General features: G+C 39.8%; 1 non-coding gene across 1 annotated transcript; it reads left to right on the top strand.

The window, feature by feature from the left end:
• Nucleotides 1–51233: 51233 nt before the first annotated feature.
• Nucleotides 51234–51340, top strand: LOC115029258 (U6 spliceosomal RNA). The gene has a single exon (XR_015044769.1). It is a non-coding gene; the product is annotated as a U6 spliceosomal RNA (small nuclear RNA).
• The last annotated feature ends 237018 nt before the right edge of the window (nt 51341–288358 follow it).

The following is a 288358-nucleotide window of genomic DNA, read 5'->3' on the forward strand; positions in this document are numbered from 1 at the left end:
GCACAGGTGTATCACACATGTATATACACAATAAAAATATTTTTAAAAACCTGGACATAAACCTATATAATTCCAAGTAGTATGAACATAAAAATGATTCCCCTATTATGCATTATAATTAAATTTTAAAATAAAGATAGGAATTTTGAATGATATAGCATGGGATATCTATAAGACTATCATTGCAATTCACAGCATAAACTATTTCTATGGAGCTGAATAGAACTGAAGATTGATCTCTCTCTCTCTTTCTTAGAGAATCCTGTCATAGTCTCTATAGTGGCTATTTCTTCTAATGAAGCTCTCTTTTAGAACTGAATGCTCTTCTGTTCAGGGCTTCATCATGACTGTCTGTGTCAATGATGCTATTAAATATAGCACTTCCAGTGTAATTCATCGTCCTATGGAGTCATTATCTTATGTGTCATAGAATATTCACCAGTTAATGTACAATAAAAGGAGAATTCCCACCTTCCTACCCTCCAACCCCTGAAAAACATTCTCATGATATAGAAATGTGGATGAAGCAGTGAGCTACAAAGGGTTATGAGTCTCGTGGTCCAGCATTTTCAAAATGGGTGTCCTTAACTGAACAGACTGGCCACTCTTATTCTCCACCATGTTTTTTCTTTCTTTATAAATGGTATCTATTTCTATTTCTAATTATGTTCTAATTCTTTATTTCTGGGACTTTAGCAAGCACCTCAAGAATCAGCTCCCCATTTATAACAGGGAGATACTGGCAGGACTGAAAACTTTGAGCTTGTAGATTTTGATAAGTGTATTTCACCTAAAGAAGCATAAGTTTCACAATACCTTTCAAGTTATAGCCTTCCCATTAATCTCTGCTTCTAGAGATATAACCAAACACAAACTCAATAGGTTCCTGGAAGTGAGGAAGTGACCTATGTAGTGGGAGCCCTATGATTAAAAAGGCAGGTGACTGCTCTAAGACAATATGAGGCATTTATTATAAAGGATGCATGATTTGGAGACACTACAGGGGATGCCCTTGTTTGTAGTGGAAAAAGATGGAGAAGGACTCTTACTAGCATTTTGATACTTTAAAGTGTGATAGAGGTGGGCTATGGGAAGGCATGGCTAGATATCCCCTAGGTTAGCATATCTCTTAAATCTTAGGTTTGGCTTTTTAGCATCCTTAGGCCTATGGTTGTTAAGAGATAATTCTCTTTCAGGACACACATGAAAGCCTCTTTTGATGTTTGGAAATTTCATCTGATCTCATTTTTTTCCTTTGTACTTTATTTAAAAATGCTTAAGACACGTGTGGTGGATTGACTATGGTTGTCTGTCCTGGAACTTGCTCTGTAGATTGACCTGACCTTGAACTCAGAGATCTTCATACCTCTGTCTCCTGAGGTTTTTTGTTGTTGTTGTTGTTGTTGTTATTCTTTTTTTTTTAATTTTTAATATTTTTATTACATATTTTCCTCAATTACATTTCCAATGCTATCCCAAAAGTCCCCCATAGTGCCCCCCACTTCCCTACCCACCCATTCCCATTCTTTTGGCACTGGCATTCCCCTATATTGGGGCATATAAAGTTTGCAAGTCCAATGGGCCTCTCTTTCCAGTGATGGCCGACTAGGCCATCTTTCGATACATATGCAGCTAGAGACAAGAGCTCCAGGGTACTGGTTAGTTCATCATGTTGTTCCAACTATAGGGTTGCAGATCCCTTTAGCTCCTTGGGTACTTTCTCTAGCTTCTCCATTGGGAGCCCTGTGATACATCCAATAGCTGACTGTGAGCATCCACTTCTGTGTTTGCTAGGCCCCGGCATCTTCTCACAAGAGACAGCTATATTTGGGTCCTTTCAGCAAAATCTTGCTAGTGTATGCAATGGTGTCAGCGTTTAGAAGCTGATTATGGGATGGATCCCTGGATACGGCAGTCTCTAGATGGTCTATCCTTTCATCACAGCTCCAAACTTTGTCTCTGTAACTCCTTCCATGGGTGTTTTGTTCCCAATTCTAAGAAGGGGCACAGTGTCCACACTTTGGTCTTCATTCTTCTTGAGTTTCATGCGTTTAGCAAATTGTATCTTATATCTTGGGTATCCTAAGTTTTGGGCAAATATCCACTTATCAGTGAATACATATTGTGTGAGTTCCTTTGTGATTATGTTACCTCACTCAAGATGATGCCCTCCAGGTCCATCCATTTGGCTAGGAATTTCATAAATTCATTCTTTTTAATAGCTGAGTAGTACTCCATTGTGTAAATGTACCATAATTTCTGTATCCATTCCTCTGTTGAGGGACATCTGGGTTCTTTCCAGCTTCTGGCTATTATAAAGAGGGCTGCTATGAACATAGTGGAGCATGTGTCCTTCTTACCGGTTGGGACATCTTCTGGATATATGCCCAGGAGAGGTATTGCTGGATCCTCCAGTAGTACTATGTCCAATTTTTCTGAGGAACCGCCAGACTGATTTGCAGAGTGGTTGTACAAGCTTGCAATCCCACCAACAATGGAGGAGTGTTCCTCTTTCTCCACATCCTCACCAGCATCTGCTGTCACCTGAATTTTTGATCTTAGCCATTCTGACTGGTGTGAGGTGGAATCTCAGGGTTGTTTTGATTTGCATTTCCTTGATGATTAAGGATGTTGAACATTTTTTCAGGTGCTTCTCTGCCATTCGGTATTCCTCAGGTGAGAATTCTTTGTTCAGTTCTGAGCCCCATTTTTTAATGGGTTTATTTGACTTTCTGAAGTCCACCTTCTTGAGTTCTTTATATATATTGGATATTAGTCCCTTATCTGATTTAGGATAGGTAAAGATCCTTTCCCAATCTGTTGGTGGTTTTTTTGTCTTATTGATGGTGTCTTTTGCCTTGCAGAAGCTTTGCAGTTTCATGAGGTCCCACTTGTCAATTCTCGATCTTACAGCACAAGCCATTGCTGTTCTATTCAAGAATTTTTCCCCTGTGCCCATATCTTCAAGGCTTTTCCCCACTTTCTCCTCTATAAGTTTCAGTGTCTCTGGTTTTATGTGAAGTTCCTTGATCCACTTAGACTTGACCTTAGTACAAGGAGATAGGAATGGATCGATTCGCATTCTTCTACATGTTAACAAACAGTTGTGCCAGCACCATTTGTTGAAAATGCTGTCTTTCTTCCACTGGATGTTTTTAGCTCCCTTGTCGAAGATCAAGTGACCGTAGGTGTGTGGGTTCATTTCTGGGTCTTCAATTCTATTCCATTGGTCTATTTGTCTGTCACTATACCAGTACCACGCAGTTTTTATCACAATTGCTCTGTAGTAAAGCTTTAGGTCCAGCATGGTGATTGCACCAGAAGTTCTTTTATCCTTGAGAAGAGTTTTTGCTATCCTAGGTTTTTTGTTATTCCAGATGAATTTGCAGATTGCACTTTCTAATTCGTTGAAGAATTGATTTGGAATTTTGATGGGGATTGCATTGAATCTGTAGATTGCTTTTGGCAAGATAGCCATTTTTACAATGTTGATCCTGCCAATCCATGAGCATGGGAGATCTTTCCATCTTCTGAGATCTTCTATAATTTCTTTCTTCAGAGACTTGAAGTTTTTATTATACAGATCTTTCACTTCCTTAGTTAGAGTCACGCCAAGATATTTTATATTATTTGTGACTATTGAGAAGGGTGTTGTTTCCCTAATTTCTTTCTCAGCCTGTTTATTCTTTGTGTAGAGAAAGGCCATTGATTTGTTTGAGTTAATTTTATATCCAGCTACTTCACCGAAGCTGTTTATCAGGTTTAGGAGTTCTCTGGTGGAAATTTTAGGGTCACTTATATATACTATCATATCATCTGCAAAAAGTGATATTTTGACTTCATCTTTTCCAATTTGTATCCCTTTGATCTCCTGTTGCTGTCGAATTGCTCTGGCTAGGACTTCAATTGCAATGTTGAATAGGTATGGAGAAAGTGGACAGCCTTGTCTAGTCCCTGATTTTAGAGGGATTGCTTCAAGCTTCTGACCATTTACTTTGATGTTGGCTACTGGTTTGCTGTGGATTGCTTTTATCATGTTTAGGTATGGGCCTTGAATTCCTGATCTTTCCAAGACTTTTATCATGAATGGGTGTTGGATCTTGTCAAATACTTTTTCCGCATCTAACGAGATGACCATGTGGTTTTTGTCTTTGAGTTTGTTTATATACTGGATTACGTTGATGGATTTCCGTATATTGAACCATCCCTGCATCCCTGGGATGAAACCTACTTGGTCAGGATGGATGATTGTTTTGATGTGTTCTTGGATTCGGTTAGCAAGAACTTTATTGAGGATTTTTGCATCAATATTCATAAGGGATATTGGTCTGAAGTTTTCTATCTTTGTTGGGTCTTTTTGTGGTTTAGGAATCAGAGTAATTGTGGCTTCATAGAATGAGTTGGGTAGAGTACCTTCTGTTTCTATTTTGTGGAATAGTTTGTGAAGAACTGGGATTAGATCTTCTTTGAAGGTCTGATAGAACTCTGCACTAAACCCATCAGGTCCTGGGCTTTTTTTGGTTGGGAGACTATTAATGACTGCTTCTATTTCTTTGGGGGATATAGGGCTGTTTAGATCACTAACCTGATCCTGATTCAAGTTTGGTACCTGGTATCTGTCTAGGAACTTCTCCATTTCATCCAGGTTCTCCAGTTTTGTTGAGTATAGCCTTTGGTAGAAGGATGTGATGGTGTTTTGGATGTCTTCAGGATCTGTTGTTATGTCTCCTTTTTCATTTCTAATTTTGTTAATTAAGATGCTTTCCCTGTGCCCTCTAGTGAGTCTGGCTAAGGGTTTATCTATCTTGTTGATTTTCTCAAAGAATCAGCTCCTTGATTGGTTGATTCTTTGAATAGTTCTTCTTGTTTCCACTTGGTTGATTTCGCCCCTGAGTTTGATTATTTCCTGCCGTCTACTCCCTTGGGTGAATTTGCTTCTTTTTGTTCTAGTGCTTTTAGGTGTGTTGTCAAGCTGCTAATGTGTGCTCTCTCTAGTTTCCTTTTGGAGGCACTCAGAGCTATGAGTTTTCCTTTTAGAAATGCTTTCATTGTGTCCCATAAGTTTGGGTATGTTGTGGCTTCATTTTCGTTGAACTCTAAAAAGTCCTTAATTTCTTTCTTTATTCCTTCCTTGACCAAGGTATCATTGAGAAGAGTGTTGTTCAGTTTCCACGTGAATGTTGGCTTTCTATTATTTATTTTGTTATTGAAGATCAGCCTTAGTCCATGGTGATCTGATAGGATGCAGGGGACAATTTCAATATTTTTGTATCTCTTGAGGCCTGTTTTGTGACCAATTATGTGGTCAATTTTGGAGAAGGTACCATGAGGTGCTGAGAAGAAGGTATATCCTTTTGTTTTAGGATAGAATGTTCTGTAGATATCTGCCAGATCCATTTGATTCATAACTTCTGTTAGTTTCACTGTGTCCCTGTTTAGTTTCTGTTTCCATGATCTGTCTATTGGTGAAAGTGGTGTGTTGAAGTCTCCCACTATTATTGTATGAGGTGCAATGTGTGCTTTGAGATTTACTAAAGTTTCTTTAATGAATGTGGCTGCCTTTGTATTTGGAGCATAGATATTCATGATTGATAGTTCCTCTTGGAGGATTTTACCTTTGATGAGTATGAAGTGCCCCTCCCTGTCTTTTTTGATGACTTTGGGTTGGAAGTCAATCTTATCAGATATTAGAATGGCTACTCCAGCTTGTTTCTTCCTACCATTTGCTTGGAAAATTGTTTTCCAGCCTTTCATTCTGAGGTAGTGTCTATCTTTTTCTCTGAGATAAGTTTCCTGTAAGCAGCATAATGTTGGGTCTTGTTTGTGTAGCCAGTTTGTTAGTCTATGTCTTTTTATCGGGGAGTTGAGTCCATTGATATTAAGAGATATTAAGGAAAAGTAATTGTTGTTTCCTGTTATTTTTGTTGTTAAAGTTGGCATTCTGTTCTTGTTGCTGTCTTCTTTTAGGTTTGTTGAGGGATTACCTTCTTGTTGTTTCTAGGGCGTTGTTCCTGTCCTTGTATTGGTTTTTTCCTGTTATTATAATTTGAAGGGCTGGATTCGTGGAGAGATAATGTGTGAATTTGTTTTTGTCGTGAAATACTTTGGTTTCTCCATCTATGTTAATTGAGAGTTTGGCTGGGTATAGTAGCCTGGGCTGGAATTTGTGTTCTTTTAGTGTCTGTATAACATCTGTCCAGGATCTTCTGGCTTTCATAGTCTCTGGTGAAAAATCTGGTGTAATTCTGATAGGCTTGCCTTTATATGTTACTTGGCCTTTTTCTCTTACTGCTTTTAGTATTCTATCTTTATTTAGTGCATTTGTTGTTCTGATTATTATGTGTCGGGAGGTATTTCTTTTCTGGTCCAGTCTATTTGGAGTTCTGTAGGCTTTTTGTATGTTCATGGGCATCTCTTTCTTTAGATTTGGGAAGTTTTCTTCTATAATTTTGTTGAAGATGTTTGCTGGTCCTTTGAGTTGAAAATCTTCATTCTCATCCACTCCTATTATCCGTAGGTTTGGTCTTCTCATTGTGTCCTGTATTTCCTGGATGTTTTGAGTTAGGATCTTTTTGCATTTTCCATTTTCCTTGATTTTTGTGCCGATGTTCTCTATGGAATCTTCTGCACCTGAGATTCTCTCTTCCATCTCTTGTATTCTGTTGCTGATGCTCGTATCTATGGTTCCAGATTTCTTTCCTAGGGTTTCTATCTCCAGTGTTGCCTCATTTTGGGTTTTCTTTATTGTGTCTACTTCCCTTTTTAGGTCTAGTATGGTTTTGTTCATTTCCATCATCTGTTTGGATGTGTTTTCCTGTTTTTCTTTAAGGACTTCTACCTGTTTGATTGTGTTATCCTGTTTTTCTTTAAGGACTTGTAACTCTTTAGCCATGTTCTCCTGTAATTCTTTAAGTGAGTTATTAAAGTCCTTCTTGATGTCCTCTACCATCATCATGAGATATGCTTTTAGATATGTGTCTAGCTTTTCTGGTGTGTTGGGGTGCCCTGGAATGGGCGAAGTGGGAGTGCTGGGTTCTGATGATGGTGAGTGGTCTTGGTTTCTGTTAGTAAGATTATTACGTTTACCTTTCACCATCTGGTAATCTCTGGGGTTAGTTGTTATCGTTGTCACTGTTTAAAGATTGGAGCAGACTCTGTGTTTCACTCACCCGAAGTCTCAAAATCCTGTGGTGGGTGTCGTGGTAGCTGGAGGGTGTCATCCAACCCTGCGCTCTAGCTACTCTGGTGCTGGTCAGACCGGATGAGGCTTGTGGCCCTACTCAGGCCGGATTTCTGCCTCCCCAACCAAAGCAGTCTCTGTTCCTGCGTGATTGGACTGGAGCAGAAGCTGTGTTCCACTCACCAGAAGTCTCAAGATCCTGTGGCATGTGTTGTGGGTAGCTGGCGGGTGTCAGCCGACCCTGTGCTCTAGCTACTCCGGTGCTGGTCAGGCCGGAAGAGGCCTGTGGCCCTACTCAGGCCGGTTTTCTGCTTCCCTAACTAATGCAGTGTCAGGTCCCTCGTGCAATTGGATTGGAGCAGAAGCTGTGTTCCACTCACCAGAAGTCTTAAGATCCTGTGGCGGGTGTTATGGGTAGCTGGCGAGTGTCAACTGACCCTGTGCCCTAGCTACCCCGGTGCTGTTCTGACCGGAAGAGGCTTGTGGCCCTACTCAGGCCGGATTTCTGCCTCCCCAACCAAAGCAGTCTCAGGTCCCGCGTGATTGGACTGGAGCAGAAGCTGTGTTCCACTCACCAGAAGTCTCAAAATCCTGTGGCGGGTGTCGTGGGTAGCTGGCGGGTGTCAGCCAACCCTGCGCTCTAGCTACCCCGGTGCTGGTCAGGCCGGAAGAGCCTAAGTTTTGAGATAAAAAATGTGGACCACCATGCTGGGACCTAAACCTTTCTTTACCTGGAGCTCTCTCTATATACCAAGCTGACTTTGAAGTCAGAGATCTCCTTACATCTTCCTTCTTTAGTCTTTCCATTGCTACACAGACACCATGACCAAAGAAACTGTGTGGGTGGGCTTTGAGACCATCTTCCTAGCTGCCAATGAGACAGCCTTCCCTTGACTGTTTTTGGCCTATCTGCCCTATGCCTGTCTGGGTGCTCTCAAGCACCCATGTTGATGATAATGGACTAAACCTCAGAACCAGTAAGCCAGCCCTAATTAAATGTTGTCCTTTATAAGAATTGCCTTGGCCATGGTGCCTCTTTACAGCAATGAAAACCCTAAGACAACAAGTGAACACAGCATTATATTCCTGATTTATTTTTCAGAAACATACATTTTTTATAGAATATCACTAATCACATTCCTTGTGCTTCCTAAGATAATGGGATATATTTGAGAATTGATTATAAGGGTGTGGAATATTGGTAGAGGGAATATTACACTAATCTGATGGTATAATTCTAGTACCATCAGATCAAACCCAGAGGTGTACCTCATTCATCCACTATGCATGTCTCAGTCTAATCAAGTTGATGATCAAAATTACCCTTCACAAGTTGATAATGAAGTGTGATACATAAGTAAGAATATATACACACCAAAATATGTGTGTATGTGTGTATGCACACACAGAGAATTTTATTCAACCTTATAAAAGAGGGAAATCTTGTTATTTGAGACAACATAGATAAATATGGAAGATGCAATGATCAATAAAGTAAGCAAGACCTGGAAAAATAAATACTGCATGATCTCACTTGTGAAATCCACAACAGGGGATCTCATAGAAGCAGAGGCATAGTAATGAGGCCAGGCACGCAGGAGGTAGATATAAGGCATCTAAGAATAATTGCAGCTATGTTTCCTGGGGATTAGAGTGGTCCTTTCCAGAAACTAAGGTGTCAAGGAACTTTCCTAGTCTTTGCATATGCACACTAAGAAGGGTCTGTGTCCTCAAAAGACCTGCTTCATTATAATATCATTTGCTTTATGGGTTTAGCCCAACTCCTTGGGGTTTTTCAAGATGTTCATGGCCATTAATGCTCTAAAAGAAAAATTCCAACCCTTCATGATTTGACAGAGGAAAGGGTCCATCTTACTGGATGTCTATGCCATCCAGCTCCTCAGTATTAAACTTTTTAAAGATGAATAACAGAAACCCTAATGGCCTTAGAGCCTACTCCAACCTCTCTGGAGGATACTATGTTTCCTAAACAAACTTCTGCTTACACTGTTTCTTCTATGGACTCTTTCTATGGAGAAGACAAGATTGAGGGAAAAGCATACTCCATCAGCTGTGAAGGGGTAGTTTCTGGAGACTGAAGGCAGGAACAGTGGGTTGAAATTGCTTAAAAGGTACAGAATTTTAGATGCAAGAGGAGAAATTAGAACCTGAGATTTGCTAAACCAGAGCTGTGTGTTACACACACACACACACACACACACACACACACAGAGTGGGGGGGGGGAGGGAAAAGTAAAACACTGTACTGATGGGCCTGCTAATCATCTTGGTTATGGTGACCATTTCATAGCATGTACAGACACTAAAATATTAACTCAGGTTCTTGTAATATGGACAAGTCTTATAACATTATTTTAATAAACAAAGAAACAATGTCAATCACTTTGGAAGACTGAGGACTGATAGGGAAATGCTAGCTTCTGAATGTGTATTCTCCTCTAAGATTCTTGCATGGGATTCCTAATGTTCAAGGTATTGGGAAGTGGCACTTTGAGGTAAGAGGTAAATAAACTATGAAGGCAGAGCCTTATGAAGAGAATTAATGCTCTCATTAAAAAGGCATGTGTGGTATTTCACATGTTTCTGTCTTGAGAGGAGGTTAGAGGCACGTAGTGGGGTATCAATCTTGTACTGTTTTCCTTCCTGAACTCTGAGACACAGTCTGTTATTTATTAATCATTTAGTCAGGGCCATTGTGTTATAGCAACCCTGAATGGACTGAAATGAGAGAGTTAATAGTGGTAGCTCCAGCTGTGGGAACAGGTGTGATCACCATTGTTGCCCACCTTCTCTCTAGACCCCTTCTCCTGTTCTTTCTCTAAAACACTCACTGGGATTTCAAAACTATTAATATTTCCATGGTAAATATCCTTGCTCTATCTGAGGCCATAGTTAAGACTGCTCAGATATAATGGCTAGCACCTTTAATGAGGCAAGTCACAAACAGGACATCAAGAGGAGTCTGACTTTACCTTTATTGGAACAAAACACAAAGATGACCACCGTTGCATGTTCACAGGACTATTACTGGCTCTCCTCCAAGGCTGCTGCTTGATTATAATGAACATTTGTGGGTTTGAGATGCTACAGCTCTAAAGTTGGCTTTTGATCTGATTGTTGTTCTGGACCCTCACTGTTTTGTGAAGAAAGGGCCTACAGTGTCCAGAACCACTGTTCTCAACAGTCTTTCTCTGGTTTCTTCAAAGGAATATTGTCATTTTGTGCCTCCAGTGAAAAGATTCATCAGTCAAGATGGTTCATGAGTAAGAGCAAGAAAAACTCTCCACACTGCCAAAAAGAACCAGCTTTACTGACTTTCCCCAAGTCACTCAGGCCTCCCACCATGCTGTAGAACATCCACAACTTGCCTGCCAGAACCCTACATCCAATGTTCTTCCTTTAGTCCTTTGTTGAAATAAAGCAAACCTACCATAGGATTGCTCCATACTGAGCTGGCCCAGATTTGGTATTTCATCATAGTTTCATACACTTTACAGAAAGAGTGACTATAAATACAGGAGCAACAACAATGAAAGAAGAAAAGAGAAAAGAAATGTAGGAGGGAAGGAAGGAAGAATGGAGAGTAGAAGTACCTTGTCACTACATGTAAGAGCAAATATGAATCGGTTATTATCATACAGGGCTCACAAACCTGCCCTATGGGTTTACTGCCCATTCATCTTATCCTTGGATTTGCACTTTCATATAAAAATCTGAATTATCATGTGATAATTATACTTGATATTTAAGGTGGAATTTGTTCTTTTATCATGTATAACATCATTATGCACACTTTTGGAATATGCAACTATATATTCAATACTTTCAGTGAACAGTGCCTGGACTGGTCTTATCATTTGTTCTCCACTGGGAGACAGATTCTCTAATCTGTTCCTATATGCTGAAATCAGGCCATTATCCTAGTTAGTGAGTCTTTGAGTCTTTTCTCACAGACTCAACTCTACAGTATTTTGAGGATGTGTGGGCTGATATAGCTAACTCCATTTCCAGTAATGCAGTGCTAATAGAGATGTGGACAAATGGGGCATATAAAGAAAAGAGGAACTTAATAAGGGAACATCAGTCAAAGGTGCAAGGCAATCTCTGTCCTATGAGGATTGTATTTTCCATGATTGCTGGTAAGGGAACAGGGGCAAAGAAGATATGTAGATGTTGAACCAATATTTATCTTATATTGTAACATTAGAAGTAGAATTTAAAACTTCATTTCATAGAAAAAGAAATAGACTCCATGAGATGTATCATTTTTGAAGTGTGCCATAATTCAGAGGAAAAGAACTCACATCTCTCCAATATGAACTTTTCTTTTCATGGAGTGCTTTCCAATGTTATCTGTGCCTGAGTCCCTTACTCTTGAGTTTTAAACAGTTTATGACTTTATATTGACAGATTATAGCAGAAGTGACAGAGACTTCCATAGCTAGAAGAAGAAAGACACAAAGGGCATGTAGGCTCTGCAGCAGACCCCAGGATTAATGCTGTAGAAGTTAGGCTGATCATCTGACCACATTGAGCATTCTATATTAGGATGGGCATATTAGATCATCCTGTGAACAGGCCGAGCTGTCACTGACCTCATCAAGACATAGGCCATACAAAAGAGGGCATCTCAGACTCTCTAGACCTGCTCAGCATCATCAAGTGACCCTGTCAACACCATGAGAAGCAGAGTGGTTTGACCAACAACTTCCAGCCCACACTGCTCACCTGTGTTGGATGAGGAGGCAAGGAGATGTGCACTGCCTACAACAGAACATCTTATCCACTGCTTTTGCTCCAATACAAGACAAATGAGAAACAGAAAAGATCTGAAGCTAGCCGGAAACAAGCTGAGGTTGGTAAAAATACTAGTCTTCAGGAAGCTGCACAGAGAAGCACATGAGCTGAAGATGAAATTATTGTACACCAAAACTGAAAACTCTCTACAGAGTTTATCTTTGAGATCTCTGAATCTTACCCCTGTTCCTAACTCCTTCCAAAGATGACTCCCTACTTCCAAACGTATAGGGAGCTCAGTAATTTACTCCTTTCCTTAAAATCCTCTGTTCACTCACTTAGGTCTTCAGAAAATCTACATTTTTTATATTGTTGGGTCAGGTTTTTTAATGCAAGAGAATGGGCAAACATGAGGAAAAGATTCTATCAGTCACCCTTTTTGGGACTATTTTAAGGCTCATCTGAGAACCAGACAGTTTTCTTAGTATTTTTCTAATTATAAATGCTACCAATGAGGCATCTCTACTTAGAAATGCTGGAGGAAGTAGCCTGGATGGTTAGAGATTTTTGGGGTTTTTTGTTTGTTTGTTTGTTTTGTTTTTTTGTTTTTTCTAGCTTAGTAGAGAAGTACATGTCCAAGAACTTGGAGAAGTTCTCAGATCTACAAACACTAAGACAGGTAGAGGGACACATTGAGAAAGTCCAACCAGATAACTAACCATCTGGACATAAGGTATACTTACATGTCTAGGGTTGTTTAGAGACTTGGCATACTTTTGTACATACAGCTCTGCATTTGCTAGGTGGTGCTGTGGGAAGAGAGATGGTGGCTTCCACACAGTGTTACACATTGTAGATAAGTTAATATGAGGGAGTGAAGTACCCATGGTAAGGATAATGGGTTTACTGAATGCTGTGGTGGGAATGATTAGGCTCAGAAGTTATTTAAAATAGATGTTCAGAGGTAATATTGGTGATCTTTATGAGGAACCCAATTAGATAATGCAACACAAGAACTTTGGTTTATGTAATGGATTGAATAAGAATATTCCTCATAGGCTCAGGTTTTTGAAAGCTGGTAGATCACTTTGGCAGGTTTAGGATATATGGCCTTAGTGGAGAAACTGTCACTGTGAGTGGACCTTCAGAACTAAAATTCCCCTGTCACATCTAGTTTGCTCTCTTTACTTTATACTCATGACTCAGGATGTGAGCTCTCAGCTTGCTGCTCTAGCTGCAAGCTACCTGCTGCCATATTGTCCTTGCCATGATGGGCTCTGCCCTCTGGAACCATAAACACAAATAAACTCTTCTATAAGTTGACATAGTTTTGGTGTTTATCATAGCAACAGAATAAAGTAACTAAGAGAGCTTGAACATGCTATTCATATCAATCCCTTGCCAGCCACCATCATCTATTATTTTGGGTTTGCCTTTAGTTTATTATTGATTATTTTCAACTGCATCTGAACTTGGCACTTAAAAACTCAGCAAGGATAACTTTATATAATGGTCCACTTTTTCTTACTATAGTTGTGACTCTAAAAGAATATGATGGGTCTTTGATTAAACTTTATTGCTATATTACTCAGGTTTCTCTAAGAGGAGCAGAACTGATAGAATGCATGTAGAATTTCTCATAATGGTTCATAGGCTGTTGTCTTCCAGATAGTTCTATAACAGCTGTCTTGGAAGGTCCAAGAATCCAGTAGTTTTTCAGTACCTGATGTTAGATGACTAAACTGGTTTTCAGTGTACTCCAGAATCCTGAGGAAGTAGACTCTAATGCCAGTGAGAGAATGGGATTATCAGCAAGAGCAACAACAAGCAGGCAAAGAGAGCAAGCTTCCTTTTCCATGTCATTTATATAGGCTGCTAGCAGAAGATTTGGTCCATATTAAAGGTATATCTTCCTACATCAGAAGATATGGATTAAAAGTAAATCTTCCCACTTCAACTGATTTAATTATGGAAAAATCTCTTACAGGTTGGATTTTAGTTAATTCCAGATGTAGTCAAGTTGACAAAGAAGTAAAGGGGTCACAATGGGGTTCAAGTCAGTCTTGATTTTCTGTTAGTTTTATTTTCTTTGTTAATCTTCTCTCTTTGAATATCATTCCACATTAACTGTAATTAGTGCATTTGTATAAGGAGTTTTTATGGGAGTTAAAATACATGGGAGTGATATCTTAACCACAAAAACAACGTTTTTACTGTGAAATTTGTAGGATTATATTGTCTTGCTTCATTGTGTTTTAAATTTTACTGTCTGAGTCTGTGTTAGCAATGTAAAGGGTTTCTAGCCTGCTTCTCTGTGATTATCTATCATGGTAGGGCCAAACCATAATACTCTAGTACAGACATGCTGCCTGAGATAGACTCATGTTAATAAAATATGTAAACAAAGTTCAGAGCAGGAAAGGATGGTGAAGTGAGAAATTCAGAACAGCAAATTGTGTAGAAGGACTTGGTGTCGTCAGACAATCAAAAGAGAATGAATGAATTAGTACTCTGCACATTTTCAAAATGACAAGGTCCACCTTGCTCAAGTCTCAGTCACTGTAATATCCTTGGCATTTCCATACAGTGACTTGCATCTAGAAGATACCCAATAAATATTTAATGACTAAACAAGCAAACTGTATTTAGCAACAGGAGTAAGAAAAGTGGTTCGGAAACCGGCAGTCCATTTTTTTCCTCCCTCTCTTTTCCTTGCTTCCTGGCCTACTTGCTTCTTTCTCATTCTTAAACAATGTGGTAAGAATAATCTTTCTTTAAGCATATGTTCTTATAGTTGCAAAGTCAGGAGCTCATCAAATCTCATTGTTAACATGGGGATCCTTTTAAAGAAGCCTGTAAAGCAGGAGGCTGTTTAAGGGAAAATAGCATTTCAGGTGGGAAAGCCAAGAGCATGTGGTACAATACCACTTATCAAATAGCAGTTGAGACACTTGGTCCAAGTTCAGTGTCCAAGAGAAAGGATACTTTGATTATAGGCTAGAGAAACTAGAAACTAGTAAAAAAAGCAAATGTAAGCCATTGTGACCATGATGCTGGAGAAGATCCTGTAATGACATAATCCAGATGATATGGTAGGTAATATTCTTACACTGAAGTAAGAGACTTATGCCTCACATATGAGCAACTTTTGGGATATCCCAGTACCCAGAGCGTCTATCTTGTACAGATAATCTAAACAAGGAATTCCTTCTTTAGTTTCCTTTTCCTACAAGAAGATTCGCAATGATGAGGTACCTTGTGGGGGAGGAGCCACAAGCCCTTATTTTGATTTTTTTTTTTAATAGTGCAGTGTCAGAAGGTGGTGTCAGTCTACAGGCACAGCCTGTAGGCACAGCATGTGACGTCTTTAATGTGAGCACAGGGACAGAGTGTGGAGCAAGAATACTTGTAAGTCCCCATGAGTGCTGGCCAGTCCCTCCTATCTTTGTGTTGAGTCATTTTTTTTTATCTATCAAAGATCATATCATTGGCCTTTCCCAGGACCACACTGTAGGTAGTCAGTAAATGCATGTCTTCTTCTATGCCATGGCAACTGTCAGGAGTTAAAGGATCTGATCAGAGCTGGACATAGCAGGATTTCTCTGCTTTATGGTTGGTGGTTTTAGTATAGCAAGGCTGTTGATTATGTTTTGTAACTTATGTCTTCAATTAGAATTAAATGTCCAGAAATCCTAAAAATTTGCAAACTGTCCCATTACTAGTGAAATGACTCTGAGCCTTGCCCTTTGGTATTTTCCCACCTCTTTGCAGAAGACAGTGGGGTGGGTGTGCAAACATGAATGGAGTTTTTTCTAACCACATAACTGTGAGGTGCTAAGTCCAAAATCCTTTGGAATAATAGAAAATATCACCACCACCACCACCACCACCACCACCACCACCACCACCACCACCACAACCAGCCAAATTGTTACAAGATATCAGTCTCACTGTTTGCTTGGACTGAAAATCTAGGTTTGTCCCCACACCCTGGGGGTGGTGTCTTTGCAGGTGCCAGTCAGGGAAGCAAACTATGTAAAAAGATGAGAATGGAAACTTGATGCACATTGACTTTGTCAACCTGGATCAGACTTCAGGGGAGTCTAATGCCAGGTCATTCACTGTCAGCATATTTCAAACACATTACAATTTGGGAAAAAGATCCCAGACAACAGGCATTCTAATTTCAGATGCACAATAATGCTTAAGGTATGATTTCATAGAAACGTCTGTACAAAGAATATGTGACCATCAGGGAAGGTTCTATAGCTAAAAGGCCTAGACTCTAGTGTGGTCTCTGATCAAGATAGCATAGAGGTCAGCATATCACAGAACGCATACAGCAAGTCCCCTGAGGACAGATTCTATTAACTCTGGGAGCTAAAGATAAAGGTCTAGGGTGGGAGAGTTTGGTATGATCATTATGAGGAATTTGAGGTCTGCCTCAATAGCAAGAGGTGGGTGAGACACCTCCACAGATAGCAGAAAGGTCACCAACCAGGTGACCACTCTCAGCTTTCTGGATGGAAAGGGGGTATTTTATTTCATGTCTCTTGTGTAATTAACATTCTCTTTACTCTGGTTGCCTGTGCATGTGAGGACCTTTGTGCACTTCATATACAACATTATGCCTGCGGTTGGATTACTTGCAGTTGACACTAGACTCTCTAGCTGTGTGCTTTTGCTTATGTGGTCTCTCCATCTGCCTGAGTTTCTGTTTTTGTTTTTGTTTTTGTTTTTTGAGACAAGGTTTCTTTCTCTTTGTAACCCTGGCTGTCCTGGAACTCACTCTGTAGACCAGGCTGGCCTCAAACTCAGAAATCTGCCTGCCTCTGCCTCCCGAGTGCTGGGATTAAAGGCATGCGCCACCACCGCTGTGGCCAGACTAGCAAGCAGGAACCAGGAGTGGGTCTAAACTGAGAGAGACTTGATTCTGGCAGCAGAATAAGGAGCAGAAAGGTTTCATAATTTCCTGAACCCATGTCCCTAGCCATTCAAACTTGCAAAACTATGACATTTCATTTCTAAACCACAACACTCAAGGAGAAAAATCACAACTGATTAAATGCTGCATATATGAAAGTATTAGCTGGCAGTACCATGCCATGATAGTTGTTGTCATTATTGTCATCATCTTCATCACCACCACCATCATCATCACAGTCACCATGATGCATCCACAAAGTAAAACCAGAGACTTATGATTAAATTCTTACCTTACTTACTTTGTATATCAGGATGTAAAACATTCACAGATGTGCCTAAAGAAATAGAGAAATAGCGATTTAGGCCAGTTCAGAATTAACTACAGTTTCAGGTAAAGGTGCATGCCTGATGTTAGTCATCGGTTCCATTAACTGCATTGTTTTGGTCACTGAAATAAAAGGTCGCAAGATTAAAAAAAAAAAAAAAAAAAAAAAAAAGGAGCTGAGACTGAATACTGCATCCCACTGTTTTGGTTTCCACTTAAGTCTTCTTAGGAAATGTTAGACGGTTTATTCTTTTGAAGATATCAAGAGGCTGGAATACTTGGAATTCCAAAGAGGGTAGACATCAACCCCCTACACGTGTGAATGCTCACAAACAGGCAAACACACACACACACACACTCACACACACACACTCACACACACATACTCACACACACACACAGAGAAAGAGAGAGAGTGACCTCCAAAAGTGATACTATTGCATATTGTAATACCTGATTTAAAAAATTGGAGGTCACCAACGTACTAATATCAAAATGTGTGCCCCTCTCCTTTAAAATTACATTTTTATTATTTAAAAAATATCCAATATATGTTAATCATATTCTTTTTTCTTCCTCAAGTCTTCCCAGATGTCTTACCCAACTTCATGTTCTCTCTCTGTCTCTGTCTCACAAAGAAAAAACCCAGAGAACACAGAACAAAGAACTGCAGGAGGAGAAACAGGAGTGGGCAGGCAGTTTGTATGTTCCTTTGTCTTAGACTTTGAGGAAAGACACTGTTCAACAACTTAAACAGGTAAACAAGGTTTTAAGAAGAATGTTTAAAACTTCTTAATAGAACAAATTGCTTTTTAACACTGATTAGTAGCTGTTAGTGTTTCAATTTGCATAAAAATAATGAATATGCTAATTGAAAAAAAACTTTCTCTCCTAGTCATTAAAGGTCTCCTTTTGTGGCTCCTCAGAGGCAGTTCATTGTTATTCTGGTTGCAGTTAGTGTACATACTTAGTACATCCACCTAAAAACCACTTGCAACGTCTGTTTTTGCTAATTAAGTTAGAGGTATGCTCTGGCAGTTGAACTGATGAGATTCTATAACCTGTGAACTTATAGGAGCTTACAAATCCTCAGACTCCGTTGTATTGCAGGAGGAGCAGCACCATCTTACCATGCTGACCTAGGTTCTCAGAACTGTGATGTGTGTCATGGATGCAGATATTAGAAGCACTAGAGAATTACAATGCTATTGCTTTCAATTGTTGCTGATATTGCTTTACTTAAGTTGTAACCAGTTTCCTTTGGTTCTTGAGCCTGTGGGACTTAGTAATCTGCATAAGCTAATTTGCATGAATTTGAATGAGAATACTGATTATTTCTGAATTACTTATCGGTAGAGATGTTAAATGGAGTACAATTGTTTACTTGAAAACATCAGGCTCAGGCATTGGAAAACATCATTCACTATGTTAATGAAGGCTTCTGTACATGAAAATGGAGCAATTACAGGGAAACTGAGGGAAGCTCACGGGCACAAAGGAGCATTCAGTCACAGGCAGGCTTGCAGGTCACCAAGGAGGGAACATCCTCCCTTATCATCAGCATTTCAAAATCTCAGCCTGAAACTCTAGAACTCCCCATTAATTAATTAATTCGCTTTGTATCTGGATTGCAGTCCCCTCTCCACAGTCCTCCCTCACATAACCCCTCCCCCATCTTTTCTTCCCCCCTCTCCCCTGATAAGAGAGAGCACCTGCTGGGTATCACCCTGCCCCAGGCCACATTAAGTCACTGTAGGACTAGGCTAATCCTTTCCTACTGTGGCCAAACACGAGGCTCAGTTCTGAATATGGAATCCAGAGGCAGGCCACAGAGTAGAGATGTCTACACCTGCCCTGGTTGTGTGGCTATGAGCTGCTTCTGCCAAAACACTCCAGTGGACAGAGACTGTAGGATCAGAGAGCTTTATTCTAATGTGAGCTTGGAGAAACAGTAGAAAGCCTGTTCATCTCAGGGAGAAGTATTCCTTGGGGTTTACCAAAGTGTTTGACAAATAGCAGTGAGTGTAGCTTGACTGTACTCCCCACCCCCACCCCCAAGCCTGTGTTCATTTGCACCCTCAGAGTTTTCTCCCTTGGCTTCTGTCTGTTCTTATCCCTGTAGGGATCCCTAATTTACCTTTTAGAAATCCCTACCTATCATTTGCACCATACTCTGTGTGTCTCATCAGAATGAATTCCTCACATAAATATCACAAGGACCAAGGAATAGACTCATGGCCAGAGAGCAAGGTCCTGGTCCAGGCCTCTTAGACATTGAGTTTGAGGGACTAGTCAAAGAATTTCCAAGCACCTGCCATTATTGCCCTCTCCTAACTCCTGCTTTAGCAATTTGGCTCAAAACCCCACAAGTGCTAATAATTTATATTTTAAGAGATGAAATATGGATTGGTAATTAAAGAATGCTACCAACAGAGTAAGGTGACAGAACTCAGCCTGTGACTGACACAGCTGAGTGATATAGATGTCAACTTGGGGAAATAATTCAGAGCAAAGACAAAAGACTTCATTTACACATAATGTAGTCATATACTTATAACCCTAGTGTGTAATCACATGGTGATAAATAGACCAACTTAAGAAGAGAAGAGTGTCAGAAGCAAAACTTCTTATCTCTTCTTTAAACTTCATTCACATTTCCCTAAGCCTACTCTGAGACTGTTAGTGACTTCTCCCACTACTTCTCAGGTCAGGACTTGAGAAGTGCCCACCAAGTTCCATCACTCCTTTAATCGAATTAACTATGTTATAGAGTGGGACTAACACACTTATACCCATCTCTTTTTGATTCATTATTTCAATGTCTAGACTTGCAATTCACCTTTGTGTGTGTGTGTGTCCTTTCTGCCTCTGATTCTAGTTTTCTCTATTTAGAATCAATACATCAGTTTTTCAGGACTTAAGTTTCAAAGATATTTTATTTAAAATAAATACAGAAGTGGATGCTCACAGCCATCCATTGCACGGAGCACAGGGACCCCAATGAAGGAGCCAGAGAAAATGCCCAAGGAGCTGAAGCCCCATAGGAGGAACAACAAGATGAAATAACCAGTACCCCCAGAGTTCCCTGGGACTAAACTACCAATCAAAGAAAACACATGGTAGGACTCATGGCTCTAGCTACATATGTAGCAGAAGATGGCCTAGTCTGTCATCAATGGGAGGAGAGACCCTTGGTCCTATGAAGTTTCTATGCCCCAATATAGGGGAATGCCAGGGCCAGGAAGCAGGAGTGGGTGCCTTGCAGAGCAGGGGGAGGGGAATAGGGGATTTTTCAGAGGGGAAACTAAGAAAGGGGATAACATTTGAAATGTAAATAAAAAAATTCTAATTAAAAAGAAATGATTTAATTCCTAAGAAGTCCATGACATTCATTTTTTGCTTTCTTCTTTCTTTCCTTTATTTAGTAGGCTTACTTAAATATACATTTTACTAGTTATTTATATCTTAATTATTATTTGTTTATATTTATTAAAAGGTCATGATCTAATTCCTTAGAAATCTTCTCATTTCTTCTTGGATTTATCTCTTCCTTTCTTTAATTCAGCAAGCCTACTTAGGTGTTTTGCTCCCACTTCCATGTTTGTTGATGTTGAAAATGAAGACAAAATGTTACCTAATTTGTCTCACCTCTTAAATCTTTGGTACATTTTGAAACTAAGCATAATAAATTGTTCATATAGATGAAAGTACGAAGTGTATTAGGTGACACAGTGGACAATTTTCTTAACATATGTTTAAAAAATGTGCCAATATTATCCCAACAACTGATTTTTACCAGTAACCTTACCAAAGCACAGATGGCCAGTAGTCTATTTTTATAAAAGAAGAGATTTGAAAAGCCCAAGTAATGAAGAACAAAGTCTGTATCTTAAACACACATCCAACAACTGCAGTTAAATGTTAAGTTTTTCAGTGGTGTTCACATAGCTGAAATAAAACTTAAATCTAAAGATCTCTTTTGAAATTGAACAAGATAGTGGACTGATGCTGCTAACTTGTGAATCAATATATATGTTTATGCCTGCAAACAGTGTGTCTGTAAATGGATATAAAGCCCACTGTGGTACTTAAATATATACTTAAGCTGAAATTAACAGGACACACACTAATTTTTATGCAATTGAAAATGAGCATAAAATGCCAAGAGGGAAAAATCAGTTTTCCTTTCAGGATTAACATCAGGGTTTTCAGAACATAAAGACATTTTCAAGAGAGTACATTTGAGTACTGGTAGGTAATTTTGAGATCTTTTGTTTTCTGAGTCTACCTGCCATACATGTCTACATACCTGCCTGTGCTGTTTGAGCAGCCAGGAAACTCCTTGACTCTTGTTGATACAATAGCTTTTCTTTGGTTCCTGTTCATGGACTCACCAAAATAGCAAATAGTCATGACTCTACCAAGGAAAATAAAATACTCAAGCTGAGCTGGCCTTTTTTTTTTTTCTTAAACTATGGAGATTATTGATTTGTGCAGTGACTTTTGTCAATGATAAATCTCAGTTTTTCAGTGGTATACAATCATAACTCTAAGCCAAGAAGTGCCATGGTCTTTCCATAATTAACACAGACTTTAATGAAAAGCTCATTTCTCCCTTATGACTTCCACAGAGAAAACACGATCCTGAAAAAACAAATACACTAGAAAGATGGGCTAAGGTCAAAGTGAAGCAGCTGTGGAAATCAGCTGCTTTGATTCAAACTAGAAAGCAGATTTTTATCACAGATGTTCTAAAGCCAGCTCTCTGAATCCTAGTTTATTCTATCTAGGTTTCATGTTTTAAATGACGCTTTTGGTATGGGCCCGTGTTGTGTAGGACTTCATCAACTTCATGTCAGACCTCAGTATGACAGAGAATATCAGCATTTCCTGAGATTGCTGCATGTCCACTGGTCCATTAGTGTAGTTACTATGCAGGTTCAGAACCATGACTGTGAAATATTATAAGATTTCTTACAAATCACATTAGTAATTAGGAATTCTTATATGTTGAAACCCTCTTAAACTGACATGGAACCCCTAGTAAGTTATTTTTATTATTTATATTTATATATTTATTTTTAAATATTCATTTTGCATTCTGCTTACTGCCCCCACTCTCGGCCACCCCCTTGCAGAATCCTATGCCTCAACCCTCTTCCCCTTCTCCTCTGACACAGTGGAATCCCCCCTGGATATTCTCCCAGCCTGGCACTTCACATCTCTGTGGGGTTAGGTGCATCTTCTTCCACTGAGGCCAGAGAAGAACATTTCCCACAGACAGGCAGCAGCTTTTGGGATAGGCCCTGTTTTAGCTGTTTAGGACCCACATGAAGACTAAGCTGCACATCTGCGACATATACATGGAGAGGCTTAAGTCCAACCTATGCATGTTCTTTGGTTGGTGTTCAAACTCTGAGAGCACCAAGGGTCCAGATTAGTTGACTCTGTTAGTCTTCCTGTGAAATTCCTATCCCCTTTAGGGCCTGCAATCTTTCCTCCTACAACTCCATAAGAGTCCTCAAGCTCCATCTATTGTTTAGCTGTGAGTCTCTGTATCTGTCTGAGTCAGCTGCTGGATGGAGCCTCCACAAGGACAACATCCTCCTAAATGTAAGCATAACAGAGTATCATTAGTAGTATTAGGGATTAGTGCTTGCCCATGGGGAGGGTCTCAATTAGGACAAGTTTTTTGTTAGCCAGTCCTTCAGTTTCTGTTCCATCCCCAATCTCTATATTTCTTGTAGATAGGATAAATATTGGGTTGATAGATTTATGAGTGGGTTGGTGTCCTGATCACTCCACTGGGGTTCTTGTCTGGTTACAGGAGATGGCCTCTTCAGGTTCCATATCTCCAATGCTATGGTTCACAGCTAAGGTCACTTCCATTGATTCTTGGGCACCTCTCTTATCCCTGTCCTGGAGGTGCCTCCTACTGCTCCACCACCATCAGTTGCAGATTTCCATTCATTCTCATGGCCATCTGTCCATCTCTCTTCTCACTCCCAACACCTGATCATGACCACCTCCTTTCCCTTCCCTATCCCTTCCCACACCCAGTTTCCTCCCTCCATCTGCATCCTATTACTATTTTATCCCCCTTGTAAGTGAGATTCAAGCATCCTCAGTTGTGCCTTCTTTCTTTAGATTCTTTGGGTCTGTGGAATGTAGCATGGATATTCTGTATTTTATGGCTAATATCCATGTAAAGTGAGTCACTCAGAATGATATTCTCAAGTTCCATCCATTTGTAGAGAGTGGTTCTAATGTTCTGATCAGGAATCTGCATGGGAACCCTGAAGGTCCTGTTCGCCAATTGGTTCTTGATAGATTAACCAGGGACCACACTAGTGGTCAATGAGCTGGTCTGAACAGGCAGGACTTCCAGTTTTCTCACAGGCAGGCTAGCAGATATGAGAGAGGAGAAGACAAAGTTTCACCATGCTTCAGGGAGAGAGAAGCAGCCACAAGCCATGTGATATCTAGGGTAGAGTGACCATTGGGCACCTTCCTGACTGGGCCTGGGGTAGCAAGATTAGAGCTGATAAAGGAGTAAAGGTAACCAAGCAGCTATAATTGAGGGCAGATTTAGGATGTTGAGCTGTGAATGAAAAGAAAGGCATGATAGCTGAGGAAAACTTAGAAGAACTAGACCATTGAGCTAAAGAATATCAAAAATAGGCTAATGTGTGTGTGTGTGTGTGTCTGTCTGTCTGTCTGTCTTTCATTTGCAGATCCAAGGGAACCTGGGTGGGGCTGGTAGCATGGTCTGCCTGGAGCTTAAAGCAGGGTAGTAAAATCTACATGCTACATATATTTGCCTACAAAATTCATAATGTCTTTGTTTTTAATAGCTGAATAGTATTCATCGTGTAGATATGCTACATTTTCTTCATTTATTCTGCAGTTGAGGGACATCTAAGTTGTTTTCAGTTTCTGGCTATAACAAATAAAACTGCTATGAACATAGATGAGCAAGTATCTTTGTGGAATGTTGGAGCATCTTTGGGGTATATGCCCAGGAGTACTATAACTGGGTCCTGTGGGTTTTTTGAGAACCTGCCAAATTGATTTCCAAAGTGGTTGTACAAGTTTGCACTCCCACCCGCAATAGAGGAGTGTTCCCCTTGCTCTACATCCTTGCCATCTTGTGCTATCTCTTGTGTGTGTGTGTGCGCGTGTGCGCGCACGCACGTGGGTATGTGTGCGTGTTTTAATCTTAGCCATTGTGATGAGTATAAGATGGAATCACAGATTTGTTTTGATTTGTGTTTCCCTGATGAGTAAGGACTTTGAACATTTCTTTAAGTGCATCTTTGCCATTCAAGATTTCTCTGTTGAGAATTCTCTGCTTAGCTCCATACCCCATTTTTAATTGGGTTATTTGCATTGTTGGTGTCTAACTCATTGACTTCCTTATAAAATTTCGATATTAGCCCTTTGTGAGATATAGGGGTTGATGAACATCCTTTCTCAAACTGTGTTCTGCCATTTTCTCCTATTGACATTGTCCTTTGTTTTACAGAAGCTTTGCAGTTTCAGGAGAACCAATTCATCAATTATTGATCTTAGAACCTAAGCCATTAATCTTCAGGAAATTGTCTCCTGTACCAATGTACTCAAGAGTATTTCCCACTATCTTTTCTATGATGTGTTTTGTGTTGAGCATCCACTTGGACTTGATAAATAAAATCATAAATATGGATTTATTTTCATTTCTCTACACATAGACATCCAGTTAGTAGTACAGCACCATTTGTTAAAGATGCTTTCCTTTTTCTATTGTATTGTTTTGGCTTCCTTATCAAAGATCAAGTGTCCATAGGTATGTGGGTTTATTTCTGGGTCTTTAATTTGATTCCATTGATCAATATGTCTGTTTCTGTACCAGTACCATGCAGTTTGTATCACTATTGCTCTGTAATAAAGCTTGAGGTCAGGGATTGTGATTTCTCCCAATGTGCCTTTATTGTTCAGGATTGTTATGGCTATCCTTTATTTTTTTGTTTTTCAATATGAAGTTGAGAATTGCTCTTTCAATGTCTACAAAAGTTGTCTTGGAATTTTGATGGGGATTGCATTGAATCTGTAGATTGCTTTTGATAAAGTCATCATTTTCACTATGTTAATCCTACCTATCCATGAGATTGTGAGATCTTTCCATTTTTTGATAGCTTCAATTTCTTTCTTCAGGGACTTGAAGTTCTCATCATACTTGCTCGGTTAGAGTTACACCAAGATACTTTATCTTATTCCTGGCTATCTTAAAAGATGTTGTATCTATAATTTCTTTCTTGGCCCACGAAATCATCTACTGGATTCTTTGAATTAATCTTTTATCCATCCACTTTGCTGAAGGGGTTCATCAACTGTAGGAGCTTTCTGATAGAATTTTTAAGGTCACTTATGTGTATTATCATATCACCTGCAAATAGAGATATTCTGACATCTTCCTTTCCATTTTGTATCCTCTTGATGTCCTTTAGTTGTCTTATTGCTCTGGCCAGAACTTCAAGTACTATATTAAACAGATAAGAAAAAAGTAGATAGCCTTGTCTTGTTCCTGAACTTACTGGAACTGCTTGAATTTCTCTCCATTTAGTTTGATGATGGCTATTGTGTTGCTGTATATTGTTTTGATTATGTTTAGTTATGTGCCCTGTATGTGCCTTCTTTTTCTAATACTTTTAACACCAAAGGGTATTGGGTTTTGTCAAAGGATTGTTCAGCATCTAATGAGATGATCATTTTTTTTCCTCTCTTAGTTTGTTTATATGGTGGATTACATTGCTGAATTTTCTTATATTGAATTATCCCTGCATCTCTGGGATGAAGCCTACTTGATAACACTGGATGCCATTTTTGATGTGTTCCTGAATTCCTTTTGTAAGTATAAGAGAAATCAGTCTGAAATTATCTTTCTTTGTTGAGTCATTGTGTGGTTGAGGTGCCAGGGTGATTGTGGTTTTATTGTATGAGTTTAGCAGTGTCCCTTCTATTTATATTTTGTGGGATAGTTTCAGAAGTATTGGTATTAGTTCTTCTTTCAAAGTCGTTTAGAATTCTGCACTAAAGCCATCTGACCCTCATCTTTTTGTGGTTGGGAGACTTTTAATGACTATTACTATTACATTAGGAGTTATTGGGGCTGTGTAAATAGTTTACATGATCTTGATTTAACTTTAGTAAGTAGTATTTTCTAGAAAATCATCATTTCACTAAGATTTTCTAAATTGTGGAGTACAGGTTTTTGAAGAGAGATCTAATGATTCTTTGAATTTCCTCAGTGACTGTTGTTATATATCCCTTTTTATTTCTGATTTTGTTTATTTGAACTCTCTTTCTGTCTTTCAGTTAGTTTGGATAAGTGTTTGTTTAATCTTGTTGATTTTCTCAAAGAATCAGCACTGGGGTTTGTTGATTATTTGTATTGTTTTCTTTGTTTCTAACTGATTGATTCCAGCCCTGACTTGGAGTATTTCCTGCCTTCTCCTCCTCTTTGTGTGTTTGCTTCTTTTATTTCTTATAGAACTTTCAGGTGTACTTTTAAATTGCTAGTATGAGAACTTTTTGTTCTTTATGGAGGCACACTAATTACTAAGCTATGAACTTTACTCTTAGCCCTACTTTCATTGTGTCCCATAAATTTAGGCATGTTGTGCCTTCACGTTCAATGAATTCTAGAAAGTCCTTAATTTTTTTCTATGACCCAGAGTAGAAAGTTTCGAGTAGAAAGTTCTTTAGTTTCTATGTGTGTATAGGCATTCTGGTGTTTATGTTGTTGTGGAAGTTCAGGTTAGATACATGGTTGTCTAATAAGATATAAGGCATTATTTCAGTTTTCTTGTATCCATTGGAACTTGCTATGTGATGGACTATATAGTCATTTTTGGAGGAGAATCCATGAGGTGCTGAGAAGATGGCATATTCTTTGTGTTTGGGTGAGATATTTTGAAGATGTCTATTAGGTCCATTGGATTCAAAATCTCTCTTAGTTTCATTATTTCTCTGTTTAGTTTATGTCTTGATAACCTATCAACTGGTGAAAGTGGGTTTTGATGTCTTCCACTATTAGTATGCAGGGTTTAATATGCAATTTAAATTTTAGCAATGCTTCTTTTACAAATGTTGGTGCCCTTGTGTTTGCAGCAAAGATGTTCAGAAATGAGATATTATCTTGGTATATATTTTTTTCTTTGATCAGAATGATGTGTCCTTCCCTGTTTCTTTTGAGTAGTTTTGGTTGAATGTTTATTTTATTAGATATTAGAACGGCTATTCCAGACTGTTTCTTGGGTCCACTTCCTTGGAAAACTTTTTTCCAGCCCTTTACTCTGAGGTAATGTCTATTTTTATTTCTGAGTTGTGTTTCTTGTATGCAGCAGAATGATGGATCCTGTTTTCACATCCATTCTGTTAGCATGCACTCTGCTACTGTGCCACCTTCTAGCCCTACGTCATATTTTAAGGCTGAATGACCTTTTTTAATCAATTTCATCATCATGCAGTAAGTACTATGATCCATAGACTGGCAGGCAAATTTTTGACAACCTGATCTTATAGGGTCAGTTCCTAGTGGTGCTGAAGGAATAAACTTTGAGATTTTAATGAGTTCCTTTAATTGGAATTTCTCAGAAGCCTCTTCCCAAGTGTACATCCATGGAGTGAGTATACAGGAGTCAGTGTGGTGCTCTGAGCCTAGTGTCTCTGTTTCTTAAGGGCATATTCTCCCTAGTCCATGTATCTCTTCACTAGACTAGGCTTGCTTCTTCACAACCTCAGATATGCTGTCTGTCTAATGTACCTGTGAGCCTCTCAGGAGCATAGATATACTGTCTAGCCTGCCCGGGAACAAGTACACAGGCCACAAATCTTTTTTTCCAACTGAGGCTTCCACTGTGCTCTCCAGTGACCTTCCCAGTACTCTAGGCTTATGTACACCTTCCTCATGGACCACTCTTTCTCATCACTTGTTTAGAGGTCATGGCAGATGCCCTTCTCCAAAAACATGCTCTGACTTGCACTAGTTCTCTTCAAGTTCTGATTTCTCATAACTACCACTATGCTGGATAGTTTTTGTCAATTTAAAATGAAACTAGGCATGTCTGAGAAGACATCACGTTTGAGAAATTGCCTAGACTGGATTGGCCTGTAAGCAACTCTGTGAGATTGGGTCATTTTTTGATTGATAACTGGAAGGGTCTATCCTACTATGTGTGGTGTCATTCCTTGGCAGGTCATTCTGTGTTGCATAAAAAGCAAGCTGAGCAAGACATGGCAGAGAGACAAGAAACCGTGTTCCTCCATGACTCTGCTTGAATTCTTACCTTCAGGTTCCTACATGCTCTGACTTAATTTCATGTGGGACTGTAAGATATAAAATGAAATAAAGCCTCCCCCCCAGGTGGCTTTCAGTCATGGTGTTTATCACCATAGTAGAAAGTATAACTAGGATGCCAGTTGGTATTTCAGAAGTACACTAAACATATTGAGCTTCTTTGGCCTAAGATTAATGCTATTTCAAGTCTCATGCCAAAATAAGCAGGGTGCTACACTCTGTGTTTATATTGCTCATAAATATACTCAGTGTTCATTGAGTACTATGTACTGGTCATTGTTCTAGGGGTACAATCATAATGAAGTTACCTGTAGTCGGTCTCTCCATTCAACATACCGGTAATCAAAGTTTTAGCTCTTTGGATCTCCCTTTTGATAAATCCTAAGGATCCATTTTCTCTCCCAGTGGCTTGATAATGGCTGCTGCCATTCTCACACCGTTCTTAAAACTGTTTCCTCAAGGGCCTCGTTTGCAGACAGATGATAACATGGAAAAACAAGAAAGTTCAGCTTAGTGCCTTAGTGATAATATGCAAACCTGCCTTATCTGCCTATTCAGTGAACTAAATGAAGATATATATAAAAAAAAAATCCCATAGGCAGTGGGGCACAGTCTCAGGGTCTCAGTGTTTATTCTGTGAGTGTTCATGGATGGGCAATTGTTCTTTTAGAGAAAATTGCACACAGTATCTAGTGCAAGAATTTTTATATGATAACTACATTTCACAAAGGAAAGAAACATAGCAAATTAAATAGAACCATAGTCCATCCATGAAGGACAAGTGTCCTGAACAGTGACACAATATGAACAGGATGCCGTTTTCTCCAGTCCTCTAAACATGGGGAGGAATTGCACTTGGGCAGGTGTTTCAGCTGTGAAAGCAAGAACTCACAGAGATCTGCCTGCCTCTGCATCCTGAGTGCTGAGATCAAAGGTGTGTTCTACAACACCTGGCCTGAGAATATAATGTTTTAAAAATTATTTTATTGCACCTGACAGCTTTCTTACTTTGGAACTTGCCTGCTAGGCACAACTGCTGGGCACAAATAACTCCTGCCTGGAAATTTGTACTCTTACCAATTTATTACCTTCATCTCTCCTGCTCTAAACTTAGTGGCTTGTTCCAATTAACCCCTGTCAATCATTTTTGGCAACCCACCTGTAACAGACTACCTCTGAGGTCTTACATGGTTGCGGTGTCCCTTTTCTTTCAAAGCATGGCAGAAAAGCCCCACCCCCCTTCTCTGTCCCTGTATCTCCTTTCCCTCTTGGGACTCAGAATTCCCACATGTACCTCTGCCCAACAATTACCTTGCCTTCTTTATTGACAAATCAAGAACCAATTAGGGAACTGGATCTTAGTATCAGAACACCCCTTACACTTCTTGACATAGTTGTCAGTACAGATGCAGCATCTAGTGATAAATAAAACAGAGTGGGTCAGATTCATACAGCTGTACATGAAAAGGCCATAGCTCTGGGCTTGTTAGGGAACAGAAACATGTGGCTGTTAATTTGCTATATCTCTTGATCTATCATTTTTCTTTATACCACAGTATCTAAAACATTGCATATGATTTATGGAACTTATATATTTTTTTTGCCCTTGAACATCAGCTTTACTCTGTTTACTATCTGTTTACATAGGATAGTCTCTGTGTCTCAGTGCTAGGTGCTCTTTGAACATAGTTAGGTCACTTTAGGGTCAGCATGTGTTTATACTGTCAAGTTTTTTCATAAGCCATAACACTGCAACTTTCTAATAACTCACTGATATTGGTCCACTGATCTCTTTGTTTCTCTTTCTCTTCACTCTCAATATGTCTCTGTCTGTCTCTGTCTCTGCATAAGTTTAAGTTTGGACACCCTATTATTCTGTGTGCTTGGCCAGGAACTTGTTCAGTGATGAGATCAAAGTAGAGTCCTGTCATCTTTCAAGTTATTAAAAAAAAAATCACTGGATTGGTCCTCTGTGTGTTCCCAAAGAATCCCCATGGAATTTCAATGATCTGGTTCGCTGTACTAATTTCTGATAGCAGTTGAGTTTGTTCATGTTTGACTGGATCAGAGTGATAAAAGAAACATAGCTTTATATGCAGAACCACGCACATCTTGAGAACTGTCTCTATGCATGAGATACCTTCAGGTTGACTTTGCAGACTCCTGGAATACAGGATCATTTCTCTAAGATTGCTTTTGAACATTGTAGTGTGAAAACTTGAAGACACTGATCTCCAGACATGCCAATCTGTGAGCATCCTTGACTTATTTAGGAATGCAAGAAGTAACTCTATAATAGAGCCAGGAGGACAGTTTCTTCAGAATAATAGGTTATTCGAGGCACCAACTGGACTAGCACACAAAACACTTTAGGGTTGGAGGAATTGGGAATTTCCCCATGCACACAAGGGCTCAACCCTGTGGTGCAAGCCCACCAGGCTTGATGGGGGCAGGAGGATTAACCAGCTTGGAAACCCAACTAGAAGTCTGATGGTACAGAAAAGATAACCTGTCTCTTTGACATTGGCCCTAATTTTGGGAACAGGTTTAGCTGGGGCAGGTACTGGAATTGCAGCATTACCCCTACAAGATAAGAATTAGAATAGCTTAAAAGCAGATATTGACGAGGATACTCAACATCTAGAGAAATCCATCTCCCATTTAGAAAGTAATGTTGATTCCCTGGCAGACGTTGTATTACAGGGATGGCTAGATTTGGTATTTTTACAGTAGGGAGGGCTATGTGCTGCATTACATTAAGAATGCTGTTTCTATGTAAATCACTCCAGTGTGATTACAGAGTCCCTTACCAAAATGGGAGAAAGTTTAGAGTGCATCAAAGGAAACAAGAAAATTCCAAAGGCTGGTAACACTTTCCTTCTGATGCTTCCCCTTGGTTAACCACCCTCATATCCACCTTGTTGGGACCCTTAATTGTTCTCCTGCTATTGTTGACCCTGCATATTGAACAAGCTTAGAGCCTTCATAAAAGAGAGAATAGGAGCAGTACAATGACAGTCCTGTTGCAACAATATGAGTTAGTTACCCAAGATCCCTGAGCATAGCTCAAGGATTGGAGCTTATACAAGAAAAAAAAGGCGGGGGGGGGGGGGTGAAGGACCCTAAGGGCTTTTTCAGTCCCACACTCTCCTTAGAGCTTCCTCCTTCCACCTGGGGTCAAGCCTAGGCCAAGTTCCATTCTCCACCCACAGGAACTGTCTTAGTAAACGCTCCTCAGAACATACTGACTGATAGTCACCTGAACCTCTGGAAAGTCCCAGGAAGAATTAAAAAGTGTGTCATGGTTGCTAGCCAATAGACTTAAAGGTCAATAACCTTAGCCAATAAGTTTGAACTGTAACCTTGCTTATGTAACCTGTGCCCCTAAAACTTATAAAAACTGCTTGCAATAGTCATTTGGGGTCAACTTCTCACCACTCACCTCGAGGGACTTGATTAAGGGTTGACCCTGATACACCAGAAAATAAAACTCTTGCTTTTACATTAAAAAAAAAAGTATTTCTCATCCTGTGCATTAATTACAACATATACAACTTCCCCTTGCAAATGAAAATTACAATGTTTCTTTTATTTCAGAGACAAAGTAAAAATATTAACAGGAAAATGTTTCACAAACATAATTAGTGTAAAATAAAGAGTTCAAAAACATAAAAATGACCCTTCCAGTCCCCGCCAGCACCAGTGTAGCTTGGGAGCGAAGTCTGCAGACACCCGCAGGCTACCCACAAGACCCTCCACCGGATCTTAAGACCTCTGGTGAGTGGAACACAGCTGCTGCTCCAATTCAATCTCACAGGACATGAGACTATATTAATTAGGGAAGCAGAAAACCTGGCCTGATCAAGGTCACAAGTCCCTTCCAGTACACGCCAGCACCAGGGTTCCTTGGGTGCAGAGTCTCTGGACACCCGCAAGTACCCCACAGGACGCTCCAAGGGATCTTAGGACCTCTGGTGAGTGGAACACAACTTCTGCCAGGAGGCAGGTTCGAACACCAGATATCTGGGCACCTTCCCTGCAAGAGGAGAGCTTGCTTGCAGAGAGTATTCTAACCAATGAAACTAAGAGGAGATCTAGTCTCCCAGGTCTGCTGATAGAGGCTAACATAATCACCTGAGGAACAAACTATAACCAGAGACAACTATAACAACTAACTCCAGAGATTACCAGATGGCGAAAGGCAAACGTAAGAATCTTACTAACAGAAACCAAGATCACTCACGATCATCAGAATGCACCACTCTCATCCCACCCAGTCCTGGGCACCCTAACATACCCGAAAAGCTAGACCCAGATTTAAAAGCATATCTCATGATGATGGTAGAGGACATCAAGAAGGACTTTAATAACTCCTTTAAAGAAATACAGGAGAACACAGCTAAACAGGTAGAAGACCTTAAAGAGGAAGCACAAAAATCCCTTAAAGAATTGCAGGAAAACAAGACCAAACAGGTGATGGATTTGAATAAAATCATCCAAGATCTAAAAAGGGAAGTAGACACAATAAAGAAAACCCAAAGTGAGGCAACACTGGAGATAGAAACCCTAGGAAAGAAATCTGGAACCATAGATGTGAGCATCAGCAACAGAATACAAGAGATGGAAGAGAGAATCTCAGGTGCAGAAGATTCCATAGAGAACATTGGCACAACAATAAAAGAAAATACAAAATGCAAAAAGATCCTAACTCAAAACATCCAGGAAATCCAGGACACAATGAGAAGACCAAACCAACGGATAATAGGAGTAGATGAGAATGAAGATTTTCAACTTAAACAGCCAGCAAATATCTTCAACAAAATTATAGAAGAAAACTTCCCAAACCTAAAGAAAGAGATGCCCATGAACATACAAGAAGCCTACAGAACTCCAAATAGACTGGACCAGAAAAGACACATAATAATCAGAACAACAAATGCACTAAATAAACAGAGAATATAAAAAACAGTAAGGGAAAAAGGTCAAGTAACATAAAGGCAGGCCTATCAGAATTACACCAGACTTTTCACCAGAGACTATGAAAGCCAGAAGATGCTGGACAGATGTTATACAGACACTTAAGAGAACACAAATGCCAGCCCAGGCTACTATACCCAGCCAAACTCTCAATTACCATAGATGGAGAAAACAAAGTATTCTATGACAAAACCAAATTCACACATTATCTTTCCACGAATTCAGCCCTTCAAAGGATAATAACAGAAAATAACCAATACAAGGACGGAAACCACGCCCTAGAAAAAGCAAGAAAGGAATCCCTCAACAAACCAAAAAGAAGAGAGCCACAAGAACAGAATGCCAACTCTAACAACAAAAATAATAAGAAGCAACAATTACTTTTCCTTAATATCTCTTAATATCAATGGACTCAATTCCCCAATAAAAAGACATAGACTAACAGACTGGCTACACAAACAGGAACCAACATATTGCTGCTTACAGGAAACCCATCTCAGGGAAAAAGACAGACACTACCTCAGAGTGAAAGGCTGGAAAACAATTTTCCAAGCAAATGATCTGAAGAAACAAGCTGGAGAAGTCATTCTAATATCGAATAAAATCAATTTCCAACCCAAAGTTATCAAAAAAGACAAGGAGGGACACTACATACTTATCAAAGGTAAAATCCTCCAAGAGGAACCTTCAATTCTGAATATCTATTCTCCAAATTCAAGGACAGACACATTCATTAAAGAAACTTTAGTAAAGTTGAAAGCACACATTGCTCCTCACACAAAAATAGTGGGAGACTTCAACACACCATTTTCATCAATCATAGATCCTGGAAACAGAAAGTAAACAGGGACACAGTGAAACTAACAGAAGTTATGAAACAAATGGACTTAACAGATATCTACAGAACATTTTATCCTAAAACAAGAGGATATATCTTCTTCTCAGCACCTCATGGGACCTTCTCCATAATTGACCATATAATTGGTAACAAAAGAGGCCTCAACAGATACAAAAATATTGAAATTGTCCCATGCATCCTATCAGACCACCATGGACTAAGGCTGATCTTCAATAACAACATAAATAATGGAAAGCCAACATTCAGGTGGAAACTGAACAACACTCTTCTCAATGATATCTTGGTCAAGGAAGGAACAAAGCAATAAATTAAAGACTTTTTAGAGTTTAATGAAAATGAAGCCACAACATACCCAAACTTATTGGACACATTGAAAGCATTTCTAAGAGGGAAACTCATAGCCCTGAGTGCGTCCAAAAAGAAACTAGAGAGAGCACACACTAGCAGCTTGACAACAAACCTAAAAGCTCTAGAACAAAAGGAAGCAAATTCACCGAAGAGGAGTAGATGGCAGGAAATAATCAAACTCAGGGGCAAAATCAACCAAGTGGAAACAAGAAGAACTATTCAAAGAATCAACCAAATGAGGAGCTGGTTCTTTGAGAAAATGAACATGATAGATAAACCCTTAGCTAGACGCAATAGAGGGCACAGGGACAGCATCCGAATTAACAAAATCAGAAATGAAAAGGGAGACATAACAACAGATCCTGAAGAAATCCAAAACACCATCAGATCCTTCTACAAAAGGCTATACTCAACAAAACTGGAAAACATGGACGAAATGGACAAATTTCTAGACAGACACCAGGTACCAAAGTTTAATCAGAATCAAGTTAATGATCTAAACAGTCCCATGTCCCCTAAAGAAACAGAAGCAGTCATTAACAGTCTCCCAACCAAAAAGAAGTCCAGAACCAGATGGGTTTAGTGCAGAGTTCTATCAGACCTTCAAAGAATATCTAATTCCAGTTTTGCACAAACTGTTCCACAAAATAGAATTAGAAGGTACTCTACCCTACTCATTCTATGAAGCAACAATTACTCTGAAACCAAAACCAGAGAAAGATCCAACAAAGATAGAGAACTTCAGACCAATTTCCCTTTTGAATATCAATGCAAAAATACTCAATAAAATTCTCCCTAACTGAATCCAAGAACACATTAAAACAATCATCCATCCTGACCAAGTAGGTTTTATTCCAGGGATGCAGGGATGATTTAATATACGGAAATCCATCCATGTAATCCATTATATAAACAAACTCAAATACGAAAACCACATGATCATCTTCTTAGACTCGGAAAGAGCATTTGACAAGATCCAACAGCCATTCATGGTAAAAGTTTTGGAAAGATCAGGAATTCAAAGCCCATACCTAAACATGATAAAAGCAATCTACAGCAAACCAGTAGCCAACATCAAAGTAAATGGTGAGAAGCTTAAGCAATCCAACTAAAATCAGGGACTAGACAAGGCTGCCCACTTTCTCCCTACCTATTCAACATAATACTTGAAATCCTAGCCAGAGCAATTCGACAACAAAAGGAGATCAAGGGGATATAAATTGGAAAAGATGAAGTCAAAATATCACTTTTTGCAGATGATATGAAAGTATATATAAGTGACTCTAAAAATTCCACCAGAGAACTCCTAAGCCTGATAAACAGCTTCAATGAAGTAGCTGGATATAAAATTAACTCAAACAAGTCAATGACCTTTCTCTACACAAAGAATAAACAGGCTGAGAAAGAAATTAGGGAAACAACACCTTTCTCAATAGTCACAGATAATAAAAAAAAAAAAAAATACCTTGGACATCCAGCCACCCTCCTGGCCAGAGGACAGGTGTCCGCCCAGCTCCAGAGCCCTTTTCCTCAGGAGCGGTGGGCGCCACCTTGGTTCCTGTACTCCACATAACTTAGGAATTTAGTCTGCACAGGCAAGAGTGTGCACCATAGAAGCTGACAGATTCTGGGACAGGCGGGAGCCAAGGAGCCTCTGAGGCAGCGCCCTTTTTGGGCCCCAGACATCCAGCCACCCTCCAGGACAGAGGACAGGTGTCTGCCCGGCCCAGGAGCGCTTTGCCTCAGGAGTTGCGGGCACCATCTTGGTTCCGGAACTCCGCCGAACTTAGAAACTTAGTCTGCATAGGTGAGAGTGTGGACCAAAGAAGTTGACAGCTTCTGTGACCTGCCAAAGCAACACAGCTTCTGGGAAAGTTCCTGTTTTGGGCCTTCATCTTCGGCCAGGAGGAGGTCCAAACACCAGATATCTGTGCACCTTCCCTGTAGGAGGAGAGCTTGCCAGCAGAGAGTGCTCTGACCACTGAAACTCAGTGGAGAGAGCCTGTCCCCAAGGTTTGCTTATAGACAGTAACAGAATCACCAGAAGAACAATCTCTAAACAGAGACAACTATAACAACTAACTCCAGAGATTACCAGATGGCAAAAGGTAAATGTAAGAATCTTACTAACAGAAACCAAGACCACTCACCATCATCAGAACCCAGCACTCCCACTTCACCCAGTCCAGGGCACCCCAACACACATGAAAAGCTAGACCGGATTTAAAAGCTTATCTCATGATGATGGTAGAGGACATCAAAAAGGACTTTAATAACTCACTTAAAGAAATACAGGAGAACACTGTTAAAGAGTTACAAGTCCTTAAAGAAAAACAGGAAAACACACCCAAACAGGTGATGAAAATGAACAAAACCATACTAGACTTAAAAATGAAAGTAGACACAATAAAGAAAACCCAAAGTGAGGCAACACTGGAGATAGAAACCCAAGGAAAGAAATCTGGAACCATAGATGTGAGCATCAGCAACAGAATACAAGTGATGGAAGAGAGAATATCAGGTGCAGAAATTTCCACAGAGAACATCAGCACAACAATCAAAGAAAATAGGAAATGCAAAAGGATACTAACTCAAAACATCTAGGAAATCCAGGACACGATGAGAAGACAAAACCTACGGATAATAGGAGTGGATGAGAATGAAGATTTTCAACTCAAAGGACCAGCAAATATCTTCAAAAAAATTACAGAAGAAAACTTCCCAATTCTAAAGAAAGAGATGCCCATGAACATACAAGAAGCCTACAGAACTCCAAATAGACTGGACCAGAAAAGAAATTCCGCCCAACACGTAATAATCAGAACAACAAATTCACTACATAAAGATAGAATACTAAAAGCAGTAAGGGAAAAAGGTCAAGTACATATAAAGGCAAGCCTACCAGAATTTCATCAGATTTTTCACCAGAGACTATGAAAGACAGAAGAGCCTGGACAGATGTTATACAGACACTAAGAGAACACAAATGCCAGCCCAGGCTAATATACCGAGCCAAACTCTCTACCATAGATGGAGAATCCAAAGTATTACACGATGAAACCAAATTCACACATTTGCTTTCCACGAATCCAGCTCTTCAAAGGATAATTAAAAAAAAAAATACAAGGACAGGAACCATGCCCTAAAAAAACAAGAAGGTAATCCCTCAAGAAACCAAAAAGAAGACAGCCACAAGAACAGAATGCCAACTTTAACAACAAAAATAACAGGAAGCAACAATTACTTTTCCTTAATATCTCTTAATATCAATGGACTCAACTCCCCAATAAAAAGACATAGAATAACTAACTGGCAACACAAACAAGACCCAAAATTTTGCTGCTTACAGGAAACTCATCTCAGAGTAAAAGATAGACACTAACTCAGAATGAAAGGCTGGAAAATAATTTTCCAAGCAAATGGTAGGAAGAAACAAGCTGGAGTAGCCATTATAATATCTGATAAGATTGAATTCCAACCCAAAGTCATCAAAAAAGACAAGGAGGGGCACTTCATACTCATCTAAGTTAAAATCCTCCAAGAGGAGCTATCAAATCTGAATATCTATGCTCCAAATAAAAGGCCAGCCACATTCATTAAAGAAACTTTAGTAAAGCTCAAAGCAAACATTGCACCTCACGCAATAATAGTGGGATACTTCAACACACCACTTTCACCAATGGACAGATCATGGAAACGGAAACTAAACAGGGACACAGTGAAACTAACAGAAGTTATGAAACAAATGGATCTGACAGATATCTACAGAACATTTTATCCTAAAACAAAAGGATATATCTTCTTCTCAGCACCTCATGGTACCTTCTCCAAAATTGACAACATAATTGGTCACAAAACAAGCCTCAACAGAAACAAAAATATTGAAATTTTCCCATGCATCCTATCAGATCACCATGGATTAAGGATGATCTTCAATAAGAAAATAAATAATAGAAAGCCAACATCCACGTGGAAACTGAACAACACTCTTCTCAATGATACCATGGTCAAGGAAGGAATAAAGAAAAAAATTAAGGACTTCTTAGAGTTCAATGAAAATGAAGCCACAACATACCCAAACTTATGGGACACATTGAAAGCATTTCTAAGAGGAAAATTCATAGCTCTGAGTGCCTCCAAAAAGAAACTAGAGAGAGCACACATTAGCAACTTGACAACACACCTAAAAGATCTAGAACCAAAGGAAGCAAATTCACCCAAGAGGAGTAGACAGCAGAAAATAATCAAACTCAGGGGCGAAATCAACCAAGTGGAAACAAGAAGATCTATTCAAAGAATCAACCAAATGAGGAGCTGGTGCTTGGAGAAAATCCACAAGATAGACAAACCCTTAGCTAGACTTACTAGAGGGCACAGGGAAAGCATTCTCTTTAACAAAATCAGAAATTAAAAGGGAGACATAACAGATCCTGAAGAAATCCAAAACACCATCAGATCCTTCTACAAAATGCTATACTCAACAAAACTGGAGAACCTGGATTAAATGGAGAAGTTTCTAGACAGATACCAGGTAACAAAGTTGAATCAAGATCAGGTTAATGATGTAAACAGCCCTATGTCCCCCAAAGAAATAGAAGTAGTCATTAATAGTCTCCCAACAAAAAAAAAGCCCAGGACCAGATGGGTTTAGTGCAGAGTTCTATCAGACCTTCAAAGAAGATCTAATCCTAGTTCTTCACAAACTATTACACAAAATAGAAACCGAAGGTACTCTACCCAACTCATTCTATTAAGCCACAATTACTCTGATGACTAAACCATAAAAAGACCCAACAAAAATAGAGAACTTCAGACCAATATCCCTAATGAATATTGATTCAAAAATCCGCAATAAAGTTCTTGCTAACGGAATCCAGGAAGACATCAAAACAATCATCCATCCTGACCAAGTAGGTTTCATCCCAGGAATACAGGGATGGTTCAATATACGGAAATCCATCAATGTAATCCAGTATATAAACAAACTCAAAGACAAAAAACACAAGATCATCTCCTTAGATGCTGAGAAAGCATTGGACAAAATCCAACACCCATTCATGATAAAAGTCTTAGAAAAATCAGGAATTCAAGGCCCATACATAATATGATAAAAGCAATCTACAGCAAACAATTAGCCAACATCAAAGTAAATGGTGAGAAGCTGGAAGCAATCCGACTAAAATCAGGGACTAGACAAGGCTGTCCACTCTCTCCTTACCTATTCAACATTGTACTTGAAGTCCTAGCCAGAGCAATTCGACAACAAAAGGAGATCAAGGGGATACAAATTGGAAAGGAAGAAGTCAAATATCACTTTTTGCAGATGATATGATAGTATATATAAGTGACCCTAAAAATTCCACCAGAGAACTCCTAAGCCTGATAAACATCTTCAATGAAGTAGCTGGATATAAAATTAACTCAAGCAAGTCAATGGCCTTTCTGTACACAAAGGATAAACAGGCTGAGAAAGAAATTAGAGAAACAACACCCTTCTCAATAGTCACAAATAATATAAAATACCTTGGAGTGACTCTAAGGAAGTGAAAGATCTGTATGATAAGAACTTCAAGTGTTTGAAGAAAGAAATTAAAGAAGATCTCAGAAGACGGAAAGAACTCCCATGCTCATGGATTGGCAGGATCAATATAGTAAAAATGGCTATCTTGCCAAAAGCAACCTACAGATTCAATGCAATCCCCATCAAAATTCCAACTCAATTCTTCACCGAATTAGACAGGGAAATCTGCAGATTCATCTGGAATAACAAAAAACCTAGGATAGCAAAAACTCTTCTCAAGGATAAAAGAACCTCTGGTGGAATCACCATGCTGGACCTAAAGCTGTACTACAGAGCAATTGTGATAAAAACTGCAAGGTACTGGTATAGAGACAGAGAAGTAGACCAATGGAACAGAATGGAAGACCCAGAGATGAACCCACACACATATGGTCACTTGATCTTTGACAAGGGAGCTAAAACCATCCAGTGGAAAAAAAGACAGCATTTTCAACAAATGGTGCTGGCACAACTGGCTGTTAATCATGTAGAAAATTGCGAATTGATCCATTTCTATATCCTTGTACTAAGGTCAAATCTAAGTGGATTAAGGAACTCCACATAAAACCAGAGACAGAACTCCACATAAAACCAGAGACACTGAAACTTATAGAGGAGAAAGTGGGGAAAAGCCTCGAAAATATGGGTACAGGGGAAAAATTCCTGAATAGAACAGCAATGGCATGTGCTGTAAGATCGAGAATCGATAAATCGGAACTCATAAAATTGCAAAGCTTCTGCAAGGCAAAAGACACTGTCAATAAGACAAAAAGACCACCAACAGATTGGGAAAGGATCTTTACCTATCCCAAATCGGATAGGGGACTAATATCCAATATATATAAAGAACTCAAGAAGGTTGACTCCAGAAAATCAAATAACCCCATTAAAAAATGGGGCTCAGAACTGAACAAAGAATTCTCACTTGAGGAATACCAAATGGCAGTGAAGAACCTGAAAAAATGTTCAACATCATTAATCATCAGGGAAATGCAAATCAAAACAACCCTGAGATTCCACCTCACATCAGTCAGAGTGGCTAAGTTCAAAAATTCTGGTGACAGCAGATGCTGGCAAGGATGTGGAGAAAGAGGAACACTCCTCCATTGTTGATGGGATTGCAAGCTTGTACAACCACTCTGGAAATCAGTCTGGGGTTCTTCAGAAATTTGTACATAATTCTACCGGAGGATTCAGCAACCCCTCTCCTGGGCATATATCCAGATGTCCCAACCGGTAAGAAGGACACATGCTCCACTATGTTCATAGCAGCCTTATTTATAATAGCCAGAACCTGGATAGAACCCAGATGCCTCTCAACTGAGAATTGGATACAGAAAATGTGATACATTTACACATTGGAGTACTACTCAGCTATTAAAAAGAATGAATTTATGAAATTCCTAGGCAAATGGATGGACCTGGAGGGCATCATCCTGATTGAGGTAACCCAATCACAAAGGAACTCACACAATATGTACTCCCTGATAAGTGGATATTAGCCCAGAAACTTAGGATACCCAAGATATAAGATACAATTTGCTAAACACATGAAACTCAAGAAGAACGAAGACCAAAGTGTGGAAACTTTGCCCCTTCTTAGAATTGGGAACAAGACTCCCATGGAAGGAGTTACAGAGACAAAATTTGGAGCTGTGACGAAAGGATGGTCCATCTAGTGATTGCCATATCCAGGGATCCATCCCATGATCAGCTTCCAAACGCTGACACCATTGCATACACTAGCAAGATTTTGCTGAAAGGACCCAGATATAGCTGTCTCTTGTGAGACTATGCTGGGGCCTAGCAAACACAGAAGTAAATGCTCACTGTCAGCTATTGAATGGATCAGAGGGCCCCCAATGGAGGAGCTAGAGAAAGCACCCAAGGAACTAAAGGGAACTGCAACCTTATAGGTGGAACAACAATATGAACTAACCAGTACCCCGGAGATCTTTTCTCTAGCTGCATATGTATCAAAAATTGCCTAGTAGGCCATCACTGGAAAGAGAGGCCAATTGGACTTGCAAACTTTATATGCCCCAGTACAGGGGAACGCCAGGGCCAAAAAGGGGGAGTGGGTGGGTAGGGGAGTGGCGAGGTGGGTATGGGGGACTTTGGCATAGCATTGGAAATGTAAATGAGGAAAATGACTAATAAAAAATATTAAAACAAAAACATAAAAATGTTCACACAGTCACAGCAAGAGACCAACAGTTGGACATTTGGAAAAACAACTGAGAAATACTCATTGAACATGAAAAAATTGTATATACTATAATTCTAAAAATATTTTTGCTTTATAAATATATATGAAACTCTATTATTAAAATTATTTCTTTTTTAGTTTCTATGGCTGCCTGGCTCAGCTAGGTGGCTATACTGGTGTCATGAGTATTACTGAAACTACATGGAAGCTAGTATATGTGCTGTGCATATACTGTCCTGCAAGTGTCTAGTGCTCTCACTAGAACAGTTGGAACAAAAGTGGACTGCCCAGCCTCTGTCTAGGCTAAAGTATTTTCAGTTTGGTCTTCTCAATGTATGCTTCTTTTAATGAAGCTGTACATGCTTCATATGCTTTGACCTCAGAAATTCATAAATATCTTTTTTTCCATATTTTTATTGGGTTTTTATTACAATTACATTTCCAATGCTATCCCAAAAGTCCCCCCACACGCTCCCCCACCCACTCCCCTACCCACCCACTCCCACTTCTTGGCCCTGGCATTCCCATGTACTGAGGCATATAAAGTTTGCATGACCAATGGGCTTCTCTTTCCACTGATGGCCAACTAGGCAATCTTCTGATTCATATTCTGCTAGAGACAAGAGCTCCAGGGGGCGGGGGGTATTGGTTAGTTCATATTGTTGTTCCACCTGTAGGATCCTTGCCAGCATCTGCTGTCACGTGATTTTTTTTTTTTTTATCTTAGCCATTCTGACTGGTATGAGGTGGAATCTCAGGTTAATTTTGGTTTGCATTTCCCTGATGATTAAGGATGTTGAATATTTTTTTCAGGTTCTTCTCAGCCATTCCGTATGCCTCAGGTGAGAATTCTTTGTTTAGCTCTGATCCCCATTTTTAATGGGGTTATTAGATTTTCTGGATTCCACATTTTTGAGTTCTTTATATATATATCTATTGGATATTAGTACCCTATCTGATTTAGGATTGGTAAAGATCCTTTCCCAATCTGTTGGTGGCCTTCTTGTCTTATTGACGGTGTCTGTTGCCTTACAGAAGCTTTGCAGTTTCATGAGGTCCCATTTGTCAATTCTAGATCTTACAGCACAAGCCACTGCTGTTCTATTCAGGAATATTTCCCCTGTACCCATATCTTCAAGGCTTTTCCCCACTTTCTCCTCTATAAGTTTCAGTGTCTCTGGTTTTATGTGGAGTTCCTTAATCCACTTAGATTTGACCTTAGTACAAGGACATAGGAATGCATCAATTTGCAATCTTCTACATAATAATGGCCAGTTGTGGCAACACCATTTGTTGAAGATGCTGTCTTTTTTCCACTGGATGGTTTTTGTTCACTTGTCAAAGATCAAGTGCCCATAGGTGTGTGGGTTCATTTCTGGGTCGTCAATTCTATTACATTGGTCTACTTGTCTGTTGCTATACCAGTACCATGCAATTTTTATCACAATTGCTCTCTAGTACAGCTTTAGGTCAGGCATGGTGATTCCACCAGAGGTTCTTTTATCCTTGAGAAGAGTTTTTGCTATCCTAGGTTTTTTTGTTATTCCAGATGAATTTGCAGATTGCCCTGTCTAATTCGTTGAAGAATTGAGTTGGAATTTTGATGGGGATTGCATTGAATCTGTAGGTTGCTTTTGGCAAGATAGCCATTTTTACAATGTTGATCCTGCCAATCCATGAGCATGGGAGATCTTTCCGTCTTCTGAGATCTTCTTTAATTTCTTTCTTCAAACACTTGAAGTTCTTATCATACAGATCTTTCACTTCCTTAGTTAGAGTCACTCCAAGGTATTTTATATTATTTGTGACTATTGAGAAGAGTGTTGTTTCCCTAATTTCTTTCTCAGCCTGTTTATTCTTTGTGTAGAGAAAGGCCATTGACTTGCTTGAGTTAATTTTATATCCAGCTCCTTCACTGAAGCTGTTTATCAGGCTTAGGAGTTCTCTGGTGGAATTTTTAGGGTCACTTATATATACTATCATATCATCTGCAAAAAGTAATATTTTGACTTCTTTCTTTCCAATTTGTATCCCCTTGATCTCCTTTTGTTGTCGAATTGCTCTGGCTAGGACTTCAAGTACAATGTTGAATAGGTAAGGAGAGAGTGGACAGCCTTGTCTAGTCCCTGATTTTAGTCGGATTGCTTCCAGATTCTCACTTTGATGTTGGCTACTGGTTTGCTGTAGATGACTTGTATCATGTTTAGGTATGGGCCTTGAATTCCTTATCTTTCCAAGACTTTTACCATGAATGGGTATTGGATTTTGTCAAATGCTTTTTCCGAGTTTAAGAAGATGATCATGTGGTTTTTGTCTTTGAGTTTGTTTATATACTGGATTGCATTGATGGATTTCCGTATATTGAACCATCCCTGTATCCCTGGGATGAAACCTACTTGGTCAGGATGGATGATTGTTTTTATGTGTTCTTGGATTCTGTTAGTGAAAGCTTTATTGAGGATTTTTGCATTGATATTCATAAGGGAAATGAGTCTGAAGTTTTCTAACTTTGTTGGGTCTTTTTGTGGTTTAGGTATCAGAGTAATTGTTGCTTCATAGAATGAGTTGGGTAGAGTACCTTCTGTTTCTATTTTGTGGAATAGTTTGTGAAGAACTAGGATTAGATCTTCTTTGAAGGTCTGATAGAACTCTGCACTAAACCCATCTGGTCCTGGGCTTTTTTGGTTGGGAGACTATTAATGACTGCTCCTATTTCTTTAGGGGATATAGGACTGTTTAGATGATTAACCTGATCTTGATTTTACTTTGGTACCTGGTATCTGTCTAGAAACTTGTCCATTTCATCCAGGTTCTCTAATTTTGTTGAATATAGCCTTTTGTAGAAGGATCTGATGGTGTTTTGGATTTCTTCAGGATCTGTTGTTATGTCTCCCTTTTCATTTGTGATTTTGTTAATAAGGATGCTTTCCCTGTGCCCTCTAGTGAGTCTGGCTAAGGTTTTATCTATCTTGTTGATTTTCTCAAAGAACCAGTTCTTGTTTGGTTGATTCTTTGAATAGTTCTTCTTGTTTCCACTTAGTTGATTTCGCCCCTGGGTTTGATTATTTCCTACCGTCTTCTCCTCTTGGGTGAATTTGCTTTCTTTTTTTCTAGAGCTTTTAGGTGTATTGTCAAGCTGCTAGTGTGTGCTCTCTCTAGTTTCTTTTTGGAGGCACTCAGAGCTATGAGTTTTCCTCTTAGAAATGCTTTCATTGTGTCCCATAAGTTTTGGTATATTGTGGCTTCATTTTCATTAAACTCCAAAAAGTCCTTATTTTCTTTCTTTATTCCTTCCTTGACCAAGGTATCATTGAGGAGAGTGTTCTTCAGTTTCCACATGAATGTTGGCTTCCTATTATTTAATTTGTTATGGAAGATCATCCATAGTCCATGTTGATCTGATAGGATGCATGGGACAATTTCAGTATTTTTGTATCTGTTGAGGCTTGTTTTGTGTCCAATTATGTGGTCAATTCTTGAGAGGTTACCATGAGGTGCTGAGAAGAAGGTATATCCTTTTGTTTTAGGATAAAATGTTCTGCAGATATCTGTTAGATCCATTTGTTTCATAACTTCTGTTAGTTTCACTGTGTTCCTGTTTAGTTTCTGTTTCCATGATCCATTGGTGAAAGTGGTGTGTTGGAGTCTCCCAGTATTATTTTGTTAGGTGCAATGTGTGCTTTGAGCTTTACTAAAGTTCCTTTAATGAATGTGGTCGCCCTTGTATTTGGAGTATACATACTCAGAATTGATAGTTCCTCTTGGAAGATTTTACCTTAGATGTGTATGAATTGCTCCTCCTTGTCTTTTTTGACAACCTTGGGTTGGAAGTCGATTTTATTAGATATTAGAATGGCTACTCTAGCTTGTTTCTTCAGAGCATTTGCTTGGAAAATTGTTTTCCATCCTTTCATTCTGAGATAGTGTCAATATTTTTCCCTGAGATGGGTTTCCTTTAAGCAGCAAAATGTTGGGTCCTGTTTGTCTAGCCAGTCTGTTAGTCTATGTCTTTTTATTGGGGAGTTGATTCCTTGAAATTAAGAGATATTAAGGAAAAGTAATTGTTGCTTCTTATTATTTTTGTTGTTAAAGTTGGCATTCTGTCCTTGTGGCTATCTTATTTTAGGTTTGTTGATGGATTACCTTCTTGCTTTTTCTAGGAGGTGATTTCTGTCCTTGTATTGTTTTTTTTTTTTTTTCTGTTATTATCCTTTGAAGGGCTGGATTCATGGAAAAATAATGTGTGAATTTGGTTTTGTCTTGGAATACTTTTGTTTTTCCATCTAAGGTAATTGAAAGTTTGGCTGGGTATAGTATCCTGGGTTGGCATTTGTGTTCTCTTAGTGTTGATATAATATCTGCCCAAGCTCCTCTTGCTTTCATAGTTTCTGGTGAAAAATCTGGTACAATTGTGATAGGCTTGCCTTTATATGTCACTTTACCCTTTTCCCTTACTGCTTTTAATATTCTATCTTTATTTAGTGCATTTGTTGTTCTGATTATTATGTGTCAGGAGGAATTTCTTTTCTGGTCCAGTCTATTTGGAGTTCTGTAGGCTTCTTGTATGTTCATGGGCATCTCTTTTTTTTTTTTAGGTTTGGGAAGTTTTCTTCTATAATTTTGTTGAAGATATTTGCTGTTCCTTTGAGTTGAAAATCTTCATTCTCATCTACTTCTATTATCCGTAGGTTCGGTGGATTCTGGGCGTGGTTATATGTACAGGAAGGATCAGGTGTGGAGAGGATGGAGAGAGAGAGAGTATTGGGGAGAAAACTGTGATTGGGGTTAGGGCCCTAGTACAATTGAAACTCCCAAGAATGTATAACAGTGATCCTAAGATTTCTAGTAGTAGGGGATATGGAAACTAAACTGGTCATCTCCTGTAACAAGGCAAAACTTCCAGTGGAAGGATTGGGACACCAATCCAGCAACAAAACCTTAGACATACAATTTGTCCTGCCTACAAGATATACTGGGATAAAGGTGACATAGAAATCATGGCAGTGGCCAACCAATTACAGAGGGAACCTACTCCTGACACTGTTTGGAGGTCTAAGACCCATACATAGGTTGGATAACCAAGAGTCCTAGGATAAAGCCAAACACAGCTGCAAAAAATGGGTCGATGAAATAATTCCTTATTGATACTTTGCTATACTCAGAGTTTGGTGCCTAGACCAATTGTCATTAAAGAGGCTTTATGGAGCAACTGATGGAAGTAGATGCAGAGACCTACAGTCAAACATTATGTAGAGCTCAGGGAATCCTGTGGAATATGGGGAAAGAGGTCTGCAGGAGCCAGGGGTGTCAAAGACACCACAAGACATCCCACAGAATCAACTAACCTGTGCTCATAAGGGCTCACAGAGGCTGAACAACTATGGAGCCTGTGTGGGTCTGACCCTTTGCATATATGTTACAGTTGTTTATAGCTTGCTCTTGTTGTGGTTCTCATAACAGTAGGTACTGGGGTTGTCTCAGACTTTTTTGCCTGCTTTTGGGACTCTTTTCTTCCTATGGAGTTGCCTCCTCCAGACCTTTTATGAAAGAAGATGCCTAATCTTACTGTAAGTTGATGCACCATGAGTCCTTCCCTTTTCTAACGGAAAATAAAGGAGTGGAGGGGGGACAGATAAGGGAAGGGACTGAAAGGAAAGAAGGACGAGAAACTATCATCAGGATATAATATTTGAGAGAAAAATAAACAAGAAAGTATTTAAAAAATATAGACTATCTTGACTTCATGGGTATCTTTTCTTGGAATAGAGGGAGAAACATTAACATTTAGTCACCGCTGAATGTCTTGTCATATATCACATAGTATGCAGCTTTCTTTTTTCTTTTTTTATTAGATATTTTCTTTATTTACATTTCTTTTTTTTAATTAGGTATTTTCCTCCTTTACATTTCCAATGCTATCCCCAAAGTCCCCCATACCCACCCACCCCCACTCCCCTACCCACCCACTCCCCCTTTTTGGCCCTAGCGTTCCCCTGTACTGGGGCAAATAAAGATTGCAAGTCCAATGGGCCTCTCTTTCCAGTGATGGCCTACTAGGCCATCTTTTGATACATATGCGGCTAGAGACAAGAGCTCCAGGGTACTGGTTAGTTCATCATGTTGTTCCACCTATAGGGTTGCAGTTCCCTTTAGTTCCTTGGGTGCTTTCTCTAGCTCCTCCATTGGGGGCCCTCTGATCCATTCAATAGCTGACTGTGAGCATCCACTTTTGCGTTTGCTAGGCCCCGGCATAGTCTCACAAGAGACAGCTATATCTGGGTCCTTTCAGCAAAATCTTGCTAGTGTATGCAATGGTGTCAGTGTTTGGAAGCTGATTATGGGATGGATCCCTGGATATGGCAATCACTAGATGGTCCATCCTTTCGTCACAGCTCCAAATTTTGTCTCTGTAACTCCTTCCATGGGTGTTTTGTTCCCAATTCTAAGAAGGGGCAAAGTTTCCACACTTTGGTCTTCGTTCTTCTTGAGTTTCATGTGTTTAGCAAATTGTATCTTATATCTTGGGTATCCTAAGTTTCTGGGCTAATATCCACTTATCAGGGAGTACATATTGTGTGAGTTCCTTTGTGATTGGGTTACCTCAATCAGGATGATGCCCTCCAGGTCCATCCATTTGGCTAGGAATTTCATAAATTCATTCTTTTTAATAGCTGAGTAGTACTCCACTGTATAAATGTACCACATTTTCTGTATCCATTTCTCTGTTGAGGGGCATCTAGGTTCTTTCCAGCTTCTGGCTATTATAAATAAGGCTGCTATGAACATAGTGGAGCATGTGTCCTTCTTACCGGTTGGGACATCTTCTGGATATATGCCCAGGAGAAGTGTTGCTGGATCCTCCGGTAGCACTATGTTCAATTTTCTGAGGAACCGCCAGACTGATTTCCAGAGTGGTTGTACAAGCTTGCTATCCCACCAACAATGGAGGAGTGTTCCTCTTTCTCCACATCCTCTCCAGCATCTGCTGTCACCTGAATTTTTCATCTTTGCCACTCTGACTGATGTGAGTTGGAATCTCAGGGTTGTTTTGATTTGCATTTCCCTGATGATTAAGGATGTTGAACATTTTTTCAGGTAGTATGCTGCTTTCTATCTCCTCTATTCTTATTGAAGTTGCTCAGTTGAAAACTCAGTCAATAATTAGAGAAGATAAAGAAAAATGTGATTGAAATATTATAGACTTTGAAAAGTTACCTTGGAAGGCTGATACTGTAATCCAGGGTGAAGTGCTTATTTAGCATTTGTGAGGCCCTAGCTGTAGTCCTCAATACCAGGTAAATACATATGAACTGTAAAAATAAAAGTTGCCTTGGCTTGAATGAAATGAAATTCTCTCTAAAGCATAGTCTCTTTAAAATTCTCCACACACCACCATCTTTGTTCTTTAATTTTGACTCTATGATTTGTTTTCTATGGAAATATGACTGATCTTTAGGACATCTGCATATTGAGAAGAATGCCCCTTCTTTCTCCTAAACTTTTAAGGAAGAATATATGCTTCATTCCAGTCCATTACTTTTTGTTATGTGTAGTGATAAGCATACCTAATACATATGCATATTTTGTTCATACTGGGAGTACTTTGTGAACTATGGTAGGTCTGCTGTGAAGACAAGTATTCTTAAGGTGGTGAGTGGTTGGTATCTAAAAGTCCAGGAGGGCTCAGGAACTCTGAAACATTGACAGTCTGACTAGAGGATGGAAAAACAAGAAATGTCCATGAACATACAGAAAAATATGAAGACTTGAAGACATTCCTAAAGAAATCAGGTATCAACTCACCCTGGTAGGAGAACAGAGGGGAACAAAGGCCAACAAAGGGTTTGTTCAATGAGCTCACTCAACTAAAGTCAACGTCTTTGAGGTGTGTTTGACACAGCACTTGCTTCAGTATTACAAGTTGTCAGGCTGAAGACTTTACAAACTAGATTCATAACTAATTGTGCTGTTTTCCTTGAGGCCTGGAGACTCAGTGAGGAAATGTGTGCTTCCACAAACTCCAGCTTCCTTCTTTGTCTATTTCCTAATCAGGAAGCAAAGGGCATCTGGACTTTCTGTTTTGTAGATAGCATAGGAACAAAAAGAGATAATTTCAGGCATGGGCCAACATTCTTATGATTGGTCTAATAGTGCTGATATTGGTAAAAAACATTAATAATAAATAATAAAAACAGACTATTAATACATAAATAGTATCTTGATTATCCAGTTGCTTGTGGTATCTCCCTTTCAAACAGCAGAAGAGGTGACTGGAATGGCTTAACTATAAGGTCATTTAAGTTTTTCACCTACTGAAATGTCTACAGGAAGATGTATTGGCCAACACTGCAACGTGAAGACGTCATGTTCCTTGGTATAGCTTCTCTGAAAAAATCTTAGCTTTCCTCCTGGAAGCAAGATGGAGGCTATTGCTCATAAAACAATATCTATGGATATCAAAGGGAATGGGGGCAGTCTTTGTCCTTTAGAGTCTCTCTGTTTTTTTCAGAGAAAAAAATCCAAGAATGCTTCGAAAAAATTCTCCATGTATATTTACTGAGTATAAGTCTTAAACTCACATGCAAATCAGCCACTATGACATGTTCCTTCCAGGATGGGGAAATGGATTTCCTCATTCTTGCCAGGTCATGCTCAGCATTTATTCACAGGAGGTAGTAGTTTAAGGGAGGCAAACATCATCTTCTTCCAGTAGCCATAGAATATTAAATAAGAGCTTTTCGCTATTATGTTATGTGCTCGCTTCGGCAGCACATATACTAAAATTGGAACGATACAGAGAAGATTAGCATGGCCCCTGCGCAAGGATGACACGCAAATTCGTGAAGCGTTCCATATTTTTAAACACCCAGGGAAGGAGTTACAGAGACAAAGTTCGTAGCTGTGATGAAAGGATGGACCATTTAGAGACTGCTGTATCCAGGGATCCGTCCCATAATCAGCTTCTAAACGCTGACACCATTGCATACACTAGCAAGATTTTGCTGAAAGGACCCAAATATAGCTGTCTCTTGTGAGACGATGCCGGGGCCTAGCAAACACAGGAGTGGATGTTCACAGTCAGCTATTGGATGTATCACAGGGCTCCCAATGGAGAAGCTAGAGAAAGTACCCAAGGAGCTAAAGGGATCTGCAACCCTATTGTTGGAACAACATGATGTACTAACCAGAACCCTGGAGCTCTTGTCTCTAGCTGCATATGTATCGAAAGATGGCCTAGTCGGCCATCAATGGAAAGAGAGGCCCATTGGACTTGCAAACATTATATGCCCCAATACAGGGGAATGCCAGGGCCAAAAGAATGGGAATGGGTGGGTAGGGAAGTGGGGGGCGCTATGGGGGACTTTTGGGATAGTATTGGAAATGTAATTGAGGAAAATATGTAATAAAAATATTAAAAAAAAAAAGAGCTTTTCATGGCCTCTTTATTTAAAACTTTCTCAAACCTAATATGTATTATATTCATACTTGTATTCTGAAAACAATAAGTCACAGGGAAATGATCTAACTCATCTAGGATCACACAGCTAGCAAGCAATGATGTGGAGAATTGTTACCTCATATATTCTTTATTAAAGATCTGACATACACAAAGAGACTGTGAGAAGATGGCAATATTTGCCTGCCAGTGTTTTCATTTTTGGTGGGAAATTGCTGATGAACAAGTTAATGATGGCTCCATCGATGCCCAGGCATGCACAGAAGCTCACAGCAAGCTCTTCAACAGTATAACCCGGACAACACTGTTGCAGTATGAGTGGACCCAGAGAGATGAGTAGGCTGTCAAGAAAGCCTCATCCTGACCAGAAATCCCCCAGAAGCTCAGGGAAACATGCAGCAGAGTGGAAAGTGCACAGCCAGGTCAAGGACCACCTTGAAATTGTGGTACTTGCTATGGGAGAGAATGTCCCTGTTTGTGAAGCTTGCCAGTGTTAATTGGACATTGTATCCCCAGAAATTACAGCAGAAATAGGCTGCAGTGACCCTAATCCAATTTATAAGTTTGCTTCGGCACTTCCGGTGAGATTCTTGTGTGCACAGGGCATTAAAGGTAATCTTTCTTATGCCCACAGAGAGTCAAAGACAGAAAATTTCACCCCGAGACAGTTGCTTCGAATCAAACCCTAAATGGTAGAATGTAGTCTAGCTGTCTTTGAAAATAGGTTTTGATTTTTTTCAGTGCATTCAAAAGAAATCTTTTAGCAGAATGGCTATAGAATAGTGAAGATAGGAATTAATTTAGGTAAACAAAAATGCCATTTTTGACTAAGACCATTTTAAGAGTTTTAAATTATCCTGCAGCAGGGCTTAAAATGACCATTGTATTTCTTGTATGTGAAACAATACTTATTATTTGGTAAAACACTACAGGTTCCCACAAGAAACAATGGATTTCCCCTCTCACCTCAAGACTCTGCAGGGTGTTCCATGTGATAACCCTTCCTAGTTAATGACGTCTAAACATTTGCCATATCACAGCGTCTCCTTGCCAGCCCTTCCTACCATTTTCTTTCCCTAACACTGCCAGTAGATGGTCTAAAAATACAGACTACACTGACTGGAAGCTCAGATTTGAATACTGTAAGCACAAATACTGAAGATGCTAATCTGCATATTTAAGAGAATGGGGCTGGCTGGGACCTTATATTGTAATAAATATAATTGGATGCAGTTATAGACTTATTGACAGTCCATATATTGTTCTTTTGCAAGGGTTTAACAACTTTTTTAAAAAAGTAGCAGATTTGGAGCTGGCTATATCAATCACTCCTGTCTCTTCTTCCAGTGCCACCTGTACAGCAATGCTCACAAGCCCGGGCCAGAAGCCATTGCTAGGCTGGACCACTGGATTCCTCTCTGTCATGGCCACAGGTAAATGGGTGTGCTTGAAACAAATACCAATGGAAAATATATGTAGCCTAAACTCTCTATGTCCTAAGTTCACATATCAACTGTCTATAGAATATATGTTTCTTTCTTACAACGTTCCCGATGTTCAACATGGTGATATCAGAATCGCTAACCATGTTTGGATTCTCATTTCATTGTTCTCCTGTGTAGAGCCCGACTTCTACCTGTGTACTGAAGCCAAAGCACCGCGTTCTTTACCTGATTCTCACAGAAAGTCTGAAGCTGCAGTTTGGCCTCTCCTTCCTAAGGATGTTTGGACAGCTTCAGTTACCTCTGAGTACAAGCATGGTGAGCTCACAGTTCTAGTCTCTGCAGTCTCCAATCTGCTCCACAGATTTCCTTGTCTCCCTGGACTCAGGCTCCATGACTGTTCACAGTGAAGTAGAGTGTCAGCCCCGCCTTCTACCAACATACGGGGCTCTAAATCAATTTGTAGTTGCTCTCAAAGTAAGAGCTAAGGTCACCTGGTCCCTTGTCCTTGTTTAAGCTCCCAGGTCCCAACAATTTCCCCTTGTCTTACTTGTTCAGATACAAAGGTCTTTTGTGCCTTTCACAGTCAGCTCGTGGCCTTTGAGCTGCCTGCAGGCAATCAAGGCACAGGGCCCTTCCTCTTATCAAGCTTTCAACCATTCAGTTCTGATCTGACTGAGACCTCCTTAGGTTACTTAGCTTGCTATTCTTGCTTCAGTTTCCTAACAAGCCAGGCACTGTCTCTCATACCCCTCATACATGTTCACAGAGACTTTTTTTTTTTGATAGGTGATGCAAGAATAGGAAGAACGTTGAGTGGCAAAAACATAAAACTTGCTTTGTTTCACTTAATTTGGGTGTTTTTACATAAAAATATAAAAACCTCTGAAAAACAGCTACACTAGTGACATCTCAGTGTGGGAGAAACCTTCAGAGAAAGTCACTCAGGTGTCTGATTCTCTGTTTCTTTCTTAAAAATAATCAAGATTGTGGGAGCACCTCAGGCTTCACTAAGTAGAAACAAAACATCTTCCTTCCTTCCTTCCTTCCTTCCTTCCTTCCTTCCTTCCTTCCTTCCTTCCTTCCTTCCTTCCTTCCTTCCTTCCTTCCTTCCGGTCTTTTTCTTTCTTTCTTTCTTTCTTTCTTTCTTTCTTTCTTTCTTTCTTTCTTTCTTTCTTTCTTTCTTTCTTTCTTCCTTCCTTCCTTCCTTCCTTCCTTCCTTCCTTCCTTCCTTCCTTCCTTCCTTCCTTCCTTTCTTTCTTTCTTTCTTTCTTTCTTTCTTTCTTTCTTTCTTCCTTTCGTGTCTTCTGTTTTAAATTGTCATTCAAAATAACACCATTCCGTAATGGTATTTCCTGTGTACACAGTTCAGTTTGACTGTTTCTTGCCCCATCCCACTGTCTCTGCCCCACCCACCAGTGCTGTACTATTCTGTACCCATTACTCACTTTCACCCTTTCTATTCAAATATTACATTATTATTATTATTATGCTCCCCATATCCCTCCTGTAAAGCCACTTAATGTCCCCTTTTATGGGCTTTTTTTTTTTTTTGTAGTTTCCTGGCCTCAGATGTTAGGATGAGAGAGAAGATATAGTACTTTTCTTTCTGCTTCTGGGTCCATGAAGTTCCCTGCAAGTTTCTTGATTTTCTTGCGTTCTACAGTTGAATAAGATCACATTGTGTGTAAGTATTACATTTTCTTTATCTGTTCTATTGATTCTGTGGGGGCAGAGGAAGCAGCATCAACATAGATGGACAAGTGTCTCTGAACTTAGAGTTCTTTAGGTCTACACTCAAGAGTGGTGTTGCTAAGGCATAATGCAGTCCTATTTTTAGAATTTTTAAGGGAGTGTTCACATCTAGTTTAGTTAGATAATTTATGCTTCCAATAATTGAATAAGGGTCATCTTTCCCCATATTTCAATCAGCATTTGTTATTACTTATTTTCTTGGTGGTAGCCATTCTGAATGGGGTAAGATGAAAATTGAAGTACTTTTAATTTGCATTTCCTTCATTATTAAGGATGTTCAACAGTTTTAAGAAAATATTTATTGTCCAGTAGTTTTCCTTCTTTTAGAACTGTCTAGTTCACTGAATCATTTACTGATTAGCAGTTTTATCTTGTTAATGTTATTTATATATCCTATTTTTTAGTCCCATGACTAAAGAATAGCAGGCAAAGCTTTAGGCTTTGGGCTATCAGTTTACCCTGTTGTCAGCTTCTTTTGATGTACAGGAATATTAGAATTTCCCGTCATCCCATTTGCCTATTCTTGGGCTATCTTTTTGCTTTGAGAATTCTGTTAAGAGAGTTCTTGACTATTCTATACCTTGAAGTGTTTCTTTAAATTTTCCTTTGGAAATTTCAGCGTTTAGAGTTTTTAGTTAAGGTTTTTGATTTGGTTTGAATTGATTTGTATGCAAGGTAAGAGATATGGATCTAATTTTATTTTTCTGCTGATATACAATTTTTTGCAACACAATTTAAACATTTTCTCTATATATGAATTTTAAAATGCACATGTATGTGAAAAATGCATGTATATAATATAAAATGTCTCCCACAAGCTTCTGTGCCCAATGTTTGGGTCCAGGTAAGCAGTATGATTTTGAAAGATGTTGGAAACTTTAGGACGTAGGTCTGGGAAGTAGCTTACAGTGGTCAGCCTATGAAAGTTATCCGTGATCTCCTGTCCCCTTCTCTCTCTACTTTCTTGTCACCAAAAGTGACAGTGCTTTCAACTGCCCGAGTGTTCTGCTCAAGTTCATGAGGCTGAGCAACAGGAACTGAGACATCTGAAGTCATGAGCCAAGCTATTTCGTTTCCTTGAAGCTATTCTGTCAAGGATATATACAAAAATATCCATCATGACACTTCCTTGGACTATAGCTGTTAGCTGCAGTGGGGAATGTCTCTTGTGTCATAATGAATTCCAAGTCTCTGGGACCAGATGTTTGCTCAAGGTGGTGGAAGTATTCTGAAGCATGTTTTGTTATGCTTTTTTTTTTTTTTCGAATTTACAATATAGAAAGCAACCTTTTTATTAAATCAGTTAGTGTCAAGAGCAGCTTCTTAAGATAAATGATTTGATTTCTGCAGGTAGCTGCACTAGGCACCAGCTGCCATGTGTCTTCTAAAACCAATAAAAACAGTTCATGGGCTTAAACATAATCACCCTAGACAGCCCAGGCAGAGATAAATGCTAAGCTGATGTGTCAGAAGAGAGACGCAGAGGTAAACAAGACTTCACCTCATTTCTGACTGAAATCTAAGTAGATTATGATTTATGCATTACATTAAAAATATTCAAGACATGAGATAAAGCAAGTATATATTAAAAAAGTGTAATTACCAAACTATTATAAGAAAAGTATAAGAAATGCAGTCAATTCTAAAATTATTTACCAATACACTCAGCTAAAATGATGGAAACTCGAAAACTGTAAATTTCCATTGCTAAATAAATGTCTGAATAAATTATGAAACTCAGAAGATCGCATAGTTAAATTCTATTGGCAAAAATATAGAAATATCTAGTGGTAGATGCCTGCAGTACTAGTTCTGGGAAGCTGAGGCAGGAAGTACATGAGTCCAGCCTGAGTTATATAACAACTGTGTCCCAAAAACAAAACACACACAAACACATATATACACACACAGAGGGAGGGAGGGAGAGAAGGAGAGAGAGAGAAAAAGAGAGAAAGAGAGAGAAAGATGGGGGGAAGAAAAGGTGGTTCTAAATGTATAATATGAACAAAAATTTAGAATGCCATCAATTACAAAAGCCTCATAAAACAATTAAAAACAATACATAGAGAAATCAAATGAATAAAGTATGTTCACATTTCTCCAACACATACTTGTACAGAGTTGTGTGTTGGTTGGGGTAGAACAAACACTTCATGTATTCTCTCTCCAGCACCTCTCTTGCATGCATGCTTCTGACTGGAGGATGGTGGTGCTCTGTCTCATGACATGACCCCTTTCCCTGCCTACATGGTTCCTTCTGAGGAGCCAGTAAAAGCCTAGAATTCTTGCCTGGAATCCATAGTGTATAGAAGAACAAAGAAGTTGTCTTAGCACTCAGATTTTCAATATCATCTCACAGGAATTAGGAACCACAATGTCTGAGAGTGGGATTCACTGGGTTGATTTTTGTCTCCGAACTTACAGATGTAGTCTGGAAACACTAGCAGGACTTCATTCTTTCATGGATCCAACATGCACAACCTGCCTCTCCTGGGGAGGCATGTGCCAAGAGATGGTCTGCTTCTTGGCTTCAAAGCATAAGGAACTTCACTGTTCTTAAAACTGGTACTGAGATGAGGGCTGCTGGAGGCCTTTTGGTTGACACTTTATGAAGAGCATCCTCCAGGACCATGCTATTAAAGTCTTTATAAGGGTAACTAATGGTGAGGAAGGAGGTTAAGTCAACATCTATCTTCTGTCTCTTCTGGAAATGGAGTATGCTAAGTATGGGGCAATAATGGTGAATGGATTGTGTCTGCTTTGTTGTGGTTCCTGGGCCAGAGATCTAAAGCTTTGTTTGGTTTTTAGAGAAATTCTACAAAGCAGAAAGTCATTTTCATCACCAATATCATTATCATTTTATAGATTTAAAAACTGAAACTTGGGAAGAGAAAGTAATTTATTCAAAGTCACATGTTTAGTAAATGAGCCTGCCTGACTTTAAAGCCTTGCACTCTTTTGTAAGATCATTTGTTACTTTAAGTTACCCAGATTCACCCCAGTTTCTCTGAATAATTTCCCTTCTATGGGAGTTTGCCTATCTTTCAGCATTTTGACTGAGAGTGCTTATTTTTCAGTATGATTTCTCTATTCCTTCATCCCTAGAGAACTTCAGTGTGCCCTTCTTCCAGCCTTGAGCAGGCTGCTCAGACCTGTCTTGCCACAGTAGGCTAGCCCACCTAGGGTGGAGTCTGCCAACCTAGGTAAAACCTATTGTCCTGCCACGTCTGTGGCTTTCTTCTAAGCCACTACCTGCTGAGAGGCTGAACCTGTTCTGACACTATTCTGAGAAAGCAAGATCCATCCGGGTGTGGTGCAGGATGGGCTCCCCCCCTTTATAAGCTCAGACTCTTAAGTAAACATTGGCCTTGATAAGAAAACTTTGTCTTGCCTGTTATTTCCCTTGAAGTCTTTCCCATCCAAAACCCCATCTTTCCTTTCAGGAAACCTGTGGCCATGGGCACCTACACTTCAGTGGCATGCCTATGGGCTATATGAAGTCAGGTGGTTGTCTATCCTGTGTGCAGCCAAGAAGGACACAGAGAGGGCATTTATATGAGATGAGAGGGCACCATTCTTACCTCTGTCCACATCACTTCTCTCATTTCCAGGTTTGTTTAATCACTCAAATGCCAATCAATTGGTCCTATTATCCCTCAGATACCTACTTAATACCCTTCCTTTTCATAAGTTACTGTGATGTAGTCTATTGTTTGCAATTTATAATCTCAATTCATGCATCTGGAGGCTACTGAATGCAACAGTAATCCCGTATTTGGATTAGTGTGAACAAAATTCATATTATCCCTAATAAGGAAAACAAAGAAAGATTCAGGGGTTCTTCAGTCCTGGTAGAATGGCCCACTCCACCACTAACCAAATACTGGCTTTAAAACTCCTTTTGGGTGTCCTTACTTTCTGTTTCAAAAATTTATGAGAATGATAAACCACTATTGGATCCAGTGTTGACCTCTCTATTAGTTACTTTCCTGTTGTCTATGGGGGGTGGGGTGGGGTTCGAGACAGGGTTTCTCTGTGTAGCCCTGGCTGACCTGGAACTCACTTCGTAGACCAGGCTGGCCTTGATCTCAGAAATCCACCTGCCTCTGCCTCCTGAGTGCTGGGATCAAAGGCGTGTGCCACCACACCCGGCTACTAAATGCAACTTACAGAAAACAGTGTTTATTTTAGTTTAAGTTTTTGAATGGAGACTCTATATATTGATAGAAAAGGCATACAGTAAATGGCTGGAGCAAGACGCTCAGAGATCACATTTTTAACCTTAAACACAAATTACAGAGAGCAGTCTGGGAGAAAGATGAGATGATAAACTATTGAAGCCCACTCTAGTGATGTATTTCCTCCAGCAAGGTTGTACCACTTCCCTAAACAGTGCTGTCAACTGGTGACATTAAAAGTGAACTTATGGAGACACTTCTCACTCAAACTACCACAATCCATAAAAGTTGCTTTAATGAGAAGTTGACCCATTGTCTTCTCTAATACAGAAAGTCCAGTAGGACTTGAGTTGTCACTTTAGTCTTATAGGATATATTCACATTAAGGGGAGGAGTCTGAGATTTTTTTTTTAAAAAAAGTTTTGCATTACTGCCTTATCTAAATCACTGAAAAGAAGTATTCAGGGGAAATCGCATGTTGAGGTGCAAAAAAGGGAAGAGAGTTCTGTAGACCAGAAAAACAGAAACTCCTACATTTCAATCAACCAAATTTGTGTAAATGGCCCCATTTTCAGCTTTTCTCAGCAAATGGTACAGCCTAGCAGCTTCGGTCAGTGTTCTGACTACACTGTCACTGTCTCCCAGGTTGCTCAGAAGGAGCACAATGTTCTTGCTGCTTTTTGTTATGAAGGGCCTTGAGAAAGAAACCATGACACATCTTATAAGGAAGGATGATGGTCTTGTATTGGTTGAAGAGAAATCTACATTGGTCTTCACAGTTCAAACCAAGAGTAAGAAACAGTAACAGGAAAGGTTAGACATAGTGCTTTCGTTTCTAAGTAGCTGCAGAAGTGGGAGTTGATGTCAAAGAAGCAAAACTGACATGGAAAGAAAGGTTGACAAGAGGAGTTTTCCACTGGGACTCACAAGTCGCAAGCAGCAGAAAAGATGGGCTGCAGAATGAGTGTGTGCCGAGGGATATACCATAGTTACTCTGTCCACAGAGAATTGTCCACTGTGGCAGCTACTTCTCCAGCATGTTCAAGCAGAGGTTGAGATATATCTGGGTAGGTTTTTCAATGTTGCAAAACATGGGACCCAAGGTGTTAGGTTTCTTTGTCTTCTTTCTGTGCATATTAATTTGAAGCTAGAGAAACTAGCTTTAAAATGATTCCTTTCCCCCCCCATAAGCTCCTTGACATGAGCATTCACCAATAAGAAGCAAGTGGTATCTCTAATAATTTACACCAACAAGGTGATAGGAGAAATTATGAACAACAAGGACTGGGGTCTGGAAGGACAGAGTAAAATTTCACTTTTAAAGATGACAAATACTGACACAAATCATAGATTTACTTATAAAGCAAAGGATAGTGCTCCAGGACTATGTGCAGAGAACTGGAGTAGGGGACACTACATATGATTAACAAGATAGAGCAGTTGTTTTGCCTATGACATAAATAAAGTGTGCTGAAAAAGTGACATGACCCTGAAGAGCATCCATCATTCCAGCAAATGTCGCTTCAATATGTCCCACTCAAGAAATCAGAGCAGGGACATTAGCCAATGATTCCTGGCTTTATGAACTCTCTCTTGCTTTTTCTTTTTCTCTAATATTTATGCTAGTTTTCAGGTATATGGCAGAAAATTAACCACTTATGTATCTCTCTCTGTCTCTCTCTGTCTCTGTCTGTGTGTGAGAGAGGGGGGGTGGAGAGTGCATGTGTGTATAGGTACATGTCAGAGGTCATTGTTCAGTATCTTTTGAATTTTTCTTTATCTTACTGTTTGAGATAGGGTCTATAATTTTCTCAGAGCTTACTATTTAGACCGGCTAGTCTGATAGCCTTAGAAACTCTTCTGTTGTTGGGCCTTATCCTGGCTCTAGAGGAATGGCTAGAGCTTGGCTTGATTTTTTTCGACCTGTCCTCTTCATTTCTGCTGGAGTGACATGACTTGGTCGAACCCTTGCCTGCCCGGCAACTGATGACATGGACCTCACTAGATCACCCCATACCCCTTGTTATTTATTCTTTAAAATCAAGAGACTGATGTAATAAAGTGAGTTCCTGCTTTGACAAAACTCCTGGCTCAGTTTTCTTGAGTTGTTGACACCCACCATCCTGCTCGGTCCCAGAGAGACCCAGCAGGTGCAGGCTTCTCTCCCTGCAGCTGCCTGCCTGCAAAGAGCCTACATCCTGTTTCCACTTCTCCTGGACTAGGATCTGGGGCATGTACTTTTTATATAGGTTTCTGGGCACTAAAGTTGGCTCCTCAGGTTTCTGTTGCTCGTTCTTTTCTCAGTGAGCCAGTTCCCTACTCAACTTTTTTTTTTTTAAACTGAAATCAGAAAATCAGAAAGTGTGCTGTTTCTTAATCATACAGCTCTCTTAGCTTCAAATTTTCTTCCTGTTAACACTGAGTTGGCTCTACTCAGAGCAGACTTTGGCAAAAACTACAGGACAACACTAATCCAGACATGCCAGAGGTGTGTTTATAATCAGTTGATTCTACATGAATTGACACAATGAAAAAATAGATTAATTAGTGGAATCATCAGGGCACTTGAGGGTACTAGACGTCATGGGAGGTATTTACTGGAAATGTTACTTGGCATTGACATTTTCTCCAATTATTATGAATTGTTTTCCCCCACATCCAGCTCTTCTATTTTAAACTGATCTCTCAGTCTACTTAGATAATAAAATATAAGACTTTAGAAATCTGAATATAATGATGACACCCTCACAATTAACAGAATCTGAAAGGCATGTAGGATTATTGCTTGCTTTTAACTCTATGAATATGGTGTCCTGTGGCTTGTGATGTCACCATTTTTCTGGTCTACACTGAGAGTCTTAGAAGGAAATGATTGAGGGATTATAAATTGTTTAGAAGAGGTAATGCTGTGAAGATAAGTCTGTAAGTTTACAAGGGGCAGCAGAGGGGCAAGATTGTCATGACAGTTAAGCTCTGGCCTACCTGGTATTATTTTAGAGGAAACATTGAAAGATTAATCCTCATAGCATTCCTCTATGAGTTAGGAGTCCTTGATCTGCTTTGTCCTTTGGATTATAATTTTTAACAATGTTTCTTATGCTTCTTTTCAGATAGATGTTGACATTTGTGTGTGTGTTTGTGTGTGTGTGTGTGTGTGTGTGTTGAAAGACCCACAACGTGAGGACTCCCTCACGTTCTGACTCAGGAGAGGCGACACCCCAAGTCACCCACAAAAAACGTTCTTGCTGCAAACTGCAAGAGGATTTTTATTCAAGAGCGCTCTCAGGCCCACGGTCATACGCCACACAGGGTAGAGGACCGTGGCGCCCCGAGTAGCTGGATAAGGGGGTATTTAAAGGGAGAAACCACAACTCAAAGAAGTGGGGAGGGCATTGTTGGAAAATACCAAAGATACCAGTTAAGAGTCCCAAGGAAGTGCAAAGTCACAAGAGTCACAAGGAATACCTGGTAATTGTGCAGGTTATTTCTCAAGACAGTTTCTAAGAGCCCCTAACAACAGCACATTTGCATAGTGGGTTCCGGCAATGGTCAGGGTGACTTTCTTTGAATGAACACTCTTTGAACCCAGGAAGCGGGTGGGTGGAGGAATGTGGCTATCTGTTTTATGATTAGCATACCTTGGAGCAATGAGTCACAGAGGTCACAATCCCAAGCCTGGGCCTAACGGCCTAGAATTTTGTTTTTACTTTATTATACTTTCAGTGTGTGTGTGTGTATGTGTGTGTGTGTGTGTGTGTGTGTGTGTGTGTGTGTGTGCAACATGCATGCACTCTCTATGGAGACCAGAAGGCACACCAGACCTGGAACTTGGGATATTAGATACTATAAGTCATCTATTGTTGGTGCTAGAAACCACATTCTAGTCCTCTGCAAGAGTTGAAAGTGCTCTTAACCACTGAGCTATCTCCCCAGCCCCTAACAGAATTCTTTATCTAATCTTTTTATAAAGTATTTTCTGTTTGTGAGATTGTTGAGGCTGGCCAGCGGCTCACATGTCCAGGTTCTAGCCTGGAAGGCATCTTGGAATCTGGAAGAAAAGAGGGAGCTTAGGCGGGTCGAGAAACAATGGAACCAAGACATTCTAGTCTGTTCAAAGTTCAAATTCTAATGTTGGGGAACATGCCTTATAAAAGAGTGGGGGAAAGTCAATTCCCGCCAGTTCATCCTTGAAGCCTGGAACCAGCTGCAGGTGATGACATGCAGAATAAGGCATGGCTTCCAGAATAGCTCCTGGGGCCCTCTCAGCAGGTAGCAGTATCTTGAAGAGGAACAGCTGCAGTGGCAGAATAATAGGGTGATCCAGGGAGGCTCATTCCACTGCAGGTGATCTTCTTAGTGGCAGCAAGGTCAGATTCTGGCTTAGCCTGTTTCAGGCTGTGGGGAGAGGTTACACGAGATGTAAAGTATTTTTATAACATATTTTATTGGTATTTGAATTCCATATCTTGCAATTATTTTAACCACACTGTATCTGGAAAGGCCGTCTCTGGGTGGCTCGGACTGCTTACATCTGAAGACTAATAAAAGATACCAAGTGTTCTGTTCAAGATGTGGTTCACTGAACAGTCTATTTTCAGAGCCTTGATGAAAGAGATTTGGGCCAGGCATATGGAGGAGTGAGAGAAAGGAATACAAATGGAGTGAACTTGGAGAGAAAGAGGGACAGAGACAAGATGCAGAGATGAAGTACCCCTTCAGAATGAACACTCAGGCAATGCTTAACCTGACTTTGTAACTATGGTATATCAAGGAAAGACTTGGATTTTACTTTTATATTTAATTTATATATGTGTCTCATTAACTATAAATTGCAATCTTAGCTCTTCCCTTCCTTGATGTGAGCTGATGTGCATGTCACATAATCGCTGTATGCATCAACTTCCTCATTTAAATGGAGATAATATTAGAAGAAGGGTCACCAAGTAAGTTCAATGTATACTATATGCAAGGCAGTGAAAAGCATCATAGTCTGGCATGTTTTCATCATTCCATAGGACCTGTAATTTATAAGTAATGTGTACATCAAGTTTGGATTCCCTAATGTACGAGTCCTCTTTATAACTTCAAAACCCCCACATGCTGTTCCTTAATGGGATTTTCCAAATATTCTTTAACTTAAGAATATGGATAAGTCATGCTTCTCTGAGCCCTTCTGAGTTTGGCATAATATTTTAGCAACTAAAGTATATGTAGAAGTGATGAATGTCACTTCAAGTTAGAAGACTTACATACCAATGTGTTCCCATCATGCTCTCTCCTTGCTGTGCCGGCCTTCAGTTTTTCACATAGAGACCATTTTCAGCCAGTGTTCTTGGATGAGGGAGAGAGAAACTGACATGAGATGGACAGAAAGAGATCATTCATCATACATTGGTATGCGATTCATAAGAGAAACAATGGAAGCAAATATCAAACCAATTTCTGTTAAGACACCAAACTTTGGGAGGTTCATTGTCATTGGAATGTAACATGAGTTGTTCTGACTCATTTCTAGAGCTGTGTAACTGAGTGGAAACAGATACCTGCTCATTTTATAGACATATAAGATCAACTAGCTACTTTCAGAGCCTCCTTTGGAGGTACATTGTCTGAAATTGACCAGACACTTTCAATGGATCTATCAAAGCACACAAGTCACAAGCAATGGGAAGCTTCCTTCTCTCTGAAAGCAGCAGCGGAGGAAGCCAGGAGCAATTAGTTGCATTGAGGAAGATGCTGTACACTTCTGGGTCTGGATATCTAGAACCTCAGGCTCAGAGCCCTCAATCCATGGGTCTTGTGGGATGGCAGTGGCTCTAGCCAGGGTGTTCTCTCATCTTCCCATTCCTGCTCTTTTCCCAACCTTCAAAATGACTCATCTCTACAAGCAGCTGATATAATTTCAATTCATTCATTTTCTGATTAAGTCAGTCAGGGTGTGATGCTTGCAAATAAGATTCCTGAGTAACACAATATATAAGTTAATTTTGAAGTTCTCTTTGTTAACCTGAAGAGTTATTTTAGTGCATCCCTGGCAGGGTGAGTTTGCCATTCTGTATGCTGCTGCCTGTCCATGCCAACAGTACCCTTATTTCAGAGATGAGGACATTTTCTGTCAGCAATTTCTTTTTAAGGTATTTTTAAAAAAGAATTCTTAATACATCAAAGTGAGATTTTCTTTTATACTTTCCCTTTAAGAAAAAGCATAATTGATTGATTTTCCTGTCTTAGCCCATGAGTGAGCACTGCCTGCCAGAAAAGAAGTCTTTGTGTTACCACCTCATTGTTCTCTGTGGTTTGAATTTGGCTTGAACTGATGTGAAGTATCCCAGAATACCATGGGAGATTTTCTCCAGCTCCAAAACTCCTAAGTGTAGGTCTTAGGTCAAAATACTGCTAAGGGGTCATCTCCACCAGTGCTCATCATGACTGCCTTGCTCCCTGGTGGCAAAGAACAACTAAAGTGAGTGTGAGCACAGTGTCCTGTGGAGGAGGGGAGGGGGAGGTTATGTACCAATGACCAGCAGAGATGAACTTATGTGTATCTGTTTACACCTTTGAACTTGTTTTAAAATTTAGGATGAGCAATTTCATCACAGTGGGTTTATTAATGCTGTAGTGTCCTCTCCTGTTAAAGTTCAACCCCCTCAAAGGTGTGATTGGCCTCCTTACCACCCTTTCAATCCACATCTAATACTAGAAGTGACCAGCAACAAGGAAGCCTGGTCATAAAGCAGTGGGAACCAGCCCAGTTGCCTAGGACGAGAGGATGAAGGTGGCCACTGCTTCTGCACAGCTGAAGAACAGAGACCTCACATACATTTCCTCTCCATCAGGACTCAAAGCAGGAAGGCATAAGGCTAGATGTCACAGTAGTAACAAGGTGACTACTTCACATAGAACAGAAGCTCTTTGCTCCAGGACTGTTCAGCCAACTGTGCCATTTTATAGTTTTCTCACTTGTAGGAGATGGCACAAAAGAAAAAAGAACTAAATCCAGTAACACATTGATGTCACACAGCTGAAGAAGCCTGAAGCTCACAGAGGTTGTGGCTGTAGGAAAACATAATTTCCAGGGCCCAACTAAGACCAGCTTCCTCCAACTTTACTGCGGTTTGCTCTGTGGATCTAAAAAGGCACGGAGATTACAAATGAGATATCACTGGGATTTAGTAACAAATAAAAAGGCAATGTTTTGTTTGTTTGTTTGTTTGTTTTTTCAAAACTACTGTTGTTTACTAAAGGAACATAGCAATAATGAGACTCCTAACAACATTCTGCTATACCAATAGATCAGCATCTCTCCCAGGCATCATAAAAGACACTTCTTGAAGTAGATGAGATCCACAACTGCATATTGTGCAAAGAGTGGCAGGCAGATTTTGAAAGAATTTCTTAAACAGGAGGTCTTCATCAAACGCCTCCTCTCAGGACTCAGAGAGATGTGCAGTAGAGAAGGCAGAAAGATTGTAAGAGCCAAGAGGTACATATATGCTTCTAAGGAAACAATGCCTTCTAGACACAATTCTATCCACAAACAAATTCACAGACACTGGCAGCACCCATACGATCTGTGCCACTTGAAACCTGGTAGGGTCCCAACTTGAACAGGGAGAAGTGGACATAAGACATCATCTGCAACTGACATTTGTTTGTGAAAGAAAAAATTAGTTTTCTGCAATGGAATCCCACTGTACCATAACCAATCTTCATGGCAGACCCACACACAACAGTTGATGGCTGACACAACATGAACTCAATGTCTCTCTGTAGATGGTTTGTCTCAAATTGCCTTGTTTGGGAAAATTTTTGTCCTACCAACCTTTTGCTTATATATCATGGTTTCTAATTTTGTATTTTGATGGATTTGTGTGTGTCTAATTTTGTATTTTGATGGATTTGTGTGTGTGTGCATTTCTTGGTTTTTTTTAAAGTTATTGCTTGTTGTTTGTCTCTTTGAGAGAGAGAGAGAGAGAGAGAGAGAGAGAGAGAGAGAGTTGAGTGGGTAAAGGAATAGAATTGGAGGAGGGGAAATCATCACCAATATAGTGTATAAAAAATTTTCAAAAAGAAAGGAAAGTCCTATCTGAGGCTAGGTAACTCATAGCACCTCGAAAACATCCTGTGCATACAAGCTCTGATGAAGCCTATCTGGATTTTCCCTCCAATTCTTCTGTTGCATATGAGGAGTAGATTTGATTGCTCTTCTAAATACCTGTTGGGTGATTTCCACTGGCCTCAGGGAAATGTGACAATCTAATGATGCCCACTTTACGGAATGGGTGAGCCTTTGCTAAGGATCCCTAAAGCATCTGAACTTGGCTTTCTCCCGGGTCTGTTCAGCCATTAGCACTTTGAGAATGTCACTGTCTTTAAACCTAGTTTCTTTAACATAAGCTGGTGGTAATAACAATGCCTACCTTTATGGTTAATTGTTATAAGCATTTATTCATATAAGAAAAATGGTGAGAATGTAAGAACTTTATAAATGAAGAGAAGAAAACTAAGCATAAAAGATAAAATAGACATAATACATTTGAAGATAAGAGAGAGATAATTCTTTTCCCAGACTTTACTGAGATCCATCTATTTCTGCCTTCATATTTGTTAACTCCCCTCTTCTTCCTCCCATTCTTTAAATGTACCACTCAAAGTTGTTAATATAAGTTATACTTTTTGCAGACATTATCTCCACAATCAGTTCAGACTTACAAAGATATCTCTAATCCATGCAAGTCAATAGGAAATGTAATATCAAGAGAAATGTTGAGGTAGAGATTAGAACTATGTGTACTCAGAGCAGTGAAAATGTCCAAACCAGGCTACAGGAGGAACATAGACAGTTAAAGAGTTGAAACTGGCCTCAGAGGTCACTTTGTTGACTCCTCGTGGATCTCAGTCTTTAGGGTGGTTTTTCCTGGAGCACAGTGCTGCAGACATTTGTCTCTTAAGTCATCTTTATTGTTGCTCATGTTCTCTTTATTGCTATGCTCACTACCTTGGTGGTGGGGAGCCTGGGTGCCTCTGGGAAGATTATTTCTGCCCTTGGGCTCTGCTATAGTTTCTTCAGGACTCGCTATGTGATCTGGATGAATGTGGTTCTTTCTGGTATTTCTGTCTTACTCCAGTCTTTATGGTTGATAAAGAGTCTCCCCTGGAGTGTGGTATATACCCACAACTGTCTGCTCTCCAGTTATCCCTTCTCTGAAACCACCCTCTGTCCTGCCAAGTCTACAGAGAGAGGCAGGTCAACAAATAAGTACAGAAGCTGTGGTGGATTGAAGATGCTTCAATTCCAAACTGGAAGCATTTTATCTTTGAAGGCTTTGCTAGGTGTGTAATACTTTGTTCATAGGACAGGGGAAGCCCAGACAGCCACTGCAGATTGGGACCAGTCTGTCCCTTATTTATACTCTAGTGAAGTGCTGTTCCTGAGATGGGGACCTTAGTGTTTCTTTTTTAAGACCTTAAAGCTCAATAATAAAACCTGAAAACCCAAACAGATCAATACCATCTCTGTGAAGTCTGAGCCGTTTATCCCCATAGCACCTAGTATTTACATGACTGTAACGGCCACTCATTTGAAAGTGGCTGTTTCCATGAGATTTATGGCTTAGACTAGTGAGTTGAACTGCAGTGTTCATCAGAAATACCCATAAGGTTGCTGAACTCATATTCTAAGAGCTGTGGGGATAGCAGGAGGATTTGCATTTCTAATGAGCTTTCAAGTGAGGCTGCTGTTTGGCCTGTAGACCACATTTAAACACAATGGCTATTGGATGATACAGTCTGTCTCTTGACCTTTAAGCCTCATTTTCTGCCTTAATCACACGTTTCTTTTACTTTCTGCTGCCTGGTCCTTTCACATACAAACCTGCTTGCACATTGTCTCTCCACAAACACAAATGGTCATTTCAGAAGTGCTGGGCTTTGATATTCCTCTCCACACATTCTATCTGTAAGGAAACATTTTGTCTGGAAAGCTTCAAGATCATCAGTGGCCCACATCTCCAGCTCCTTTTCTCTGAGTCTGTTAATGGGCTGCAGACTGCCTATCTGTTATTGCAGAAGGTGGGTGTGTTGGGAAGACCTTCCTGCCAGGCTTCTATGAAGTAAAGATGTCAGGTAGACAATAGCTTGTCCTTTTCATTGACTTCCTGGCTTATAAGGATGATACTAACTGGCCTTAGGAAATCTTTAATAAAAATCTCGTAGAAGTCTAGGCACACAGACTTGTGTTCTGGCTAAGGCAAGAGGAAGAGATTCCATAATCTGAGCCCCTCTCCCAAGGAGCCTCTGTATCCTAATGAGCATCCTGTTCAGTCTCTTTTTCTCCATCCCAGAAGTCTATCTTAGTCCTGCAAAAAATATGCCTGCTGTTTGTGCCTAGCACATACTGAAAGAGTGGTAAAGGGTATCCCAGGAAGCCAGGGTGAGTCTGATGTTACCTAAAACAACAGGACTCCTTCAGAAAGTACATGATATCAGCTGAAAAGGTGAGAACAGAACTCTTAACATGACTTTATTTGACTTTATTAACAGATTAACCTTTGCCCTTAAAGCTGTGCCTGAGGTTCGCTGAGGTAGAGGCTCACTGGCTCAGAACTGAGTGCAGCTTCTCTCTTTAGATCGTCATTCATTAAACTGGACAATCTTGGTTAGAACGACCAATTTAGGTTTTGTCCATACTACAGCTCCTTAAACTCTGTATGACTATGAAATATGAACTTTATGAACTATGAAATGATTTGAAGAGTTTCTAGCAGGGCTCACCCGTGTGCTATCACATGGCCTCCCTGTAGCCTGTGTTCACAACATGTGTACTTTACATTGTGAATGTCATCATACTGTATAACCCTAACAAACTAGGCTTAAGTGGACTGTGAACTGTGCATGCAATCATTGGGTACAACTCTAACAAATGCTTGAAACTGCTTGCCTCTGACCCGGGACCATCACTCATTATGAACTGCAGTATGTTTCTACTCTTATAGAAACAATATTTTAATTATTAGAAAGAAAGGCTATTAAACATTTCTTAGTCATCAATCTTTAGCATGTAAACATCAAATTGATATATCATTGTGTTGTATTGCATAGAATCTTTGATTTTAAAAATTATACTTTAGTTTGCCGGCTTGAATTTTGTAAAAAAATAAACAAATAAATTTTTGGATTAAGAACAGATTTTTAACAGTTTCTGAAATAGCCATCAAATAAATATATCCACAAATTCTAAAAAGCAGTGAGTTGGTCTCTGTCTTGAAGTATCAAACAGATTCAGGGGGAATTTAATTTTTTATGTAAAAGCAAACTAGCAAATTCATCTCCTTAATATGTGAGTTCATTTTTGTCTCGAGTAAGTGGTAAAACTGCATTTACACCTGAGCATTGCTTTAAGTTTCTTGATGATTCACCAGCAGTAATGTTTGATTAGCATTCAAGTTCTATCTGTGCATTTTCCTCAAGCCAGAAAGGCTGAAAAACCCTGGTCCAGGCTAGTTTAGCAAATGAGCATTTGCAGTTTTGTGGCAGCACCTGATCACAGGCAGGAAGCCTGAGGCTGGGGCAGCCTGCCAGGATTTTTCACATTTTTTTTTTGTTTATCCTAGGCAGGCACAGCTCCCTAAAGCAGGGGGCTGGGGATTCAGCAGCCTTGGTAATGAATTTTGCAGTGTCATTTGCATGTTTAACCTCCCTCTGCTTCTCATATTCTTCAGCAGATGCAGGCAAGGCCATTTGTTTAGCAATTTCCATGCTGCTGAACAGAGCTGGAGTTTGGGTGAAATAAATAATTGTGAGGTCTATTTAAGTTGTGTTCTCAGAGGTCTCTTTGAAGAAGAGTGTTCTGAGCATCTGGGTTCTAACAGTGCTTTGTCTGTGGCTATTGCTCACATTTTCATTTCACGTATACCTCATGTATCCTTTTCTCTCTTGCCTTCCATTCTGACACAGAAGCATTAAACTGGTGCCCCTCTGCTCTGTGGAAGAAATCCCAGCCATGGACTCATGGCTGAAAGGAGAGACATACATCAGAGTGGTAAAAGGTATCCCAGGGAGCCACTGACAAACTCAGCCCCATTCTCTGTGATTCTGCCAAGCATAACCTTGCTTACTCAGCATGCCCGTCTACTGTGAAACCCCAAAGGAGGTTAGTCAGTTTGTAAGGTTTCTATGAGTGATGAAAATGGAAAAACTGGGGTTATAAAGCAACACAGAAATGTCAATTATACTGGGCCATACTGATCAACATCAGCTCACTTATATCCATCTATAAAGACCACCTCCTCGGGCTTTTATAGCTCCCTCTCCTCTCCTCTCCTCTCCTCTCCTCTCCTCTCCTCTCCTCTCCTCTCCTCTCCTCTCCTCTCCTCTCCTCTCCTCTCCTCTCCTCTCCTCTCCTCTCCTCTCCTCTCCTCTCCTCTCCTCTCCTCTCCCCTCCCCTCCCCTCCCCTCCCCTCCCCTCCCCTCCCCTCCCCTCCCCTCCCCTCCCCTCCCCTCCCCTCCCCTCCCCTCCCCTCTCCTCTCCTCTCCCCTCCCCTCCCCCCTCCCCTCCCCCCGTCCTCTCCTCTCCTCTCCCCTCCCCCTCCCCTCCCCTCCCCTCTCCCCTCCCCTCTCCTCTCTGCTCCTCTTCTCTCTTCTCTTCTCTCTTGGTTTTCTTATACAGGTACTTACACAATCCTCAAAATTACTATGAAACAGAGACTGGCCTTGAACTGGTTCTCCTAACTTGACTTTCCAAGTGCAGGGGCTTTGTGCATACCCTACTCTCAAGACAAATTGTGTAATTTGATATATTATATATACTGGTGCATTTCTGGGTTGTTACTTTCCTTTTTATAATATTTGTTTAGTTTTTAAATTTTTATTTTATTTTATTAGTTTTGTTTTTCCAGAGAGGGTTTCTCTGTGTAGAAACCTCCAACCTCCTGTAGAGGCTGGCCTTTAACTCACAGAGATGAGTATGTGCCACCACTGACTCTACTTTTATTTTTAGTAGTATATTTTGTGTCTCTTTGTGGATTTTTTTCATGTGAATTCAGTATCCATGGAGGCCAGAAATGGGCATTACCCAGCTCTGTACCCCACTGTTGTCACAGGTGGGTGTGTTTTTTAGGATCTGAACACTGGTCCTCTATAAGAGCAGCAAATGTGCTTAACTACTCTCCAAGCCATATCTCCAACCCAAGGCTGTTATTTTTCTGAGTATTAATCTTTATACATTTATCTTGTACAACAGGGCAGAGTCTGCCTCACATAAGTGCCTAAAAAAGTTCTAGCTATCCAATCAATACTATTTTCTTTTCTTTTTACTTTTGGCTTGGACCAGCTCCAAGAACTCCTTGGTGTGCTGTAGAAAAAGGTTTGTCTGGTGCTATCACCAAGACAGGAGCCATGAATCTGTCTCAGTATAAGCACTCTGACTCCATATGAAGTTTCAAATACTGATGCATGTCTCCTGTGACTCTGTTAAAGCACTTACTTTGGGGTTTTATCACCCACCTACATGTCCATCCTTTCAAACAGTCAACACCTACACTGTAGCTCTGAGTAATGTACATCAAGGTACAAGACATACTACCATCTTTCTCAAAGATCTTTTTTTTGATAACACATTTGCATCTGGGCCTTTCCTCCATAACTCAGCTTATAACTAATCTGTAACCAAGCATATAGAACCTTCTGGTATTTTTCTTTGATTGTGTGAGCCACATGGTATGTGGTATTATGAACACACACACGCACACACACACACACACACACACACACACACACACACGCACGCACATCTTGATCTTTATGTCATTGTGTGTGTGTACTGACTACTCCAGGTGCCTTCTCAGCACTTCCTGAGTGTGAGGGACATCTTCATTATCCTGTAGAACTCACTGAGTTGATGGCAGGTGGCCTCTGGCACTTGGGAGGCATCATGGTGGTCCTATCTCCTGTTGGAAAAGCAGATGTGCGTTTTACAGAGAGAATCTGACCATCTCAGGCTATTGGTTGCTTTTGCAGCTTCTCAGGTGACAGATTACTTCTTTTGCTTTACTGAGCACATTTTAAATGTTTGATTCCATATTGTGGCGATCAGAGGAAGTATATGGATACTCACAGGATACAGTTATAGTATTTTACTTATGAAGGAGCCAGAGTTCACTTCTATTATTTTATTTGCACAAGGCTGAAAGTCAACACTGTGCCCTATTTTATCACTCTGGGGGAACACAGTACATAAAATTATTGAAGGAGGTTTCTGAGTTAGGTAATGTGGTATTCTGAGTCCTCTTCTGGGTGTTGGGTTACAGGGGTCTAGTTACCTTTGGGAAAACTCATCTAGTTGTTTCATTATCTACACAATAACCATTCATGAAATAAAAATATTCTTGTAAGACAAAAGTAAAAGCAAGAATTGGAGGAAGTCCAAGTTCCTATTTGTAGGAAATGAGATCAAGAAGCAAGCTAGGCTGTACCTTGAAAATGTGATCAACAAAATCTGGACTACTGGAACATCTGTGAGACCCAAAGTTTCATTTCAACAGAAGCAGCAACAGTAGATTGGGGGATTTGAAGGAAAATAATTTTAAGGGGTCATTACCAATGAAATGTGCAGATACTATAATTCAAATAAGCTATAGAATGGTGCCTTACATGTGAAGATTAGAAACTTGAACAATGACTACTTGGTAATATCAATAAATCATTGCTACATTGGTTTAGTCTGTAAGTGACATTGTGGCAGTGTTAAAAAATGAGTTCTGAACAGAGCTGAAAACTTAGGTAAAAGTGCATAAGAAAAATCACAGATAAACTGGTAAAATATGTGAGGTTTATCTCAAGTAGAAAGGACAAAAATGAGGCTATAGATAAAATAATCATGTAAGTTTATTATTATTGCAATTTGGTGAGAGAAGGACTTATATTAGCTTTATTATCTGATTATTTCATATATACATTTGAGATTTTCCATAATAAATAGTCAAATTGAATCCATTAATAAAATAAAACTTTTACTTTTAAAAAATGTAAATACAGTATCAGACTGGGAAACAGGAGGATGAAATTATGGTGCTCTCTCTTGCATGTCTGCATCCAGTCCTCAGTAATGAGGGTAGTCTATTCCCAGGATTTAGAAACAAAGAATAGACAAATGAAAGCCACTGCTTGAGGTGGACAATTGAGAATGTGTCCTATCCATATACAGACAGAACATGTAATCTGAAGGTGAAATGATCGAAAGACACTGTTTTCTGATCACACAGCTTGGTGCTTAGCAAGGGTATGACTATATCACAGGGATTGCAGATAACAACATTTAAGGAAAATATGAGCAAGATCTATCTGCTTATATGTTTAAATAGTCAGACCTCAGGGTTTGGGGTATTTGTGATGGTTTAACTAGGAATGCCACCCCTCCCTCAGACCAATGTGTTTAACTGCTTGACCCATAGTGAGTGGCACTATTAGGAGATGTGGCCTTGTTAGAGTAGGCATAACCTTTTTGTAGGAAGCATGTTACTGTGGAGGTGGGCTTTGAGGTCTCAGATGCTCAAGCTAGGCCTATGGCATTCACATCTGCTGCCTGAGGATGAAGATGTAGAACTCTCAACACTCCAGCACGGTGCCTGCCTGCATGACATCTTGCTTCCTGCCATAAGGATAATGGGCTAAATCTCTGAAACTGTAAGCCAGGCCCAATTAAATGTTTTCGATTATAAGAGTTTCTATGGTCATTGTATCTCTTCACAGAAGTAGAAATCCTAAGATAGCATTCAAGATACATACTTGTGGTCATTTTTTTAAAATAAAGTTTATGTTCTAGAGTTACAGCAAAATTAATGAAATTAATTGTAGAAAAGTTAATGAAACTGTAGTGCCCTCACACACATTCTCCTTGCACATGCTGATTCTCAGATCAGGAAGCACTGATCCAGTAGCGACTGGCAGGTTGGCTGAGCACACTTTCGGAGAACTATCTTGGAAAGATTGGTGTTGGGCATTTTGGTGAAATTGGGATAGGGAGCTATGAAAAGTAAACTCTCCTTTGAACCAAGCTGGGGAAATGACAACGCCTCTGGGTGAAAGGAGACAGGTTCTTTATGTGTTGGCAGAGCCAGGCCTTCTCTCCCAGGCTTCTCACCCCCAACTTGTGTTGGCAGGACTTCTGGCTTTTGTACTCAGGTTGAATCACAGAATTGTCCTTTTCTGTGGAATCCGTTTTACCACAGAGGGCTATTTCTAAAAGAACATTGTTGCTCTGCTCTGTGTGGATTGTTTTCTTTCTTTCCAAAAGGCATCTGAAAGGATCCTCCCCTCTGGGTTTTGCTCAGTTGACTTTATTACAAGGACACCCCACTGAAAAGTACATCTGGTGATGTTCCCATCGAGGAGGAAAGGAAAATCTGTGTCAGAGAAGCAGCTAGAAATAAACCATGAAAATAAGATAAAACAGTTCCAGCTAAAGTCAGTGCTCCTTAGAGAACAGGCACACGAAGCAGCCTGCCGCAGCTCAGTTGTGCCCTCCTTGGTCAAAAAGCCTGGCTGGTGGAGCTGGTTGCATTAAAACCTTCTGAGGACTGCCTTGTGATCTCTCTGTTTGGATTTTAATCTTGGAATCTAATACAGTTTTTCTAGCTCTTTCTTTGGTGTATTAAAAATGGTGGATTGGCAGATGGCATCAGGAGATGTCAGAACCAGGAAACAGTTGTTAAGCTCTATAGTTATGGAGTCTGGGTACCACAGAGTTAGATGCCCACAAGCTGGAGTAGAGGCGAGAATATTTGCTCCTGGTTTCTAGGTGGCAGAGGCTAGAGAGGCTGCTAAATATACTAACATAGAGTTGATCACCTAGCAATGTCAAATGCCCAAGGCTGAACGTGAACAGAGGCTCAGCACAGTCATTATAAAGGGTTTTCTAAGAATTGTGATGGCATAAATGACCATCCCAGGTATCTGTCTGACATAGGTACCATGATGTTGCATTAAGGGAGGAATCAAGTCCAGTAATGAACAAAGTGTATGAGTTATCATGGCAATGTAGACAATCAAGCCGATGGCATGAGCTAATATGGCAAGCAAGGGGGCACTCAGTATTCCTGTTTTTGTTTTCATTGTCCATAAAAGAGAAACATTTTTCAATGAAAAGGAAATAATCTAAAAATAGAATTAGATGGCACTAATGGGAAAGATAATCAAGTCTGTAAAAGAAGAAATCTACTAGAGTTGAGATAATTCAACATCTGGGCATAAAAGAAGCCATGACTTTAGAATACTATTAACACTTGGAAGCGATTTCCCAGTGTGTGCCATCATTAGCAAGCTCTGAAGGCTCAGAAAGAGTCTCCAGATGACGGAAACAGTCAAAGCATTCCCTAAGAGTCACAAAGGTATCCTCAGTTTGATATGAGCTGATGGCTTGACATATAGAACCATGCAAGTTCTAAATAGAACACGAGTTTCTTTAGATCACCCCAGAAAAGGTAAAACTGACAGCCACCTGCCTGTCTTCATTAAAAGGAAGAGACCTGAAATTGACCTTGGTTTCTCTATAGAGTATGAGGCAGTCCATCAGAGAACTTTAGAGTTAGAACACTGCCTGAAGTTAGCAAACCTCCCACCGCGAGACCAGTGATGGTTGAACATATTTGTTCGTATGGGTAGAGGTCTCTAACAGAGTTCCTTAGACCTCACCATTGGTCTTACAAAACACTTTTTAAGCCACTTACCTAATGGGATTAGTGCAGACAGTGCCTATAATAAAATTTATAAGTTATCTGGATGAATTGCAATGATGAATCAGTCTCCCAGAGGAAAATTGTAAGAAAGAGTATCTGATACTAAAGTTGTCCACAGAAGCTGAACACAGATATGAAAAACAAGTACAACTTGAATTGACAACTATTTCAGGAAAACTTCTGTGACTGTGCTGGTCCAAGCTGAACAATGTTAGATTCTCTGAAATGACAGAAATTGGGTGCTAGGGTGCAGCTCAGTGGTAGAGTACTTGCCTGGTATGCACAAGGTCCCAATCCTAGCATAACGTCAAAGAAAAACATCCTAAGAATAAGGCAACATTTTGTTTAGTCGGTAACCTAAGAAACCAATCACTTGTGCTAAGCGGGCCACTCTAAGGATTTGACTTTATTCTGGAATGACCTGTTAAGGAAAAATACTAAACTTTGATTTTGTCAAGATGAGATTGATAGTAAAGTGGTTTGTAGACCATGTTCCAGGACAAATTGTGGAAGGAACCTGGGGGAAACATTAGATGTCTAATAGGTCTGAAGACTCCAACATTCAGAGTTTCAAAAGTTATTAGATAAGATGGTGTGTTAACCTTGATTATCAACCTGCTGAGACTTAGATTCACCATAGAAATAGACAGCTGACTTCTCAGAGGGGATTTCTTAGATGAGGGTGATTAATATAAGAAGACCCATCCTAAATGTCCATGAGTTGGGATTCTGGACTGAATGAAAAGCAGATAGTAATTGGTCTACCAGCATCCATCTTGTCCAATTGCCACACGCCCTTCCTATAGCTATGCCTTTCCTGTCATGATGGACTGTTCTTTCAAACTGGGAGGTTCAAAATCCTTCCTTCTGTAAGTTGCATTTGTCAGGCATTTTTATCACACCAGTTACAGCAAAGTTGTTGATACAGATAGGCTGTTCTGTGCTAAGTATTGATGTGGGAATTACAACTTTTTTTTTTCTTTTTTTTTGCATTTCATAGAAGGCTCCTCTCCTATGCTGCAATGACACGGCACAACTAAGACTGTTTGAGGGCAGGCTACCATCTGGAGGAGGATGAAGGGGATTCTTGAGGAAATAATTCAACATCTCAAGCCCTTATTGTTCAACCATAGGAATTGGAGTCCCTCTCTCCCTAGAAACCCACACAAATGCCAAGTTGGTACAGTGAACTCACCTAATGCCACTGCTTACAAGGTAGAGACAGGATCTCCAAAGCAAGTGACTAGCAAGACTGTTCATAAAACACCAGGTTCAATACATAAGGGGAAAGGGTATTAGATGAAGAGCCCTAACATCTATCTGCCTTGGGCCTTTGCATGCAACTCAGCTACACCACACAGTTGCAGCACACACCTGTTCCACAGAACAGTACCACATACCTGTACTACACACCTGTTCTACACATCTGTACCATACAATCACACCATCCACCTGCAAACAGGAGCATGCCTAACACACACAAACATACAAAACCAGGAAAATAACAAAGAAAAGAAGGGATTTGTTTGTCAGGCTGAGGAGGTTTAAAAACTCACATACTTAATTTCTCACTGGAGTTACAGGGTGAAGCAAGAGTCAAGAATCTAAATTTAAATAGAAGTTTCTTTAGAGGATTCCTGTGTGTAGTCACATTTGAGAGCCACAGATCTCTGCCCTGTGCTTTCAAGTAACGGTCGGTAGTCAGGAGAGTGTCTCCTTGGGGTCCAGAGTCTGCACTGTGTGTTATTTGCAGAATGGATTCACCTCAATCTGCTTCTGTGCTGTACAGGGCCTGTCAAACTTAGCCATCAGGTTGGGTGAATCCTTACAGCAAACAGTGAAGGAAGGCTTGCTTTTAAAATCACCTCATGTGAGTGGAAGCAGTCAAGAAGTAGATGATGGCTTCAGGGATCTTGTGAATCTTGTTAGATTCTGATGACTTGGTTGTCTGCCTCACACGCTGTTCACTGAGAATTGTGTCAAGTGTAAGAAATGCTATATACCATATTACAGAAACCAAAGGAAAGTAACACAAGGGAGAAATGGTTCTTGTTTTGTTTTCCTCTCCTCACACTCAACCTGTCTTCCTGGATTTTAGGGAAGCAGATTTCCCCAAATTCCTGAGTCAGGATGCCACTATTTATTAAACTGTCAAAAACTTCTTATATATTAGAATTTTTATTTTCTAAAGTAATATCAACACTATTTGTGTGGTCCATGGAAGCCTCACTGGTCTAATACGATGCTATCCACATGCATTAGATGGGAAGCAGCTGCCTCAAGAATGAGCCCAGTACCGTGGCCACCACGCCTTCATTCTCAAGAACTAAGTTCCAATACAGATTGCACATGTCAAGAGTGTAGCCAAGACTGTAAATGAAAAGCCCTCCGCCAAGGTCCATATAGCATGGATGTCAGGAGAGTGCTTGGTTGCATGCCCTTTCTCGGAGTCTCAGAGACGAAGATGCTCACATTGCCACACCCTTCTCAGTCAATCCTATTACTGGCTCTCATGCTGCCTCTATGTCTCTTTTTCACTGGATGTCCTTGACCTGGTTTATTAAAACACCTGGACTGGGACCCTAATGCTCCAAACACAGTCACAACAGTGGTGACATTTTCAACTACTTATAATCAATGTTCTCTTGGATAGTCATGAGCACAGAGGGAAAACTGTCTGGCAGGTCCACCCTCCACACTTCCATTTCCAATTCCTGCCTATGAATCCTGTGACCTTTGAAATATAAATCATGCTAATTGAATGCTCTTGCATTGTAAGTATGGTCTGAAGATTTTTTTATGGCTGTTTTTAAAAGCCAGGAAACTTAACTAAATCTTAAAGTCACACTGTATGGCTGGTCTGACCTTTGTATAAACATGGTGAATTGTGATCCTATGTAAACAGGGCACCCTACACATAGTTGTGTCAGCTTTGGCTTTCCAGGTGGAAATGGATTGGCTCACTGAGTTTTTGCAATGGGAAGATAAGGTGAGGGCCAACTGTCAAGCTGAAGAGACCTTGCCAAAGCTTTTAAAGAAGCTGTTATTAGGCCATGGAATTCTCAGGTTTTCAACCTGGTTCACATTTAACTGATTGCATTATCTCTTCAAAACTGCTTCTCACATACTGTCTTTGGGTCCTTGCTGAAGACACAGAGTGAGGTTTGAATGTCATACACACATTGGATTTCCATTAAAGAACAACAACAGAGACTAAGATGGGAAAGACATATTTGATGGTAAAGGGCAGGCTCTATGGGTCTCATACTCCATGTAAAGACCTGTTTGCTTTCAGTTATGAGGAAGCATATGCTGAGCTGTGATGGGAAAGAGGATGGTCCATTAGAGGGTGGGGGCCAGCACTCCAGATTCAGGGAGGTGAATGTAGTCAGTTCTTGCCCTCTCTGGATCTTGGATTCTTTAATTTTAGCTTGGAGATTCTCTATAAAAGGCTAGATAATATTAAATGGTGTGTAGGCCACAAAGCAAAACTGAGGATCTATGTTGATAATTTTAGAACAGGTGGAAAAGTCCATAAACATTTGAGGTGGTTCAATATATAAGTGATTAGTGTCTTAGTCAGTGTTTGTATTGCTGTGAAGAAACATCACAACTAAAAGCAACCTGGGGGATAAAGGGTTTATTTTATCTTACACTTTCAGGTAGAGGTCAATTACAGAGAGATGTCAGGGTAGGAATTAAAACAGCAGCAACTTGGAGAGAGTAACTGAAGCATAGGCCATGGAGGAACTGGCTTGCACTTCATGGCTTGCTCAGCCTACTTTCATACAGCACTCATATTCTCCATCCCAGGGATGGTACTACCCATGGTGATGTGGACCCTCACAAAGCACCAATAAAGAATGCACCACAGGCTTGTCCACATTCCAATTCATCTGTTGAAGATCCTCCTTCTAAAATGATTCTAGATTGTGTCATATTGGCATAAAACCAGCCAGCACAATTACTGAGAACAGTTTTTAGAAAAACTGGGATTATAATTAGGACAGTGGAACTCTTGTTATTTCTTTACTATAGGGATTTTCTATATATTCAGGATGGCTTCAACTTTGCTCAGGTTAGCCATTCTCCTGCCCCAGGATCTGAGTGTTGTTGTTATAGGTCTGTGGCACCACATGGTTTGGAGAATGGCATTTTGTTATCACTGGTAGAGATACCAATCAGTAGAAACTAATCTAATCTTAGACAAAGGGTACCAACTATGGAGTGCAGCATCAAACATCATATGCAGGGCACCAACTGTGGGATACCTGATATCAACCATGGGATGCAGGATATCATCCATGGGGTGCAGAGTACCATCCATGGGAATTGGGGAATCAACCATAGAATACAGGGTACCAACGGTGGGATGTTGGATAGCATCCATTAGATGCAGGATACCAACCATGGAATTCAGGATAACAACCATAGGATGCAGAGTACTATACACAAAGTGTGCTGAGGAAGATTCTAGAAAAGATATCAGAGGATCTCAGTTAGAATCAAGCACCAGACAGATTAGAAAGGAAATACACTTTAGCAGATGGGTAAACAATGGAAATCCTTTAATGCTGAATAGGCCATGGGGGCCTTGGTTCTATGTTAACAATTCAGGAAAATTCCTTTAGTGCTAAGAAATTCAAATGATTTTCCCCCAAGCTCATTCTGGTTCTAAAGTTCTACCTTGGTCACATTCTCTCACACTTGTCATTTTTATAATTATCTCATGATTTGCCATGAATCAGACCTATGGCCAATTTACACTTTTAGTCAACTTCCATAGCTTAAAAAATTCTGTGCCATATACTCTCAAAATCAGTCACTGAGTTCTGACAGATATTATCAGGAGCTGTTGAAGATGGAAAGCTCTTCTGAATTTTGATTAGATGAGGTATCATCTCCTGTGATTTGTTTGACCTGGCTATGGCATTAGATTTGCAGTTGTTTTATGCTGTGTAGTATTACATATTACAGAGTAGTTTTACATTTTTTAAAGTAAACACCCAAGCCTTGATTAATACATTATTATGCTGTCTGTATATCCTTAAACCAAATTAAACCTTCCCAGCAAAATGATCTGAAAAATGGGTTCTTATTTTTAATGCATATTTCATGCAGACCTTGTCAGAGAAATAGAAGCCAGAACGGTCCTCTTTGCATTTTAGGCTAAGCAAAACATCTGCTTTTCTAAAGAAGATCATATCCCATGGCCCTTTCTCTAGCCAGTCAGAGCCTGGATTCTACCACAGAGCCAGAGGCTAGAGTGAAGCACCAAAGCTTTGTGTGGGAATACCCTGCGATAGCTATCAGCATATTGATGGTTCCTAGGGCAAGGGGAGTCACTTTTTCTAGGAGCAGTTACTACTGGGAGACCCCAGTGAGGAGACAGGCAGTCCAGATGCTTGGCTGGTACATTTACTCAGCCTGCAAGTTGTCTCTAGTCAGTCTGTGGGGGAATACACTGCCTCAGAAAAGTCCATGAGGGTGGCAATTGAGGAGAAATGTATTTTCTCAGTTCCCTCCCAGCTCCCAATTCTCACTGGTCCAAAATCTTCTCTAGGCAGTGAACCCCCTTCCCTTCTGGCTTGGATCAGGCGGCCCTTTGGGTGGTTGTAGGGCATGGACTAGTTAAGTCTTCATTCCCGCCAGGTTAGGAGCTACACAGGGATTCCTTCACATCAGCTAGCTGTAGTGGAAGCAGACAGAGAAGAGACCTTTTCACCCCTAGAACTATCTTTGCTTGATAGAGAAAGACTTTCTGTAAAGATGCAATGAAGTGCTGCCCATAAGGCCTCTTATAGAAGTGCAGCCAGGTGTTGTCTATCAAGGCTGAATAAAGATTCAATGAGGTATTACTTATAAGGCTCTTTTGACAATGCAACCCGTAGGGATGTCTCCTTTCCCTGCCCCCTGCTGTGGAGCTTGCTTGCAGATGTTTCTTAAATCCACAGAAGGATTTTTTTTTTTTACCATGGCGAAAGTCTTGAATTTCTGATAGACTGTATGATTGTGAAGTTACTATAGGCAATTTGCCACATTCAGCTGACTATTCTTAATAACCAGTAAAGTACTTCTTAAAATACATATTCTTAGAAAAGTTCATAGATGTGCATAACATATCCTGATCATATTTATCTTCATCCCTCACCTCCAATTCCCCAAGAACCCCATCCCTCTAAATTTTGTTTATTTTTAATCCACAGAATCCAGATAATGCTGCTTATATATACATGGGTGTGGGGGTTCGCCATTGGGAAGTGGGGGGGGGGTCTCCCAGTAGTAACTGCTCCAAGGAAAAGTGACTCCCCTTGCCCTAGTAACCATTAATATGCTGATAGCTATCAGTGGGGTCTTGGGAGCTCCTTCAGTCTATGCTAGAATTTCTAATTGTCCAGTCTTATGCAGGGCCACTGCAGAGAACCATAGTCACTGTGAGTTGCCACATTAGGCTAAGTCAGAGGTGGTTGTAACTCTGAGTGATAATAGACCACCAGGTTATACATGTCTCAAAAATTTAAATAAATAAATAAATAAATAAAAGTTCCCTTTCGTTGTTGGCATTATAGAAAAAAAAATTCCAGGGAGATGACTGTGTCAGATATTTAGTCCTGGAACTCTATGGCTTCATTTCTTTTGTATATGCACAAAATAAGTAAGTTTAGGTAAGAATGAATGACAAAATTATGCTAATATATGTACACTGCCTTGCATCCTTTTTTATATGTGGTATCTTTGTGTTCATAGTTACTTCCAAAGCGTTGTGGTGCTTTACTTCTGTCCATCCTAACTTACTTAACTTCTTATTTTCCCATTTATGGAGATACCTACTGTTTCTCATTTCTTTGTTTTTATATTTATTCTCATTACAAGCATTTGATGAAAATAGTATCGCATGTTGGGTAGCTTCCCATGATTATCTCCCCGACAACTCTAGGAGAATCAGTTGAAAAATTATTAGAGGAAAATAAGAGTGCTGACCCAGGTGGTCAGTTATAGAGTGAATATTGAAATCAATAGCTTACCTCACATTCTGACAGGAATTGGTTGAAAACTGTAATTGAAGAGAAGCCCACATACAGTTATGGCAAAAAGCACTGACTGACAGTTGACAAATAGTAAGCTGTATTAAGACTTGTGGCCCTATGGTTTAGATGTGGCTTAAACTTTCCTGCAATGTTCCTGTGCTAGAACACTCCTCCATAACTATTTTGAGAAGTAGGGAACAGTGAAGAGAAAGAGCCAGTGGGGGTGATTATATCTTTGAGAAGAATTAATGCTTTTCTTCAGGGATATATTTTCATTTTTGAAAGATCAGTTCCCAAAACTTGGCCCTGTCTTCATGTGGCACTTTTCATTTTTTCATGCCCTAAAATAGCTGGAGTGAGAGAAGAAGGCCTTTGGACACCAAACACAGTAGGATGGAGGATTCTGACTTTCAGTTTCCAAGTCCATGAGAAAAATAAACTCCTTTCTTCATAAAACACAGTCTTGAGTATTTCGCCATGGCAGCAGACATAGACAAATACAAATACGAACAGAATTACAGAATTCTGTAGATAAAATATAAAGAGAGGAAAATCTGCTTATGTATTAGAAAAATCAGTAGTCTAATGATGCAAATGCTCCTTGCTGTGATCTGTTGTGCCATCCTGGAATACTGAGTTCAGTTTCCACAATATAGTTACAGAGAAAGAGCTGAACACACAGTGTGAACTGTGTGTCATTTCTGTTGCAAATGTCTGGAAGTGACACAAGACACAGTAATCAAAGTCAAACTTTAACAAGTTAGGGAGACCATAGATATCCACAGGCCAGGTAAAACATCAGAGGAAACACTTGCCATCACCTCAGATGGCAGAGGATTGGGAAATCTTCATCCTACAATGGAAATGAGGTAGTTTTCCTGGAACAAATCAGGATCAGCCAGAGGACTCAGCACCAGGATAGCCAGTAGAGAAAAACCCAGGTTAGGTGCCACAGCAGGGGAGGCCAGGGAACTCTGGCTCTCTCTTTCCCATCAGCCATACACTCAATGCAGTGAGTGGGATTTCTTGGACTTAGAAGAATCGCCAGGATATTGTCACTATCAGAAGAACCTGTAGCTACCAAAACAAACCACATACTTTCTCCTCCCCATAATGAATGGGAACAGACACAGCATTGTCAGACAGAGCATAGAGGAGCTCAGAATCTATAGTGCACACACTACAAAGAATCATAAACTAGTTTCGAAAATAACACTGTAACCTATCACTAGAATCAACAAATAGAAGACTGAACACAAGGAGTCAGACCCCATGGAGCAAACAGAAAAAAATGAATGCCAATGAATTTTAGAATCCTTTTATGAGAGCTGATTTAATGATACTTTTTAATCATCCTTTAGTTTGTCCACCTTGTCTCAAACATTATCATGTAGAAGGACTTAACAATTTCCAGTTCTCATGTCCACTGTGTGGAGATGACTCCTGACCAGCATCATTAAATGTGTGTGACTTAGCTGAAATCTTCAGAGGAATGTAATAAGATACTGCAGCCTCATATCTCTCAGAGAGCTGGAGATATGTCATATATTCTATGTTAAAAATATTTGTGAGTAACAATCCTTATATCTTAACTATTAATTATTAGTTCACAATTGACTCAATCAAATGAGTTTGGGGATTATTTACAAATTACTTTTCTTAGTGGTATTTATGTTATTCAAAGTTAAGTGTTCTCAATTGAATTATTATTATTATTATTATTATTATTATTAATTGATTGATATCATGAGGCAGGATATGTACCTCAGGCTGGACTCATGCTTATGATATAACTAACATGCTCCCAGATCTTAGCACAACTATTGCAATGACAGAAACCCATTCTGGTGTTGGAACCCAGAACATAGGCGGGGACACCTGACACAAGAACTTAGACCTAAGCCACCTCACAAAACAGATACAAAGTTTACATCAATGGTCCAGGGATGTGTCTGGATAAGCCACAAATGTACTAACTGCTCTTTTGCTCCTGCAGTTCTACTTCTTGCTAACTGCTCTTGTTAACTGAAGTGTTCTGACAAGGATATGTTTTTGTGCTTAAAATGCCAAGAAAGGTAAGGCTGCATGGTTTGGGCAAGTTCTCCCATGCAACCTCCATGGCTGTGTTGGCTTTAGGAGTCCTGTGTTTGCTGAAGGAGTTATCTTGGAACAGTGGCCTTCCTGACTCAGCTTCTGATGTAGTTACAGGTGTACATCATCATAATTGGACTTGAAACTGTATTTTACTAAAAGCAGGCTTACTGATTCAAAGCCTCTGAATTTAGAAAGCTGTAAAGGATGCAGCCACATCCTGTGGACTGACCTGATGTGCAGCAGCATGGGTCTCATTCCTTCTGTCACTGAGACAGAACTGATTGGAACCATTTTTTTCTTTCTTTTTTTTCTTTTTTCTTTTCTTTTTTTTTTTTTTTTTCTGAAGAAAAAGTGTCTGACCCTCCCCGTTCTAGCAGAAAAGAGTAACTGCTGAAAGTGACATCATTCTTTCCCAGAAGCCGGCTTCTTCCTGTCTCCTGAGTGTTATGCCTGCGGCTTGGTTTCTCTTTCCCATGGGCGGTCACGGGTTCACACTGTGGTTGGAGTGCTGCTTTCTGTAAGACAGTTTCTCATTTCCTTCTTGTCTCACCTACATTTTCATTCTTTTCTGCTCCTGAATTTTACTGTTTATTATACAGTGTTTAAACTCTTTTTGAGGGTGAATAAAATACCCGGAATTGTATCCCATTGAGGGCCAAACAAAGATGACATGGGCTGGCAATAGAGCACTGATGCTTTCAAGATCTTTGCCTCAAGAGACCGTAAACTCGTATCAGCTGATGTCATCATCATCAAAACATTTTGAAAACCATTTTAGAATGTCCTCTTAAGTTCTCAGCACAGTGAACAAATGTTTCAATGGCTGTAAAATCTTCTGGATCATTTTTATTTCAGGAACAAAACAAACAAACAAACAAACAAACAAACAAACAAACACACAAAACCAAAACAATGCTCAATGTAGAGAACCAAAACCACACAGGGTTCATCAAGCTGGGTTAGCACTTTTATTTCTTCTCAAATGTACAAAACAGAGTGCCAAGAATTTTAAAACAGGGTTAGTGAGCTGACACTGAAAGTGTTCCCCAAGGACCAACTTAGAGAAGCCGGCAGGCATGAGGGTTGGTATTACATGGGCATGTGGACAGGCATATGCTACTGTTAGGAAGCCCCTCAGGTTAGGTGTATGTGTTCCTGTGACCATCCCCCCCCCCCCAAAAAAAAATCTCAGACTCTATCAGCACTGCAATTCAAAGTCAAAAAGGTCAGTAAAGTCATGGACACAGTGACCTAGTGACTGATACATTATTACAGGGTTCCACCTAGAATCACAGGCATTTCCCATCATGCATTACTTCGCTTTCAGACCCCAGGGGAGCCATGGGTTCGGCTGATCATAGTGGGATGCAGGACTTCAGATCCATCTGTTTATTGCTGGAAGTGGTGCCATGGGTCTAAATTCTAAAGCTATGTTGCCCCCTCATGAAGGGCTGTTCTGTAAAGTCTGATCACGATCTAGTCTTTACTTGATCTCATCACTTTTGTGTTGTGTGTTTTCCCTTCCATTGGTGCCATAGTATAAGGGACATAATTCAGTATGCTTGCCAGAGGGACTATTGAATGTTGTCCAGTTACTGAGAGCACAGGTGGGTCTGGGAGTGTGCTGCATGGGCTCTATACCTGAACACTTCTGATGTTCTTGCTTCAAGAACTGTAAACAAACTCACAATAATTGGTATACTGGCCAACAGTATCTACAGGAAGCTCATCTTTTCAACAGACAAGAAGACAGCAAAGGAAGGGCATCTTTCAGAATGACAGAATGACAGTATGTACTATGTGGCCAAGATGACCACAAGATCACGATGTTGTTTTCCACATCTAGAGTGATGGGTGAAAAGATAGCTAGGAAAATATGGGACCTCAGCAGAGCATCTGAAGAGTGATTTAAAGCCTGAAAGAAGGCCTATGAATGTTGGAAGTTTTACACAGAATCTTCTCATCAGGCAGATAGCAGAGCAGCATGCAGACTATCCCAACAAGATTGAATTGGAATGGCCAAGATAATTGTTCAATCACTGTTCAGGTTAGATTTGGGAATCTTTTTTTTAAATTTAATTTTATTTTATTTTAATTAGGTATTTTCTTCATTTTCATTTCCAATGCTACCCCAAACGTCCCCCATACCCTCCCCCCCCCAACTTCCCTAATCTTAAAGGATCTTCTTGAACACCAATACAGTCTCCCAACACTGAAGCCAAAGTGCACACCAGTGTCCAGAGGGCAGCAGAACTAACATCACTAAATCAAGAGACCAAAAGAACAAGAACAAGAAGATGACTGGGCAAGAGGAATCAGATTGATGGGAGGAGCTTGGAGCCAATGGTCCTGTCTCTCTTAATTCTTCTTTGTTTCCAGGGTTTCCTGCAAAGGTTGGGAAGTTCTTATGGATACTTACATGCAGCTTGACTTTCTGGGTTCCTTGATGTAGAGCACACCTACATCATTCTTTGTTGAGATTTCCCTTTATAACAATCTGAAATATTTAGGATAGGCAATTACTTTTTCTAATTTTCCATGATGAATTCTCCCTGATGTAATACTGATGCCCCAGGCAGTATATTTTAGAGCAATTATCTAGTCCACCCTTTGCCCCTCTGCTTCAGAAACATCAACTGAAATGAGTCATAATTAAATAGGAATAGAAGCTGATTAACCCTAACTACCCTCTGCAGTGTTTAGTTTTGAGTTAAGTGGTGGCCTCTACTTTCTAGCAATTTACTTTTGCAAAGTGTATCAGTGACTCTTTCTTTATTCCAAAAGAATGGTGAGTGATAACAATGGTGGTGGTGATGTAGATAGTAGTGGTGTGTGTGTGTATATATATATGTGTTGGGGGGTGGCACACATGTATGTGTTGGTGTGGTGTTTGTGTGTCGGTTGTGTTTGTATTGTATATGTGTATGTATGTATGTAGTGTGTGTATGTATATAGTGTGCATGTGTGTATGTATATGTTTTTGTGTGTCTGTTGTGTGTGCACGTATGTGTTGTGTATGTGTGATGTATTTGTATTTCCTCTGTGTGTGGTGTATGTATGGTGTGTGTGTGTGTGTGTGTGTGTAAGGGGGAAAAGAATGAGTGAAAAAAAACAATCATTTAACCTTTCTCATTTTTTTTCTTCTGAGATGGGAACAATTATAAAGCTTGCTTCTCTGGCTACTGTGAATGCTGGATAAAGGAGTAATAAATAAGTTGGGTCATTCCCAGGCACTTAGCAAGTACTCAATAAGGATTTATTATTGAGTGACACTTGGAACACGGGGACTTACTATACATCTGTGAGATGTGTTTAGATGGAGCGACTATAATTTACAATGACTTATTTCACATTCTATAGAGAATTAAAAGAGTTTGAAAGTTACCAGCATAAAGAAATGATAGTAAGTTAGAAGCTAATTATTTTAATTGTAAATATCTATCAAATTATCATGCTGTACCCCATAAATATGTATAATTACTGTATGTCAGTGAAATGTTCTTGGAACATTGAGTTTGGGGAGAAGGAGGAAGTATAATTTAGCTATTCCATCAGAGATGTTGGAACAGGAAAGCTCATATTGAATGCATTGGAACGTGTGGGCATTTAGCCATCAAAGATTCACAAGACTTCATTAGGCCAGATAGAGAAGCTCATTTGTTTTGCTTTCCTGCTCTGATCTACAAGGGATTGATTTAAATTGGAACAGAGTTCAGTTTCCATGAGATCATGTCCATGTGGCTTCCTGCTGCTCCTAGAAATTTTTCTGTCTTGCTTGGCAGCCCCACTCTCCAGTAGTCTGGATTATAGTTGCCATATTTTTCAAAGAACCCCATTTTTTTCTGACCACCAGGACTGGGGAAGGGAGACACTTGAATGAAGTTACATTAGTCAAAGGTTTCTTAGGGCAGTGTTCTTGAAAAGTCTGTAGACCCTTTGGTTGTTACAATGGAGAGGATGCCATTATGTACAATAGAAAAGTCAGTGTTATTACTGAACATTCTGTAATGATCATGGCAGGCCTTATAAGAAAGCATCAGTGAGGTGCTGTCAAAAAACTATGACCCAAATACTCCATCACCAGCAGCTGGTACTCTAGAGCTGTAAACCAGACAGTGATATCTTGGGACCAGGCTGTTAAAACTCCGAGAGGTCACTGTGTGTAAAGGAAGATTGTACTGCTTGAGGGCATAATCTAGTCACTCAGAAAGCCAGACAGTTCTATCTTCCTTGGGTTTGCTTATTGGTAGAAATTCATTTTCTAATTTTACTTGAACTCTATCTATCTATCTATCTATCTATCTATCTATCTATCTATCTATCTATCTATGGGGTGAGTACATGTCTTTGTCCTTTAGCTCTGACCTTGGTCATCTCCATCTCTCCAAGCTTTAACTTCATACGAGAATTGGGTGGACTAAAACTAGAGTTTTGTTTACAAAACAAACTTTACTATCAAAAGTCCTACATAGCCAAGGACCAATATTCCATAACCTCCCTACTTTGTAATATTTTTAAGATAAGGAATTAAAATCTTTTAGTTTTGCTCAACTAGGAAAACTTCAATTTATGCAAATACTTTGCTGCATTCCTAGAACTTAGGAGCTTAGAGAGGTGGATCCGTCCCATTTCCTTTGTGCCACTTTCCATGTTAACCGATCAGTAGACTGTGAAGTTGATCCTTAACCAATGAGGAACACCCAAGACCCCAACTCTACCCCAGCCCCATCTGGACCATGTGTGTTTCTTGCTAACCTGGCTCGATGAAACACACCTTTTTAAAAAAACAATGAAATTCCTTGCTGGGTTAATGTCTATCTGTTTTGTGTTACAACACCAAAAATATTCTATTTTCATGCTACCATGTCTGCAGATTTTTTTAAAAAGTTATTCCAAAAAGCTTTATTTTTAACTTAATGTTTTTTAGTTTTGGTAATTTCCTATATGACTTTCATTTACATAATTTTCATCCCTGCTTCTGCCCCCTCCAACTCTTTCTGTGTCCTTCCCCACTCCTTTTTTTTTTTTTTTGAATTTTTTCTTTTTTTTATTAGATATTTTCTTTATTTACATTTCAAATGCTATCCTGAAAGTAGCTTGCTCTCTGACCATAGTGTGTGCAGCAACACGGGCATGGGACCACCTCATGTCTTCTTCCTTCTGTTCTCACAAACTGGGTTGTGATGCATTTTGATATATATGTCAGGGGAAGTATCCCTCAGCTACTTCCTGATAGGTATGCTTGGAATTTGAGTCTTTGAATGCATATCCTGAGAGCTAGAGGAAGGAAGGAAGACATGCGTGATCAGATACTGAGATTAAAGGAATAGATATGATGAAAATGTATTTGATATAATAAAAATGTCAATATGTACAAAACTTAAACCTAAATGTGCATATTTAAAATTCTGAGCAATATGATGAGGGAGAATTGAACAACTCTCATGGGTAACAGGTGCCCTCAATGAGTTCAGCATGCCGATAGCCACATCCATTTTCTAGATCATATACAGTTCTCAATGCACATCTGACAGGCAGCCCATGCTATTTTCATCTTCTTTATTAGTCCTTTTTTTTTCTGCAACACAGTTTCTTACCAAGTGATTCTTTATGAATCCTATGAATATGCAAGATGAGGCAAGTTCAGTGGCTTCCCAGAGGAGATTCCTGAAGCTTTTAACTGGAATGAATGATGAACTACCCCACTCAGTCCTGCTTCCCCCAAACAGCAAAGAAGAGTTTTTTGTTTGTTTTGTTTGTTTGTTTGTATGCTGTGGTTCTGGCAATCTAATCACCTGTATACTCTAGCATGTGAGGCCATAACACACACAAATCATTATTTCCATAATGATTGCTTTGTGATGAATTTAAATGTCAAATGCATCCAGATTGGCTGGATATATTTAATATAAGTTGTGAAGCAATGTGTTTCAAAATCCTGGTTTTCCAATTAAAAAACAACAACAACAAAAAATGTCCTCCATTCTGAATTTGGAAACATATTCCACCTGAAAGGCAATGTTATGTATTAGCTTTTTTTTTTTTTAATGTTTTCATGTGGGGAGATTTTAAATTGCATTTCAGTAACCTAAATTGTGACTTGCAACATGAGGTAGCTTGATGCAGTGCAGTGCTTTCATGAGTGTTTTGAAATATCACCACAGATTTGTGTCTTAAATGATTCTTTACTAAATTGATTCATTAAATAATAATTAGTTCCATCTGGCTATTCACACCATTTGCTATATGCTTTCTATTCAAATGGGAATCTAAATTAAAGCAATGATACAAATTTATCATCACGGTACATAAAATGCTCAAGTATTGCTATAGTTATAATGGCAGCTCATGGAGAAATCAGATCAGATATTGAAACAGCAAAGGCTGTTTACTGGCATAGAAGACTTGATTGTGGCTGTCTCGAGTTTGATATGAGTGAAAGGGTCTACCAGAACAGCATATCTTCTTGACTTCCTGGTTTTGTATGCATGAACAACAGCCAAGGGAACCCTGCGATGAGATAGCCTGAGGTAATGCAGGCATTTGTTAAATCCTTGTTAGAATATTTGTGAAGCTTCTAGAGAGCTCTTCTCTATACTGATAAGTTACCTAGAAGTATGGGAAATAAATTTCAAGCCTGAATGTCACAGGCATGATCAAATAATGAAAAAGAAGCATAGCAGATTACGGAGGCACACATCCATAGTCTCGGCACACATGGAGCTTAAGAACTCAAGGCAGGTGTGGGCTACAGAGGGAAACCTTCTCTTAGAAGAAAAAAGAGAAGACAAAGATGGTGAAGCAGCCATTACCATGTTTGAAGTCTATGGTTCTTGCTCCAGCCTACATATTTAGTCACTGGGAATCCCAGTGGTCAGCGTTGATCTTCCTATCTCTGACCACAAGGCCACTGCACTGATCTTTCTGTTCACAGAAGTTTCCCTTCCTGAGAGGGTGTTCCTGGAACACACCTTTTCTTTGTTTTCTTTTTCAAGAATAACGTTGTGTTGATGATCACCAGTGCCAGTCTACATTTATCTACTTCACTCTATTACACAACACCACAAAGAAACATGGAGCCCACATTCTTTGAAGAACTGGGTAAATTTCTTACAAATCTTTATTCATAATGTGCTCCTAAGCACCTTAGCAATGCTAATCCACATAGTTCAGTAAAGATCTATGAAAATATTTTAAACCATTTTCTTGTTTCTGTTATCCTACATATATCATTTGCTTCAGAATAACCCGGCAGTGATTAAAATGTAGACTTCACACAGTGACTGGTTCAGATGTTTGAAAATATTTTCAGTGATTAAAGACGACCAAAGTAAGGAGTGCAATGTTTTGATCTGTTGAAAGCTTTTATTAGTATAGTCTTAAAAAAATCAGTATTTACTATTCATATGTGTATATATATGTAAATATATATATATATATATATATATACATATATATATATATATATATCAACCTGGAAAAACATGTATAATTGAAGCAGGAAAGGATATATGTCAGTGAGTTTCCAGCAGAGATTTATTATCTTCTTGCAAGGCATGAAATCTGAGAAGATAAAATTTCATAGACAGCACGTACTAATTACGAAGTTCTGTCACTCTTAAACATAATGCCCACCACTGAGCTGACATGACTGCTAGTTGTCTTACTAAGGTTGACGAAAAGGCATTATTGTTTCCTTTTTTTCAGAGATTATATAGGTTGATCAAAGTGACCTGATCTAATAGTTAAGGAGGTGGTGTGTGCTGGTTGGTTTGTGTTCTGCATAGTGCAGACTTTCTTCTAGGCTAGTTATTACCACCTGAGGTAACTTTACTCTACTTTGCTTGTCATGGTGGGAAGACTGGCATATGATCATTGCTTCTTTCTATGGGGACTACTGCTATGCCTTCCCACTGAATATGTGATGGCAGTTACCTGCTGTAGTATTGACTACCTCAGAAAAGCCTCTGTTGCTCATGTAGCTCCCATATTGCCTGGTGTGTATCACTATTCCCTATACTTGTAACATGCTTGACATCCTAAATTTCTTACCTGACCAGAGTTGCTTGTGGTCTGGTCATTTCTTGACCCATCCTGCAGGTCCAGTTATTAAAGGGTCTTGAGGGGACCTTCTCCTAAGAACCAAATGAGGGGAGAGAATAAGGAGAGAAATAAGGGCTATGCCCTCATAAAAGGGTAGGGAAGCAGAAAAGCACATCCAACAATCTTCAAATTCTGAGCCGTTATCTCTTTGTGTCCTATCCATCAAGGTTAAAGCAGAAGCATTCAATATAGACCACAGTAAATCAGTGGAAGAGGGGGGGCCCACAGGGAGAGTGGGCTGAAATAGGGTCTTAGCATGCCCTGGGGCAGGAACAGTGGGGCGGGTACCTGGGAGTTGAGGATTGTTTGGGGATATAGGGTGGTGTAACTGGGGATTAGGCCCTATAGATGCTTTTTATTTGTTGGGGATTTCCTTTTGTAGTTTAATCTTGAATGTCAATCCCCAATCTGTGTCCTCTTTATATATGCACAACCCCCAAGAGAATCCTCTCTTGGTCCAGTCAGCAGTCCTTGTGGTTGTTGTAAAGCCAATTTGTAATGGGTTGCACCACCCTTGTCTAGAAGAATTGGGGGGAACAATAGCTATTAAGGGGTTGTTTTCCAGGGGAGGTGACTTTGGAATTGGGGTAAAGTTGTTTAACTGTGACATAATCCCAAGAGGAGGATGGGGTCCAATAGGTATCCCCAGTGGTTTCACAACCCCAAGAGGCACAGTAAAAATCATTTTCATAGCCATGTTTATAATTTAGAGATCTATCTCGATGAGTTCCCAGACAGACATATATACCTCCAGTGTGTAAGGCCAGGGCAGCACGACGTATATCACTGCTGCAACCTGGATCAATCTTTTTATCACCTGTGTAAACTGCTGTTAATTGAGGCATATAATAATCAGGGGTGCCCCAGGCGGCATCTGCACCCAATGTGAGGACACAGATGTCTACTTCTAACTAGGGCCAATGGGGCTTGGCACCAATCTTGGAGCTGGAGTAAGAGCAGCCCCAATGGCCAGGTTAATAGACTTAGAAACTTGTTGAGAAAACACATCTACCTCATTACAAAGCTTGATCATACCATTTATATCTAAACTCTTGGTTTTATCTCTCGGGGCAGCTCTACATGCTGAATTGGCATTTTCAAGAGCAAGTTGTTGGACCAACAGACCCTCACTTTCCTCAGGTCCCAAAAATTCTCTCAGCTGCTTCCTGCAATCTGACAATGAACTATGCATAGGACTCTTGGGGCCCTTGTATAATCTTGCTCAGGGGCGCAGTCAGCGCCCCTGTAGCAGGGATAGGGCGCCAAGCTCCCAGGGCCTGTGCCATCTGGGTGAGGACACCAGGGGAGAGCTCTAATTGTTTTTTGTCTGCAGCGAAATTGCCTTTACCGCAAATTTTATCAGCAGTCCAGGAGGCTGTCTTACTAGTAGGATCCTTTCTATTAATTGCAGCCAAATTTTCTCCTCTGTCCACAAACTCTGACTTCCAAGTTAAATATTGGACTCTAGTGAGGACAGACTGAACAACTTTATTCCATTCATTGGGTATCAAGTAGCGTTCTCCTGGTAAATCTTCTAATATAGATACTGTGAACGGGGCATTAACCCCATAATTTTTGACTGTTGAATGAAGATCTTTTACATGTCTGTTTTAGCTTTTTGTAGACTGGTTGGCTGTTGGTGTCCAACCCTTCATCAGGGACATGCCACCCTCATTGGAATCCGAGTTTGCTTGATCCTCCTCCTCCTCCTCACTCTCTGGTTCCCCCTGATCTTTATCAAAGGAGCCAGTGGGGGGATCCTCATGACCTGGAGCAGCCTGACGGGCTCGAGATCAGGTGAGGACAAGGAAGGTCAATTTTGTATTCCCTTGTTTATGAGAGGAACCCTTGGCGGCCAGTTTGAGGGGTTTTTGGGATGGGACCTTGAAAGTCCCCCATGAGGGCCCTTTGTAGACTCTGAGTCTCTTGACTGAGGTCTTGTAGCTCTTTTTGAAGTCCTAGAACATCTTTAAGATTGGTAATCTGAGTCTGAAGCTCTCTCTTAGTTTGAAGTAATTGCTTAACAGACGGAGAAGCCATCGATATGGGATGAGCGGTAGGGGGAATGGGGAGCAAGTAAGGAGGGGGGTAGTGTTTAAAGGGCTCCATGGCAACGTAGGCACCGGGTCCCAGACCATAGCAGTCCTGTTTATAATTGAAAACCTCTTCATCAAGTTCCGCCTCAGAGGAGGGATCAAGGAGGTCATTTGACAATTCTTTATATAAAATCGGATAAATTCTTTTGGGTTTTGTTGAGAGCTGAAGAGCACTCTTTTCTCCTGAGGCAGACCTAGCCTGGGAGTGAGGGGAGTAGGAAGGGAATCTTTAGGAATAGGGTCGTCAATTATCGACGACGGCCGAGATGCCGGAGGCATCGGCGGTTTGGGTTCACTTTTACAGGACCTCAACGGGAGTTTTCTAAAAAATCTTCAGTAAGGGCTAAGAGGTGGGCGCCTTCTCCTCCCTCTTCTGCCTGTTTGAGGAGATCTTTGACGATTCCCCAATAGCTAAAAAAGGACTCAGGGACATCTTCTCCTTGTTTTATTCAACTATTGATTTCTTTGCCTACTTTGTTCCAGGTTAAAGGGTGTATTTCAGGACCACTCACTATCAGCCACTGTCATGTCTGCTCTCGATATCTTTCTTCCACAAAACAAAACAAAAAAAAATTATTAAATCTTTTTTCTTAATTCTAATCCCTCTCTCCTTAAGAGACCCCTTCATCTCTTGAATAAAATCTGCCTCTTTGGACAGAACCTTCCCCATGGTAAATGGGACAACAACTGAATGCCCAGGCTTACCTCATGACGTCCACGACACTCAGGTGAAGTGGTGGGGAACTGTCTCACTGTCTGTGCAGTACCTCTCGAATCCGTTGTCCGGAGGGTAGTCGTACCTTGTGCCCCACGTCAGGTACCACTTGACCCATCCAGCAGGTCCAGTTATTTGAGGGTCTCGAGGGGAGCTTCTCCTAAGCACCAAATGGGGGGAGAGAAAGACACAAACCAAGTGCAAGAACGACACAGAATTAGTCTGAGTAGCCTCAAGGTCTCTCTGTATTCAGCAAGGCTCAAGGCTTAAATGCACAAGCAAAAGGGGAAGTACTTCTCAGTAGGAGGAATGGGGCAGCAGAAATACACAAGCAAAGGAGGAAGTACTTCTCAGCAGGAGGGATGGGGCAGCAGAAATTTTTCTTCTGGCAACTACACGGGGAAGCAGGGAACTTGATGGTATCAGGGTACATCTTGAGGTCAGGACATCTGGTGCTGACTTAGGGCTGGAACATTCTGTGGTTGTTCTTGGAACGGTGCATCAGTGGCCCGCTTTTGACCCCCTCTTCTTCTTGAGGGGAGAGGCCCAATTCGGAAATCAAGACAATAGAGTTGTCTTAATAGTTCCCAACAATTTCTTGTTTAAATCATCACCTTTCCACAAACCTTGCAGTGTGAGCTCTAGGAAAGATGTATCAGAAATGAATGTCATAAAAATGTGGGCAAAAAATAAAATTTTATTTCAGGGGTCTTGAGAAGATCTGAAAATTCACTTGCAATATACTTTTCAAGATTCAAGAAGGAGTGCTTGGCAGCTGTGCTTAGCAAGGCTTCTGCTTAGACATCACTGGGCATGGTTTTGTTTTTGTTTTTGTTTTTTGTTGTTTTTCTTTGTGTTGTTTTAATCTTTCAAACCTGAGTCTGGATGGCCAGTCACTGGCATCAGAATTACCTAGGCAGGTATGCTTGAAGGAGAATCCTGTGATTTAAGAGATAATAAGACCTGGTCTCTGGCTAAATAAATTCACAGGGCTCAGACTTGGCTTTTGAGCTCTCCTGGCTCCTTAGGATATTTTATGACTAGGGCTATTCTCTTCTCAAAAATACCTCTTCCCTGTCTTCTTTACTTTAATGTAGGAAGATTTTAACTTCATGTTCTTAGTTCTGCGGGTTGAATTATTGTCCCCAATTTTTGTTTTAAGAAAGCATAGTTTGCATTTTACATTTTAAACAAAAAATAGAAACTCAGAAGAAGAAATCCAGAACATTCTTTTAGAATACAATTAAAGTATTTTGTAAAGTAGTCACATACATACTTGAAAATTCAGAATTTAGATTTTATATTTACCAAGATGTTTTATTTGTTTGTTTGGGGGTATTTGAGTGAAAACATTTTCATTATTTGTGTTTATGTTTTTACTAATGAATTTCATTCTCAGACAAGTTCTCACATATATGCATTATGTTTTTACTAATGAATTTCATTCTCAGACAAGTTCTCACATATATATACTGTTCACTTTTATCTTCTCCTTCCATGTGACTCCTGTCCAACTCCTCATCCACAAAGATCTCTCTGACTTTCATGTCTATTCAGTTTGTTTTGTTACTCATGGAGACTAGCTAGAGTTATTTTTGTGACAATGAGGTCAGACTCTCTGTTGGAGTCTGGTGCTATCAACACTGGGGATACAACCAAAGACAGTGGTTCCCCATTTCCCACAATCTGACAATAGCCAATAGTTCAGAGGTAAATAAAGACTCACTTCTCTTTCTCGATGAAGTGTGGATAGAGCTGGTCTTGTGCTGGTACCTATAGTTGCAGCCAGCTGGAAATTACAATGGTTGAACTGAACCTAAGGAATGGTTGTTTTTACTCTTTCTCAACAACTTTGTAGTTCTGTCCTTCAATTTAGCCAATGGAAAGCTATCACATAGCACAGGGTGATGATTTGAATGTCCATGTGCATTTGGAAAGCTTCCTCCATAGCTCTGATAACTCTCTGTGAAGAATTTTAGCTCACAGGCCTGTGGTTCTACAAGATTAGATGTAGAGCCTTTAGCAGAGCCATCCCAGTCAACCAGTGGATTTAATAAAAGTCATTACAAACTAGATGGTGAGGTAGTATGTTATACTACCTGTAACATATCTCAAGCTGAATATTAAGTCATTTTGGGGAGTGCTTAAATGGTACAGATTGAACAGTATGCAGGGATCAGTTTAACCAAGCCCTCTGGCAATACGAAATCTGTATTTCCTTTTAGAAAGACAGCAGAGGTGAGGAACATCAGCTTTTGTAAAGTGAGTAGCAACTGCTTCCTCCATGTTAGCCTGTGAAATTGATTCGAATGAAGTCATGAAGAAGTCACCAGAGATATGGGTAAAGACTTTCTTCATGGCATATTCTTTCAGTTATTCAAAATTGGCTGAATATTTAGTATTTAACAAAAAAGGACTATTGATTTCTTATTAAAGGATAGAAGTTCCTGGCTATTGTTTACCACAACCTAGCAAATTCTACAATTCTATTTTCAAAATAAGAAGGACAAAAATTCTTATATATTTTTAATGGATTCTAAGATGTTAGAGTATGGAGAGAGTCACTTGCTAAAGTGCTTGCTACATAAGCATGAGGAGCTGAGTTCAGAACCCCAGGTCCATGTGAAAAGAACATGGCAGTGTGTGCTGATAATCTCATCATTGAGGAGGCAGAGACAGGAGGATGCCTGGTACTTGCAGGACAGTTAGTTTTGTTGAATCAGTGAGCTCTAAAATCACTAAGGGAAATTGTATCAAATAATAAAGTAGAAAGTGACTGAGGAAGATACACACATCAACTTTTGGTTTGTACATGCCGGTACATACAAGTGCGTGCCTATATAAACCTACACACATACATACATTAACACATATACATATAGTCTTAATATATTAAGTGGTCATCCCTGAAAACATATATATGCAGATAAAACTATACAGGCTGAACAGGCTATGTTCATGTCCTTGTCTATGTATTATATAATATATAATTCTTGAAATCATATATACAACATACTATAATGCATGCAATATGTTGTGTGTATTGTGTATACATATTTAAAATAATATGCAATATATATCACAATAATTAATGAAAAAAGACATCAGGAATTAGAAGGAGAGCAATGAAGGTATATGGGAAGATATAAAGAAAGGAAAGGGAAAAGGGAGATATATAATTGCATTGTAATTTTTAAAAATAAAATAAATAATGACAAATAAATTGTATGTTTGTTTAGTTATTTGAGCATCCAGAAGTAGAGCATTTCTCACATAGCACCTGAGGCCCTTGATATATGGCTTTGCAGCTCTGCCTACATTGTGTATTAGTTCCTCCCCATAGCTTCTCATGTCTGTAAGATGTTCACTTGGGAGAAATCAGAGTGTATTCTTCTGCGTTTGTATCAGGAAGGGGAAAAGTGCAGCTTCCCCACAGCTTTTGATTGTAAGAATGCCCTTATTCTCTATTGGAATAAATTATCCTAATTCATTCGCCTGAATGGATGGATCTTCTTAATTGGCTTGGACCAACTGGGATTCATCTTGCACTGTGTTACTTCTATACATTGTGGGAGATGCAGAGCAAACATTGGAAAGGAGCTTTGCTATTTTGTTTAGGAGAAATTATTTATACTTAATTAATTTTACTGTCTAAAATACCCAAATATCTGTGCCCTAAAAAATCCATTGGCTCCAGAACAAATTATACAATCTTAATTCACTGGCAGATCCAGCCCCTCCTCCCTTCTGTTCTCTAAGCCATCCAGCCTACTAGTATACCCTAGGACTCTGTCCTGTGATCTAAAATCTCAACTGCAAAACATAGCCATCTAATTCCAGACACTCGGAACACATCACAAAAATATTTAGTAATATGAAAATCAGGATAATACATTCTATCACCATAATCACACACATAGTAAGGGTTCCCAAGAAAACAACTTTGATGAAACTCAAGACATAGAATTCAAAATAACAATTATAAACATGTTTAAAGAATTCAGACAGAATATGAATTAACATCCAAATGTACTTAAAGAAGACATGATTGAAGTCCAAGTAAATACAAATAAATGGCTAAATGAATTAACATGGCAGTTGAGGATATGAAATTGAATGGAATAAAGATTGACAAACCAAATCAAACTAAAATGAAGCTGGAAATGAGCAATTCAGGAAGTCTAAGAAAAAACTCTGGAAGGTTTTCCCCGTATAAGAGATTACACCAGTCAATCTTGGCTTAAAGATAGAGTAGAGGAAATAGACCAACCAGAAGAAAATGACAAATTTACAAAGTGAATTTAGAGGAACTTTGAGATACCAAGTAAAGACCAAATCCACAACTTATGGCCATAGAAGGTGAAGAATTCTAGGTCAAAGGCATAGAAAATATCTTCAATAAAGTAATAGAGACTTTTCTAAACTCAAGAGAAGAACTATCCATCCAGGTACAAGAGGTTCACAGAAAACCAAATTGACAGGAGCTGAAAAGAAATCCGCCATGTCATGTAAAGCACTACCATGTCATGTAAAGCACTACCATGTCTTGGCAAACACTACCCAAAATAAATGAGGGTATGAAATACTACAGAATGGAAGGCTCAAGGTGTGCATATCAGCAAGCCTCTCAAGATAATTTATGATTTCTCACTGGGAACTTTAAAGTCCAGAAAAACTCAAAACAACACAACTCAAGTTCTCAACCACAGATAGCAACCCTGAATACTGTATGTCATAATAGAAGAAAGAAAAAACTCATCATTATTAACAATAGCACAAAAACAGCCTCAAAGTATTCACAACCACAACTTTATCGAGTATGGAGGCAAAAATTCATACTGCAGTCAATGAACATACTTAAGAAGCTACAGAGAGTTACATAAATAATGCTAGGATAGCTCTTTTGCAAATAATAACAAAGAAAACAAATACCACAAAATCAATAAAACAACTCTTGATATTAATAGCCTTAAGTTCCTCCCCACAAAAGATACAGGGTAGTCAATTGGATTGAAAAATGAAATCCATTTACATTTCCAATGCTACCCCAAGAGTTCCCCAACCCCCCTGCCCCCGACTCCCCTCAGGTTCAGTGATGAAACCACAGGTGTGCATTATGATAAAGCAAGGCTAGGTGAAACTGTGGCTTTGAACATATAATGAGTTTATAGAATGAAACACTGCTTTAAACTTACTATCAACATCTTTCTGTGACTTCCCTTTTGTATAACATTTTATCTGAGTCAATTTTCTAAAAACGTTTCTCTAAGAAGATATAAGAAGACCAGAGAGGGGAAATAAAGTGTGGCTTGGGGGATTCTGCCCCATCCACCAAATGTAAATAAAAATAAAAATAAAAATGAAATTCATTTTTTTATCTGCAAGAGTTTTAAAGACAAACCCCACTTCAGAATGAATGAGTAGAAAAAGGTTTTTCTAGTAAATGAGATTAGAAATGAAGCAGGCTTCACTATTCTAATGTCTGACAAAACAACCTTCAAGCCAAAACCGACAAAAAGTCTTAAAGAAGACCACTTTGAATGGTTGAGAGAGATATCACAAATGCTCCTGCATGTTGCCACTTTGTTCACAATAACTAGGTAACAGAATCAACCTAAATGCTCATCAACTAATAAATGGATGATGAAATAATAATATATTACATATATAAATATTATATATTTTATTTATATATTTTATATATTTTACATGTATTTATATTTTTACTGATTTTTATATTATCTAATTTGTAATAACTTATTTTATAATAAATTAAATAAATAATTATTATATAATAAATTAAAATAAATTGTATATTTATATAATACTGAGTGAGATATCCAGACCCAGCAAAACAAATGCTGCACATTCTCTCTTATGTGGAGCACACCTTAAAATCTTTACATTTGTCTGTCTAATTTAAAATATCTTAGATGTCAGAAAACTGAAAAGTAGCTGTTAGGGTAGGTGGTACCCTAAGGTAGAGGGGAGACTATAACATGGATAGTATTGATGTGGGGGGAAAATACTGGTGGTAAAAAGTTAATGTTTGAAGTAGGAGGTTGGGGGAGAAAGGGATACTGTAGATTAGGGTCAACAGAATGAATGGTGCATGAAAAAGCTTTAATCAAACTGATTATTTGTGAGCCAACTGAAGACATGTATGCTAAACAAATGAAAAAGAGTTAGAAGGGGAATTCCCTTAATGGCTGGATAATGGTGCTCCTAAAGGCTGTGGTTATTAACAACATTCCCAGTGCCATGGACTTCAAAGGTGGATCAGCAGGTGTTAGTGCTTGCTGCTAAGCCTAAGGATCTGAGTTCAATTTCCTGGACCCATGTGGTGAAAGGAGAGAGCTGACTACTGAAAGTCGTCTTCTTCCACATGTATGTTGTGTTACCTGCATGCCCCTTCCCTTGGAAGAAAATGTTAAAAAACAGTGCTAGCGCCAGATATGAGATTCCTCCTTATGAACTTATGAAAGTCCTTATGAAGGTCTGCAGAGTGGCTTTCCCCCAATGCAGTTTCAAAAGTAAAAGAACCTATTGCTGAAGACACTGCACACCTCTATTATAAGATACAGAGAGATCATGCTTGAGCTGACCTGGAAACTTCCTCCCTATTGGCTGGCATTCAGTGTCAAGAGGTGCTATTCAGGTTGCTGGGAGGAAAACAGCATCCATGGACTGACCCAGCTGTGAATGCTCCAAACATTGACCTTGGGGGCAGGATGTGCCCACTGTAGCAGTAGTGTCCCAACTGTTAGGAAGGTTGTAACTACTTTCTGATTGATTTGGAAGGCTGGTCTACAGGAGGGAATCTAAGCATGGTACTAAAACCTGGGTCAAAATCTATGGCTCAGGATAACTTAAGCCCTATGCATGAACATGCTACTCTTGTTTAGTTCAATTGAAGTGGGGGCAAATTTCTTGTAAATTTTATGTTTACAGCCATAGACAAAGTTATTCTTAGCTTTAGTCAGTTATGGTTCTCTTGGTAATGAATATCATAAATGCTAGGAACCATAGCTGGCCAAGGTGGTTGTTGGGGTCTGGGGTTCCACAAATAATGAGAATAGGACCACCAAAGTCAGAAATAAACCATAAACAACTCTTTATTCACCAAAGGGAGCATTTCTAACTGGTTAAGGAGGCAGTCAGACTCAAGAACAGAAACTGTGGTCCTGAAGGTAGGGAGGAGGCTCCTTTTAAAGCATAAAACCAGAAAAAGATATTCAGTGGATGATTAGGAAGGAATTCATAAATTGAGAGTTAGTCCTTGAGTAATGGTCTGTCCCAGGATGTGGCTGTTTTCACAGGCTCAAGGCTATTCTAACAAGTCAATCGTGTTATTTTAACTTTAATGGGGCTGATGCAGGCCAGTTAAGGCCTGGCACTGTGAGAGGTCAGGGGAGGTCATTGGTGAAGGTGCAGCTGAAAACCCAGAACTGAAGGGGTCATGCAGAGAATATGAGGCTTGGCACCAAGAAGACAGCCTGTGAGAGGCTATCCGTGAAAGTGCAGGCCTATTGAAGAATGATACTCCAGCATTTTGGAGCTGCCATGGGATAATCACTAAGAATACCAACAGCAATGGAATGGAGTCATTCGGAGCCTAGAAGATTAGCTGTATTGCTGGAGAAGTGAGCCAAGCCCTTTGGAGGATCCCAAAAGATCATGAATGGATCACAGATCACAGAGTGGTTTTGTTTCAGTCTGCTTATGACTGTGCCCTGGTTTACCCCTTGAAGTAAGAAAGTATTTAATCTTGAGTTTTACAGGAACCTACAGTTGACAGTGTTAACTTTCAAAAGAGAGATTTTAGATGTTTAAAGAGACTGGATATTTTTTGAAGACTGAACTTTGTGTTTGTTTATTATTTTTTTTTTTCAAGACAAGGTTTCACTGTGTAGGCCATCTTAGAACACCAGGCTATCCTCAAACTCATAGAGATCCACCTGCCTCTGCCTCATGAGTGCTAGGATTAATGATGTGTATCACCACCATCCAGCTTGGGACAAACTTTTAATGTGTTTGAATTTGTGAAAAATTGAGGGACTTTTTCAATTATTTATTGTGATGCTTTTTTATTAAACTAATATAATTTATTTTAAAATTTACAACTCAGTATTGACATTTTTTAAGTTATCAAAATAATTTATAATAGTAAAATGTCTCTTAAATGTACATGATATCTTCTGAAGCTAAAAGTAATATGCACTCAACCAGTTTTTAAAATCTATTTGCAATATTAAACATGTTAGAAGGAGAAAATCTCTTATGTTTCTACTTGGTGAATTTCAGTCCTGAGTTTGATTATTCCCTGCTGTCTACTCCTCTTGGGTGTATTTGCTTCTTTTTGTTCTAGAGATGTCAGGTATGCTGTCAAGCTGCCAGTGTATGCTCTCTCTAGTTTCTTTTTGGTGGGACTCAGAGCTATTAGTTTTCCTCTTAGTACTGCTTTCATTGTGTCCCATAAGTTTGGATATGTTCATTAAATTCTAAAGTCTTTTAATTATTTCTTCTGTGACTAAGTTATCATTGAGTAGAATGTTGTTCAACTTCCATGTATATGTGGGCTTTCTGTTATTTTTGTTGATATTGAAGCCCAGCCTTAGTCTGTGGTGATCTGAAAGGATGTATGGTGTTATCTCAATCTTCTTGTATCTGCTGAGGCCTTTCTTGTGACCAATTATATGGTAAGTATTGGAGAAGGTATTATGAGGTGCTGAGAAGGTATACTCTTTTGTTTTAGGATGAAATGTTTTATAGATATCTGTTAAAACCATTTTGTCCATAATTTATGCTAATTTCAATGTTTCTCTGTTTATTTTGTGTTTCCATGGTCTGTCCATTGATGAGAGTGTGGTGTTGAAGCCTCCCACTATTATTTCGTGTGGTACAATGTGTGTTTTGCGCTTTAGTAGAGTTTCTTTTATGAATGCGGTTGCCCTTGCATTTGGAGCATAGACATTCAGAATTGAGAGTTCTTTTTGGTAGATTTTTCCTCTGATGAGTATGAAGTGTCCTTCCTTATCCTTGTTCATAACTGTTGGTTGAAAGTTGATGTTATTCGATATTAGGATGGCTACTACAGCTTGTTTCTTGGGACCATTTGCTTAGAAAACTGTTTTCCAGCCCTTTACTCTGAGGTAGTGTGTGTCTTTGTCACTGAGGTACATTTCCTGTGTGCAGCAAAATTCTGCGTCCTGTTTACATATGCAGTCTGTTATTCTATATCTTTTTACTGGGGAATTGAGTCCATTGATATTAACAGATATTAAGGCATAGTGATTGTGGCTTCCTGTTATTTTTGATGTTATTTTTATGATTGTGTGGCTATCTTCTTTTGGGTTTGTTGAAAGAAGATTAATTTCTTGCTTTTTCTAGGGTGTAGTTTCCCTCCTTGTGTTGGTATTTTCTATGTATTACCCTTTGTAGGACTGGATTTGTGGAAAGATATTGTGTAAATTTGTTTTTATCATGGAGTACCTTGGTTTCTCCATCAATGGTAATTGAGAGTTTTGCTGGGTATAGTAGCCTGGGCTGGCATTTGTGTTATCTTAGGGTCTACATAACATCTGCTGAGGATCTTCTGGCTTTCATAGACTGTGGTGAGAAGTCTTGTGTAATTCTGATAGGTCTGTTGTTTGACCTTTTCTCCTTACTGCTTTTAATATGTTTTCTTTATTTTGTGCATTTGATGGTTTGACTATTATGTCACAGGAGGAATATTTTTTCTTGTTCATTCTATTTGGACTTCTGTAGGCTTCTTGTATGTTTATGGGGAATCTCTTTCTTTAGGTTAGGGAAGTTTTCTTCTATAATTTTGTTGAAGATATTTACTGGCCCATTAAGTTGGGCATCTTCACTCTCTTTTATACCTATTATCCTTAGGTTTAGTCTTCTCATTGTCTCCTGGATTTCTTGGATATTTTGGGTTGGGAGCATTTTGCATTTTTTATTTTCTTTGACTGTTGTGTTAATGTTTTTTATGGTATATTTTATACCTGTTATTCTCTCTTCTATTCCTTTGTATACTGTTGGTGATGATTGTATCTATGACTCCTGATCTCTTAACTTGGTTTTCTACCTCCAGTGTTGTCTTTCCTTGTGATTTCTTTACTGTTTCTATTTGCATTTTTATATCCTGGATGGTTTTGTCCAGCACCTTCACCTGTTTGCTTGTGCCTTCCTGTAATTTTTTAAAGGAATTTTTGTGTTTCCTCTTTAAGGGCTTCTACCTGTTTACCATTGTTCCCCTGTATTTTTTTTAAGGGAGCTATTTATGTCCTTCTTAAAGTCCTCTATCACTATCCTGAGATGTGATTTTTAAATCACAGTCTTGCTTTTCTGGTGTGTTGGGGTAACCGGAGTTCACTGTTGTGGGAGAACTGGATTCTAAAGATGCTAAGTAGACTTGGTTTCTGTTGCTTATGTGCTTGCCTTTGCCTCTTGACATCTTGTTATCTCTGGTATCAGCTTGTCTTGCTGTCTCTGACTGTGGCTTGTCCATCTTACAAGCCTGTGTGTCAGTACTCCAGGGAGACCACTTCTCTCCTGGAGGAATTTGAGTATGGTGAGGTGTGGCACAGAATCAGATCTGGAGTACAGACAGAAACCATAGGGTTCATGTACCAGGCTGTTTCTTGGTTTCTGTGTCCTGAGGGCTCTGAACAGGTACTGTGATGATTTATATATAGTTGGCTCAGGGAGTGGCACTATTAGGGGTTGTGGCCCTGTTGGAGTAGGTGTGTCACTGTGGGGTGTTGGCTTTAAGACCCTCTTCCAGCTGCCTGGAAGCCAGTCTTCTCCTAGCAGCCTGCAGATGAAGATGTAGAGTTCTCTGCTCCTACTGCAATCATGCCTGCCTGCATGATGCCATACTCCTGCCTTGATGATAGTGGACTGAACCTCTAAACCTATAAGTCAACCTCAGATAAATGCTGTCCTTTATAAGAGTTTCCTTGGTCATGGTATCTGCTCATAGCAGTAAAACCCTAACTAAGGCATTTGTGTTTTTAATGTGAGAACCTGGGGATGTATAAAAAAGGAAAGGTTGTTGCTTAACACTCATGAATTTGTATGTCAACTTGACAAGGTGTCAATTATACTGGATAGTTTTATGTCAACTTGACCCAAACTAATACTATCTGAGAAGAAGGAGCCTCAATTAAGAAAATTACTTTGTTAAGATCAGGCTGTAGACAAGCCTATAGGGCATTTTCCTAATTAGTGATTGATGGAGGAGGGGCCACTGCATTATGAGTGGTGCCACATCTGGAATGGTGGTCCTAGGTTCTATAAGAAAGCAGGCTGAGCAAGCCATGGAGAGCAAGCCAGTAAGCAGCACCCGTCCATGGCCTGTGTATCAGCTTCTGTGTCCAGGTTCCTTCTATGCCTCAGTTCCTATCCTAATTTCCTTTGATGATGAACTGTGATGTGAAAGCATAAGTTGAATAAACCTTTTATTCCCAAGTTGCTTTGATGTTTCATCACAGCAATAGTATCCCCCAAACACTATTATTAACTATTGTTTTCATCTGCCATCTGTCACTTTTATGTAGGAAAGGAAATATCTGAGAAGGTTATTATAGGGTCTCAGTAGACCAATCTATTCACATAAGAATATAGGCTGAAAGAGTGCAGAAAGTAATCCTCCTTCAGCATCTTCAGTGATCAGCCTGAGGTTCAGAGTGTCTTTTAGGACCCCTCAATACTTATCAAGGCATCCAGCTGTCTTCAGACATATTGCATGGTGTTTGGAATTTCTAGTGCTTTCCCTGAGCTTCCTGCCTTATAATGGAAGCAGCCCCAGGATCAGCCTGGTTTGTCTATGCTGAAGCCCTGGCACCTGGGGAGTGAATGATAAAATATGCATCCTAGTGACCACTGTTTACCTCTGCTAAAAGTCTCAGCTATCATCCTCTTGAAGGATTGGTGAAATTTGCCTGCTGTTAAATGCCTGTATTTTTATGAAAAAGCTCAGATAGAGTTTATAAAATCAGGTTTCTGGTTTATATCTCCTTGGAGTAGCTCATAGAAATCACCATGAGAAACATCATTCCTATTACCCACACCCCAATCCTCAGCTGAGGGCACTCTTGGATTTCTGTCTCTGGAATTTTATTATGTCTCCCAGGGTAATCCTTATGCAGATATTTTTATATATTAATTTATAATACTGTGTGACCCATTTTTGATAGCACTGATATAGAACTGTGTAGAACATTTATAGCAGCCCTGAGGTACCCTCTTATTTGAAAACATAAATGAAGGTCAAGAAAATCAAGAGTCTTTTAAGCAAGTAAGTTTATTACTCCCATTGTAAGCAACCCTCATCTTCACTACTGCAGATACCTTTGCACTAGGTGTTCTGCTACTTGCCAACTGTGGCTAAGCATCCTTCCTTTTGAAATACTATCTATTCCTTCAGACAAGAATGCTTATGAATGTTTCCCATGATAGCTACACCTGTGGGTACCTGAGGCCAGAGTGTATTTTACTGGAAGAGGTAATCCCAGGAACTAGGCTAAGGCAGAGAGAGTGGGAGTGGGGTGTGATTTGGATGTTGCTTGGAGTTGTTTTCCATGCTTTGTCATGAAGATGATCTTTTCAGTCCCTCTCTTCCAAGAACTAGAGGGAACTGTTGCTTTAGGTACCTTTTGGAGAAGGACATTGTAGACACTCACAATAAGGTGATTAGGGGAGGCAGATGCAAATTAAGGCAGAGATTCCAACCTTTTATTATTACCTCCTATTGCTAAAATTCCTTCCCTGGAAGATATGAAAGTGTTGTCCATTCCTTCTCCTAAGGTCCCTAGGACAAACCAAAGCAAGATTTTGCCAAAGTTCACTTTGAGGAATCAAAGAGTTTATTAGGCTTCCCTGTAGAGAATAGGAAAAGAGAAGGACTGCTTTTTTGGATTCTCTTATCAATTGACCAAAGTGATCAGGATTTCCTTATGGACACATAGATAGAACTTATTTCCATTAGTCTTCCCCAAGACCACATGCAACTATGGCAACTTTGTATGTATCCCATGATAGGGAGCAGCAGATGGGTTCTTGAGACACTCTCCACCCCTCCATTAGAGTGTCAACAGTTATGAAAACCTAGATAAGCTGATCTTTTGAAAGGGGGCATAGATGAATGTCCCAAGATGGCAGTTTCTTCACTGGGAGAACAGTCATTCACAAAACCTTGAAAAGAAGTCAGTGCATTCCATACAAAATAATTTTTAGGTTTCTATGATAATTATATAGTCAATAAGGCAACAAAAGCAATGGCAATAAATTACAAATGTCTTTGTGACACTGTTACCACTGTGGCAGTCAGGCTTAAACCAAGGCAGGCTCTGTGAGGATCAAGTCCTCCTATGGACAAGCTGCTGGATCTGCTATGCCTGTGGATTCTGTTGCTCATCAATGAGTGGATTTCTCCTTGGTGTAAACTTTTCAGACCTTCTAGAGGCTCCTACAGATGGACCAACACAGTTACTGGGCTTTGGAGCATCTCTGACATGGCTATTCTGTAGAACATGGTTGACATGGGTTGTGCTTGTATTTGCAACAGATACCACAGGTCAGGAAGACAGGGGTGAGTAGAGAGTCTTCAAAGTATAGCCCCAAAGGCTCTTTTGTAAAGGGACATTAAGATCACACAAAGAGGAAAGTACAAGGGTTGGGAGAGAGGCTGTTTTAAAGGAAGTAGAGAACTGGATTTGGAAGCCAGGAAGGTGAACTATCACAGAAAGGATTTATGGGTTAGCCAAGGGATTTTGGGGTGCAAACCTGGTCCTCCCAGTTTTAGCAAGCTAGACTGCCTACCTGTACTCAAGTTACCCATTAAAAAGACAAGTATGTGATCCTGAAAGCGAGATAAAGGAGGTTTATTCAGTCTGACTCAGGTAAGTGGTCCTGTTACTGACCCCTCAAGTCAAACTTTAGGGTCATTCTCTACAGTTTAGTTTTAATCCAGGGTAAGAGGCAGAAATATCTAAGCAATCCTGGCCTCGGTGTGGTTCTGTCCTTCACTGGTTCCCCATTGTGTCTTCTCCAGTCTGTCCTTCTTGGTGTTCTGACAAGTCACACACTGTGAAATCTCCTCCTTAAGAACAAGTCCTTTTTCTGGCTAACATTCGGGCTTCAACCTTTTCCTTCATCTATTACAATTTCAGGTGATATCCACTTTTTTGGGTTCCATTTTCTCCCAATAGTCTTATATTGAAAAGAAGGGGCACAAGTGTCTCTTTTGAGAGTACCTTTGTTCCTGCCAGGATGATTCATTGTCTCCCAAGTCATACTGGGTTGTTGTTTCTCCTTTCACTCTTCTGAATCTGTCCATTTTCTTGGGGACATTTTCCAGATGTTTCTCTCTCTACAAATCCTATTTGACCTCCAAAGCACAAGGCAGCAAGCTCAGCTCTTGATGGGTCTTGAAACGGCAAATTCTATAATCAAAACAAAGGGTCTTCCACATTCTCACACTGCATCAACACTATCTACACTGGTCCACCCAGTCAGCACTCGTTAGTAAGTATCGGCTATAGGCAAATGCTACTGTATTCAGATTAATTGATCTTCTCTGGGTCCATAGGAATTAAAGGCTATGATTAAGATACATATGCCAGACATCCTATGGCTCCCTGACCAACACAACACCATTCCATGAAAACTCATTCAGAATGGCATTTCACAAAACACCAGCAGAAGAAACTCATCTAAATTATTTCATTCCAAATAGTCACAGACTCTTTTAAAATGCAAAGACTTTAATGAAAAAGCCCTCCATTGGGCTACAGGTAACTTGTAGTCATTTTAGTACAGATGCTAAAGATGCAAGGACAAGCACTCATGAGCACCTTCCAGTGCCACCTTCCTTTCTATGGTCCTATGGTCTTATGCCATGTAAAGAATGAGTTTCTGAAAGGAATTTTATTATAGTTGAGAACGTATGAGAGATGAAACAAGAAGAAATTCTTTACAGTAGAAATAGATCCCAGGAAAGTGTTGTCATAATGAACCTGCTCTAAGCATGAGAGGTGAGCTGAGCAGGACAGTTGTCCTACACATGAGGTCTTCATGTGACTTGTCATCTCTGTCTCTAGCCTGGCACACCTTCTGCTGGCACACCCTTAAAGGTTAGGAAGTATCTGATCATCCACAGGTTCCAGGCTTCAGCTGCTATTCTGAAAAGGATAAGTTAAATCTAAAAAACAGAGTACTATCAGCACCCTTAAACAATTTGGTATTTTTGGTATTTTAGTTTGCAGGGCAGAACTACTGATAGAACCCAGATATTTCCAGCTTCAGGCCACGCCAGGACACCTGGACAAATGAAAGTGCCCACAATGGTTAAAAAACAAAATTGCTAATTATTGAGACTCCCTCCTGAAGTTGCTCAGCTAGCATCTCTCTCCTACTTCATCACGTTCCCACATGTTCTTGCTTCACCGTCCCTTTGTGTTAGGGAAAGAGAGAGCATATACCACTTTACACTCACACTGCCTACAAACTGCTTTTAAAAAATGCTACTGAGGCTTTGAAAAATAAAAATCCATCATTGGAAAGAGAAGCCCATTGGTCTTGCAAATTTTATATGCCTCAGTTCAGGGGAATGCCAGGGCCAAGAAGTGGGAATGGGTGGGTAGGGGAGTGGCGGGGGGGTATGGGGGACTTTTGGGATAGCATTGGAAATGTAAATGAAGAAAATACCTAATAAAAATAAATTTTAAAAATTGAGCAGAAAAAAAACAACTAAGAAAAATGTGTAGCTTGATGGGGGATTGGTGAGAGGATGTGGGTTTCTGAGTCATACCCAGGTGGTAACTGGGCAGAGCCTCTCTTGTCTTGGGCTTCAGTGAAGGTCTTGTGATGCTTCTTAGAGAACACAATGCTGGCATATGGGGACCATGTGGCTTCACATTTAATCTTGTGCTTATATTTGGTCTCAAATTGGATTCCTAGTGCTCAGTAGTCACTCATGCGGGATGTTCTTTATCTGCTGTAAAGGGATTTCCATCAACTAGCAGGCAGAGGTTCCTACAAAGCAATTTGATTCAATCTTAGAGAAGTATCTAGTGGAGGAAGTTAAAGCTGGCTTTGGCTGGTATCCTTGTATCCCACTAAGAACGATGTGAGGAGGAGCTTAAGCATCCTCCTCTATCCTAGCCTCCACTCTCCAGTATATCCAGGTTGTGTTGTGTACTTCCTTGCATATGTACTTTCATGAGATAAAATAGTCTTTACTCCAAGTCAATTCCATGAGATAATATAATTTTCAGTTGGTTAGTGTTTAAGATGAGGTGTTACTGTGCTATAGGGAATATATATATATATATATATATATATATATATATATATATATATATACATATATATATGTGTGTGTGTGTGTGTGTGTGTACCCATATAGTTCAAACCTTAGTTCTCAAGTTCTGTGGACCAGCACAACTAACTTCTATGATAATTTATTGAGTCCTGTTATGTCAATGGTTTTAAAATTTAATTAAGAAAACTTTATTTCCCTGTGTGGAAAAATCCTAAAATGTGATTGACTCAAAAGAGCACTGTAAACATGCTTTCCCTATCAGAGCTGCAGCCCAGCCTAACCAGGGAATCTCAGGCATGCTTTGCGCCACAGGCTGAGAATCCTGCTGACAGATGTTAAAGGTGGTTTTTGTATCCAAGAGGAAGGCCACTGTAAAAGTAACATGTAGCAGGTAGGCCTGAGAATCTAATGGAGTTGTCCTGCTGTGATTCTATTTGTTTAAAATGTTTCCTTTTAGAAAGACAGAGCAGTAGAATCTACAGAAAAGGGGAGGGGAATCTGCTCTTGCTTCATTCTTTGCAATTCCTGAGCAAGCAACTTTCATTTCTGAAATTTCACTTCTGTGTCTAGGGAGTGGTGATAAGGCCAGTCAGGTAAATGACTGGTACCATCTGTGGGCAACCAATTTTTGCTAAATACTCACATCAGAGTTGAGTGGCCTGTGATGGGTGAATGTCACCTTTGGGCTGTGACACCGAGGAGTTTCCAAGTTTAGAGAAAGCATCAAAAACATTGTATGAGCCCCAAAGTTCCAAGCAGGCAACTGAGTTCAGCTTTTAAAATAGAATCAGAAAATAGACTTAGACATCACATGTTTTTTTAAGCTTTCACATACCAGCAGGGGCAGCCTAGGCCCTCCTCAACTCATTTCTTTAATTATACAACATCCATTTCATAAAGATGTAACTGAGTTCTTCTCCAGCTTGCACCCCACTTCCAATGATTTAAACAATTTCTGTGCCTCCTATTTAAAGTTCCTTGTCATATTTTTATGTTTCCTCAGATGGTCAATATTCCAGGAGGCATCCTTGAATGTACCATATTTGATCCTGGACTGAGCAATGAATTACTCAGGGAGGAGGAGAGCAGGAGAGACAGCTGCCAAAGAGTAATGTTGACTCCTGGACGGCTGCAGACAAATGGGAAATGTTCTCAAATCTGAAAACATTTCTGTTAGGGTTTGCATGTGAGATGCTTGTTACAGGCTTCTGTGTCTGACAGTCTACTCCCCACACTGTTTGGGAGGCTGTGGATCCTAGATGGCAGAGGTGTAAATACAGTTCTGGGGCTTATGATCATGACTCTAGTTATAGCTGCACACTCTGCTTCCTCCTGAAGTGCTGTGAGAACTTCATACAGCTGGCAATCTCCTTGATCCTTGGCCTGGCTAGCTCCTAACCACAGCTTGGAATCTCAGCCCCTTGATCCTTGGCCTGGCTAGCTCCTAACCACAGCTTGGAATCTCAGCCCCTTGTGCTTTTCAGGAGAGTTTCTCCTTACCCTTCTGTGACTCTGTGGCCTTTGATTTCTCAAGGTTGACTGGGTTACTGTCTCTATGCATTTGAATCCTTTTCTCCTTTGCATCTTACCTACTCAGCAGTAATCCCTATGAGAACAGGATTAGCTATTTTCTGCTCATTATTATTTCTTTGGTGTCAAGCACATAAAAGGTCTGTGAAGGCATGTACTGAGTGAATATAGGAATGTTTGCAGTGACCCTATTTAATTTATGCTCTGGTCTCCATGTCACAGATAATTCTATAGTCATTCTGTGTCTAAGAATGCAGTGGGCAGACATAATCTTCTGGGTCATTGTCATGCCTTTGTTGCATGAAAATTAGGGCCACTTATTAAGAAAATTAGTTGACAAGGTGAATAGTACTATTTATAGAGGAAGGTAGAAAGAGGGATAAAAATAGTCACATTGAAAATTCAGGGTCTAGCCCCTGACACTGTGAAAAACTGTTCTCAAAAATTAGATTTTAATACAATTAAGAAGTTTGAATTAGGAGCAAGCATTTCTTCTGTCTTTAATATCTCCAACTCTCTCTCTCTCTCTCTCTCTCTCTCTGTGTGCATGTGTGTGTATGTGTGTGTGTTGAACACTAAGCCAATACCCTACTACTGAGTTATACTTCAGCCTCTCTCTTTTGATTTTCTTTCAATTTGGATGACAACCAACATTCTAGTGAATATAGATAGAGAGAGATAGAGAGAGATAGAGATAGAGAGACATATAGACATAAGACATAGATAAAGATATAGGCATAGATATAGATAATAAAAGATAAATAAATATATTTAACCCACAACGGAAGAAATAAAATTGGGTTAAATTTTCTGGGCTGTTTTAAAGATACTGTCTTAAGGACAATTTTTAAGACACTATCTTGTGTTCTTTATAAGAAGCATGGTCTGTGATTGTGTCTTGGAAGGTTATTTTGTTCAGGTCAAGTTCCTTTTGTCTCCATGGGGCAAACAGATGAAAGGGAAATAACACTGTCCAAATGCCATTGAAAGCAGGGTAACATTCAAAAGGCAGAACCATTTTGCTTAAGTGAATTCATTACACTACCAACCAGTCTTCTCTTTTAATGCTAAAATCTTGATCTCCATGGTATGATATCTAAGCAGGATTTTGGATGCTTTCTGTGATTTATGAACCTTGGCTTAGTAAACTGGATGAATGTTTCATATAGAAAAGAAAAAGTTAAGTATAAACTGCTCAGAGGCCAAAGGCAATGAAACCACTCATATGGCCTTAGAATTATAGGTTTCTTGGGTCTCTGCAGGTTGGTAAATGCTGAGGAGGTACAGAGGACTGAGGTAAACATTTGAGCTGTAACCCTTGGGCTTGATTTGATATTTAAAAATAATTTCTATATATGGAGTCATGAATAATACCCAGGGCTTGTTGCCCGAATGTTCAACTCCTTATTTTGTGAATGTACCTTTGACACATCTTCAGGAAACATCAAAGGGGCCCCACTAAGCCAAAGGTTCCTTTGATTCATCAAGCTGCCTTTTGAAGAGAAATAACAATATCATGAGGAAAGATCAGGATTTTAAAGGAAGAGAGAAAGTCCAAGTTTTAAAAAATTCATGTGAGCAGTGTGCCAGGTAGTTCATACAGGATACCTGAATTACAGGTGCTTACTCTGCTGTGGGTGGTTTAGAGGAATAAATACCCTTTCAGTAAAACTGTGCTATAAAAATAACAACAGGATGGGAGAAATGAATTTGGGGTGAACTCTCATAATGATTTAATTCATAATGACTCTAATAGCAACCCTGAGTTAAAACATACCTTAAAGAACAAAAACACAAAAACTTTAAAAAATAAAGTTTAAGGGGTCCAATGAAATGGAGCCAGAAGAGAGGGTGTGGCTTCTGAGATAAAGGAAAGTTGTGCAACAACATTTCCAAAGCAGATACATGGCAAAGCTGAGCTGTAGGGAGCGAACATAGTTCTGAGTGAACATGGATTGTTTTACCCAGGCAAGGCCATGCCAAAAACTAATGCTTCAGTTACATGGAAATGGCAGAGCCTTCCCTGGCTGAGTCTTAGAGTGATGCTAAAGTTTTCCTCTGCTCTGACTTTGAATGTTGACAGGTTGTGCACTAAAATTTCCTCCTTAGCTTTGTCCCCTGGTTGTGTCTTTACAGCTTGAAGACTGCTATCCGCTAGAGACTGGTCTAACCAAGATTAGCAAAATTTGCATCCCTGTTAAGATGTGTATAATAGCTCTGTCTCCTTGTCTATTTGTCTGTAATAACCACCTACTTGTTCATCTGTTTGGAATGTCTCCAGCTTTCTGCTCAACTCTATGTAGTAAGCCTATGTAATAATATATAATATGCAACATGTAATATGTAATATATAATATAATTGATTTATGATGTATGATATATGATGTATGATGTATGATATATGATATATGATGTATGATGTATGGTATATGATATATGATTGATGAATGATATATGATATATGAATATATATGTAAACTCTATGTAGTAATATATGATGGAAACTCATCAAGGGTTCTGTGGCTTCTTCATCTGCAACCTCAGACCACCTGACCTCAGCTTTTCTCTCACTGTACATGTGTGTGCTTTGCCTTCATTCCCTGATCACCCCCAGTGTTCCAAGACTCAAGCCATGCAAGAACACAAGCCAAGAGATGGAAGGAGCTTGTAGATGGATAAACATAAAGTCTGTTTTCCTTGAACACTTGCTGAAGTAGCTTTACAGTTGCTGTAGTCATTTAGAAGTAAAAAGCATTATATGGATAAACATAGTCTAAAAATTAACATGCCTTCTGAATGACACAGCCACCATTTGGTTACACCTGGATGCTTCACACATGAAAATAAGCATTGTATCAGAACTGTCTGTAATTTTCATAGTAAATTTTTTTGGTAGGTATCATACACATATATTTCATGCATACAGGGAAACTGAGGCCCAGAGGGTTTTAATTACTCATTTGGAATAGTTCATTCAGTCTGAGGCAATGTTTTTTTTTTTTTTTCCTTTTCCTTTTCTTTTGTTTATCTTTGCTTATATATATATATTTAATTAGGTATTTTCTTCATTTACATTTCCAGTACTATCCCAAAAGTCCCCCATACTCTCGCCCCCCCCCCCACTTCCCTACCCACCCACTCCCACTTCTTGGCCCTGACATTCCCCTGTACTGAGGCATATAAAGTCTGCATGACCAATGGGCCTCTCTTTCCACTGATGGACGACTAGGCCATCTTCTGATACATATGCAGCTAGAGACACGAGCTCAAATTGGGTACTGGTTAGTTAATATTGTTGTTCCACCTATAGGGTTGCAGATTCCTTTAGCTCCTTGGGTACTTTCTCTAGCTCCTCCATTGGGGGCCAATGGTTCTAAACCTGTGGAATGTGACCTCTTTCAGGATCGAAGGACCTTTTATGGGGGTTGCATATCAGATATCACAAACATTGAATATTTACATTGCAATTCATAACAGTAGCAAAATTACAGTTATGAAGCGGCAACAAAAATAACTTTAGGGTTGGGGGTCAACACAGCATGAGGGACTGTATTAAAGAGTTGTAGCGTTAGGACCACCAGCCTAGAAACATATCCATGTTTTTGCTTTTCTTCTTTTCAACAACTGTGGTATTGAGATTTTCATGATACTGTTTATGACCTCTCACAAATGTGGGAAGTTCTGTAGACTTGTCAAGGGTGACTGGGGTTCTTCATATTTAACTACACAAACCCCACCTGTCTTAGTTCGGGTTCTACTGCTGTGAAAGATAACATGACCAAGGCAAGTATTATAAGGACAGCATTAAATTGGGGTTGGCTTACAGGTTCAGAGGTTCAGTCCATTATCATAAAGGCAGGAACATGGCAGTGTCCAGACAGGCATGGTGCAGGAGGAGCTAAGAGTTCTACATCTTCAGCTGCAGGCCACTAGGAGAAGACTGGCTTCCAGGCAACTAGGATGAGGGTCTTAAAGCCCACAGTGATACCCCTACTCCTTCACAGTGACCATAGAGATAGCATATTGTGACAACTCCATTTGTAAAATCAAAAGGTGGGCTCTGAGACTGCTGCTTGCATGTCAAATAGTGCTAGGGAACAAAGAGGACCATGACAAGGTAAAGATGAAACTTAGTAAACTGTGAACTTTCATATTTAAGGTATTTGTGATCATGACTACTGGCCCAGATTCTGGAATTTTATAAAAACACCAACTGTTCTCAAAGCCTCACTACTACAGACCAAATCATTTGAGCGGACAGGATTTCAAATGTTCCCAAGTAATTTCAAGACTTGAAGTGAAAGTAGTGATAGTGGTAATTACAACACTCATAGTCAGGCTTTGTTCATACTGAACAGAGACCCAGAAAAACCAAAAACTTCCCAACAGTCATCCCTCTACTTAACAATTCCTGATGAAAGTTTATTTCCTGCTATAAATGACCTTACATTTCCAGCTGAGAAGTGATTTCTTTCTTAGGCTCTTCACTCTTTGACAAATTCTATCAAAACTCAGAGAATGTTGGATATGTCTCTATCTTTGCCTTCACTCTTTGGAATTAAAAATTAGCCATTGCATTGCTGCAGACCCAGGCTAATGGCCTGGGTTCAGCTTCCTTTGTCTCTGTATACTTGAGGCTTCTTATTATTTTTCCTGATGCCTAAATAAGACAGGCAAAGTGGTTTGCTTTTGACAAAATAATTGCTTTCTAGTTTCTAGCAAAAAAAGGCTTAGTTTTCAACTTGAGAACTTTTTGGAAATTAAACACTTAAAATCCTATGTTATGCAACATTATACCTCTGCACAGGAATAGAAACCATAGAAAATGTAAATACCAAGAGCAGTGATATCGCAGGCCCTCAAGCCAGAGTCAGCTGGCTTCAGGCACTATGAGCCAGTCCCTGCAGTAGGGCTGAGATGGAAAAACAGGAAGACCTCATTTTGAGACCTAGTTACTGTGCCTCTGCCCAAATTTCCTGACATGAGAATCAAGATGACCCCAAAATTCTCTGCATAAATCTGTATCACTAGAAATACCTCTTTCCCCATTTAATTAGAAAAACTCTTTAGGGATACAAAAAGAGGTAGTTCTGTATAAATTAGTTCAAGATCCTCAATGTGAGACTGAAATGATTAGTGTTATCCCAGCACGCTGAGCTGCAATGGGTGCTGGCTTTGACCATCCTTGGAAGTGACTTTTCCCTGGCTACAAATGGAGCAAAATCACACTGGTGCTGATGGCAGAATGATGAAAGAAGCTTTGAGGTCATTTATGCTTTATGAGATGTCCTTAGCAAGTGCATCAGAGACAAGCATTGAAAGGCACCCCTGATGGCTCTCTTGGAAGAACTTAGAAAAACACTCGGAAAGAATTGTCACTCAGTATACTTAGTCTTCCTCAGTGGACAAGTGTTCTGTGAATTTCTCTAAACCATTCCATACCCTGCCAGAAGAGGGCTGTTTATATGCCATCCAACCAAGGATTGATTTGATTATCTGGGCATGTCACAAAGGAAAACAAATTCTTATCCATCAAAAACATAGTTTGTGGCTTTTGGTAGTTTGGTCATAGTGTCAAAGAGACAAATATTTACTTTGTTTTGGTATCTTAGGAAAGTTGAATTTCCTAGTTGTTGTTGTTGTTTTTATTTGTTTGTTTGTTTTAACCACACCAGCTCTTTGTTTCTAGAACTAATCAACCTGACTGTGAATACCATAACCACTGAGAGCTGTCCAGAGTGTCAGCATAACTTCTATGAATTAAAAGGGGACCCTGAGCTGCAAGAAAGACTGATATTTGGATCCATTTTTCATGTACTCTGCTTTAGTACCCCCATAAATTGGCCTGGTTTCCTGGTTCACATTGGAAGGTCTCAGGTCATTCTCTAAGAAATAGGCTTTTCTAAGGTCTGGTTTAAGTGAAAAAATAACTACATCTTGAATTTAGGGATTACCAGCATATGTGAAAGGACAGCATGCCACACCCTAAACCTCAGGAAACCCCCAGAACAAAACAAAGTTTCAGGATATTTTTATTGTTGTTGTTGTTGTTTTGTTTTAATTACTGTTCTTAATTCTAATGTCATACAGACTTAATTTCTGGTCCTGGCATTCCCCTATACTCCAGCATAGAGCCTTCACAGGACCAAGGACCTCTCCTCCCATTGATGACTAACTAGGCCATCCTCTGCTACAAATATAGCTAGAGCCACAAGTTCCACCATGTGTTTACTTTGATTGTTGGTATAGTGCCAAAGAGCTCTGAGGGCACTGGTTAGTTCATATTGATGTTCCTTCTATGGGGCTTCAGTCTTCCTTCAGCTCCCTGGGTATTAATCTGGCTCCTTCATTGGGAACCTTGTGCTCCTTCCAGTGGATAACTGTGAGCATCCACTTCTGTATTTGCCAGGCACTGGCAGAGCCTTGCTGGAGACAGCTATATCAGGTGCCTGTCAGCAGGCTCTTGTTGGCATCTGCCTAGTGTCTGGGTTTGGTAGTTGTTTATGGGGTGGATCCATAAGTGGGGCAGTCTCTGGATGGTCATTCCTTCAGGCTCTGCTTCAAACTTTGTCTCTGTAACTCCATCCATGGTTATTATGTTCCACATTCTAAAAAGGAACGAAGTATCCACACTTTGATCTTCCTTCTTCTTGAGTTTCATGTGTTTTGCAAGTGTATCTGGGTATACTAATTTTCTGGGCTAATATCCACTTATCAGTGAGTGCATATCATGTGTGTTCTTTTGTGATAGCATTACCTCACTCAAGATGATATTCTCCAGATCCATCCATTTACCTAAGAATTTCATAAATTCATTGTTTTTAATCGCTGAGTAGTAATCCATTGTGTAAATGTACCACATTTTCTGTTGAGGGTCATCTGGGTTCTTTCCAGCTTCTGGCTATTATAAATAAGGCTGCTATGAACATAGTGGAGCATATGTCCTTATTACAAGTTGGCATACCTTCCAGGTATATGCCCAGGAGAGGTATTGTTAGATCTTCTGGTAGTACTATGGCAAATTTTCTGAGGAACTGTCAAGCTGATTTCCAGAGTGGTTGTAGCAGCTTGCAATCCTACCAGCAATGAAGTAGTGTCTCTCTTTCTCCACATCCTCACCAGCATCTGCTGTCACTTGAATTTTTGATTTTAGCCATTCTGACAGGTGCAGGTGAAATCTCAAGGTTGTTTTGATTTGCATTTCCCTGATGATTAAGGATGTTGAACATTTTTTCAGGTGCTTCTCGGACCTGAAAAATTCTCTGCATAAATTCGGTATTCCTCAGTTGAGAATTCTTTGTTTAGCTCTGAGCCCCAGTTTTTAATGGCTTTATTTGATTTTCTGGAGTCCAGCTTCTTGAGTTCATTATATATATTGGATATTAGTCCCCTATCTGATTTAAGATTGGTAAAGATCCTCTCCGAATCTGTTGGTGGCTGTCTTAGTCAGGGTTTCTATTCCTGCACAAACATCATGACCAAGAAGCAGTTGGGGAGGAAAGGGTTTATTTAGCTTACATTTCCACATTGCTGTTCATCACTGAAAGAAGTCAGGACTGGAACTCAAGCAGGTCAGGGAGCAGGAGCTGATGCAGAGGCCATGGAGGGATGTTCTTTACTGGCTTGCTTCCCCTGGCTTGCTCAGCCTGCTCTCTTATAGAATCAAGATTACCAGCCCAGAGATGGTCCCACCCACAAGGGGCCTTTCCCCCTTGATCACTCATTGAGAAAATGCCTTACAGTTGGATCTCATGGAGGCATTTCCTCAACTTAAGCTCCCTTTTCTGTGATAATTCCAGCTGTGTCAAGTTGACACAAAACTAGCCAGTACAGTGGCCTTTTGTCTTATTGACAGTGTCTTTTACCTTACAGAAGGTTTGCAGTTTTATGAGGTTCCATTTGTCAATTCTCAATCATACAGCACAAGCCATTGCTCTTCAGGAATTGTTCAGGAATTTTTCCCATGTGCCCATATCTTCGAGGCTTTTACCCACTTTATACTCTATACATTTCAGTGTCTCTGGTTTTATGTGGAGTTCCTTGATCCACTTAGACTTGAGTTTTTTACAAGGAGATAAGAATAGATCAATTCTCATTCTTCTACAGTTGAGCCAGCATGATTTGTTGAAAATGCTGTCTTTTTTCTACTGGATGGTTTCAGTCCCCTTGTCAAAGATCAAGTTACCATAGGTGTGTGGGTCCATTTCTGGGTTTCAATTCTATTCCATTGATCTACCTGTCTGTCACTGTACCAGTACCATGCAGTTTTTATCACAATTGCTTGAGGTCAGGCATGGTGATTCCACCAGACGTACTTTTATTGTTGAGAATAGTTTCTGCTATTCTAGGTTTTTTTGTTATTCCAGATGAATTTGCAAATTGCCCTTTCTAACTCTGGGAAGAATTGAGCTGGAATTTTTATGGGGATTGCATTGAATCTGTAGATTGATTTAGGCAAGATAGCCATTTTTACTATATTAATCTTGCCAATCCATGAGCATGGGAGATCTTCCCATCTTCTGAGATCTTCTTCAATTTCTTTCTTCAGAGACTTGAAGTTCTTATCATACAGATCTTTCACTTTCTTAGTTAGAGTCACACCAAGGTATTTTATATTATTTGTGAATATTGTGAAGGGTGTTGTTTCCCTTATTTCTTTCTCAGCCTGTTTGTCCTTTGTGTAGAGAAAGGCCACTGTTTTCTTTTGTTTTTTTTTTTTTTTTCCTTTTTTTTTTTTTTAATATTTTTATTACATATTTTCCTCAATTACATTTCCAATACTATCCCAAGAGTCCCCCATAGCGCCCCCCACTTCCCTACCCACCCATTCCCATTCTTTAGGCCCTGGCATTCCCCTATATTGGGGCATATAAAGTTTGCAAGTCCAATGGGCCTCTCTTTCCATTGATGGCCGACTAGGCCATCTTTCGATACATATGCAGCTAGAGACAAGAGCTCCGGGGTTCTGGTTAGTACATCATGTTGTTCCAACAATAGGGTTGCAGATCCCTTTAGCTCCTTGGGTACTTTCTCTAGCTTCTCCATTGGGAGCCCAATAGCTGACTGTGAACATCCACTCCTGTGTTTGCTAGGCCCCGGCATCGTCTCACAAGAGACAGCTATATTTGGGTCCTTTCAGCAAGATCTTACTAGTGTATGCAATGGTGTCAGCGTTTAGAAGCTGATTATGGGACGGATCCCTGGATACAGCAGTCTCTAAATGGTCCATCCTTTCATCACAGCTACGAACTTTGTCTCTGTAACTCCTTCCCTGGGTGTTTTGTTCCCAATTCTAAGAAGGTGCACAATGTCCACACTTTGGTCTTCATTCTTCTTGAGTTTCATGCGTTTATCAAATTGTATCTTATATCTTGGGTATCCTAAGTTTTGGGCTAATATCCACTTATCAATGAATACATATTGTGTGAGATCTTTTGTGATTGTGTTACTTCACTCAAGATGATGCCCTCCAGGTCCATCCATTTGGCTAGGAATTTCATAAATTCATTCTTTTTAATAGCTGAGTAGTACTCCATTGTGTAAATGTACCATAATTTCTGTATCCATTCCTCTGTTGAGGGACATCTGGGTTCTTTCCAGCTTCTGGCTATTATAAATAGGGCTGCTATGAACATAGTGGAGCATGTGTCCTTTTTACCGGTTGGGACATCTTCTGGATATATGCCCAGGAGAGGTATTGCTGGATCCTCCGGTAGTACTATGTCCAATTTTCTGAGGAACCGCCAGACTGATTTCCAGAGTGGTTGTACAAGCTTGCAATCCCACCAACAATGGAGGAGTGTTCCACTTTCTCCACATCCTCGCCAGCATCTGCTGTCACCTGAATTTTTGATCTTAGCCATTCTGACTGGTGTGAGGTGGAATCTCAGGGTTGTTTTGATTTGCATTTCCCTGATGATTAAGGATGTTGAACATTTTTTCAGGTGCTTCTCTGCCATTCGGTATTCCTCAGGTGAGAATTCTTTGTTCAGTTCTGAGCCCCATTTTTTAATGGGGTTATTTGACTTTCTGGAGTCCACCTTCTTGAGTTCTTTATATATATTGGATATTAGTCCCTTATCTGATTTAGGATAGGTGAAGATCCTTTCCCAATCTGTTGGTGGTTTTTTTGTCTTATTGATGGTGTCTTTAGCCTTGCAGAAGCTTTGTAGTTTCATGAGGTCCCACTTGTCAATTCTCGATCTTACAGCACAAGCCATTACTGTTCTATTCAGGAATTTTTCCCCTGTGCCCATGTCTTCAAGGCTTTTCCCCACTTTCTCCTCTATAAGTTTCAGTGTCTCTGGTTTTATGTGAAGTTCCTTGATCCACTTAGACTTGACCTTAGTACAAGGAGATAGGAATGGATCGATTTGCATTCTTCTACATGTTAACAACCAGTTGTGCCAGCACCATTTGTTGAAAATGCTGTCTTTCTTCCACTGGATGTTTTTAGCTCCCTTGTCGAAGATCAAGTGACCATAGGTGTGTGGATTCATTTCTGGGTCTTCAATTCTATTCCATTGGTCTATTTGTCTGTCACTATACCAGTACCATGCAGTTTTTATCACAATTGCTCTGTAGTAGAGCTTTAGGTCCGGCATGGTGATTCCACCAGAGGTTCTTTTATCCTTGAGAAGAGTTTTTGCTATCCTAGGTTTTTTGTTATTCCAGATGAATTTGCAGATTGCACTTTCTAATTCGTTGAAGAATTCATTTGGAATTTTGATGGGGATTGCATTGAATCTGTAGATTGCTTTTGGCAAGATAGCCATTTTTACAATGTTGATCCTGCCAATCCATGAGCATGGGAGATCTTTCCATCTTCTGAGATCTTCTATAATTTCTTTCTTCAGAGACTTGAAGTTTTTATTATACAGATCTTTCACTTCCTTAGTTAGAGTCACGCCAAGATATTTTATATTATTTGTGACTATTGAGAAGGGTGTTGTTTCCCTAATTTCTTTCTCAGCCTGTTTATTCTTTGTGTAGAGAAAGGCCATTGATTTGTTTGAGTTAATTTTATATCCAGCTACTTCACCGAAGCTGTTTATCAGGCTTAGGAGTTCTCTGGTGGAATTTTTAGGGTCACTTATATATACTATCATATCATCTGCAAAAAGTGATATTTTGACTTCATCTTTTCCAATTTGTATCCCTTTGATCTCCTTTTGTTGTCGAATTGCTCTGGCTAGGACTTCAAGTACAATGTTGAATAGGTATGGAGAAAGTGGACAGCCTTGTCTAGTCCCTGATTTTAGAGGGATTGCTTCAAGCTTCTGACCATTTACTTTGATGTTGGCTACTGGTTTGCTGTAGATTGCTTTTATCATGTTTAGGTATGGGCCTTGAATTCCTGATCTTTCCAAGACTTTTATCATGAATGGGTGTTGGATCTTGTCAAATGCTTTTTCCGCATCTAAGGAGATGACCATGTGGTTTTTGTCTTTGAGTTTGTTTATATACTGGATTACGTTGATGGATTTCCGTATATTGAACCATCCCTGCATCCCTGGGATGAAACCTACTTGGTCAGGATGGATGATTGTTTTGATGTGTTCTTGGATTCGGTTAGCAAGAACTTTATTGAGGATTTTTGCATCAATATTCATAAGGGATATTGGTCTGAAGTTTTCTATCTTTGTTGGGTCTTTTTGTGGTTTAGGTATCAGAGTAATTGTGGCTTCATAGAATGAGTTGGGTAGAGTACCTTCTGTTTCTATTTTGTGGAATAGTTTGTGAAGAACTGGGATTAGATCTTCTTTGAAGGTCTGATAGAACTCTGCACTAAACCCATCTGGTCCTGGGCTTTTTTTAGTTGGGAGACTATTAATGACTGCTTCTATTTCTTTGGGGGATATAGGGCTGTTTAGATCATTAACCTGATCTTGATTCAGCTTTGGTACCTGGTATCTGTCTAGGAACTTGTCCATTTCATCCAGGTTCTCCAGTTTTGTTGAGTATAGCCTTTGGTAGAAGGATCTGATGGTGTTTTGGATGTCTTCAGGATCTGTTGTTATGTCTCCTTTTTCATTTCTGATTTTGTTAATTAGGATGCTTTCCCTGTGCCCTCTAGTGAGTCTGGCTAAGGGTTTATCTATCTTGTTGATTTTCTCAAAGAACCAGCTCCTTGATTGGTTGTTTCTTTGAATAGTTTTTCTTGTTTCCACTTGGTTGATTTCACCCCTGAGTTTGATTATTTCCTGCCGTCTACTCCTCTTGGGTGAATTTGCTTCCTTTTGTTCTAGTGCTTTTAGGTGTGTTGTCAAGCTGCTAATGTGTGCTCTCTCTAGTTTCCTTTTGGAGGCACTCAGAGCTATGAGTTTTCCTCTTAAAAATGCTTTCATTGCGTCCCATAAGTTTGGGTATGTTGTGGCTTCATTTTCATTGAACTCTAAAAAGTCCTTAATTTCTTTCTTTATTCCTTCCTTGACCAAGGTATCATTGAGAAGAGTGTTGTTCAGTTTCCACGTGAAGGTTGGCTTTCTATTATTTATTTTGTTATTGAAGATCAGCCTTAGTCCATGGTGATCTGATAGGATGCATGGGACAATTTCAATATTTTTATATCTGTTGAGGCCTGTTTTGTGACCAATTATGTGGTCAATTTTGGAGAAGGTACCATGAGGTGCTGAGAAGAAGGTATATCCTTTTGTTTTAGGATAGAATGTTCTGTAGATATCTGCCAGATCCATTTGATTCATAATTTCTGTTAGTTTCACTGTGTCCCTGTTTAGTTTCTGTTTCCATGATCTGTCCATTGGTGAAAGTGGTGTGTTGAAGTCTCCCACTATTATTGTATGAGGTGCAATGTGTGCTTTGAGCTTTACTAAAGTTTCTTTAATGAATGTGGCTGCCTTTGTATTTGGAGCATAGATATTCAGGATTGATAGTTCCTCTTGGAGGATTTTACCTTTGATGAGTATGAAGTGTCCCTCCCTGTCTTTTTTAATGACTTTGGATTGGAAGTCAATCTTATCAGATATTAGAATGGCTACTCCAGCTTGTTTCTTCATGCCATTTGCTTGGAAAATTGTTTTCCAGCCTTTCATTCTGAGGTAGTGTCTATCCTTTTCTCTGAGATGAGTTTCCTGTAAGCAGCAAAATGTTGGGTCTTGTTTGTGTAGCCAGTTTGTTAGTCTATGTCTTTTTATCGGGGAGTTGAGTCCATTGATATTAAGAGATATTAAGGAAAAGTAATTGTTGTTTCCTGTTATTTTTGATGTTAAAGTTGGCATTTTGTTCTTGTGGCTGTCTTCTTTTAGGTTTGTTGAGGGATTACCTTCTTGTTGTTTCTAGGGCGTGGTTCCTGTCCTTGTATTGGTTTTTTTCTGTTATTATCCTTTGAAGGGCTGGATTCGTGGAGAGATAATGTGTGAATTTGGTTTTGTCGTGGAATACTTTGGTTTCTCCATCTATGTTAATTGAGAGTATGGCTGGGTATAGTAGCCTGGGCTGGAATTTGTGTTCTTTTAGTGTCTGTATAACATCCGTCCAGGATCTTCTGGCTTTCATAGTCTCTGGTGAAAAGTCTGGTGTAATTCTGATAGGCTTGCCTTTATATGTTACTTGGCCTTTTTCTCTTACTGCTTTTAGTATTCTATCTTTATTTAGAGCATTTGTTGCTCTGATTATTATGTGTCGGGAGGTATTTCTTTTCTGGTCCAGTCTATTTGGAGTTCTGTAGGCTTCTTGTATGTTCATGGGCATCTCTTTCTTTAGATTTGGGAAGTTTTCTTCTATAATTTTGTTGAAGATGTTTGCTGGTCCTTTGAGTTGAAAATCTTCATTCTCATCCACTCCTATTATCCGTAGGTTTGGTCTTCTCATTATGTCCTGTATTTCTTGGATGTTTTGAGTTAGGATCTTTTTGCATTTTACATTTTCCTTGATTGTTGTGCCGATGTTCTCTATGGAATCTTCTGCACCTGAGATTCTCTCTTCCATCTCTTGTATTCTGTTGCTGATGCTGGTATCTATGGTTCCAGATTTCTTTCCTAGGGTTTCTATCTCCAGTGTTGCCTCATTTTGGGTTTTCTTTATTGTGTCTACTTCCCTTTTTAGGTCTAGTATGGTTTTGTTCATTTCCATCATCTGTTTGGATGTGTTTTCCTGTTTTTCTGTAAGGACTTCTACCTGTTTGATTATGTTATCATGTTTTTCTTTAAGGATTTGTAACTCTTTAGCAGTGTTCTCCTGCAATTCTTTAAGGGATTTTTGTGCTTCCTCTTTATTGTCTTCTGCCTTTTTATCAGAGTTCTCCTGCATTTCTTTAAGTGTGTTATTAAAGTCCTTCTTGAAGTCCTCTATCATCATCAGGAGATATGCTTTTAAATCCGTGTCTAGCTTTTCCGGTGTGTTGGGATGCCCTGGACTGGGCGAAGTGGGGGTGCTGGGTTCTGATGATGGTGAGTGGTCTTGGTTCCTGTTAGTAAGATTATTACGTTTACCTTTCGCCATCTGGTAATCTCTGGGGTTAGTTGTTATCGTTGTCACTATTTAAAGATTGGAGCAGAAGCTGTGTTCCACTCACCAGCAGTCTCTAAATCCTGCGGCGGGGGTCGTGGGTAGCTGACGGTACCCCGGTGCTGGTCCAGCCGGAAGAGGCCTGTGGTCCTACTCAGGCCGTTTTTCTGCTTCCCTAACTAATGCAGTCTCTGGTCCCGCGTGCAATTGGATTGGAGCAGAAGCTGTGTTCCACTCTCCAGAAGTCTTAAGATCCTGTGGTGGGTGTTGTGGGTAGCTGGTGAGTGTCAGCCGACCCTGCGCCCCAGCTGCACAGGTGCTTTTCTGACCGGAAGAGGGTTGTGGCCCTATGTAGGCCGGATTTCTCTCTCCCCAACCAGAGCAGTCTCAGGTCCCGCGTGATTGGACTGGAGCAGAAGCTGTGTTCCACTCACCAGCAGTCCCAAAATCCTGCGGCGGGGGTCTTGGGTAGCTGGCGGGTGTCAGGCAACCCTGCGCTCCCGCTACCCTGGCGCTGATCCGGCCGGATGAGGCCTGTGGCCCTACTCAGGCCGGTTTCTGCTTCCCTAACTAATGCAGTCTCAGGTCCCGCGCAATTGGATTGGAGCAGAAGCTGTGTTCCACTCACCAGCAGTCCCAAAATCCTGCGGCGGGGGTCGTGGGTAGCTGGCGGGTGTCAGGCAACCCTGTGCTCCCGCTACCCCAGCGCTGATCCAGCCGGATGAGGCCTGTGGTCCTACTCAGGCAGGTTTCTGCTTCCCTAACTAATGCAGTCTCAGGACCCGCGCAATTGGATTGGAGCAGAAGCTGTGCTCCACTCACCAGAAGTCTTAAGATCCTGTGGCGGGTGTTGTGGGTAGCTGGCGAGTGTCAGCAGACCCTGCGCCCCAGCTGCCCAGGTGCTTTTCTGACCGGAAGAGGGTTGTGGCCCTATGTAGGCCGGATTTCTCTCTCCCCAACCAGAGCAGTCTCAGGTCCCGCGTGATTGGACTGGAGCAGAAGCTGTGTTCCACTCACCAGCAGTCCCAAAATCCTGCGGCGGGGGTCGTGGGTAGCTGGCGGGTGTCAGGCAACCCTGCGCTCCCGCTACCCTGGCGCTGATCCGGCCGGGTGAGGCCTGTGGCCCTACTCAGGCCGGTTTCTGCTTCCCTAACTAATGCAGTCTCAGGTCCCGCGCAATTGGATTGGAGCAGAAGCTGTGTTCCACTCACCAGCAGTCCCAAAATCCTGCGGCGGGGGTCGTGGGTAGCTGGCGGGTGTCAGGGAACCCTGCGCTCCCGCTACCCTGGCGCTGATCTGGCCGGGTGAGGCCTGTGGCCCTACTCAGGCCGGTTTCTGCTTCCCTCTTCTTTTGTTTTTTGTTTTGTTTTTAGTTAATTTTATTTCCAGGTTATTAGCTGAAGTTGTTTATTAGGTTTAATAGTTCTCTGGTGGAATTTTTAGGATATATATATATATATATATATATATATATATATGTGTGTGTGTGTGTATATATATATATATATATATATTATCATATCATCTGCAAATAGTGATATGTTGACTTCTTCCTTTCCAATTGTATCCCATTGAACGCCTTTTGTTGTCTAATTGCTCTGACTAGGACTTTGAGTGCTATATTGAATAAGTAGGGAGAAAGTGGGAAGCCTTGTCTAGTCCCTGATTTTAGTAGGATTGCTTCCAGCTTCTCTCCATTTACTTTGATGTTGGCTACTGGTTTGCTGGATATTGCTTTTATTATGTTTATGTATGGGCCTTGAAAACCTGACCTTTCCAAGACTTTTATCATGAATGGGTGTTGGATTTTGTCAAGTGCTTTCTCAGCACCTAAGGAGATGATCATGTGGCTTTTGTCTTTGAGTTTGTTTATATAGTGGATTACATTGATGGATTTCCATATATTAAACCATTCCTGCATCCCTGGATGCTTTGAGTTAGGATCTTTTTGCATTTTATGTTTTCTTTGATTGTTGTGTCTATGTTCTCTATGGAATCTTTTGTACCTGAGATTCTCTCTTCCATCTCTTGTATTCTGTTGCTGATGCTCACATCTACAGTTCCTGATTTCTTTCCTAGGATTTCTATCTCCAGAGTTGTCTCCCTTTGTGATTTCTTTATTATTTCTACTTCCACTTTTAGATCCTGGGTGGTTTTGTTCAATTCTTTTACCTGTTTACTAGTGTTTTCTTCTAACTCTTTAAGGGATTTTTGTGTTTCCTCTTTAAGGGTTTCTAGCTATTTACCTTTCTTAAAGTCTTCCATCATCATCATCATAATGAGAAGTGACTTTAGATCCATGTTTTGCTTTTCTGGTGTGATGGTGTATCCAGTACTTGCTATGGTAGGAGAGTTTGGTCCTGACGATGCCCAGTAACCTTGGTTTCTGTTGCTTCTGTTCTTATGCTTGCTTCCTGCCATTTGATTATCACCAGTGCTTGCTGCCCTCAATATATCTGATTGGAGCCTGTCCTTCCTATAATCCTTGTTGATTCAGGACTCCTCAGAGTCCAGCTTTCTCTGTGATCCTGTGATTGTGGGTTCCTGTGTACCTGAGATTCTGGGTGTGTCAGAGTTCTTGGCAGTCAAGCTTCCTCTGAGACCCTGAGATCCTGGTGTGACCAAGCTCCTGTTATCCTGGATCCTAGAATCCTACAATCCTGGGTGTGTTACACCGCCTGGAAGTGGTGTCAAATCTGAGGACCCTGGGGCTCTGTTGTGTTCAAAACCAAGGTATACCTGTACTGATCAGAAGGAACCTGAGCCACTGGTCAGGAAGGGCTCCCGTGTCCTTGTTCCTGCTGTCAGAGGCCCGTCACAATTGGTTTGTAACAGATGTTGTGTTCCACTCACCAATGGAGAGTTCTCTCGGGACTGTGGGACCTTCCCCTGAGTTCTAACCCAAGGTGACTCAGAGCTGGCACCAACTGGAAGGTATGCTCTTAGTTCTTAAATGTAGTATTTTAATGATCTCAAATTAACTAAATCTAATTTACCAAGTAATGAAACCACCTCCCCACCCCTTCCCTGAGAGAGAGAACAGTAGAATATACTGTACACAGACTATAATGATAAGGCAGAGAGATTGCAGAACAATTAACTCGTGTAATGAATATACACAGTGAGTCTCAAGGTCAAGACCATTTAGCTGGATAGATGTCTTCCCTGGGGTCTTGAGAGGGAAGTGCATGGTTAACAAGGTAGTTTTGCTTTTCAATCCCCTTCCTCTGTGCCGAAGAAGTTTCATGTCCACACTTTTTACCAACTAAACTTCGTTTACCATTGTAAATGGCCCTGCTTTTTAATCTGTGGGCAGGATCCCAGGGCACTGCAGTGTGGGATTCTAAGAACACTGTCAGTTTGGCAACCCCCTATCTCTGCTGTCAGTGGACTGTGACTTCTGCATAGAACAAGCCATCAGGAAGAAAATCCAGGGTCTGGTTAAAGAATAAGTTGAAACCTAATCTGTAGCCAGCATGGGCCCTGAACACAAGGCACATGCAAATTGAAGTGATTAAGAAAGGTTTTTTGGAGCTGATTTTCTAGAAACAAATACAAAAATCCATCAAGGGCCACTTAGCTAAGAATGTGGATTCCAAGGCCCATGGAAGATGAGAAGCCACACCCACCCCACCAGCAAAATGATTGGCCTGCCCCCTTTCTTACTGCTTTCCTCTTTCTTTCTTTCTTTCTTTCTTTCTTTCTTTCTTTCTTTCTTTCTTCCTTCCTTCCTTCCTTCCTTCCTTCCTTCCTTCCTTCTTTCTTTCTTTCTTTCTTATTAGATATTGTCTTTATTTACATTTCAAATGTTATCCCCTTTCCTGGTTTCCCCTCCAAAAATCTCCTATCCCCCCTCCCCCAGTCCCCCTGCCACTCACCAATCTACCTACTCCTGCTTCTCAGCCCTGGCATTCCCCTATAATGGGGCTTTCCAATGAAGGAGCTAGAGAAAGTACCCAAGGAGCTGAGTAGGTTTGCAGCCCCATAAGAGGAACCATAGTATGAGCTACCCAGTACCCCCAGAGCTCCCTGGGACTAAACCATCAACCAAAGAGTACATACACATTGTGGGACTCATGGGTCTAACTGCTTTCCTTTTAAATCATCTTCTTAAGCCACAAATGAATGAACAAGTGAGCTTGGCCTACACACTAACAAAGGAAAAGTCCTGCACCCACCTGCTCATACGTGCACTCGGCAGTTCTTAACAAGAGGGTTACTTTTACGTTTTTTATTTGGGTGATCAGTATTTGCTGGACTAAATATGTGGAGGGTTGTAACAAATGGGGCAAGACAATGACTTCCAAGAATTTTTTTTGTTAAAATAGAACTATGAAAAATAGATACAACTTCAATTTATTGATTGTCTCTTGTCCCCAGCACCATGTACAGAGCTCTGCATGCATTCTGTGATATACCTATTTCCACCCATTTTAAAGAAACTGAAATACTGCAAGGTTACTTGTTCTAGGCAGATCTCTGACTCTAAATCTCCTGTTCTTTCTTTTCTTCAATGTCATGTTTGTTACCTTTACCCATGGTTTAACAGGAAAGGGAAGATGAGATTCAGCCCACATATAAGCAGGCTTTGCAAACTGAAAGTGAGATTCTAATAGCCCCGGTTTCTTCACTCCATGGATCTGAGCATCATTGGCTCTGATTTCCACATTTGTCATGTCACTAGAGGATAGTGCTCCTTTCTGACAGTAGCTGAGCAGCATGTGAATCTATCCACCATATTCAGTAGCTCCTGTTGGGAAATTGCTCCCAGTGGATGCAGCGAATGTGGCAAGAGGCATTGGGTATCCAAATATGTGAGTACATAGAATTTATTGAGTACATGCCCAGAAGTGATATAGCTGGGCCATACATTCATTATATTTTCTTTTGAGAAACTCCATGCAGACTTGCATGTCTGTAGTAGCTGACACTCCCATCAGCAGCAAATAAAGCTTCTGGTTTCCCAAATCCTTGTTAGCATTTTTTCTATTTGTGCTTCTTTTCTTTTCTTTTCTTTTCTTTTCTTTTCTTTTCTTTTCTTTTCTTTTCTTTTCTTTTCTTTTCTTTTCTCTTCTCTTCTCTTCTCTTCTCTTCTCTTCTCTTCTCTTCTCTTCTCTTCTCTTCTTTTCTTTTCTTTTCTTTTCATGATAGCCATTCTGTAATACACACTAAAATGCCAATGATATTCTTTGCAGAACTAGAAAAATCAATTGTGAAATCCAGGTGGAAAACACAAAAGGTCACTAATAGTTAAAGCAATCCTTAGTAGAGAGAATACACCTGGAGACTGGACTTCCAATTGTACTACTGAGCCGGAGTGACCAAGACCACATGGTACTGGAAGAAAGACAGGTGTTTGGATCAATGGAACATACTAAGACCCAGGAACAAACCCACACAGTTATGGCCACCTGAATTTTGACAAAGGTATGAAAACCTTACAGTGAAAATCAGAGACAGCATAATTAACAAATAGCATTGGTATAGCTGGTTATCTAAGCCCAGAAGGTTGAGATTAGATGCATACTTCATCAATCCAAAGAGGATCAAAGACCTGAAATACTAAAACTATTAAAGAGAAGGAAAGGAATCAGCGTGTATAAATATGGGCATAAAGTTTCTGAGCAAGACTCCAAGAGCCTGGGAAACAGTCTCAAGAAATAAAACATGGGAGTTTCTAATTCTTTATAGCAAGGGAAACTAGAACAGAAGGCCTGGTGAGAAGGAAGAGCTTCCCTAGCTATGCTTCAGACATGAATATCACCTATGTATGAAGAACTGAATAATTAAACAGCAAACAAATAAACCAGGCCTGCCAATCAACAACTGAGCTAAGGTGACAAAGAGTTTTCATTAGCCACCACAATGGCTTACTGTAGAAAACAAATCAGAGCTATTTTGAGACTCTCTCTTACCTGGACAGAGAATTTTGTTGCTGCTTTGGTTTATTTGTTTGATGGACTGATTTTATTTTATAGGCATGAGTATTTTCCCTTAATGCATTTATGTGTACCACATGTGTCCCATGTGCCAATGGAAGCCAGAAAAGTTTGTCAGAACCTCTGGAACTGGAGTTATAGAGGCTTGGAAATAGAGCCAGGGTCCTCTGCAAGTGCAGCAAGGGATATACACCACTGAGGCTTCTCTTCAAGTCCTTTTGTCTTTGAGAGTAGGGAAAGAAATCTTGAAAGAACCAAGAGTCCATCTCTATGTACTTTGAGTTTGATTTTTTTTTTTGACAATCAAATGTAGTTTCCAATTAGATAACTGAATATAATTTTTAAAAGCCCCCCAAACACATCTAAAGTGTAAAAACGGGAAAAGGGAAAAAGGAATTGCCACAGAGGCAGAAGGGAACTTGGGAGTAATCTGAAAGCCTAGTGGAGAAGATTTTTCCTGGAAAGAAAGTAGAAACTCATGCTAAACACCATGGCCAGCTCAAATAATGGAAGACAGAGAGGTGGCAAGTGTGAGTGCTGGAAGGGGTACTGGAGATACCACAGCCTTCGTGTGTGACAGTATGAGGAATAATAGTAGATATTGCACACTAGAGGGAAGGTGCCAGAGAAATCAGGGAATAAGAGAAATATGCTGACTCTGTGTTATAATAACCAAGCAGAATAATAACTGTGTGGAGAAGGGAAAGCTGCTAGTGAAAGGAAAGGGAATGTTCCTGGAAAAATGCTGTGTTCAGTGGCAGGGAGAGAGAGGTTTTTTACTGCAATAGGGACGTGTACCATGGAAGCCAACAATCAAACAAAAGACTGATCATGTAGACTAAGGTGGAAGTAGGAAGTCCAGAATCTTAGGGGCTATAAAAGAAATGTGTTAGACAGTTTAGCATGACATAAAATGTTTTCTGAGAAAGGCTAAAATTTCCAAGCAAAGCTAGCTTTGCATTATTACTCAAATGTTTTAATTGTCTCTGGGCAGTTAATAGACAGTATTGTAAGGTTTTCAGCAAATGTCAAGAGTTTCATAGCAAAATATTTTTCAAAAATTTTCATTTTTATGTGTAAAGATGTTAAAATCCATTTAAAAAAAACCCAGACAACATCCCATAAAATGATAATTCTGACTGTATTCTTCACTTTGACTAAAAAGGTCAGCTCCATCGAAAAATATTTTGTTAAGCTTCTGTGAGAAATACCAAATAACATGAATTTATGCAAATACTTCCCTCAAGTTTTATTTTCTTGTGAAAAAGTGAAACACCAAATACATATATATATATATATATATATATATATATATATATATATGTATGGCTACATACACATACACATATAGAAAGATATACCTACACACATGTACACATAAGCATATATACATATGTACATGTGAGTGTACACACACACACACACACACACACACCTCTATTCTGCGGTACCCCAAGTCTAGACTCCTCTCCACAGGAAATAACTATTACAGGGTTGCCTTGCTTCCTCAGTTCTTGGCCTGTGCGTTTGTCTAACCCATAAGCACAGCGCTGTATAACTGCCTATAAAGAATTTTTAAAAGTACATAATTTCTTTAGAAATGGCATAATGTTTTACATAGTGTTCTTTGTTTTTGCTTTTGTAACTAGACAATCCTGTCCTGGAAGTCTCAACTTGGAGATTTTGGGAGAGATACAGGTTGATGGTCTTGGTGCGGGTGTTATAAAGGAATAGTAGGTACTGGTATGATCAAAATACATACATGTGACTGTATGTATGCATTTGTATGTTGGGATGGAAGAGGGTCTCCTGAGACCCCACCTTAGCTGAGGAGTTGCTGACTGTTGATGTCTGCTGGGAGAAGGTGAGTGATTTGGGGACTGTGTCTGATGGTAGGTTGTCCATGTCCCAGTGGGTGGTACTCCCATGTGTATATATAGTCCATATCACTGGACTGAGTGAGATGTTAAAAATAACAATAGTAAAAGAAAGGGGATGGTGGAAGAGAGATAGGTTGCTGGTGGTCCCAGTGGTGGTAATGGGGTGGATAAATATGTATATGTATAAAATGTTCAAAGAGCAAAAATCATTGGACAAAAGAAACAGCATGTTTACTCCTAGCCACATTGCTTAAGCTGTCCCAGTTTGCTCTCATTCCCTGGAGGTCTCATAGAATTCTCATGAAGCACTGCTCTGGCACTTCTCTGAGGTTCGTCTGGGTAGATCCAGAAGAATGGGTGGTATGGCAACAGAGAGCACAGCATAGCTGATACCCAAGAGCTGCAGGGAACTTCAAAGTGTGAGGCTGTTCTCCTGGTTGCCATGAATGAAGTGAAAGCATCAATCGTCAGAGCTTTGCCAGTGCCTGGCGTCTCCCTTCTCCCATGCTGTCTTTCTGACCACTGTAACTACTTCCCCCATTATTATTCTTTGACACTAAACCACTTTGGCTAGATTCTGTTCTTTTTTAACATACTTAAGGACTATGAGAGCTTCTAAATCATCAACTCTGAACCTTTAAATGAGTCTTTCCATACCCAAGCCTCAGGATACTTATATGCAGCCATAGGGTAAGCTGTCTGATCCCTGATATGCGTACCACTGCCTTGGAAGTGCTCAGGAGACAAACATTGACCAGTCCCATGATGTGAACATTCAACTAGGCATCCGAAGATAAGGTGGTACCTAAGGTATGCACTATGCAAGCTCAGTATTCTTCCTTTTATTTATAGTTTCAAGACCACACTTTCTCATAGCTCAGCCTGTTTAAGCTTTTAGTCACAATTTCACTGTGACATAATGATATAATTATTACAGTATGATGCATGAATATGAAAACTATAGAGATCATTGTTAAAAATGGTAAAAATAATATTTTCATCCTTGGAGCTCTCACAGTTCTGTCTAGTTGCCTCAACTTGCCTTTGCCTCAATTGTCCCTTTTATAAAAATGTTTGAGCTCAAACTACTGAAATTATTCTGTAGTAAACTCTTTCTTACCTGTCTGACCACCAAGTAATGCCATGCAGTAGGTCACCACCTACAGGTGCTTCTGTGTGTAGGATGACCTGATTATTCATGGCCCAGGTTTTTGACGAAGTACTATGATCTATCTCATCTATCTATTATTGATCTAGCCATCATCTATCTCATCTATCATTTATCACCGATTATCACCTATCTATGTCATCTACCTTTTATCTATGTCTATCATTTATCATATACCTATCATGTTTCATCTGTCAACTTAATGTCAATCGGTACCTTCCACCTATATGTTTGTATTTGTTTTATTTATTTGGATCTTAGTGATCTCTATATTAATTCTTGTTATAATACATTATTTAATTTTTTCAGATATATTCAGTTTGATTTTTAACCATATGTCAGTTTGTATTGCATGAGACTATTCAAGAGAAATGAAATCATGTGTTCATAAAGGATTTGGTACAAGAATGTTTAAACATCTTTATTTCTGTACCAACAGATGACTAGTTGTGTGAATTTTGTTACCTTTACACAATGGGATGTTACTCTGTGATCTAACATAAGAGTGATGTAGCATGGATAATTTTATAAGCATTATGCAGAGAGGGGGAAATAAGCATGAGGTCAGTTCTGCATGTGATGCATGTGGACTCTCTTTCTTGCCAGGAACTGGTCTTGGTGGCCATGATGAACTCTCAGTGAGGCTGGCTCTGCATGTTTTTGCATCCTCCGCTTGGGTTTTTTCCTTCACCACAGCAATATATTTAGCAATTTCTTTCTCATTCTATAATCAATGTCTATTTTTAATGATAAGATCTTATACTACCTCTTTGATTACTCTAACACTAGTTCATAACTTTAATGAACCTCTCTTAGCTAGATTTTAATCAGCTTATTAAGGTGCAATTTGCATAAGATAAAATTCTCTCTTTTGAATGCACTGCTTGGTGAGTGTTTGCATGTGTACGTCCTTGTGCACCCAGTCTTCAAGACACAGGATATTGCTCATCCACCACTCCACAAGCTCATTCTCTTTGAAATCAATTCTCTACTTTACTCAAGTAGTTGTGTGTATACTGCTCTAGTTGGTGCTGTGAAACTGGGAAAGCTGGGCCTAAGGTTGAGGCAGACTAATGTCTCATATGATAGCCAACTTTATTTAGAACATGATGCAATTTATATTCCATGGGTTAAGAAGAATTGTGTGAGTAAGGTGTTTAGTCACAAGGACAAGTCATTCATGACAAAATCATGTTTTTCCACAGAGGCATATGAATGATAGCAGCTGAAGTAAACCCACGCCTACCCACTATACCTGGGAGGGGTCTAAAAACATATTCCAAGAAAAATTCCATGTTTTTGAAGAAACTGAGGTTGCAAAACGCTTGACTTGTTTTCATGGAGTTTTCTCACAGCACTCAGAATTCTCCTTGCAAAATTCCATTCTTGGACTGTGTTCTGACAGTTATTGAGCTGGTTTCTGCACTGTTTATGACTTTCCAGTTTCTGTAGTAACTTGTAAATGGAATGATAGAGTGCATTTTGTTTCAGGCCTGGTTTCATCTCTAAGCATAATGCTTTTATGGTTATCTATGCAAGGCTGTTGTGCTTAACACCACAGAGTAAGATTCCATTTTGTGGCTGTACCATGTGCTTATTAATCTGTTGTTCCATAAAATCCTGTCAACTCTCCTAGAAGAGTTTCACTGGGAGTACCAGGCTTCATTTTTTCTTGAATAGGTAGAACTGCAACATTCTACCAACTTTGACTAGATATATGTGACATTTTTTTAAATTTTTAATCTCTTTTTGTAGTCTAGTCATTATGCCCCTCTCGTTCTGCCTTCTGACAGTTCCTCATCTCATTCCTCCTCCTCCTTGTCTCCAGAGGATGTTCCTACACCCACCTTCCATGCCAAGCCTCCTCATTCCTTGGAGACTCAAGTCTCTAAAGAGTTAAGTGCCTCATTGAGGCCAGACCAGACAGTCCTCTGTTGTATATTGTTGCTGTAATTGCTGTAATTGTAAGTGTATGCTGCCTGGTTGGTAGCTCAGTATAACAGAGATTTCAGGGGTCCAGGTTTGTTGAGACTGCTAGTCACACTCCTTGTCAACTTCTTTCAGCCTTTCCCTAATTCATACCACTGGTTGGGTGCAAGTATTGGTTTCTGCCTCAGTCAGCTGCTTGTTGGGCCTCGATCCCAACTCGGGCCAGTCACTTTCCTGTCTCTTCTCCATTTTTCTCCCTGGAGTTCTTTTAGACAGGAACAGTTCTGGGTCAGAGTTTTTGACTGTGATGTGGCAACCCCAACCCTTTACCTGATGCCCTGTGTTTCTACTGAAGGTGGATTCTACAAGTTCTCTCTCCCCACTGTTGGGCATTTCATCTAAAGTTCCTCTCTTTGAGTCTAAATATTCTCTCACCTCCCAGGTCTAGAGGGTTCCCAATTCCCATGATCCTAGGTTGTATATTTCTATTCATTCTTCTGTCCCCTGGGGCTTCACTCATGGTTCTCCCTGCAATACCTGATCATGTTCTCCTGCCCCTTCCTCTCCTTTCTCCCACACAGAGGGATTGAAGCATCCTCACTTGTGCTAATATCCACTTACTAGTGAGTATATACCATGCATGTCCTTTTTGGTCAGAGATATCTCATTCTGGATGATACTGAAAAAATATAACGTAAAAATAAAATTCTAGGCCTTTAGGCCCAGGCTTGAGAATGTGACTTCTATGACTCAATGCTCCAAAGTATGCTAATCATAAAACAGATAGCCACATTCCTCCACCAACCGGCTTCCTGGGTTCAAGGAGTGTTCATTCAAAGAAAGTCACCCTGACCCACCCTGACCATTGCTGGAACCCGCTATGCAAATGGGCTATTGTTAGGGGGCTCTTAGAAACTGTCTTGAGAAATAACCTGCACACTTACCAGGTATTCCTTGTGACTCTTGTGACTTTGCACTTCCTTGTGACTCTTAACTGGTATTTTTGGTATTTTCCAACAATGCCCTCCCCACCTCCTTGAGTTGTGGTTTCTTCCTTTAAATACCCCCTTACCCAGCTACTCCGTGCGCCATGATCCTCTAACCCTGACTGTGGGCCCGAGAGCGCTCTTGAATTAAAGTCCTCGTGCAGTTTGCAGCAAGACCATTTCTCGTGAGTGATTTGGGGTGTCGCCTCCCCTTAGTCAGAATGTGGGGGAGTCCTCATGTTGTGGGTCTTTCAATACTTTCTAGTTCCATCCATTTGCCTGCAAAATTCGTGATGCCCTCATTCTTAATAGCTGAACAGTATTCCATTGTGTAAATGAACCACATTCTCTGTATCCATTTTTCCATTGTTTCCAGCTTCTGGCTATCACAAATAAGGCCACAATGAACATAATGGAGCATGTTCCTTTGTGGCATTGCAGGGTATATTTTGGGTATATGCACAGGAGTAGTATAGCTGGGTCTTCAGGTAGATCTATTTTCAATTTTCTGAAGAACAGCCAGATTGATTTCTAGAGTGGTTGTACCAGTTGTACTCCCACCAGCAATCGAGGAGTGTTTCTCTTCCTCTACATTCTTGCCAACATGTGCTGATACCTGAGTTTTGATATTAGCCATTCTGATTGGTATAAGGTGAAATCTTAAATCTATTTTAACCAGATTTCTGTCACATTGCATAGGACTGCATTTTGTTTTCCATGTACTGTTATTACTTCCTTGTTAGGAAATATATCATTTCATGGTAAGCTTAAATATGTTTTAAACAAACAAACAAATAAACAAAAACATAGAATGTGTGCAAGTAAATGCTATTTGAATTACTATACTTTTTTCAAATATTGTCCTCACAAAACACAGTGACCTTAAGTTTCACTTTCTTTCCACATAAATTTGTAAAGTTGAGTTTCAGACTGGGTGTGTTTGGACAAACATACATAGTGATGGGAGGTAGATTTTTCATGCCCTTCTGGATCTGATCATTTAAATGTTAGCAAGCAAATGTGAGCACTATCCTGGTTTGTACACAAACAAGTTCATTCTGAAAACAAACTCAAGTTTAAGAAAGAGACTAATTGGTGTGGTACACTTAACAATGGATTTAAGCTAGAAGTAGGGCCTAGCAATCCCTACCTCTAAATTGCCAGTGGTGCTAACAAACTTGAAATGTATTTTAATTTGACACTTAACCATTCAATATAAGACATGACACCTCATAGGACTAGCTCCCAGCTAACCTTCTACCATTAATAAGCAGGTGAAGCAAAAAGAAGTTACTTCTGAGTGTGTTTGCCTTGACCTTAATGTTAAAGATCAGATTTCCTCAAATTTCTCTAGTTTCTACCAGAATTTTAATGTAGCATATGTGTAAACAATATTGTACATGTTCCTTGGTCTCCATGATGTTGAAGCTGAAGTGGCTATTTAATGTGAAAAAGCATCAAAAATATTTTTTACTCATATGTAGTTGAAATGAAGAGCCACAGACAAGCAGTCAAGTGTCATTTTTACGATGCATAATTATCATGATCATATGCAGGAGAACCACTGCTGCTGAATAGTCTGTTACCCATCTATGTTTAGTGCCTGAATTTGCCGAACAGTTGTCTCAATTATCTGCTTCATACTGGCCACTGGATCTTGGCCAGTACAAGTATTTTCATTTCAGGCCTGGGTCACTGCTTTGTGATCCATCATCATAACCTCAATGCTCCAGTATTGCGATGACTGGAAATAAACCATCATTGTCACTGTGCCTGAGTCATCTTTCTCTCTATGCTAAGCATGCCTACAGAATATGAATGATTCTAAAATAGTCTGGCTGCATCTTCAGGAGCTGTTTATTCTATGTTGCCTAGTGACAGTGGCAGTACAGGATCCTATTGCTTTCTAAGAACCTTCTCATCAGACATGATAACCATGAATGATGGGTACCTCTTCAGGCCAAAAAAATTGGTCTTATTATTAGTTAAAACTGTATGACTCTGAGAAAATTAGTCTGTGTTATTTCTTGTTGATATCTTAATAACACAATTGAAATCATAGTGGAAAATGTCACTAGAGTCAGGCCACTCAATAGGAGAAAATTATTTAGCCTATTGTGTAGTATTGGGAGAGGTGGAAATTTTAGAGCCCTCAACTGATCTCTTTTGATTCATTCATACTTTAAAAATGTCTGGGTGAATATTTGCTTTCATATTTACATTATTTTAATTTCAATAAAATCCATGAAAACTACTTGAACAAAGAGGGTAAAGAAAAATTACTATACCTGGAGTAATTCTACTTACACAAAGCTTGACAACACACAAACAACTGATTGGGGAATTGAGGACAACCACGTACATCCACCTCCTACTCCGTCATGGGACAGGAGCTCTGTATCCACCTTACCACATGGCGATAGGAGACAGATGTGTGTAGTGTTCAATGTGGAGATGATACTCATGTATGTAAACTTTCACATGCAGAGATGAGAGCCACATGTGTCCATCTTCCCACATGGGGATAAGATGCTGTGTCTACTCTTTCTCATCAGGATAGAAGCAATACATGTCTACCCTCCTACATGGGTATGAAAGCTACACATACCCCCCATCCATACCACTCGGCGTGCAGAAAACAGAGCTATGAGTTGCAATTCCAGAGTAAACTTTCAGCTTGGCTGCCAACTTGAGATGCTAGGTAAATAAGAGGAGTCCTGAATATTATCTAGAAAATATCTCCAATCACCCTTTCCAGAGATAGAACCGCCCACGTAGGACAAGGCAATATTATTGGTGATGGACAAACTCCATGTTTGTGTGTCAGCTATGAATCATTGTATTCTACGCATGAAATGTGTACATTCACAACAGTGAATATGCAAAAATCAAAGGAAAAATGACTTCATTATTTTTCTTACATTTAACTTGTGAGAGAACAGGGACTCTAGGAAAAGAAATGATGAACTGCTCAAGTTCATTGTAGGTCACTATATCACCAATAAGAATTTCAGCCTTATCCTTTGAAATGCTGCAAGCTTTCTGCCGTGACATTCATGAAAAGCCCAGTGTTTCTCTATATAACAAATTCAAGAACGCTAAATTACAAAGAAAGAGCAATGATCCCTGCATTCCACTTGCCCAGGTACAGATTCCTATTTATTTCACATTGCAGAGTAACTGGAATGAGCCATTTTTTCCTGGGAAAATCTAAGAGAGAGGCTGTAGAGGAGGACACACTCGGTCTACTTAGTTCTTACTGTTTTGAAATGGCTGCTGTGCAGTGAATTCCAATAGTGTTTTCTTGTGTGTGGCAAAGCAGGAGCTTCCACAGATGGGAAGGGAAGCTTCCAGATAAGCACAATGGAACCGACAGACAGGCCTCTTGAGAGCATAGATTCTGTCCTATTGGTGCTGAAGTAAGGTCTATTTGCAATTTTAACAAGTTTTCACTTGATGTTGATGTTGAAGGCCTTTGGATCACAGGTGATAAAGAAAAGGTTACTACAGCTGAAGTGGAATCTGCAATTTTCTTCAGGTTTTGAGTTCAAAAGGGCAAAAGAAACCAGCAGTCATCATTTTGAAATTATAGGGCTCAAACCCCTTGTGAACTAAGAAACAAAACTATAGATATGCATAAATAAGAATATTACACTGGGATCAAAGTTTATTGTAGATAATTTTTAGACTGGTTACTTAAACTTGCTTGAATGTAATCAGCTAGATCCCCCCATAAGGCTGTGTGTGGTTCTGTGCACAGGTTTAGGTCTATAGCTTCATAAATTCCAACTACAAGTTTATTGTAGATAATTTTTAGACTGGTTACTTAAACTTGCTTGAATGTAATCAGCTAGATCCTCCCATAAGGCTGTGTGTGGTTCTGTGCACAGGTTTAGGTCCATAGCTTCATAAATTCCAACTTCTGAATGACTTTGCTAATCAAGAAACTATCTGAATCTTAGAAGCCATAGCATTAATTATCATGGCTAACAGAAATCTTTTATGACAACACATAGATATAAAGACACAGATATACACACAGACACTTAGATGCATAACAGAGAGGCACACAAATACACATGTCTGATAACCAGTTGTTGACGTTGTGCTTTCTGTCCCTACAGATAGCCCTCCATAGTCCTGGAATCCATATGACTATGCAATGAATGAGGCAGACCGGTCTGTCAAACCAGGTGTGAGACAGAAGTGATACTATGCAGAATTCAACAGCAGATTCCAGAAAGCTATTCTTTCAGTGAAATTAGTTGTCATCGAATGAGGAAGCTCAGGCCTCCCCTGCACTCTAGGGCAGCATAAAGGCCTCTTGCCAATAACCACTTGAGTGAGTGATCTTGGTGTCCTGTCCTCCAGCTCCTGCTTGAAAAGAGCAAGAGGGATCTTCACATAACAGAAATAAAGTTTAGATTTGAGAAGATGCAAAGAGTTCTTTGTAGTAACTCTCACAAAAGTCATCAGGCTATATTACCTCTGCTTGAATGAAACTTACTTCTGATTCCCTGATTATTAGCCCCTATACCAAAGAAAAACTAAAAATTGTAAAGTCATAAAAAGGGAATTTACATTTACTTACTAAGTAAAAGTGATGTGCTACACAATATCTCATGGACCCTTACTGCTGCATGCTCAGACACATTTCAGGAAAGCCTCATTTGGGATGCTGGAGGAGACGGGCCAGGATGGGTGGAAATTAGCTTTTTTAATAATTGATAGGACTTCATGACAAACGAATTTAGTATATAAAGGGAAGAAAGAGTAGAAAATACTTTTGAGAATTTCAACAAAATTGATGGTATAATGATGGCACACATCAGTGAATAAAAATAGACCAGCAGAGAAGATGAGCAGAGATTTTTTAGCAGGGACAAGGACAGAGATATTTATTTTGGCATTTATTGGGTTTAGTTAACTAGAAGGCCTTAGAAAAAAGATTTACTTTGAAAAAATTTGCTGTGCCTCTTGTATTATTTAATAATATTTTATTCATTCTCAAATCTGATTGCTACGAGGTAGCTTTTGTTTATATTTTACTTATGAACAAGACTTAGCAAGCTTAGAGGTTTAGAAATTTGTTGAGTAATGGAGAACCAGTGGTTATTTTAAAAAAAGTCCAGATTTTACCCCAAACTTATAGTCTTTGCCATTGGAGCATGCAGTGATATATCTGCCTAACTGTATTTCTCCTGGTGACCATAGCCACCATCTTCTGATGTCTGAAGTTACTCATTGCTTTTAAGGTTACTGTTTTATTGGGTGTTTGTGCTAGGGTTCTCATGGAGTGTCTGTCCCTAGATGGAGTTAGGTGACATTTAACTTTTAGCTTGAGTGATTAAGAAACATGGGACAAAAGTGATCATAGACTTTCAGGGTACTAGGGAGCTGTGACTCCTAACTCATTGGGAGATCTACTTGTGAAACTTGGTGCTAAGGTATTGATGCACTGGGACATATATAATTCTGATAAATAATACATTTGGTTTCCACTTGTCTCAATTTACTTCTGGACACAAGTTCACCAATAAGACAGTTTTTCTGTGAGCACAATACTGGTATAGACTGTAATACTATGGAACAAACCATCTACGTCTCCAAGTCTTGAAGCTTAGAGGGTATTTCTGCTCTCTGTAAAAATTTCCTTCACATACTATGGTGCTCACACCTTGAGTAGCCATCACTTTCCATTACACAGACAGTGAGTTATAGCACACATATTATTTGAGCACTCTGAATGCCCTAGGCACTGGTCTAGGAAGTGAGGATGTTGTATGAACAGGAGCCAAGTTTGCCCCCCCACCCCCAGAGAAACATACACCAAAGTGAGATCTCAACTTTTAGCTTCAAAGTCTTTTGTCTTCATACATTTTTCCTCACTGATCTCCAATATTATGGTTTTATTTTTACTATTATCTGTGGTTTTAAAGTGTCTTCCAGATAAAGGCTACAAGAAGTCAGATCAATGCAGTGAAACACATAATTAAAAACTGTTTGAGTGCTGCCTGGTCCTTGCTGCTGGGGCAGATCCCTAGTTGATCTGCTCCCATGAAGACTCCATATCCTAATCCATCCTAGAGGACCTGCTGCACTCAGAGGAATTGGTAAGAAGCACCCCCCACCCCACCCCAAGTCCCTGAGCTGCTGATGAGAGCCTGGTAAACTCAGAACCCATAACCCACCAAATCACTGCCCTCCTGAATACCACCCCCATGCCTTCCACCACGCCAAACTGGTCCTTGCTGCTGGGGCAGACCCCTAATTGATCTGCTCCCCTGAAGACTCCATATCCTGAAATATCCCAGAGGATCTGCTGCACTCAGAGGAATTGAGAACCTGATGCATTCAGAGCGTTAGACACACTGCACTTAGAGCAATTGAGAAGTTGAGGACCCTCTGCACTCAGAGCAGTTGAGGATCCACTGCACTCAGCACAGTTGGACAAAAATGTGATTACTCCACAGAAGACTCAGCAGTCTGAAGGCCTCCCAGGAGATCTACTGCAGTCAGGTGAACAGATCTGCAGCTTCCGTGCCCCTTCCAACCCCCAGTTGGAAGGCCCCACAGGTGGTCTGATATAGCTAGGGCCACAAGCCTACCAGGAGACCTGAAACAACCCAGGGACAAAAGAGGCAGACTCCATATAGTCACCCAGACCAACAAACACCAGGGATGTCCAGATGACAAAAGGCAAGCGCAAGATCATAAGCAGCAGAAGCCAAAACATGTGGGCATCACCAGGACCCAGTTCTTCTGCCACAGTAAGCCCCAAATACTCCAATACACCAGAAAATCAGGAACATGTCCTAAAATCTTATCTCATGAAGATAGTAGAGTCCTTTAAGGAAGATATCAATAACTCACTGAAAGAAATACAAGAAAACACAGGCAAACAGGTGAAGGCATTGAATAAAATAATCTAAGACCTAAAGGTGGAAGTAGAAACAATAAAGAAAACACAAATAGAAGCAAACCTGGAACTGGAAAGCTTAGAAAAGAGGTCAGGAATTACAGACATAAGTATTACCAACAGAATACAGGAGATAGAAGATAGACTCTCAGGTGTAGAAGATAAAGTAGAAGAGATTGACACAACTGTCAAAGAAAACTCAAAACATAAAAAACTCCTAACCCAAAGCATTCAGGAAATTCAGGACACAATGAAAAAACCAAATCTAAGAATAATTGAAGTAGAGGAGAATGAAGATTCCCACTCAAAGGACCTGAAAATGGCTTCAACAAAATCATAGAAGAAACTTCCCCAACCTAAAGAAATTAATGGACATAAAGGTACAAGAAGCCTATAGAACCCTAAATAAATGGGACCAGAAAAGAAAATCTTCTCAGTACATAATTATCAAAACAATAAATGCACAGAGTAAACAAAAAATATTAAAAGCTGCAAGGCAAAAAGGCCAAGTAACATACAAAGGTAGATATATCAGAATTACACCAGATTTCTCAGTAGAGATTATGAAAGCCAGAAGAGCCCAGTCAGAGGTCATGCAGACTCTATGGGAACATAAATGCCAGCCCAAGATACTATAACCAGCAAAACTCTCAATCAACATAGATGGAGAAAACAAATTATTCCAGGCCCAAACCAAATTCAAATAGTATCTATCTACAAACGTACCCTTACAGAAGATCCTGGAAGGATTCCTTCAACACAAGGAAGATACCTGCACCAAAAAAGGACAAGCTATTAAGCATCTCACAACAAAGTCAAAAGCAGAGATGTACAAGCACGAAAAACCACCTACAGGAACAAACACACCAGAAACCAACTGCCTTTGCCTCCCAAGTGCTGGGATTAATGTTGTGAGCCACCACTGCCCAGCTAATATCTCTCAATATTAATGGAATCAACTCACCTATAAAAAGACATAAGCTAAGAGACTGGATACACAAACAAGATCCAGAATTTTGCTGCATACAAGAAACACACATCAACAACAAAGACAGGCAGTATCTCAGAGTAAAAGGATGGAAAATGGTGTTCTAAGCAAATGGTCCAAGGAAACAAGCAGGAGTTGCCATCCTAATAGCAAATAAAATAAACTTTCAACCAAAGGTTATCAACCATGATGAAGAAATACACTTCATATTCATCACTGGTAAAATCTCCCAAGAGAAAGTCTTAATTCTAAATATCTATGCCCCAAATGCAAGAGCACCCAAATTCATAAAAGAAACTTTACTAAAATACAAAACACACATTGAACCCCACACAATAGTAGTGGGAGATTTCAAGACCCCACTCTCACAAATGGACAGGTCATTGAAACAGAAGCTAAACAGACACACAGTGAAACTAAAGAGGTTATGAACCAAATGGATTTAACAGATATCTACAGAAAATTTCACCCTAAAACAAAAGAATACAGCTTCTTCTCAGCATTTCAAGATACCTTCTCCAACATCAACCATATAATTGATCACAAAACAACCCTCAACAGATACAAGAAGATTGAATGATACCATGCATCCTATCAGCTCACCATGGCCTTAGACTGCTCTACAATGACAGCAAAAACTACAGAAAACCCACATACATGTGGAAATTGAACAACTGCGTACTCAGTGATAACTTGGTTAGGAAAGAAATAAAGAAATTAAAGACTTCCTGAAATTTAATGAAAATATTGACACATCATACCCAAACCTATGGGGCACAACGAAAGCAGTGCTAAGAGGAAAGTTCATAGCACTAAGTATAGAAACTTCAGAGATCTTACACCAACAACTTAACAGCACACCTGAGAGCCCTAGCACAAAAAGAAGCAAACTCAACCAAGAGGAGTAGAAGGCAGGAAATAGTTAAACTCATCGATGAAATTAACCAAATAGAAATGAAGAAACAATACAAAGAATAGCAAAACCAAAAGCTGGTTCTTTGAAAGAATCAACAAGATAGATAAACCCTAGGCAAACTAGCTAAAGGGCCAAGAGGCAGTATCCAAATTAATAAAATCAGAAATGAAAAGAAAGACATAAAAAACAGAAAGGAAGGAAATTCAAAAAACCATCAGATCCTACTATAAGAGCTTATACTCAACAAAACTGGAAAATCTAGATGAAATGGATGTTTTATAGACAGATGCCACATACCAAAGTTAAATCAAGATCAGGTAAACTACCTAAACAGTCCTATATCACACAAGGAAATAGAAGAAGTCATTAAAAACCTCCCAACCAAAAAAAAAAAAAAAAAGGCTAGGGCCATATGGATTTAATTCAGAATTCTACCAGACCTTCAAAGAAGACCTAATACCAATTTTTCTCAAACTATTGCAGAAAATAGAAACAGAAGGAACACTACCTAACTCATTCTATGAAGCTACAATTACTCTGATACCTAAACCACACAAGGACCCAACCAAAAAAGAAAACTTCAGACCAATCTCACATATGAATATTGATGCAAAAATACTCAATAAAATTCTTGCAAACTGAATCTAGGGACACATCAAAACCATCATTTACCACAATCAAGTAGGCTTCATTCCAGAGATACAAGGTTGGTTTAGTATATGAAAATCCACTAATGTAATCCATTATATAAACAAAGTCAAAGAAAAAAATAACATAATCATCTTAGATGCTGAAAAAAGAATTTGATTTCATGGTAAAAGTACTGGAGAGATCAGGATTTCAAGGCCCATACCACAACATAATAAAAGTAACTTACTGCAAACCAACAGCCAATATCAAATTAAATGGAGACATACTTGAAGCAATCCCACTGAAATCGAGGAAAATACAAGAATGCCACTCTCCCCATATCTATTCTATATAGTACTCGAAGTGTTAGCTAGAATAAGACAACAAAAGAGAGATCAAGGAGATACAAACTGGTAAAAAAGAAATAAAGGTATCACTATTTTCAGAGCTATGATAGAATACTTAAGTGGCCCCAAAAATTCTACCACAGAATTTCTCCAGCTGATAAACAACTTCAGCAAAGTGGCCAGATATAAAATTAACTCAAATAAATCAGTAGCCTTCCTTTATACAAAGGTTAAACAGTCTGAGAAAGAAATTAGGAAAACAATTCCCTTCACAATAGCCACAAATTGTATATAATATCGTGGGGTAACAAACCAACCAAGTGAAAGACCTGTATGAAAATAATTTCAAGTCTCTCAAGAAAGATATTTAAGAAGATCTCAGTAAATGGAGAGATCTCCCATGCTCATGGATTGGCAGAATTAACATTATAAAAATGGCCATCCTATGAAAGGCAATCTATAGATTCAATGCAATCCCCATCAAAATCTCAACACAATTCTTCAAAGACATGGAAATAGCAATTCTCAAATTTATCTGGAAAGGCAAAAACAACAACAACAACAAGAACAACAACAACAACAGAAAAACCAGAATAGCAAAAAGAGTTCTTAACAATGAAAGAACAGCTGGGGGAATCACCATCCCTGACCTCAAGCTTTACTACAGAGCAATAGTGATAAAAACTGCATGGTATTTGTACAGAGACAGACATGTTGATCAATGGAATAGAATTGCAGACTCAGAAATAAAACCACACACTTTCCATCACTTGACCATCACTTTGATCTTGGACAAAGACGCCAAAAATATACAATGTAAAAAAGAAAGCATCTTCAATAAATGGTGCTCGTCTAACTGGCTATCTGTGTGTGGAAAAATGAAAATAGACCCATATTTGTCATCTTGTACAAATCCCAAGTCTAAGTGGATCAAGGGCCTCAACATAAAACCAGATACACTGAATCTAATAAAAGAGAAGGTGGGAAAGAGTCTTACACTCCTTGGCACAGGGGTAAAATTTCCTAAAGAGAACTCCAATGGCCCATGCTCTAAGATCAAGAATTGATAAATGGGACCTCATAAAACTGGAAAGCTTCTGTAAGGCAAAGAACATGGTTGATAAGACAAATAGACAACCTACTGATTGGGAAGAAAATAATCTTCACTAACTCCACATCTGATATAGAGGGCTAATATCCAAAATATATAAAGAACTCAAGAAGTTAATCACCAAAAAATCCAAACAACCCAATCAAAGATGGGTATAGAACTAAACAGAGAATTCACAATAGTAGAATGACAAATGGCTGAGAGTCACCTAAAAAAATGTTCAAAGCCCTTAGTGATCAGAGAAATGCAAATCAAAACGACCCTGAGATTCCACCTTACACCAGTCAGATGGCTAAGATCACAACCTGAGGTGACAACACATGTTAGAGAGGATGTGAATAAAGAGGAACACTCCTCCATTGCTGGTGGGACAACTCTGAAAATCAATCTGAAGGTTCCTCAGAAAATTGGAAATTGATCTACCTGAAGACTCAGCTATATCACTCTTGGGAATATTCCCAAAAGATGACACAGGGGCACGTGTTCCACTATGTTCATAGTGGCCTTACTTGTGATAGCCAGAATCTGAAAACAACCTAGATGTCCCATGACAGAATAATGGATATAGAAAATATGGTTCATTTACACAATGAGATACTTCTCAGGTATTAAGAACGAGCACATCCTAACTTTTGCAGGCAAATGGATGGAACTAGAAAATATCATTCTGAGTGAGGTAACTCAGACTCAAAAGGACATGCATGGTATGTACTCACTAATAAGTGAATATTAACGAAAGAAAGAAAGAAAGAAAGAAAGAAAGAAAGAAAGAAAGAAAGAAAGAAAGGAAAGAAGGAAGGAAGGAAGGAAAGAAGGAAGGAAGAAAGGAAGGGAGGAAAGAAAGAAGGAAGGAAGAAAGAAAGGAAGGAAGGAAGGAAGGAAAGAAAGAAAGAAAGAAAGAAAGAAAGAAAGAAAGAAAGAAAGAAAAATCCCATACAGAATACACATGATACCATCCACAGAATTCAAAAGGCTCAACAACCTGAAGTGCCCAAGTGAGGATGCCTCAGTCCCACTTGAGAGAGAAAAGAAAGCAATCACATGTTGGGAGGGAGGGAGGGACTTGGGAAGGAAGGTGGATAGGGTGGAGGGGCATTGGAGGGTAGAGGGGTACCTGGTTTGGTATTGGGTGAGGGAAAAGGACTGAAGCCCTTAGGGTCAGCAGAAAGAATGCAAACAGGCAATCCCAAGAAACAGGATGTTGGGGAAACCCCTCAGATTGCACCAGAGACCTAGGAGGTGAGAGACAGGGACTTTGATTAAATGCCCGACAGTAGGGAGAGGGAAATTTTAGAGCCCACCTCCAGCAGGAAGACAGGACATCAAGTGAGGGATGGGGTTGCCATCCCACAGTCATACCTCTGATCCATAATTGTTCCTGTCTGAAAGAACTGCAGGGATGAAATGGAGAAGTGCCTGAGGAAAAGAAGGTCCAGCAACAGGTCCAAAGTGGGATCCAGCTCAATGGGAGGTCCCAAGGCCTGACACTATTACTGATGCTATGGAAAATATACACTCACAAGAATGGATCGATCATGACTGCCCTCTGCAAAACCCAACAAGCACCTGAAAGAGTCAGATGCAGCTATTTGCACCCAACCAATGGACAGAAGCAGCTGTCCCTGGTTGTTGAATTAGAGAAGGTTGAAATAAACTAAGGAGAAGGTGATTCTGTAGGAGGAACAGCAGTCTCAATTTATCTGTACCCCTGAAATCTTTCAAACACTGGGCCACTAAACAGACAGCATACACCAGCTTATATGAGGCCCCCAACACACATACAGTAGAGGAAATCCCGGTCTGTGTTCATTCAGAGATGATGCACCTAACCTTCAAGAGACTGGAGGCCCCAGAGAGTTTAGAGGTCAGTTGAGGTGGGGGGGGGGTGTATCCACGTGGACACAGGGTCGGGTAGGGAGTAGGTGTGTGATGTGGAACAGTCAGAGGGTAGATGGGGATGGACAGGAATGGAATATGAAGTGTAAAATAATGAATTACAAATAAAATTAAATTTAAAAAAAGAATAAAAAATGTTTCAGCTAGGTTAACTTGTTGACAGTGACTGGACTGGGCCTCTGTTTCTCTAGTTTATAATGAGGGCATTCTTCTTTTGGCTTAGTTTTAAGGGGAAAGGAAGTTTAAAGGGAAAATATGTGTAAAGAAATACTGGAATTACTATTCCTTTATAGTATTCAAGTAAACAAATCTATAGTAGATGCTTAACAAATTTCATTAATTTAAATTTAACAATGAACTTCAAGCAATTTACTTCAAAGATATTTGAGGCTAACAGGCTAATTATATGTTGCCTGAAGAGGAAAATATTTCCTCCAGCTAACTTATTGATCTGTTGCCTTTCTAACAATATGCAGATCTAATTACAGAGAAGGGTTAAAAGCTAATAACTTCAAATCCAAGGTTTTCTGTAATGGAACACAGTAATTAACATCCTTGAAGAAAGAGCCTCCCTTGAACCTTTGGCTGCAGACTTGTAACACATTGCTGCTAATAGGAAAGCTCTGAGTGTTTAAATTATCTCTGCTTTCTGTAACAATCAATTAGAACTGTCTGATATATGGTATTATAATTTGACTCAGGTTGTAGCAATCACTTATGACTAGATCTCTATGTGTATATTTAGAATCCATAGAAATACTAATATCTCAAAAACAAAGCCACAGCTATTTGAGTACATTCATACATGCTGCACAATCCTTCCAAAGACTAATATTGTTTTCAAAGTCTGTATGAAGATTGTGACATGACAAAACCTGGGACATTACTGTGGATCATCGCACATCCTTATGTATGTATGTATGTACATGTGTAATTATGTATGTTTATATGCAGGTATGTATATCTCTCTGGCTTTATGACATAAGCACTGTGGAATGAGTGGAGAGGCCTACAGATGGAGCTATGGAAATTGAAAGTAAGATTTTCATATAAAGCCATGGAGAGGTGAAAGCTGTATAACGAGGATGTCATTTTGGAGCAGGATTAGACCAAATGGCAAATGGGCATTAATGCTAACTACTTTTTACAGTATTTTCTGGCTAGTAGTTCTGCCACACCTTTGCCCTGGAACAGAAGGAGTTCTGGTGCTGGTGCTGGCTAAGTTAGGGACAGTGCTGTAGAGGGTGCTGGAAAAGAGTCTCTGGAGCACCAGAGGTTCTGGAAGCAGCTCTGGGAACTTGGATAGCAGTAGGTGTGGCTGTAGCAGTAGCAAGGGACATGAACAGGACATACCAGATTGTTGGCCACTGGAGATTTCAAGTAGGACTAGTAAAGTTTAACCCAAATATTTTGCCCTGAGAGAAAGATCTGTTTTATATGTGAAACAACAACAGTAAATTTTCCCAGGAACTTAATTCTCCAGTTTTTACAATCCCAGCAATATTTTTCCTTGCATATGTGCCTGTTTCATGTGTTCATTTTGTTAGAGTTTTTTTTAAGTCAATCTGCAGAGCTGATCATGAACTGTGAACCCAACTATTCAGGACCCTAAGGCAGGAGGATTCCTGGAGCCAGAAGCCTGGGTAGTGCCTGGGCAACACAGAGGGATGTAGTGTTAGCTTCTTTTGCTGTTGCTGTGATAAAATTCCCTGGGAAAAAACAACTTAAGGGAAAATGAGTTTACTTTGGCAACACTTAGAGGATACAAAACATCCTGGTGGAAAGTTAAGGCAACAGCTTTAAGTAGCTGATCGTGTTGTATCCAGAATCAGGAGCAGGGTACAATAAACACAGTTCCAATCCCAAGGAGGTAAACTTGCCTTCCTGTCTCAGTTGACACAGTCAAGGTAATGCCCCACAGGTGTCACGAAGGCTTGGATTTCAGGAATGAGTGTCTGTGAAGGTGCCTGTTAATACCATCATGGAGTTCATCTTAGAATCAAGACAAAACCAGTAAATCTATAGAAAAGCTGCATTGTGAGTTTCTTATCATTACTTATCTTTACATCCTAAAGGTTTTAGTGGCTGCTTAATATTTAACTGCAACACTTCATAATTTCTGGTATACTTCTAAAGAAATGTTAATTGTTAATTGTAACCCAGTTTCTTGTCTTATTTTAGTTTCTGCTACATGAATTAATCTATAAATATTCTTTTTTTCTTTTTTAATTAGATATTTTTTTCATTTACATTTCAAATGCTATCCCCAAAGCCCTCTATTATCCCCACCCCGCCCTGCGCCCCAACCAACCCACTCCTGCTTACTGGCCCTGGCATTCCCCTGTACTGGGGCATATGATCTTTGCAATAACAAGGGCCTCTTCTTCCATTGATGCCGACTAGGCCATCCTCTGCTACATATGGAACTGGAGATACAGCTGGGGTGGGGTACTAATTAGTTCTTATCGTTGATCCTCCTATAGGGTTGCAGACCCCTTTAGCTCCTTGGGTACTTTCTCTAGCTCCTTCTTTAGGGACCCAGTGTTCCATCAAATAGATGACTGTGAGCATCCACTTCTGTATTTGCCAGGCATTGGCATAGCCTCACAAAAGAGAGCTATGTCAGGATCCTGTCAGCAAAATCTTGAGGGCATATGCAATAGGGTCTGGGTTTGGTGGTTGTATATGGAATGGATCCCCTGGGTGGGGCAGTCTCTGGATGGTCTTCCCTTCCATCTCAGCTCTGAAATTTGTCTCTGTAACTAACTCTTTCCATGGGTATTTTGTTCTCCATTCTAAGAAGGAACGAAGTATCCACACTTTGGTCTTCCTTCTTCTTGAGTTTCAAGCGTTTTGCAAATTGTATCTTGGATATTCTAAGTTTCTGGGCTAATATCCACTTATCGGTGAGTGCATACCATGTGTGTACTTTTGGGACTGGGTTACCTCAATAAGGATGATATCCCCCAGATGTATCCATTTACCTAAGAATTTCATGAATTCATTGTTTTTAATTGCTGAGTAGTAATCCATTGTGTAAATGTACCATATTTTCTGTATCCATTTATTGTTGAGGGACATCTGGGTTTTTTCCAGCTTCTGGCTATTATAAATAAGGCTGATATGAACATAGTGTCCTTATTACAAGTTGGAACATCTTCTGGGTATATGACCAGGAGAGGAATTGCTGGATCTTCCAGTAGTACTATGTCCAATATTCTGAGGAACCGCCGGACTGATTTCCAGAGTGGTTGAACCAGCTTGCAATCCCACCAGCAATGGAGGAGTGTCCCTCTTTCTCCACATCCTTGCCAGCATCTGCTGTCACCTGAATTTTTGATTTTAGCCATTCTGACTGGTGTAGGTGGAATCTCAGGGTTGTTTTGATTTACATTTCCCTGATGATTAAGGATGTTGAACAATTTTTCAGGTGCTTCTCAGCCATTCAGTATTCCTCAGTTGAGAATTCTTTGTTTAGCCCTGTACCCCATTTTTAATAGGGTTATTTGATTTTCTGGAGTCCATCTTCTTGAGTTCTTTATATATATTGGATATTAGTCCCCTATCTGATTTAGGATTGGTAAAGACCCTTTCCCAATATGTTTGCGGCCTTTTTGTCTTATTGACAGTGTCTTTTGCCTTACAGAAGTTTTGCAATTTTATGAGGTCCCATTGGTAAATTTTTTCCCCTGTGCCCATATCTTTGAGGCTTTTCCCCACTTTCTCCTCTGTAAGTTTTAGTGTCTCTGGTCTTATGTAAAGGTCCTTGATCCACTTCGACTTGTCATTAGTACAAGGAGATAAGAATGGATCAATTTGAATTCTTCTACTTGACAACCACCAGTTGTGACAGCACCATTTGTTGAAAATGCTGTCTTTCTTCCACTGGATGATTTTAGTTCCCTTGTCAAAGATCATGTGACCATAGGTGTGTGGGTTCATTTCTGGATCTTCAGTTCTATTCCATTGATCTACCTGTCTGTCACTGTACCAGTACTATGGAGTTTTTATCATACTTGCTCTGTAGTACAGCTTTAGGTCAGGCATGGTGATTCCATCAGAGGTTCTCTTATCATTGTGAAGAGTTTTTGCTATCCTAGGTTTTTTTTTATTACAGATGAATTTTTTAAATTGTCCTTTATAATTCATTGAAAAATTGAGTTGGAAATTTGATGGGGATTGCATTGAATCTGTAGGTTGCTTTTGGCAAAATAGCCATTTTTACTATTTTAATCCTGCCAATCCATGAGCATGGGAGATTTTTCCATCTTCTGAGATCCTCTTCAATTTCTTTCTTCAGAGACTTGAAGTTCTTATCATACAGATCTTTCACTTCCTTAGTTAGAGTCACACCAAGGTATTTTATATATATATTTTTGTGACTATTGTAAAGGGTGTTGTTTCCCTAATTTCTTTCTCAGCCTGTTTATCCTTTGAGAAGAGAAAGGCCATCGATTTGTTTGAGTTAAATTTATATCCAGCTACTTCACTGAAGCTGTTTATTAGGTTTAAGAGTTCTCTGGTGGAAATTCTAGGATCACATATGTAGCATATCATCTGCAAATAGTGATATGTTGACTTCTTCCTTTCCAATTTGTATCCTGTTAACCTCCTTTTGTTATTTAATTGCTCTGGCTGGGACTTCAAGTACTAGACTGAATAGGTAGGGAGAAAGTGGGCAGCCTTGTCTAGTCCCTGATTTTAGTGGGATTGCTTCCAGCTTCTCTCCATTTACTTTGATGTTGGCTACTGGTTTGCTGGATATTGCATTTATTATGTTTAGGTATGGGCCTTGAATTCCTGATCCTTTAGAAGCTTTTATCATGAATGGGTGTTAGATTTTGTCAAGTGCTTTCTCAGCACCTAAGGAGATGATCATGTGGTTTTTGTCTTTGAGTTTGCTTATATAGTGGATTACATTGATGGATTTCCATATATTAAGCCATTCCTGCATCCTTGGATTGAAGCCTACTTGATCACGATGGTTGATTATTTTGATGTATTTTTGGGTTCGGTTAGCGAGAATTTCATTGAATATTTTTGCACTGATATTCATAATGGAAATTGGTCTGAAGTCCTCTATCTTTTTTGGGTCTTTATGTGGCTTAGGTATCAGAGTAATTGTGCTTTCATAGAATGAATTGGCTAGAATACCTTCTATATCTATTTTATGGAATAGTTTGAGGAGAACTGGAATTAGGTCTTCTTTGAAGGTTTGATAAAATTCTGTAGTAAATCCATCTGGTCCTGGGCTTATTTTTGGTTGAGAGACTATTAATGACTGCTTCTATTACTTTAGGGGATATGAGATTGTTTAGGTCATTAATCTGATCCTGATTTAACTTTGGTTCCTGGTATCTGTCTAGAAATTTGTCTATGTCATCCAGGTTTTCTAGTTTTGTTGAGTATGCCTTTTGTAGTAGGATCTGATGATGTTTTGGATTTCCTCAGGTTCTGTCATTATATCTCCCTTTTCATTTCTGATTTTCTAATTAGTATACTGTCCCTGTGCCCTCTAGTGAGTCTGGGTAAGGGTTTATCTTGTTGTTTTTCTTAAAGAATCAGCTCCTGGTTTGGTTGATTCTTTGTATAGTTCTTTTTGTTTCCACTTGGTTTATATCAGCCCTGAGTTTGATTATTTCCTGCTGTCTACTCCTCTTGGTTGAATTTGCTTCCTTTAGTTCTAGAGCTTTTAGGTGTGCTCTCAAGCAGCTAGTGTGTGCTCTCTCTAGTTTCTTTTTGGAGGTACTCAGAGCTATGAGTTTTCCTCTTAAGAATGCTTTCTTTCTGTCACATAAGTTTGGGAATGTTGTGGTTTCATTTTCATTAAACTTTAAAATGTCTTTAATTTCTTTCTTTATTTCTTCCTTGACCAAGGTATCGTTGAGTAGACTGTTCTTCAGCTTACAGGTGAATGTTGGGTTTCTATACTTATGTTGTTATTGAAGATCAGCCTTAGTCTGTGGTGATCTGATAGGATGCATGGGATAATTTCAATATATTTATATCTGTTGAGTGACCTGTTTTGTGACCAATTATATGCTCTATTTTGGAGAATGTGCCATGAAGTTCTGAGAAGAAGGTATATCCCTTTGTTTTAGGATAAAATGATCTGTAGATATCTGTTAAATCCATTTGTTTCATACTTTCTGTTAGTTTCACTGTGTCTCTGCTTAGTTTCTGTTTCCAGGATCTGTCCATTGATGAGAGTGAGTGTTGAAGTCTCCCATTTTTATTGTGTGTGGTGCAATATGTGCTTTGAGCTCTACTACAGTTTCTTTAATGAATGTGGATGCCCTTGCATTTGGAGCATAGATATTCAGAATTGAGAGTTCATCTTAGAAGATTTTACCTTTGTTGAGTATGAAGTGGTCCTCTTTGTCCTTTTTTATATCTTTGGGTTGGAAGTCAATCTTATTCGATATTAGAATGGCCACTCCAGCTTGTTTCTTAGGAAAATTTGCTTGGAAAATTGTTTTCCAGCATTTAACCTTGAAATAATATCTGCCTTTTTCCCTGAGGTGAGTTTCTTGTAAGCAGTAAAAAGTTGGGTCCTGTTTATATAGCCATTCTGTTAGTCTGTCTTTTTATTTGGGAATTGAGTCCATTGATATTAAGAGATATTATGGAAAAGTAATTGTTGCTCTCTGTTAGTTTTGTTGTTAGAGTTGGTATTCTGTTCTTGTGGATATCTTCTTTTGGGTTTGTTGAAGGATTACTTTCTTGCTTTTTCTAGGGTGTACTTTCCATCATTGTGTTGGTGTTTTCCCATTATTATCCTCTGAAGGGCTGGATTCTTGGAAATATATTGTGTGAATTTGGTTTTATCATGGAATACTTTGGTTTCTTTATCTATGGTAAATGAGAGTTTTGCTGGGTATATTAGCCTGGGCTGGCATTTATGTTCTCTTAGGGTCTGTATAACATCTGCCCAGGATGTTATAGCTTTCAGTCTCTGGAGAGAAGTCTGGTGTAATTCTGATAGGTCTGCCTTTATATGTTACTTGACCTTTTTCCCTTACTGCTTTTAATATTCTGTCTTTATTTAGGACATTTGTTGTTCTCATCATTATGTGTCAGGAGGAATTTCTTTTCTCGTCAAGTCTATTTGAGTTTTGTAGGCTTCTTGTGTGTTCATGGGCATCTCTTTCTTTAGGTTAGGGAAGTTTTCTTCTATAGTTTTGTTGAAGATATTTATTGTCCCTTTAAGTTGCAAATCTTCGTTCTCATCTATACCTATTATCTGTAGGTTTAGTCTTCTCATTGTGTCCTGGATTTCCTGGATGTTTTAGGTTAGGATCTTTTTGAAATTTGCATTTTCTTTGATTGTTGTGTCCATGTTTTCTATGGAATCTTCTGCACCTGAGATTCTCTCTTCCATCTCTTGTATTCTGTTGCTGATGCTCGCATCTATGATTCTTTCCTAGGATTTCTATCTCAAGATTTGTCTCCCTTTTGGTTTTCTTCATTGATTCTACTTCCATTTTTAGATCTTGGATGGTTTTCTTTAATTCCATCACCTGTTTGTGGTGATGTGGTTGTGGTTTCCTGTAATTTTTAAGGGATTTTTGTGTTTCCTCTTTAAGGTCTTCTCCCTGTTTAGCAGTGTTTTCATGTAATTCCTTGAGGGATTTTTGTGCTTCCTCTTTATGGGCTTCTATCTGTTTAGCAATGTTTTTCTTATTTCTTTAAGTGAGTTATTAATGACCTTCTTAAAATCCTCTACCAGCATCATGAGGTATTTTAAATCCGAGTCTTGTTTCAGGGGTATGGGGGTATCCAGAACTCTCTGTGATGGGCATACTGGGCTCTGATGATGCCCAGTGGTCTTGGTTTCTGTTAGTAAGTTCCTTTCGTTTGCCTTTTGCCATCTGATATTCTCTGTTGTTAGATATTTTAGCTGTCTCTGGATGGAGCTCATTCCTCCTGTGATTCTTTAGCCTCTGTCAGCACTCCTAGGAGACCAACTCTCTCCTGATTCACAGTGGTCAGAGCACTCTCTGCAGTCAAGCTCTCCTCTTGCAAGGAAGGTGCACAGAAGTCTTGAGTGCAGACCTACCTCCTGATTCCTGGTGTCATAGCCCTCCCTGGAGGCCAAATCTTGTCTGGCAGTGAAGGTGTCCATCTGTCTGAGTCTCAGCTCTGTCTCCTGGCTAAGGATGCATGCATGAAGGGACCCTGTCCAAAAAGATCTGTTGCTTCTGCTGCCCACGTGCTCTCCTGCATAGACTGGTCTCAGTGATCCCAAGATTCTGGGTGTGCTAGGGCCTGCCTTTGTCCTTTGACCCTGTTGCTTCTAGCACAAGATGCTCTGGGTTTGTTGGAACTAATGTTGTGTTCCACTCACCAGTGATCTCAAGGTCCTGGGTATGCTAGGGTGCCTGCAGCGTGGAGAGACCTCTGGGGACCTTGGGGCCCTCCGCTGAGATCGTGCTGAAGATATTCAAATATTCTTAACTGCTGGGACCAATTGCCTTTGTTCCTTGTTTCTCAATGTTTCTTGGATAGACCAGGCATAATCTGGGCTCACAGTGGCTCCTTTGAGCATGTACTCCAACTTGTAAGAGATCCACTCTTGGTGTTTTAACCGTGGGACGACAGAGGTGACTTCTATACAACCTTTTCTGTTGTTCTGATGGTGTAGGCATTGATGGAATTCCTCCTCTCTACTGGCCTGGACCTGTCAGAGACTTACTGAAGCCCAAGTTTCTAGTTGTATTTCTCTCTTCTCATTGACTCTGTTCTGTACACCTCCTGTTTATAAAAGTTTCTACCCAGGACCATCCCAGTAATTCTGTGTGTTCTCTTTGCTCCAATACTGTTATCTATTTAAAGTTTGTGATGCTGCTCTTCCCAAAGGAAAACATCACTGGGTGTTGAGATCTTCCTGTAGATAGACTCTGTCTCCACTTTCTATCTCTTTGTCATCTTTCTGACTCTGTCAAGTTCCTAAAATCTAGCCAGGCTCCAGTACTTTCTAGCTGTGACCTGTTTCCATTACATTTTATGTCTGTGGATATTTCTGAGGATCACACCTAGTGTGAGTTTTCCCAGGAGAGGCATTGCTAGTATTTTGGACCAATCAAATGCTCAGCAGTATGGCTGCTTCCTACCTGTGAAAATCCACAGTAGTACTCTGTACTGCCACTCTACCCCACTAGGGTAGGGGCTGGGCCTAAACAGTCCCAGGTATTTTCAAATGATCATCAGAGGACAAAATTATCTTTAGTGGGAAGAATCACTGAGCTATAGAACTGTGGAGCACTCTCCATGTCTAACAAACACTCTAGCAAGTGCATTGAATACAATATTTCATAAGAGAAGTTGTTTTAATAGCTTCATATATATACTGATTTTATTCCATCTGTGTTTGGAATAATATCAAGTTCATGGAACTTTTCTCTATCTTATTAAAATGATTCAACATATGCAGCACAAAATGTGATTTAACAGTTATGAATTTTTAAGTATTTTCATATGAAAAATTCAAAGAGCTAATGGTAGAATAGCTAAGGGGTAGATGGATAATAATCAATAAATTGTAGACTAAGAATCTACATATTAAAATAAATAAAAATGGCCAATCCACTAATAGTCAATGTCTAGATTGAATTCTGATTAACACTGTTTTGAAAAAAGAAAACCATATTCATGCAGAATGCGGGGGCTTTTTAAAAAATAGTAATTAGAGGATTCTGTCTTTATTATGTTCATTTGATAGCAAAGGGTAAATATTGGAGTATGTCTGCATCAGTCTGTGCAGCCACTTTCTTTTATTTCTCATTTGTTAGTGAGCTTAGCAGCTCCAATACTTTCTTAAGCACCCACATGGCTAATGAACAGAAGGCCAGACAAGAACACACCATGAAAGCAGATAATAGAAATATAAACAGAGATCATATCCCCAGCTTCCTGTTGAGATGGAATTAGCTGGAGACAAAATAGATCTGAGATTGTCTAAAATGATGAAGGGGATCCATGGCAGCATTCAGACAAGATAATCCAGTCTTCCCAAACAAAAATGCTCTCTCTCTTTGTGAAAGATGTGTTTTATTTTTAATTGTGTGTCTGTGTATATATGTATCTCTGTGTGTGTATCTGCATGTGTGCTGGTGTTTGTTTGTGTGTGTGTCTGTACATGGGTATGTTTGTATTCTCTCTGTGTCTCTGTGTGTATATTTGTGTGTGTGTATCTGTGTATGTTTCTGTGTGTATGTATGTGTGTATGTGTTTATATCCATGTGTTCATGGTTGCTTTCACATGCTGCATGTTTGCACAGTGTATGAGTTCAGAAGATCAGAAAAGTCTAGAAAGGGATATTGGATGGTATATCCCCTGGAACTGGAATTACAGGTAATTGTTAGCTGCTTGATAGTAGGTACTGAACCCTGTTTCTCTGTAAGGGAAAAGTAAATGTCCTTAACTGCTGAGCCAATGCTCTGCCTCAGGAAATGTTAACTTATATACAACATTATATTTCCTTTAAGTTATATTTGACATGACTCATGATTTGCACTCTTAAAGTAAAATTTTGTATAAAATGTGGTCAAATTCAGCTAAATTCTTATAATCTTCCAGTCAGTTGCAGATGCAGGCAGCTAGTCATGATTCACAGCTATAAACTGCAAGTTCCAATGTGGAGTGAGCTTCTAAGAGGCAAAGATTAGAGAGTTTTCTGGTGGGTTTTCCATTTGTAAATCAATTCTGTAGTTATTTCCCAGTGGTTGAAACATCCTGTCCTAAACAGAAGAGTATAGGCTCATGACACCTACCTGAATGTTTTAAGACTCACAAAGCCCCTGCCTGACATTTGTTAAGCAATGAGTAATTGCTGAGGAAAGACTTTGGGGAAGGACCATGCAAGCTGTGTTGTGTGCTCTAGGGATTCAGTGTTCTCCAGTCACCCGTGCCTGGGATTTCCATTAGCTGAACTCTGCGGCCAAAATAGGGCTCATTCCAGTCTCCAAGCCATGTTGAATGCCCTCCTTGTTTTGCTTGTCACACCAATCCATGTTTCATGATCAGGACACAGATGGGTGCCTACTAGCTGTCTAAAGACAGGAAAATTTATTGAGAAACTTAATATGAAAAGACGACCTATCTAGGATATTAATTTGTGGGATACTTCCTTGGCTGTGGGAAGAATATTTCACTGCACATGACCACATTTTTCTTCTCACAACAGCTAGACAGCCTAAGTCATCTCTGAAAACTGATTAGCCTGGGACTTCAAAGGCTAGTGGAGGAGCTTTATGCTGGGACCCTCCAGCTTCACAGAGACCATGACCTTTCCCCTTCTCTCTGACTCTGCCCTCTAATATAGGTACTGACCCCACTCACACCTGTAGACTACTCCAAACTCCCACAGATCCAAGGATAATTTCAGCTTTCCTTTTATTTTTTCTTTTTGGGTGCCTATTTCAGTTTTTCATCACTAGCCTCTACTCTTTGGGGTAAAGAGAGTTTGCTGCTGAGTCTGCCTTTTCCACCTCCTAAAAAATCCTGGAGAGAAAATTGAACCTTACGGTTACCTCAAAGGCAAAGAAGACAAAATGGCAATCTTGCAGTTTGTGATCAGTAGACCTGAGTTTACAGCAGGGTCCTTTTGGTGGATACTGTCTCTAATCAGTTTTCCTGGTACATGATCACATGTGTCAAAGCTTAATGTCAGATTTTATATGTTTTCAATCAGCATGATTTGGCAGTGAGAGCAATTTACTTGGGAGTCTAAACTGACAAGTCAAATGGGCTTAGATGAAAATGTGCTGGAAGCTGTTTAACTGAACTGTTTATTCAAAAAGGAAACTCCTTAGGGGAGTCAACTAAGTTGCCTAGCATCTCAGTCTTGGCCACCAACCTTAGCTTTTGATTTGTCTTTACTAAGTGAGGTACATTGTGGTGGGGATGCTGTAGGTGCCTCTGCTTGGCAAACACATGGGGTTCCAGTATACGCAGCCTCAGATTACAAAGTTAGAGATAGTATAATATAAAAAGCAACCCAGGGAAGAACTTTTTTAAAAAATTGGTTATTTATTTTCATATCAAATACTGTCCCCCTTCCCAGTCTGCCTTCCACAAGCCCCCTATCCCCTCCCATTCCCCTGCCTCTATTAGGGTGCTCCCCACCTGCCCACACACACCTGCCTCAGCCCTCTAGCACTCCCCTACTCTGGGTCATCAAGCCTCCACAGGACCAAGGGCCTCTCCTTGATGACTGAAACGGCTATCCTCTGCTACATATCCAGATGGAGCCATGGGTTTCCACCAGGTGTACTCTTTGGTTGGTAGTTTATTACCTGGAAGCTCTGGGCAGGGGATCTGGTTGGTTGATATTGTTGTTCTTCCTATGTTGTTGCAAACCACTTCAGCTCCTTCAGTCCTTGCCCTAGCTTCTTCATTTGGGTTTCTTCACTAAGTCCGATGTATTGGTCAGGCTCTGGCAGAGCCTCTCAGGGGACAGCTATACCAGGCTCCTGTCAGCAAGCACTTCTTGGCATTAGCAATAGTAATCATCTAGGATAAAAGATTTATTCCTCATACCAGGCCATCAGCCAGCATTTGCCTTCCCTTAGGGGAGTCAACTAAGTTGCCTAGCATCTCAGTCTTGGCCACCAACCTTAGCTTTTGATTTGTCTTTACTAAGTGAGGTACATTGTGGTGGGGATGCTGTAGGTGCCTCTGCTTGGCAAACACATGGGGTTCCAATATACACAGCCTCAGCTGGAATGTGTGTTCCGGCTTGTTTCCAGAGTCCCCATCCTAGCTCTGTCTCTCCATGCTGGATGTCGATCAGTTCCACTCAAGGAGCTTTTATAAAGTGCTGATGCCTCGATGTCATTGCCTGTTAAGTGAAAAGCATGGGATGTAAGAAGATGATGCAATCTCTGCCTTAGATGACCACTATTAGACAGTAAGCTTCCATACCACTGCATGGATTTACAGACAGGCAGTCCAGGGGGCTACATTAGAGCTGTATCTCACTGTTTTAGATGGGTTTTATGAAATTCTTATGGCATGTGTTCCTCAAGGGTCATGTCCTTCTTGAGAAGGCTCTGTGAATGTCCATTTTATGGACTAGAAAATAAAGGCTAACTACATCAGTGTAGGCATGTCCTGCTATGCAATTGCATTGTTATACAATGGAGGGTGTGGCTGGACACTGGTCCACTATGGCATGCCGCAGCAAAGGGCTGTTCCTGGTCATTAGACACTGACATATTTTAAGGGTATCCTGAAAGGCAACTATGTCTTCATTGGGTAGATCTCTACAGGACTACTTCTTACCTGCCTGGAACCCAACATTCTAAAAACTATCCATTTCCTGCTTCTCATCTTGGAAGGACCACCTTTGCCATGTTGGAATCCCTGTGGATGTTCTCTGTGTTTGCTATTGACTGCTTCTAGCTCACTAGAAGAAGCAGACAGCTAGACAGAAAGCTGGGACTTCCCAATCAATAGTCATTACAACTGTGCTTATTGTGGTTGTAGGGAATGTGGGCCAAGGTGACAACTTTAGCAATAAAAAGAAAAAATAAAACCACATCAAAACAAAACAAAACAAAAACTCATTTTTTAACAAAATGTGTCTTTCTTCAGGAAGCAGCTAAATCCAGCAGGAGATATACATTTACATTTATTCATGTCTTTTTCCTCCTGAGAAGTGTGTCAATGTGTGTGTGTGTGTGTGTGTGTGTGGTGTGTACACTCCTTGTACTAAAGGAAGAAATTTAGTCATTAATTTTATTCATCAAAGTTTGAAAAGAAATTAAGGCTAGAGACTGAACTTGACAATAAATTAGAAAAAGAGTTCAGCGTTTAGGTAAAAGGGACTGGGAAGGGGGGGGGGGAAGGTCACAGAGAGCCAGTGAGAGATAGAGAGAGTACTTCCTGAAGTAAAGTAGATCAAATGCCTTTGTGGGAATCAGAATCAACATGCTATGCCTAGCACAGTGGATTGAGGAAGAATTTCCCATGCAAGTACAGTCCAGTTGGGTGCTCTAAAACATGAGAAAATGTCACAAGAATGAGCCTGCCAAGCATGAGCAGGAGGCCACATTCCTTGGGTCATTGCTACCTGTATCAATAAACCTGTATCGGTGTGTCAATTTACTGCAGACTCTCTGATACCATAAAGATAAAGCACCTGGGCAGAGCCTTCCTGTTTATTGTGGTACTTGCCTGAACTGTGCAATTGTGAACTATGATCAAAACACAATGTACTGTTCTATTTTGACTGGGGTAATTTCAGCTATCTCCTTCCACTTCAGTTTTTAATCTATAAAATTCAGGCCCTACCAATGACGTGTGGGAAGAGCATGTTCCTGACAACTTGAATTCAGATCAGTAACTATGATCATGACAACAGAGACAGAGATGGAAGCCAGATTTCTCAGGTGATGGTTTGTAAAGTCAAATTCTCCCAAGCTCTTGTTCTTAACCCAGAGCAGGGGAAATGCTGGTGTAGAGAGATGTGCAGCAATGTGGAAACAGAAAAGCATCAAAGACCTCTCTGTGCTTTAAGAAGCTGCAGGTGTTCCTGTAGGAGTGGTAAGTGTTGTATTTTTGTCTTTACGGACTTCTCACTCTGAATGACAGTCCATGTGCTTCTGTTTAGTTGAAGCAGTAAGGAAAGAACTGAGAACACTGGAGGCTAGGCTTCTGGAAGCATAGACAGGGCACTGTTCCTGGTCTCAAACCCTATGGTCTATAACAGCGGTTCTCAACCTGTGGTTGGATATCTCTTTGGGGGCCAAATGATTCTTTTTCAGGGCATATCAGATATTTACATTATACACTAGCAAAATTACAGTTATGAAGTAGCAACAAAGATAATTTTATGGTAAGGGACACCACAACACAAGGAACTGTATCAAAGAATTTCAGCATTAGGAAGGTCTACTCGGTTGCTCGAAGAGAGTTTGTGACTTGAAGAAAATGTAGGGAAGGTAGGACAGTGTAGTGAAATCACAATGGTAATGGGTTGTACAATGTCTAGAAATGATCAAAGACATTACCAGAACAAAGAGTGCCACATTATACCAGGAAACTCTGTGGAAAGGAGACCAAAAACCCTTTAGTAGTGTTAGAAAGAGGGGAGATATCAGCTTCTTGTGGGTGCCAGGTAGGAACAGAATTAGAGAATAAAAAAGAACACAGCTCTGAGGAAGCTGCTGCTTTTCCTTAGCAGAGACAGCACCCCTTGAGATTTGCTTGTGGCCTAGAGCTGAGGCACTGCCTCAGTTTGGCAAGGGCCAAATCAGTGTGCTATAGATTGTGTGAGATACAGCAAGGAAAGTGAAGTATCCACCAAGTAAATGAAGGCTGAAGAAGACTTGAGAGCAAAAATGGTACTCCCTGGACACAAGACTCACCATCACGGAGGCTCAGAACACTTAGAAGGCACTGTTTGAATGGAGGTACCAGGGAGGGACTGGGTTAGCCAGCTCCCAACTTTCCTCCATGATGCTGAAATTATGATTTAACGTTCATCAGTGACTATTCACTCAGTGTGGTCTCTGTGGTCCCCACACCCATTTTTCTGTTACTTTCCCTAATACCAAGTCCAACCCAAACAGGATGAAAAGCCCAGTGTGCAGTGTTTACTTTTTCTTTTCCAAGCAAACATTCAGTTATTCCCCAACTTCAAGCTGATGGTGTGACACCCTTGACACCCTGAACCAGGAGCTGTGCTCTTGGTTGGTCTTCTGAGATTCAATTTTTGCTGGCTTCAGTACTTCTCCAGAGTGTTTTGTTATTGAATCATTCCATGGTGTAGGCAAGTGTGATCAGTTACTAGGCTCAGAAAGCTAGCCCAGGAGAAGGAGCAGAAGGAAGAGGAGGAGGAGGAGGAGGAGGAGGAGGAAGGACTGTGTTCTAGAAGAGTAAACAGTTCATGCGCTCCAGGTTCTCTCACAAGTGCATGGACCACACCAGAAGATGAGGCATCTTCTCCTGCTATGCTTGGTCTTTGGATTAGTGATGAATTTCTTTACTAACCAAAGAAGTAATTTCTTTACTTCTTTAATAGTTTTTGAGTGTAAAATGGTTAGTTAATTTTTTAAAGAAATTTGATGTGTTGAACAGATCTCTGGCAAAGTTGCTTTAAAACCTGCTTATAAATAGTTCTCCCTTGACCATGTCCTTCATTTACCTCAGCATCTTCAGCTCAGTAACACAGGCAATCCAAAGTGCAAGATTGTAAGAGTATGTCTTTTGAACTATTTTGAACTTAGTTACCATGCTTTTGAATGGTGAAAGGCAATGCTTTCTTCCTCTGACTCTTATTCCTGTCTCAAGGAGGGCTTGGTTTTCTTTAGTCCTATGTTGTTATGAAGAATAAATAGGCTCTTACCTCTTATTCTTGCTCCCTTACTCCCCCTCTCTCCATCTTCCCTTTCTGTCTCTCTCCATGTGGCCATGGCCAGCCTCTACTTCCCTACTCTCTCCCTCTCTCTGCCTTTCTACAATAAATGTCTAAAAACAACAACAACAACAACAACAATAATAATAATAATAATAATAAACAGTTCTTGAGAGTAAAATGGTTAATTAATTCTCAACTCCATTTTATAACCAAGATGATGGGGACCTGAGGTGCCACTGACTGCTTAACAGTAAGGTTCTATAACTGCTCGGGAATTTGGAGTTTTGTTAATGTGAGGACTTCTCTTTTTGTGAACTATTCTTATTGTGAACTATTCAGTGTTGTGTCGCCCAAAGCTGTGAAAACTCTATTTTCCAACTCTGGAGGATCTAGCTTAGGATTTTGAAGTAATTTCCAGTGGAGTTATAATGTGGGTGTGTGTATAGTTTTCATTATCTGACAGGAATCATGAGGCCCAAAGTCCCATCAAGTTGTTCTCAATATAGTTTTAAATCTAGTATACAAGTGATGTTACAGCAAGATTTTTAAGTAGTGGAGGTAGCTTTAAAGACTGTATAGAAAAGCAAACAAAGAAACAGCATTGTTTCTGCTTGTTTGTTTGTTTGTTTGTTTAATTGATTGACTGAAACTCATGCCAAACAAAGAAAGTAGGGTTCACCCAGGAAACTTTCTTCTGTGGTGATAGGAGTATGTAAAACAAAACAAAATAAAACTAATAGTGAAAATTCTTAGAAAGAGAAACAGGAGTGCTTTAATGGTCCAGGATGATGCAGATCCATTAGTTTCCATAGACTTACTCTTCAGAAATTTTTATGGCTTTTGTTAGATCCAGAGAATATACCTACATAGGTTACACATTGCCTGTGCAATTTTAATCTTTTATATCTTCTGCTGCATATATTTTATCAATTCCTATTTGTGTATTTGATTACATGGTTAGCTGGATGAATGGACAAAGATGCACGTTTTAGCTTTTGATCATCTAAGTGACTTATTTTCTTTATTTTTAAACTATTTATATGAATTCAGTGTATCTACAGTTTCACAAGGTATACTCACATGTGCACAATACAGATTTTAAATACGCAATGTGACCAATGTGACTTCAATCAGAAGCCCAGATTTATGTACTTATTGAAATCAACTTCATTTTGTTCCCTCAAACTCAACAGAATTAATTTTCAAATACATGCTGTGCCTGATTACTAGGAACTGGGTCACCTTGGAATGTGTTCTACTCCTATCTTTTCTTCAGGTCTTTTCTAGATACTCGTTGTCTCTTTTATTATTATTTTGTCGTATCATTTGCATATGAACAATGGTATGGGCTCTGGATGCCACTGAAAACCAGCTGACTGGTCTAGGTGTTTGAAAGGCTCAACCTATTTTTGACAACTTTACATTTAGGACATTGTCACCGTCCATCCCTACATGTCCCCCATTTTCCACCTAAGGATGCAAAGATAGAAATCCTTTAGAACTAAGTCTCAAATTTTTGCTCACATAGCTTCTGCACCAGGAAGGGCCTCCTGCTCAGATCTTGCACTTCCAGCTCAAATGGCCTGAAAATTAGGTGAATGTTTTGAGGAAACACTCTTGTGTCACATCATCTTTCTCAGAATCTTGTCCCTTTCAGGATGCCCTGCCTGGACAGCTCTGATGTGATTTTTTTTCCGCCCCTCTCTCTCTCCAACAATGACAGGTCTCCAACGAGATCTTGCTGATGTTCCCCTTCTATGTTGGCATTCAGAGGCCTATGACTCCAGCTGTGCCCTGTTCCATAGATGAGTTAGTGACTCCAAGACAGAGCAACCAGCATATCAGCTCACCCCATGGGGTTACCTTTTCTCTGGTGTTTGGATTCCAGTTGCCTGACTGAAATTCAGCAATGGCATCACAGTCACAATTGTACTTTGTCCTTTAATCTCAATGGCTGGGATCTTGTTTCTGTGGACTACTTCAGGGAGGTCAGAAAGGTGACTCTATATGAGGCCAAGTCAGCCTGTAGTGGTTAACCACTTTACAAAACATAGATGATTCCCACGAAAGTAAAATGTTTTGTTTTTATGTCATCTGAGGTTTAAATAATAAATATATTTATATACATATATATGTATACATATCTAAAGTATATTAAATTTCATTAAATTTCATTGAACTTTATACAAATATACATAAAATTGCATCAACTGATAACTTTAATTTTTTTAATATTTTTTATTAGGTATTCTCCTCAATTACATTTCTAGTGCTATCGCAAAAGTCCCCCATACCCTCCCCCCCACTCCCCAACCCACCCATTCCCACTTTTTGGCCCTGGCGTTCCCCTGTACTGGGGCATATAAAGTTTGCAAGACAAATGGGCCTCTTTTTCCAGTGATGGTTGACTAGGCCATATTTTGATACATATGCAGCTAGAATCAAGAGCTCCAGGGTACTGGTTAGTTCATAATGTTGTTGCACCTACAGGGTTGCAGATCTCTTTAGCTCCTTGGATACTTTCTCTAGCTCCTCCATTGGGGGCCCTGTGATCCATTCAATAGCTGACGGTGAGCATCCACTTATGTGTTTGCTAGGCCCCGGCCTAGTCTCACAAAAGACAGCTATATCAGGGTCCTTTCAGCAAACGCTTGCTAGTGTATGCAATGGTGTCATTGTTTGGAGGCTAATTATGGGATGGATCCCTGGATATGGCAGTCTCTAGATGGTCCATCCTTTTGTCTGAGCTCCAAACTTTGTCTCTGTAACTCCTTCCATGGGTAATTGTTTCCAATTCTAGGAAGGGGCAAAGTTTCCACACTTTGGTCTTCGTTCTTCTTGAGTTTCATGTGCTTTGCAAATTGTATCTTATATCTCAGGTATACTAAGTTTCTGGGCTAATATCCACTTATCAGTGAGTACATATCATTTGAGTTCTTTTGTGATTCTGTTATTTCACTCAAGATGATGCCCTCCAGGTCCAACCATTTGATTGGAATTTCATAAATTCATTCCTTTTAATAGCTGAGTAGTACTCCATTGTGTAAATGTACCACATTTTTAGTATCCATTCCTCTGTTGAAAGGCATCTGGGTTCTTTCCAGATTCTAGCTATTATAAATAAGGCTGCTATGAACATAGTAGAGCATGTGTCCTTTTTACCGGTTGGGACATCTTCTGGATATATACCAGGAGAGATATTGCAGGATCCTCCAGTAGTATTATGTACAATTTTCTGGGGAAACACCAGACTGATTTCCAGAGTGGCTGTACAAGCTTGTAATCCCACCAACAATGGAGGAGTGTTCCTCTTTCTCCACATCCTAGCCAGCATCTGCTGTCTCCTGAATTTTTGATCTTAGCCATTCTGACTGGTGTGAGGTGGAATCTCAGGGTTGTTTTGATTTGCATTTCCCTGATGATTAAGGATGCTGAACATTTTTTCAGGTGCTTCTCAGCCATTCAATATTCCTCAGGTGAGAATACTTTGTTTAGCTCTGAGCCCCATTTTTAATGGGGTTATTTGATTTTCTGGAGTCCACCTTCTTGAGTTCTTTATATATATTGGATATTAGTTCCCTATCTGATTTAGGATAGGTAAAGATCCTTTCCCAATCTGTTGGTGGCCTTTTTGTCTTATTGATGGTGTCTTTTGCCTTACAGAAGCTTTGCGGTTTCATGAGGTCCCATTTGTCAATTCATGATCTTACAGCACAAGCCATTGCTGTTCTATTCAGGAATTTTTCCCCTGTGCCCATATCTTCGAGGCTTTTCCCCACTTTCTCCTCTATAAGTTTCAGTGTCTCTGGTTTTATGTGGAGTTCCTTGATCCACTTAGATTTGACCTTAGTATAAGAAGATAGGAATGGATCAATTCGCATTCTTCTACGTGATAACCACAAGTTTTACCAGCACCATTTGTTGAAAATGCTGTCTTTCATCCACTGGATGCTTTTAGCTCCCTTGTAGAAGATCAAGTGACCATAGGTGTGTGGGTTCATTTCTGGATCTTCAGTTCTATTCCTTGATCTACTTGTCTGTCACTATACCAGTACCATGCAGTTTTTATCACAATTGCTCTGTAGTAAAGCTTTAGGTCAGGTATGGTGATTCAACTCTATATCCTTGAGAAGAGTTTTTGCTATCCTAGGTTTTTTGTTATTCCAGATGAATTTGCAGATTGCTCTTTCTAATTCGTTGAAGAATTGAGTTGGAATTTTGATAGGGATTGCATTGAATCTGTAGATTGCTTTTGACAAGATAGGCATTTTTACAATGTTGATCCTGCCAATCCATGAGCATGGGAGATCTTCCCATCTTCTGAGATCTTTTTAAATTTCTTTCTACAGAGACTTGAAGTTCTTATCATAGAGATCTTTCACTTCCTTAGTTAGAGTCACGCCAAGGTATTTTATATTATTTGTGACTATTGAGAAGGGTGTTGTTTCCCTAATTTCTTTCTCAGCCTGTTTATCCTTTGTGTACAGAAAGTCCATTGTCTTGTTTGAGTTACTTTTATATCCAGCTACTTCATTGAAGCTGTTTATCTGGTTTAGTAGTTCTCTGGTGAAAATTTTAGGGTCACTTATATATACTATCATATCATCTGCAAAAAGTGATATTTTGACTTCATCTTGTCAAATTTGTTTCCCTTTGATATCCTTTTGTTGTCTAATTGCTCTGGCTAGGACTTCAAGTACTGTGTTGAAGAGGTAGGGAGAAAGTGGGCAGCCTTGTCTAGTCCCTGATTTTAGTGGGATTGCTTCCAGCTTCTCACCATTTACTTTGATGTTGGCTACTGGTTTGCTGTACATTGCTTTTATCATGGTTAGGTATGGGCCTTGAATTCCTGATCTTTCCAAGACTTTTATCTTGAATGGGTGTTTGCTCTTTTCGAATGCTTTTTCCCAATCTAAGGAGATGATCATGTGGTTTTTGTCTTTGAGTTTGTTTATGTAATGGATTACGTTGATGGATTTCTGTATATTAAACCATCCCTGCATCCCTGAAATAAAACCTACTTTGGTCAGGATGGATGATTGCTTTAATGTGTTCTTGGATTCAGGTAGAGAGAATTTTATTGAGTATTTTTGCATCGATATTCATAAGGGAAATTGGTCTGAAGTTCTCTATCTTTGTTGGATCTTTCTGTGGTTTAGGTATCAGAGTAATTGTGGTTTCATAGAATGAGTTGTGTAGAGTACCTTCTAATTCTATTTTGTGGAATAGTTTGTGCAGAACTGGAATTAAATATTCTTTGAAGGTCTGATAGAACTCTGCACTAAACCTATCTGGTCCAGGGCTTTTTTTGGCTGGGAGACTATTAATGACTGCTTCTATTTCTTTAGGGGATATGGGACTGTTTAGATCGTAAACTTGATCCTGATTTAACTTTGGTTCCTGGTATCTGTCTAGAAATTTATCCATTTCGTCCAGGTTTTCCAGTTTTGTTGAGTATAGCCTTTTGTAGAAGGATCTGATGGTGTTTTGGAATTCTTCAGGATCTGTTGTTATGTCTCCCTTTTCTTTTCAGATTTTGTTAATTAGGATGCTGTCCCTGTGCCCTCTAGTGAGTCTAGCTAAGGGTTTATCTATCTTGTTGATTTTCTCAAAGAACCAACTCCTCATTTGGTTAATTCTTTGAATAGTTCTTCTTGTTTCCACTTGGTTTATTTCACCCCTGAGTTTGATTATTTTCTGCTGTCTACTCCTCTTGGTTGAATTTTCTTCTTTTTTTTCTAGAGCTTTTAGGTGTGTTGTCAAGCTGCTAGTGTGTGCTCTCTCTAGTTTCTTTTTGGAGGCACTCAGAGGTATGAGTTTCCCTCTTATAAATGCTTTCATTGTGTCCCATAAGTTTGGGTATGTTGTGGCTTCATTTTCATTAAACTCTAAAAAGTCTTTAATTTCTTTCTTTATTCCGTCCTTGACCAAGGTATCATTGAGAGGAGTGTTGTTCAGTTTCTACGCGAATGTTGGCTTTCCACTATTTATGTTGTTATTGAAGATCAGCCTCAGTCCATGGTGGTCTGATAGGATGAATGGGACAATATCAATATTTTTTATCTGTTGAGGCCTGTTTTGTAACCAATTATATGGTCAATTTTGCAGAAGGTCCCTTGAGGTGCTGAGAAGAAGGTATATCCTTTTGTTTTAGGATAAAATATTCTGTAGATATTTGTTAAGTCCATTTGTTTCATAACTTCTGTTAGTTTCACTGTGTCCCTGTTTAGTTTCCGTTTCCACGATCTGTCCATTGATGAAAGTTGTGTGTTGAAGTCTCCCACTATTTTTGTGTGAGATGCAATGTGTGCTTTAAGCTTTACTAAAGTGACTTTAATGAATGTGGCTGCCCTTGCATTTGGAGCATAGATATTCAGAATTGATAGTTCCTCTTGGAGGATTTTACCTTTGATGAGTATGAAGTGTCCCTCCTTGTCTTTTTTTATAACTTTGGGTTGGAAGTTGATTTTATTCGATATTAGAATGGGTACTCCAGTTTGTTTCTTCAGGCCATTTGCTTGGAACATTGTTTTCCAGCCTTTCACTCTGAGGTAGTGTCTATCTTTTTCTCTGAGATGGGTTTCCTGTAAGCAGCAGAATGTTGGGTCCTGTTTGTGTACCCAGTCTGTTAGTCTATGTCTTTTTATTGGGGAATTGAGTCCATTGATATTAAGAGATATTAAGGAAACATAATTGTTGCTTCCTTTTATTTTTGTTGTTAGAGTTGGCAGTCTGTTCTTGTGGCTGTCTTCTTTTTGGCTTGTTGAGGGATTACTTTCTTGCTTTTTCTATGGCGTGATTTCCGTCCTTGTATTGGTTTTTTTCTGTTATTATCCTTTGAAGGGCTGGATTCGTGGAAAGATAATGTGTGAATTTGGTTTTGTCATGGAATACTTTGTTTTCTCCATCTATGGTAATTGAGAGTTTGGCTGGGTATAGTAGCCTGGGCTGGCATTTGTGTTCTCTTAAGTGTCTGTATAACATCTGTCCAGCATCTTCTGGCTTTCATAGTCTCTGGTGAAAAGTCTGGTGTAATTCTGATAGGCCTGCCTTTATATGTTACTTGACCTTTTTCCCTTACTGTTTTTTATATTCTCTCTTTATTTAGTGCATTTGTTGTTCTGATTATTATGTGTCAGGAGGAATTTCTTTTCTGGTCCAGTCTATTTGGAGTTCTGTAGGCTTCTTGTATGTTCATGGGCATGTCAGTCTTTACGTTTGGGAAGTTTTCGTCTATAATTTTGTTGAAGATATTTGCTGGCTGTTAAAGTTGAAAATCTTCATTCTCATCTACTCCTATTATCCATTGGTTTAGTCTTCTCATTGTGTCCTGGATTTCCAGGATGTTTTGAGTTAGGATCTTTTTGTGTTTTGTATTTTCTTTGATTGTTGTGCCAATGTTCTCTATGGAATCTTCTGCGCCTGAGATTCTCTCTTCCATCTCTTGTATTCTGTTGCTGATGCTCAAATCTATGGTTCCAGATTCATTTCCTAGGGTTTCTATCTCCAGTGTTGCCTCACTTTGGGTTTTCTTTATTGTGTCTACTTTCCTTTTTAGGTCTTGAATGGTTTTATTCAACTCCATCCCCTGTTTGGTCGTGTTTTCCTGCAATTCTTAAGGGATTTTTGTGTTTCCTCTTTAAGGTCTTCTACCTGTTTAGCTGTGTTCTCCTGTGTTTCTTTAAGTGAATTATTAAAGTCCTTCTTGATGTCCTCTACCATCATCATGAGATATGCTTTTAAATCCGCATCCAGCTTTTCAGGTGTGCTGGGGTGCCCAGGACTAGGTGGGGTGATGATGGTGAGTGGTCTTGATTTCTGTTAGTAGGATTCTTATGTTTGCCTTTCACCATCTGGTAATCTCTGGAGCTAGTTGTTATAGTTGTCTCTGGTTAGAGCTTGTTCATCAGGTGATTTTGTTAGTCTCTATCAGCAGACCTGGGAGACTAGTTCTTTCCTTAGTTTCAGTGATCAGAGTACCCTCTGCATGCAAGCTCTCCTCTTGCAGGGAAGGTGCCCAGATATCAGGTGTAAGAACCTGCCTCCTGGCAGAAGTTGTGTTCCACTCACCAGAGGTCTTAAGATTCCATGGAGGGTCCTGTGAGGACCTTGGGGGTGTCCAGAAACTCCATGCACAAGGAACCCCGGTGTTGGAGTGGACCGGAAGGGACTTGTGTCCTTGATCAGGCCACGTTATCTGCTTCCCTAGTTAATGCAGTCTCAGGTCCCTCGCAATTGGATTGGAGCAGAAGCTCTGTTCCACTCACCAGAGATCTTATGATCCCGTGGGGGATCCTGTGTGGGTCCTTGCGGGTGTCTGGAGACTCCACAGGCAAGGAACCCCAGTGTTGGAGTGGACCAGAAGGGACTTGTGCCCCTGATCTTAATTTTTTTTTTTACTTTCTTTTTATACTTGTTTTCTTGTTTTCTTATTTGTTAGTAGTGTTTTACTGGTTCCTTAGCTTAATAGTCATATAATGCCTTATAGCTGTTTTTCTCTCTTTCTGAGCATTGGGGGTTTGGAACAGTGTAATATGGGGAAGGGTCAAAAAAAATTCAGCTAAAAGTGCAACAACAGAAGAAATCATTGAGACACTGGAGTTGCAAGGATATTTTGAACAAGGTTATAGGAACTCAGTAAACAGAAGCAAAGAGATGTGGGTTTATCTTTGCCATAAAGCATTTTTTTGGCATGGGCAAGGCCTCAGGTTTGGTCCTGATTTTGATTTACAAAAAGGAAAAGTAGATAAATGGAAATGTCAAATTAAACATTAAGACATTAAACATGTCTTACGGGGAGCAAAGCAAATGATCAACAGTGTAAAAAGGCAAGTTATGACACGGTAGAAAATATTTGTCTGACAAGGAATTGATACACATAATATAGATGAAACTCCAAAAATTCAATAGGAAAACAAAAGCAAAAACAAATAATCCAGTTTGAAAATAGACACATCCCAGCCCTATTAACAGTTAATCAGGGATGAGGTAGGGAGAAACTGACGGAGCACTCTCTCACAGTTGAACAGTTGATTACTGACAAGAATTAAATGATGGGCACTCCACAGTGCATGCAACCATTGATGGAGTCCATCAGGTTCCAATGGTTAGTCACAATCTCATCACTATGGCTCTGAATTCCATATACGGTTAATAAAGTAAAACAAAGTCATGAATATAGGAATGAAGTTGACAGGTAGTGGGGGTTGATAGGGTTTGGACAGAGTAAAAATAGGCAGGGGACAGAGTAATAAGGATGCATTACATACATGGGTGAAATTGCCAATGAGCAAACTTAATTAACTTACAAATTGAGCAACAGTACTGTATTGATATTTCTGCAAAGAATATACATATTTGGCCATCAGGTATATGAAATGTTCAACATCATTAAAGATACAGAAATGCAAATGTAAACTGCAATGAGGTATCACTGTAATTTAGTGTGAATGACACTATCACAAACAGAAACACTAGGATGCCAACCGGTGTTGACATTTTGGAAAACAATGTGCAGAGCTCACAAGAGAGTAAGATGAAAATTACCATATTATTTGACAATCCAGATACAGAGTTTACATAGCCAAAAGAAAGAAACTAACACTCCCATGTCTACTACAGCAATATTCATAAGAGGAAAGAGGTAAATTTCTCTCTGTCTGTCCCTGTCTCTGTCTCTCTCTCTTTCACACACACACACACACAAACACACACACACCAATGAAAAAATGAATTCCCATAGCAACATATCTGGAACGAGAGACTGTTATGCTCAATGAAACCAGCCAGACACGGAAAAAACAATATCACATCATGTGAGATGTCAATTATCAGCTTAGAGAATCAAGATCACCTGGGAAGTGGGTGGGTAGGCATGCCTGTCAGAGGTTACCTTGGTGAAGGTAACTGAGGTGGATAGACTCACACTCTGCATTGTCCTAGTGACTGGGATCTGAGCTGTAGTGCCCTCTTTTGACTTCAGACACAGTATGAACAGTTGCCTCACCTCTGGCTTGTCCACCTCAGTAGACTCAAATCTGGAACCAGGATCTATAGTAAACCCTCTCTCTCCTCAGTTGCTTTTGTCAGAATATTATTTGACGATCTGATCTGTGGAATATAAACAAGTTGATCGTGAGATGCTGAGAGTTGATTGGTAGTTCTCAGAGGTAGGAGGAGCAAATGGGAAAGCAATGATCATAAGCCAAACTACAGGGAGCTATGTGGTACTAGGGTACCACAGATGCTTTCTGTACATTTGAAAGATCTGGATGAAAAGATTTTGACAAATTTCAATATACAGAAATTGCCAATTCTATGGAAAAGTATAACTTTTAAATAGTATCCAGTGTGTAAAACTATAGAAACATTGTATGTTACTCCATTAAAACATGTAAATTCTGTGTTTTCATGTATAGATCAAGCTAAGTTTCCAAATATGAAACTTTAGCATCTGAAATGAAAATTGTTTCCACAGTGCTGTGAAGCAGAGATTAATAATTCCTGAGTGAAGAAATTTTCAAATTTGGTTCAGCCCCTCATTGAAAATTGTATTGTGTGCTCTTGCTTTATTCTTCTCTTCTGCGGCAGGAGGGCTGAGGGCTAGACATACATTTATGGGTGTTAGTCCCTACTTATGGGGTGAACTGTGCCTCAGTGTCCTTGGTGATCACCACTGTGACTTCCAAGGACTAACACAGACATGGATTTAAGGCAGATGTTGTGTTCCTGTCTCTCTGTGCTGGAGTCCTTGGGCCTCAGCGATGTAAGGATTCTGAGGGATGAATGAGAAATAGACGTTTACAAAAGTGAGCAAAGGTGGTTTTGGAAAGAAGAAGCTCAGGGCACAAGGCCTTCATGGAGGCCCTCAGACTTGGCTGTATTTCCCTTTCAGTGACTGAGTATTATATTTTCTCAGTCTATTTCTTTCTACTGTATATTTCCATATAGTATTAATTTTTAGTTTGTATGCAAAATGCAGAATGTCTGGTTAATAACACATCAAATGCTCTTGATTTACTGGCTGGGATGGGTACTGGGAACAGAGAAATAAGTAAATCATTCCAGAAAGGGAGAAAGGAAGAAAGAGGCTTTAGAATCCTTCCAGATTGACAGGAAAGCTGGGTCCCGTTGCTTTAAAGGTATCTGAAGCCTTCCGAGAATTGCCATGGGAATGTGGGCATTTGGGGCTTCTTCTTGGTGATTTCATTTTGGACACTTTCCAACAGGGAACCAAAATCATTACTTTTGCTTTCTGACATCACTACTCTCTGAAGAAGCCAGAGGACAGCATTAGGAAGGGCAAATTCCCTCTTTCTCTAAGAAATACTTTTCACACTCAAATGTTGTACCTGTCATTTCACAAACTCTGTAGAAAGTCAAATAAGACAGCCACTTAGTTCACTCTAATTATCTCATCAGGATGCTCAGAAAGTGACTGAAGGTGATCCCTGGTCTGCAGCAGGGAGTCCCAGCACAAGACAAGCTTCTGGCTGCCTTGCTATCCACACCAAGAGTTCGGGAGAGATGGAAGGCCCTGTGGATCTAGGAGCAGGGCACAGCCTCTGCCCAGTGTCCTCCTTTTTAGAAGTGTCCATAAATAATGCACATATTGAGTGCACGAACATAATTATAGTAAGTGGTTGATGTTGCCTCTCATGCTAAGTATTAAAAAAAAAAAACTAAAATTAGGTATAAGTGTCAAATTCTTCAGAGGCCCTTAATTTCTATTCCCTGTTTGTTGGGAGACTGGGCCTAGAACTCATGATCCTTATTCCTCAATTTCCCAAGTGCTGGTATTACAGGTTAGATCTACAATGCTAAAATTCACCTACCCCAACACTTTTTAATTCATCCAGAGTTCTCTTGTACAATCTCAGGGCTCTGCAGTAACATTGGTTTTTTTTTTTTGGACATGGGTAGGGGGTATATGGTGAGATTTGGAAGGAAGAAAGGGAAGGAAGGGAGAAATGGTGTAATTATATTATAAACTCAGAAAAAGAAAATAAATACAAGGTCTCAGAAACCTCTGCATACAATTAGAAGAAGAGTCAAGAAAATAATATGTCATGTGACTTAAGGACACAGGCAGGACTTAGAAGATCAACTCAATGCCAGGAAGAAAGGTCCAGAATGAATCATAACTATCAATAGTACAATAGAGGAGTTCAAAACAAAGGAGCACAGTGTAGAGGCAAGGGCTCATTGGCAGTGGCTAAGAGCTCACTTGTCCTCAGCAAGATCCTAGGAACCCACAGGACTTGGGAAAGCTCTTGAGAGAAATGGGAAGTGTGTTAGACTGATGGAAAACTTCTGTTACAAAAGTGAGATGACCTAAACTCACCAAGAATAAAATTATGTCACACTAGGACTGGTGACTCAGTAGTAGAGTATTTCCCTTCAAAGTGTAGGACTCCCTGTTTAATTCCCAGCTAAACACACACACACACACACACACACACACACACATACACACAGAGAGAGAGAGAGAGAGAGAGAGAGAGAGAGAGAGAGAGAGAGAGAGAGCTGTCCTGAGGAATAGGAGCCTAAGCAGTTAAATAATAGTAGATAAGTTTGTTTTTATAGCTCAGTATTTTGGCCTGAAAAATTAGAATGTTCTGCACATTACTAAATAACAGATATTTCATGTAGAGGTAAGCTGTCCAGGCACTCTGATATTACTCAGCAAAAGCTCAGGATTATACTCAGTCTGACACCAATTTTGTTTATTTTACAACATTGGCTTCCCTACTGGTTACAAAGCCTGGTGAGTATCATATACAATGCAAGTGCTAGAGGAATGTGTGCTAATGAATGGTGATTGGCCCCTAGCATTTCTGAAAGTAGAATTATTTGTACACATGAAACTAAGAGTCTTTAACTCTTTAATGACCTTGGGTATCAGTCTTGCTCAACTAGTGCTTTTGAAACAAAGCCATAAGAAAACAAAATGTTAAGAGAGTGTCTACCATTTTGTCTTGTGAGTCTCAAGCCTTTGTAGCTATTAGACCACAACTCTTGGCCCAACTGAACTTGGAAGCTAGAGTGATGTGTATGTTAAAACTAACACACACACACACACACACACACACCATTCACACACTCAAAACTAATTCTCTCCCCCACTTTTCTCTCTCTATCACATCTAAACAAAATACACAAAATTTTTTGTGGATCCCTTATCAGAACATTTAGTGCTTAAAATGAAGCTGTATAAAACCAGAAAAATACTCAGGAACCCACAAACAAAGAATGGACAGAAACATGATGGTGTTAATGGATTGAATGACATTCAGTTACAGGAAAGGACTCCCTAATTTTAGAGATAAAGTTTTAGAGCCTAAAATGCCCAGTGCATACACAAACACAGATGATAACTTTTATATGAAGCTCTAGAATGAGGGATGTTTCTTGAAAAACAACAGGAAGGTCTAAAGAAATAGTTCACCAGTTAAGAGTACTTGTTGAGCTGGTTGTGGTGGCACATGCCTTTAATCCCAGCACTTGGGAGGCAGAGGCAGGTGGATTTCTGAGTTGGAGGCCAACCTGGGCTACAAAGTGAATTGTAGGACAGCCAGGGCTACACAGAGAAACCCTGTCTCGAAAAACCAAAAAAGAAACAAAAAAGAGAGTACTTGTTGATCTTACAGAAGACCCAACTTTGATTTCCTGCATCTACATAGTGGCTCGCAACCATCTGGAAGTTCAATTCTAAGGGATCTGATGCCTAATTTTGACCTTGAACACTAAGCACAACCACTTCTGGATAATATAAATCTAAAATAATTTAAAAGAGCAACAAGAAATGTTTGAATACAGGTTTTTTGAACAGCATGGAGTGGCTATTAAACGAGGTATCAGTGGGTCTCTTGGTGGTCACATTGATAACACTTAATGGAGATAATGAGTTGAATTAAATGGAATGAGGAAGTTCTGGTGAGAGACTGATAAAATAACTGCAGGAGACATAACAATGGGGAGCACTGTTGCTGGCTGCAGTGGACTCCAGTGAGGACCTGCCAGGTGATCCCCAGATGGCACTTATTTGTTAGGCAACTGAATACTTTGGGCATTTGCATTGGTGTTATGGGGATATTTTTTAGTAAGACATGCTGTAAGCTTTTCACAGTAAGAAATATTAGATCCAAATGTGTGCATTATATAAAAATTAATTATAGTTAAAAGAAAATCATTCACTTTTCCTTTCTCTCAGAAAAGGTAGAGTCCAAAATTTCAACCTCAAGCTGATGTTTTAGAGTCTGAATCTAGTCTCTGCTTTCTATTTTTGTTTTTGAGACCTTGACTATGGCTGCACATAGTCAGCTGGAGGTTTCATGTACATAAGATTTATTATATGGCTTTGTGGATTAAGGGTTGCCACAGTCTCCTGTGATGTATACTTGGGAACTGGCAGAGCCAAAAGCATTTGAACTCTATCCTGGAGACTCAGAACTAGTGTCTGGGGCCTTTTGTTTTTTATGTGGATGCTTGCTATAACTCCCTGTCTGGCACCTGATTTCCTAAAAGGACCATTTCAAAAGTTCTCATTCCAAAAGGAAAAATTGGAAGAGAGTCAAGATATTTATAGAATGGTCTCTACCATATTCCATTCATTGATTATCAAGAGAGAATAAAGGAAGTGTGTGTGCACAAATCTTGGTCTATAACAAGCCTTCATTCAGCATCTGTTGATGTGGATACTATGTCAGACACTACTCTCACCAGGATCACTATGGGTAGTATTAGAACACCTAGGCTAAGACTGCACAGGATTTAGCCTATCCTGGTAACACCGGATGAGGAACTTTTAAGTCATCTGGTCCACTTGCCTCCATTTATAACTTTATAAAATGGAGAACCAAAGAATAACACAGCCTCCTAAGGTTACAGTGTTCATAGAGTTAAAATCTAGATGCCAACAGAACTGTTGTCAAGAGCAGGCAAATTTCTTGCTCTCCCAGAAGCTTCAATTCCTCCATCCATAAAATGAGGTAAGCAGGTCAGTTCTCAAGGCATTTCAGAGATGCAGTGAACTGTTGTGTGCATAGTACATGTGAAAGGGAGGGTGTGTTTAGCAGCTGGAAACAGGTCCGTAGGTCTTTACTCTTATGTTCCTCTCTATCCATGCTCTGTCTGAACTAGGAGTTGTCTGAGCACATCCTATTTAAATCTATATTATTCCATATTTGAGTCCACTTTATATTTTGTGTAGTATTTCCTCCCCTAAGATAGGAGTTTATGAGCAATTAGAGAGAAAGTAATCCCTGGTGCATTTAGCACTCTTACCATCTCTGCAGCTCCAGTTTTTTTTAAAGCCCACATGTTGTGCAACACATGCAAGGAACCTACGATCTGCAGTTCTTTTGTAGAGTGACATCTCTGAACGCTTCTGCAAGCTTGAAGTCAGCTGTCCTTAAGCACCTTACACAATAACAGCCCCTATGTTGTAAAAACAGTCCAACCAGAATTGAGTTTTGAGTCTGTGTTGCCATTCCCCTAGAGTTATCTTTCACATAGAGATCAAAACTGCACTCTATCATTTTATTAATAATCACCCAGATTTGTTTTCTTTAAATAATGACAACTGTACTTGTTCTTATCCTATTCTCCATATTTTTCTTTTATACAGCACATAATGACTGTAACATCCTGTGTAATTTAGTAATTTATCATTGCTTTTAATCTCCCTTCCAAACTTGTCTCAAGCTTCATTAAGTCAAGGTTATTTACTCTGCCTTGTCTGAAGATTTGAGTTCCAAATGCTTTAATAAGCAGCTAAAAAATTGTGCCTGCTTTTAATAAACATCTGCTGTAAAATGGGCAATTTCTAGAGCTAAACTAAAACAGACACAAAAACAAAAAACTACTTCTAAGGCTTTGATGACTTCCAGTTCCATCATGACACTGGCTTCCACATAAAACCTTCAGAGTGGCTTCTCCAACAATTCTTGGTTCTCTCTCTCTCTCTCTCTCTCTCTCTCTCTCTCTCTCTCTCTCTCTCTCTCTCTCACCCACCCACCCACACACACACACACACTCACTCTTGCCCTCTTACTCTCTCTTTTCTCCCTCAACTTTAATGTATAATTATGCACATATCATATATAAAAAAATGAAGCCTTTATGTACATATTTCTATAGGGATGTCCCAAGGACTAAGGAAATACAAGTGAAGCATAGATTTGTCATGAACCTAATTCATCTTTGTAGATTAGTAAATTCTTTCTACCTCTGTTAGCTTCCAAATGAATGAGACATGGACTATGATTTATTTATTAAGCATTAGCACAAATACTGGGGGAATTTACCTAGTCTATTTTTCTAATGCAAGTCTGGCTACTTCTCTAGCTGTGTTCCCCAAATACTTCCTGTTTATGACTCTTCTGGGCTATCTCTGCTCCATCAGCCTGTCCTCAGAGTTCACTTCTCCTGGCCATGTGCTCCTGGTCTTTCTCCTCTCATAATGCCCTCTTACTGTTTTCATCTTCTTCCTTCTTCCTCCTTCCTCCTTCCTCATGGTCTCTACCTGCAACCCTCAGCCCTTTAACTGATACTTTGTCTATGTCTATTCTCCCCAGTAATTGACTGTAGCCATTTTTATTTAATCAATAGCTTTAAACTGGGGAGAAGGTTTACATAGCATCACTTGCTATATGTGAGGATTTGCTAGTCAGGTTAGCCATTTCTTGGGAGCCATTATTTAGCATTTGAATACATAGCACGATGAGACAAGCACCCAGAACACCTTCTTTTCTCATGTGGCCTAACTCAGTGGATAACATTCCTTGAATCCTGCAATTCATAGACCATTGAGTCCAATTCTTAATCAGACTGAGATCTCAGAACAGTTAAAAGTGATAGCACAGAAGCAATATAACATCATTTTAATCAAAATTCAGGCCGATATTCTAGATATACTGTGGTGATACAGATATGTAAGATAATTGGTCTCTGGAAGCATAGCTTTAATGATAGACCACCAAATTCTCCTTTAGATAAAAAAGAAGTGGTAGTTGTGAAGGGTACTGGGCCTGAGGGGCTGAATATATTTTGGAAGTTGAAGTTGGAAAAGTTGAGTACTTAATGCAGATAATTAAGCTAAAAATGCAAGAAAATTTGAAGGTTTTATTCTGGAAGTGGTATCAGAATCTAAGATGTACATATGAAACTGAGCATCAAGGGTGTCATGGGAAAAAAGAAAATTGAAAGTAAGTAATAAAGATATTAATTGCCTTGGAACACTGACTGTACCATATACAGAGAATGGATGCAGAGCTAGGCAGGCACTGCAGTTGCCCAGGGTAGCAGTGTTGATCTTGTGATGCTTGGCCAGGGCTCTGAGTCCTGACTTGAAGGCAGTGGGTCAACTACAATTCCCAAGTAAACCTCACAAAGGTTGAATGTCTCAGTCCACTCACTCTTGGGCTCCTTTGATCTGATATAGCCCTCAAAACCATTCATATCTCTACACGTTCTCTGCTAATGTCTTGGTCCATATTCATATAATTTTAAGGCCAGGGAGATAGGTCAGTGGGTAAGAATACTAACTGCCAGTCCTAATTACTGAAATTTAAAAATCAATCCATGGGTCCACAAGGTGAAGAGACAACCAGTTACTGAAAATTCCCCTCTTGTCTCCTCAGGTGCATGCAATATATGTGTAGTGTCCACAAAGCATAAATACTATTGTAAATGGTGTTGTTTCCCTGATTTCTTTCTTAGTCTGTTTATCATTTGTATAAATGAGGTCTACTTTTTTTAAAAGCTAATTTTGCATTCAGCACTGTGCTGAAGGAGTTTAGGAGTTCTTCTCTGGTAGAATTTTTGTGGTCATGAAAGAAAATTAAAATTCAAGGTCCATGACTCATAAGGCTTGCTAGTTAGGAACGCCTTTTGGGCCTAGAGCAAAGAACAAAGGCTGTAAAGTCATCCCAGGAAGTGGCTAGCCATAAACATAGAGAAGACATATAAGAATGTCCGGACTGGCCTGATGCCTCCCTACCTCCCGCTCTTCTGACCTGGGTTAAATGTTAACCAGATGCTCTGCTGACTTAGATAAGCACCCAGCCCTCAAAATTCCTGACGCCCTGACCTGCAGGTACTCTTTTTCTGATGTGTAATCATTCTGCTGATGTTTAAATGAACCAATCATATGAAACCGCGCCAATTCCTCCCCCAGCCCCAGACCCTTTTCTTTAAAAAACCCTAGTTTTGAGCCTCATGGTTGACAACCTCTGTCTCCTTTGTGAGATATGTGTCGGCCCAGAGCAATGTCATTAAACCTCATGTGTTTGCATCGAGATGGTATCTTATGATTCCTTGGGTGTGCACCGACTCAGGACACGAGTGGGGGTTTATCCACTAGGTTCTTTCAGTCACATATGTATACTTCATATCATCTGTGAATATCAATACTTTGACTTCTTCCTTTCCAATTTGTATCTCTTGATTTCCTATAGTTGTCTTATTTCTCTAGCTAGAACTTTAAATACTATATTAAATAGATACAGAGAAAGTGGGTAGCCTTGCCTTGTGCCTGATTTTAGTAGAATTGCTTTAAATTTTTCTCAATTTAAGTTGATGTTAGTATTTGCTTGCTATACATTTCCTTTATTATGTTTAGGTAAGTGCCTTGAATTCCTGATCTCTCCAAGACTTTTAACATGAAGGAGTACTGGATCTTGTCGAAGGCTTTTTCAGAGTCTAATGAGATGATAATGATTTCTTTTTATCAGTTTGTTTATAAGGTGGAATACATTGAAGGACTGTCATATATTGAACAGTATATGTGATGAAGCCTACTTCATTATAGTAGATAATGATTTTGATGTGTTCTTGGATTCAGTTTGCAAGCATTTTATTTAGTATTTTTGCATCAATGTTCATAAGAAAAGTTGGTATGAAATTCTCTTCCTTTATTGAGTCTTTAAGTGGTTTAGGTATTATGGTGACTGTGGTCTCATAGAATGACTTTGATGGGGAATGACTTTGGCTGTGTTACTTCTGGCTCTATTTTGTGAACTAGTTTGATATGGCCAACTTCTTAATTCAAGTTTGTCTTTGAACTCACTAGTGACAAGTAGTACCGCAGCAACAGAAAGGGAGCTTAGGAAGAGAAAGCGTGGTAAAAGTAAAGGAATTTTACAAAGTTGGATCTTTTTTTTCTGAGTAATTTAAGGTGTAGCATACTTGAAAGCATTGATTATAAAGCAACACCTTATTTCATAACTAATGCAAAAATAGCAAACAAATCTCTCTGAAGTATTTCTTTCAGATAACAGATCACAGAAAAAGAGGGGTTAGCTCTTTGGATCTTGATTCTGTCCTCTGAAGAGGGTAGAAAGTTTGTCTACAAATTGCTTCCTGTAACAGGCAGAGAACAGAGCAATCTGCATTGCTTTGAAGACCACTTCGGCTCATTCATCATCATGTCCACAGTGTGCTCCATCTGAGTTAACAGAACGTAGCAATTTGTTTTAATAGCAATTAAGATTGCCTGGAAAGGAGATGAGAAGACAAGGGGAGAACAAATATGGGTTTGATGGCAGAGATGAGGACTCCAGGGATACTGGAGGACTGTAATTGTCCTTCAACAATTTCTTACCTCCTCTTACACAAAGTCTCCAAGTGAGCCTGTCCCACTTAAGCTGGGATGGCTCCCCATTTGCACCAGGCTGTTTCATGAGCACAGTATCCTAACACTGTATTATGGATACTCTGCCTTTCTCAGTTTGCTTCAGTACTTACCTAGGTGTATATTAAAAGTTCTTTATGTTGTTCTCATGTTGAAATTTTTTAATGTAGAAAACCTACAGTGGATGTTTTCCTTTATTTTTTTCTTTTCTGTCATCTGTCTCTGTCCCTCTTACCATGTATCTCTATTATCCCTGTGTGTTCTCCACCTACTCCTGTGTCTGGAAGATTTCATACCTTATTTGTCATTGTAGTAACCTAAAAGTGGAATTTGTAGCCTCCTACTCCAGTTATTTATTAATGAGGACTCCATCATGTAACATGAGCACAGCAGACACACTTTTATCAGAGAGAAGTCGCAGAGGGCAGACTCTTTTTGCTGAGTCCTTGGCACCATTCACTGGGTAGAGCCTTCAAACAGCAATTTACTGGTTGGCATGAAAGATTACGGGAAAGGCAAAGCCCCTAGCCTTGGTTGCACTAAGGGCATGCTTATAGGACTGGTTCTGTTGTACCTACATTCTAAATTTAGTGCACTGGGCTTTTCTACATGCTTAAGTATTTGCTTCAATCAATATTCTACTTCTCATGTACATGGGGGGATATATGCATGTGTATGTATTTTCATGGTGCCAATGTGTGGACATGTGCATGTGAATTCACATGTGCATATGTGAGCCTACATGTTGAAGTCAAAAGTCAACATCAGGTGCCTTTCTCAATCTTTCTTTGCCTTATGTTTTGACATAGGGTCTCTTACTGAACTATGCTGGCCAATGAGTTCAAGGCATCTGCTTCTACTTCTCTGTGTGGCATTATGGATGCCTACTATTGTGCTTAGCATTTATGTGGGTGCTATGAATCTGTATTAGTAACTTTTCTGTTGCTATGATAAGATAACATGAACAGGAGAAACTTAAATATTAGTTTAGCTTATGCTTCTAGAGGAAAAGAGTCTTCACGATGGGGAAGCCATGTCATAGCATGGTGGCAGTAGGAACAGGAAGGTGGCTGCTTTTGTTTGACCCCCATATAGGAAGCAGACAGAACAGGGAATATAGTGAGATTATAAACACTCAAAGTCCATTCCCAGTGTCACACTTGCTCTGACAAGGCTAAGTCTCCTATGTATTTCACCTTCTTCCCTGATACAGCACAACCAACTGGAGATTAAGTGTTCAAACATGTTAGGTGATGTTTCTCAGTCACAGTATCCCAGAATCTGAACTCTGGTTTTCATGATTGTGGGGTAAACACTATACTCACTGAGACATCACATCAACTCCTGTTCATATTTTAATATGTACCAGATAGTTCTTCAAAGTTGACATATTTTCTGTCTCTGGAATTTATGAACAAAGTAAACTCATTTTCAGGATACCATGATGTGAAAAAACTTTAAGTTAGTCATCTTATCAGGGACATTTGGTCATATTTATACAGATAGTTTCAGTTCTAGTTTACTCATTAATGGAGAGAGGGAAGAAAGAGGGAGGGAGAGAGAGATGGAGAGACAGAGAGAGAGAGAGAGAGAGAGAGAGAGAGAGAGAGAGAGAGATTGAAAGAGTAGCCCCACAACAACTAATTTCTACTCCAAAATTTAACTGTATTTACATCAAGAAATCTGGTATTGATTGGGTATGTTGGTGCTCACCTGTAAACCCAACACTCTGGAGGCAAAGACAAGAGATTATTGGATTTAATGGTTTTGTAGTGAGACCCTGCCTCAGGACAAACAAATAAAAAAGAAACGCTTTTAAGACAGATATCCACAGGCTTTTCTCCCTGACTCATCAATTTCTAGTTTTCTGGCTTTGGACAATGTCAGCATTCTGTCTAAGCTCTGCCGCACAGTTACCTGGCAACAGCCAGGTTGCCTGAACCACTATAAAAGGGGCTGCTTGCCTCCTCTTGCTCTCTTGCTTTCTTGCTCTCTTGCTTTCTCTTGCTCCTCTCTTGTTCTTTCTCTGCTTCCTTCCCTCAGTTCCCGTTCTCTTCCCACCTCTCTCTCCACATGATCCTGACTGCTCTCTCTCTCTCTCTCTCTCTCTCTCTCTCTCTCTCTCTCTCTCTCTCTCTCCATTTCTCTACCTCTACTACCCTCTTAACTCCACAAAGTCTATTCTACATTATACCATCAGGTCCCTGCTGGTCCCTCAGGGGGAAGGGATGCTTCAGCATGGGTGCTTTGAGGCACCCCCTTCCTCCACACCTCACCACAACTCCATAGAACATATCCCTCAATCATTCTATAAACACAACAGACAGGACAGTTAACATCTGTGTGCAGCATCCTGTTTCTAAGATTGGGTGGTGACTATTAGACATGGTCTAAAGTGAATGAAAAGTGTGGAGTAGAACTCTTGTCCTGGAAAGTTGCAGCATGTCCAATAGTCCTCTCCTGCCCTGCTGTCCATTTTTGGAGTTTTGGAATTGCTAAAATCTTTGAGGACGATTATATTTCATATTTCAGTATCAACATATTTGTACCTTAGTTTCACTTGCTCAGACATCCCCAGGAATATCTCCTATTGTCAGCTCCTAGGCACAATTGAGCAGTGCATCTAGTATATATCTCAATCTTCGATTCAGTAGCATTTTATGCACAGATTTTTTTACTTAAAGTTCTTCCTCTCTATGATCGCAGGGTTGTTAGCTTGTGAATTCACAGGTAAGCTAGGGCCTTATCTGTGAATTCACAGCACACCATGGCATAGAACAGGTGTTCATAGAGGTTAATCAATTTGGAGCTGTGGATCTGAGGATCCATGAAGAGTCAGCCAAAAACAAGAGTAGTCAAAGTGTGTCCAAATGCCAGAAATCTCATCCTGCATTAGACAGAAGTAGGATTGCTCCCACACTACCTCAGGCCTGTGTGTCCTAGCACAGGTAGCTCAATCCTACCTTTGCTCCCTGGAGGAGGTAACATAGACCAGTAGCCCATTTAAACTTTCCCTCTCCTTATAAGGTCATGTCCAGCAGCACCTGAATTTCCTCCTATGCAAATGAGGAATCTTCAGTGCCATAGTCCTGGCTAACAATTTACACTTACTCTAAAAGCTCTCCAGTGGTTTAAGTAGCTATTGTTCCCCCATTAAACATGCTGCCCCAAAGAAGCTGTCTCCAGAGACTACATTTTTGCTGAGCTCACCAACACCTGAGATGATTTTGCTCCTGGGTGTCTCACTTTGCTTCAATATTAGGGGCAGGGAAGTTTGTCCTGAATGGCAACACAATAAATCCACCAGATAGCAGATTTAACTTGCAGCACTTAAGTGTGGGATGACTGTTTAACTAGGCCATATTTCTGGTAAAGGGCCTCTGTTTTGAAGTATTTTCCCATTGATTTCAGATTATTTCCTACTTTGTACTTTTTGTCAAGTCTCAAAACCCTACTTTCATTCTTTCATACACTGTTTTGATAAGTCACCTAAAAAGTAAGCCAGTCAGGTCCTTATGAAAAACCAGTTCATTGTGGCCAAGATCTAATTTATCCATGTCATCTAGGTCCCCACAAAACCAGCCTGCAATGGAGCAGTTATAGTATACCACTCTCAATTCTCTATGCAAAAACTAGCTAACACATAATATACTCATGTCACAGTAAGTCTCTGTACAAAGGCATATCTCCATGTGTCTAGATACAATAGTCTCATTTCAACAGTGGATTTCATCTCATGGAAACCTCTCATTAGAATGGAGGTTGTTATCGGCCAGAGGAAGGGAGATGGTGGCTTTCTGGTCAGCTTGTGCCCCTGTATTAGTTCCTTTTCTACTGTGATAAAACACCATAGCCAAAGCATCTTATAGAAGAAACACTTTCTTCAGGTGTATGGTTATAGAGATGTAGAGTTCATGATGTTGGAGAATTGGCATGGTGGCTAGAGCAGCAGCTGATAGCTCATATTGTAGACTACAAACAGGTATCAGAGAGAGAGAGAAAACTCAAAACGGTATGAGTGTCTAAACTTCTAAGTTCATCTCCAGTAGCATAAATAGTGTAACAAGGCCACATCCCCTACGTCTAGCCAAATAGTGCCACCAACTGGGAACTGAATACTCACACACCAAAGACTGTGGGGGTCATTTATGATTCAAATAATCACAGTAATGGTTGACGCTTGGACACTCTTGGTTATGGTCTGGGTGGCAGCATGTCAGCAGTAGCTGATTAACCCGATCCCACCAAGGTGATTAAAGCTTCTGGTTCTTCCTTACAAATAAGATGGCTGGTTTGCATTCTTGCATAGATTTCTATGAAGATACACAGTAGCTAGTGCCCTCTGTTCTAGAAGTCTAATCTCAAGGTTTAATAAAAAAGGTTTAATAGTTTCTTAAACTCTAACTGATGTCAATATAAGATATTCAAAACAATGGAAAAGGCTTCCAAGCTGTACAATACAGACAGACATAGAGGATACTTTGGCTAATGAAGACTCTTTGGCCAGGGAATTCAGGACTTGGGAACATGCAGAGAAGCTCATGGTGGAGTCAAGCCATGGCTAGAGTCACTGTGTTACTGTATAAAGAATGTTACAGAAAAGAGAAGCATGGTGTGGCACAGTGGTAGCCTTGAAGAATGAGAAACATGGAATATGGCATTAAACGAATGTACCAGCAGGAACAGAGGATGTGCATCACTTCTTAGATGCTTCTCTGAGAGAAAAAGGTAAATCATACCTGTGAAATTTCTAATAATGAGATGGCTTTTAGGATGTTCATGAAAATATATATGCTTCATTTAAATAATGCTATGAAAAAACAATGCTATGAAAAAATGAGTAATGGTTGAATATCATCTGACAATAAAAATCCCTCAGTGAGAAACCAAGAAGCCTAATATTGTTTTATAAAAGTAACTGAGAGAGAGTGGGAATGAATTTTAAATTTCTCTTAGTTGCCTGGCATCTCTAACATTACTTAGTACCTTTCTCTGAGAAGCATCTTAGTATTTTCAAACAAAGACATAAATTTGTATCTTGTTGAATGTTATAGTCCCAATTAGAGCCTGGGCCAATATGTACTTTTGCATGATCTATGAAGAAAAAATTGGTTTTCTAATTCAGCAAATCAGACACTGAGTATCTTGAAGCAATGTTTTCATTGAAATCTGACTTGATACACTTGCATGACTGTACTTTTCATGCCTATAGACAGACCTTCAGCAGTGCAAGCTAATTGTGGAACATTATTATTAATGTGTCCTATCATTCTTGTTCTAACTACTGAAAACACCAACATTTCAGGCAAAAGTTCATCAGAATAGAGAGTTTTATAGTATTCTTTGCATTCATGCCAAGTTTGGAGCTATAGTTTTAAGTGGAAAAAGTCTTCTTATTTTATGGGGAAACCTTTGCTAAAGGGTTAAGTAGATTTTACACTCAGGAATAAAGCTTTTCCCAACTAAATGGAAAAAAGGGTTGAGTGAAACCTGTCTCCATAGTAGTTTGAATGACAAAGGTGTTCTGTAAGCTTGGGTATTTGATCAATTGGTTCCCAGCTGACACAGTTTGGGGAGGTTTAAGAAGTATGGCTTTGTTGGAGAAAGTTTAGCATTGGGGTAGACTCTGAGAAAATTAAAACTGCATCTCACTTCCAGTTTTCTTTCTAGATATTGCTTGCTTTGAAGCTGTAGCACTCAGCTTTCTGGTCCTGCCATCAGGCCTACTTCTTGCTTTTGTGTTTCCTCAACATGAGGGACTCTCACACTGTGGAACTGTAAGGCAAAAGAAATTTTCTTAATAATTAAGGAGATGACAAAGAAGCTTTACATAAATGTTTTCTGAGATGATACAGTATGATAATTTTTTGATGTGGAGCCAAGCAGTGGTCTTCCATGTCAGGAGTTCTTTAGAGAATGATCTTGGTTACTTAGGCCTTTGCTATTGGAACAAACTCAGTGGATTCCTCACATAGGCTGTTCATCTTAGTAATTTAACTCAAGTTGTCAATTTATGAGCATATCTCTTGTTGTCAAAGGCATGTCTTTGGTCACAAAGACCAGAGAAATACCATTCATGTCCACGAAGAACTTTGTAACATAGGTGTGAGAGAGGGTCCCACCACCATTGATCTTTGTATTCTAGTGTGGATTGTGAAATCATAGTCTACCCTTGTATTAATTGTTTTTCTTGCTGTGATAAAATACCATAACCAACATCAGTTATGGAAAACAAAATTTATATAAATTTCTAAAATCCTTTGCCAGAATAATGAAACAAACTTCTGATTTTACCTCTTGGGGTGACAGCTCAGTTGCTAGAAAGTTTTTAAGAACTGCTTAAAATGGTTGCTCTCAATGAATTGTGTTAAAAAATGAAGATAACTGCTACTAATAGATGTAGCTTCTGACCAGTAACAACTGGCAACAGGAAACATGTATCATAGAGTACTGAACAGTTAATCTACAGATACCTAGCACCCTCAGTATCCTTCAGTGTAAGGGAATCCCACATGGATATTATAAAGAGATGGAGAAGTGAGATTTATTCTTGCTGACCCATGGCCATACATTCTTGACACTTTTACACTCAGGAAAATATTTTAATTAACATTCCTAATTAAGAAAATGGTAAGTATGTGATAGAATTCTTAGCTTCCTTGGGTGTGGTGTGTGTGTGTGTGTGTGTGTGTGTGTGTGTTAATAATTTAAGCAAAGAAGGCATTTCTTGTGTTTTCTCTAAAGAACACATATAATTAAATGCATGACTATGTTCCATGGGAAGGTATAAGACCTTAGGTGTTATACCTCTGGGCTGTAGAAACATCAGCATCCCTACTGAGGCTGTCTGAAATTCTGTGCCTGTGCTGATGCAGGAGAGGAAATCTGGGCCAACATATCCACATATCTCAATTCTTTCCTACCCTACTTTCATGCTCACCACCACACCCATTATTCTCATTATTCATTAATGATCATTTAGTGATTAGTTTTCATAGAAACAGTTTAAAGAGCATTGAGTGTAGGAAAATGGGAAATTTAGGCCTCATTCTCCAATTAACTGCTAGGAGTATGATGTTATCATGAAAGAGTAAAGACTACCTTGGCAGGTTTCTGAACTATGACTTGGTTTGTTTCCTGTTCATCTAGTTTTAAAGATTATCCTTTTAATTCTGCAATTCTTTTTGCTGGTAGCCTTTTAGATAGTTTAATCACAATTCTTAGTGGTCCTTTGGTACATAAATTCGAGGCAGGTTGGAATTATTAAAAAGATTTATTGATCACAAATTTTTCATGTTTAAAATGGGCAAAAGTTCCCGATGGTTCATTATTTTGAGGATGAAAGGCCTCCTATTTAAAAAGACAGGACAGGACAGGACAGCACAGGACAGCACAGGACAGGACAGGACAGAACAGGACAGGACAGGCCCTTCGTCAACTTCAAGAATGGACTTGGGCAGAAGAGGGTCAATCTCACAAAGTCAGCTACATGTGGCTTTTTGAGATAAATTGAAACTGACCCATTACTTGTGCTTACAATTTGTCCTTTGGATTTACAGTGCTAACTTATTTTCCTTAATTGTCTGGTGTTTTAACAAAAGGGATTGCTGACCCAGGAAAAGGTTGTAAATGAAGCAATTCTTAGTATGCCACCACATTCTTACTCTGTCATTGACTAATTTTCACAGCATAGTGGACTTCCAGCTGGTTTCAAAGCTGGGTGAGTTTCCAGGTTAATTCTCAGACCAGGAGTCTCTTTTGAGGACTTAAATTTAGGAGAAAAGGAAATCTGCTTTCCCTTTGTGAACCAAGGGTTATGTTCCATCACTATAGTCCATAGACCAAGCAACATCAAGGGGCTTACTATGTACTTGCCTAGTCATTAAGAACTTGGATTTATTGTTCCAGTATTTATTGGAAGAAGCAAGGAAGGAGGGATTGCAACTAATAAATGTGATATCCCAAAACCCTTAGCATAGTGAAGAAGGTACATTCATTCCCTTTGAACTTCTAATGAGTCGTTGTCCATTCAGATGTTCAAGCAGCAATATATGGCCAATATCTGTGATGCCTGCAGGCACTCTGAATTGTGTAATGCTTCTTAAGGCTCAGAAAGTCAGACTAATTTCTTCCTCCATGATTTATCCCATATCATCTGGGTTGCTTCTATTTCCAGTAAGGCAGGCACTTGGATATGCAAATGTGAAGGGAATGAGGCTAGTGCTCAGGATGAGTGTCAAGTCTATTTGGGGAGAGAAAATGAAGTCATATAAAAGAGAGAGCACAGGGCAGGATTAATTAGTTATTAGATGAGTCTCAGGGAGCAGTGTTAGATAAAGCCTTAAGGAACTAAAGTGGGGCAGAAAGATCTGGCTCACAGGAGAGGACTCTTGTATATTGCCAGAGTGCTTGTAAACAGTCTGCTACTTACAAGAAGCTAGAAAAAAATCAACTAAAATTATAGATGGAATAATTTCCCATCTAGTGATAATGTTTCTTAGAAGCTAAGCTTACAGACACCAGACACTCACAAGAACAACGTGCAAGGTGTTAATTAATAATAGTAGCTGGAATTGGTTCACTGCTAGAATCAACCCATTTTTAATACAGTGGTTGTAGGTAACCTCAAATTGACTCAAGACACCCCAAAAGCAAGTTCTCAGCACAACGGTAATTTATTTGCCTCAGAGGGACAGAAGGCATGTATAAGAGACAAAGACAGGAAATAGAAGAAGAAGGAGGAGGGGGAGGGAACAAAGGCGATGGGGAAAAACTGTCAAGGGAGGAAAGTGAGGGGTATTTGTACTGGAGGACATAGTTCTGCCTCTGGAAAGAGGAGATAGAGGTGGGTGGCCCAAAGGCAAATGGAAGCTTAAAAGGTAAAATGGGAATCCCTGTATTTGGATTAATAAATTTTAATTGAACATGTTAATTGGGTGAACCAAAAGGGGCTTTTGATTGCTGGACTTCAATATTTTGATTGCTGGACCATGGAAGTTTGCCTCAGAAAGAGAAAGTGGACAATTAAGGGAACAGACCTTGGTGGCTGGCTTCAAGAATATAATTTAAGATTTCTTAGCAAGGTAGAAGGAATCGGAGAGAAGGGTAAGGTCTGCTTAGCTAGAGTCCCTTCAGTAGCCATATAGATCAACTACAGAATCCTACTCCCACATGAAAAACCATCTGCTCTACACTAGAAGCAGTGAAGGCATCCAAGGCATTATGTCAAATAAACAAATTCACATCAAAGTTAGTTCTGGCAGTGGGCATTATACTTGAAGATATAGAAAACAGAAAGATGTCCAATTAAAGTGTTGCTGGCAGACACTGTGAGTTCTATTGTTACAAAGACCTAATGCAGTTGGATTAGAAAAGTGTTTAAATCAGACATCAGCCTTAACTGAATATGTTCTTAAAGAACTGATGTAACCAAATATTTATCAAACAGTATTTCCATAAAGAAAATAGCTCAGTTGTAGAGTGTGTGTGCTTTGCTTGTGAAGCCCCTGGGTTAGGATTATTCCCTTCCTCTGCCTCATCCTTCTGTCTGACTCTCCAAGTTTCCTAACTAAAATTGAAATGATTATAAAGATTAGATCAGTGAATACAAGTTCTTTTGTTTTTTATTGTTTGATATTGAATGTTAACAACTAGCCTCAGGACTATCTTGAGCTCATGCCTCTCTTACTCCCATAGATAGTCTCCCACATGCCAGGGTGAAAGGCCATACCTCCACATCTGGCTACAACACATACTTTCCTAACTGTGGCCTAACCTTGCTTTTTATTGTTTCTTCCTAAGATTTCTGATGTTACCTAAGGGAGTCCTTATGCCATGTGTAGAAAAAAATATGAGAATTCTCCAGCATCAATAATGTAAGTTTTCTATTTCATTTTAATGGTCCAGATATTTGTATAGCTTTTTTTCCCCTATATGGCATACTTTTTCTTTTATTGGATATTTTCTTTATTTACATTGCAAATGTAATCCTCTTCCCAGTTTCCCTCCCTCCAGGAAATACCCTATCACATCCTCCTCCCTCCCACCCCAGCCCTCCCCCGCTCCTCTGGGGGTTGCTAACATCCTCTGCTGTATTTGTAAGGCTCTGGCAGGGCCTCTCATGAGACAGCCATATCAGTCTCTTGTCAGCATTCATTTCTTGGCTTCCACAATAGTGTCTGGGTTTGGTAACCGTATATGGGATGGATACCCATGTGGGACAGTCTATGGGTGGCCTTTCCTTTAGTCTCTGCTCTATACTTTATCTCCTTATTTGCTCCTGTGAGTATTTTGTTCTAATACTAAGAAGGACCAAAGCACCTACATTTTGGTCTTCATCTTGAGCTTCATTTGGTCTGTGAACTGTATCTTGTGTATTTCAAGCTTCTGGACTAATATCCAATTATCAGTGAGTGTATACCATGTGTGTTCTTTTGTGATTGGGTTACCTAACTCAGGATGATATCTTCTAGTTCTATCCATTTGCCTAAGAATTTCACAAATTCATTGTTTTTAGTAGATGAGGAGTACTCCATTGTGTAAATGTATCACATTTTCTGTATCCATTCCTCTGTTGAAGTACATCTGGGTTCTTTTCAGCACCTGGCTATTATAAATAAGGCTGCTATGAACATAGTGGAGCATGTGTCCTTATTAAATGTTGGAGCATCTTCTGGGTATATTCCCAGGAGTGGTATAGCTGGGTCCTCAGGTATGTCCTTAGCTATGTCCAATTTTCTGAGGAACCTACAAACTGATTTCCAGAGTGGTTATATGCTACGCACACTCCAGTGAAGTTTGCTTGGCAGGCCGAGAGGCCTGGACGTGCTCACGAGGCAAAGAGTTTCACAGAAACTCACCTCCTGGAGCTTTGGTGTTCTCATTAACCTATATACTCATACCCTATTCCCGCATTAGTCTGGTGTTTGGATCCACGTGCTCTCTTTAGTATTATTTTATTATAAGTGCCTTTTATGATTGAATTCTGACGTAACTGAGCCTTCGCCAGTGTTCCAATGTCCTAGAAAGTCTTTGAGCTGACCATGAGTTTGGAATTCAGTAAGAATGTTGCCTATTCAGTGACATTAAGAATCACCTCTAGAATAAAAGCCAAGTCGCTCCAATATACAGGAATTTACAATGGTTTAGGAAGTAGATTGGGCTGTGGTTTTAGAGTATTGCATTATTCATGAGATGGTTAGCTAGAGTGGAACTCCCTAATTAGAACCATGACTTGGGTGTCCTTGCCCTAGGAGTGTAAAGACCTCACACCTGGCTTTTAAGACTATAGCTAACCTTAGATAGGGCTGACTTTGTCTCAGTTGTTTTATTGCCCAGTTCCTGTCAGTCTTTGTGTTTACATTCCTCTGTTTTGTGTAAGAGTCATTAAGCATCCGGTAATCTCATTTGTACCTTACCGATGTGTCACCTAACTTCCCTATTTTCTTCTATATAAAAAGTTTGATGCTCAATTTGACAAATTACATTCAGATTCTACACAACCTCTCATATTGCGTCTGTCTGGCATTCATTCGCCGACTCCTTGCCCATCTGCAACTAGAGACCTGTTCCACACAGACAAAGGGACCCAGAGGGTATGCGGAAGTTATACAAGCTTGCAATCCCACCAGCAATGGAGGAGTGTTCAACTTTCTCCACATCTTCTCTAGCATCTGTTGTCACTTGAGTTTTTTATTTTAGCCATTCTAACGGGTGTGTAGTGGATTCTCAGTTGTTTTGATTTGCGATTCACTGATGACTAAGGATGGTGAACATTTCTTTAGGTGCTTATAGGCCATTAGATATTCCTCAGTTGAAAAGTCTTTCTTTAGCTGTGAACCCTATTTTTTAATAGGGTTATTTGGTTTTCTGGAGTCTAACTTGTTGAGTTCTTTGTATATATTGGATATTAGCCCTCTATTGAATGTAGGATTGGTAAAGATCTTTTCCCAATATGTTGGCTGCCTTTTTGTCTTATTGACAGTGCCCTTTGCCTTACAGAAGCTTAGTAATTTTATGAGGTCCCGTTCTTCGATTCCTGATCCTACAGTACAAGCCATTGGTATTCTGTTCAGGAATATTTCCCTGTGTACATATATTCAAGGCTTTCCCCCACTTTGTCCTCTATAAATGTCAGTGTATCTGGTTTTATCTGGAGGTCCTTGATCCACTTGGATTAATGAGATAATGGGTCGATTTGCATTCTTCTACATGCTGACCACCTGTTGAGCCAGCACCATTTGTTATAAATGTTGTCTGTTTTCCACTTGATGGTTTTGGCTCCTTTGTCAAAGATCAAGTGACTATAGGTGTGTGGGTTCATTTCTGGGTCTTCAATCCTATTCCATTGATCTTTCTGACGGTCATTGTACCAACACCAAGCAGTTTTTATCACTATTGCTCTGTAATACAGCTTTAGGTCAGAGATGGCAATTCTCCCAGAAGTTCTTTTGTTGAGAATAGTTTTCACTATCCTGGGATTTCTTGTTATTTCAAATGAATTTGCAAATTGCTCTTTCTAACTCTATGAAGAATTGAGTTAGAATTTTGATGGGGACTGCATTGAATCTCCAGATTGCTTTTGGCAAGTTGGTCATTTTTACTATATAATCCTACCAATCCATGAGCATGGGAAATCTTCCCATCTTCTGAGATCTTCTTTGATTTCTTTCTACAGAAACTTGAAGTTCTTCTCATATAGACCTTTCACTTGTTTGGTTAGAGTCACACCAAGGTATGTAATATTATTTGTGGCTATTGTGAAGGATATCATTTCCCTAATTTCTTTCTCAGCCTGTTTATCCTTTGAGTAGAGGAAGACTACTCATTTTATTTAATTAATTTTATATCCAGCCACTTTGCTGAAGTTGTTTATCAGCTTTAGAGTTCTCTAGTGGAATATTTTGGGTCACTAAAGTATATGATCATATCATCTGCAAATAGTGATATTTTGACTTCTCTCTTTCCAATTTGTATCCCTTTGACCTCCTTTTGCTGTCTAATTGCCATAGCTAGAACTTGAAGTACTTTGTTGAACAGAGAGGAAGAGAGTGTTCAGCCTTGTCTAGTCCCTGGTTTTAGATGGATTCCTTCAAGTTTCTCTCCATTCAGTTTGGTGTTGGCTACTGGTTTGCTGTATGTTGCTTTTACTATGTTTAGGAATGGGCTTTGAATTCCTGATCTTTCCAAGACTTTTAACAGGAAGGGATGCTGAATTTTGTCAAATGCTTTTTCAGCACCTAATGGAATGATAATGTGGGTTTTTTTTCCTTTGATTTTGTATATGTAGAGGATTATGTTGATAGATTTCCATATATTGAATCCTCCCTGCATCCCTGGGTTAAATTCTACTTGATTATGATGAATGATCATTTTGATGTGTTCTTGGATTTAGATTGTAAGAATTTTATTGTATATTTTTGCATCAAAGTTCATAGGGGACAATTGTCTGAAGTTGTCTTTCTTCATTTGGTCTTTGTGGATTGATATATAAGCATAATTGTGGCTTCATAGAATGAACTTCATAGTGTACCTTCTGTTTATATTTTGTGGAATTGTTTGAAGAATATTGGTATTAGGTCTTCTTTAAAGGTCTGATAGAATTCTCCACGAAATCTACCTGATCCAGGGCATTTTTTTCTTTTGGTTTGGGATTATTAATAACTGCAGCTTCTATTTCTTTAGTGGTTATGGGACAGTTTAGGTGGTTTATTTGATCTTGTTTCAACTTTGGCACCTTGTATGTGTCTAGAAAATTGTCCATTTCATGCACATCATCCATTTTAGTTGAGTATAAACTTTTGTAGTAGGATCTGAAGATTTTTTTTGAATTTCCATGTTTTTGTTGTTATGCCTTCCTTTTCATTTCTGATTTTTAAAATTTGGATACTTCCTCTATCTTCCTCTAGCTTTCATAGTCTCTGGTGAGAAGTCTTCTGTAATTCTGATATGTCTGCCTTTATCTGTTACTTGACCTTTTTCCCTTACTGCTTTTCTTAATTTAAAGCATTTGGTATTTTGATTATTATGTTACAGGATGAATTTCTTTTCTGTTCCAATCTATTTGAAGTTCTGTAGTCTTCTTGTATGCTCATGGGCATCTCTTTCTTTAGGTTAGAGAAGTTTTCTTCTATAATTTTGTTGAAGATATTTACTGGCCCTTTAATTTGGAAATCTTCTCTCTCTTCTATACCTATTATCCTTAGGTTTGATCTTCTCATTGTGTCCTGGATTTCCTGAATGTTTTTGGTTAGGATCTTTTTGCATTTTGCATTTTCTTTGACTGTTGTTTCAAGTTTCTAAGGTTTATTTTGCACCTGAGATTTATTCTTCCATCTCTTGTATTCTGTTGGTGCTGCTTGCATCTATGACTCATGATTCCTTTCCTAGGTTTTCTAACTCCAGAGTTGTCTCCCTTTGTGATTTCTTTATTGTTTCTATTTGCATTTTGAAATCCTGGATGGTTTTGTTCAATTCCTTCACCTGTTTGTGTTTTCCTGAAATTCTTTAAGGTAATTTTCTGTTTCCTCTTTAAGGGCGTCTACCTATTTACCTGTGTTCTACTGTATTTATTTAAGGGAGTTATTTATTTCCTTCTTAAAGTCCTCCATTATCTTCATGAGAAGTGAGTTTAGATCCAATTGAGAGAAGGGATTTGTGAGTTAGTTTCCAAATTGCCAGGAGTTAAGTTCAACTCTGCTAACCCTTCTATTTTTTCTTCTGACTGGGCTTTTTTCTAGTCTCTATGATATAATCTGGCAGGAAATTGTCAACAGGAAACAGGAGAGATTAACTCAACAGGAACCGAATTTTTCCCACTAAGATGTCCAGCATCTTTCCAAGTTCCCCTTTTGATCCCACAGCTTCATCTAGGCAAGTGAAAGAAGCAAATTATATTGTGTCTCTACCTCCTCATCATCCTGAATTTGGTTACAACATGGAAAATTATCCTGAGAAGCAACTGGAAATGAGAGATTTCACACCAGAGGATGCTGTGAAGATGGTACTGTTTGGTAGAGGTATTGCTGGGATGGACCAATAGCAGAGACACATGTGTTGAGCCAGGATGACTCAACTGTCCTATTTCTTCCAAAAGATGTCTTTTTGCTTAAACATATAGGAGAAAAACATGGCCAACTCTGAAGCTGGACAGAGACCATCACTTCTATTAGGGCAGAAGCATGCCCCTTTGATTATTTTGTACATGGCCTCCTTCTGTCTGTCCTGTCAATGATTAGGACCTGTCTGGGCACTCCCAGACATAGACCCAAGAGGAACAGCCATTATGACTGGTTGCCATGCACAAGGTGAGAAGGAAGAAGACCCCACTCACTAGAAGAATGTTTCAGTGATCTGCATACATTACCTTGCTCCAAGAAATTGAGGTATTCAGGTCATTGCTGTAGTCATTCACATTGTCCTTCTGTGCCGTCACCTTAGCCCTCATTGGTTAGAACATAAAATAATTACAAGCTCCTGTATAGTGAGTTCATCCCTCTTGTTTTGCAAAGGGAAAAATGGACACGTAGATCTTATTATTAATTAGTAATTTTTTAATTTATTTTGAGACAGGGTCTTTTTTAAATGTTAATTTTTATTAGATATTTTCTTCATTTACATTTCAAATTCTATCCCCTTTCCTAGTTTCCTCTCCAAAAGTCCCCTATTCCCTCCCCCTGCCCTGCTCCCTAACCCACTCACTCCTGCTTCTTGGCCCTGGCATCCCCCTGTACTAGGGCATATAATCTTCGCAAGATCAAGGGCCTCTCCTTCCATTGATGGCCAACTAGGACATCTTCTGCTACATATGCAACTAGAGACACAAGCTCTGGAGGGGGTACTGCTTAGTTCATATTGTTGTTCCTCCTATAGAGTTTCAGACCCCTTTAGCTCCTTGGGTACTTTCTCTAGCTTCCTCATTGGGGCCCTGTGTTCCATCTAATAGATGACTGTGAGCATCCACTTCTTGAGACAGGATCTTATACAATCCAGGTTAGTCTTGAATTTGCTGTGTGTTTGTAGATGTTTTTCAAGTCTAAAGGATCCTTCTTTCAGGTGCTGGTATTACAGGCGTGAACCACCCACGTAGCTGAACCTTTAGTACTTGAGACAGAGACTTCCCAAGGATACACAGCTGAAGCCAGGTATTGAACACTACTGGACTCTTCAAAGATTGGGTCTTTCTCTAGTGTGATATAATAGCATTCCTTCAAATAGCCTGACTCACTTGAATTAAATAACAATACTATAAATGCAAATTTGAATAAACCAAGTGGACTCTATAAAATGTTTGTTAGTTGGCAAGTCAGGAAAATGACTCCAGCACAGAGAACCTAATGAGACAAGTCCCTTCAGAAACTGGCATCTCCTGACAAAGTGACCTTGCCCAAAGTGTTACCTTCTTAAGTGTTACCTTAAAACAAAACAAAACAGAACAAAAACTTTCTTTTGAAATTATCAAATAGAATTCTAATGATGCTTTAGAGGGTTATTTTGAGGGTAAAACCTCTATTGATCACTGGGAATTCTTTACAATTAGGTGGTCATTCAGTAGCCAAGAGCCATGCTTTCTTCTGTTCTACCAGGAATGGCCACCCCCTTCTCCAGGTATGACTCATCCCACTGAAGTGATAAACATTATGGAAAGAACTGGCCAGTAGAAAAACACCAAAAGTTATTCATCTCTGGCCAACACTCAAGGCCACTGTAACAGAGTTCCTTATGACAGAATGTGAAGTTACTTCAAGATCCAGTGTGTGCCTGGTAATTACTGTAACAGACAGCAAGCTTGAGAAGGCTTAAATATTATTCTGCAGTGGGATTTAAAGGCCATTTGGTCAGCAGGAGCCTGTCTGGCATGTGGTGTGCCTTTTCACCCTTTTGATGATCAGATGCCACGATTGGAACTGTGAATGCCTGCTGTTCCCAAACAATTTAGCCTCCTCTTGGACTGCCCTGTCATTGGCAGGAATACTTGTCCAGGCATCCAAACCTATCTATTCATTAGTGTGTCAAAGTGCCTATAAATGTTAGATTACTTTTGAGAAGCAATTGACTAATCTATATATCAGAAATGTATTTTTGGAAAACTTTCTCCATGGCTTTTCTGCAAGAATTTTGATAAATGTCATTGTATTCTGAGGATTTACTAATACAGGCAAGCTGTAGTGACTTGGACTATCTGGTGACTGAAACACGCTGCAGCAATCACTATGCAAGTTGAACTAGAAGCCATAATGAAAATGTCCATGAATATCCCATTCCCCAAATCTGAACATGTTTTCATATTTGTAGCATCCTGCCTGATTTATTTTGGAACCTGCTGCTGTGAATTTTGTAGTTCCAAGCACACTCCCTCTCCTAAGAGGCCCAGGAATATTTTGTTTGTTTGTTTTTGTTTGGCTCAAAATAAAAGCTTACAGAAGGTAATGCTGAGGTTGAGTCAAAGCTAAATAGTGTTTGTAAACAAGTGTTTGCTGTCTTACAGAGTTTTGTCTTAATGAAAGTGTATACTATTCACAGATTACAGGAATGGAGGATTTGGATAAATCTTCAATATTGGCAGCATATTTACCTGCCCTCATTTTTTATTAATTCATTTTCTACCTTTACTGTTTCATAGAATATATTTACCATGACTGCCATGGATAAAAAGGAAGCTTCAAATTTCAGCACAGATATCTTTATTGCAGTGTGTGTGTGTGTGTGTGTGTGTGTGTGTGTGCATGCATGGGTGTGTGAATGGGCAAGCCACAGTTCATACGTGGGAGTAAAGGTACCATATTAAAATCTGTTCTCTTCTTCCATGGTGTGGGTCCTGGGGATTAAACTTGGGTCCTTAGCGTAGGTGGCAAGCACTCTTTTTTTTTTTTTTTTTTTTTTTTAATTAGGTATTTTCCTCAATTACATTTCCAATGCTATCAAAAAAGTCCCCAATACACTCCCCCCCCATTCCCCCACCCACCCACCTCCACCCCTTGGCCCTGGCATTCCCCTGTACTGGGGCATATAAAGTTGGCAAGTCCAATGGGCCTCTCTTTCCAGTGATGGCCGACTAGGCCATCTTTTGATACAAATGCAGCTAGAGACAAGAGCTCCGGGGTTCTACTTAGTACATCATGTTGTTCCAACAATAGGGTTGCAGATCCCTTTAGCTCCTTGGGTACTTTCTCTAGCTTCTCCATTGGGGGCCCTGTGATCCATCCAATAACTGACTGTGAGCATCCACTTCTGTGTTTGCTAGGCCCCGGCATTGTCTCACAAGAGACAGCTATATCTGGGTCCTTTCAGCAAAATCTTGCTAGTGTATGCAATGGTGTCAGCGTTTGGAAGCTGATTATGGGATGGATCCCTGGATATGGCAGTCTTTAGATGGTCCATCCTTTCTTCACAGCTCCAAACTTTATCTCTGAAACTCTTTCCATGGGTGTTTTCTTCCCAATTCCAAGAAGGGGCACAGTGTCCACACTTTAGTCTTCGTTCTTCTTGAGTTTCATGCATTTAACAAATTGTATCTTATATCTTGGGTATCCTAAGTTTTTGGGCTAATATCCACTTATCAGTGAGTACATATTGTGTGAGTTCCTTTGTGAATATGTTACCTCACTCAGGATGATGCCCTCCAGATCCATCCATTTGCCTAGGAATTTCATAAATTCATTCCTTTTAATAGCTGAGTAGTACTCCATTGTGTAAATGTACCACATTTTCTGTATCCATTCCTCTGTTGAGGGACATCTGGGTCCTTTCCAGCTTCTGGCTATTATAAATAAGGCTGCTATGAACATAGTGGAGCATGTGTCCTTCTTACCAGTTGGAACATCTTCTGGATATATGCCCAGGAGAGGTATTGCTGGATCCTCTGGTAGTATTATGTCCAATTTTCTGAGGAACCGCCAAACTGATTTCCGGAGTGGTTGTACCAGCTTGCAATCCCACCAACAATGAAGGAGTGTTCCTCTTTCTCCACATCCTCGCCAGCATCTGCTGTCACCTGAATTTTTGATCTTAGCCATTCTGACTGGTGTGAGGTAGAATCTCAGGGTTGTTTTGAGTTGCATTTCCCTGATGATTAAGGATGTTGAACATTTTTTCAGGTGCTTCTCTGCCATTCCGTATTCCTCAGGTGAGAATTCTTTGTTCAGTTTTGAGCCCCATTTTTTAACGGGGTTATCTGATTTTCTGGAGTCCACCTTCTTGAGTTCTTTGGTGGCAAGCACTCTTACCCACAGAACTATGCCAGCCTCTGAGCTCATTTGCTTTTAGTTCCACTGAAGTAAAATGTACCTTCTAATATTGCTCACTTGGTAAGTATATAGCCTGATGAATTTCCATAATGTAAATGATAAGAAATTCTTTTGTATATAAGAAAAAAAAAACAAACCTAATAACTCAAAGCTAATCTCTTCTCTCTTTGCACTCCTGACTCTCAGACATTAACCACAGTCTGCCCCTCTACTACCACAAATCACATTAACTTTCAATGTTTTAAAACTCCTACTTATTATAAGTATAAAATGTGCCTTCTTTTGTCTGTTTTAACTTATTCAGAAATTTTATGTGGCATTTATTTCCACTGACTAGGTCATTTTCATTGCTGAAAATGTTACATTTTATTAAAAACACAATTAAGTTATTCATCCTATTCTTACTAGACACCTCAGTTGTTTTGGATTTTCTAAAATGATTATATCTTGTGGCCATAACAAACAACACTACTAGTATATTCTGGTACATGTGTTTTTCAGCTGTACCTTCCAAACTGAAACATCGTCTCCTAGAGTGAAAGCTTCTCCTTAAGACTGGAAAAATAAATGAAACTCATAGATTTCAAGAGGCTCCTGAAACTTACAAGATTCACAAGCCTTCTCCCAAAGGTTAAATAAGTAGTAATTATTGCTAGGAAGAAGAGAATCTCCTACCAGCTAAGTTTTCTGAAAGCCAGACAGGCAATACTTGGGATTCAGCTTTCATTAGGTTTTCCCCTTGCTGGGGAGGGCTTTATGGTGAGGCAGCTGCCTTTGAATCACCCATGCTCCAGGAAGTAACCCATCATTCATATTTCTGTGAGTTTCCCCCATAAATTTAGTGGTTCTCTAAGTGTTTTATCATTGAGTTCCAATCTGAGAAATTCACATTTATTAGTGAACATATAATTAAGTTCTGTGTGTATACTTATATGTGCACATGTGCAAATGTTACATCATGAGTCAACTTAGGCAATAGGGAGGTTGTCTTTTCAGGATTGCTAATGAGATTGAGCATCTCTTTGTGTGCTTATGGGCTGTGGATCTTACAGGTGGAACTACTAATCCTTTTGCAAACATTTCTAATCTATTGTCAGACTTTCTCTTTTTTGTTTCAAAGATATCCCTTCTCTGTATGAACTCTCTCCTGGATATTTAACTTTAAATATATTCACTTTAATTAAAGAGTTGAATTCTCATACTCTTAATGATGTATTTAATGAAAGGAAGTTCTGTACTTTAATATTTAATTCATAATGATTTCTGTGAGTTATGGATTTTCATAGGCTTATTAGATGGCGTTGCCTCCTCCATTGTCTTGGCACCCCATCTAGGTGTGCTCTGCCTTGACCCTCATATCATGTGTGTCTTTAAGCTACACATGTGTGTCTAGTAGTGGTTTTTGCATAGTGGTTAAAGTTATGATGCATGGGTTGTTGTTTAGAATATATTCAATTTACCACTGCTGTATTTTGGATTTTACCTCCTTGAGAAGGAAGCTTCTCAGATGGTTTCCATTCCCTGGAAGAAAATAAGTCTGAGATGACGACCAAACCAGTGGCAGTGCCTTGAGGACCAGACGGAATTAACCTGAAATGACCACCAGTCTGTCACCTTACAAGATTGCTGGGTGCAGACCACAGACCATGTTTTAGATTACCTCTGCTGGGTGTCAAAATGCTAGAAGGGCATAGCACTCCAAGTATCACTTCTGAGATGATCCCAAACCATCAGAGACTGCCAAAGTAGTGGAGAAATGACAAAAAGGAGAAACAGAAGGTCTTGGACACAACAAAGAGAGACAAAACCAGAGACTTGATGGCAGTGAGGAAGAGTCTAATGCCAGCTGTGACCATGGTGGGTTCCTGGCATTTGCTGCCACCTTTGGCCATGTCTGGGTCTGTTGTCCTGCTGCAACTGTGCTCTATTATCACCAAAGGTCATATATCTCTGGTCTGTTCTTCTGCTCAGGGACATGTTGATGTCTGAAGGATGAGCAGAACTGGTCCCACCTCTATCCTGGACATAATGAGATATTAGGCACGAAAGCAGAAGAGCTGACCTGATCCCTAGCCAGCTACAACCCTTTGGAGAACAGCTCCTGTACATTGTGAGGGTTGTGGGTGAGCTGTCCCCCAGAATATAAGCATGGAGGAGTTGGCCCTGCCACTCATCTCCCATGCAGTGTCATGGATGATGGAGAGAGAACCTCCTCCCTTCTCACTTCTTGCCATCTGTTACAGATGGGGGACCTGGCTCTGGGGTCATGAAAGTAGGAGCAATGTCCCTGTTTCTCATCTGATGCACTTGGGACGTCAGGTCCTGCACCTCACCTGGGCAGCACAGAAGAGCTGTCCCTGGATGTGGGTATTGCAAGTGAGCATTTTCTAAGGGTCTCTTGTCTGCTGTGTGGCGGCATGGACTGGGGAGAGATAACCTCCTTCCATCACTGATGACTTGTCACCTATAACAGGTGGGAGAGCTTGCTCCTGGGTCATGAGAGTGGGAGAAATGTCCCTATCCCTAAGTAGGTGCAACACTCAAGAAAGCAGGCCTTGCACTGTGTGTGGGCAGCAGGATAGAACTGGCTCTGGTTGCAGGGGTTTCTTCCAGTGAGTAGGTCCCCAAAACATAAGAGCCAGTGGGCTAACCAGCTCGGCTACCTCGCAGACACAAATTGAAGTCCATAAAGGGGCTGTTTCTACAGATCTAAAACTGCAGGATATCTATAACACAGGACGACCACTGGATATATTAGAGCACTCCCATTGAGGTTCCAGTATTGCTCGATTAGCAGAAGCTGGAGGGCTCAATTGCAATGAGTCAATACCTCATCACAATAAACATGTGGAAGTAAAGAAGTGTGGACAAAAGGGTGCACTGTGGGACATTGACATACTATAGATTCCATGATGAAGGATTTTTCTCTATTGGGGGGCAAGTTGGGTGACTACAAGGGGTAGATGTTGTGTATGAGATGAGAGAGAAATGAATGGGATTTGGGTACATGATATGAAATTCACAAAGAACCAATAAAAAGTTAAAAATAAAAAAAAATGGCCAAACAGAAAATAAAGCAAAACAAACAAAAACCTAAGATCAGTGTTATACAGTAACTTTCCCTCACTCTTCTTCTGTCTTGTATGTTCAAGTCTCCATCTTAGAATCAACACAGTATTTCAGTTGTTGGTATCTGAAAATGTACATATTTCATTTTAGCCTCGAAAGGAAAAAATTTAAACATGAGAGACTTAATATCATAAGTGATTTTTTCCAGTGATAATTTTGCATCAGTATTCTAAAAGGCCATTGTCTTTCAGGTGCTGTCATTACTGTTGAAAATTCAACTAGAACCTGGCTGAGGTAATGAGTCTCTATGGTTGCTTGGTAAGAATTTACTTTTTCTTTCAGGATAGACTTACAGTATTATTAGGTATATGAATTTTAAACAATTTAAAGGTGATAGCACAATGTCTTCCATAAGTATCTGAAGAAATTTGGATATTATCTCCCGCTTTCTTCTTTGGCATCTTTGCTTCTTGAGTCTGGATGTTCCTATTTGCTCCACAATGCCTCCAGACTTTCCCTTTCCATGTTTAGATGTATATTATTACTCTCTGTGAACGTGATATACCATTACAAACTAAATTGTCATGGCCAGGAGTACTGGCCTCATGATCCTTTCAACTAAAAATTCAATTCACTGAATATTTATTTAGTCATAAAATTATACGGCTCAATTATCCTCAGCATAAGCAGTGCTGCCAACATTCTTCTACTTACTCAACACCACATCATTCTCCCAGAAAGTTAACATGAGTAGGCAAAGCTCACTTTTTCAAATCAGACCTAACTTTGAACTTAGTCATTCAAAAAGACTCCCATATAAGTGAGCTAAAACAGATGGTAACTGAGTAATACAGTTACCACTTTTCTCCTGCAGTAAACATTGCACCACTAGGATTGGTCCACAAATCACAAGCAACTTATGGTTAGGGAAAAGAGTATGATGCTATGAATTCAACTTCAGGGGCATTTAGACTTATGGCTGTTGTCATGGCAGGAGAGTTACAACAGACTTGGCTGGCAGAAGGATGACATGCTGAGCACAATGAATATTTCAAATGCTGTAGAAAGTACTGGAAGTAATTTAGGGTCCCTGAATTTTCTGCAACATTGATGCAATACTAATATTTTACTATCTTTAGCGTAAGCATCTGCTGAAGAAAATCCAACATGGAGGAGAAGCCAAATCTCTTCTGCATGTGTCAAAGCACTATCACCAGTAGGAAAAGTGGGAGGAGCCACTTTCTTTGACATAAATGGCCCTCATGGGTTTGTGTCACTGAAGCTTTAATTTTGAAATGGATGTCTTCCTGTCTTTCTTTACAGCCCAGGCTCTACTTGAACTTGTATTCCCCCACTCTCTGTCTCTCAATTGCTGGTATTGTAGACATGTGCCCCTGTACCCTGTACTGTCCCTCATAATTCAGTAAAGTCCAGAAGCTTTTCTTTTGCAGATCAGTGCCCTCCTCTTTGGGGGAGGTTAAAACTTCCCAGAGCTGAGCAAGGTGAGCAACGTCTTGGAAAGGAGCATGTGACAGAAACTGGTAGCCTTCACTTCAGAGAAAGGAACCTTTGGGAGATTTGCTTTACCAGAATAAAAGAGCAGAGATATATCTGTTCCAGTAAACCTGTAAACAAGCAAATTTATACTCTAACCTGGAGCACTTAGCATTCCACCTGAAGACAAACAGCTATATGGGAAGTTGGATTCCAATGGCTTCTGACTTGTGAATTCTGTGTTTTATAAGTAGAATTGAACAAGTTGTCTGATTGTGTTGTTATGCATGTCTGTATTGGCTTCTATCTTTCCACGGTCCACCCATACAGCCATGGGAATGGAGGTAGCTACCAGAACATGAGTAACTGACCAATAGGTACATCACTGAAGACTGATTTCTACTCCTCAAGCAGCCTTTCACTGTCTTTATCTCCCTGGGTAAGAAAAGAATCTTATGAATTCCTTCCTCATCTATGGCTGAATATTTACTGGCACAGTATTTTGTAGGTTCTATGCAAGGAACTATATCTGTTATAAGTTCTTGAGTGTCATAGATATACTACATTCCTATCCTGAGTAGTTTTATTGCCAGCCTGTCTCACTTGAGAAGAGGGGGCCTCAAGTGATGAATGGTCTTGGTCAGATTAGCGTATAGGTATACCTATGAGGCATTTTCCTCACTGTTCATTGTTCATTGATCTAGAAGAGCCATTCCAATCCCTAGGCAGGTGTTCTAAGCTATACAAGAAAATAAGCTGAGCGCTGAGTGCTGAGCACTGAGCTGGTGGGCAAGCCAGGAAACAGTGTTCCTCAATGTTTTCTGCTTCTGTTCTTACCGTCAGTTCGTGCCATGATTTTCTTCAAGGATGAACTGTGACCTCAAAGTACAAAACAAAATAAACCCTTCTTTTCCTCTAATATTCATTTTAATCATGGTGTTTCTCTCAGCAACAGAAAGCAAACTATAACACCCCCAACCCAAGGTAGTGTTTCATAGTTCTCCATTGTCTTTTAGTACTAATGATCTTCCCATTCCTTCTTCTGTAGCTGTTCCCTGAGCTTTGGGGGTGGTGGTGGTGATGGTGGTGATGGTGGTATAGCGAGGATGTCTGCATTTTCTTAATGAATAGGAAGAAGATCCCCAGGATGCTCCTGTGCTATTTCCCATCACTGTGTTGCATCTTGGATGCCAAGTGTGTTCTTCCTTTACATTCTCTGTATTTTTTTTCTATAAAAGTATAGACTTCTGATTTCTGTCCTAATAATTTATATTGATTATTATGGTTTCTTTGTAAAGGATACTGTATCCCTGTTGATAACATGACACATTAATTTTTAAGTTACTGGATCTTTTAAAAAATCAAATGATGTCCACAACATGGATATATACAAGTTCAGAAATATTCACAACCATGCTATTTGTGCTCAAGTACACAAATAATGTGAAAATGAAAACTCTGATACTATTCATAACTACATATAATTATTATTTTCCTGATTAAATCACTTTTATCAGAGGTGACTTCACAGTAAAAACAAAACAAAACAAAACAAACCCAAAAACTTCACAAAGATAAGACTAATAAGACTAGATTGATGTAATAAAATTTAGGCAGTTGAGAAGACCAAAGTGTGGACACTTTACCCCTTCTTAGAATTGGGAACAAAACACCCATGGAAGGAGTTACAGAGACAAAATTTGGAGCTGTGACGAAAGGATGGACCATCTAGTGATTGCCATATCCAGGGATCCATCCCATAATCAGCTTCCAAATGCTGACACCATTGCATACACTAGCAAGATTTTGCTGAAAGGACCCAGATATAGCTGTCTCTTGTGAGACTATGCCGGGGCCTAGCAAACACAGAAGTGGATGTTCACAGTCAGCTATTGAATGGATCACAGGGCCCCCAATGGAGGAGCTAGAGAAAGCACCCAAGGAACTAAAGGGAACTGCAACCCTATAGGTGGAACAAGAATATGAACTAACCAGTACCATGGAGCTCTTGACTCTAGCTGCATATGTATCAAAAGATGGCCTAGTCGGCCATCACTGAAAAGAGAGGCCCATTGGACTTGCAAACTTTATATGCCCCAGTACAGGGGAACACCAGGGCCAAAAAGGGGGAGTGGGTGGGTAGGGGAGTGTGTGTGGGGGTGGGTATGGGGGACTTTTGGGATAGCATTGGAAATGTAAATGAGGAAAATACCTAATTAAAAAAAGAAGAAGGGAAAAATGTAGGCAGTTGAAAGAGTAGAGAAAACATGAAATACAGAAAATGATTCTGGAGGGAATTTTGGGGAGGGATTAGTTTCATTTTGTATTAAGCTGTCTCTGGGTAGGCAGGAGTTGATCTTAGTGCTTTGTTTACAGGTCTCAGGTTTCCTTGAAGTGGAGGTGGAAGGAGGCAGGCACTCAGGAAGCAGGAAGATTTGAGCCCACATGTAGCTAATGAAGAAGCAAAAATTGGAACAGCTGAATTGACCTTCTCTCAGAGTGTCTTTAATGTCCTTGAACATCTATTTACCACAAAGAAAATAAAACCATCCTATTTCTAGACAGGGGATGATGTTGGGTGGGTGTACATGTAACTTGTCAAAGATTCCCCAGTGTTGTTTCCCTTATTGAAGTTAACATTTTCAACCCTAACCTTTTGTTTTCAGTCTGTGTTTATTATGGGCCTCATGTTTTTATTCATCTGTCATTCTCTGTAAGTGTTGGAACTTTATCTAGGAAATGATAGATCACAACCGCAGACTGTCCTTTGGCTTTTGTCTTCATGTGTGTTTCCCATTCTAAAATGTAAGCATAAATAATCCGTGAAAATACCCTTACTTTTCTAAGGAATATAAACTGGCACTTCTGGGGAGATCTAGTCCACTGGGAAGAAAACAGTAAAGCCAAACAGGGAGCCAAGAACAAAACAAAATCCAACACAAGGCTTCACAATCTTCTACCTTGTGAATTAAATGGTAAGAAACATTTCACCTATTCTCCTTGAACTAGCCCACTATTGTTTTTGAGTAGAAAATTACTCCCAAATGCTTATGTGTCTGAATATTTGGACTCCCTTTGGTGGTATCCTTTAAGGACATTGTGGACGTTCATGGGAGAAGAGCTTTGCTGGAGGAGGTATGTTACCAGGGTTGGAAGGATTTGAGAGATTTTAGCCTGACATAACTTCCTGTTATTTTTCTGTTTCCTGTGTTGATGAAATGTAATTGGCCAGGATCAGGCTCCTGCTGCCATGCCTGCTCTGCCATGATGGACTGTTTTCTAAATAGCCAGCCTTATCATCTTCCTGCTGCCATGCCTGCTCTGCCATGATGGACTGTGTCTGCTCTGGAACTGTAAAGTAAAACAAGCTTTTGCTTACCTATGTGTCTTTTGGCCATAGAGTTTTATCATAGTATCAGAAAAGTAGCTAATACCCACCAAGAGATAAAACTACTCCAAGACTAAAGTCTTACTGGCAATTTAGCTTTCAAACCCATAAGGCTCTCTATGGGGTTTTATGGAAGAACTATGACATTCTCGTAGGGGTGTGTGGAAGAGCTCAGGTGTTCCTTTACATAGTTTCATTTGTTTGATTCAGAAACTGACAAACACTGAAACTTACTGAGTTGGCAGACCAGATTATACAAATTGCAGACATCTTCCAGCCCTTCCTTTTCCCTCCTGCAATAGCAGTAGGTATGATTTTGGTTCTGTGTTGTTTAGCTGAGTTGTATACTAATGCTTGATTATTTTATGTTTTCTAGTCATGTTCAAACTATGTTAGATTCTTTTGAAGATACTAGTGAGTGGGTTTGTTAATGACATTTCCATCCTTACATATACGTCATTGGTCTACCTTCCCCACCCTTTCCCACTTCCTTTTCCAAACCCCTGATAATCTCCCTTTTATTTCCTGTCCCTTTTCTTTTTCTAAATTCCCACACTTAAAGAAAATAACAATAAATTTCTGTCTGGGTCTGGCTTCTATTACTAACTATGATGATCTTCATTTACAACAATTTTTTTTTGCAAATAACTATGGATATTTCAGCTAATTTTATACTCTGTTGTGAATAGGGCTTGGAGCTTTACTTCTGAGTAACATATCTGAGGGGAAAAAAAAAGAACAGCAGCATAGTGTAGCCTCTAGAGCATATCCTAGTGAAGTGTGTGTCACTCCTTGCCGAAGGCCAAGTTTGTCTTGATAAATTTTATCTGGAAAGTGATAAGGTAAAGTCTAAATTTACTTTTACTGTCTTCAGCAAGCACTCCAAAGTAAAGCTGTGTGTGGATATGTGCAAGTGTGTGGATATGTATGCATAGGTGTGTGTGTGTGTGTGTGTATGTGAGTATAGGTGTGTGTACAGGTATGTTCAATAAAGTGTATGCAAGGGTGTGTGTGGTATGTGTGTGCACATGTGGATATAGAGTTGTGAGTGCTGGGTTACATCAAAGTCCAATTGCCATTAGGTTAAACTCAGAAGGCCTTTTACAAGAATGAATATTCTACTAAGAAGTAGATGGTTGTCATCTATATTTTCATACTACTCAAAGACATCTTAACTATAAATTATCCAGAGTAACTGTCAGAAGAATGAAGTGGTTATGAGATCAAGATAGTAAGTGTGAGATTGCTTTACCATTATGGACTATTTTAAAGAAAAGATAACCCCAAATAATTGTTTAAGAAATCTCCTGTCAAAGTCATAAGCTTATTGATCAGTGACATAAACAAAAACTCAGCAACCAAATTAGCACAAACATCTGGACTTATGCCCAGTCGTCAGGTGGTAGTTATTGCTCTGAGGGTTCTGGAGTCATTATCCCCTTAGATTCCATGGAGAAACTGGGAAAAGTGAAATGAAACCATGTATTGTCTCAGACAGTGATAAATAAACCTGCAGGGTGTGTAGATCAAACTGTGAACTTTAAGGTTCCATTGAAGGTAGAAGGCAGTGCCTTCTCAGTTGCCAGAGCCAACATGTCAGAGCAGAGATAAGGCCCAGTAAAACCATCATTTGTAAGCTTTTCCCCAGGGCCTGAGGAAGGCAGAGCAGAAAGCTCTCCCTGCTTCCTACTTCCTGATAAAGCAGCTGTGGGGTAGACCTGACTCACTAAGACTTTCTTGAAAATACATGTGTGAATAGCAGCATTTTATATAACCTGTGTCTATTTTTTATTCCAGGAAAGGAAGTACTATTGATATATTTTGATGTTCTTCCAAAGGTCAAGGCTGATTTATGGTACAATTTAGGAACTGTAACAAATTCTAGCAAGTCAGTTGTTGCCTAATGAATTGACAAGTAAAACTGAGGATTTCCTCTGCAGAAAACAATTCTATCTTTCAGAGGTGCTAAGCATGACCTCTGCCCTAAGAAGCTGGCTGCTGAGTGTAGTAGGAGACAGGGCAGTTGTTCTTTGGACCACAATGCTCCCGGGAGAAGGATGATGTCATCTTCATCACAATCACCTCAGTGTTTGGTATGATAGGTAATGACTATTGAATATTAAACATTGACATAAATATTTCAGTAACTTGATAAATATTAAAATTTTGAAAACAAAGTATTATAGAAAGTGTCACAGTGAACTTCCTGGGAGGGGCTGATGTGGGACTCCAGGACACCCTAGAAGAAGAGGTGCTTGGATGACCAAGCAAGTGTGGGTGACATTTCAGACTAAAAGGGTAGCAGAAGTAAAGAAATAGTCAGCAGGTAGAGAACCAGGGTTCTAGCAGCTGGAAAAAAGACAGTCAGGTAATGGAGGGTTGCTTTATTTCTTAAGATGCCCTGGAGCATCTTGGATAAGTGGTGCTCATGGCAAGCAACCCCAGCTTCTCAGTGGTCGTTCCAAAACAAGTGTTTTGTTTCTTTGCTCTCTTATTGATGGCTTTGGGTTTGCTGCTGTGGTTTCTCTTGGTTGTGCATCCTGGTTTGTTTCACACTCTGGGGTGCAGACCAAAGGTGGGAGCTCTCCAGCGAATGTCCTTAGGGCAAGGGACAGAGAAGCAGGAATTCACCATCTCAAATGATGTCAAACTCTTGGACTGGAGGGTGAGCAATGGACCTACACTTAACATGCAGGGACTACACAGACAGACTACTGTTGCAGTAAAAGATCTCACAGATGTGGGTGAAACAGTAGACTGTAACCAGAGACCTTTGTGGTTCCATGTACTTCAGAATACTCGTTATTCACAATGACAAGATATTACTGTTAGTGGAAGCAAAGCAGATATTCATGACACAAAAGAAGCAGCAGCACTGTAGTCAGAATTCTATCCCTACATATACCTACATATGACTAAGGTAACCATCTGCTTTTATCCCCTCTGTCTCTTTAGCAGTCATACCAATGGGACAAATATTGAACACTCTAGGCACATCCTCAACTCTGAAAAAGTGCACTCAGGTTTGATGCAACACTCAGTTGGAAGGAAGTGAGGCTTTTGCTCACTTTGTATTCAGACAAGTACACAGCCATCATTTTGCAGGACTGGTTACAGAGAAATAAATGACTTCCCCTCACCATTCTGTGACTCTGCCCATTAACTAAGCTTTTTATATCCAGTGCTTGGGGACTGACCTACATCCTTAGAAACTGAGGAATTGGGGACGAGAAGAAGTTGGTGAATTTATCCTAGCATGAACACAGAGTTTTACTGACATGGATGTCTGTGTGATAAAATTACAGACTTGGTGCTTAGTGGGTGGGCTTTACAGTCCTGGATCAGATACTGAAGCCACCCTACTCTTCAATTTCTTCATTACTAAAATATGAGGAGTAGCAGTCTCTCCCAGCTAGTTCTGGGTGACTTTAACTGAGTTCCTTTATGTGGATGTATGTCAGGAGCTATTAGTATGACTGTTAGGAATGTTTTGTCCAAATTTAAATGTCCTGTTCTAGTTATTTAAATTCTCCAGCCCATAGAAGGAATATATATATATATATATATATATATATATATATAGTTTTATTTCTGTGTAACATCAGCAAGAGACAAATTGCTTTTTAAGTATGTGTAAGAATGCAGTTATATAATTGTATAGTGTTTTAACATCCAAGCAAAGATTTTGGGCACTCAAGTGACATAACTTGCTTTTAGTGCCAACATGGAATGACACGTTCTTGGCTCATCCAACTAATCACTTATTTGGAGGTCAACTCACCCAGCAGTAGTGGATAATATTTAGTTCTGATAAGAAAATATTAACCCATTTTATCTGTTGAGTTTTCAAAAGGATCTGATTTTCATTTCTCAGCTGTAATCTCTGGGTTTGGATTTTCTCTTATGGTTTAAATATTCCATATTCAACTACCAAAGCTTACCATGCCCCCAGTCACAGGCTGATCATCCAGCTACCCATCTATGGATTTTTGAAAATTGCCTATGTGGATTGGGCCAACCTGGATGGATCTTTAGCACCTTCACCACGGAGAGCAGAAAAGGAGGTGAGGTAAATATCTCAGAGCAGGTTGTCTGTGGTCACCCGTCTAGAACACATGTAACAGTAGCTCAACACATTTTCACATACACCATCCTCCATGAAACACTCATCACTACCATCCCATCGCACACTTACAAACCATGAAAAAGAGATAGAAATCAAGATGAGTGATATTGACCAACACATTCCAGCCTTGATAGTTCATAGTCACACATCCACTGAGTGTTTGTATACCACCTTGGCTTCAGGTGGAAGAGAAAAAAAAAAGCTGCAGGTAATTGTTCTCAGATGGTCACAGGTGATACTGTCGCCAGAGACAAAGTCAAGAGTGGGACTGTGTACTTTTCCTCAGCCTTTTGCGATCTTTCAAAAACTTCTACATACCTTCTTTGGCACATGAGTGTTGAGTGCTCTAAGAGGGGGTTTATGTGTGAGCTCTCACACAAAAGGGCTAGGTGGAACATTTACTTTCTGTGTGTGAGAGACAGTATTATTCAGGAAAGAAATCTCGTACTGCCCTTTCCTCACAAAGAGCTCTCAGGATACCTACTCCATTTGGGCTTCAACTAATCATTTGTAAAGTGGGTTCCATATAGTATTTTAGCAGGAATAAAAATGAGCTAATACATGAACAATACCTTGAATTGTGCCTGGCATAGGGTAAAGAAATGCTGCATATATTTTAGCAAGTGTCATGGGAAGCTAACTGTCCTAACTCTAGAATCTTGAGTCTTGAGTTACTTGAGCTCAGGGAACTACTGTAAGCCATAAATATAGAATTACTGGTTTGTTAGTTCTGAGAAACTGTAGTTTTGAGGAAAGTTGAATTAATCATACACAAGTGTTACAAACAGCACCCTTGTGGGACTGGGAAGGGTAGCCTGGTTCCTGATTGACCTAAGGTTAGAAGCCCCAGGCTCCCTGAAGGCACTACACTTAATTCCCTGGTACCAGGCCCCTGTCACTAGACACAACCCTCTATAGGTTTGTGGCTATCAGTCATGTCAGTGCAATGCCCCAACCCCTCTACAGGTAGAAGATGTGACCACAGTAGGCTCAAGTAGGCTCAAGATTACATTGTAATGAGGTACCTAAAGGCCTGGAGGACTTAGACAACAAGCTTTCCTTCCCAGACTCTTCTCCCTGCAAAAGGTATTTAGCCTCAGACCAACTCTGAGAAGTAGGGTATGGTTTTACTCATCCACTTTCTGCCATGACAATAAATGTCTTAAAATCATGGACTGTCTCTTTTCACTGGGATCTGCAGTGGAGAGCCATGGAGAAGGACTTTGCCTATAGAGCCGCTGTCTAATCTTCCATAGAAGGCCTTTCTGTACTCCTAGCCATGGCTGCCATAAAGCCAAGCTCAAGCCAACCACTGTCAATCCAAACACTCCCCAAGCAGGACCAGTTAGAGTTCACCTCTTTTCCCCCTGGCCCCTGTTAGCACCCAGCCCGTGGGCCCCCCACTCCATTCTCAGCTCTTCTGTGGCTCCCAGCAGGGCCTGGGTGCCCAAGAGCCTGAGAACCAGATGGCCCTGGCCTCCTTGCAAGCCTGGGAATCTCTGAGACAGCTCTGGCTGTCCTGCACCTCGGACTGTCCTTCCCTACCCACAGAAAGGCAGCCTGTGGATACCCTATGACCTAACACCCACTCTGTGACACCATGGGGTAAGCACAGTTGACTTCCTGCATCCGGCCTCTCCACTGGCCAGTGTTCTGTAATAGAGCAGACATGGGACCCATAACCCTACACACCCTCTTTTCTAACTCCAGGTACAGACACTGGAACTTTCATAGAGTCTCTGGTGAATGCTTACAAATTTCCATGAGTTTCATAAACAATCCCAATGCTAGGTCGTGAGGCTCTGCTCAGCCATGAAAGTCTCTTCATTAAAAGTAAGTTACTTTAGTTGTTGACGAGACTGTCACTTTCACAGAGGAGGGGTTTCTTCTTTCATTTTCTTTTCAGATTAATATAAATACAGCATAATTGGCAGTCTGCTTCTCTCAGCAGACAATGTGGAAAGAGTACATACTTCTGTGTGAACCAGGCCTCAAGAAGTAATGAACTGAATACAAATTCTGCCACCTAGTTCCTTTGACACATTTCACATGTCATATTGTACCTGACATATGCTGAGAATATTGAAGGAGACTGGCTCTTGCAGATAGAATATTTCTATACCTGAATGACTGGGTACCACATTGGTCCAGTAGCAAGGACCAGTGATGTGTTTATTTTCACCAGGACACAGGATGTCCTGGTGAGAGGCAAATTGAATATTCACAAATGGGAGCTTGAGGGTACCTTCACTACATACCTGTTCCTTCTGCACCCATGACAATTTTACTCTCTTCTAGCCTCTACTGCAAACCCAAGGCTGGTTTACTTGTGGGTAGGTGTTTACCCCCCTCCTCTTCCTCTTCCTCTTCCTCCTCCTCCTCCTCCTCCTCCTCCTCCTTTTACTCCTCCTTCTTCCCCTCATCCTCAGTCTCATCCTCATCCTTGTCTCTTCTTTTCTGAGTCATTTATCTTTCAAGTAATTCTGTGTAAAATGTTGACTTTCCAGCAAGTTACTGGGCCGAAGGCTCACTATTTTATGATTTCTCCATTGTACTATTGTGACCATTCTGGAAACAGAATAAAAAAAGTTAAATTGGTTCATTGCTTTTGTGTGTGTGTGTTCATGTGTGTGAAGATACATTTACCCACACACATGCTTGTGGATATTGGAAGTCAAAAAAAGTGAATTCTTCCATCATTCTCCACCTCATTTCTTGGGGCAGGGTACAAATAGACATAATAGACTTTTGTATATGTTCTGGGGATCTAGACTTAAGACTTTGACCTAGTTACCATAGTTGTCAACTCATCACACCCTAGACTCAGCTGAGTAACTCTAGAGGTACTGGCAAGATCACATTGGCTTCCCCATGTCTGTGTAGACATTGACTTGATTGTTAATTGATATGGAAGAACCATCCAACTATTAGTGGCATGTTCCCTATGCATATGGTCCTGAATTGTAAGAAAGCCAGTTAAGTAGAAGCCTGGGAGCAAGTATTTATTTGGATCAACAAACAGCATACCTCTATGGATCTTTATCCCTGCTTTGAGTTCCTGGCATGATATTCCTCAGTGATGGATTCTGACCTTGAAGTGTAAGCCAAATAAACCCTTTCTTCTACAGATTCCTTTGGTTAGAGTGTTTTGTTAGGGGCAGAAAAGAAACTAGAACACTTCTCATGCTCGCACATCAAGCATTTTGTCCACCAAGTTGTCTCCCCAACCTGGATTGTCAGCCTTAACCTGATAATTTTTTTCAGTCCTCAGTCCTCTAAGGCAATATAACTTTCAGAGGGCTATCAAAGGAAAACTTCACAGTGCAAATTAAATCATTAGCACTGCATGAGATGAGTTCAATAGAGTCCTAATATCCTGGAAGCCCATGGACAGCTGTAGAGGCATGCTTTCAGTGGAGTCAAGCTTTCTGTCTGCTGAGTAGTGTTTAGCTGATTACAGTTAAGACCCTACCCTCTTACTGGAACTTGGATTACTTGGATCAACTTCCTTACTGAGTGCACTTCATTGAATGACCTCCAGGGCCTTGAGAAAAGCCCTTCTGGTGTTTGAAACCTGCATGGGGCAGAGAAGATTTATATATCAGAAGGGAGAAACAGAATTAATTTATAAATCCTATAAGTAGATGGTCTATGTAAAAGGAAGGAGCTAGATACAAGAACAAAATGTAACCACTAGGAAGTATAGTCAAGCTGTGATGTATGGCCTTTGATGTTAAATGAAGCTGAATTCAGCTCAACTTCACAGGTTGGCTGGGAAACAACAAAGTATTTCATATATTATTGGAATTGGTTTTTTCCTTGCTGAAGGCTTGGTGGATAAATATTGGTTATTTATGAAGCAGGGCTTTGTATTACAGTATATGCTGGATGAAATGATGGTTTTATATCTATCAAAACCCAGCAAGTCAAGAATGATGATAGCACATGCAGCATTCCAGAAGCAGAGGCTGGGAGATCTTGAGTTCAAGATCAGCTTCAGAAACATAGTGAGATTCTGTGTCACAGAATAAAGGGCTAGAGATCAAGCACAGTAGTACAGTATTTGCCTTACATGTGCAAAGCCCCAGGAATAACCCCATATGTTTTAATGAACTTTTCTAAGTATGATAAAGTAATTAAATCAGTGGTAATGATCAAAAGTCCCCTCAATAAGTCAGAAGAAGTTAGATAATGCTGAAAAATAAATAAAAACAAAATGTTGATGCTTTTATATAGCAAATGTCTATCTTTGTCCTGCAAAGTCTTAAGGAGATCTTGATTTTCAGGCAACCTGTTTATGTTAATCTTTACACGGTTATGGTTTTCACTCACATATCCATTGCAATGGGAAAGATATGCAAAGAATTATGTGCAACCAATTGTATAAGTCTATTCTTGGAATGACGGAAGAGGCTTGAGAGCTTACCCAGGGTAAGAAAAAGCACTAGAAATACTGGAAAGGAGTATCTGATTTATTTGTATTGCTTTTGGTAAGGACTTAGGCAAAAACAAACCAACAAGATATAAGTTATTTTTGATGATTGCTGTCTTGAGTAGAGGAACCAATAGAAATAAATAGAAAAGGAAAGTGCTAGGGCTGAGCTCTGCTTATTGAGAAAACTTGTTTACCATGTAAGTTACAGCCAAAGAATGAGCTCATTGAGAGACAGTTCTCCTTTCCTAGCATTTTTCGCATGAGAGAGAAGCAGGCAACCTGGGGTGTGTGGAGAGCTGAGGTCCAGGAGCAGGGTATTGGGGAGGAGTATTTCTAACCCTGTTCATCTCTTCTTCCATTGATCCCAGATCTACTAGGTTGGCTTTGTGATGCACATGATTGGTACAAAGAAAGCTGCATTCAGTTCACTTCAAATGTTGGCTGGGAAACATTAAAGAATTAGGATTAGGTCATGAATTCAGCCTGTCCTATTTAGATTAGACAAGCTAACATACAAATCTTTTACCTTTCAGTGAAAACTGTATAGCATGGAGACATGTTTTCCCTTGTCCTGTTATTAATGGTGTACAAAGATGAACTTAGAAGTGTGTGTTCCCTGAATGAAATGACAGAGGACCCTAGGGGATGGCATTTGGAACCCATAATTACTGAAACGGAGGGGCAAGTACAGGGGGGCTGTGTGGAGAAGGAAGACTGAGTTGCTGACTTTGGTGAAAGGCATAGAGTTTGAATCAGGAAAGATTCTGTATAGGGCCTGGGTGTTGATAGCTAGGTAGGATTTTTGACCCAGAGGCTCAAACACCATGCTGGGCTACCTATCACATTTTACTCAAGCTCAGAATATTTAATTTGCTTTATCCTCTCATAACTAATAAAGTTAAGTATCAAGGAGGCTTTTTACTTAGTATTCAATATTAGGAGCTTCAGTTAGAAGCTTAGGCCCCACCCAACATAATCGTACAAGTTTCTGGGGGATGCACTCCTGTTTCAGACAGTTTTTACACCCTCTACCCTCTTTTTCTTCAGCAATATGTTGCTTAGATGCTATGGTATGTTTTTCTGTAACTCATTTTCAGATCTAAGCAAGCTCTGAAAGAAAAAGGGCAGTGTTTCTGAGGATCCTAAGTGGCTTCTTCTTTAGGAAACAAGGGTGAGGATCAGGGAGATGGCTCAGATCAGTCATTAGCAACTCAGAGAGGATGGCTTTGAAGTCAGGCTGCCTCTCAGGAAGGACTTAGGCTTCCTTTAATTTGTGAAGAAAAGAAAGATGTGTAAGAAGATAATATTTGTGGCCCAATGAAGAAAAAGAAAACCAGATTTAAGGGTTAGTTTAGAGAGATGCCCTTGAGGACAGCATGGATGTTAAGAATTACTTCCGAATGCATAGCGTATGTCACTGGACAAGTGAAAATTGGCTATACACTGTTGGTGGGGAAAAGTGTAAACAGTTGCAGTAGTCACATTGTTGGTAGGAAGAGGTGGGACAGGTGAAGGTAGTCACACTGTTGGTGGGGAGATGTGTGGACAGGTGAAGGAGTCTCTTTGTTGAGAGGGAGAGATGAGGACAGGTGAAGGTAGTCACACTGTTGATTGGGAGAGGTGGGAACAGGTGAGATAGCATATGATTTGTTCACAGGAGATGTGTGGGCCAGTGAAGTGCATTTAGATAGGAGCAAAGCTCACAGTTATATCATAAGAAGATGCATGTTGTCATAAAATAAAAGAATTTTGGAACACTTTCATTGTGTGTGTGTGTTTTCCAATTTAGAACTCAAGAAGACAAACAGCACTGAAACACTCTGGATGAAGCAGAGGTGACAGTGCTTCACAAGCTGGCATGTCAGCAGTTTAGATAAGAGGAAAGCATGCAGCAAGGTGAGACATTGCACAGACTTGGTAACACTACTCACTGAATTCCCCATGGACACTGACCCCTCACAGCTGGTTTGCTGTGGCTTGAAGTTTCCTTCCAAATCCAGTTGTGTCCCTAGCTGGTGTTGCTGCTGTGCAGCCCCAAGACTCACATCTATGTTCCAGGAAATTTATGACTCATTGGTATAAATACAAAATGCCAATTAAATATGTGGCTTTAGGATAAAATACTAAAGCTGACACACAGATATGATAAAATAGAATTAAAAACTCTAAGAACTCCACTTTTGTGTTATAAAAATGTGAGATTTGTCTCTTCCGGCCGGATCAGCGCCGGGGTAGCGGGAGCGCAGGGTTGCCTGACACCCTCCAGCTACCCACGACCCCCGCCACAGGATTTTGGGACTGCTGGTGAGTGGAACACAGCTTCTGCTCCAGTCCAATCACGCGGGACCTGAGACTGCTCTGGTTGGGGAGAGAGAAATCCGGCCTACATAGGGCCACAACCCTCTTCCGGTCAGAAAAGCACCGGGGCAGCTGGGGCGCAGGGTCGGCTGACACTCACCAGCTACCCACAACACCCACCACAGGATCTTAAGACTTCTGGAGAGTGGAACACAGCTTCTGCTCCAATCCAATTGCACGCGGGACCAGAGACTGCATTAGTTAGGGAAGCAGAAAAACGGCCTGTGTAGGACCACAGGCCTCTTCCGGCTGGACCAGCACCGGGGTACCATCAGCTACCCACGACCCCCGCCGCAGGATTTAGAGTCTGCTGGTGAGTGGAACACAGCTTCTGCTCCAATCTTTAAACAGTGACAACGATAACAACTAACCCCAGAGATTACCAGATGGCGAAAGGTAAACGTAATAATCTTACTAACAGAAACCAAGACCACTCACCATCATCAGAACCCAGCAACCCCACTTCGCCCAGTCCAGGGCACCCCAACACACCGGAAAAGCTAGACATGGATTTAAAAGCATATCTCCTGATGATGATAGAGAACTTCAAGAAGGACTTTAATAACACACTTAAAGAAATGCAGGAGAACACTGCTAAACAGGCAGAAGACAATAAAGAGAAAGCACAAAAATCCCTTAAAGAATTGCAGGAGAACACTGCTAAAGAGTTACAAATCCTTAAAGAAAAACACAATAACATAATCAAACAGGTAGAAGTCCTTACAGAAAAACAGGAAAACACATCCAAACAGATGATGGAAATGAACAAAACCATACTAGACCTAAAAAGGGAAGTAGACACAATAAAGAAAACCCAAAATGAGGCAACACTGGAGATAGAAACCCTAGGAAAGAAATCTGGAACCATAGATACGAGCATCAGCAACAGAATACAAGAGATGGAAGAGAGAATCTCAGGTGCAGAAGATTCCATAGAGAACATCGGCACAACAATCAAGGAAAATGTAAAATGCAAAATGATCCTAACTCAAAACATCCAAGAAATACAGGACGCAATGAGAAGACCAAACCTACGGATAATAGGAGTGGATGAGAATGAAGATTTTCAACTCAAAGGACCAGCAAACATCTTCAACAAAATTATAGAAGAAAACTTCCCAAATCTAAAGAAAGAGATGCCCATGAACATACAAGAAGCCTACAGAACTCCAAATAGACTGGACCAGAAAAGAAATACCTCCCGACACATAATAATCAGAGCAACAAATGCTCTAAATAAAGATAGAATACTAAAAGCAGTAAGAGAAAAAGGCCAAGTAACATATAAAGGCAAGCCTATCAGAATTACACCAGATTTTTCACCAGAGACTATGAAAGCCAGAAGATCCTGGACGGATGTTATACAGACACTAAAAGAACACAAATTCCAGCCCAGGCTACTATACCCAGCCAAACTCTCAATTAACATAGATGGAGAAACCAAAGTATTCCACGACAAAACCAAATTCACACATTATCTTTCCACGAATCCAGCCCTTCAAAGGATAATAACAGAAAAAAACCAATACAAGGACAGGAACCACGCCCTAGAAACAACAAGAAGGTAATCCCTCAACAAACCTAAAAGAAGACAGCCACAAGAACAAAATGCCAACTTTAACAACAAAAATAACAGGAAACAACAATTACTTTTCCTTAATATCTCTTAATATCAATGGACTCAACTCCCCGATAAAAAGACATAGACTAACAAACTGGCTACACAAGCAAGACCCAACATTTTGCTGCTTACAGGAAACTCATCTCAGAGAAAAGGATAGACACTACCTCAGAATGAAAGGCTGGAAAACAATTTTCCAAGCAAATGGCATGAAGACACAAGCTGGAGTACCCATTCTAATATCTGATAAGATTGACTTCCAACCCAAAGTCATTAAAAAAGACAGGGAGGGACACTTCATACTCATCAAAGGTAAAATCCTCCAAGAGGAACTATCAATCCTGAATATCTATGCTCCAAATACAAAGGCAGCCACATTCATTAAAGAAACTTTAGTAAAGCTCAAAGCACACATTGCACCTCATACAATAATAGTGGGAGACTTCAACACACCACTTTCACCAATGGACAGATCATGGAAACAGAAACTAAACAGGGACACAGTGAAACTAAGAGAAATTATGAATCAAATGGATCTGGCAGATATCTACAGAACATTCTATCCTAAAACAAAAGGATATACCTTCTTCTCAGCACCTCATGGTACCTTCTCCAAAATTGACCACATAATTGGTCACAAAACAGGCCTCAACAGATACAAAAATATTGAAATTGTCCCATGGATCCTATCAGATCACCTTGGACTAAGGCTGATCTTCAATAACAAAATAAATAATAGAAAGCCAACCTTCACGTGGAAACTGAACAACACTCTTCTCAATGATACCATGGTCAAGGAAGGAATAAAGAAAGAAATTAAGGACTTTTTAGAGTTCAATGAAAATGAAGCCACAACATACCCAAACTTATGGGACGCAATGAAAGCATTTCTAAGAGGAAAACTCATAGCTCTGAGTGCCTCCAAAAGGAAACTAGAGAGAGCACACATTAGCAGCTTGACAACACACCTAAAAGCACTAGAACAAAAGGAAGCAAATTCACCCAAGAGGAGTAGACGGCAGGAAATAATCAAACTCAGGGGTGAAATCAACCAAGTGGAAACAAGAAAAACTATTCAAAGAATCAACCAATCAAGGAGCTGGTTCTTTGAGAAAATCAACAAGATAGATAAACCCTTAGCCAGACTCACTAGAGGGCACAGGGAAAGCATCCTAATTAACAAAATCAGAAATGAAAAAGGAGACATAACAACAGATCCTGAAGACATCCAAAACACCATCAGATCCTTCTACCAAAGGCTATACTCAACAAAACTGGAGAACCTGGATGAAATGGAGAAGTTCTTAGACAGATACCAGGTACCAAAGTTGAATCAAGATCACGTTAATGATCTAAACAGCCCTATATCCCCCAAAGAAATAGAAGCAGTCATTAATAGTCTCCCAACTAAAAAAAGCCCAGGACCAGATGGGTTTAGTGCAGAGTTCTATCAGACCTTCAAAGAAGATCTAATCCCAGTTCTTCACAAACTATTCCACAAAATAGAAACAGAAGGTACTCTACCCAACTCATTCTATGAAGCCACAATTACTCTGATACCTAAACCACAAAAAGACCCAACAAAGATAGAAAACTTCAGACCAATATCCCTTATGAATATTGATGCAAAAATCCTCAATAAAGTTCTTGCTAACCGAATCCAAGAACACATCAAAACAATCATCCATCCTGACCAAGTAGGTTTCATCCCAGGGATGCAGGGATGGTTCAATATACGGAAATCCATCAACGTAATCCAGTATATAAACAAACTCAAAGACAAAAACCACATGGTCATCTCGTTAGATGCAGAAAAAGCATTTGACAAGATCCAACACCCATTCATGATAAAAGTCTTGGAAAGATCAGGAATTCAAGGCCCATACCTAAACATGATAAAAGCAATCCACAGCAAACCAGTAGCCAACATCAAAGTAAATGGTGAGAAGCTTGAAGCAATCCCTCTAAAATCAGGGACTAGACAAGGCTGTCCACTTTCTCCATACCTATTCAACATTGTACTTGAAGTCCTAGCCAGAGCAATTCGACAACAAAAGGAGATCAAAGGGATACAAATTGGAAAAGATGAAGTCAAAATATCACTTTTTGCAGATGATATGATAGTATATATAAGTGACCCTAAAAATTCCACCAGAGAACTCCTAAGCCTGATAAACAGCTTCGGTGAAGTAGCTGGATATAAAATTAACTCAAACAAATCAATGGCCTTTCTCTACACAAAGAATATACAGGCTGAGAAAGAAATTAGGGAAACAACACCCTTCTCAATAGTCACAAATAATATAAAATATCTTGGCGTGACTCTAACTAAGGAAGTGAAAGATCTGTATAATAAAAACTTCAAGTCTCTGAAAAGAAATTATAGAAGATCTCAGAAGATGGAAAGATCTCCCATGCTCATGGATTGGCAGGATCAACATTGTAAAAATGGCTATCTTGCCAAATGCAATCTACATATTCCATGCAATCCCCATCAAAATTCCAAATCAATTCTTCAACGAATTAGAAAGTGCAATCTGCAAATTCATCTGGAATAACAAAAAACCTAGGATAGCAAAAACTCTTCTCAAGGATAAAAGAACCTCTGGTGGAATCACCATGCCGGACCTAAAGCTCTACTACAGAGCAATTGTGATAAAAACTGCATGGTACTGGTATAGTGACAGACAAATAGACCAATGGAATAGAATTGAAGACCCAGAAATGAACCCACACACCTATGGTCACTTGATCTTCGACAAGGGAGCTAAAAACATCCAGTGGAATAAAGACAGCATTTTCTTTTTTTTTTTTTTTTCACTGTTTTTTTTTATTACATATTTTCCTCAATTACATTTCCAATGCTATCCCAAAAGTCCCCCATATCGCCCCCCACTTCTCTACCCTCCCATTCCCATTCTTTTGGCCCTGGCATTCCCCTATATTGGGGCATATAAAGTTTGCAAGTCCAATGGGCGTCTCTTTCCAGTGATGGCCGACTAGGCCATCTTTCGATACATATGCAGCTAAAGACAAGAGCTCCGGGGTACTGGTTAGTTCATCATGTTGTTCCAACTATAGGGTAAGACAGCATTTTCAACAAATGGTGCTGGCACAACTGGTTGTTAACATGTAGAAGAATGCGAATCGATCCATTACTATCTCCTTGTACTAAGGTCAAGTCTAAGTGGATCAAGGAACTTCACATAAAACCAGAGACACTGAAACTTATAGAGGAGAAAGTGGGGAAAAGCCTTGAAGATATGGGCACAGGGGAAAAATTCCTGAATAGAACAGTAATGGCTTGTGCTGTAAGATCGAGAATTGACAAGTGGGACCTCATGAAACTACAAAGCTTCTGCAAGGCTAAAGACACCATCAATAAGACAAAAAAACCACCAACAGATTGGGAAAGGATCTTCACCTATCCTAAATCAGATAAGGGACTAATATCCAATATATATAAAGAACTCAAGAAGGTGGACTCCAGAAAGTCAAATAACCCCATTAAAAAATGGGGCTCAGAACTGAACAAAGAATTCTCACCAGAAGAATACCGAATGGCAGAGAAACACCTGAAAAAATGTTCAACATCCTTAATCATCAGGGAAATGCAAATCAAAACAACCCAGAGATTCCACCTCACACCAGTCAGAATGGCTAAGATCAAAAATTCAGGTGACAGCAGATGCTGGTGAGGATGTGGAGAAAGAGGAACACTCCTCCATTGTTGGTGGGATTGCAAGCTTGTACAACCACTCTGGAAATCAGTCTGGCGGTTCCTCAGAAAATTGGACATAGTACTACCGGAGGATCCAGCAATACCTCTCCTGGGCATATATCCAGAAGATGTCCCAACCGGTAAAAAGGACACATGCTCCACTATGTTCATAGCAGCCCTATTTATAATAGCCAGAAGCTGGAAAGAACCCAGATGTCCCTCAACAGAGGAATGGATACAGAAATTATGGTACATTTACACAATGGAGTACTACTCAGCTATTAAAAAGAATGAATTTATGAAATTCCTAGCCAAATGGATGGACCTGGAGGGCATCATCTTGAGTGAAGTAACACAATCACAAAAGAACTCACACAATATGTATTCACTGATAAGTGGATATTAGCCCAAAACTTAGGATACCCAATATATAAGATACAATTTGATAAACGCATGAAACTCAAGAAGAATGAAGACCAAAGTGTGGACACTGTGCACCTTCTTAGAATTGGGAACAAAACACCCAGGGAAGGAGTTACAGAGACAAAGTTCGTAGCTGTGATGAAAGGATGGACCATTTAGAGACTGCTGTATCCAGGGATCCGTCCCATAATCAGCTTCTAAACGCTGACACCATTGCATACACTAGCAAGATTTTGCTGAAAGGACCCAAATATAGCTGTCTCTTGTGAGACGATGCCGGGGCCTAGCAAACACAGGAGTGGATGTTCACAGTCAGCTATTGGATGTATCACAGGGCTCCCAAAGGAGAAGCTAGAGAAAGTACCCAAGGAGCTAAAGGGATCTGCAACCCTATTGTTGGAACAACATGATGTACTAACCAGAACCCCGGAGCTCTTGTCTCTAGCTGCATATGTATCGAAAGATGACCTAGTCGGCCATCAATGGAAAGAGAGGCCCATTGGACTTGCAAACTTTATATGCCCCAATATAGGGGAATGCCAGGGCCAAAAGAATGGGAATGGGTGGGTAGGGAAGTGGGGGGCGCTATGGGGGACTTTTGGGATAGCATTGGAAATGTAATTGAGGAAAATATGTAATAAAAATATTAAAAATCAAAAAAAAATGTGAGATTTGGGTGGCTTTGGGAGACACTCAGACATACTGGAAGACTGTAGAATTTCACTGACTGCCAGCACACTTCATTAAGAAGTATGAACATCCATTCACAGGCTGTAGGTACAGGAGGACACTGTCCAAGACAAACATGTTGATGGGAACTTCAGTAAACAGAAAGCTGTAGCAGGATTTACCCCCAATTAATTTAAACATTAATACAACAAGAAGCCTGTGTTTGGACAGGGAAAAGGGAGCAGAGCTAAGAGTTTCAGAGACAGAGACAGGGGACAGGTAGAAGAATGAAGGAAGATGGAGGAAGAGAAAGATGATCCAGATTCCACATGGCTTTAAATAGCTACAGGTAGCAATGAATATCATAAAAGGATAGAAAAATTGGAATAGCTTGTCTAATTTAGGTGGGCAGCTTGTATCATTATCAATTGGCTCTGAAATTATGTGTGGGCATCTTTTAAATTGAGAATTTATTGATATATAAATTTGACTGATTAATTATAAGCTTCTAGAGTTTTGATTTTCTAGGTTAAGGGGATTTGTGACAACTAGCCACAGGGGATAGATGACTGAGAAGGAACAAGCAGCTCTGAGGCAGGTGAACCAGAGCTTGGAAGACCACCCGGGGCTGACCTAGAGGCAGAGAGATGGCTGGGGCAGAGAGTAGTGGGTTATAGCATGGGATGGTGACATGTTTTAAATTATTTCCCACAACAGTAAGCCTTCTAAGAACCGCCATTGAGATGTCCAGAAATTCTCCAGAAGTATGAGCTTTGAGGGTTATAGAAAGAGCAAGCAGCCTTTATACCTGTGTCCACAAGACAAACCCAAGGGGGCTGTAGTAGAAGGGGAATTAAAACAACCATGAACTCACATCTCATCTTTGTAGCACTTTATTAAATTATGAGGTAGACATGGCTTCAATTATACAAAAATACAATGTTTGTTTTTAAATCCCAGAAGATCATTCTGCATAAAATCCATATATTTTATTATTTCGTATTATAACTGTCATTAACATAAGGAAAAAATCCATATATAGAGAGGGGGGTAAGGGTAGATAGACAGATAAAATAGATGATAGGTAGATAGATAGATAGATAGATAATGTGTGTGATATAGAGTCAGCTTTTTAGAGCCTCAATATTTTTATGTATGGATGGATGTATATATGTAAAATTAAACAGTCTCATTTTTCATTGTTGCTTTCTTGTTCACCTATAATAAAATAAAATTAAATTAAATAATAAAATAAAAAAAACACATATTACCAGCTTGACTGAGTATTAAAAAAGGAAATAGAACATTGATGGGGAACTCAGCATAGCACTGAGTCTCCAAAAGTTGTTCAGAAGAGTAGAGGCCCACATTTCCTGGCAGTGACCAGGCAGCCATCTTTCCACTTCTGCAATCTCACAGACCTGTTCCTAGTGTCTCTTATTCAGTTTGAGGGGTTGTTGACTCTGACAATATAACATTCCCTGTTGACAATAATCTGTAAAATGCACTAGGTCAAAATGCTTGCTGACATTTGAAGGTCCTGAGCTACTTGCTGTGACCTTGTACAAGTTTGGCTTTAAGTTCATACATTTTTTTCTTTTTATTCAGATTTTTGAGTTTTCAGGGTTATTCTTCAGGCCAACATTTGTAAGAGAAGCTGTTGCCATTTGTGAATGTGGTTAATTAGAATAACATTTACTTTTAAATATCCAATATTTGGCATGATTATCAGACCTAAAGGTTATGTTGTTCCTTCAGATAAGCTGGGCTTCAAGGATGTCTGTTGTCTCCCTAGCCTGTGTTGGCTAAATATAGGACTCTGAAGTAGATAGGAAATAACTGGCTCGGGTACTAAATCTACTCATTATCATGAGGAAGCTCAAGGATGCTTTGGCATTATTGACACATGGATTTCCTCTGGCTTGTTGCTCAAAACATTTCTTGGAACCCAGAGGAGGCAAAATCATTTCCTTGAGCACAATAGGAGCTATACCCAGTCAAGATGGTTCACTCAAGAAGGACCAGTCCAATTGATTTGGGCAAGGACTACTTGATTTATGTCATGGGCTGGCATGCAGACCTATGTTGCTGGCAGACTGAGCCAATTAGAAGAAACATTCTGCACAGACAACTCAAACCCCTGCCCTGCTCAACAAGCTGCCCAGTCTGCCTCACTGAATGGTGCAAAGCAACTGGTGCATGCTCAGAATAACTTTACTTTTTAAGTATTTTCTGCAGAAAAGAATAACTAGCTGTGGAATGGTGACCATGCATCATAGGAGCATGGTGTGGGATGCTCTTCATTTACTCTTGGAGGGAAGAAGAAGTATCATGTGTATGTCGAGAAAGGAGGGAGCCAATCAGGGTGGGGCTGTCCTTCCAACTCACACTAAATTTTAATTTATTTTCCCTTTTGAAGAACTAACCTATGTCCACAATTTCACTCGAAATCATAGTTCACTATGAGAGAGAAAAGAAATGTGGATAGTATTAGAGTTCACAGTCCTTTGTGCTCTGGTTCGTGATCTGGGTTTTGAAAGAAACCCTGTTGCTTTGATATTTTATCCATCTCATTGTAGAGAAAGCCCTGCTGCTCTTTGTAGCTTCTGCCTCAAATCTTGAGCATATATAAACTTACAAATTCAGCTTCCTGACTTGTTCTCATGACTCACATCTTCATGAGGGCTGAGAAAAATGTGAAAAAGCTTACTGTGGGGCTGAGGGTGTAGGGGAAGAGGGGAGAAGGAGAGAGTTTGCACCAGCTGGAGTTCCTGTGCTATGGGCAGGAGGACTTGGGAGGACTGCCAGATGCTTTCCACTCACCCACGGGTGGGCATCAGCCTGTGTTAAGCCACTGACCCCACATGGCGAGTGGTGAACAATGGGCAGGCCTTGTATGAGGTTCTCAGTCTCCAGCATCCTATGCTGGATATGATAGAGGAGCTGAGAACAGAATAAGGGCCCCAGGGCAGCACTCGGCCCCAGAGATACGGGAAGAGGGCAGGGGAGAGTGGTTCCCACACAGGGGAGTGTCCTTAATCTGGGCCTTGATTAACAGAGATTATTGTTTTAGAGCTTTAAAGGCAGGGGGGGGAAGAAAAGGGAGAGAGAGAGAGAGAGAGAGAGAGAGAGAGAGAGAGAGAGAGAGAGAGAGAGACTGGCCATGACTAAGAGGATAGAAGGAGAAAAAGGAGAGAGAGACAAGAAAGGCTAGAGAGTAAGAAAGCTTAAAGAGAGGGAGATAAAAGCTTAGAGAATAAGAGAGAGAGAGAGAGAGAGAGAGAGAGAGAGAGAGAGAGAGAGTAAGAGGCTGAGAGCAAGGTGGGGCCAAGCAGTCCCTTTTATAGTGGGATTGTTATCTTTCTGTTGCCAGGTAACAGGAAGGAGTCTAGCCTGAAGGTCAGAAGCTTGGGACATGTGACTAAAAACCAGGAGCTTCTCCTGTGGTGTCCTTGGGGGCAGTAACTTTGACAGGAGCCAGGGGTCCAGGAGACATGAGGGAATGCCTTCTGTCCCAGGTAGGTGGGAATTACCACCCATCAGGTTCTACCAGGGTTCAGACCTCAACTCTACTGGAGACCAGACTGTCTGTGCATAACCCATTGCCCCACAGCTTACTAATGGAAAACTTGTCTGTAGTTCATTGGATGGATATGATCATTTCTGAGGCCAAAGATGCCAAGCTTTGATACTCTTGCACATAGGCATCTAGACACATGTTCATTTATAATTCTATTCTGTGCTGTGGGACACTCTCTGAAGATTGAAAAATGGAAGTTTGGTAGCTGTGCTCATTTATGAAATTTTATTCAAGTGCTCTGCCTGTTAAATCTTTAAAAATCAACTAAATCTTGGTGTATCCCCTCAATGAAATTGTAAGTTGACTAGTGTTAGGCATCAAACATCAGATTGTCAGATTCATTGTGCTGTATGAGTAAGAGCATACCCTAGTCTCAGCATACACAGGGGAGGATAGCCAAACTCTGCATGCCAAGAACTCAGTGTTTTGGGGGCACCCCAGTGAGCAGTCATATGGACATAACAGAAATCTGATGGTAGACCATCAGTGACTTGTAGCCATTTGCCTTTGGGGCAACAGTGCATCTCAACTATACCAGAAGGCTCTTCTCCAGCTGTTTTCTAGGAGGTTGTCTAGAAGGTCCTGAGATGCACTGGATACAAACCAGTGTAGTCCTTTCCAATATGGGTTAAGGAAGTTGGTTTAACTTAACTTGAGGCTCTTTGTAGCAGATATTCAACATTTCCTAAATCCATAGTCCTGGTAGAAGGTCCAGGTGTTTCCTCTGATGCAGATTTCAGAGACCATATAAGTGTTGTAGCCCAGGGATGCACAGGAACTTGACAGCTATACAGATTTCTGGGTTGGTTGTAGACATTGCTACTAGTGATTTACTTTGCTTTAGAAAAAAAAATCCTTTTCTAGTCAGAATGCTATAATGGAGACTTTCCCCAGGTCATCATTCTGGCTCACAAGTACATGTTGCTAAGTTAGTGATATGACAGCTCAGCTGGAAGCGAAATGGATCTGCAAAGATTCTCCAGTGTTCCTTGCCATGGTTCAGCAGAAGCATGCATTTGCATTCCCGCTAGAACTCCTCTTCCTCTCTCCTGCACTAAAGTGGGAATGAGAGAGAGGGAGATGGCAACAAAAAACAACTTCTGTGACTTATAGTTTGTTTGCTGTTTCCTGTCATCAAATTTCTACCCATTTTCTTATGAAAAGAGGAAACAACTGTATCTACTATCACACTTACTTCCTCTCCTTTGACAACACTCAGTGTGTGTTTATCTCACACTAGGAACAATAGAAACAATGAATGCAGCTTTTTCCTGACATTGGTGGGAGAGGCTGACTTAACCTCATGTACTCATTATTTAAAATGTATATTAGAATAAGATACATTTTTACAACCTTTTTCAGATACTGGGGAAGAAACTGAAGTTGGGATGAGATGTGTGGTCACAGTGTTGATAGTGGTTAAAGATGGGGGAGTCAGAAGTGAAAGAAATGGAAAGTCAGAAGGGTAAATGGGGAGAGGGATCCATGTGTAGGGCAGAGGGCATGCACGTGTGTTTGGCTGTAGTTTGGGAAGGAAGCAGGGTGCTCAGGACTCAGTTTCTTTCTCAGAGCTGGAAGAAAGAGGAAAGTAGTATTAGGGAGTATGGGAGAGGAAGACAGAGGCCACTCAAATGACTGTATAAGCCCCAGAGAAAAGCACTGAACTAATCCTGATGGCCATCAACATGCATGGGATTTTTCAGAAGCACAACTTATAGAAATGTGGGTTGAAGATTACTCATACTACCAAGAGAACACTTCATCAGCAAACCTGCACTGAGAGTCTGTCTCATGTCAGCTAGAATGGCCATTATAAAGCAAATGAATGATGGACTGGAGAGGTGGTTCAGGGGTTAATAGGACATATTACTTTTCCAGGAGACCTAGGTTCAATTTCTGGTACTCACATGGCAGTTCAAACTGTCAGTAACACCAGTCCTAGGGGGTCTGATGTCCTTTTCTGCCCTCCGTAGGCATCAGGCACACATGTGGCACATACACTTGCATACACACAAGAAAAACACTAAAAGACACAAAATAAAAATAATAAATAGCTGGGCGGTGGTGGCGCACGCCTTTAATCCCAGCACTTGGGAGGCAGAGGCAGGCGGATTTCTGAGTTCGAGGCCAGCCTGGACTACAAAGTGAGTTCCAGGACAGCCAGGGCTATACAAAGAAACCCTGTCTCGAAAAACCAAAAAAAAAAAAAAAATAATAATAATAATAATAAATAAATCTCTTTTAAAAGAAAATAAATGGCACATGCTGTTGAGGATGTGTCAAAAAGGAAGAATCATTATATACTGTGGGTGGAATCTAAACTTGTGCAGCCACTATGGAAGTCACCCGGTGAGTTCCTCAAGAAACTAAATATAAAACTATCATAGGGTCCAGCTGACCAGGAGTTCTTGGCCAGCTTTGTAGTAGCAGACATGAATTATAATAAATTATTACATATTAATTCAGGACTGGAACTGGAATGCTCTACAGGGAGGGTTTTTCTTTTATTTATTTGATTTTTAAGTCTCTTTCCTGACAGATATATGAATGTACCTACATCAAGATTCTCTCTAAAACTTGTAGCAGGGCACGGATAACTTGAGAATAAAACTGACTTTCCTAAATAATACATTTGTTTATTGCATTCCATGGAAGGGACAGAACAGGAGGAGAAAGAAGTAAATCCCACCCTTCTCCTGTCCACCATTCCTGTCCCTCTGTTTCTGTTTTAACTTTTGTTAAATGTTTCTTTTCTCCCATTTTTCAATCCCATTCAAAGTAGCTCCAGTGTTGTTCTTCAGCAAAGCAAAGCCACACTCCCCCAAGGCTCATTATAATCATCAGGAATCTAATTAATCCTTCCTGCACTTTCTTTGCAGCTTAATCTGACCAGCTGGCTTGACCCTATCCCTCTGGACCACATCCAATCAGGCCAACAGGCCTAGCTTAGGTCACCCTGCTTGTGCACAGATCTAGTTTGAAAAATGTAACTCTCATCCACCATCAAAGATTATTTTCTAAAGTATATAGAGATCATTATAGGAAGCCAGAACTAGTTGCAATTCAGAGAACAACTGACTGTGCAGTGCCCAGTCCGAGTTGGTGCACCTACAAATCCTACTTCTAAGGCTCCAGGAATATCTCAGAAGAGGAGGAGGGAAGGTTGGAGAAGTCAGAGATCTGGGATATCTGCTGCAAGATTTTTATATATGAAATGGAAGAGATATGCAATGCCATCTCAACAATATGGTTACCTGAACAAGATCTGAAAAATTGTCAGATGACATACCAACATACATGGGTGAAATCTCATGAGATCTCACCCCAGATGAAGAGCTCTATAGGAAATCTCTGACTACTGAGAAAGGGAGAGTCTCACTTCCTCAGGTATGAGCCCCTAACTGGTTATCAAATACCTACTTGTCATGTACACATGAGCAACACTAACAGCTAGTTATGTTAAATATCTATAAGCATATAATTATATGCAACAATAGCTAAAGTGGAAATAGAGAGGAACACAAGGAGAGGAAGAGGAGGATGAAGAGGAAGAGGACGAGGAGGAGAAGTATAGCCATTAAGATTCTAAATTTATCATCTGTAAGATATAGTAGAGACCTGGCCTGACATTTCTGAATGTTTGTTGATCTCCAGTTCTGATTTCAGGAGCTGCCACACATGGCTGGATGTGCCATGAGACATTCATCCCCATGTGCTTAGCACTCTTACCAAGTCACAGAGACTCATGCCCATGATGTCTGTACTACTAATAAATTTCTAATGTGATCTGAGGGTTATTAAAGTAAGAATTTGCCACATATTTAGAGAAAAAAATGATTCATGTATTGAACCATTTTGGACTTAAGAACAAACTAATAAAAAGACAGAGTAAAAAAAAAATCAAGAAAATTTAGACATTTCAATTTTCCTATCCATATTCCATTTGAAATAGCCAAAGGGCTCTAAATTACATTTTTCAAAAATAAATGTCTGGACAGAGCCATATAATGTAATATATTTCACTGCCAGGTAACTTCTTGTTCTTCATTATTAATCCATGAAAAGAATGTGAAACATAATTGAAAATCTATCACATCAGATTTTGCTCTTCTCAATTATTAACAGAAGGATGGCAGAGTGCTGGAGGAGATTTGCCTGAGCAGGGGCACACATACCTTTTAAAAATACCCAGAGTTACTGGGAGAATGCCTGTGGATGGTGTTTTCTTTTGGCTTTCAGGGATTATGTGGACCAAACAAACCCTTCAATAAGGATTTCTGATGCCAGTCTGTAGACTGAGAATCATTGAGATATTTCAGCAGTTCTACATTTCTAATGGTGCAGGGTCAAGGTGAGCTCAGTGGGATACATAGTGGAAGCCATTGCTTGTAGCTGATCCCCTTCAGACATAGCTTCTGGGCATTCTGGAAATGGACAACTACAGGTAAATTTCTCTTTCAACATTCATAAATTTTATTGTCTGAAGAGAGGGATGTATTCTAATTCTAATGAATTAATGGGAAAGCTTTTGTTTCTAGGGTGAAACAAAAAGTAAATATTGTCTACTGAATCAAAACATTAGTTGGAGATTTTCACTGATTATTACAGGGAACATATTATTGTTTACACTGGAAATACAACTAAACTTCTTAGAGCTCAGAGAGACCCCCATTGCATATTCAGACAAGTACAGATCTAAAAATCCATGACTGAAAGCCAGGTCACAAGACATTGTGTCCCTGTGACAATTGAGCCTTAAGAGGAAGAAAGTCTTTGTGGAATGAATAGTGAAACCACTGAACTCATGCCAGGAGGCAGAATTTCAGACCCTGTGCAGATGGATGTAGAGCCATTCCTTGGAAGATGGTAGACCTCGTCTTTAAAATCACAGAACAGAGGCAGTTGCTATATCTGTTGAAATGTAATTTTGGAAACAAATGTTTGGAAGGAGAATTTAAGCATAATGAGTTTTATTCTCCTTCCCCACACTAGTCTCTGTATCTCCCTCATCTAACTTGGGAATTGACCAGACTGTGTGATTGTTTACTCAGATATTTTTCTTTAAAAAATTAAACTAGCTGTTCAACTTTAAAGACATACTCATTCAATCTACAGTTTAAGCCTACATGCCTATGGACACTCGATCTTTAACAAAGAAGAAAATGAGAAAAATCTACTAAAACTGAGTTTGCAATATTCTTATGGCAACAAGACAGGAAGGACAAATCCTGGTGAGCCTGTAGCTGAACCCAAACTCTCATCAACACACTGAACTCTATGGACTATGGCTGTCAGTCCTCATCTCTGCCCTACAGGATCTTGGCCACATTTCCAAACTTTGCAGGTATGTGCACTCTTGATTCAGTCCTGCTAATGAATATTGTGTGATTTTGGTCCTTAGAAAATGTTTGGCAAGGAGGAATGTGTCTCACTAACAGTTCTGTATTGAAGGGCCATTACTGAGTGTTTAGACAGATCAGTGGTTCTCAGACTCCACCATGTAACAGAGTCTAATACAGACTGATGAAGCACAGGGGACCAGGTCAAGACGATAGATTAGCTGGAGTTGTTCCCAGAGTCTGTATGTCTGACCCTGACTCTGGCTATTGCTGCTGGTAATCCTTGTCTTAAATATATGTTTTATTTTCAAACAAAGTAAAAACAAGTGTTTTTTCTGGAATTTTATGTAAGGTACTATCAATACCTGATTTATAATGGCTAATGGGATAGGTAGATGTCCAGGTGATATGTGAACATACCTCCTGTTATATATTTTATCAGAATGTTCTGTGTTGCAGTGACCAATAACAACTTGGTGACTTTTGAAGATGAGTTTTCACCAATTCCCTATTATGTTCTACCTGCAACACAAGCTCTCATACCACCTGCTTGTCTCTGCTTTTTTCAGATTGTTGGAATGACCTCTGACTCACACTTTGAAATCTAAGAAAGTGAACATGTTGAATTGAAAAACAGTCTGGTAACCATTTGTTGTGTGTTTATTTCCTTTCTTGTCTTTTCACATTATGTGTGATTATTTTTTCCTCTTATGATCTGTATCTTGTGTTTTTAATGATAACTTTGAAGCTATTTCCATATCCTATGTCATTCCTCAAACATATGGAGAATTCTTTTCGATCTTTCTTAATGTAGCTTTGGTAAAGGGAGGCAGGAGTATTGACCCCAGGAACTAAGGAACCAAAGTCAGATGTGGGATGGGCTTCCAGCCCAAGACAGAAACCTGCAGAAGCGAGAACTGTTAATACTACTTTCTCATGCTGAAAGAGCTGCAGATTTTCTCATCACACTTAGTAGATAATTTGGGAAGGAACCAGAGAAGCACAGACTCTGTTGGTTAACAGCTTCATTTAACTTGCATTCTTAATAAGACAAAGATGTGTGTGGTCAGCACAAGGGGCACACCTATACTGGCTGCTGACATATTTTTAGGTAGCAGACATTTTTGTAGCTATTTTCAATCAATGATATTCCAGGTAAAATCATCCTTGTTCTAGAATGTACCAAAATGCAAAAGTGTTTTAAAGGAATTCAGGGCTGGTGGCTAGTTTTGCTTGAGTGCTAACATTGTGCTGGGTTCCACTGTCATCTATCAAAGTAACTTTGATTTCTATTTAATTATAAAAGTGAGTGTATTTATTAGAAAACCCATTATTTAAACATTAGATTTTATGAAGGAAAAGTGTTGGGTTTTGATTATTCCCCTTGACAAAAGTTTCAGAGCACAAAACTCTTCCTATAAATTGAGAATTCAATGTATTGCATTTCCATTTTTGTACACGTCCTTAGCTATTTGAATAAGGAGTGAGACTTAGACACTTGAAACTCAAAACATTAGTGTTAAAAAATTAAGATAAAGAATTTTATATTCTAGAATGAGTTTCTGGTGCTTTTTAATTTGGATTATTAAAGCTGTTTTTTGTTTTTGTTTCTTTTTTTTTAGGTTTTTAGATATATCTACTAGTACATCTAGGAGGTCAAAGTGTAACTTGCATCAAATCAAAGAAATCACTTAATGGGCTGCTGGCTGCCAGGGGAGAGCAGAGGCATGGCACCATACTTTGAGTTCTCTCCCTGTAATGCTCTTCCAGCTCTTGCTGAGGAGGCATAGCATCTATTTTTTGCACTGTGCACTAACATTTGAGGACATCATCAGCTCCATTTTACTCATATTAGAAAAAAGGTTCAGGCTGTTCATAATCTTTTCCTCACAGTCTTTTTTTCCCCTTCTTTATTATCAAAACTCTGGAAGGAAATGCAATAATCCTCTGAGAGTCTGGCCCAAGCTCCAGCTTTTAGTCCTTAGAGTTGTTTGTGCTATGATCAACTAAGGATAAATAGGACAACTTGTCCCCAAAGAAGGGCAATCAAATCTTCTAGGACACAAGAAGCTGCAAGTGCCTATGCACATACATTCATAAAAATCAAATGTTAAGAGGTGTCTCAAATGTCTTCATTGTCCTATATAAATACAGGTTTCATTTAATTTGGGAAAGTCTTAATGAGAGATGCTAATTGTAACCTATCCAGAGTCTGTTGAAACCTTTTTCTGCCTTTCTGGAATCTCAGCATTACTAGCTATCTCTACCTAACGGCTTCAGTCTTTCTTTATGCAGATAAATGATGGCACTTAACAATATATTTTATTTTATTTTACATGTTGCTGCTTTCATAAAATGCTCTTCAGCATAGATCTGGTTTCAGAAGCAATAACATTAAAATGGTATTTTAATACTTGGAAAAATAAATGCTCACCACTGGAAGTATATACAGAAAAGAAACAGGTTCTGTCTTAGCCCATCACAGAGATGCCAGGGTGGAGCATGGATCTGTGTCCTTACCTACCTGCATCATGGTCCTTTACTATGAGAAAGGTTGGCTACATGCTTTGACAGTTGTTTATTGATAGTAGGTTTATATATATATATATATATATATATATATATATATATATATATTATTAAGTATTTTCTTCATTTACATTTCAAATTTTATCCCAAAAGTCCCCCATTCCCTCCCCCACCCACTCCCCTACCCACCCACTCCCACTTCTTGGCCGTGGCATTCCCCTGTACTGAGGCATATAAAGTTTGCAAGACCAACGGGCCTCTCATCCCAATGATGGCCAACTGGGCCATCTTCTGCTACATATGCAGCTAGAGACATGTGCTCTGGGGGTACTGGTTAGTTCATATTGTTCCACCTATAGGGTTATATACCCCTTCAGCTCCTTGGGTACTTTCTCTAGCTCCTCCATTGGGGGCCCTGTTTTCCATCCAATAGCTGACTGTGAGCATCTACTTCTGTGTTTGCCAGGCCCCAGCATAGCCTCACAAGAGACAGCTATATCAGGGTCCATTTAGTTAGAGTCACACCAAGGTATTTTATATTATTTGTGACTATTGTGAAGGGTGTTGTTTCCCTAGTTTCTTTCTCAGTCCATTTATCCTTTGTGTGGAGAAACGTTATTGATTAGTTTGAGTTAATTTTACATCCAGCTACTTCATTGAAGCTGATTATCAGGTTTAGGAGCTCTCTGGTGGTATTTTTTGGGTCTCTTATATATACTATCATATCATCTGCAAATAGTGATATTTTGACTTCTTCCTTTTCAACTTGTATCCCCTTTATCCCCTTTTGTTGTCGAATTGCTCTGGCTAGGACTTCAAGAACTATATTGAATAGGTAGGGAGAAAGTGGGCAGCCTTGTCCAGTCCCTGATTTTAGTGGGATTACTTAGAGTATCTCTCCATTTAGTTTGACGTTGGCTACTGTCTTGCTGTAGATTGCTTTTATCATGTTTAGGTATAGTCTTTGAATTCCTGATCTTTCCAAGACCTTTATCATGAATGGGTGATGGATTTTGTCAAATGCATTCTCAGCATCTAATGAGATGTTCATGTGGTTTTTGTCTTTGAGTTTGTTTATATAGTGGATTACATTGATGGATTTCTGTATATAAAACCACAACTGCATCTCTGGAATGAAACCTACTTGGTCAGGATGGATGATTGTTTTGATGCATTCTTGGATTCGGTTAGTGAGAATTTTATTGAGTATTTTTGCATCGATATTCATAAGAGAAAATGGTCTGAAGTTCTCTATATTTGTTGGGTCTTTCTGTGGTTTAGGTATCACAGTAAATGTGGCTTCATAGAATGAATTGGGTAGAGTACTTTCTGTTTCTATTTTGTGGGATAGTTTGAGAAGAACTGGAATTAGGTCTTCTTTGAAGCTCTGATAGAACTCTGCACTAAACCCATCTGGTCCTTGACTTTTTTTTGGTTGGGAGACTATTTATGACTGCTTCTATTTCTTTAGGGGATATTGGACTGTTTAGGTCATTAATTTGATCCTGATTTAACTTTGGTACCTGGTATCTGTCTAGAAATTTGTCCATTTCATTCAGGTTTCCCAGTTTTGTTGAGTATAGCCTTTTGTAGAAGGATCTGATGGTGTTTTGGAGTTCTTCAGGATCTGTTGTTATGTCTCCCTTTACATTTCTGATTGTGTTGATTAGGATGCTGTCCCTGTGCCCTCTAGTGAGTCTGGATAAGGGTTTATCTATCTTGTTGATTTTCTCTAAGAACCAGCTCCTCATTTGGTTGATTCTTTGAATAGTTCTTCTTGTTTTCACTTGGTTGATTTTGCCCCTGAGTTTGATTATTTCATGTAGTCTACTCCTCTTGATTGAATTTGCTTCCTTTTGTTCTACAGCTTTTAGGTGTTTTGTCAAGCTGCTAGTGTGTGCTCTCTCTAGTTTCTTTTTGGAGGCACTCAGAGCTATGAGTTATCCTCATAGAAATGCTTTCTTTGTGTCCCATAAGTTTGGGTATCTTGTGGTTTCATTTCCATTAAACTCTAAAAAGTCTTTAATTTCTTTCTTTTTTCCTTCCTTGACCAAGGTATCATTGAGAAGAGTGTTGTTCAGTTTCCACATGAATGTTGGCTTTCTATTATTTATGTTGTTATTGAAGATCAGCCTTAGTCCATGGAGATCTGATAGGATCCATGGGACAATTTCAAAATTTTTGTATCTGTTGAGGCCTGTTTTGTGACCAATTATATGGTCAGTTTTGGAGAAGGTACCATGAGGGGCTGAGAAGAAGGTATATCCTTTGTTTTAGGATAAAATGTTATGTAGATATCTGTTAAATCCACTTGTTTCATTACTTCTGTTAATTTCACTGTGTTCCTGTTTAGTTTCTGTTTCCACAATCTGTACATTGATGAAAGTGGTGTGTTGAAGTCTCCCACTATTTTTGTGTGACGTGCAATGTGTGCTTTGAGCTTTACTAAAGTTTCTTTAATGAATGTGGCTGCCCTTGCATTTGGAGCATAGATATTCATAATTGAGAGTTCCTCTTGGAAGATCTTACTTTTGATGAGTATGAAGTGCCCCTCCTTGTCTTTTTTTGATAACTTTGGGTTGGAAGTCGATTTTATTCGATATTAGAATGACTATTCCAGCTTGTTTCTTCACACCATTTGCTTGGAAAATTGTTTTCCAGCCTTTCACTCTGAGGTAGTGTCTGTCTTTTTCTCTGAGATGTGTTTTCTGTAAGCAGCAAAAATATTGGGTCCTGTTTGTGTAGCCAGTCTGTTAGTCTATGTCTTTTTACTGGGGAATTGAGTCCATTGATATTAAGAGATACTAAGGAAAAGTAATTGTTGCTTCCTATTACTTTTTTTGTTAGAGTTGGCATTCTGTTCTTGTGGCTGTCTTCTTTTAGGTTTGTTGAAGGATTACTTTCTTGTGTTTTCTGGGGCATAGTTTCTGTCCTTGTATTGTTTTTTTTTTTTTTTCTGTTATTATCCTTTGAAGGCCTGGATTCATAGAAGGATATTGTGTGAATTTGGTTTTTTCATGGAATACTTTGGTTTCTCCATCTATGCTTATTGAGAGTTTGGCTGGGTATAGTAGCCTGGGCTGGCACTTGTGTTCTCTTAGTATCTGTATAACATCTGTCCAGGATATTCTGGCTTTCATAGACTCTGGTAAGAAGTCTAGTGTAATTCTAATAGGCCTGCCTGTATATGTTACTAGACCTTTTCCCCTTACTGCTTTTAATATTCTATCTTTATTTAGTGCATTTGTTGTTCTGATTACTATGTGTAGGGAGGAATTTCTTTTCTGGTCCAGTCTATTTGGAGTTCTGTAGGCTTCTTGTATGTTCATGGGCATCTCTTTCTTTAGGTTTGGGAAGTTTTCTTCTATAATTTTGTTGAAGATATTTGCTGGCCCTTTAAGTTGAAAATCTTCATTCTCATCTACTGCTATTATCCTTAGGTTTGGTTTTCTCGTTTTGTCCTGGATTTCTTGGATGTTTTGAGTTAGGATCTTTTTTCATTTTCCATTTTCTTTGTTGTGCCCATGTTTTCTATGGAATCTTCTGCACCTGAGATTCTCTCTTCCATCTCCTGTATTCTGTTGCTGATGTTCACATCTATGGTTCCACATTTCTTTCCTAGGGTTTCTATCTCCAGTGTTGTCTCACTTTGGGTTTTCTTTATTGTTTTTACTTCCCTTTTTAGGTCTTGTACGGTTTTGTTCAATTCCATCACCTGTTTGGTTGTGTTTTCCTGTTTTTCTTTAAGGACTTCTTCTTCTTCAGCAGTGGTCTCCTGAATATCATTAAGTGAGTTATTAAAGTCCTTCTTGATGTCCTCTACCATAATCATGAGATATGCTTTTAAATATGAGTCTAGCTTTTCGGGTGTGTTGTGGTATCCAGGACTGGCTGAGGTGGGAGTGCTGGGTCTGATGATGGTGAGTGGTCTTGGTTTCTCTTAGTGAGATTCTTATGTTTGACTTTTGCCATCTGGTAATCTCTGTAGTTAGTTGTTATAGTTGTCTCTGGTTGGATCTTGTTCCTCCCGTGATTCTGTTAGCCTCTGTCAGCAGACCTGTGATGTGAGACTAGCTCTCTCCTGAGTTTCAGTGGTCAGAGTACTCTCTGCAGGCAAGCTCTCTTGCAGGGAAGGTGCACAGATATCTGGTGTTCAGACCTGCCTCCTGGACCTATGTCCAGGAGGTCCAAAACAGGGCCTGTCCCAGAAGCTGGGTCACCTCTGCCTATCCCAGAAGCTCCACAGCTTCTGTAGTCTGCACTCTCACCTGTACACACTAGTCTCTGAGAGATCCAGGACCAGAGATGGCTGCCCCAGATGCTTCGGCAAAGCCTTCCTGGGTGGGGCTGACACCTCTCCTCTGGTGAGGAAGGTGCCTGGATGTCTGTGGCCCGAAACGGGTCTTCCCCAGAAGCTGTGTTGCTTCTGCCTGTCCCAGAAGCTATGTAGCTTCTGTAGTCCACACCCTCACCTGTGTAGACTAGTCTTTGAGGAATCCAGGAACCATGATGGCTCCCCCAAGTGCTCTGTAGTGGGTTTAAAAAAATATTTTTTCAAATTAATTTTAAGCTTTCTGTTGGTCTTTTAAAAGCTAAACAAGTAGTTCACACCCTGATATTTAAAATCGCTAAAACAATTTCTAAAACACAACCTGGTAATATATAAGTGCAGCTTGCTTGCCATAGTGGGTGTTGTCATCTAGAATGACCTCTTTTGCAAGACACATATACATATATATTGCCATCCATTCATGTTATTTTCTAGCCCTAACTGGACCATATTTCCAAAAGACATGTGAAGAGCCCACTCTTGGGAAGAAGATTCACTGTAGAATTCAGGAATATATATGTCTTGAGAACATGCTTCCCATGGGATTAGATATGGGTTGCACAGAGGCATTAAAACTTCCATTTTAAATTCTAAATTCATTCTCAACTTCTAGTTTGATTTAGCTCAGGAAAATGACTCCATCAAAGTGATGAAGCACATTTTCCCATGCCTCTTATTTTCCTGGCTTTCTGAGTTGTGTGTCTGCTACCTTTCTATGTTCAGTAGTAATTAGCTCTTTTTGTAAGACAGTTTTTATGTTGTCCTGTGATCTGATCTCCTAAAGGTACTCTTGTTACAATCCCAGAGGTTATGCATCTGTTGTGCTAAACACGGAGCAGCTGGACTCAAGATAGAGTTATCACCTTGGGATCTGTCCTGGTTCCTTAAATTAAGGAAGAGGAGATGGCATTGGGAGAGAGGTGAACAACCACAGTTTTTGTCTTTGAGTATTGTAGATAGGGCCACCAGAAAAATGTGTGGTGCCCTATGTCTGTCCCTTGAGCCTTAGGGCAGCTGAGCACAGACAGCCTCATGATACTCCTCTTTAACTGGAGAGTAAGGCTCAGACCTCATGGGCAGTTCCTTGAACTTGTAGAGTGAGACATTGACTTTCTCTTCACTTTTAATCCATGATACTATGTTGGTTTTAGACCTCAAAGCTGTGTGTTATTTTATACCACTGAGTGTGTAAGAGCTTGTTATAAAGACAATAGAAAACTCAGCCCTATGAAGACACCTCAGGCAATTTCTGTCATTCTTCTTCCCAACTTGACATGTGTACACAATATGATAGGATCCTCTTCACAATTCCATTTCTTTGGAGTTAAACTTTCCTGTGGGAAGCCACATACACCATTACAAGGTGGCCCTGGCTACTGCTGGCCACCACCCATAAGTTTGGGTAAACAACCAATGTGTGCATGTGTAATAGAGTTTTTTGCCGAGTCACTGCCTGGCCAGGGCATGTAAATGAGGTACTGAATGCATAACCAATCGGGTGTAGATATGTAAATGAGGTATGTAAATGAGGCACTGAGAGCATAACCAATCGGGCGTGGACACGCCTCTCCTAGGCCTATATAAGCAGCGCCAGTTCTGGGCTCGGGGTCTTTTCGCTTCTGCAATCAAGCTCTCCCAATAAACATGTGCAGAAGGATCCTGTTGTGGAGTCTGTTTTGCTGGTGAGTCGGGTGCTCACAAGTGGTGCCGCAACCCAGGAAAAGAAACATCTTCAGGCACGAGCAAAGACCCCCTGTTACAGGGAGGATTCAGAACTGCATCACGGGGAAGGAGCAGTCAATGAAGTGTTCCCGCAAAACAGACTGTTGAGAAGGATTCGACTGCACGGATTCAGAACTCTTCAGCTGGGGAACAATGGTACTGGTAAGTAAAAAGAAATTAATGTAAGTCTCTGAGAGGTATGCTTTCCTACGGAATAGATCCTGTGATTGTTGCTGGGGTTGTGTTGCTTGCTCTCTTTCTTGCCTTGATATTATGCCATTGCTTTAATTGTCCTCGCCCTGGGCACGAGTGTATCTGCTGGGAATAATTTCACATAGATAACACTTTAGCCAAGGACGATCATGGGTACTGCCCAGTCTACGCCATTAGTAGGGCCAGTACAAGCCTTGCTTAAAGAATGAGGTTTAAAGATTTCTGAAAGTACAGTGAGCAGGTTCTTAAAAGAGATAGACTCGCTTCTTGGTTTGCTCCCACTGGGTCGCTGATGCTGCCTAGTTGGGAAAAATTAGGGAGAGATATAGTGAGAGAGGAAGCAGAAAGGAAAGTGAAAGCAGGAACAAGACCGTTATGGAAATTGATTACAGCTTGTATTCAGGACAAGAAATGTGAACCAGCTGTTAAGGAAGGGCAGCGACTTTTGCAGGAGCACCAGGAAAGCATGTCAGAAACAGAGAGGAATGAAAAAGAAGGAGCGCGCAGAAAAATAAGTAAAGGAAGAGATATAAAAAGAGAAAAGGAAAAGAAACCAAAATATAAAGATTCAAAAGATAATGTAAAGAATGAAAAATTAAGTCAATTTACCCTCCTCTCGAGGACTTTGACTAAAGAGGCAGCCTTCATCAAAGGCTTAAAGATACCTCTCATGGAAAGAGGAGTAGCTATTAGAAGCAGCCACTGTGCAGAATTCCCAGAAGAAGAAGAAAAAATGAAAATAAGCTATTTCATAGCTCTCCTAGGGACAGAAGGAAAACGGGAGACGTCCTGCTTCTTCTCTGGCTCCTATGGAGATATTCTTAGCTCTGGTTAGGATATCTGTGTTCCTTTGAGACATCAAGTTCTATTCCCTGTCTGTCTATTGTCTGTTTTTGGTGCACCAAATTGTCCATATGTCTGCAATTCATATTTGTTTTTGTTTGGTTATTTGAATGATTGTTGTTCTGTGTTTCATGTTGAAAAATATAAATGGTTAAAACTTTATCTGCCGGCTATACATCCTTTAACTTGTTTAAAAAGCAGTCTCAACTTGCACAGCAGAAACTGATAAGTTAACTGCACTGTGGCTGGGAGTCAAGTACAGCTGAAAAAGCCCTGCTGAGGGTTGATTGCAAATGGGGCTCTTAAAGGGGCAGGCAGCCTTTTGCTTGTAACAGAAAGTTAGCTTAAAATTAGGAACTCAGGGTTGGAGTCATTCTAAACAACATGAACAAACCCAAGAAAACAGGTCTTTAAGGATACTTCAAAATAGGGATAATCTTTGGGCCAGGATTCTGGCAGAGTGTTCAGATTGAGAAAAGTTTGCATTTGGGTTGAGGCTGAGCTCGGAGGGGAGCAGCCTCAGCGCGGCTTGTGTGGCACTTCTTTTGTTTTGCAAACCATGACTAGGGAAATCTGGAACTTCAGCTCTCCCTCCCTTTCTTTTAGCTGAAAGAGCCTTGTTACAGACCTAGCCAGATGTTGTTCTAAATAAAATTTAAATTCAAAGTTTATAAAAGGTCAATCAGGCAACAGTGAAAGCTTGGAAAGGATTGCCTAATCAAGGAGAGGTATCTGGTAATCTGACAAAAGTTATTCAGGGAGTTAATGAGCCATTCTCTGAATTTGTGGTTCGCATGATGGAGGCAACCAGATGCATATTTGGTGATTCTGAGGCTGCAATGCCGCTAATTGAACAATTAGTTTATGAGCAATGTACCAAAAAATGCAGAAATGCTATCACACCTTGGAAAGGGAAAGGACTACAGGCGTGAATGAAAGCCTGTAGAGAAATAGGAGGACCCCTTTCAAATGCAGGGCTGGCTGCCACAGTTTTGATGGCGCAAACAAAAGGAATAACCTGCTATAATTGTGGACAAACAGGTCATATGCAAAAGCAGTGTCCTAAAAGCACAGTTAAATCGAATAAATGAGCAAGAACCTTTGTACCTATGCATATTAACAACCATAAATTTGCAAACTGCTGTGTTATGGCAAGATGGCCCTATAGTATGGATACATCCACATATATCCCCTACTAAGACTATAGAGCATTATCCCACCATGGTGGCAAATATGGCCCATAAAGGTATAAAAAGTTCAATTACTCACTTTGGAAAAATGCCTGATAGCATAATTATTCCATATACTGCCGCACAAATGCAAATATTGTGTGCTACTTTAGATGAATGGGCCTTTCTTAGATGCACTTATTCTGGTTTATTTGATAATCATTATCCTAAACATCCTTTATTACATTTTATGCTATTGCATCCAGTGATATTTCCAAAGGTAACAGCTAATACCTCTATAAAGGGAGCCATTGATATTTATACCGATGAATCCAAAACAGGAATTGGAAGTTATGTGATTAATGAAAAGGCTGTATGGTTGCAATTTACACCAGGAGTCCCTCAATTGGTAGAATATTTGGTGGTTTTAGAAGTTTTTAAAAGGTTCTTTATGCCCACAAATATTATCTCTGATTCTGATTATGTGGTTAATGCTGTATTAGCATTAGAGACTGCCGGAAATTTTAAGCAGTCTAGTCCAGTATCTGAAATTTTGATGAAAATACAAGATTGTATTTTGATACGTGAACACCACTTTTATATTCAACATATTAGAGCACATACATCATTACCTGGCTCCTATTCAAGGGAGAAATTCCTAAGCTGAAGTTAGCCAGAAAGACTAAACAGATAAGTCCTAGCTGTTTATTTTGTAAATCTAAATAGTATATATGACTGATGCTTCCTAAAAGCTCTATAGTTTTGGGCTGGAAAGCCACCCTGGAAACAAATGTTCTGTTCCTATTAGGCAGAAACATTCATGACCTACACCTGGCATCAAGGCAACCAACTCCCACAGGCTCTGTCCTCGGGAGGACACAGAATGTATATGAAGGTCTCTATCTCAAACCGGTCGTTAGGTAACTAGGAGAATTAAAACTTCTTTAAAAAACAAAAACAAAAACAAATTCAACATTCCTATAGAAACAGCACTTTGGAGTGACCAGTGTTAGGTGCTAGCATCAATTAACCACAGAACAGTACTTTCCTTCCCACTTAGTCTACCAAACAAACCAACACATTAGAAAGACCATCCTATAAGCTGCTTGATTTCAGTAAGACTGGTCACAGCAAGCCTACAGAACACCAATGAGGAGGAGGTGAAGTAAGGAGTATCCAAGGGAAAGGACATCGGGTATTCTAACAATATAAAACATAGTTAAGTACATGATAATCTAAGCCAAAGGGGAGGATTGAGGTTGCAGTATCCAGCAGGGCTAGGTGCAATACCACAGTAGATGGGAGTCTTCAGTGGTTCCTTCCTGAAGCTCTTGTGCTAACTCTCTGCCTGGATTCACATACAGCAGGATAATCTTCTAATGACAGGACACACAGACACAGAGACACACACCCTTAACAGGAAAGCCTTAAGTCCTTAATTAGGGCCACAGCACAGCACTTCTACTGCTTCCTGTGCTGTTTCTGGGGTAGGTTACCATTTAATAAAAACCCACTCTCTCCTACTGGAGACCACAGGACTACAAAAACACTCTTAAGACCAATACAATAATGAAACACATTAGGTGCTCCATTTTCATTCCACTGTTTTGAAATCTTGGAACCATATGTGTTGATCCCCACAGGAAAGGCAGGATTTTACTGTGATGTCCCAAAAGAATCCACTGCTTTCCTAGGTGGTCCTTGAGTAAGAGCCTGGCTCATGGGTCCTCTCAAGCCATGGCAGGGAGAGATGTGCTAGGTGGCTACATGGGCAGGAGAAGAAATAGAAACAAATACCCGGAGGATGTTTTTAGCCATCTCAATGTTGTTGTGGGCAATGACCAAAGCTTTCTGAATGTCTTGGTAGGAATAGCCCTGACTCATGAGGTGTTTAATCTCACTTGAGAGCTGTGGTGAGGGTGCTGTGACCACAGGGTTAGCAGTGGCACCTCCACCTTGTTGATAGCTACTGGCTTTTCGTTCTGAGTTGATTACCTGGAGCTATGGTTAAGGGAAATGCAATTGCTGATTCAGCAACCAGAGATATGGTTTTCCTATCACAAAGTTCTATAGAAGGTGCTAAGAATTTTCATCAACTTTATCATGTCCCTGCTTCTACATTGTGACAGAAGTTTAAGCTCACACGAACAGAAGCTTGAGATATTGTTCTACAGTGTGGTATATGTGTGGAATTTATTAATGCACCTTCCGTGGGCATTAATCCTCGCGGATTGCGACCCCTAGATGTTTGGCATATGGATGTCACACATATCCCAGCTTTTGGTAAATTACAATATATACATGTGTCCATCAATACCAGTTCTGGTGTCCTACATGCCTCTCCTTTGACAGGGGAAAAGTCAGTTCATGTCATATCCCACTGCTTAGAGGCTTGGACTGCATGAGGCAAGCCCCTGCTGCTAAAGACAGTTCTGGTGTCCTACATGCCTCTCCTTTTACAGGGGAAAAGTCAGTTCATGTCATATCCCACTGCTTAGAGGCTTGGACTGCATGAGGCAAGCCCCTGCTGGTAAAGACAGATAATGGTCCTGCATATACCTCTTCTAAATTTAGTCAATTTTGCAAACAAATGCAAGTGAAACATATTACTGTGTTGCCCTATAATCCACAGAGCCAAGGCATCATTGAAAGAGCCCATCGTACTTTGAAACAATATTTGCAAAAACAAAAAGGGGGAATAGAGGTTATGACGTCAAAGATGGCTCTATCCCTTACAATATTTACTCTTAAATTCTTAAAATTGGATGATGCTGGAAGATCACCAGCCGAAAGGCACGGACAATGGCCTCAACCGCCCAATGAAATGGTCAAGTGGAAAAATGTCCTTGATAATAAATGGTATGGCCCAGTTCCCATATTAATCAGATCCCGGGGAGCTATTTGTGTTTTTCTGCAGTGTGAAGATAATCCACTTTGGGTTCCGAAGCAACTGACAAGGACCATGAAAGATTGAGATGAATCCCAAGATGATTCTGTTATTCTTACTCCTGATGATCGAGACAGGGATAAGTATACCTTTGTGGGCCATAGTAAGATCATGGCCAGTACCTTTACCTGTACATTCCAATTCCTATACCTTGCTTTTGTTTTTTGCAACTGAATGTTTTTTGGATGTGCCTTGTGCATGACAAACTCCTCAAGAGCCACGGGTGTATAATAGTATGAGTTTTCATTTAAATTATACATTATGCTTTGTGCATAATGTGGATAAACCTTTTATACCCTGTATGTTTTTAAAGAAAAATATTATCTCTAATTGGGCAGATCCCATTAGCCAAAATAAAGTGAGTTCTGGAGTGTTACTTAATGCTTTAATGCAAGTTGTTCAAGGAGCACAATCAGGCTCAAGTTATGTTGGAAATAATGTAACTTCACCTATAAACATCACCACTATTGGGAAATGTGACTATTCCCAAAGATCACGATGGCCTTTTGGCAATGCTACTGCTATACGCAGCATGCCTTGGTGTCATCTGGACCTCGCATTTCCTATAGTTTTTTCACCTTGTCAATCAAAATTTTTTCCTCGGAAAGAAATAGCAAAGGGTTTTGTTTTGTCACCTCCATTAGATTTTGCTGTAATAAATGATAAAGGAGATGCTATAGGAAAAGAAAATATTTGGCCATATTACCAATGGATTTTAAGTAATGAGGCAGGTGCTAGTACCAGTTTGTCAGCCTTCGCATTGCTGACTGGAACCTTTCATGAGATATTGAATGTTTCTGCCACACTTTCCAATATCTCTGCTCATTTAAATAATGTGACATCTAATAGAGTTATCAGAAATATGACTACTTCTCCAGTAGAAGTTTGTGTTAATCCTCCATTTTTCTTTATATTGGCTGAATTTCAGAATAATACAGAATGGTTAGATTGTACAAATGTCACTTGTCTTTTGATGCAATGCTGGAATGGAACCAAATTCTTAGCCTTAGTGGTACATCTACCAACCTTTGTCCCTGTGCCTGTTGAGGCAGATCCAGAGAAGTTCCCAATAATGAGTCTTGTTCGGCAAAAGAGAGGTTTTGGAATCACAGCTGCCATTGTTACAGCCATTGTGGTGTCTGTGGCATCAGCGGTTACTGCAGGAATTGCTATGGCCAATCAGGAATTGCTATGGTACTGCTGACACCATAAGTCAGATAGCAGAAAAAACATCTGAGGCATTGCTTACCCTGCAAAGGGTGGATTCTCATATCGCCTCAGGGTTAATGTTAGTGAATCAAAGAGTAGATATTTTACAGCAAAACATGGAGCAGATGATAGATGTCATACAAATGAGTTGTGTGGCATCAACTCTGCATATATGCATTACTCCCATTAGGTATATTAATAATTCTTTTATTAAAAGTACAGATTTATCAAATTATCTGAAGGGGAACTGGTCGCAGGAGCTGGAAAGATTGCAGACAAAGCTGCAGATACAGATGCTGAACCTTAATAGAACCAGAGTGGAACCACTGACCCTTGGAGACTTTACCTCTTGGCTTACCTCTGCATTTTCTTACTTTAAGGAATGGGTGGGAGTGATTTTGTTTGGTGCTGCCATATGCTGTGGACTGGTATTCATGCTTTGGTTGGTTTGCAAATTCAGAACCCAACAAAAACATGATGTCTTAGTCAGGGTTTCTATTCCTGCACAAGCATCATGACCAAGAAGCAAGTTGGGGAGGAAAGGGTTTATTCGGCTTACACTTCCATGCTGCTGTTCATCACCAAAGGAAGTCAGGACTGGAACTCAGACAGGTCAGGGAGCAGGAGCTGATACAGAGGCCATGGAGGGATGTTCTTTACTGGCTTGCCCAGCCTGCTCTCTTATAGAACCCAAGACTACCAGCCCAGGGATGGTCCCACCCACAAGGGGCCTTTCCCCCTTGATCACTAATTGAGAAAATGCCTTACAGTTGGATCTCATGGAGGCATTTCCTCAACTGAAGCTCCTTTCTCTGTGATAACTCCAGCTGTGTCAAGTTGACACAAAAATAGCCAGTACAATTGACCCCTTGTCAACTTGACACACAAACACATCACTAGTAAGCCTCAACCCTTACATTCTTACTCATCCCCAAGATCTAAATAACTTTAAAAGTCCCACAGTCTTTACATATTCTTAAAATTTCAATCTCTTTAAAATATACATCTCTTTTAAAATCCAAAGTCTTTTTACAATTAAAAGTCTCTTAACTGTGGGTTCCACTAAAACAGTTTCTTCCTTCAAGGGGGAAAATATCAGGGCACAGTCACAATCAAAGCAAAAATCAATCTCCAACTGTCCAACGTCTGGGATCCAACTCACGATCTTCTGGGCTCCTCCAAGGGCTTGGGTCACTTCTCCAGCCATGCCCTTTGTAGCACACACGTCGTCCTCTGGGCTCCAGATGCCTGTACTCCACTGCTGCTGCTGCTCTTGGTGGTCATCTCATGGTACTGGCATCTCCAAAACACTGCATGACCCCTTCAGTCCTGGGCCTTCAATTGCAACTGAGGCTGCACCTTCACCAATGGCCTTCCATGGCCTCTCACAGTGCCGAGCCTCAGCTCCTCTGCATGACCCCTTCATGCCTTCAAAACCAGTACCACCTGGGTGACCCTTACACATTACCAAGTCCCACTGCAGAAGGAGTACAACCTTGCCTATCTCTGGAACACAGCCTCTTTGTGCTTTCAGAAAACACTTCCCAGAAGATGTCACCTCAACAATGCTGGTCTCTTCTTAATCACCGCTAATTTCTTAGCTCCAGCTAACCAGCATCAATAGTCCCAGTAATGCAAAGTTTTTGCTTTAGTAGTTCTGGTATCTTGTTAATCACAGCTGATTCTTCAGCCCCAGCTAACCAGAACTACAAAATCTTCACAATAAAAACAGCAATGGCCCTGAAGAGAGTCTTTAATTTTCCCTCTGAAATTTCACAAACCAGGCCTCCATCTTCTGCACTGTTCTCAGCATTATCTTCCAAGCTCCTACACAACATCTGACAGAGCTCTTAACAACGAATGGATCTTCAAGCCCAAAGTTCCAAAGTCCTTCCACAGTCCTCCCCAAAACATGGTCAGGTTGTCACAGGAATACCCCACTCTGCTGGTACCAATTTGTCTTAGTCAGGGTTTCTATTCCTGCACAAGCATCATGACCAAGAAGCAAGTTGGGGAGGAAAGGGTTTATTCGGCTTACACTTCCATGCTGCTGTTCATCACCAAAGGAAGTCAGGACTGGAACTCAGACAGGTCAGGGAGCAGGAGCTGATACAGAGGCCATGGAGGGATGTTCTTTACTGGCTTGCCCAGCCTGCTCTCTTATAGAACCCAAGACTACCAGCCCAGGGATGGTCCCACCCACAAGGGGCCTTTCCCCCTTGATCACTAATTGAGAAAATGCCTTACAGTTGGATCTCATGGAGGCATTTCCTCAACTGAAGCTCCTTTCTCTGTGATAACTCCAGCTGTGTCAAGTTGACACAAAAATAGCCAGTACACATGACAAGGTGATTATAACTCAGGCACTTTTAGCCATTGAAAATGGCACCTCCCCTGAAGTTTGGTTATCTATGCTCAAGAATTAGTCGGCATCTGAGTTCTCTGCTCTTGCACCCCACGGATTTATGGATCCATTGCACTGGGATGAGAGAGACTCGACAATCATTGATCAGCCCTTGCACATTGCTGAGGTTTCTTCATTGCACGCGACAGGGTGATCATGATTTCCCCGCTAATTCATTCCCTTAAAACTTGGCTGGCCTCTTTGTAGAGTTTGCCCTAGGTCATTTAGCAGTTACTGTCACACAGTGCGATGGTATCCAAAGACAGGCAACATTCCTCATGCACAGACCAACCTAAGACATGGGGCCTGGTGGCGGTAGGGTTACCCTATGATGGGTAAGGCTGTGACACTAGAGGAACGACCTAAAACAGGAGCCACGGCAGATGGACATAATTGCACAGGCCTAGTCCAGCATCATTTTATTAAAACAAAAAGGGGGAGAGGTGGGAAGCCACATACGCCATTACAGGGTGGCGCTGGCTACCACTGGCCACCACCCATAAGTTTGGGTAAACAACCAATGAATGCAATAACCAATTGGGTGTAGATATGTAAATGAGGTATGTAAATGAGGCACTGAGAGCATAACCAATCGGGTATAGATATGTAAATGAGGTATGTAAATGAGGTACTGAGAGCATAACCAATCGGTGTAGACATGTAAATGAGGTACTGAAAGCATAACCAATCGGGTGTGGACACGCCTCTCCTAGGCCTATATAAGCAGCGCCAGTTTTGGGCTTGGGGTCTTTTCGCCTCTACAATCAAGCTCTCCCAATAAACGTGTGCAGAAGGATCCTGTTGTGGCGTCTGTTTTGCTGGCGAGTCGGGCACTCACACTTTTCTTTATTCATACATTGGCTAATAAATGGCCAAATGAGAAATTCAAGACAGTAAAATATCAGGAAACATAAATTCCCATCATCGAGCAAAGAAAATGCTTACAATCTACACTCGTGTGTGTGTGTGTGTGTGTGTGTGTGTGTCACTGCATATGCATCCATGATAACATACAAAAATTTTATCAACTTGAATTGGATAAGAAGAATTTGTAAAAATGGCACTAAGTAATTTCTTTTTAAAAGTTTATGATTTCAAAAAAAATGTAGCAGTAGAAAATTCACTCTGTTGCCAATGAACCAAAACAGAAGGGGCAACAGACTATGAAAAGCCTTGCTGTTCCAGGAATCTAGTCATGAGCTGAGGACTGACAAAAGCCTTCTGCAAGCAGCAGTCAGATGGTGGAACAGCACATTTTTGTCTAACAACTTCAGATTTGCTAATGGAGCAATCTAAGGAACTATGAACTTCTCTTTTGACCTGGGGAGCTTTGTGGTCAAATGTGTATGGGGGTGGGGCTGGGGGTTGGCATGCACATGTGCATGTGGAGGGTAGAGGATGGTTTGATATCAGGTGTCTTCTTCAGTTGTCTTATACATAATTTTTAACACAGGATCTCTCATTGAACATACAGATTGCTGATTTGACTAGACTTGGTAGCCAGAAAGCTCCTGAGATTTGTCTGTATCCACCCTTGTCACTTGCCCTTCTTTGCTGGAATTATAAAGCCATGCCACCATACCTATTGTTTTCTCCACATAGATGTTTTAGATCTTAACTCAGGTCTTCATGTTTGCACAGAACACACTTTAAACACCAAGCCATTTTCTTTACTCTGAGCCTTGGATTTAAATGAATGATTGGAATATCCAGATGCTAGCAATAAAGTTTACCCCTGGGGACTGTAGGAAGATAGCACTTTATACTTCCATAACTTTTCTGGTGATATTTGTAACAATGTTACCAGAGATTTAGAATATGCTAAAGACAATATAACATCTTTCATAAGTACTGTGTTTCTCAATGACTTTGTCCATGAGATTATGGCTTGTTGCATTTGATTTATGCAGATTTTTATAAGATGATAATTACTTCTTGTCTTTATAATTCTGATGTACTAGATTTATCTTGTTTTCCTTAAGTACTTCATTTTTGCTTGCTGGTGTTTCTCCTACCAGGCATTTGATGGAACAGAAAGTATTAAGCTCTAAGAGCAGTTTGAAATGTTTAAGGTAACCCATTTAATCAAGTTTCTAGGTGTTTTAACGCTTCTTAAACAAAATCTAAAAATCTTATACTTAAAACTTATAAGTACTTGGACAAGCTATTAAAAGATAATAATCGGATAGACATTCAAAAGACTGGTGATGTTTAAGTTAAGGAAAGGTTAAAGTGTAAAAAGAAATTAAGTTTTGAAATTTATTGGACTTCTAGGGAAACTATATAAGGAAAATAAACTAATGGTGATTAAGTATTGTCATTTTAAGTATTATAGAAAATACCTAAAAGCTTTGCCATTATAATATACATTATGAAGGAAGAATGTATTTTCACATGCTTTGAACACTCCACATTCACAGGACTTATGTGTTGAGTGTGTTTGGCCTATGTTAAGTGCTGACTCATAGGCTCCAATCTGTGCTGGAGTGCAGGTGCAGAGTCCATTATTATGTTCTTATGTTTGATGTACTATTGTATGTTCACACATATGTCTGTTTAATATGTACCCATATCCCTGGTAATTATTTCTTTCTGTCAAGTTACATGGGAGAGAAAAAGGAAAGAAAGGCAATATAAAAACTAGTAGAAACTTAAGGCACTTTCTGCTTTGCAATAGACATGAGTTTGAGTATATACCAGCAGTTTACCACAGGGACAAGAAAGTCTGGTTAGCTCAGGCTGCTAGCTTGGCAGGTGGCTTGGGTTGGCTGGCAGCCATGGCTGGAGCACAGGAAGGCCTTCCAATGGGAGGATAGACATGGCTCTTTAGAGGAAAGCCTGCTCTGTTGCCCCAACACTGTGTGTCTCCATTAGCAGAGATGGTCTATGATTTTTAGAGCTTTATTGTAGAAAGGCAGAGAGAAAGAAAGAAGGTAGAAAGAGAGAGGCTGGCCATGGCCACATGGAAAGAGGGGGAAAAGGAGGGGGAGACAGAGAGCTAGAGATGAGAACAAGAGAGGTGAGAGCTTAAGAGAGAGAGAGGAGGGGCCAAGCAGTCCCTTTTATAGCGGGGGGGCTGGGATATCTTGCAGTTGCCAGGTAAATGTGGGGAGGAGCATACCTGGCTATTGCCAGGTTAACTGTGGGGATGGAGTCTAGCTAGGATACCAGGAGCCTGGGACATTGTTTGCCTGGCTGATAGTCACAGGATTATGGAGTTGGGGGCTGAGTGGTGTCAGAAACCTATGTCTGTCTTGGAGCATGGCTCACTGTTCTGTCCCTTGTAGAGTTTCTACTGGGTCTCCAGAGTAAGTCTTGCTCAACCAGAAAACAGGCTGCCTTTCACGGTCCTACAGTTACAGGTGTGGAATCGTCTACCAGAGCATGATTCCTTTCAGAGCCTGTATCCCTGAACAAAATATTTCTTCCCCCCACTCCAGACAACATCAGATTACCAGTCACTGCTCCAATACGAGTGAGACTTTCTTGAGTCCGTCTGTGATCCATGCTAGGAATTCGGATGGCTTAATTTTATACAGGTCTTATGCATGCAACCCCAGTAACTATGAGTTCATATGTATAATGGTATTGTCATGCCTTGCAAATATTTTGTTTCAAGTGTGTATTTTCTCTGTCTCTTACAATTATTTTCTGTCCACTCATCTGCAATAATCTCTGAGTCTTGGAGTTAGGGTATATGACATAATTTCCCATTTAAAGCTGGGCACTCTATTGTCTTTGATTCTTTGCAAATTGGTCAGTTGTGGGTCCATACTAATTGCTATCTCCTGCAAAAAAATAAATTTCTCTGATATGGTTTGAGAGATATACTAATCTATGAGTATAAAGATAAGAACTTAGGGGACAATTGATTAGTATGTTCATTTAATAGAATAATGTTGCTGCATTCTCATCTAGGGTCCAGACTTTGGGCCCAGTTAATGGGACCAAGCATCAGTTTATCTTGTGGAGTAAAATTTAAATCCAATAAGAAAGTGGTAAGTTATTTCCTAATATTATTTCTTCTAATGTACCAGTCAGCATATCTTGCCAGGCCAGTTATTGTAGCTTGTGAGTTCATAGACAGATAAGATCCATAATTGCCTTTCTCCTATGGTAGAATGCATAGAGCTTCCATAAAAGCTAGCCAGTAGGAGGATGAAGCTTCCAGGTAGGTACCAGCTTAATTTCTCCATGTTCTGTGGATAAAGTCTGTGATATCTTTGGTACTAAGATCATATTATCACTTTATGGATGTTCTCCCTTTTTAGTGTAACTCATTTACACGTACATTTATGCATTGTCAGAACCTTTGGCAGTTTCCAGCATTTTCAAAGGCTTCTCCCCAACTCCCCACACTGCCTCCTTTACTCTGTCCTCCCACACTTACTGCACTTAACCTTTCCAGTTTATCACCCCTTTCTCCTTCACACTCCTTTGAAATGCTTCTCCCATGGCCTCTTACTAGTTTCTCTCTCCTTTGTCAGTGCCAGGTCCTAACTCACAGTGTGCCCTTTCAGTCTGATTTCTGCAGAATGAAGGTCAGGTAGTCTGGCTTCCTGAATTCCAAACCAGGATTGGCTCTAATATGTAAATCCTATTAAGATATTACTATCAGATCAATAAACACATTTCATTCCTGCTATTGTTTCTATACAGAACTATGCAGCCTGTGTTCTGTTAAAGTAACTTTTGGGTTTTCAGCTTCCTATAAATATCACACTCTTTACTGCCTCATGCCAGCATCTTACCAGGCTCAGGGAGCAGATGATGAGGAAGCTGACTTCTTGGGTAGTGTGCTCATCTGTCCCTAAGCTAAGCACCTGAGCATCTTAGTCTCTTTATGCTGACTCCACCTGTCATTGTGTTAACTCCTTTGGATTACATCAAAACACCCAACTATTAATCCCTCTGAGCATAAGGAATATGAAAATTCTTTCTGCTCATGACCCAATTCCAAGGTTATCAAGTTCACCCTCTTTGCACACCTCTAGTATCTACATGTAGCTCAATTTCCTGCTTCCCCTTTGCTGCTGTGGACACAATCACATTCCTCTTAGTCTAACTGCAGTCAAACCAGAAGATGATGTCCCTACAGTTTAGACCACATGCTCAGATGAACCTTCATGATTTCTATTTAAGCCGCTTTGTTTGCATTCCTGGGCAACATTTTGAGAAATTTCAAGCTCTTTCACCTCTGTAATTTTGGCTCAGCTTGTCACAATTCCGAACTGAAATGTATGAAAGTGAATCCACTTCCTTCTGGTTTTTTCCCCCAACAGCATGCATCCTGCCTCTTATACATCGTCATTAACCTTAGGACATACCCCACACTTTATTATTCCCTTAGGTTTTAGTTCCCCATCTCCATTATTGTTTTTCCTTTCCTTGTCCTTGACTTTCACAAAATGTAGACACCAAGCCCTTGATCCCCATCTCTTTCTCCATGTTGTCCTAACTTCTAATCCAAATAGAAGGTCTCTGGACGACTAAAGGGACAGTCAGATGCTTTCATATGTGGCTCTTTTCGGTTACAATTGTGTAGATTCTGGTTTAAAATGCTCTCCATCAGTTTCTACAAAGACATGCCTCCTTGTGTTTAACTCAAAGACTATACTTTTTTGAATTATGATATTATTCCTTTCATTTTTCTTAATATGAACTAGTGTGTTTGCAGTAGATATATGGGCATAAGAGCACAGAGTCTATCCAAGTATAAGTAAGGTACATGTAGGTTCATTTTCCTAAGGAATGTATAACTTTCATTTCACACATTTACGAGCTTCTTTACTTAGCACATGATGTCTTTGACTTCACCATTCAGTGCTAGGAAACAGGGGTGTCCTTTTGTACCCACAGACAGAAAACTGTTTTTATCCTAAGAGAAAGTTAACCACAGTCAGAGCTGAGAGTTGGTCAAACTCCTGTAAAACATGTAAGGCCACAATGTGACTGAGAGGGTAAAGGTGACATGGGACACTGACAAGGGCCTTACAAAGAAATCCTCTACAGAGGGACTGAGCAGAAAAGAGAACTGATTAAACTAAGAACACTTTAGGTAACCCAATCACAAAAGAACTCAAATGATATGTACTCACTGATAAGTGGATATTAGCCCAGAAACTTAGAATACTCAAGATATTAGTTACAATTTGCAAAACACATGAAACTCAAGAAGAACGAAGACCAAAGTGTGGACACTTTGCCCCTTCTTAGAATTGGTAACAAAACACCCATGGAAGGAGTTACAGAGACAAAGTTTGGAGCTGAGACAAAAGGATGGACCATCTAGAGACTCCCATATCCAGGGATCCATCCCATAATCAGCCTCCAAACGCTAACACCATTGCATACACTAGCAAGATTGTGCTGATAGGACCCTGATATAGCTGTCTCTAGTGAGACTAGACCGGGGCCTAGCAAACACAGAAGTGGATGCTCACAGTCAGCTATTGGATGGATCACAGGGCCCCCAATGGAGGAGCTAGAAAAAATACCCAAGGAGCTAAAGGGATCTGCAAACCTATAGGTGGAACAACATTATGAACTAGCCTGTACCCCGGAGCTCTTGACTCTAGCTGCATATGTATCAAAAGATGGCCTAGTAGGCCATCACTGGAAAGAGAGGCCCATTGGACTTGCAAACATTATATGCCCCAGTACAGGGGGACGCCAAGGCCAAAAAGTGGGAGTGGGTGGGAAGGGGGGTGGGGGAGGAGGGTATGGGGGACTTTTGGGATAGCATCGGAAATATAAATGAGGAAAATACCTAATAAAATATTTTTTAAAAAGAACACTTTGATCTCCATTTACATGAGCTTTAGAATGCCTGCTAAGAAAGTGCTTTCTAACAGTCAATGAACCAGAGCTAGCAAAGGGGAAAACTGCTGGAAAAAAATTCACAATCTATGCAAATTAGAATTGTAAAATATTAGCTCTGAAAGATAAGGAGCTGCCATGGTGTGAACCAGTAATCTGGGAAGACAAACCTCTCTCCTAGCAAAATGATAATCAGAAAAAACATGACAACAGCCAAACTTGGAGCAGGAGCTGTGGGGAAGTGTATCCAGATCCTGCTGGGACATGTTGGGGGCTCTCAGGCAGGAGACTACTTTCAGTTTTACTAAAGGATTAGTATAAAGCTGATGTAGTGAAACTTCCATTAGAAACAATGCTGTCTGTGATTCCTACTGGCATGCAAAGCACACATATGATTCCACCTTCTAATAGTTCACACTTTCTAATGTTGGCTTAACTTACTTCCTCTTGCTGGGAGCTATACCAGCTCCATACCAGCTATACCAGAAGCAAAGTGGTTTCCTGGTCAAATGAAAAACAAAACAAAACAAAACAAAAAACGGACTCTCAAAGAGGCCTCGTGACTCCCTTGTGGTCTTACTAGGCAGGAAACAGTATTTTTCTTACAGACTTGGTGAGCTCAGACTCCTTGTCCACTCTGTCTGTGTCTTCCTTCTTCAGGGACAAAGTTACTGTCTTCTGGTTTCAGTCCTGGGACATTTACAAATATATTTGTTTGATGCACCCTTATGCCCACCTGGGTACATGAACTCACATAGAAAACACACACACACACACACACACCTTAAAAAAATAAACTCAACTTGATAAAATGCTATTGAATGGTCTACTTTATTCTGTTGTAAGAAGATCATCTAAACACTAACAGATGTCAAATGTTACATTTGTAGAATTAATAGAATGTGTAATCCAGCATGAGAGACACACTCATACATGATAATACTGTATCTTGAAATAATTTATTTTCTGTTGTATTCATTATGTTGGGTATTTTAGGAGCAAAGCACAACCACCTGTGGGAAACTATGTGGGATGCCACTGTGGGACGTTGTTTCCATACATTGCTCAGATTGGAGAAATGTATGAATAAAACAATAGGTAAGTGAAGATTTTATGCTCATATCTGTTTTTGTTTGTTTGTTTATTTGTTTGTTTGTCTGTCTGATGCTAGCATCCAAATTATATCATTTTAAAGGACTTAGGCACTAGTGTTGTGATAATTTTAACCTGGACACAGTTACCTACCTCCCTGGAGACAATGACTATTTCATCATTTTATTTCTTTAGTGGCATCTGCCTAGAGTCTATTAGTCTAGACAGTGCACTGGGATGGGCTTAGAGAACAGCACTAACTTAGAAAGTTTAGATGAAAACATTCTGTTCCTTTGCTGGCTCATAGATCTTTGTTGACAGCCAAGAGTTTCCCTCTTTATAGCAATAGTTCTTTTTCTCAACTGTTAAAAAACAACACAGAATCACTTTGTTCCTTCTTGTCCTAGGTCTATCAAAATGCAACCTGAGAATTCCTACCTTAGTCACTCTTCCCTGATGACCAGTTGAATGCTGTAATAGATCATAAATGTGACTCAGAACACACAGACACTGGATGAGGTGGTAAATCTGTCTCCTGTGCTGCCTGTCTCTTCTTCCCATGTCTATATTCTTGCTCAGAAGCTTCCTCCAGCCTCGTGCCCATCTACCCAGAGCTTATGTGTAAATGCCTTCTCTCCCAGTGAAAATCTCATCTGGAAATACTAAAATTCAGCCTTAGTTATATAAAGAATTCCTTTTCTGAGAAATGTTTTAACAAGGTGAGGAAGGTTGTTACACTCACTGGAAGTGTCTGACCAAGGCTTCGTATCAAACTTTAGTTATTAAGGGGATATTTTAGAAACCACAAATAAGCTGCTGGTGAGACTGTCTAAGGAAAGATAGAACCTCCATATTTTGATGTAGGAAGTGTCTACAATACTGTAACCAGGACTACAAGCACTAAACAAATAAATCAAACTCCCTTGGTCCCTTAAGTGTAAGAATCAGCCTGAAAGGGTTTTGGTTATACAAAATGGTTAACACAGTTCAAATATTAGTGAGAAATACAATGGTCAAGAAAGAAAGAATTACAAATTAATACTATAGATAAGAGACAATCATATATGGGTATATATATTTGCATACATAATTAAGCAGCTATTTTAGAAACCACTAATGAGTAACTAGTGAAACTGTTTAGGGAAATGCACACACACACACACACACACACACACGGACAGGTGAAAAGCTGCCTAGAGAAAATAGCGAGAGGCAGCTCCAGAAGCTGCCAGCCATCAAGGTAAGGGGGAGGTAAGAATGTAAACAGGAGTTGTCTGCCAGGAGCAATCCACACATCAGTACACATCATGGGGCAATGCACCAGCTCGGCCTGAAACAAGGCAGGACATGGATATGGCTTGCTTTCTCTTTGCTTGTTACAGCTAAATGTAAAAAAGTCAGGTTGCAGAATCTGACTATTACCACTTCTGGAAGCCAATGTAGTTGCCCCCACAAGACATTAAAAATCTGCCTACAAAACAACTTACCAAGGTATACTTCTTGGTATTACCAACTTCTGTTTTTATGCAGGTGCCAAATACATAAAGCTCTCAAAATGCTTCAGGCAATTCAAATGCCACTTTTGAATATTTCTATCTCTACTGAGTTTTGTTTTACTTTTCCCATTATCTTTCTTTAATGAGAACAAAAAGATGTTGATGGAAGGTGAAAAGAGTGGTTCTTTGAGACCTGGAGCTATAACAGAAACACGCCTAATTTTAAAAACTTGTTATACTTGTCACTCAGTTAGTGAGCCATTTCAAGTTCATCTCTCTGCTTCCTGTAGCCTTTCGAGATGTGGCTTCTCAGCATGACTCCCACTCCAGCCACTACATCCACTGTTCGCTACCATGCTTTCCTACCATAACAGCTCCTTACTCCTTTAGCACAGTAAATCAAATAAGCCCTCCCTTCTGTGAGTTGTGTCAGTCATGGCATTTTATTAAAGCCATAGAAAAGTCACTAACACCATCATCTAGAGTTGAGGGAAGGCAGCTTAGCACTGTCTTTTCCATCCTCAGCATTTAGGTAGACAGCCCTAGTCTACTGAAGGATGCATTCAGGATAGCATGACCCCAGCACCAATAGGCTTAAAATAGCACACATTCAGAATGCAACAGAATATATTCTACATGTTCATAGTTTAGACACTTCTACACAAAATCAAGCATACTCATCTGGCTGTGTCCAGCTTGTTGTGAGCAAATATTTACCTAACCGCTTCAGGTTACACAATTCTATTTGTAGACTTGCATTACATCTAGCAAGAACAAATTGAGAGCAGCAGAAAATAGAGCCAGCTGCCATTTTAATTTCTGAAAGCCAAGCATGGGAAGCCACCACCAAGTTCATGGTCACTACACGGTGGGTGACTATGGGCAAAACAAATAATTTATTAACATTTTTTGTTTGTAATCTTCCCCTGAAACAAGAGCCAAGCACATTCCACAGCACACATGGGTGAATTAATATTAGAAGTCCCTGGAGCCTCAGTGGGTTTTTTGAGTTTTCTGATATCCAAGCAGGCTTTAGCTCAGAACACAGACTGCTAACAGTGTCAGCAGCTGCAAAGGAACCAAGACTTTCAGCTGGAAAAGCAAGGAAGAGCCAAGGCCCACAACCACAGAAATCTTTTAGCAAGTGAAATATATGAAGGGGTAGACTCTAGGCTTCAATATGAACTATTGCCTACTATTTATGTGCTTCCCTTGTGGGAGCCATCAGATCTGATGTCAAACATCATATCCAGAGCCCATAAACTCAGATTTTAATTTGTCATCAGAAGTTTGGGCCTCTCTTCACCTCATACATGCACATTCACTGGCATATGTCAGATTTTTATATTCTCCACCCCATGTTCTGTGGCCTGATACCAACAGGAGTCATGTGGGACTGGCCCATTGATTTCTCTCCACACAGGGACTTAGGAGTTAGGAGTCTGGGAACTCACATTGTAACTTGTTCTGGTACTTTTTGCCAGTTTATACAACAAAAAACTCTTCTTTTGGCCTGAGATAGACAATGTGTTTTATACAACCGCATCAGCATCACCATCAGTAGCAGCAGCAGCAATAGCAGCAGCAGCAGCAATGAAAATCTTTTGAGAAAGCTGAAATAACTTAAGATTGAATTAAGGGGGGAAATGAGTAACATTATTTGCTCTAATGTAATTAATGAAAGAGAGAATTTCTTACGTGTTAGGGATTTCAGAGTACTACATATTTATGTAGATTTCCACTTTATTTTCATTGATATGTGTGTGTGTGTGTGTGTGTGTGTGTGTGTGTGTGTGTGTGAATAAGCATACACCAGCATGCAAGCCCTGTGGAGACCAGAAGAAGAGAGAGCATGATCCCCTGGAGCAGAAGTTATGGGTACTTGTGCACTACCAGGCGTGGGTGGTGGATACCAGACTCTGGTCCTCTGCAGGAACAGCAAGCACTCTTAATTCCCAAACCAACTCTCCAGGACCAGAGTCCCAATTTTTAAAAGATAAGTTTTCTATAAAAGTGTTTTATATAAAGATAAATGTCCAATACTGATATTCCAATTACAGTAGCAGTGGAATCCTGATATTACATTATAGCAACAGTGAAAAGGATCAGTTTTTGTTTCTGAATGTCTCACTTACACACAGGCATTTAATTTGGTTTCCCCAAGTTGACTAACAGAAATGTTCCTCCAGACCTGAGCAGCTGGGGCGCAGGGTCTGCTGACACTCGCCAACTGCCCACAACACCCGCCACAGGATCTTAAGACTTCTGGTGAGGGGAGCACAGCTTCTGCTCCAATCCAATTGCGCGGGACCTGAGACTGCATTAGTTAGGGAAGCAGAAACCGGCCTGAGTAGGACCACAGGCCTCATCCTGCTGGATCAGCGCCGGGGTAGCGGGAGCGCAGGGTTGCCTGACACCCGCCAGCTACCCACGACCCCCGCCGCAGGATTTTGGGACTGCTGAAACCAAGACCACTCACCATCATCAGAACCCAGCACCCCCACTTCACCCAGTCCAGGGCACCCCAACACACCGGAAAAGCTAGACACGGATTTAAAAGCATATCTCCTGATGATGATAGAGGACTTCAAGAAGGACGTTAATAACACACTTAAAGAAATGCAGGAGAACACTGCTAAAAAGGAAGAAGACAATAAAGAGGAAGCACAAAAATCCCTTAAAGAATTGCAGGAGAACACTGCTAAAGAGTTACAAATCCTTAAAGAAAAACATGATAACATAATCAAACAGGTAGAAGTCCTTACAGAAAAACAGGAAAACACATCCAAACAGATGATGGAAATGAACAAAACCATACTAGACCTAAAAAGGGAAGTAGACACAATAAAGAAAACCCAAAATGAGGCAACACTGGAGATAGAAACCCTAGGAAAGAAATCTGGAACCATAGATGCAAGCATCAGCAACAGAATACAAGAGATGGAAGAGAGAATCTCAGGTGCAGAAGATTCCATAGAGAACATCGGCACAACAATCAAGGAAAATGTAAAATGCAAAAAGATCCTAACTCAAAACATCCAAGAAATCCAGGACGCAATGAGAAGACCAAACCTACGGATAATAGGAGTGAATGAGAATGAAGATTTTCAACTCAAAGGACCAGCGAACATCTTCAACAAAATTATAGAAGAAAACTTCCCAAATCTAAAGAAAGAGATGCACATGAACATACAAGAAGCCTACAGAACTCCAAATAGACTGGATCAGAAAAGAAATACCTCCCGACACATAATAATCAGAGCAACAAATGCTCTAAATAAAGATAGAATACTAAAAGCAGTAAGAGAAAAAGGCCAAGTAACATATAAAGGCAAGCCTATCAGAATTACACCAGATTTTTCACCAGAGACTATGAAAGCCAGAAGATCCTGGACAGATGTTATACAGACACTAAAAGAACACAAATTCCAGCCCAGGCTACTATACCCAGCCAAACTCTCAATTAACATAGATGGAGAAACCAAAGTATTCCACGACAAAACCAAATTCACACATTATCTCTCCACGAATCCAGCCCTTCAAAGGATAATAACAGAAAAAAACCAATACAAGGACAGGAACCACGCCCTAGAAACAACAAGAAGGTAATCCCTCAACAAACCTAAAAGAAGACAGCCACAAGAACAAAATGCCAACTTTAACATCAAAAATAACAGGAAACACCAATTTCTTTTCCTTAATATCTCTTAATATCAATGGACTCAACTCCCCGATAAAAAGACATAGACTAACAAACTGGCTGCACAAACAAGACCCAACATTTTGCTGCTTACAGGAAACTCATCTCAGAGAAAAGGATAGACACTACCTCAGAATGAAAGGCTGGAAAACAATTCTCCAAGCAAATGGCATGAAGAAACAAGCTGGAGTAGCCATTCTAATATCTGATAAGATTGACTTCCAACCCAAAGTCATTAAAAAAGACAGGGAGGGACACTTCATACTCATCAAAGGTAAAATCCTCCAAGAGGAACTATCAATCCTGAATATCTATGCTCCAAATACAAAGGCAGCCACATTCATTAAAGAAACTTTAGTAAATCTCAAAGCACACATTGCACCTCATACAATAATAGTGGGAGACTTCAACACACCACTTTCACCAATGGACAGATCATGGAAACAGAAACTAAACAGGGACACAGTGAAACTAAGAGAAATTATGAATCAAATGGATCTGGCAGATATCTACAGAACATTCTATCCTAAAACAAAAGGATATACCTTCTTCTCAGCACCTCATGGTACCTTCTCCAAAATTGACCACATAATTGGTCACAAAACAGGCCTCAACAGATATAAAAATATTGAAATTGTCCCATGCATCCTATCAGATCACCATGGACTAAGGCTGATCTTCAATAACAAAATAAATAATAGAAAGCCCACCTTCACGTGGAAACTGAACAACACTCTTCTCAATGATACCTTGGTCAAGGAAGGAATAAAGAAAGAAATTAAGGACTTTTTAGAGTTCAATGAAAATGAAGCCACAACATACCCAAACTTATGGGACGCAATGAAAGCATTTTTAAGAGGAAAACTCATAGCTCTGAGTGCCTCCAAAAGGAAACTAGAGAGAGCACACATTAGCAGCTTGACAACACACCTAAAAGCACTAGAACAAAAGGAAGCAAATTCACCCAAGAGGAGTAGACGGCAGGAAATAATCAAACTCAGGGGTGAAATCAACCAAGTGGAAACAAGAAAAACTATTCAAAGAATCAACCAATCAAGGAGCTGGTTCTTTGAGAAAATCAACAAGATAGATAAACCCTTAGCCAGACTCACTAGAGGGCACAGGGAAAGCATCCTAATTAACAAAATCAGAAATGAAAAAGGAGACATAACAACAGATCCTGAAGACATCCAAAACACCATCAGATCCTTCTACCAAAGGCTATACTCAACAAAACTGGAGAACCTGGATGAAATGGACAAGTTCCTAGACAGATACCAGGTACCAAAGTTGAATCAAGATCAGGTTAATGATCTAAACAGCCCTATATCCCCCAAAGAAATAGAAGCAGTCATTAATAGTCTCCCAACTAAAAAAAGCCCAGGACCAGATGGGTTTAGTGCAGAGTTCTATCAGACCTTCAAAGAAGATCTAATCCCAGTTCTTCACAAACTATTCCACAAAATAGAAACAGAAGGTACTCTACCCAACTCATTCTATGAAGCCACAATTACTCTGATACCTAAACCACAAAAAGACCCAACAAAGATAGAAAACTTCAGACCAATATCCCTTATGAATATTGATGCAAAAATCCTCAATAAAGTTCTTGCTAACCGAATCCAAGAACACATCAAAACAATCATCCATCCTGACCAAGTAGGTTTCATCCCAGGGATGCAGGGATGGTTCAATATACGGAAATCCATCAACGTAATCCAGTATATAAACAAACTCAAAGATAAAAACCACATGGTCATCTCCTTAGATGCGGAAAAAGCATTTGACAAGATCCAACACCCATTCATGATAAAAGTCTTGGAAAGATCAGGAATTCAAGGCCCATACCTAAACATGATAAAAGCAATCTACAGCAAACCAGTAGCCAACATCAAAGTAAATGGTGAGAAGCTTGAAGCAATCCCTCTAAAATCAGGGACTAGACAAGGCTGTCCACTTTCTCCATACCTATTCAACATTGTACTTGAAGTCCTAGCCAGAGCAATTCGACAACAAAAGGAGATCAAAGGGATACAAATTGGAAAAGAGGAAGTCAAAATATCACTTTTTGCAGACGATATGATAGTATATATAAGTGACCCTAAAAATTCCACCAGAGAACTCCTAAGCCTGATAAACAGCTTCGGTGAAGTAGCTGGATATAAAATTAACTCAAACAAATCAATGGCCTTTCTCTACACAAAGAATAAACAGGCTGAGAAAGAAATTAGGGAAACAACACCCTTCTCAATAGTCACAAATAATATAAAATATCTTGGCGTGACTCTAACTAAGGAAGTGAAAGATCTGTATAATAAAAACTTCAAGTCTCTGAAGAACGAAATTATAGAAGATCTCAGAAGATGGAAAGATCTCCCATGCTCATGGATTGGCAGGATCAACATTGTAAAAATGGCTATCTTGCCAAAAGCAATCTACAGATTCAATGCAATCCCCATCAAAATTCCAAATCAATTCTTCAACGAATTAGAAAGTGCAATCTGCAAATTCATCTGGAATAACAAAAAACCTAGGATAGCAAAAACTCTTCTCAAGGATAAAAGAACCTCTGGTGGAATCACCATGCCGGACCTAAAGCTCTACTACAGAGCAATTGTGATAAAAACTGCATGGTACTGGTATAGTGACAGACAAATAGACCAATGGAATAGAATTGAAGACCCAGAAATGAACCCACACACCTATGGTCACTTGATCTTCGACAAGGGAGCTAAAAACATCCAGTGGAAGAAAGACAGCATTTTCAACAAATGGTGCTGGCACAACTGGTTGTTAACATGTAGAAGAATGCGAATGGATCCATTCCTATCTCCTTGTACTAAGGTCAAGTCTAAGTGGATCAAGGAACTTCACATAAAACCAGAGACACTGAAACTTATAGAGGAGAAAGTGGGGAAAAGCCTTGAAGATATGGGCACAGGGGAAAAATTCCTGAATAGAACAGTAATGGCTTGTGCTGTAAGATCGAGAATTGACAAGTGGGACCTCATGAAACTACAAAGCTTCTGCAAGGCTAAAGACACCATCAATAAGACAAAAAAACCACCAACAGATTGGGAAAGGATCTTCACCTATCCTAAATCAGATAAGGGACTAATATCCAATATATATAAAGAACTCAAGAAGGTGGACTCCAGAAAGTCAAATAACCCCATTAAAAAATGGGGCTCAGAACTGAACAAAGAATTCTCACCTGAGGAATACCGAATGGCAGAGAAGCACCTGAAAAAATGTTCAACATCCTTAATCATCAGGGAAATGCAAATCAAAACAACCCTGAGATTCCACCTCACACCAGTCAGAATGGCTAAGATCAAAAATTCAGGTGACAGCAGATGCTGGGGAGGATGTGGAGAAAGAGGAACACTCCTCCATTGTTGGTGGGATTGCAAGCTTGTACAACCACTCTGGAAATCAGTCTGGCGGTTCCTCAGAAAATTGGACATAGTACTACCGGAGGATCCAGCAATACCTCTCCTGGGCATATATCCAGAAGATGTCCCAACCGGTAAAAAGGACACATGCTCCACTATGTTCATAGCAGCCCTATTTATAATAGCCAGAAGCTGGAAAGAACCCAGATGTCCCTCAACAGAGGAATGGATACAGAAATTATGGTACATTTACACAATGGAGTACTACTCAGCTATTAAAAAGAATGAATTTATGAAATTCCTAGCCAAATGGATGGACCTGGAGGGCATCATCTTGAGTGAAGTAACACAATCACAAAAGAACTCACACAATATGTATTCATTGATAAGTGGATATTAGCCCAAAACTTAGGATACCCAAGATATAAGATACAATTTGCTAAACGCATGAATCTCAAGAAGAATGAAGACCAAAGTGTGGACACTGTGCACCTTCTTAGAATTGGGAACAAAACACCCAGGGAAGGAGCTACAGAGACAAAGTTCGTAGCTGTGATGAAAGGATGGACCATTTAGAGACTGCTGTATCCAGGGATCCGTCCCATAATCAGCTTCTAAACGCTGACACCATTGCATACACTAGCAAGATCTTGCTGAAAGGACCCAAATATAGCTGTCTCTTGTGAGACGATGCCGGGGCCTAGCAAACACAGGAGTGGATGTTCACAGTCAGCTATTGGATGTATCACAGGGCTCCCAATGGAGAAGCTAGAGAAAGTACCCAAGGAGCTAAAGGGATCTGCAACCCTATTGTTGGAACAACATGATGTACTAACCGGAACCCTGGAGCTCTTGTCTCTAGCTGCATATGTATCGAAAGATGGCCTAGTCGGCCATCAATGGAAAGAGAGGCCCATTGGACTTGCAAACTTTATATGCCCCAATATAGGGGAATGCCAGGGCCAAAAGAATGGGAATGGGTGGGTAGGGAAGTGGGGGGCGCTATGGGGGACTTTTGGGATAGTATTGGAAATGTAATTGAGGAAATTATGTAATAAAAATATTAAAAAAAAAAAAAAAAAAAAGAAATGTTCCTCCAAGAAAATTTAAAAGCCACTGAAACATTCAGATCTTAAATCTTTGGCAGAAATAAAAAGAATGTAAGGTAGAAAAAAAAAGGAATTTCCTCTTAGAATAATTAATTCAATAGTAAGGTAAGAGAACAATCACAGGAATAAAGGGTGGCTTTTTTAATTTTTTTTTATTTTTGCCCGCTAAAGGATTAAGGAATATAGTGTTCTTTAATCAAAAATTAAAATCTGTAGGACATAAAAGCAGAGAAGGTAACTGGTATGCTGAAAATGTAGATATGGGAAGAAGCAGGATAGGCTTGGTGGATGTAACCATGGGGGCATTTCTTAGGAAGTGGTAGATGTATAATTAAAGGTGGCTATAAATCAAAAGGTTATGTTATCAATCAATGAACTATTAACCAAGAACTTCTGGAAGTCTGGGCTTTAATTAGGCATGGTTAGCATACTGAGAAAAAGTTATTACATGTGGGCATTCAATGCATGGGAGAGAGATAGATAATTTATGGGAAGACAGAACAGACTGGGGTTAGTTGAGAAAGTTAATGCTCTCACATTGGAAATTTTACTTATGCCAAGTCCCTAGGTGTGGTAAAACAAACCCTGAATGTCTAATTCTTCATAATGGCTACTCTGTGAACAGATGGATACAAACCTAGGCTAAGGCAAGTCTCAGACTCAAACCTACTACCTCTGTTGAAACTGAAGTCTTTTCTTGAAAAAAAAAAAAACTGTAGTTAAATTGTAGTGTTCTTTGCTTTGTTTGTGTTGTTGTTGTTGTGAAATAGTGTCTCTTTATGTTGCCCACATTGGTCTTGCCTCAGCTTCTGCAGTGCTGGGATTGCAGCAAATGCCATCATGTCAGACTATAATTGGAGCATTTTTTGTGAGAAAGTTACAAGGCATATGACTTTATTTTGTACTATTAAAACTTCAAAGCAGAATATGTAAATTCCATGTGAATATCTGAACAACTTTAAGAATTTGGATTGTCTTTGCTTTATTAAATAAACTTCCAGTCCTTCCAGAAATATATATACCATAGTTATTAGCAACATTTCAGACTGCCAAGACTACTACATTGATTTCTATTTTTCTGTTGAAAAATTATCAGAGCCTGTGGGAATATTCAGTGGCAGACCATGAGTAGGGCTGAAGATCTTACTAAATACCATAAAGCATTACTTTTTTTTACTTACTTTATCTTCCCCCCTCTTGATCTCCACGCCACCTCACTTTCATCTATTTGTCAACAAATAATCTGTCTATGTACCATTGTCTATTTTCCCCATCCAATCATGGTGTGAATCTGAAGCACCCTCCAAAGACTCATGTTTTAAATGCTTATTCCTTACAGAAGCTTTGCAATAAAATAAAATTGCAAAGCTTCTATAAGGCAAACGACACTGTCAATAGGACAAAATGGCAACCAACAAATTGGGAAAAGATCTTTACCAATCCCACATGTGATAGAGGGCTAATATCCAATTTATACAAAGAACTCAAGAAGTTAGACTCCAGAGAACCAAATACCCTATTAAAAATGGGGAACAGAGCTAAACAGAGAATTATCAACTGAGGAATACCGAATGGCTGAGAAACACCTAAAGAAATGTTCAACATCCTCAGTCATCAGGGAAATGCAAATCAAAACAACCCTGAGATTCCGCTTCATACCAGTCAGAATGACTAAGATCAAAAACTCAGGTGACAGCAGATGCTGACAGGGTTGTGAAGAAAGAAGAACACTGTTGGGATTGCAAACTGGAACAACCACTCGGGAAATTAGTCTGGCAGTTCCTCAGAAAATTGGACATAGTGCCACCTGAGGACCCAGATACACCACTCCTGGGCATATACCCAGAAGATGCTCCAACATGTAATAAGGACACATGCTCCACTATGTTCATAGAAGCCTTATTTATAATAGCCAGAAGCTGGAAAGAACCCAGATGTCCCTCAACAGAGGAAGGGATACAGAAAATGTGATACATTTACACAAGGAAATACTACTCAGCTATTAAAAACAGTGACTTCATGAAACTCGCAGGCAAATAGATGGAACTTGAAAATATCATCCTGAATGAGGTAACTTAGTCACAGAAGAACACCCACAGTATGCACTCACGATAAGTGAATATTAGCTCATAGTTTGGACTACCCAAGATTCAATTCATAGTCAGTATGAAGCCCAAGAAGAAGGAAGGCCAAAGTGTGGATGCTTCTTAGAAGTGGGAACAAAATACTCACGGGAAGAAATATGGAAACAAAGTGTGGAGCTGAGACTCAAGGAAAGGCCATCCAGAGACTCCCCCCCACCACTGGGTGATCCATCCCATATACAGTCACCAAACCCTATTGTGGATATCAAGAAGTGCTTGCTAACAGGAGCCTGATATAACTGTCTCCTGTGAGGCTCTTCCAGAGCCTGACAAATACAGAGGCAGATGCTTACAGTCAACTATTGGACTGAGTGTAGGATCCCTGATGGAGGAGTTGGAGAAGGGACTGAAGGAACTGAGGATGTTTGCAGCCCCATGAAGGGAGCAATATTGTTAACCAGCCAGATTCCCTGTAGCTTCCGGGCACTGGACCACCAACCAAAGAGTACACATGGAGGGACCTAGGACTCCAGCTGCATATCTGGCAGAGGATGCCCTTATTGGACATCAGTGAGAGGAGAGGCCCTTGGACCTGAATGTGTTTGATGCCTCAGTGTAGGGGGTTTGCAAAGGGGAGATCTGGAAAGGGGAAAACATTTGAAATGTAAATAGAGAAAATATCCAATAATGCTTATTCCTCTGGTAGTGGTGACACTGCAGGGGAATCTGTTTGACCTTGAGGAGGTGGGAACTAGTTCATAGAAGCTGGTTACCAGTTCAGGCTTTTTATGCCCAGTCTATCTTCCCTGCCTTTCTCTGCCTCTGGGTTATCTCTTATGTATGGAGAGTCTGCTCTATGTGTTCATCATGGCATTGTTAATCATGGTGACAGTGCCTCTGAAACTGTGAGCCAAAATGAGTCTTCCTTCTTGAAATTGTTTCTGGGAGGCATGGTGTCAAAGTAATACAAAAATAGGAAAGCCCACATCAGACAGATGCGGCTGTTTTCACTAAACCTGAAAATGTCATTCTTTAAGAAGTGGTTTGTGGGCTGGTGAGATGGCTCAGTGGGTAAGAGCACCCGACTGCTCTTCCGAAGGTCCAGAGTTCAAATCCCAGCAACCACATGGTGGCTCACAACCATCCGCAACGAGATCTGGCGCCCTCTTCTGGAATGTCTGAAGATAGCTACAGTGTACTTACATATAATAAATAAATAAATCTTTAAAAAAAAAAAAAGAAGTGGTTTGTAAAAAGAAGTTGGAAAAATGAGGAGATATTGGCTGAAAAAGTTGAGAATTCTGTAAGCAGAGATAATCGATGATTCATTGGGAATTGAGAGGATCAGAAAGTTAAAGAAAGAGAGAGAGAGAGAGAGAGAGAGAGAGAGAGAGAGAGAGAGAGAAGGGGAGGAAGGGAGGGAGGGAGGGAGGGAGGGAGGAAGGAAGGAAGGAAGGAAGGAAGGAAGGAAGGAAGGAAGGAAGGAAGGAAGGAAGGAAGGAAGGAAGGAAGGAAGGCAGGCAGGCAGGCAGGCAGGCAGCAAGGAAGGAAGGCAGGAAGGCCAGAAGGCCAGAAAGAAAGAAAGAAAGAAAGAGAGAGAGAGAGAGAGAGAGAGAGAGAGAGAGAGAGAGAGAGAAAGAAAGAAAGAAAGAAAGAAAGAAAGGAAGGAAGGAAGGAAGGAAGGAAGGAAGGAAGGAAGGAAGGAAGGAAGGAAGGAAGGAAGATGCTCCTGGGTTTCTGGGAGTAGGATCTGGACACCTCTACTGTTACATTCTGACTAACAACTGTCTGGCTCTCCTGGCCTGAAGAATTAAGTGAGGCTGAATTCAAAGGCATGGGCTCATTTTAGCAGAGAAACTGTCAGGAAAGTATAACATGCATGCCATGACTATTGCTGGATTTCTTTCAGTTTGGTTCATAGTCAGAAGCAAAAACATGAAGAATGAAAGATATGCAATTTGCTGAGGCCAGGTATTGCTAAAAGCAGAGGGCAAATGAGGTATTCTTCTTAAAGAGATTAAAGTGAATACAGTAGAATGTAGTAAGAACCCTATGAAATAAGACAATATGCAGATGGTTCAGATTCCCTGGAAGGATACCAGAGACAATGGTGCCTGAAGCTGTGAGAGTAAACTCTAAGTCATCCAGGAGTTTCTAGGCTGCAGAGAGGCCAGGGATGTGGGACATCTACTGAAAAAAAAAAAAAAACTGCAGGGGAGGAGTGGAGTGGGTTCAGGGGTCCACATGAGTTTTGAGTACTGTGCTGTCCAAGTCAACAGGTATGTCATGAGACATACAGCTCAGTTGACAGATGTATTAATTAGGTTTTCTATTGCAGGGAAGAAACACTATGATTAGGGCAACCCTTATAATGAAAGAAATTTAATTGGGGATGGCTTACAGTTCAGAGGTTTCATCCATTGTCATCATGGTGGGAAGCATGAAGCACATACACAGACATAGTGTTGGAGAAGGAGTCCAGAGTTATACACTCAGATCAGCAGGTATCAGGAAAGAGGGTGAGTCACTGGGTCTGTTTTGAGCTTCTGAAACCTCAAAAAAAAAAAAAAAGTCCACAGTGAAATATTTCCTCCAACAAGGCCACATGTCCTAATCTGTTTAAATAACGCTACTCCCTATGAGCCTATGGGGTCACTTTTATTCAAACCACCACACCAAACATGGAACTCTGATTTAATGTTTGACCCACTAGTTCTTGGTACTGCTTTGGTCCAGTCTTTTCTTCCTTTTGGAATTGGGATGTTTACCCTGTTCTATTTTATATGAGAAATATTTGCCTTGTATTTGGTTTTACAAGGACTAATAATTAATATGGCCCTGAGTCTCAGAAGAGATTGGTGCACTTAGACAGCAGTGTTAGAATTGTTGAGACGATGGGGACTTATGATGTTGACCAAAATATACCCTGCATTATAGGACTGTACTTCTGTGCTTTCTCTTACATGCTCCTGTTTTGAATGTCTATCTGTTAGCCATTGGTCCTATTTTGGCAGTCATCTTTAGGGAGTGGTCTTCATGGATGAAATTAGGTCAGTGCAGCGGTTAAGGACTCTTGCTAGTGGATATCAGATTCTGCTGAGATGAGAGGAACATTGAGAGCCTCCACAACACCCTTTTGCTGTTGTGCATTCTTTGTTCTGTACCTTGATGATACCATAAGCTCAAATAAACCTTACTGCCCTTTAGTTGGTTCTATAAGGTATGATGATTGCAGAAACAACAACAAAAACAAAAACATAGCTAACTGTCCATCTACTTATCTGTTGATATCATCACTTGCCAACATTTTATGTATAAATTTAGCCTGGATGAGAATAATTGAAAATATTTAGAAGCATGCATTCGAAACATGAGCCAATGAAAGTTATTGCAAAAAATACATTTTTTTCAAAGTAAATCTTAAAAATAGGTAATTTTGACTACCTATGGTATTTTCAAAAGATACATTTTGAAAAAAAATGTAATTAGTATCAAAGAATAAAAACATTTTAAAGGCCAGGCGTGGTGGCCCACGCCTTTAATCCCGGAGGCAGAGGCAGGCGGATTTCTGAGTTTGAGGCCAGCCTGGTCTACCAAGTGAGTTCAGGGACAGCCAGGGCTATACAGAGAAACCCTGTCTCAACAAAACAAAACAAAACAAAACAAAACAAAACAAAACAAAACAAAACAAAACAAAACAAAACAAAACAAAAAAATTTTAAAGAATTTAATAAATATTGGTTAATGTATTTTTCCAAACCTGTCAATTGAACAAATACCCATCAAGAAAATGCTAAAGTGTTTTGTGGTGGTTTTCAACCACTGAGTAGTCTTCTGTACTAACTTAAATATTAAGCATTTAATAATAAACTGGTACTGTGTGTGCATGCATGTGTGTGTGTGTGTGTGTGCATACGTTGCTAATTGGAACATAAGATTTCATTTAGAAATTTCATTGACTATATTATTAGTAACTTAAATGTTTATATGGATTATTATTTATTGATTTGGGGGAATTATGATTTTTTTATTCATTGATTATTTCTGATCTTGGAAAATGGTTGTTTTGTTTATTTGCATGACTTTAAATAATAAAGAACTATAGAATATGTATAAGAATATACATTAATATTTTTATAAAATACAGGATTGCATTTAAAATCCTCTATAAATAATGAGTGACTTCAGTTTTCTGTATTTCATTGCATTTGAACATAGAGTGAAGTTTCACTAACTTTGAAGGACTCACTGAATTTATTTCTGAAAAATGCATGAAATATGGTATTTATTTTTCTCTAATGTTAAAAATAAATTGTAATTTATATGAGGAAATTTTAAATCCCAACATACAACTTTTAGATCATACTGAAATGCTCTATTTTAAAAATAAGTAGTTAATTCTTTGCTACTTATTTTCATAAATCAGTATGGTTTTTGTTGGTCATATTATTTTATTTCATAGATGTTTGTATATCATATCATACAACTATAACTGTCTAATCTTAATTATTCATTTTATGAAGAAATTTCTATCATAATGTTTTCAATTTCTTCATATTTTTTCTTTAATAATTTTTCTTCATTTAAATAAGATTCAGTATCTGAAAAAGACTCATGAATGCTACAGTCTTCTAATTTGATGTAGTTTAATTTTCTTTCAAGGACATTTTAGGGCATTGTAATGCTCATTGGTCTCATTGTATTTTCTTCTGAACATTGTAAATATAGCAATACTATATTATTATTTCCTTCAACAACAACAATAAATCCTGCCCATAAACTGACTTTTCTGAACGATTTCTTCATTCTTTCAACCAGCACATTCAATGGTCCCAGGTTGGTGTTGATGGCTTCCTGGTGGTTTCATTTCAGACACAGTAAATACCTCCATTAGAATCTTAATTTTTTTTCTTTATTATCAATGTTTCTCTCAATTCATCACAGATAAACGAATTTCCAGTTTTTCTCCTTGTATCCTATTTTTAAAACATCATTATTTGTCTGTTTTTCAAGCTTTTATCACATGTCTTCTAATTATTGAAATTTGATACTTCCCATGATATTTCCAGTTGTTTTCTCAAAAGTGAAAATAGACTTTCAGGTTTTCTGGTAGTTTTTCATTTTCTCTTGTATAGTATCAGATGAGGTACTCACATATAGAATTTTCAATGCCTCTCTCCCCTTTTCACCCAGCTCTCTTTCTCCCTTTACATCTTTCTATTTCATGTCTTTCTGCATCTGTCTCCCTCTTCTTGCTTCCACTCCCTTCTCTTTCCTCTGTTTTTCTCATTCTTTTCCTCTCTGTCTCTTCTCTCAGTTTTGCTTCTTTCTGTTTATTTCTTTTCTCTCTCCATCTATTTGTTAGATTGTCTGTCTCTTTTCTCTCTCCATTTGTCTGTCTGTATTCTCTTTCTCTCTCCCCAACTCTCCATTGTTGCCCTTTTCTCCTCCTCCTCTCTTTTCTTTTGCTTTTTCTGACTTTCTCTTTTGCTCTCACTCTCTTCCATGTCCCAATTATCTGGTGTTTGAGTTGGTGGCAGGATGCAGTCCAACCCACATGTTCCTGGGTAACACTTAGTGTTGGTGGAGGAAGGTCTCGTGAAGGAAGCCTGCCCCTTAGTGTACTACAGACTGGATGAGGACAGGCTTACCTGGATCTAGCCTCTTCCCCAAAATGTTACATTCATATGGGGGTACAGTATGTTCACATTGGGCATTTCAAAGGTTTTCTTGTGAGCCTGATTGATTCACAGCAGTGGATCCCCTGGCACTCTGTTGTACCAGTCACAGTGATTTATTCACTAAGACGGGACACTAAGGATGACAGCAGGACTGCGTCTTTCATTTTCATTTCTGTCTGATCTTCCACATGGTTGAGAGTTAGGTTTCCTTGGAGATATTCTTCATGTCTAGGGCTCTGAACTAATACTCTGCTCTGTGAAGAACAGGGTTTGGCTGCATGGCCTTTTAGGACCAGAGCTCATTTGCCAAAGTTTACCACAAAGTAGTGTTAGGTTCTGGGTTCATGCCTCATTGTAATTTATTTGTGCTATAATTGGGGTCAATTTTATAATGGGATCAGATATATTTTGGTTTTGTAGGAATCACTTTGTGTTGTTCAATATAAAGGTTTCTTATGTGTTTTGCTCTATTCGTTAAAAGAACAGAACAAATTATTACCTTAATATAATTGTACTCAACTCCTGTTCATTTTCCTTATCCTAACTCATCTGGTTGTATCATTTGTCTAATTTAAAAATAATTAAAATGCTTTTAAAATGAAGAGAAAAGTCCCTTCTTCTAATCTCCAGTTATTATTGGAGGATTAGCTGTGGCATAATCCATTGTTCCAATTAATAGAAATTTAGAGCAAAATTAATTTATGATTATAGCTCAAATGTGGAAAAGAAGAAAGAAAAATTAAATCCTACGGACGTAGTGAATCTTGTTTAAAGGTTAGAGAAACTTGCTGTGAATGTTAGTGAGAATTATTCTCTATAAAGAATGGAAAAGCTATTATATGCTGCCATAAAAGAGGGAAATCATATTAAATTAAGAATTGTCTTTATTAATATATAGATTGAAATACTTATAGAAGTTTATGAAAAAATCTAAGGTATTTTCTCACTGGGGATTATTGTTTGGGAAATCACTTCCTGATTAAAAAAGGTGCACACACATGTATAAAGAGCTGTCATACAACTGGATCCTCCACCATGCCTGTGGTGGTTACAGCAACTCTGACCACTGTAATGAGGTCATGCAAACACTGGAAGACAGACTTTTAGTTTGTATGGGAATCATTGTGGGTGATATTATAGTTTTTTGACAGTGTCAAAATGAAAAGACTTTCTTTGATTGCAATGTGGGGTAAATTTAAGAGCCAACGAGTCTCATGGTGCATCAATGAGGTGACTTCTTTACCAAAAGACTATTCAGTGATAAACAAGGATCCATAGCCTGCATGGTGGTCAACCAAGGAAGTATCTCTTCTGTCTGAACACCTGTGAACAAGATTGGTGGAGATCATACCAACAGGGCTTCACAAGTGTCAAGGGAAAGGTATTTGTCTCTCTCTTCTGGAAGTGTGCAACTATGAGGGCCAAAGACCATTTCTTCCCCTCCATGCTGCTTGGCTACTTCCTGTGAAATCATGATGAGTAAGCTGGGCATTTATTGCTACTCCTCTTTCCACAGCTTTCTCTGGAAACAGGGACCTAGATTTTTCATGAAGATCTTATCAGACTAAAGAGCAGGTAAGCAGATGTTCTTGGAGGAGAAGGATTTAGAAGTACTTTATGTTGTTTATACTTTAATGTATGCTATAAGTGGAACTACATCTGTTTCTAAACAGGCCATCAATCTGCAAAACAATTAAAGGTTAGAAGGATGAAATTAGCAGCCAGAGATGCAGTAGAAACATATAGACACTGGAGCTTCACAGGGCTTCAAGGCCAAAGATGGTTCCATACCTTTTGGTTGCTCTTGTTCTTGGTGTGTATGGTTTGAATATGAAATGTCCACATCCACTAGGATCATGTATTAAAAGTTTTGTCCTCAACCAATAGAGCTATTTTGTGAAATGGTAGCGACTTGGAGAAGTAGGATCTGTTTGGAAGACTGTGGGGATGTGCCTTTGGAGGATGAACTGGGTCACTCACCACTTTCTCCTACTTCCTGTGGGAAATGCAGGTGAGGAAGCTCCTTTCTACTCA

The sequence above is a fragment of the Mus caroli genome, unplaced genomic scaffold (assembly GCF_978045245.1).
Source record: "Mus caroli unplaced genomic scaffold, Mus_caroli_1 scaffold_12, whole genome shotgun sequence".
NCBI classification, from domain to species: domain Eukaryota; kingdom Metazoa; phylum Chordata; class Mammalia; order Rodentia; family Muridae; genus Mus; species Mus caroli.